At 40.7% G+C, this 263972-nt stretch overlaps 6 protein-coding genes across 19 annotated transcripts in view; 3 read left to right on the top strand and 3 right to left on the bottom strand.

Moving 5' to 3' along the window:
• Nucleotides 1–22202: 22202 nt before the first annotated feature.
• LOC109039562 (N-acetylneuraminate (7)9-O-acetyltransferase) lies at nucleotides 22203–66843 on the bottom strand. Its single transcript, XM_019055082.2, has 14 exons — nucleotides 66462–66843; nucleotides 65019–65115; nucleotides 63946–64207; nucleotides 59955–60068; nucleotides 58783–58920; nucleotides 57744–57979; nucleotides 56265–56393; nucleotides 55112–55260; nucleotides 53504–53673; nucleotides 33646–33882; nucleotides 30215–30321; nucleotides 29367–29583; nucleotides 27473–27691; nucleotides 22203–25834 (listed from the first exon to the last, which is right to left on the bottom strand). The coding sequence occupies exons 1-14, from the start codon at nucleotides 66628–66630 to the stop codon at nucleotides 25709–25711; spliced, it is 2370 nt and encodes a 789-aa protein (XP_018910627.2). The 5' UTR covers nucleotides 66631–66843; the 3' UTR covers nucleotides 22203–25708.
• Mgstl (Microsomal glutathione S-transferase-like) lies at nucleotides 49368–54271 on the top strand. The gene is made up of 3 exons (XM_019055068.2): nucleotides 49368–49682; nucleotides 50613–50695; nucleotides 51846–54271. Exons 1-3 carry the CDS (start codon nucleotides 49551–49553, stop codon nucleotides 52087–52089), a joined length of 459 nt encoding a protein of 152 aa, XP_018910613.2. The 5' UTR covers nucleotides 49368–49550; the 3' UTR covers nucleotides 52090–54271.
• Nucleotides 66844–77060: 10217 nt separating the features above from the next.
• Nucleotides 77061–157489, top strand: LOC109039873 (putative inorganic phosphate cotransporter). 2 transcript variants are annotated; one of them, XM_019055587.2, is made up of 9 exons: nucleotides 77061–77426; nucleotides 141391–141599; nucleotides 147493–147732; nucleotides 148459–148546; nucleotides 150170–150393; nucleotides 151654–151806; nucleotides 152371–152503; nucleotides 153226–153464; nucleotides 154973–157489. In XM_019055587.2, the coding sequence occupies exons 1-9, from the start codon at nucleotides 77402–77404 to the stop codon at nucleotides 155081–155083; spliced, it is 1422 nt and encodes a 473-aa protein (XP_018911132.1). In that variant the 5' UTR covers nucleotides 77061–77401; the 3' UTR covers nucleotides 155084–157489. The 2 variants fall into 2 exon arrangements, with proteins under 2 accessions (XP_018911132.1, XP_018911124.1); XM_019055579.2 differs by lacking the exon at nucleotides 77061–77426 and adding an exon at nucleotides 111800–112203.
• A 3680-nt stretch (nucleotides 157490–161169) lies between these two features.
• On the top strand, nucleotides 161170–178995 carry tral (LSM14 family protein trailer hitch). Of its 9 annotated transcripts, none has more exons than XM_019053634.2 (9): nucleotides 161170–161425; nucleotides 168094–168242; nucleotides 168770–168902; nucleotides 170576–170723; nucleotides 171732–171906; nucleotides 172717–172960; nucleotides 174067–174244; nucleotides 175677–175994; nucleotides 177542–178995. In XM_019053634.2, exons 1-9 carry the CDS (start codon nucleotides 161305–161307, stop codon nucleotides 177543–177545), a joined length of 1470 nt encoding a protein of 489 aa, XP_018909179.1. In that variant the 5' UTR covers nucleotides 161170–161304; the 3' UTR covers nucleotides 177546–178995. The 9 variants fall into 9 exon arrangements, with proteins under 9 accessions (XP_018909179.1, XP_018909157.1, XP_018909141.1 ...); XM_019053612.2 differs by having other exon boundaries at nucleotides 168770–168941; XM_019053596.2 differs by having other exon boundaries at nucleotides 168770–168941; nucleotides 170561–170723.
• Nucleotides 178996–180736: 1741 nt separating this feature from the next.
• Nucleotides 180737–263972, bottom strand: part of LOC109038492 (paxillin) — a 120770-nt gene continuing 37534 nt past the window's right edge. Inside the window, exons 1-11 of one of the 5 annotated variants that reach the window (XM_072296003.1) lie at nucleotides 237772–237929; nucleotides 230984–231163; nucleotides 225122–225290; nucleotides 215035–215203; nucleotides 206326–206452; nucleotides 198029–198158; nucleotides 190737–190908; nucleotides 190263–190474; nucleotides 189636–189866; nucleotides 184890–185010; nucleotides 180737–183402 (exon numbers count right to left, since the gene is read on the bottom strand). In XM_072296003.1, coding sequence (XP_072152104.1) covers nucleotides 183257–183402; nucleotides 184890–185010; nucleotides 189636–189866; nucleotides 190263–190474; nucleotides 190737–190908; nucleotides 198029–198158; nucleotides 206326–206452; nucleotides 215035–215203; nucleotides 225122–225290; nucleotides 230984–231000 — 1494 coding nt within the window. In that variant the 5' untranslated portion in view covers nucleotides 231001–231163; nucleotides 237772–237929 and the 3' untranslated portion in view covers nucleotides 180737–183256. Of the gene's footprint in view, nucleotides 183403–184889; nucleotides 185011–186704; nucleotides 188170–189635; nucleotides 189867–190262; nucleotides 190475–190736; nucleotides 190909–198028; nucleotides 198159–206325; nucleotides 206453–215034; nucleotides 215204–225121; nucleotides 225291–230983; nucleotides 231166–237771; nucleotides 237930–263972 lie in introns of those variants that run through there. The other 4 variants (XM_072296010.1, XM_072295999.1, XM_019053554.2 and 1 more) reach the window with 4 other exon arrangements.
• LOC109038569 (uncharacterized isomerase PA3578) overlaps nucleotides 233066–263972 on the bottom strand; it is a 32798-nt gene continuing 1891 nt past the window's right edge. The window contains exon 2 of the mRNA XM_019053674.2: nucleotides 233066–234527. Coding sequence (XP_018909219.2) covers nucleotides 233664–234461 — 798 coding nt within the window. The 5' untranslated portion in view covers nucleotides 234462–234527 and the 3' untranslated portion in view covers nucleotides 233066–233663. The remainder of the gene's footprint in view (nucleotides 234528–263972) is intronic.

The following is a 263972-nucleotide window of genomic DNA, read 5'->3' as shown; positions in this document are numbered from 1 at the left end:
AAAGCACCGGAGTCCTTTCCGACCGTGAGCCCGGGAAACAACGGCCGTAAACGGGGAGTAAGGCTCAACTTGGATTGGTCGATACGCTGTTTTGTCGTCGCTCTCTCTCGCACTCATTGCTCAGATGCGGCACGTCAAAGGGAACCACTCGGCTTTGACAAGCCGCCGTTTTATCCTCTATCTCTCTCGCACTCGTTGATCAGATGCGGCATTCCGCGGCTCGTCAAAGGGACACACACACACACTCGCGAAAATACAGGCTGGGCCTCGTAATTTCGTCCGCCGTGGTAGTGCCCCGCCGCCCCGGGGCAAAAGCACCGGAGTCCTTTCCGACCGTGAGCCCGGGAAACAACGGCCGTAAACGGGGAGTAAGGCTCAACTTGGATTGGTCGATACGCTGTTTTGTCGTCGCTCTCTCTCGCACTCATTGCTCAGATGCGGCACGTCAAAGGGAACCACTCGGCTTTGACAAGCCGCCGTTTTATCCTCTATCTCTCTCGCACTCGTTGATCAGATGCGGCATTCCGCGGCTCGTCAAAGGGACACACACACACTCGCGAAAATACAGGCTGGGCCTCGTAATTTCGGCCGCCGTGGTAGTGCCCCGCCGCCCCGGGGCAAAAGCACCGGAGTCCTTTCCGACCGTGAGCCCGGGAAACAACGGCCGTAAACGGGGAGTAAGGCTCAACTTGGATTGGTCGATACGCTGTTTTGTCGTCGCTCTCTCTCGCACTCATTGCTCAGATGCGGCACGTCAAAGGGAACCACTCGGCTTTGACAAGCCGCCGTTTCATCCTCTATCTCTCTCGCACTCGTTGATCAGATGCGGCATTCCGCGGCTCGTCAAAGGGACACACACACACTCGCGAAAATACAGGCTGGGCCTCGTAATTTCGGCCGCCGTGGTAGTGCCCCGCCGCCCCGGGGCAAAAGCACCGGAGTCCTTTCCGACCGTGAGCCCGGGAAACAACGGCCGTAAACGGGGAGTAAGGCTCAACTTGGATTGGTCGATACGCTGTTTTGTCGTCGCTCTCTCTCGCACTCATTGCTCAGATGCGGCACGTCAAAGGGAACCACTCGGCTTTGACAAGCCGCCGTTTTATCCTCTATCTCTCTCGCACTCGTTGATCAGATGCGGCATTCCGCGGCTCGTCAAAGGGACACACACACACTCGCGAAAATACAGGCTGGGCCTCGTAATTTCGGCCGCCGTGGTAGTGCCCCGCCGCCCCGGGGCAAAAGCACCGGAGTCCTTTCCGACCGTGAGCCCGGGAAACAACGGCCGTAAACGGGGAGTAAGGCTCAACTTGGATTGGTCGATACGCTGTTTTGTCGTCGCTCTCTCTCGCACTCATTGCTCAGATGCGGCACGTCAAAGGGAACCACTCGGCTTTGACAAGCCGCCGTTTTCATCCTCTATCTCTCTCGCACTCGTTGATCAGATGCGGCATTCCGCGGCTCGTCAAAGGGACACACACACACACTCGCGAAAATACAGGCTGGGCCTCGTAATTTCGGCCGCCGTGGTAGTGCCCCGCCGCCCCGGGGCAAAAGCACCGGAGTCCTTTCCGACCGTGAGCCCGGGAAACAACGGCCGTAAACGGGGAGTAAGGCTCAACTTGGATTGGTCGATACGCTGTTTTGTCGTCGCTCTCTCTCGCACTCATTGCTCAGATGCGGCACGTCAAAGGGAACCACTCGGCTTTGACAAGCCGCCGTTTTATCCTCTATCTCTCTCGCACTCGTTGATCAGATGCGGCATTCCGCGGCTCGTCAAAGGGACACACACACACTCGCGAAAATACAGGCTGGGCCTCGTAATTTCGGCCGCCGTGGTAGTGCCCCGCCGCCCCGGGGCAAAAGCACCGGAGTCCTTTCCGACCGTGAGCCCGGGAAACAACGGCCGTAAACGGGGAGTAAGGCTCAACTTGGATTGGTCGATACGCTGTTTTGTCGTCGCTCTCTCTCGCACTCATTGCTCAGATGCGGCACGTCAAAGGGAACCACTCGGCTTTGACAAGCCGCCGTTTTATCCTCTATCTCTCTCGCACTCGTTGATCAGATGCGGCATTCCGCGGCTCGTCAAAGGGACACACACACACTCGCGAAAATACAGGCTGGGCCTCGTAATTTCGTCCGCCGTGGTAGTGCCCCGCCGCCCCGGGGCAAAAGCACCGGAGTCCTTTCCGACCGTGAGCCCGGGAAACAACGGCCGTAAACGGGGAGTAAGGCTCAACTTGGATTGGTCGATACGCTGTTTTGTCGTCGCTCTCTCTCGCACTCATTGCTCAGATGCGGCACGTCAAAGGGAACCACTCGGCTTTGACAAGCCGCCGTTTTATCCTCTATCTCTCTCGCACTCGTTGATCAGATGCGGCATTCCGCGGCTCGTCAAAGGGACACACACACACTCGCGAAAATACAGGCTGGGCCTCGTAATTTCGGCCGCCGTGGTAGTGCCCCGCCGCCCCGGGGCAAAAGCACCGGAGTCCTTTCCGACCGTGAGCCCGGGAAACAACGGCCGTAAACGGGGAGTAAGGCTCAACTTGGATTGGTCGATACGCTGTTTTGTCGTCGCTCTCTCTCGCACTCATTGCTCAGATGCGGCACGTCAAAGGGAACCACTCGGCTTTGACAAGCCGCCGTTTTATCCTCTATCTCTCTCGCACTCGTTGATCAGATGCGGCATTCCGCGGCTCGTCAAAGGGACACACACACACTCGCGAAAATACAGGCTGGGCCTCGTAATTTCGGCCGCCGTGGTAGTGCCCCGCCGCCCCGGGGCAAAAGCACCGGAGTCCTTTCCGACCGTGAGCCCGGGAAACAACGGCCGTAAACGGGGAGTAAGGCTCAACTTGGATTGGTCGATACGCTGTTTTGTCGTCGCTCTCTCTCGCACTCATTGCTCAGATGCGGCACGTCAAAGGGAACCACTCGGCTTTGACAAGCCGCCGTTTTATCCTCTATCTCTCTCGCACTCGTTGATCAGATGCGGCATTCCGCGGCTCGTCAAAGGGACACACACACACTCGCGAAAATACAGGCTGGGCCTCGTAATTTCGGCCGCCGTGGTAGTGCCCCGCCGCCCCGGGGCAAAAGCACCGGAGTCCTTTCCGACCGTGAGCCCGGGAAACAACGGCCGTAAACGGGGAGTAAGGCTCAACTTGGATTGGTCGATACGCTGTTTTGTCGTCGCTCTCTCTCGCACTCATTGCTCAGATGCGGCACGTCAAAGGGAACCACTCGGCTTTGACAAGCCGCCGTTTTATCCTCTATCTCTCTCGCACTCGTTGATCAGATGCGGCATTCCGCGGCTCGTCAAAGGGACACACACACACTCGCGAAAATACAGGCTGGGCCTCGTAATTTCGGCCGCCGTGGTAGTGCCCCGCCGCCCCGGGGCAAAAGCACCGGAGTCCTTTCCGACCGTGAGCCCGGGAAACAACGGCCGTAAACGGGGAGTAAGGCTCAACTTGGATTGGTCGATACGCTGTTTTGTCGTCGCTCTCTCTCGCACTCATTGCTCAGATGCGGCACGTCAAAGGGAACCACTCGGCTTTGACAAGCCGCCGTTTTATCCTCTATCTCTCTCGCACTCGTTGATCAGATGCGGCATTCCGCGGCTCGTCAAAGGGACACACACACACTCGCGAAAATACAGGCTGGGCCTCGTAATTTCGGCCGCCGTGGTAGTGCCCCGCCGCCCCGGGGCAAAAGCACCGGAGTCCTTTCCGACCGTGAGCCCGGGAAACAACGGCCGTAAACGGGGAGTAAGGCTCAACTTGGATTGGTCGATACGCTGTTTTGTCGTCGCTCTCTCTCGCACTCATTGCTCAGATGCGGCACGTCAAAGGGAACCACTCGGCTTTGACAAGCCGCCGTTTCATCCTCTATCTCTCTCGCACTCGTTGATCAGATGCGGCATTCCGCGGCTCGTCAAAGGGACACACACACACTCGCGAAAATACAGGCTGGGCCTCGTAATTTCGGCCGCCGTGGTAGTGCCCCGCCGCCCCGGGGCAAAAGCACCGGAGTCCTTTCCGACCGTGAGCCCGGGAAACAACGGCCGTAAACGGGGAGTAAGGCTCAACTTGGATTGGTCGATACGCTGTTTTGTCGTCGCTCTCTCTCGCACTCATTGCTCAGATGCGGCACGTCAAAGGGAACCACTCGGCTTTGACAAGCCGCCGTTTTATCCTCTATCTCTCTCGCACTCGTTGATCAGATGCGGCATTCCGCGGCTCGTCAAAGGGACACACACACACTCGCGAAAATACAGGCTGGGCCTCGTAATTTCGGCCGCCGTGGTAGTGCCCCGCCGCCCCGGGGCAAAAGCACCGGAGTCCTTTCCGACCGTGAGCCCGGGAAACAACGGCCGTAAACGGGGAGTAAGGCTCAACTTGGATTGGTCGATACGCTGTTTTGTCGTCGCTCTCTCTCGCACTCATTGCTCAGATGCGGCACGTCAAAGGGAACCACTCGGCTTTGACAAGCCGCCGTTTTATCCTCTATCTCTCTCGCACTCGTTGATCAGATGCGGCATTCCGCGGCTCGTCAAAGGGACACACACACACTCGCGAAAATACAGGCTGGGCCTCGTAATTTCGGCCGCCGTGGTAGTGCCCCGCCGCCCCGGGGCAAAAGCACCGGAGTCCTTTCCGACCGTGAGCCCGGGAAACAACGGCCGTAAACGGGGAGTAAGGCTCAACTTGGATTGGTCGATACGCTGTTTTGTCGTCGCTCTCTCTCGCACTCATTGCTCAGATGCGGCACGTCAAAGGGAACCACTCGGCTTTGACAAGCCGCCGTTTTATCCTCTATCTCTCTCGCACTCGTTGATCAGATGCGGCATTCCGCGGCTCGTCAAAGGGACACACACACACTCGCGAAAATACAGGCTGGGCCTCGTAATTTCGGCCGCCGTGGTAGTGCCCCGCCGCCCCGGGGCAAAAGCACCGGAGTCCTTTCCGACCGTGAGCCCGGGAAACAACGGCCGTAAACGGGGAGTAAGGCTCAACTTGGATTGGTCGATACGCTGTTTTGTCGTCGCTCTCTCTCGCACTCATTGCTCAGATGCGGCACGTCAAAGGGAACCACTCGGCTTTGACAAGCCGCCGTTTTATCCTCTATCTCTCTCGCACTCGTTGATCAGATGCGGCATTCCGCGGCTCGTCAAAGGGACACACACACACTCGCGAAAATACAGGCTGGGCCTCGTAATTTCGGCCGCCGTGGTAGTGCCCCGCCGCCCCGGGGCAAAAGCACCGGAGTCCTTTCCGACCGTGAGCCCGGGAAACAACGGCCGTAAACGGGGAGTAAGGCTCAACTTGGATTGGTCGATACGCTGTTTTGTCGTCGCTCTCTCTCGCACTCATTGCTCAGATGCGGCACGTCAAAGGGAACCACTCGGCTTTGACAAGCCGCCGTTTTATCCTCTATCTCTCTCGCACTCGTTGATCAGATGCGGCATTCCGCGGCTCGTCAAAGGGACACACACACACTCGCGAAAATACAGGCTGGGCCTCGTAATTTCGGCCGCCGTGGTAGTGCCCCGCCGCCCCGGGGCAAAAGCACCGGAGTCCTTTCCGACCGTGAGCCCGGGAAACAACGGCCGTAAACGGGGAGTAAGGCTCAACTTGGATTGGTCGATACGCTGTTTTGTCGTCGCTCTCTCTCGCACTCATTGCTCAGATGCGGCACGTCAAAGGGAACCACTCGGCTTTGACAAGCCGCCGTTTTATCCTCTATCTCTCTCGCACTCGTTGATCAGATGCGGCATTCCGCGGCTCGTCAAAGGGACACACACACACTCGCGAAAATACAGGCTGGGCCTCGTAATTTCGGCCGCCGTGGTAGTGCCCCGCCGCCCCGGGGCAAAAGCACCGGAGTCCTTTCCGACCGTGAGCCCGGGAAACAACGGCCGTAAACGGGGAGTAAGGCTCAACTTGGATTGGTCGATACGCTGTTTTGTCGTCGCTCTCTCTCGCACTCATTGCTCAGATGCGGCACGTCAAAGGGAACCACTCGGCTTTGACAAGCCGCCGTTTTATCCTCTATCTCTCTCGCACTCGTTGATCAGATGCGGCATTCCGCGGCTCGTCAAAGGGACACACACACACTCGCGAAAATACAGGCTGGGCCTCGTAATTTCGGCCGCCGTGGTAGTGCCCCGCCGCCCCGGGGCAAAAGCACCGGAGTCCTTTCCGACCGTGAGCCCGGGAAACAACGGCCGTAAACGGGGAGTAAGGCTCAACTTGGATTGGTCGATACGCTGTTTTGTCGTCGCTCTCTCTCGCACTCATTGCTCAGATGCGGCACGTCAAAGGGAACCACTCGGCTTTGACAAGCCGCCGTTTTATCCTCTATCTCTCTCGCACTCGTTGATCAGATGCGGCATTCCGCGGCTCGTCAAAGGGACACACACACACTCGCGAAAATACAGGCTGGGCCTCGTAATTTCGTCCGCCGTGGTAGTGCCCCGCCGCCCCGGGGCAAAAGCACCGGAGTCCTTTCCGACCGTGAGCCCGGGAAACAACGGCCGTAAACGGGGAGTAAGGCTCAACTTGGATTGGTCGATACGCTGTTTTGTCGTCGCTCTCTCTCGCACTCATTGCTCAGATGCGGCACGTCAAAGGGAACCACTCGGCTTTGACAAGCCGCCGTTTTATCCTCTATCTCTCTCGCACTCGTTGATCAGATGCGGCATTCCGCGGCTCGTCAAAGGGACACACACACACTCGCGAAAATACAGGCTGGGCCTCGTAATTTCGGCCGCCGTGGTAGTGCCCCGCCGCCCCGGGGCAAAAGCACCGGAGTCCTTTCCGACCGTGAGCCCGGGAAACAACGGCCGTAAACGGGGAGTAAGGCTCAACTTGGATTGGTCGATACGCTGTTTTGTCGTCGCTCTCTCTCGCACTCATTGCTCAGATGCGGCACGTCAAAGGGAACCACTCGGCTTTGACAAGCCGCCGTTTCATCCTCTATCTCTCTCGCACTCGTTGATCAGATGCGGCATTCCGCGGCTCGTCAAAGGGACACACACACACTCGCGAAAATACAGGCTGGGCCTCGTAATTTCGGCCGCCGTGGTAGTGCCCCGCCGCCCCGGGCAAAAGCACCGGAGTCCTTTCCGACCGTGAGCCCGGGAAACAACGGCCGTAAACGGGGAGTAAGGCTCAACTTGGATTGGTCGATACGCTGTTTTGTCGTCGCTCTCTCTCGCACTCATTGCTCAGATGCGGCACGTCAAAGGGAACCACTCGGCTTTGACAAGCCGCCGTTTTATCCTCTATCTCTCTCGCACTCGTTGATCAGATGCGGCATTCCGCGGCTCGTCAAAGGGACACACACACACTCGCGAAAATACAGGCTGGGCCTCGTAATTTCGGCCGCCGTGGTAGTGCCCCGCCGCCCCGGGCAAAAGCACCGGAGTCCTTTCCGACCGTGAGCCCGGGAAACAACGGCCGTAAACGGGGAGTAAGGCTCAACTTGGATTGGTCGATACGCTGTTTTGTCGTCGCTCTCTCTCGCACTCATTGCTCAGATGCGGCACGTCAAAGGGAACCACTCGGCTTTGACAAGCCGCCGTTTTATCCTCTATCTCTCTCGCACTCGTTGATCAGATGCGGCATTCCGCGGCTCGTCAAAGGGACACACACACACTCGCGAAAATACAGGCTGGGCCTCGTAATTTCGGCCGCCGTGGTAGTGCCCCGCCGCCCCGGGGCAAAAGCACCGGAGTCCTTTCCGACCGTGAGCCCGGGAAACAACGGCCGTAAACGGGGAGTAAGGCTCAACTTGGATTGGTCGATACGCTGTTTTGTCGTCGCTCTCTCTCGCACTCATTGCTCAGATGCGGCACGTCAAAGGGAACCACTCGGCTTTGACAAGCCGCCGTTTTATCCTCTATCTCTCTCGCACTCGTTGATCAGATGCGGCATTCCGCGGCTCGTCAAAGGGACACACACACACTCGCGAAAATACAGGCTGGGCCTCGTAATTTCGGCCGCCGTGGTAGTGCCCCGCCGCCCCGGGGCAAAAGCACCGGAGTCCTTTCCGACCGTGAGCCCGGGAAAACAACGGCCGTAAACGGGGAGTAAGGCTCAACTTGGATTGGTCGATACGCTGTTTTGTCGTCGCTCTCTCTCGCACTCATTGCTCAGATGCGGCACGTCAAAGGGAACCACTCGGCTTTGACAAGCCGCCGTTTTATCCTCTATCTCTCTCGCACTCGTTGATCAGATGCGGCATTCCGCGGCTCGTCAAAGGGACACACACACACTCGCGAAAATACAGGCTGGGCCTCGTAATTTCGGCCGCCGTGGTAGTGCCCCGCCGCCCCGGGGCAAAAGCACCGGAGTCCTTTCCGACCGTGAGCCCGGGAAACAACGGCCGTAAACGGGGAGTAAGGCTCAACTTGGATTGGTCGATACGCTGTTTTGTCGTCGCTCTCTCTCGCACTCATTGCTCAGATGCGGCACGTCAAAGGGAACCACTCGGCTTTGACAAGCCGCCGTTTTATCCTCTATCTCTCTCGCACTCGTTGATCAGATGCGGCATTCCGCGGCTCGTCAAAGGGACACACACACACTCGCGAAAATACAGGCTGGGCCTCGTAATTTCGGCCGCCGTGGTAGTGCCCCGCCGCCCCGGGGCAAAAGCACCGGAGTCCTTTCCGACCGTGAGCCCGGGAAAACAACGGCCGTAAACGGGGAGTAAGGCTCAACTTGGATTGGTCGATACGCTGTTTTGTCGTCGCTCTCTCTCGCACTCATTGCTCAGATGCGGCACGTCAAAGGGAACCACTCGGCTTTGACAAGCCGCCGTTTCATCCTCTATCTCTCTCGCACTCGTTGATCAGATGCGGCATTCCGCGGCTCGTCAAAGGGACACACACACACTCGCGAAAATACAGGCTGGGCCTCGTAATTTCGGCCGCCGTGGTAGTGCCCCGCCGCCCCGGGGCAAAAGCACCGGAGTCCTTTCCGACCGTGAGCCCGGGAAACAACGGCCGTAAACGGGGAGTAAGGCTCAACTTGGATTGGTCGATACGCTGTTTTGTCGTCGCTCTCTCTCGCACTCATTGCTCAGATGCGGCACGTCAAAGGGAACCACTCGGCTTTGACAAGCCGCCGTTTTATCCTCTATCTCTCTCGCACTCGTTGATCAGATGCGGCATTCCGCGGCTCGTCAAAGGGACACACACACACTCGCGAAAATACAGGCTGGGCCTCGTAATTTCGGCCGCCGTGGTAGTGCCCCGCCGCCCCGGGGCAAAAGCACCGGAGTCCTTTCCGACCGTGAGCCCGGGAAACAACGGCCGTAAACGGGGAGTAAGGCTCAACTTGGATTGGTCGATACGCTGTTTTGTCGTCGCTCTCTCTCGCACTCATTGCTCAGATGCGGCACGTCAAAGGGAACCACTCGGCTTTGACAAGCCGCCGTTTCATCCTCTATCTCTCTCGCACTCGTTGATCAGATGCGGCATTCCGCGGCTCGTCAAAGGGACACACACACACTCGCGAAAATACAGGCTGGGCCTCGTAATTTCGGCCGCCGTGGTAGTGCCCCGCCGCCCCGGGGCAAAAGCACCGGAGTCCTTTCCGACCGTGAGCCCGGGAAACAACGGCCGTAAACGGGGAGTAAGGCTCAACTTGGATTGGTCGATACGCTGTTTTGTCGTCGCTCTCTCTCGCACTCATTGCTCAGATGCGGCACGTCAAAGGGAACCACTCGGCTTTGACAAGCCGCCGTTTTATCCTCTATCTCTCTCGCACTCGTTGATCAGATGCGGCATTCCGCGGCTCGTCAAAGGGACACACACACACTCGCGAAAATACAGGCTGGGCCTCGTAATTTCGGCCGCCGTGGTAGTGCCCCGCCGCCCCGGGGCAAAAGCACCGGAGTCCTTTCCGACCGTGAGCCCGGGAAACAACGGCCGTAAACGGGGAGTAAGGCTCAACTTGGATTGGTCGATACGCTGTTTTGTCGTCGCTCTCTCTCGCACTCATTGCTCAGATGCGGCACGTCAAAGGGAACCACTCGGCTTTGACAAGCCGCCGTTTTATCCTCTATCTCTCTCGCACTCGTTGATCAGATGCGGCATTCCGCGGCTCGTCAAAGGGACACACACACACTCGCGAAAATACAGGCTGGGCCTCGTAATTTCGGCCGCCGTGGTAGTGCCCCGCCGCCCCGGGGCAAAAGCACCGGAGTCCTTTCCGACCGTGAGCCCGGGAAACAACGGCCGTAAACGGGGAGTAAGGCTCAACTTGGATTGGTCGATACGCTGTTTTGTCGTCGCTCTCTCTCGCACTCATTGCTCAGATGCGGCACGTCAAAGGGAACCACTCGGCTTTGACAAGCCGCCGTTTTATCCTCTATCTCTCTCGCACTCGTTGATCAGATGCGGCATTCCGCGGCTCGTCAAAGGGACACACACACACTCGCGAAAATACAGGCTGGGCCTCGTAATTTCGGCCGCCGTGGTAGTGCCCCGCCGCCCCGGGGCAAAAGCACCGGAGTCCTTTCCGACCGTGAGCCCGGGAAACAACGGCCGTAAACGGGGAGTAAGGCTCAACTTGGATTGGTCGATACGCTGTTTTGTCGTCGCTCTCTCTCGCACTCATTGCTCAGATGCGGCACGTCAAAGGGAACCACTCGGCTTTGACAAGCCGCCGTTTTATCCTCTATCTCTCTCGCACTCGTTGATCAGATGCGGCATTCCGCGGCTCGTCAAAGGGACACACACACACTCGCGAAAATACAGGCTGGGCCTCGTAATTTCGGCCGCCGTGGTAGTGCCCCGCCGCCCCGGGGCAAAAGCACCGGAGTCCTTTCCGACCGTGAGCCCGGGAAACAACGGCCGTAAACGGGGAGTAAGGCTCAACTTGGATTGGTCGATACGCTGTTTTGTCGTCGCTCTCTCTCGCACTCATTGCTCAGATGCGGCACGTCAAAGGGAACCACTCGGCTTTGACAAGCCGCCGTTTTATCCTCTATCTCTCTCGCACTCGTTGATCAGATGCGGCATTCCGCGGCTCGTCAAAGGGACACACACACACTCGCGAAAATACAGGCTGGGCCTCGTAATTTCGGCCGCCGTGGTAGTGCCCCGCCGCCCCGGGGCAAAAGCACCGGAGTCCTTTCCGACCGTGAGCCCGGGAAACAACGGCCGTAAACGGGGAGTAAGGCTCAACTTGGATTGGTCGATACGCTGTTTTGTCGTCGCTCTCTCTCGCACTCATTGCTCAGATGCGGCACGTCAAAGGGAACCACTCGGCTTTGACAAGCCGCCGTTTTATCCTCTATCTCTCTCGCACTCGTTGATCAGATGCGGCATTCCGCGGCTCGTCAAAGGGACACACACACACTCGCGAAAATACAGGCTGGGCCTCGTAATTTCGGCCGCCGTGGTAGTGCCCCGCCGCCCCGGGGCAAAAGCACCGGAGTCCTTTCCGACCGTGAGCCCGGGAAACAACGGCCGTAAACGGGGAGTAAGGCTCAACTTGGATTGGTCGATACGCTGTTTTGTCGTCGCTCTCTCTCGCACTCATTGCTCAGATGCGGCACGTCAAAGGGAACCACTCGGCTTTGACAAGCCGCCGTTTTATCCTCTATCTCTCTCGCACTCGTTGATCAGATGCGGCATTCCGCGGCTCGTCAAAGGGACACACACACACTCGCGAAAATACAGGCTGGGCCTCGTAATTTCGGCCGCCGTGGTAGTGCCCCGCCGCCCCGGGGCAAAAGCACCGGAGTCCTTTCCGACCGTGAGCCCGGGAAACAACGGCCGTAAACGGGGAGTAAGGCTCAACTTGGATTGGTCGATACGCTGTTTTGTCGTCGCTCTCTCTCGCACTCATTGCTCAGATGCGGCACGTCAAAGGGAACCACTCGGCTTTGACAAGCCGCCGTTTTATCCTCTATCTCTCTCGCACTCGTTGATCAGATGCGGCATTCCGCGGCTCGTCAAAGGGACACACACACACTCGCGAAAATACAGGCTGGGCCTCGTAATTTCGGCCGCCGTGGTAGTGCCCCGCCGCCCCGGGGCAAAAGCACCGGAGTCCTTTCCGACCGTGAGCCCGGGAAACAACGGCCGTAAACGGGGAGTAAGGCTCAACTTGGATTGGTCGATACGCTGTTTTGTCGTCGCTCTCTCTCGCACTCATTGCTCAGATGCGGCACGTCAAAGGGAACCACTCGGCTTTGACAAGCCGCCGTTTCATCCTCTATCTCTCTCGCACTCGTTGATCAGATGCGGCATTCCGCGGCTCGTCAAAGGGACACACACACACTCGCGAAAATACAGGCTGGGCCTCGTAATTTCGGCCGCCGTGGTAGTGCCCCGCCGCCCCGGGGCAAAAGCACCGGAGTCCTTTCCGACCGTGAGCCCGGGAAACAACGGCCGTAAACGGGGAGTAAGGCTCAACTTGGATTGGTCGATACGCTGTTTTGTCGTCGCTCTCTCTCGCACTCATTGCTCAGATGCGGCACGTCAAAGGGAACCACTCGGCTTTGACAAGCCGCCGTTTTATCCTCTATCTCTCTCGCACTCGTTGATCAGATGCGGCATTCCGCGGCTCGTCAAAGGGACACACACACACTCGCGAAAATACAGGCTGGGCCTCGTAATTTCGGCCGCCGTGGTAGTGCCCCGCCGCCCCGGGGCAAAAGCACCGGAGTCCTTTCCGACCGTGAGCCCGGGAAACAACGGCCGTAAACGGGGAGTAAGGCTCAACTTGGATTGGTCGATACGCTGTTTTGTCGTCGCTCTCTCTCGCACTCATTGCTCAGATGCGGCACGTCAAAGGGAACCACTCGGCTTTGACAAGCCGCCGTTTTATCCTCTATCTCTCTCGCACTCGTTGATCAGATGCGGCATTCCGCGGCTCGTCAAAGGGACACACACACACTCGCGAAAATACAGGCTGGGCCTCGTAATTTCGGCCGCCGTGGTAGTGCCCCGCCGCCCCGGGGCAAAAGCACCGGAGTCCTTTCCGACCGTGAGCCCGGGAAACAACGGCCGTAAACGGGGAGTAAGGCTCAACTTGGATTGGTCGATACGCTGTTTTGTCGTCGCTCTCTCTCGCACTCATTGCTCAGATGCGGCACGTCAAAGGGAACCACTCGGCTTTGACAAGCCGCCGTTTCATCCTCTATCTCTCTCGCACTCGTTGATCAGATGCGGCATTCCGCGGCTCGTCAAAGGGACACACACACACTCGCGAAAATACAGGCTGGGCCTCGTAATTTCGGCCGCCGTGGTAGTGCCCCGCCGCCCCGGGGCAAAAGCACCGGAGTCCTTTCCGACCGTGAGCCCGGGAAACAACGGCCGTAAACGGGGAGTAAGGCTCAACTTGGATTGGTCGATACGCTGTTTTGTCGTCGCTCTCTCTCGCACTCATTGCTCAGATGCGGCACGTCAAAGGGAACCACTCGGCTTTGACAAGCCGCCGTTTTATCCTCTATCTCTCTCGCACTCGTTGATCAGATGCGGCATTCCGCGGCTCGTCAAAGGGACACACACACACTCGCGAAAATACAGGCTGGGCCTCGTAATTTCGGCCGCCGTGGTAGTGCCCCGCCGCCCCGGGGCAAAAGCACCGGAGTCCTTTCCGACCGTGAGCCCGGGAAACAACGGCCGTAAACGGGGAGTAAGGCTCAACTTGGATTGGTCGATACGCTGTTTTGTCGTCGCTCTCTCTCGCACTCATTGCTCAGATGCGGCACGTCAAAGGGAACCACTCGGCTTTGACAAGCCGCCGTTTTATCCTCTATCTCTCTCGCACTCGTTGATCAGATGCGGCATTCCGCGGCTCGTCAAAGGGACACACACACACTCGCGAAAATACAGGCTGGGCCTCGTAATTTCGGCCGCCGTGGTAGTGCCCCGCCGCCCCGGGGCAAAAGCACCGGAGTCCTTTCCGACCGTGAGCCCGGGAAACAACGGCCGTAAACGGGGAGTAAGGCTCAACTTGGATTGGTCGATACGCTGTTTTGTCGTCGCTCTCTCTCGCACTCATTGCTCAGATGCGGCACGTCAAAGGGAACCACTCGGCTTTGACAAGCCGCCGTTTTATCCTCTATCTCTCTCGCACTCGTTGATCAGATGCGGCATTCCGCGGCTCGTCAAAGGGACACACACACACTCGCGAAAATACAGGCTGGGCCTCGTAATTTCGGCCGCCGTGGTAGTGCCCCGCCGCCCCGGGGCAAAAGCACCGGAGTCCTTTCCGACCGTGAGCCCGGGAAACAACGGCCGTAAACGGGGAGTAAGGCTCAACTTGGATTGGTCGATACGCTGTTTTGTCGTCGCTCTCTCTCGCACTCATTGCTCAGATGCGGCACGTCAAAGGGAACCACTCGGCTTTGACAAGCCGCCGTTTTATCCTCTATCTCTCTCGCACTCGTTGATCAGATGCGGCATTCCGCGGCTCGTCAAAGGGACACACACACACTCGCGAAAATACAGGCTGGGCCTCGTAATTTCGGCCGCCGTGGTAGTGCCCCGCCGCCCCGGGGCAAAAGCACCGGAGTCCTTTCCGACCGTGAGCCCGGGAAACAACGGCCGTAAACGGGGAGTAAGGCTCAACTTGGATTGGTCGATACGCTGTTTTGTCGTCGCTCTCTCTCGCACTCATTGCTCAGATGCGGCACGTCAAAGGGAACCACTCGGCTTTGACAAGCCGCCGTTTTATCCTCTATCTCTCTCGCACTCGTTGATCAGATGCGGCATTCCGCGGCTCGTCAAAGGGACACACACACACTCGCGAAAATACAGGCTGGGCCTCGTAATTTCGGCCGCCGTGGTAGTGCCCCGCCGCCCCGGGGCAAAAGCACCGGAGTCCTTTCCGACCGTGAGCCCGGGAAACAACGGCCGTAAACGGGGAGTAAGGCTCAACTTGGATTGGTCGATACGCTGTTTTGTCGTCGCTCTCTCTCGCACTCATTGCTCAGATGCGGCACGTCAAAGGGAACCACTCGGCTTTGACAAGCCGCCGTTTTATCCTCTATCTCTCTCGCACTCGTTGATCAGATGCGGCATTCCGCGGCTCGTCAAAGGGACACACACACACTCGCGAAAATACAGGCTGGGCCTCGTAATTTCGGCCGCCGTGGTAGTGCCCCGCCGCCCCGGGGCAAAAGCACCGGAGTCCTTTCCGACCGTGAGCCCGGGAAACAACGGCCGTAAACGGGGAGTAAGGCTCAACTTGGATTGGTCGATACGCTGTTTTGTCGTCGCTCTCTCTCGCACTCATTGCTCAGATGCGGCACGTCAAAGGGAACCACTCGGCTTTGACAAGCCGCCGTTTTATCCTCTATCTCTCTCGCACTCGTTGATCAGATGCGGCATTCCGCGGCTCGTCAAAGGGACACACACACACTCGCGAAAATACAGGCTGGGCCTCGTAATTTCGGCCGCCGTGGTAGTGCCCCGCCGCCCCGGGGCAAAAGCACCGGAGTCCTTTCCGACCGTGAGCCCGGGAAACAACGGCCGTAAACGGGGAGTAAGGCTCAACTTGGATTGGTCGATACGCTGTTTTGTCGTCGCTCTCTCTCGCACTCATTGCTCAGATGCGGCACGTCAAAGGGAACCACTCGGCTTTGACAAGCCGCCGTTTCATCCTCTATCTCTCTCGCACTCGTTGATCAGATGCGGCATTCCGCGGCTCGTCAAAGGGACACACACACACTCGCGAAAATACAGGCTGGGCCTCGTAATTTCGGCCGCCGTGGTAGTGCCCCGCCGCCCCGGGGCAAAAGCACCGGAGTCCTTTCCGACCGTGAGCCCGGGAAACAACGGCCGTAAACGGGGAGTAAGGCTCAACTTGGATTGGTCGATACGCTGTTTTGTCGTCGCTCTCTCTCGCACTCATTGCTCAGATGCGGCACGTCAAAGGGAACCACTCGGCTTTGACAAGCCGCCGTTTTATCCTCTATCTCTCTCGCACTCGTTGATCAGATGCGGCATTCCGCGGCTCGTCAAAGGGACACACACACACTCGCGAAAATACAGGCTGGGCCTCGTAATTTCGGCCGCCGTGGTAGTGCCCCGCCGCCCCGGGGCAAAAGCACCGGAGTCCTTTCCGACCGTGAGCCCCAAAAATTGGGGCAAATACTACCAAAATGGTTATTTTAAATAATTGGGGGGGGGGTGGGGGGAGAGGGAGGGGGGGAAAGGGGGGGAAGAGGAGGGGAGGGGAGGGGGGAGGAGAGGGGAGGAGGGGAGGGGGGGAGGAGGGAAGAGGAGGGGGAAGGGAGGGGAGGGAGGGAAGAGGGGGAGGAGGGAAGGGAGGGGGAGAGGGAAGGGGGGAGGGAAGGGGGGGAGGAGGAGGGAGGAGGGGGAAGGGAGGAGGGAGGGGGAGGGGGAGAGGAGGAGGGGAGAGGGGGAGGAGGAAGGGGAGGGAAGGGAGGAGGGAGGAGGGGAAGGGGGGGAGGAAGGGGAGGGGGGAGGAAGGAGGAGGAGGGGAGGAGAGGGGGGAGAGGGAGGGGGGGGGAGGGGGAAGGGAGGAGGGGGGAGGGGAGAGGAGGGGGAGGAAGGGAGGAAGGGGGGAGGAGAGGAGGGGAGGGAGAGGGAGGGGAGAGGGAGGGGGGGGGAGGGAGGGAGGGGAGGGGGAAGGGGGAGGAGAGGGGGGGGGAGGGGAGAGGGGGAGGAGGAGGGGGAGGGAGGAGGAGGGGGAGGAGAGGGGGGAGGGGGAAGGGAGGGGGAGGGGAGGGAGGGAGGAAGGGGGAGGAGGGAGGGAGGAGGGGGGGGGAGGGAGGAGGGGAGGGGGAGGGGGGAGAGGAGGGGAAGGGAGGGGGGAGGGGAGGGGGAAGGAGGGGAGGGGAGGGGAGGAGGGGGGGGAGGAGAGGGGGGGAAGGGAGGAGGGGAGGGGAGGAGGGGGAGAGGAGGAGGGAGAAGGAGAAGGGGGGGGGAGGGAGGAGAGGGGGGGAGAGGAGGAGAGGGGGAGGAAGAGGAGGGGGGGGAGGGGAGAGAGGGGGAGGAGGGGAGGGAGGAGGAGGGGGGAAGGGGAGAGGAAGGGGGAGGGGAAGAGGAAGGAGGGGAGAGGGGAGGAGGGGAAGGAGAGGGGGAAGGGGGGAGGGGAAGGAGGAGGGAGAGGGGGAAGGGAGAGAGGGAGGAGGGGAGGAGGGAGGGGAGGGGGAGGGGGGAGAAGGAGGGGAGAAGGGAGGGGGAGGGAGGAGAGGGGGGAGGAGGGGGAGGAGAAGGAGGAGGGAGGGGAGGGGGGGAGGGGGAGGAGAGGAAGGAGGGGGAGGAGGGAGGGAGGGAGGAGGAGGGAGGAGGGAGGGAGAAGAGGAGGAGGGAAGGGAGAGGGGAGGAGGAGGGGAAGAGGGAGGAGGGGTGAGGGAGAGAAAGAAAGGGGGGGAAGAGGGGGGAGAAAGGAAAAACGACGGCCGTAACCGGGGAGTAAGGCTCAACTTGGATTGGTCGATACGCTGTTTTGTCGTCGCTCTCTCTCGCACTCATTGCTCAGATGCGGCACGTCAAAGGGAACCACTCGGCTTTGACAAGCCGCCGTTTTATCCTCTATCTCTCTCGCACTCGTTGATCAGATGCGGCATTCCGCGGCTCGTCAAAGGGACACACACACACTCGCGAAAATACAGGCTGGGCCTCGTAATTTCGGCCGCCGTGGTAGTGCCCCGCCGCCCCGGGGCAAAAGCACCGGAGTCCTTTCCGACCGTGAGCCCGGGAAACAACGGCCGTAAACGGGGAGTAAGGCTCAACTTGGATTGGTCGATACGCTGTTTTGTCGTCGCTCTCTCTCGCACTCATTGCTCAGATGCGGCACGTCAAAGGGAACCACTCGGCTTTGACAAGCCGCCGTTTTATCCTCTATCTCTCTCGCACTCGTTGATCAGATGCGGCATTCCGCGGCTCGTCAAAGGGACACACACACACTCGCGAAAATACAGGCTGGGCCTCGTAATTTCGGCCGCCGTGGTAGTGCCCCGCCGCCCCGGGGCAAAAGCACCGGAGTCCTTTCCGACCGTGAGCCCGGGAAACAACGGCCGTAAACGGGGAGTAAGGCTCAACTTGGATTGGTCGATACGCTGTTTTGTCGTCGCTCTCTCTCGCACTCATTGCTCAGATGCGGCACGTCAAAGGGAACCACTCGGCTTTGACAAGCCGCCGTTTTATCCTCTATCTCTCTCGCACTCGTTGATCAGATGCGGCATTCCGCGGCTCGTCAAAGGGACACACACACACTCGCGAAAATACAGGCTGGGCCTCGTAATTTCGGCCGCCGTGGTAGTGCCCCGCCGCCCCGGGGCAAAAGCACCGGAGTCCTTTCCGACCGTGAGCCCGGGAAACAACGGCCGTAAACGGGGAGTAAGGCTCAACTTGGATTGGTCGATACGCTGTTTTGTCGTCGCTCTCTCTCGCACTCATTGCTCAGATGCGGCACGTCAAAGGGAACCACTCGGCTTTGACAAGCCGCCGTTTCATCCTCTATCTCTCTCGCACTCGTTGATCAGATGCGGCATTCCGCGGCTCGTCAAAGGGACACACACACACTCGCGAAAATACAGGCTGGGCCTCGTAATTTCGGCCGCCGTGGTAGTGCCCCGCCGCCCCGGGGCAAAAGCACCGGAGTCCTTTCCGACCGTGAGCCCGGGAAACAACGGCCGTAAACGGGGAGTAAGGCTCAACTTGGATTGGTCGATACGCTGTTTTGTCGTCGCTCTCTCTCGCACTCATTGCTCAGATGCGGCACGTCAAAGGGAACCACTCGGCTTTGACAAGCCGCCGTTTTATCCTCTATCTCTCTCGCACTCGTTGATCAGATGCGGCATTCCGCGGCTCGTCAAAGGGACACACACACACTCGCGAAAATACAGGCTGGGCCTCGTAATTTCGGCCGCCGTGGTAGTGCCCCGCCGCCCCGGGGCAAAAGCACCGGAGTCCTTTCCGACCGTGAGCCCGGGAAACAACGGCCGTAAACGGGGAGTAAGGCTCAACTTGGATTGGTCGATACGCTGTTTTGTCGTCGCTCTCTCTCGCACTCATTGCTCAGATGCGGCACGTCAAAGGGAACCACTCGGCTTTGACAAGCCGCCGTTTTCATCCTCTATCTCTCTCGCACTCGTTGATCAGATGCGGCATTCCGCGGCTCGTCAAAGGGACACACACACACTCGCGAAAATACAGGCTGGGCCTCGTAATTTCGGCCGCCGTGGTAGTGCCCCGCCGCCCCGGGGCAAAAGCACCGGAGTCCTTTCCGACCGTGAGCCCGGGAAACAACGGCCGTAAACGGGGAGTAAGGCTCAACTTGGATTGGTCGATACGCTGTTTTGTCGTCGCTCTCTCTCGCACTCATTGCTCAGATGCGGCACGTCAAAGGGAACCACTCGGCTTTGACAAGCCGCCGTTTTATCCTCTATCTCTCTCGCACTCGTTGATCAGATGCGGCATTCCGCGGCTCGTCAAAGGGACACACACACACTCGCGAAAATACAGGCTGGGCCTCGTAATTTCGGCCGCCGTGGTAGTGCCCCGCCGCCCCGGGGCAAAAGCACCGGAGTCCTTTCCGACCGTGAGCCCGGGAAACAACGGCCGTAAACGGGGAGTAAGGCTCAACTTGGATTGGTCGATACGCTGTTTTGTCGTCGCTCTCTCTCGCACTCATTGCTCAGATGCGGCACGTCAAAGGGAACCACTCGGCTTTGACAAGCCGCCGTTTTATCCTCTATCTCTCTCGCACTCGTTGATCAGATGCGGCATTCCGCGGCTCGTCAAAGGGACACACACACACTCGCGAAAATACAGGCTGGGCCTCGTAATTTCGGCCGCCGTGGTAGTGCCCCGCCGCCCCGGGGCAAAAGCACCGGAGTCCTTTCCGACCGTGAGCCCGGGAAACAACGGCCGTAAACGGGGAGTAAGGCTCAACTTGGATTGGTCGATACGCTGTTTTGTCGTCGCTCTCTCTCGCACTCATTGCTCAGATGCGGCACGTCAAAGGGAACCACTCGGCTTTGACAAGCCGCCGTTTCATCCTCTATCTCTCTCGCACTCGTTGATCAGATGCGGCATTCCGCGGCTCGTCAAAGGGACACACACACACTCGCGAAAATACAGGCTGGGCCTCGTAATTTCGGCCGCCGTGGTAGTGCCCCGCCGCCCCGGGGCAAAAGCACCGGAGTCCTTTCCGACCGTGAGCCCGGGAAACAACGGCCGTAAACGGGGAGTAAGGCTCAACTTGGATTGGTCGATACGCTGTTTTGTCGTCGCTCTCTCTCGCACTCATTGCTCAGATGCGGCACGTCAAAGGGAACCACTCGGCTTTGACAAGCCGCCGTTTTATCCTCTATCTCTCTCGCACTCGTTGATCAGATGCGGCATTCCGCGGCTCGTCAAAGGGACACACACACACTCGCGAAAATACAGGCTGGGCCTCGTAATTTCGGCCGCCGTGGTAGTGCCCCGCCGCCCCGGGGCAAAAGCACCGGAGTCCTTTCCGACCGTGAGCCCGGGAAACAACGGCCGTAAACGGGGAGTAAGGCTCAACTTGGATTGGTCGATACGCTGTTTTGTCGTCGCTCTCTCTCGCACTCATTGCTCAGATGCGGCACGTCAAAGGGAACCACTCGGCTTTGACAAGCCGCCGTTTTATCCTCTATCTCTCTCGCACTCGTTGATCAGATGCGGCATTCCGCGGCTCGTCAAAGGGACACACACACACTCGCGAAAATACAGGCTGGGCCTCGTAATTTCGGCCGCCGTGGTAGTGCCCCGCCGCCCCGGGCAAAAGCACCGGAGTCCTTTCCGACCGTGAGCCCGGGAAACAACGGCCGTAAACGGGGAGTAAGGCTCAACTTGGATTGGTCGATACGCTGTTTTGTCGTCGCTCTCTCTCGCACTCATTGCTCAGATGCGGCACGTCAAAGGGAACCACTCGGCTTTGACAAGCCGCCGTTTCATCCTCTATCTCTCTCGCACTCGTTGATCAGATGCGGCATTCCGCGGCTCGTCAAAGGGACACACACACACTCGCGAAAATACAGGCTGGGCCTCGTAATTTCGGCCGCCGTGGTAGTGCCCCGCCGCCCCGGGGCAAAAGCACCGGAGTCCTTTCCGACCGTGAGCCCGGGAAACAACGGCCGTAAACGGGGAGTAAGGCTCAACTTGGATTGGTCGATACGCTGTTTTGTCGTCGCTCTCTCTCGCACTCATTGCTCAGATGCGGCACGTCAAAGGGAACCACTCGGCTTTGACAAGCCGCCGTTTTATCCTCTATCTCTCTCGCACTCGTTGATCAGATGCGGCATTCCGCGGCTCGTCAAAGGGACACACACACACTCGCGAAAATACAGGCTGGGCCTCGTAATTTCGGCCGCCGTGGTAGTGCCCCGCCGCCCCGGGGCAAAAGCACCGGAGTCCTTTCCGACCGTGAGCCCGGGAAACAACGGCCGTAAACGGGGAGTAAGGCTCAACTTGGATTGGTCGATACGCTGTTTTGTCGTCGCTCTCTCTCGCACTCATTGCTCAGATGCGGCACGTCAAAGGGAACCACTCGGCTTTGACAAGCCGCCGTTTCATCCTCTATCTCTCTCGCACTCGTTGATCAGATGCGGCATTCCGCGGCTCGTCAAAGGGACACACACACACTCGCGAAAATACAGGCTGGGCCTCGTAATTTCGGCCGCCGTGGTAGTGCCCCGCCGCCCCGGGGCAAAAGCACCGGAGTCCTTTCCGACCGTGAGCCCGGGAAACAACGGCCGTAAACGGGGAGTAAGGCTCAACTTGGATTGGTCGATACGCTGTTTTGTCGTCGCTCTCTCTCGCACTCATTGCTCACATGCGTAATAAGACATAGCCGACCAATCACGGTTTTGGTCGTTTCATTCCCCGTAAAGAAAAAAAAAAAAAAAGCCATGCCTGAATTCTGGATTTCTACTAAAAATTTGTAGAGGGAGATTTGTGATTTTCTTTAAATTTTTCGGTAGATGTGTTTGGGCCCGAAAAGTTTTTCTTCTAAAGTTCAAGAAAAAAGTAACAGAATTTTCATATCTTGTATAATTCTTCAAAGCTTAGGCAGCACAGACCCTTATATTTAAAAATAAGTACATTTTAAACAGAGAAGGAAGGTTTCCCTGTTCAAAGGTAGCGCGATATTTCCCAGCTCCGGAACAATATGTCGTGACCCAAATCAAAGGAACTGAAAAACAGTAAAATGTAATTAAATAGAAAACTTCAATAACAGAAAAATATATATTATTATTTATCTCAAACTGATACAAAAACACAAGAAAAGGAACAATGATGAAAACAAATATTACATCCAAATTCGATGATTGATTGTTTCACTAACTTCATAATAGACTGACAACTCTTCAACTAACATACAGAAATAACTAGAATTGATGCCTCTAGGTATAGGAAACTATTTTGCGATTTCTTAATAAATCAATTTGTTGCTCCCCATGGTCATTTATATTCTTAATGATGAACTTTGGAGGAGACAAATTTTCTCCATGAAGTATCTTACGAGGGGTAAAACAATACTTGCCTAATCATAGAATGTGCATGTAAGAACAGTTAAGAGGTGACCTTACATATTTCTACCTTGTGAGTTGTTAAGTTCTGTCTGCTTTTTCTTTATATATTTTAATAGTTTAAAGGATTTGGGAGTAGATAAGGAATTTACTTTTATTTATTTATTTTATTTTACGAAATGTATTCCTTAATTTTTCTGTGACAACAAAAACGTCACATCTCATGCTCATCCGCTGAGCCCTCCAATTTTAATTCAAGAATTTTACTCTTTTATTGATGGAAAGTTCTTCAGCTATTGGGACCATAAAGTACAATGGAGTCTCAAAGTGCTGAGTCACGGGTGAAGTCACTTTTTGAGGCTGTTTCGTCTATTGCTCCTGATTGTGAGACTAGAGTGTGGCGACTGGCGATGTCATATGCAGAAGTCCTAGCTTCAGGTTTCACTCAGAGAAGATAGGTATAAAATTAATTTCATAAAAACCGGAAGTTTTGTACATTTTTTAATTTGTTTATTTAAAATGATAAGTACTGCAAACCACTCGCGGCCCGCGACTCTCCATAACTTAAAGGCCGTGCTAATCATTGCCGTTTGATTCACATTGTTGGCTCAGAATGGCCCACTCATGTATTGACTTGATCGGCGCTCCAGCACTTTGTGACTCTATTGTACTCTATGATTAGGACATAGAGCTTCAAAGAAACATCACATGCCTTTGACCAGCAAGGAATCATTTTGATTGACAATGGGCTAAATTTTCTTCAAATTTTTTAAACACAAGCCGAGAAAAATTGCACAAAAGATGCCAAACTGCTGTTGAAATCAAACTATTTTCTCTTACAATTAAATAAAAAATGTCTGATCGAAGGATACGTGTTAGCCATAAATAACTTTTTTCTAACAATATAAAAATGAAACAACCAAAATTTCATTAAGATTCTAGAGAATTAAAGCCCTTTTCAGAATCAAAGTGACCCGTGTTTGAGAGAGTGGTAATGTGCCAGTAAAGTAATTAATTGATGTTGACATTTAACAATAATTTTTTGAAATCATTTCGGATGTTCCCCCTTAACTTTGGCAAACTTGATGCATAAGTATCTGTGAATGCTGAAGCAATCAAAGCCTTCTCTTGTAAAAATTTTGTCGGAATTTTATCCAAGATGTATAGCATAGAATCTGAAGAGAGATGCATTCAATTTTAAGATAAAGTATTATTTGTTTTTCCAGCTTATAATAGAAATTGTACTAAAATATAAAATACTATTTGGAAATAAGTATTAGTGAAAAAAAAGAGATAAAATAAAAGTAGACTTGGAAAAATATCCTGCTTTAAGAGGTAAAGATTGATTTTGAGTAACTTTGTTTCCTTTTTTTGGACGCTCTGTAAAATTATGGTGAAATAATATGAAATTTTGAGCTTGAGCATCAATTTCCATCACGATTTCTAGCAACAATAATCTATTATTGCTACAAAACTTTGTCACTGTTTTATTTCTGTGACAAAAATAACCGAAAAAGGAAAAAGAAGAACGGGTTGATTTTGAGTGCAGGACCATCAAAAATTACTTACTGGTCCAAAATAAACACGATGTTTCTGAGAGGTTTTTAGTTTTTAAGCAATTGAAAGGTTTCCTTATTTATTAAGGATGATCTTAAGAAGGATAAGAAGATTTGGCTTTTAATGGAATTTTTGAAATGTTTTTTTTTTCAAACAGAGAAAAATTATTAAAGGTGTGGAAACTTCTATTATAATTGGCAGCCTAAAAACAGGAAAAAAGAAATTAGCATGTGCTAGCCGAAAAGTTTTTCACTAATAGAGAGATTTTTTAACACCTCAGCCGAATTAGTATGTGTAAATGAGAAGGTTACTTTAAAGTAACCAACATGTCATATTCACTGAGAGCAGCATACTGAGGAGTGAAGCAGTTTTTCGGTAGTTTAAGTGATCAATGATGATTTTTTTCTACGGTGGGATATGAGACTTAGTATTTTGAAATTACATTATTGATCCCTATAAATTTTCCAGTAACCTGTACAAAAATCTTTAGCTATTGAATCTCCTAGTAACTATAAAAAAAGCTTGGACAATGATTTCACACAGTTGCAAAAAAAGCTGCGACGCTGATTGAGAATAAAAAATAGCTAGACCAACGATGACATACTAAAAAAAACATCATTGAATAGAATCAAAAGACATAAAAATATAACTAATCCATTATCACAGACGCTGCATCATTTATCGACGCACAGAAAATAGTACACAATAAAGTTGAGTATACTGAAAAAAGTCAGTACAGAATACAGTCAATGATGATGCCACAAGTTGCATGATCAATAAACCGCCAGAAAGCATGAAGATCACTGCATAACAGGACAAGATACATAATCAAAATTTCATGTGGAACGTATTGCACAGATTTAAAATTTGTTACATTCATCTCACTTAAGCGAGATGAGTGCGTTTTTGTTTAGATTAAAAGCAGTCAATGCAAACTTCCTACTTGCCGAAAGAGATTAAAGACAGGAACAAGGTATAGCATTAAAAAAAACTTTACCTTAAGCTTAAGTAAAATACATTGCACAGAGAGAGGGGCGAAATTCAAAAGTTCCCTCATGACCAAGCACATTATTTCCCAAAAATGAAAATTGCTCTACCATTTCAAAAATTTGCTGCAGTGTTATTGAAACTTCCACCAATCATGATTAGTGAGATTCCACTGCCATGAAACATTTACTGGAGGAAAATATGGAGGTGCAGCTCATTACTCTATGTGGCCCTTTGAGAATTTAGCATTCCGAAAAAGTTATTTTATTGAAAAGCACATTGTAATTAGTTGGGTGACAAAGGTGCTTCAAATAGACTTCAGTTTTTTGACTAACGGAAATTTCGATCTTACGGACATGGAAAATGCTGATCTCTCACTTGTGATTTGAATTTTTCAAGAAGGCAGTGCAGTAAGTCCTGTGAGAAATTTTGATGAGAAGCAATGTGATTTGGACTGCATTTTGCGATTGGAAACAACAATTTCTGGCTCAGTTTAGTGACAACAAACCATTACAAACCATTAGTTTCTCTAAGCACGAAAGAGCTTTTGCAAATGAGCCTGACATTGTAGTTGCGAATTGCAAAATTTAGTCCGTTTGATGCTTAACTTTGATCCTTGTCTAAAAGTCTATTTTTGTCCTGTTAAGTGTTCACATTGAGGAGCTTAAAACATACCATCATAAATTGCGATAGGCATAAGGATGAATAAGAAAATTGAAATATTCCTCACTGCTAGCCGCCAGTCATACGGAACAGCAAATGGTAATAACTTCAAGGTAATATTGTGAATCTGAAAACAGAGAAAAAGAATTTTACAGGTTATTTGTCTTTACAATTTGCAAATGGGTCAGTTGCACTGGTCACAGAATCGTGTTTTGATGCTTGATTCTTGTAGATTAGCTGAAAATAATAAAATCTGTACAAACAGCAACTTCTACATTAAATATAAACGGAGATATAGCGCTTTGAAAAGTCCGGATTTGACATCATCCACCATGGTAGTGACACCTTTGGTTTTCTCCTCTTTTGTTTGATCAGCGATGCAGAGGGCGCAACGCGAAACTTCAAAGACTTTAAACGTAAACAAATTTGAGAAACGGACAGACTCTCATATCAAAGATCTTCTCATCAGGAGATAATGCACTCGCCACGAGGAGATTAGGCGGTCAGTCAGTTTACCTCAGTTTGTTTAAGTTTAATGTCTTTGAAGTTTCAAGTTGCGCCCTCTGCATCACTAATAGAATAAAAGAGGAAGAAACCAAGGGTGTCATTACCGCGGTAGATGACGTCAAAAACCTGACGTTTCAAAGCTCGATATCTTTGTTAATATTGAACAAGTGAGAATCGCTGTTGGGATGGATCTTAATATTTTTAGTTAATCTATAACGATCAATCATCAAAACACGATTCTGGTACAAGCGCAACTGACGCATTGAGTTTTGGGACAATGCCGGAAGAAGGGATTGCAGAAAAATGCATTAAGAAGTTTTAAACTGGGTTTCAAGAGACTGAAACATATTGAACCAAGGGGACTTTCTTCGGAAGGGGATCTTTCCAAAGAAATCATCAGTAAGAACCAAAAATTAATTGCCTTCTTGTAAAGTGAAAAGCTTATGAAAAGACTTGCAGAAAAGGCAGAGACAGCCAAGATAGCAGAGATTGTAAACAAATCATTTTATTTGACAACCTGGTACGTAACTCTAAATGATATACATTTTTTCTTTTCTTCTTTTTTCCCTACACCGAAAACGAATTCAGATGGTAATTCAATGATATTTCTTCTGAAAGGCATACTTTTGGCATTTCAGCAAGAAAATTTGTTTAAAATCAAATTGTTGGCTGCAAAGGATACTTATTTTTTTCCTGACAACATAACACCTTTACCCAAAAGTTCATCTTCTTTTATTTCTTGTGAACCAATAATGAGAAATCAAATCTGGACAACTAGATTTTGTTGACATTTGAAAGCTCTCCAACGAGCCCAATGTTATTGAAAATAGCAAACTGGGTTAGAGCGAAAACGAATCTTCCTACACAAAAGTGAGAAAAAACGATTTTTGGTGAAAGAACTGCAAGTTCCCTGAGGAATACATTGTTTTTCAGATCATGGAAAAAATTACAGAATTCTATTGTTCAAGGTTGGTTAAGGTTTTCCTCCTTTCCCCTCTACCCTCATTCAATTCTCCCTTATAGAGCAAATTAGAGGGTCCTATTGCTTCCCGCAAATAGAGGGATCGGCTGTGTTTACTTTTTTTTAAACGACATTAAATGATAAGTTAATCCTTAGAATAGAAAGTGTAGGGAAATGTTTGAGATGTATTTTAACAATCCCCCTAAATCATCAAAAAACAACAAATTTAAAAGAAGAAGCAGGGAAAAAACAGATAGGGAGGGAATAAATTATTTCACCAAATACAAACTCACTCACCTCATGTGAGGCACAGACGAAAATGAATAGGGTAACAAGAGCATTAAGAACAGGATATCTCGGAATTATCACCAAGACTCCATAAGAATCAGCTGCCAGCCAGATGTGGTACTGTCCAATGAAAAGTTCCAATGATATTCGCCCGAACCAGGCAAATAGACTAGAATAACGTGTTCTCAAAATCCCGGACAAATTCCGTAGTGCAATGTAGCTAATGATCTAGGGGAACAATTAAAAAATGCATTTTGGCAGTAGAATTTTTGAACCATGCACAATATATACGTGAAAATCAAAATGAGAGCAATCAAGAGACTTACTTCAGTTCTGCTGAACTAAGGAAAAATGCCAAATGAACATTCGAGAATTGCAAAATTCTACCTGATAAAACATGTATTTTTGAAGAAAGTTTCCAATCTTTTCCCTTAAAATTTTCAGATATTTTGGATAAAATTACTTGCTGCACTGTCCGAAAAATTTGAAGCAAAATATTCAGAATTTTCCCAGTAAATTCAAAAATGAAGTTATGGATTCTTAAAATCTTTCAGATACACAGGATCCCAACTTAAATTAACTTTTGTGGTGGTTCTTGTGACATTTTAGCTTCTTTTTTGAAAAATCATTCAACGATTAATATGCATTTTGAGACTTATTTTTCTTCACACATCTAAGAGAAAGAACATGCACCCATAACATGTAAATGCTGAAATGAACGGACATCACCTATTGATGGCATTGGTGCATAATGCAGTATTATCTATTTTGATTTCATCATTCAATGATGCACAAATTAGCAAAGACTGCAGAAGTTGCATCTCTCACATAGCTGCTAAGACAGAGCAGGAAAAAACCTAATGAACACAACAGACCTATCGATTGTGTTTTTCAAGTGGCACTGAACACTTCCTATTAAGCAAGTGCTTACCATTCAGGCAGGGTTCTGTAAGAGTTTTAATTGACAAACTCAAATTTAACTTAAGCTTAAGATGAATTGCTGCAAGGGGATTTGGCTCAATCTTGAGCCTGATTTGACAAACCTGCCGAATGACACAGAAAAACACTTGTCAGAAGTCAAGAACTCAACTCTGCACTTTGATGACTTGTGATCAACATTCGCATCCATCCATTCCTCGCCCCACCTCTCAAGATGAGTCAAGACTTGTGGATGTGACAGTCATTGCTTCCAAAATGAACACCGCAGGTCTTGAGTACACTGTCTCCCGGAGGAAATTTCATTTTGTTGTAACAAAGGTTGGCATCAAGCTAAAAACTTGACCTAAGCCACTCACAGAAAGTCATCTATGAAAGTTGAGGATTAAAGCATATATCCCCTGACTGGAAGCAGTAAGGAGTATTTTTGTGGTTTCGAGAAATGAAAGTTCAAAATTTAAGAATTGAACGAATTTCTGCCCAATGAAACTATAGACAAGTGGGAAAGATGGGGGTGTGCTCGAAAAAGTTGGATAAGAAACAATGACGCACAAAGTGAACATGATTCCCTTTAGAAAACGGAAAAGCAGGATTTTACATTCTGTTAAACAGAACTATGTGCCAACTGAATGCGGAACTCATGGGCCATGCACATGTAACAAGAGCATTCTGGACAGGGCTTATGAGTTAATGCAGACCACGAGAGACAACGGCAACGGCCTCTTCACCACTGATGTCAATGACGCTTTATATTTCCCATTTATTCTTGCGGCCCTTAACTAACGAGCACACCCTTTCTTTCCCACCTGTCTCTGGTTCCGTTTGGTAGAAATAAATCCAATTGCATTGAAGTTTGAATTGAAACGGCAGTGCTGAAAACAGAATTTCTTAGGTAATTTTTCATTATTTTTTCATTGTTTCCTCATTTTACTGAAGAGTGTTATATTTGACTTAAAAAATCACTTACGGGTACAAAAACAGTGTACGAGTGAACTTCATTGCATTCAGGTTTGTTCGAGCAGAGGAGCGTAAAAATTGTATTCGCAATAATTCCGGCAAGCGCTGTCAGGGCCAGGCAAATGGCAACTCGAGGTGAAAATAAATTACTGTGGTTGTTGTCATCAACTAAGTTGTACCTTTGAGCCACCATGAGAGCAAGGGCAAAGACAGCTCCATAGGCCGTGCTAAAAAGGAAAATTATATTTTAGTTCTTGTCCTCATGATACAGAAGTCTTCAATTAAGAAGATATAAAAATACGATGATACAGGTTCTTTCTAAATCCATCTACATAATACTTTCCCACCTTGTCATGCCTACTTATCAAACTTATAGATTAAAAGAAAGGAAATAAAATATTGAATTTTAACCAAAGGGCTCAGAGGGCAAGGCGCATAAATGTAGGTTTCGCTATTTCGAAAAATGTGTGTTTGAAGTTTCGAAATTACATGGATCTTAATGGCAGAGAGAAAGTTTATACTGACTTTTTGATGCTTAAAAATTGGAATTTGTGAGCAAATTTTTCACAGAATATGCATTCAGACTAGTTTTACTTAAAATCATTAATATTTGGATTTCTTCAAAAACTGTGCCTTACCCTCCAAGTCCCTCAACTGCAGTACTTACTTGTCTTCTTAATTTGCAAGTTTAAAGTTTTTGAGGAAATTCATGGAAGACCATTTACAATTTTAATTATTTTCAAAACAAGGGCCATGAATATGAGCAACAAAGCAGCAACTCTACTGATCAAAGTAGCTTTAAATGACTGATATTTAGGAAATAAATAAAGTCTTGATTTTAAGAATCGCAAATCTCACCTGTATCGGTCAAGTTTCCATCTGAACCACCATTCGTGAATATCATCATCTGTGGTTACAAAAAGTGCTTTCCAAGGTCTTGTAACAAATACTTTTTCAAAGAAAACCTGCGAAGGAGAAGAAAAAATATAAAATGATTAAAGAATAGAATCGTCGGTAATATACAGGGTGATCCAAAAGTCCCTTCCACCCCCTCTAACTTTTTACCTAATTGAGGTAAAGATTTGAAACTTGGGGGATATTCCTAGGTCAAAAGGGACTACTTTTCGGCCCCCCTACAATTTTCAGGGGGGCCCCCTTGGGGGGGGGGGGGCAACGGCCCCCAACTTTTAATTTTCAAATGGGAAGACCCCCTTTGTGATAGCTCGTTCGAAAGAGCATAAAAAAAGAAAACTTTTCGCGCAAACCCGAAGTCAATATCTCAAACCGTTTCAAAATGGCGGCCGGTTAAAGTTCGAAATGGCCGAAAATTCACATCGGTTATTTGTCGATGGATTTGCGCGAAAATCGGTATGTATGGGTATTTTGACACGAGAAAAACGAATTTGACGCTAGATTTTCAAAAAAACCGAAATTTCCAAAATGGCCGCCGGTTAAAGTTCATAATGACCAAAAATTGATTTTTTTAGAAATCTAAGTTCAAATTTGTTTATCTTATGCCAAAATACTCTCAAATTCCAAGTTTTAGGCAAATCCATCAGGAAAAAACCGAGGTGACAATTTTCGGCCATTTTAAACTTTAAACGGCGGCCATTTCGGAAATTTTGGTTTTTTTGAAAATCTAACATCAAATTCTTTTTTCTCGTGTCAAAATACTCATACATACCGATTTTCGCGCAAATCCATCGACAAATAACCGATGTGAATTTTCGGCCATTTTGAACTTTAACCGGCCGCCATTTTGAAACGGTTTGAGATATTGACTTCGGGTTTGCGCGAAAAGTTTTCTTTTTTAATGTTCTTTTAAACGAGCTATCACAAAGGGGGTCTTCCCATTTGAAAATTAAAAGTTGGGGGCCGTTGCCCCCCTAAGGGGGGCCCCCTGAAAATTTTAGGGGAGCCAAAAAGTAGCTCCCTTTGACCTAGGAATATCCCCCAAGTTTCAAATCCTTACCTCAATTAGGTAAAAAGTTAGAGGGGGTGGAAGGGACTTTTGGATCACCCTGTATGAATTTTTGTTGTTAATAACACGCAATTGGACGCACGATTGAAATCTTGAAATTCAAAAAATCAATTCGTCGAAAAACAAACTTTTGCCATCTAACAGATGGTGGATTCGTTAGGAGCCATTCATAAATTACATCACATCATAAAGGAGCAAGGAGTCTGAGTTCACACGGCGAGTGCAAGACAAAAGGCTGGGTAGGAGTCCTGAATAACTTGACATAATACTTGATCAATTTCCCCTCAGTTGTTTTCCAAGTTTAAAACTGAATTTAGATTCAATCATGTCATGTTAACAGTGTAGGCTACACGATTGTATTGACTATTTTCCCATTTTGAAGCAGTGCAGCATGTTCAAAGCAACTTACATTTTCCCCACTTTTTTTTGTCTCCCTACATTTTATTTGTTAACTGCCAATTCCAGAAATTACGTATTCAACTTTTATTCTTGTTCCAAAATTTACTTCTGCGTAAGAAGAAAAATTAAAAAGTAGGTAAATTGTAATTTGGTGCAATATTGGATATTTTGGCACTTTCAAATCCAGTTTTAGGCTATTTCAATATGAAATTTAATCCTCTTAATTATTTCCCAGAGTGATCAGTTCTTGAAAAAGTTAAAAAAAAAGGAGAGGTAAAAATTAAAGAAAATAAAATCCAATTTTAAAAAAATTAAATTATTTGAAAAGTCTTGAGCTTTCATACGAAAGAATTCAAAAGTTCAAATTATATCTTAATTGCACCAAAGTATAGAAATTCAGAAACAAGGACTTTTTCAATGAAACAAGAGAGTTTACAAAAACTAATAAACAGTTAAAAAATGGTAATTATTTTATTTAAGAAGGATCCCAGTCGCATTCCTGGAATTTACATTGGTGCCTCCCTTTGGTGCTCCTGGGAATTTTTAACTATAGTCGTGCCTACATTAGTTGAATTCCTACTGAAGGTTTCTTTGATTTTTGTAGTAACTGTTAACCATTGTTACAACAATATTAAAGTCCTTCCAGCTACAGAGTGGCTACAATGCTCTATTTGTCATGTTGGCAAGAATGATAATGACATCCAAAATATTTGACCCACCTCTCAAAGTAGGTTCAATAGTGGTTGGATGCTAGCATTAATTGTGAACCATCAAATCGCAGAATCAAGCCTTTGAGTGGTTTTCTTTGTCAGTTGCAACCCTGTCTATCAGATTCAGATACTTAGGGAGTCAAAACCATTTGAAGAAAATGCGACCATATCTATTGCCTTCGGAAAATCCTGCTTTTTCATAATATATTATGTGAGTAATTTTCATCATATCAATAGCCAAAGTGCACCATGTTTCTCCGTTTACAATGCTGCAGACTTCCTGTCATACTTTATTTTTCCTTTGGAAAACTAGTTAATGTTACTTCTCAAAAACCTCCTTGATTTTCATGCTCTGTTAGAGGAATATACTGAATAAAGTTCAAGCTATAATGATGGCTTGTTTCTCTGCAAAAAAAAAAAAAAAAAAAAATGAAATAGGAGTGGATATTTTGAAACACTCACACCACAAAAGAAATACATGGTCTTGCTCTTTGGCCATCGATATAATATGGGCTTATCTAGACATTTTCTACTTCAGACTTTCGAATGGAAAGGTGTTCAAACGAGTATTTCTGACATATTGACGGTGTAAGTCGGCAATCACATAACTCGTTTGCGGCGTCTGAAAATCTCCGCCTCTATGTTATTTTTTAAAGGAGAGCAAATTGACATTATTCCTTGAAGTTTTCGCAGAGTTTTCTTCGCATAGAGAAGAAAAATCACGGCAGTTTTAAAGAATTGCCGTTGAGTACAGTTTTCCGTTGAAAAAATAAAGTACGATAGGAAGTCTGCGGTGTCGCAAACCAAGTTATGTGATTGCCGACTTACACCGTCGATATGCTGCCGTGCTAAGGAAGAACATCGTATGCGCATTCTCCTGTTGCCAAATTTATCCCGCCAAAATATTCATTTTTGAGAAAAGCTATGCATATTTACCCTTGAAATTTTCATATTTTTTAGATTAAATTGTGGACTAAACTACTTGAAAAAATGCAGGAAAAAAATTCAGAATTTTTTGGTAAATTATTTTTTTATCGAGGGAAATACGGCAACGTTTCAAGGCTGATTCGGCGTTTTGCCTTAGCGCGGCAGTACAGCCTGACGGCTCTTCAGTTCTTCAGGCCGGCTTTCAATGATACTGGGTCGAGCGTGTGGTATATCTTCGAATTTGAAGGCGCGACTTGGGACGGACGACTTACCTCCGACATGTACAGGATGACGATGAGGGAGAAGAAGACGATGATCTTGATGGCGAGGTACAGGTAGTGGAGGGGGTTGGCCTCGCAGGACATGGCGGTCACCCGAGGTGGAGTAAGGAGGACCAGGTAGAGCATGCTGAACCAGAACGACACGAGAGGCACGAAGTAGTAGAATTGGTACGGTCGATTCATGCAGAAGCAGAGCGTCACCGCCATGAAGTTCATGCGGAAAAGGACCTGAAACATCACAAATCAATTTTTAAAAATCTGTGAGTGAAGGAATTCTGTTTTCTCGGATTCTCCCTCACCACTCGGCAGTCCACGCCCCCGAGGAGCGCTCTGGGTTATTGCAAGTCCCTGGGGGGAAAAAATACTAAAAAAAGAAAAAAATAAAATAACTACACTGAAAAAAAAGATTGGTAGAATTTACCAGTCCTTCACGCTGTATTTCACACAGCGTCAATTTAGAGTCAATTCTGCCAGAAGAAAGGTAAACGTTGCTATATACTGGTACAGGTAACCATTCCTCTGGTAGAATCGACGAGAGGATTGGTAGAATTTACCATTCCTTCAATCTTTTTTCCAGTGTATACTGATGGGAACTAGTGAAAAACTGTAAAATAAAATTAAACTATCGGCACAAATAACTTGCGTCAGCATTCGAAAATTTGAAAACATCGACATCATCTCTGCCGCGATAGCGAAGAGAGCTGTAGGTCTCGAATTTTGAAAAACGAGGCTCCTTCAAAATTCGTCTAATCTCTTTTAGATGAAATCACTGACATAGCTAAGACAGCAAAATTCGTCCTATTTTTGGGAAAACGAGACAGATGAGAAAGTCGTAAATGCGCAAAACATGACGTAGTTTCAGACAAAACGGCCGTGCATAGAAGCTGCATTATTCCTACGAGGAGCAAATGGAAACAGAGCTCTCCAGAAAAAGGCCACCCCTTCGTGTAAGTTCAAACCGCAACCACGAAAGCATGTAGACGATAGCACTTATATGAAATATATATGAAAATGAATAGTATCCTTTTTACATTATTGAAATAAAATTGGTCGATTTTTAATCACCCAAACGATTTCTATGAGCCTTTCGGATGATTGGTAAGAATTTGAGAGAGAACGGAGGCTTCTCTCAATAAAATTTTCCGCTCAGTTGCTAGTGAGCCCATTTTCTCAAAGCTTCATTTTTGCACTTGCTCTTCGCTATCACGGCAGATCTGGCAAATATTACCCGCAGAAAACGGAAAAGTCATGAAAATCGTCTCAGTGGCTCTATACGTAATACTATAAGTAACTATATACGTAACTGTAAGATTTACATTTTATTTATTTATCAAGATGTCTTGGGCGCAGAACATCCATTTATGCATCCTGTGAGAGGAGTTTTAGTCAACCATTGAGTCGGTGAAATTTTTGCAGCACCAGTTAAAGAACCTCTGGGTTGAAGAAAAAGTCTTTCGGTCGTAGCCGTACCTTCGAGTTGGCACGAGTTGGCTACTGAGGCGGCCTAAATCATACGCGTTAATGGAAGCCTTTGAAATTAAGTACAGGCTTTGCACACTTCACTGACATCAATATCCACTAGTGAAAGTTTTTAAGAAAGTTCAACGGATACGGTCAGCAGAAGATCTTGTCAACAGATACAATGCTCATTTTTTGGCTAAAGAGTTAGTCGATTCCGTTGAAGAATGAAGTTGAGTATCGATGGCTTCAAGCCGTGGGGGGGGGGGGGGGGGGATCTTAACGGCCTGGATGGGAAAATTACGCGAGTCCAGTCGAATAGTGGCGCTTTAAATTTTCGCATTCAACGATGCGAGCATAATGTTACATTTATAAACGTCAGTAATTTGAGGCAAGAGAAAAGCTAACAACAAGATTTTCCTTCCGTTCCGCGCGATACCACATCACATACCTAGTTCGGAGTTGGAATTGTTGCGCGTTAGATCTCTGCATACAAGGATGCGGGCATAATATTACAGTATCCATAAACGTTGGTAATTATTAGAGGCAAGAGAAAAGCTAAGAATAAGATTTCCCTTCATTTTCGCGTGATTCCCTCGTCACATAACTGGTTCGGAGTTCGAATAGCCGCGCGCTTGATTTCCGCATTCAACATTCAACGATAATGCATGCATCCAGCATCCAGATTCCAGACACGACAGTCATTTGAGACAAATGAAAATCTAAGATCCCACACCGAAAAAAAATCTGGGTGTATTTACTAAGGAAAGGGTAAAATTACCAAGAATTCAGGGTTCTATTTGATCCTAGTTTTTTCTTGGTAAAGTTACCATTTATAGAATTGGAAATTTTACCGAGAAATCTCGGTAAAATTATTGAACTTTCTCGGTAATTTTACTGTATCTTGGTAAAAACGCCAATATTCTTTATCGACTGTGGTAGAATTACCGAGATAAAATGGGAAAGTTACCGAGAATTGATTACCAATAAAAGTGGTATTCTTACCTGGAAAAAACAGTAAAAATACCGGTTTTTAGGTAAGCTTACCAGTCTGTCTTGGTAAAATTACCAATAATTGGTAAACAGAGTGAGATGGTAAAGGTACCAACGAACCTTGGTAAAAACGCCGATAATTTTTTTTCCAGTATACTCTAGAACGTAAGTGGAAGGAGTTTCATGTCATACTGGAGCGAGGAGAGGTGTTCGAACTCAGTGAACCCCCTTCCACACTAGATATTATCTTCATTTCTAATCAGGGATCTGTGAAATCCCCCAAAATCTTCGGGCGTTACATTATGCGGAAAATTCTAAGTTGTTGCGCCCAAACTTTTCGTCTTCTACAGGGTGCTGCGGTGGAAGGTGAGGATAGGAGGTATAGGCGCATCCGCTCTGAAAATTCTTTCCACGATCTAAGTAACTAATCCATATTGCGCAATGCTGAATCAAGGTCAAACGGTCGACAATCGTCCCGTACACTAGGAGACGAACGGTCAAAAAACTTCTGGCTGGTATGTTATCCATAACGTTTACAGCAACATTGCGTGATAGCGAGTAATTTTTTGATGATTCATCTACTTTTATGGTCGAGTGCAGAGGTTCACCGCTGGCAAAAGAAGAAATCGCTAGTCATGCGTAAAAAGAGGAACAGCAGAATAGCTACAATCCTATAAGAATTTATAAACACTAAAATTATCATTTTTATAGACAGCAAATGACATCATCGGAAACTGAAGAAACCGAGGTGACAAACTAAAAGTGTTGTATTGCGGTAAAACCCGACGTAAAATCGAGAGGAATCGATAAATTTAACTCATAAAATGAGCGAGATATTTTGATAATAATTATTTGATTAAATAATTTTTAATCAGAATCCGCCTTACAGAGGTAGGCAGGCACCCGGCTTGTCGGCTAATATTTCGTTCATTTTCCGAGTATTGAAGTCATCAATTCAATTTTATACGTCTCTATACATTCCGATTTTTATTAAATAATATGTCTCCGTTTTTAAAACCCAACTTACAGAAATTAAAAGTAAGCAAGCTCGGAAACCTTCTGGAGGCCAACGTTCATTTGATCAGCAAGTAACTCTATAGTACATATTTTGTACTTTTTTCCCAATTCTAAATTATATTTGTGTATTTTTGTGATGCACTAATGACATCACAATGAAAATTCATCTCAACAGGTGTTTCCACATAAGGGTTTTGTTCAGGATTTTTCATGCCCTCCAAGTTAGGTCTGGCGTAAGAAAATTTGATCAGTTTTCATCGAATTTTGGTCAAGTTTGAAAAATATTTTTGTCAATTGCTTTTCAATTTTAGCTCAGAGACCAAAATTTTAAGGCCATTTTAAATTGAAACCGAAAATATGTTGCATATTAGTACATGATGAAATACACGATAATTTGGGTTTTAATAGCTTAATAAAAAGCAGTTTACGACATTTGAAATAAACTTAGAAATCATTGATCCACCGAAAAGGAGGCGAAACCCTGAACTTAAGTGCTGTGAGACAGCCGTGAACGAGGCGTGAAACTGAAAGATGCGTGTACGCCAGATTGCACGACTGAAACGGTGCCAATGTCCTCACTCAAATTTCTAAATTATTTTAGGACTAGTCGGTAGAATATGTCAATATGCAAGTATTTTTAGTATTTAAATTCTGGTCACTTGACTCCGGGAGCGTCAAGGCGTATGATCGTTCGTGCTTCGCATTTCAAGTAAAAAGTCGTTTCGAGGTTGATGAAGCTTGATTATAAGTACAAAGTGAGACAAATAATTTGCAACATTTCGTCTATCTTATTTCGTGAATTGGACGTATTTCTGTCAAACGGAACTATGTGCATTAAGACATGAGCCCTGAGACCCATAGGAATATATGCATAACAGGGCTCACGCCATTATGCATATAGTTCCGTTTGACAGAAATACGCCCAATTCAAAGGTTTTACGATGCATTATTTTATGATTTCAACTTATGCTGATTTCCAAAAAATCATGTTTATTGAGTTATGCAGAGGGAAACTAACTTTTTCGGAAAACAATGGAGGGGCGTGGAGGATAAGGCGCTTGAGTGCAGTTTTTGAAAAAATGAGATATTAATGAGTTCAAGTGAAACTAGTCTTACTGCATATTCTGTGAGAATTTCGCTCCAAAATTTCAATTTTTAAGCTTCAAAAAATCAGTTTGATGTCTCTTTCCGCCATAGGGATCCGTGTAATTTCGAAACTTCAAACATGTATTTCTCAAGCAAAAACTGCACTTACATGCCTGGTCCTCCAACACTCTCAATGGGTCTTTTTGTTGACCTATCTACTTGAAGGTTTTCTTTCCTTTCCCCTTGGCACAAACTATTTGATTTTTTCCGGACACAATATTTTCCTTTGTTCATCATGCGCTTGTGTTTACATTAAGAACCGCGTTTGGCAATAAGGAACCAAGTCAAATCAGCTATTTCCAAATTTAACTGGGCAGTTACATTTTTAACGAGAGAACGTTTGTGCGGATTCCTTTGAAAATGTAAAAGAATTTGCTTCGAGTTAGGCAGAAAATTCACTGAAATTTGCACAAAAATCCTCACAACCATTTTCATGAAAAACAATAAATTGCCAAATTTCTGGCAATAGATGGTACCTTTCTGCTATATGCGGCCCATAATGTGCGCCAGAAACTCCGACACTTTCAAAATTCAAACGGGCGGTGCATAATTGTCGCAGGGGGTCCAGACCCGCGTTAAGAGTGTGTCACAAGTGGAGGGTAGTTAAAAAATCCAATATCCCGCGTTATGTGTTTAGAGAATGGTTCCCAAATGTACCTCAAAATGTACTCCATTTCTCGACGCGATCCAGCGAAACTGCGGTGAATCTGACGGAGCGGGGGGGGGGGGGGGGAGGGCGCTGGAGCCTTTTCAGGGGCGAACCACGCCGCGGGGGCGCCCCCCCCCCCCCCCCCCCCGAGACGACGTTTTGCACGTCAACGGCGGCGTCGGATGGATCTTCCGTGTTGGCGGGTTCGTGCGTGCATCGTTGCATACTCAGCGGCTCATTTGAGTCGGTGATTCAATTGCTCGGAATTATTCTTGCCGTCGTGAATTAATTGCGCCGATCGCGGACAACCTCCGGCGAGACAACCTCACGAGTCAAATGAGATAAAAAAACGCATGATGATTGCCGCAGAGCTCAGCGAAGCGAAACACAGAGAAAATCGAAAAAAGGAGGGAGAAGAAGAAAAGGGAGATAGGGGAGACAGAGGAAGAAAGTGAAAGAAAGTGAAAAAGGAGAGAAAGAGGAAGAAAGTGAAAAAGGAGAAAAGGAGAGCGGTCGAGTTATGAGAAAAATAAGGATGAAAGCAGGAAAAAACCAGAAGAAAATATGATGAAAAAGAAGGTGGGAAAAGAACGCAGGCAGGAAAAGAATGGGTATGGGTAACCAGGGCTAAGGGCCAAAAACAGGGCGTCTACCACAGTTCAAATACATAAATTTCTTGATAATATCATGCTTTAAACACATAAATTCCTTGATAATATCATGCATTCCATGAGCAAAATGCAAGAAGTTCTCAAATCATCGAGGATCCCCCGTGCGCCTGACAAAAAGGAGAGGAAAAAAAGAAAGGAAAGACGTTTACATTTGGCTATTATTCAGGACGAAATTGACTTCAGCTGCATATCAGATGCTTCAAAAATTTTCTGGGGGCGGGCCCTGGACACCCTTAAACACACACCCCCTCCCCCCAACGTTCGAGGTGTCTGGATCCCTCTATGCTTGGTTCCAAATCGATTGCCCCCGCAACAATGGACCACTAGACAAGGTACGAATTTCAGCATTCTGATACATGTTTCTTCATCAAAATGTCACGTAAAACACGATGCGCACAACGAAAATTACCGACATCAACTCCTTCCGAAGATATTTACTGATTCTTGGTGCGTGAATTGAAACCACCCGCTCATGAAAACTCAATGCTCTACGTGATTCACATCGCGCGCTAAACGTTATCATCAACGTCTCAGCGATATATAAATCTGGCAACCTCAGTCCTGACGCTTTGGCTCAGCTATAGCAAATTGCTTATAATTTGAATAACACATGGTGGGAAATGAGCATTGCTCGATTGAGAAGCTTGCTGAAATCGTTGTAGTGCGCGATTTGACTCACGTAGAGCTTTGAGTTTCTTGTGAGCGGGCAGTTCAAATTCCCCGTAACCAATGTGAAATAAAAATGTTATTATCTCCGTTAGGAGTTGATTCCAGTAATTTTCGTTGCGCGAATCGTGTTCTACGTGAAGTTCTGGTTAAGAAACATGTATCAGAATGCTTAAATTCGTCCCTTGTCTAGTGGTCCATTGTTTCCAACTAGGACCTACAGATCACTTCTGCATGTCTAGCGATCTAGCACATTGTTGTGATGGAGGTCCTGGCCCAAAACTCCCTTAATAGGTAGCCGTATTCTGAGCCGATTGGAGCAGTTCTTGGTATTTATTCGCGATGAAATTTTCCGAAATGTTCACATACGGTGAAGCATGCCAGCTGCGCTTCACAGAATGTATTTTGATCCTAAAAGATTTACTGAGGAGGACGTGCAATTGCCAATGGATGATTGGAAACAGCTACAAGTCGAGATGACTGCTTCGGGAACTAAACTTCCGAATGAACGGAGCGCCTGATTCCATACGGATCGGTGGTGACGTGGCGTGATTTGCGATCTATCGATTATCGATCTGCCATTTAAACCGATGGAAAAGGATCGATTAACAGGGTGTTAGCGACGTTCACCTTGATAATCGATTCTTTAAGACAGCTTCCGATGGGGAAAAATCGATAACCGATCATTCACACCTCGTCACTGATACGAACGTCAGAGCTATTACTATCACCATAAAAAGACAGCCTCAATTTCTGTACGCGGGCCTGGTCGGGCTGGAACCAGATCCATAACACATGACGACTACTAGGAGCGTGGCGTGCTTTGCGATATATCTATTGATCTGCCGTTTAAACCCATGGAAAAAGATCGATTAACAGGGTGTTTGCAACGAGAACCTTAATTATCGATTCTTTACCATAGCTTAAAATGGAGAAATATCGATGATTGATCATTCACGCTTCGGCACTGACGACGACGCGCGTTGTTAACTGTCTACCTGTCTCGACTCATGTAGAGTCAGTAACGTGTTAGAGAGGAAACTGTCCGATTACTTGCACTTCAATGTTGGTTTATTAGCTACCTATGCTGCCTTCCTGAGAAAAAACGTTCAAAGTGCCTCCAGGTATTCCCTTCGATAAAAAAACGGATTTTCAAGGATGTGGTTGGATGTTTTTCTTCCAATTTTTCAGAGAATTTCATTTGAAATTTGATCGAATGGATTTGGAAATTTCAACGAAAAATACTCATGACGTTCTTCAAAAATTCATGTTTTATTGGGGGAAATTTGGGAGCTCCTGAAGGCTCATACGGCGTTTTTCCTTGGCACGGCGGTAGGTATGTTGGATCAAAGCAGCAAACACATTCATAAATTGGACTGCATTTTGCAATTTGGAACTATAAATTCTGGCTCTTCTGGAAAAACTCTTTTGTGCATAGGGAAACTAATCGCACATGCGTTGTTTTTAAACCGCGCCGGGCTAGAATTTATAGTTCCAAATTGCAAAATGTAGTCCAATTAAAATGTCTCTGAACACAATACAGGCCCCCGGAAAAAGTAAAGTGACAGGCCCTCCTGAGGACTCTCTGAGGACCCCTGACCAGCTGGAAATGGGGGGGGGGGGGTCGGATCTGAAGTGCCTCTCTCGGAAATTTTTTAAAATTGTAGGTACTAGAGAATAGAGATGCAATTTTCAGCATAATCATGTAATTACTCAATAATTAAAAATATCCCCAGGATACTGTGCCTTCCAAACATGGGTCTAGGAGACTGCAAGAGAAGCCCCCAATTTTGAGTAAAACACCGAAATTGTGCTTACTCGTGAGGTCCCGAGACGGACTGACAAATTTGTCCGGTGCCTTAAACAAGTTGGAGCCAATTTGACCCAAGTGAGCCTGTGCCTTGTGCCATTCGTCCCATCCTCCGGGAGGCCCGGTAAAGACTTTGGGTCCTGGCATAATGAGCTCCAACATGAGCAACACCGCTTCGGATTGAAGGAAAAAAATTACGAGCATACGAGCCCGAGATGATCCCACGGAGTGAGCTGGTGAGCTACTCATATGTTGGGACAGGAAGCTAGGAAGAAGGAGGGCTACAGGAATGTGGCTAGAGGGAGGCTGGAAGATCTGGATTAAGAGGGGAACAAGAGAGGATGGCGAGTTACGTAGCAAGGTCATCAGAAACAGGTAAGTTCCAGTGGCGTGGCGTGGCGTGAATGATCGATTATCCCTCATTTAAAGCTGTGCCAAGGAATCGATTATCACGGTGTTCGTCGCGAACACCTTGTTTATCGATCCTTTTCCATACGTTTAAAGGGCAGACCAATCGATACATCGCAAAGCACGCCACGCCACTGGTAAGTTCCCACGAAGGACGAGGTAAGAGGGTTCAATCGGGTTTGGCCCGCTGACATGATGTTGCATTCATCCTCACGCAAGCACTCCACTCATAAAGTACAAACACGCACTGAAAAAAAGTTCTCGGCGTTTTTACCACGGTCCGTTGGTACCTTTACCATCTCACTTTGTTTACCAATTATTGGTAATTTTACCAAGACAGACTGGTAAGCTTACCTAAAAACCGGTCTTTTTACTGTTTTTTTCAGGTAAGAATACAACTTTTATTGGTAATCAATTCCCGGTAACTTTGCCATTTTATCTCGGTAATTCTACCACAGTCGATAAAAAATATTGGTGTTTTTACCAAGGTCCAGTAAAATTATCGAGAAAGTTCAATAACTTTACCGAGATTTCTCGGTAAAATTACAAATTCCATGAATGGTAATTTTACCGAGAAAAAACTGGGATCAAATAGAACCCTGAATTCTTGGTGATTTTACCCTTTTCTTAGTAAATACACCGAGATTTTTTTTTCAGTGCGAGTCAATTTTAAGGGTTGTCCTCATCTCATGCATCTCACTCATTGTTCTGAGGAGTTTCAGCATTACGACTAGTACTGTTCGACGGAAAAAAGGAAGGCGATGGATATTTTTCCGAAGCCAACTTATCCTTATTCTTGAAGTGGTTCCAGTGATCTGGGACGGAGATCGGTCACTACGTTGCGCTGCTACAAAGTCTGAGCCTTTGGGAAGCGATCATTATTCTAAACTATAAATTAATGGAAGAAATTGATTCATAACGTGAAGCAGCATTGACACTGAGTAATAAGATATCAAATTTGTCAAGATTTACTGAACGTTTACATCGGGAAAAACGAAAACGGATTTTGTTCATTGACTGATATGCAAGAAAGGGATAGGGTTAGGGGGACTTTTTCATCAATTAAAATGAGAATATTCCATACAGCGGGGCGATTATTGAAACTGATAGACAAAGCTATAGACAAAGATGACATACGGCGTATGCGAGCGATCCTATTGGTTGACATAGTTGGTTCTCATAGACTAAGGCGGAAGATTGATAGACTTACTGTCGGGTCTTCTCGCTGGCTATAGCCGTTAGTTAGTCTATTACCTACCTCCTTTGTCCATTGCAACCACCCGTTTCCACCAATAGGATCCCGCCAAATCCCTTTTGTCGTCTTTGTCTATTGCTTTGTCTATCAGTTTCAATAATCGGCCTGCTGAGTGTGCAAACATTTCAAAGTCATGAGTTGAAAAACGCTGACTCCACGAGATTAAATATTAGAGCCTAACAGTAAGCGGAGCGGTGGCGCACTGGCGCCTTCAAACCTAACAGGGATACTCCACGCATTGCGCAATGCGTGAAGTATCCCTGTTAGGTTTGAAGGCGCTAATGCACGTTTCGCGCTGGCTGCCCGCTCGCCGCGCCGCGCCGCAGAGTACCACGGCGCTTGAAGCAACTATTTCACACCAGAGGTATTGCACAGTATCATACAAAATTGCAGGCGCTCCAACATGTTAGGAATGGCAGGCATCCTTCAAAAGTACGGAGTTTTCCTCGCAAAATAAATCAAGATACTACGGCCCAAAAAGAGAGCGGTAGTCCAAAAACTCACTAAGTCCTAGCATCCGTAATTAGTAACGTTTAGCATACACTTTATCGCCAGGCTGTTGCTTAGTCGCCATCGGCTATAAAAGGCTATAAGAAATTGTGTTGCCGGCTATAGAAGCTATTGGAAATCTTACAGCCGGCTGTAGGTCTATGGTATTTTGGAACACAGATTCTACTGCCAATTTTTACCAAGGATTTTAATTCGATAACGTAAAGCGACGCTGTGGTAAGTTCGTTTATTGTTAGTAACTTACTATGGAAGAAATAGTGAACGTAAAAGCAAAATGAAGCAACTATAATGAGTCTAGACTCGGAGCTTAGTAGACCCATTGAAAGTGCAAAGCGCGATAAATTCACTCATTTCGAGCAACCATATTAACACCCTGGAGATCAAATTGCATAACCAAAGACTTGAAGGGACTTTGAGCGATCTAGGTGTCTCATCGCCACCATGAGCGGTATAATTAAATTGGATGGTGCGAAAACAGTAGATGCCTGTTCAAGTATGTCGTCCGTAAAAGTCGCAATGTTGCGGAACGAAAACCGTACGTACTAGATTTCATCGAATTTTATCGCAGATTGCTACACCGGCCAACGGTCGCGGTTTTCAGTAAATCTTCCGGAGTGGTGAGAAAAGGGACTAGAAAGTGCAAGAAAGTCTTCATTCCTATTTCCCCTCGATTTACATTGTTTTGACGGGTATTGAACTTACGTTATGAGTTCATTTTATTGACGTTAGCTATACTCCCTTCATTCGACGGATACTTATTCTGCCGTGCTAAGGAAAAACGCCGTATGAACTTTCAGGCGTTGCCAAATTTATTTTAATGACCATCAAATTTATTGAGAAAATTCTGAATATTTTTCTTCCAATTTTTCAGACAATTTTGTTTCTACTTTAATCTAAAATATCGGAAAATTTCACGGAAAGATACGCATAGCTTTCTTCAAAAATACATGTTTTACTCGGAGAAATTTGGCAACTCTCGAATTTTTATACGGCGTTCTTCCTTAGCACGGCAGTATTGGCTAGCTCTGAATAAATTTCGAGCTTAAAAATCCGCATGAGGGCTAACGGACAATACCATCTTTTTTTCCAGACCTGCCAACTTTAAAGACTGAAAAAAGAGATAATAATGTCTAGGATTCCGCGAAAGGCAAACACTTGCCTGTGTCATACTATCAAAGCTAGCCATCAAAATATCAAGGTCAGGCGTTGTGATTGGCTAATTCGATGACTTGGACCAATCACAGCACTTGACCTTGACATTTTGATGGAGTATTTTGATAGTGTGACACAGGCTATTCCTCGTCGCGCATTCCCAGATGGACCAGACGACCTCTCATCCGCAACTATCAAGTCGAACACCGCAGGAGGCGCCGAATGAATCGGTCCGTGTGAAAACTGGACATTCCCATATTACCTCATTCATCTTTGAAACTCATAAGAATTTTTGTCAGTCAGGGTCAGGACTCATAAGAAAATATACCTGCGTGCAAAGTTGTGACGACCGATTTAAATATGCCCACACGAGTCCGCTAACGACTTGGAGTCGACGGATTCGATAACTCCCATCTTCAGTGCATTTACATGTTTCCTGCTGAATGACAGCGTTGAGGCAGAGCAGTTTGTTTGCGTTTCGATACGAGCCCACGATCGCTAAGACCACACCACGCCAAAATATAAACACACGCAATTCTGTATTCACATCATCCAAGTATAAATATTTTCAGGGTCTCCTTTTACTCTTCTGCGGCACTTTAATTCATATAGCATCCGTTGAAGATTCTGGTGACGTTTTTTCGATTTATCCTCCAGAGCAAAGAAGTAACCAGGGTTCGACGAGGGGGCTTAAAGGGCTGGGAAAATACGAGGGTCGTCCAGAAAGTAAGTTTGCCTGTTCAATATCTCTTCAACTAAGATAGGTGAAGAAAATCTGTAAAAAGCGTTGAAAAGCCACTACTCTCAGCTCTCTAACGCGCTAGAGATTTTTAAATTTGGTTGGATAAAACTCTAGAATAAAGGGTTTTTCTGAATCCACCTCCTCTCCGCGCGGGTCCAAAATTTCACGGAGCTTCATTCGCAAGTGAGAGCGTCTATCGCTTACGGCAAAAAAAGTGACTTAGAGGTGGTTAAAATAAACATAAAAACATAAAACATAAATGTAAAACATAAGAAAAGACTTTTAAGTGGGAAATAGCAGAATTAGCAGTGTTCACTTCAAAATCAGTTGCATCCTATCAAAAGTTTACCATTAAAAAAAAAAAAAAATAAAAAAAAAAATCATTTATGCAAAAGCTTTTTTGCGTAAAATTCCCATATTTCTTTAATGGGTGTAGGCGTTATTTCACGCAAGTTGAAATTTAAAATTTACCCAAAGCTTCACTCAAATTGACCAAAATCACCAGCGAAATTTTTAAAATATCCGTTGCAAAGCGAGGCATACTGACCTCCGCTGCCATCCTCCTCTTCCCTCAAGTAACATTTTTCAACAGAAAAATCGCGATAATCTGAAATAAAGTTGCAACTTTTGACGAATTTTTGGCGATTAAATTTCGAGGATTATCAGTATCTGAGCGATTATCCTCGATCTTGTCACAATTTATCTCTGTAAAATCGCGTTCGATAAAATCGAAATTTTATCTCAATTTATCACGATTTTTTGTTCGATAATATTGCGATAAATCGCCGTCGATGGAATCGCGATTTTATTGAAAATTTATTCGATGAAATCGCAATTTTTTATCGAATAAAAGTGCAAAAAATCGGCGTCGATAAAATCGCGGTACATTCTCCGATCAGAACGCGACTTATCGCGATCATTGGTACTTGAGTCCCATGGGGCTCCGATTTTATGATAGATTCCCGCATTTTCCGTGAAACAGTAGCTCACCACGTGACAAAAAAAAGAAGAAGAAAAAAACAAACAAATTGAAACAATAAAAAAAAAAACATCAACATTGGTGGAACTGGAAGTCTTCAAAGAAATATGATCCTTGAAGTTAAAGATACCGATTCAGATATTGCCTGCCAATTTTCTTTCTTCGCCGACGACTTGCTCGTTTAAGCGCTGCGTTACGCGGAACAATCGTTCAACTCGCAAGGAAGCGCGTTATGCAACGTAATGCTAGATAATCATGTTTTGATTATTCTATTTTTTCCACTGAACTCATAATATCTTATTTGCATTGGTTTTTTTAATGGTCCCAGTTCGGTATGAAAAACCTGACGCGAGTCAAAATCAGAACGCCTCACAGTGGACCGAGTCGATGGGAGAGGTCGGACAAAATTTGGAAACTTTAAAAGCTTATAATTCCGTTTATACAAAACTTTGAGGTTTTAAAATTGATTCCATTGGTTTCTTCGTGGGATTTTCTTCAAAGAGCACCCCTTAAAAATCATGTGACGGAATGGACGTCAATATTTGCAGTTTTAGTAAAAAATTTCATGACCGACTTCTCTGATTGAATCGATTCACTGTGCGCCTCAAACGCTGTGTATTACTGCCGTGCTACAGAAAAAACGCCGAATGAGCATTCAGGTGTTGCCAAATTTCCTCTCGGCAAATATTTATTTTTGAGGAAAGTTATGCGTTTTTTCCATTGAAATTTTCAGATGTGTTAAATTTAAGTGCGAACAAAATTCTCTGAAGAATCGAAGGAAAAATATTTGCGAATTTTCCCAAAAAATCGTTTTTTGTTAAAGAAGATTTGGCAACGGCTGGAGGTTCATACGGCGTTTTTCCTTAGCACGGCAGATTAGAGCGTATCTACGCTACGGTTCCCCGTCAAATCAGAGTCAAATGAAGTTGGGTCTTTTTTTAAGTTCGATTAAAGACTTAAACTGTCACCCTGGTGAATTATAATCGTTGGGGTCATTAATGCCATGATGACGTGAGTAGTAATTTGAACGCCAGATACTAGAAACTTTCTAAAAATACCGAGACACTTCGGAGGTATTTGCCCATATCGCAAAGGCATGTAAATGATGGTTACATTCAGGAACCACGTATCTCCGCAGTTTGCGACTTATAAAACTACCCATTGTCTCTAATTTTCGATGGGGAAAAAAGGCTGATTATTCATTTTCAAAGTCAACGAGGAAGTTCCTCGAAAATTGTCAAACCTTTCATCAAGGCCGGATTAACACCCAAGGGCTCATGGTACTTGCGGGTAAAAGGGCCCGCATATAGCGGGTTGTATACTTCGTACATTGAAGGCGGTCCACCTTTCCGAGAAAACGAAGTGTCGGAGATGCCCATTGAGAGCCTAAATCCCAAGCTTTAAGGGCCCCATAAGCTTCAGAACCTCTCCAATTTTCCAAATTTGTCGAGACTTTAAGAGCCTCCAAAACATTTGATCGGACCATTCACAGAGAGAAAAAAAAATTGAAAATAATAGTAGGAGAAACCCGTTCTAAGGGCCCAGGGTGCTAGAGTACCCCAGCATCCAAGCTAATCTGGCCCTACCTTTCATCTTAGTTTGAGAAGTAATTCGTAAAAATTGCAGGTAAAGAAAATTGCCTCGTCCTCCCGAGTGAAATTCTGGAGAACAAATTTAAAATTGAAAAATTTTAACAAGTCATGACTATTGCTCATAGGGACCGTCCCTACATTACGTAACGCACTTTTTCGGCATTTTTGCCCCCCCCCCCCCCCTAGTAACGCTGTTGTGACGTAGGTCTCTATATTTCAACACGTAAAAAAAATGGCGTAACGCTCTTCTCGCCACCCCCCTCCTCCCTCTAGAGCGTTACGAAATTTAGGGTCGGCCCCTCGCGGACCATTGCCGAAAACTTGTTGTCAAAGGCAAAAAACCCTAGTTTTCGAAATTTTGGCGCTTACTTCGAGACCGGTTCATGATGGTCTGAAGAATCGAGCCAGTTATCAATGTTCACCGCGCACATCGGCAACCCTGCCAAGGTCGATTTTCCCGCCAAAGCCGGCAACGCCGCGGAGCGCGCCCTGGTGACGTCATGGCGGGGGGCCTGAAACATGAATGAGACCGGCCGGTCGGTCGAGTCGCGGGGAGGGGGAGGGTCGTCCAAGGGTGGGGCGGAGGGCTTCCCCTCCAGGTCCCCCCGGTCACTCGTCGACCCCCCCGGGCCCTCCGGCCCATCGGCGCTCTGCCCCGGGTCGAGACTCGAGAACTGAAGCGCGGATATGATGGGGTTCGAACCACCGTGCAAGGCAACGAACGACGCGCCGCGATAACCGAATGTTATTGTCTCGCGGACTGCGCCAGAAAGCTTAGCGCTCCGAGTGAATCGATTGCTTTAGTGCATTTTGAGTGGTGTGCCAAAGTGTTGTGAAAGATCGGAAACATGGCTCTGCTGTCGCAGATCTACTCGCTGGATAACCCCGTCTTCACGGCGTATATTTTCTACACAAGTATACTCCTCCTCAAAATGTTGTTTATGGTTTTCATCATTGGGAGCCAAAGAATCAAGAAAGGGGTGAGTCTCTGATGATCCTTCGACTACCCATTACCCATTCTTTCGGGTCCATGAAAAAATTTGCGGGTCAATTTTAAATTGAATTTCATTGATTCAATTTTGAAGATAATCATTTTTTATGTGGGTATCTGGCAGTAAGGCAGTTATTTTGAAGGGAAAAAAATAACGGAGAAAACCTGCAAAAAAAGCATGCCTTTTGTACCCAATGGTCCTTCGACTACCCTACCAATTCTTCCGGGCCCATTAAAAAATTTACAGGACGATTTTAAATTGAATTTCATCGATTCAATTTTGAAAATAATTATTATTTTTTTATGGGTACCTAGCAGTGCAGCACTGTTATTTTAAGAGGAAAAAAAATTGGAAAAACTTGCAAAAAAAGACATGCTTTTTCTGAGGAATGGAGAATGGAGATGCAGTGAGCATCTTAAAACCTTATGTTCTTGGACAATAAATTAAGATGGTTGCCTGTTATTTACAGATCATTCTGATCGCCTAAAACTATGTTTTTTTTTGAGCTATGGCACCTTGTGCCCCCCAAAAATTGTCAACGGTAATACCGAAGGAAACATTCTTACAAAATCATGACCTAGCTGTTGCCTCTCATTCAATGGTTTTCAAGCTATCATTTTCAAAAAATTATTTCATGAGAGGGTAAAATTCTGTACACTTAATGGTCCCATATGAGAAGGCAATTAGTGGTCCTAAAGAGCTTAAGAACTACACTAGTTAGTAAAAGCAAAAAAATTCAATTACATATTGCTAGGTATTGTTCTGCAGTCACAGAAATATAGGACATAGAGTTACAAGCCACACGCTAGAAACGCCGAATCATTCTCGTGCAAACCTGTCATTACTAAGAAAATAAGTCATAAAATGAATTGATTTCCAGTATCTCTAAAAAGCTTTTTTCATGACATTGTTTTGCAGATTTTCGTCAGTGAAGAGGACAAGGCACTACATCCAAAGGCTAAAATCAGGCATGATGACCCAGATATTGAGAGGTGTAGAAGGTAAGTTTGAGCACGACTTCATGTGTTATATGCTTAATTTTATTGAGCATGAAACACTCTCCATGAGCAATTTTTATCAGTTGGCATTACTAATTATGGACCTCTCAAAGTGATCATGACGGCTCAAATCAAATTGAATAGACAGGTCATTCAAAACCATTTCTGAGGTTACTTTCCAGTGGTTCAATGGTCCCACACCCAACATTGCTTCAAAGTTCAATGCAACCAGCATTGTGCAGAGCGAAAGAGAAATATGGTGTCATAGCCGCACTTTTGAAGCATTGCAACATTTGAGTTAACCTATCAGATCTTTATCAAAAATGCCCTAATATTTTAATTTATAACAAACATCTGTTAACGAACGAAGAAAACAGATAAGTTGAACTGTACAATGATGAAGTGGACAGCAAGACATGGTAAGAGTTGATCTACATCTAGAAACGTTTCCTTAATAAATTTTCAAGTAGAAAACTTTGAAAATCTCAAAAATTTCCAAGATCATCACATAAACATGCAGTAGCACGTCTGTGTAGCAATTATTCCACTCAGAACCTTTAAATTTATCAAGGAGAATTCAGCATACTAACTGGACCGCATTCAACAAAAAGGAACCAGTGTGATTACAATGTTGTAAAAATGTTACTTCTTCATAATTATCTAAGAAATCTCTCAGAGTGGCAAATAGTTTTTGCTTCCCACCAAAAGATTGTGAAGTTTAAAGGAAAATAATGGTGTAAATTTTAATATTGTACATAAATTTAGTATTTTTAAAGAATAGAGGAAGTCACACGATTTTGAAAAACACTGTAATTGCACTGGCTCCTTCTTGATAAATGCGATCCAACTAATTCCTCTCTTGTAAAGCCTATAACAATTACTTTAGAGCCTGATTTTATTTCAGTTTTTTAGTGGTAGGGATGTTTGAACTGATTAAAATTACTAGTTACACATATATCAATTGGATTTGGAAATTTGCAATGTGTCCATTCAATTCTAAAAAAAATTTCGATGACACATACGTTGTCTTACTTTGTTCAATGGTTCATTTGATTAAGCTCCTCTAACTCTGACCTTTTTGATTTCAGCGGTCATTAAAATTCTTCATAATCCGTATTTTTTTTTTTCAAACGTTTCTTTTCTATTTTGACAGGGCTCACCAGAACGATTTGGAAAATATTCCTGCATTCATCCTAGCTGGAGCCTTGTATCAATTGACAAGTCCGAGTGCCTGGCTTGCGATTCAGCTTTTCCGATTTGGAACAATTGCGCGCATAGTTCACACATTTGTATATGCAATTGTAGTCATACCTCAACCCGCACGAGCGATTTCATTTCTTGTCTCATATGCTATCACCGTGTACATGCTTGTACAAACTATCCTATATGTCTTGTAGACAGCTCAATGACTTAAAAATTAAGTGAATATGTACAAGATGCCAAATTAGGCAAATTTTTGAAACAAGAGAAACAATTGTCATGATGAACAATTGGTGACATGAGAAATTGGTATCTTTTAGGAGAGGATTTGCTACAGTGACCTTACACAGATGTTGATCAACTGATGTGGTGTTGATAAAACTAGAGAATTTATCTTTACACTTGAATAAATTCAGAGCATTTATTTTTGTTGATACTTTTTCAGAGATGGGAACATTCCACAGACAACAGTTCTGGAACGCCAATATTAAACTGAATGAATAAAAAAAGAAGAAAAAGAAAGTAGAAACCTGTTGATGAAGTTTGAATTTTTTTCCCTGAGCAGAAAAGAAGAGAAATTTTTATGAATCTAATTTGAATTAAGATGAAATAAGTAATCAAATGTAAGGAATAACTTATTGAGCTATTGATTCGCCAACAACTTACTTATTCTGGTCCCTCTTTGGTATAAAATTATGTGCCATCAAAACTGATCAAATTTGAGGCACTTAGTGCCTTAGTGCCCCTTAATGGGGTTAAACAATAGGAATATTCAAAAAATAATGGGGTATAGATCTATAGTTAATATCTGTTGATTTATTTATAGTATAAGAATTAGATTAAGGTTTTTTTTAATTTATTTTGCAAGATACACAGCTATGCTTTGTTGATTGATTAACGTTTTGATTAAGTATAACATTTTTTATGTTAATCAATTTAAATTTAGGTCTTTAAATTTAGATACAAAAGTTATAATTTTTATTTATGGTGACCTTGAAGACCTTAAACAACAACTTACATTTTCTTGTAGATTTTCAAAGAAACGTAAAATTGAAAATAAAATGTGCCTTCGCACATTCTTTTTACACAATAAAACAGAACAGAGCCTTGAAGAACAATGGGTCAGTTGCATTTATCACAGAATCCCATTTTGAAACTCGATTCTTGTAGATTAGCTAAAAATAGTAAGATCTGTCCCAACCGCAGCAGTGACACCCTTGGTATCTTTCTCTTTTGTTTGATCAGAGATGCAGAGGGTGCAATGCAAAACTTCAATGACATTGAATGTAAACAAACTCAAGAAACAGACGGATTTGTACTTTAAAGATTTTCTTATCAGGAGATAACGCACTCGTCGCGAAGAGATTAGGCGGTCAGTCAGTTCACCTCAGTTTGTTTACGTTTAACATAGTAGAAGTTTCGCGTTGCACCCTCTGCATCACTGATCGAACAAAAGAGGAAGAAACCACGAATGTCACTGCCGTGGTGGATGACGTCAAACGTAGAAAGTTGCCGTTTGGACAGATCTTATTATTTTTTGCTAATCTACAAGAATCAAGTATCAAAACACGATTCTGTGACCAGCGCAACTGACTCATTGATGATTCTTACCTGAAAAAATCGAACGACTCCAACATCAGTTCGGTGCCAGAAGTAGATAAAGTGTCCATAACCAGTCAGAAATAAGTAAGCAGAGACTAATACTCGAATGTGATTGTAAATTGGAAGAACTTTACTTGCTCCTGTAAAGTGGTATATTAAAATGACAAACTGCATCCAACCTAAAAATTAAACCACAATATTAATACCACTACTTTCAATAAAACACACTGAAAAATTTATTGAGCGAAATTTGGGAAAAAGCTCTATTTTAGATAGCATAAGCTGATATATGCAAGACTAGAATTTACACAAAAAAGTGTCAAAATTTAATGGCTGTTTTGAAAAATATTCGGAAATTTGTGACCGATTTACAATGTCACAAGTGTTTTTCAAGAAACAGGGGTGGGCCTAGTCACCACAGAAGTTACATTACTGTTACGTAAAATTTTGGATGATTCATACCTCGGAAACAGATTTTAAGTACATATTTATTTGTATTTTTCTTTTTATTACTGACAACTAAACTAGTTCTAATTAGTCAAAAAATGGACTGTTAAGTTTTCAAGCAACTCCCAAAAGATTTTCTCTTCTGGTGTATCAAGATTTTTTAGTCTTCAATGAGCTTCAGTTTTCACAGGGGCTGAACAGAGTCGAAGATTTAGATATTTCTGGAAAAGACATGGTGATTAATTAATTTTTTCACATTATTCGTAGATTGTTCAACTATTATTAGAATGTAACTTTATAACTAAAAAAAAAAAAAAAAAAAAAAAACAACTTATGAATACCTTTTACAAATGAGCAATTGATCTTGGTTATCTTTCATATACTTATCTCTTGTATTTCAACAAACCAGAACTGAAAGCTGAGTTGTCTTACTTTGCATAGTTATAGTTACAAAGATTGGTGTAGACTGGTCCTATGTCAGGATGAAACAAAGTTATTTTTACAGTTATATCTTCCTTTTACTTCTGATGCTCGTCAACTCGCTCATAGCAATTACTTTGACCAAAATTAGTGATTATAAATGCAATTATGTCATACAGCTGGGAAAACATTTTTACATCAATGTTGTGATAAAGTGAAATTTTAGAGCTGAAATTTTACAAGCAAATCTTACTAGAGTTATTCATTAATCAACAAAGAATACACTCTTACAGCTGGGCAGGATATTACAAAAGAATAAATAAATAAATAAAAGGTAATCAAGAATATTGAATGTTCTGCAGATTTTCAACTTCATATTATTTGAACCTTCAAAGAAACTGACTACAATTCCCGAAATCATTTTTTCAGTTGATTAACAATATATGGGTATAAAAATAGTAAGTCGGACCTCCAAAATTTTCAGGAGACTTAAAAAAGTTGCAAAATGCTACTATACGAATGATTTTGGTTATTTTTTTAAAGAACACTACCTATTACAGGCATAGGGCTGAAAAAATATTTCGAGCAAAATCAGAATTAAATATCATGAATCTAATTTATGATCCAATCCTTCTTTAATATCTGCCCCAAACAGGAACGTTTACACCAACCATAAAATATCAGCTGTAAAAGTAACTTCTTGCTCAAGTTTTTTAACCCACACAAATCACATTATGTTGAAAATCATACCTTTCCATTCATCTGTTTGGTCCTTGTGGAGTACTTTCGTGTAACGACTGTCCTCCGTAAAAAAGAGACCCAGGGCAAGGACATAGGCAATTGGTAGCCAAAAACTAACAGGAGAATAATATTTGTTTTCTTTCATAAAAAAGTTAGTTCTGCAAAAAGGCAAAAGCAAAATGGATTATTAGAGCTTCAAATTGGAGAAGAAATGCAATTCACGGCTGAGCTGTGGAGTTTCAAAAGCCGTCTGGAGGTTTGAATAGTTACAGCTATACTGCAAAAGGTTTAAAAATTACCAAAAAATTGTTTTTCTGGAATGCAATAGTTCCATTTTAATCCACACCAAAAAAAGTGATGGCTGAGGGGCAGAGTTAGAAACTGGCTTGGAGTAGTGTTTAAGGTGATTCGATGGACGCCATACTTCAAGTCAGATCGGCATGCGATATATTGCATCAATTGGTTCCATTTTTTCAGCTACTCGTCATTTTTCTCCAATTTTGAGATCGCAATTCTGTTGTCAGGAGACTAAAGCACTCACCAATTTTAACAAAGAAATTCAACGTAATAAAGGCGTGGTTTTTTCAGAGAGAAAACATCGAATTCGATACTGATATCGTAACTGCACTCGAATGCGAAATTTTCTCTCTAAAAAAACCTCGCCTTTATTACGTTGAATTTCTTTGTTGAAATTGGTAAGTGAGTGCTTTAGTCTCCTGACAACAGAATTTCAATCTCAAAATTGGAGAAAAATGACGAGTAGCTGAAATAATGGAACCAATTGATGCAATATATCGCATGCCGTTCTGACACAAAATATGGCGTCCATCGAATCACCTTAAGGGTTAAATCTCAGGTACATTGGCTCATTCATACAACCCACGGTTGCTGAAGCCAATCAGACCTTAAAAAATAAACCACGCTGCTCACCTTACTTGGTCCCTTAGCATGCGCCGCATGGACTAAAACTAAATCCTCCTTTAATTTGAGTAACGCTGCTTACTTAATGAATTATGGTTAGAAAAAGTAAAAAAAAAAAATATTGGGTATTCCAGTAAGTTGAAGCTTCATTGAGGAAAAAAACATAAGTGAGGTATTGTGGTCAATATCCTGCCCTTTCTTTTACATTGGAGATTTCCATTAAAGTCCTGTTCCAACTTACCGATCACAAAGATAAAAGTAGGCCATTATCAGACCTAACTTGGCTAAAGACGTAGTGATGACATAAATTCCAGATGAGTTGTAGTCATATTTGGTGTGTCTAATTGCCAAAGTACATCCAATCAGAAAGCTGCGAATGAAAATTTGGACACAATCAATTTATCTGAAGATAAGATAGAAATGAGACAAAATTTCAGGTTTATGTTTAAATTCAAGGAGTCGTAAAGAATTATCTGATACAAAAGTATTAAGTCCATGGCTCAAGGATTCTAAGCATCTTTGCTTGTGCACGATTTTTGTCAGGATCTGGAAAATGGACTAAAAATATTGCTGTTTGAAACTGCGGCAGCAGCTCACTAAGTAGCACAATACACAAATCTTTTAATAGAACACAGGTGAAATTCTGAAAAATTTGATAATATGTTTTTTACCACCTGGGCAAAATGAGCTTTTAAAATGGAACTGTTGATCTGTCAATGTTGAGAAAAGCAGGGCTGAAAGTAAATTTGTTGACATTCTGACACACATTTCCTCATGGAAAAGTGGACTTGCCATCATGTGTTAAAGGCAACGCAGCATGCTTTTATCATTCAGAGGAGCATGATAAATTTTTGTATGTCTTGTCTTTTTGAACAGCAAAGAAAGAATATTTCTCCTTAGACACCAGATTATACACACTGCTCGTCTTAAAATTAGCGAGTAAAAAATTGTGTACGCAAAGAACATCATCCTCGGGAGATAATAAATATCATCTTTTCAAATAATAGCACTATTAGGCCAGCACTGAATCCCTTGGTTTTCCACACAAAGTCCGTTTTAAAACATAGATTCAAGTGGATGTGTATGTATTTTCTGATGAGGGAGCATGTTTTCTGATTCTTGCCCTGTCTATCAGTCCATTGAAACACTATGTATGTAGGAACTAAATTCCACTTAATCGACTCAATAACTCAGATTTACGCTACTTTCAAAATGTAAATTCAAAAAATTTTACCTTCCATCAAATATTACAAATATTTTACATACTTACTGTTACTTATCATGAGAGAAGATATATTATCTTTGCTTCATTAACATTTAATTATAGAATTCTCTCTGAGTCTTTGTTTTAATTTTAGAACATGGACTATTCTCTTTGGGGCAACTAGATTCCCGTTGAAAATGAAGGAAAGGACTTTGTATTCTTAGTGACAACGGATGGCAACCAACAGCGAAGCATGAATGATCGATTATCGATATTTCCCCATTTGAGGCTATGGTAAAGAATCGATTATTAAGGCGTTTGTTGCAAACATCTTGTTTATCAATCCTTCTCTATGGGTTTAAAAGGCAGATTAATCGCTTTATCGCAAAGCTTGCCTTGCCACAGATGGCAACTCGGGATTTTATGAATTTCCATCTTACACGAAGCTTGACCAAAACTCTTAGGGTAAGTAGCCTCTTGTCCTCCTCATTAGAATAAGGAGCCGGAAATACTAACCAGACAAAAAGGGCTGAAAATGTCATGACTTGCAGAGTGGTATATGGCTCTGAGCTACTGCAGCATGTTCCATCGTCGAAATTCATGTGGTCATCGCAATATGCATTCAGTAGTAACTGCACATCTGTTGACAAAGTTTTTGGACCCAAATGGATGCCATCACTTATTTCATCCATATGAACTTGAGCGATTAATCGAGAACTGGACCATACTTCCACTGCACTGTGCTGCAACACCTAAGCCATTGGGAGGTTCGATTAAAACGGAGGGGAACTTTTCGCAAAAGCCATTTGTTTTTGCCAAGCACTCATTTCCTTCGCTTGGTCCACACAGCTTGACCCGAAGGGTCTCAGCAAATTGCGCACAATTGATTCAATGAACTAATTTCATAGTTCATCAAAACTTGAGACGCTTCTTTAACTATAACAACTTTGTTCTGTTTGTCTTTGACAAACTGAACAAAGTTGAACTGTTTGTCTATTGTTTGTATTTGAACTTCTTTAAGTTCGATGAAAGTTCCCCCATAAAATAGTACCTTTAAGAAACAACAATTTACAAACCAAAGATGAACAAATATTGAAGATCATCTGGAGCTTAAAACCTTCTTCCTGTCATGTATGCTACTGTGCTAAGGAAGAATGCCATAAGAGCCTTCAGATGTCGCCAAAGTATCTCTGGTACAGAACGAATTTGCTGGGAAAATTGAGAACAGTTTACTTCAAATATTTCGGACGATTTTCTTCACAAGTTAATCTAAAATATCTGTAAATTTCAAGGGAAAATCTGCATACCTAACTTTCCTCAAAAATAGATATTTTATTGAGGTAGTTTTTGCATCTTCTGGAGACTCATACAACGTTTTTCTTTAGCTCGGCAGTATAGATGAATCAAAAATCTTGAAATGATACTTTCAATGAAAATGTAATGATATTCTTTTGCTTTTGAATAAACTTTTAAGACATTTTTAAATGATAACTTAAAATATCAGAAGAAATTTAGACTGTTAATCGAGAGGGAATAGAATAGGAATACTCCAAACCTCCATGGCAGCAGCATTGTAACGATCGATCATCATATTGGTTATGGCCATTCGAGCCGGAGAAAGTTTTTCCTCATTGACTGGCTCTTGGAGTAACCATATTGCGCGTGTTTTCTGATTGGTCAATCCATCAAATAACTATGGACAGAAATAATGATGACTGTTATTAAAGAGACCACTTTCCAAGGTTAAAACTAGAGACTAAGGAGGGACTTAAGAATTAAGAATGATCAAGTTTGAAACATCCTTTAAGGTAGGGCTGCTCTATCGGTTGTCGGTAAGCTACCGAAACAGTTCCGTCAAGAAAAAAATACAATAAGAGCGCTCTTACCGATAGCGATCTGAGCTTTCTGAGCTGACAAAAATAAGCTGTTGCCTATGTACATTTATTTTACGCGCCGCCGCGCCAGGCAATCTGGCAAACGGGGCAACAATGCATTGAGTGCAAGCTCTTACAACTCCGATAAGGCGGGCTGTTGACTATATCATTGCCACTGTTGGTACTGCCACCTGTTTCGGTAAGAGACGATACTGATAGCCTTCCGGCAAGAATTAGTTTGAACACCCCTACTTTAAGGCACAGCTTTATAAGAGTGATTTGAGCAAAATGATTATCTAATAATAAAATCAATGAATGACTTTTTTTACATATGTTATTACTCCAAACAAGGATCTGTGCGCGAGGAAACTCACAATTAAATCGGAATTGGCGCTTTCCACTAGGAGAGACCTTGTAAGTATCTGGAGTAAAACTCTCCAAAATTAAATTGTGTAGTTTGAAAACACATCATTCTTCCACTGTTTTAAAAAAATATTTTACCGACTATTCCTAACAATCCTAACTTCTCTTCTTACTTCTTTTGTCGTTTACCTTCTCCCTACCCCTAATAAAGTTATTCTGAACTCCAAATGTGTACTTCTTTCCTCTTGAAATGAGCAACTACAAATGATTAGCATCAAACCGGATTTGTGGTCAAAAAGGCTGTTCTTGAAACGAATGAATGAGATGGCAAGTTTTTAAACTCCAAAATGCTACTCAAAAGTGAGCCAACAAAAGTCATGAATTGGACAGTGGCTTCAATGGAGACATGGGTAAAAAAATAAATCTTAGTGGACTAAAATTTAAGTTTCCATGATGGAAATCCCGAACACACAATAAGCTATAAACTTACATGTACAAGGCGAGATATATTGGCTGCATATTCATTGACTACTTCCAGAGATCCGTTCGACTGTTTTATGGCCCAACTTCCAGAGTTCATGATAATAACGCTCGGACCTTGATTCTGTTGTGGATTAGACAAAAGAAAATTGCTAATTAAAATAAGAAAATTAATAAAATAGTTTTCGTTGATCGTTTCCCATTTTGAGAGTTTCAGTTTGGTACTTGCATTTTCTCACATTAATTTTATCTACAAAGAAGGTAACATCAGATATTTTTAAGCAAGGTTTATAGAAATTTAAAGTGATGGGACTTTGAATTAAAAAAAGCAATGTGTGAAAAATGAAATCATTGATTATTGGAAAATTTCTTGACATATTTTAATTACTGATCTTGAGAGAGTCTCCCCAACCAAATAATAACATTCTTGGTGAATATTTTGTTTCAGTTCCAGAAAAAATCACAACATTGCATGTTTTGGTTTTTGGTCATTATTAAGTGCTTTAATAGTACAAGTAAGAAGTGTAACTATGTTGAATGGCTCCAGATGCATGAAAATATCATAATTTTTAGTGGCATATCTTTAGAGTAAAAAATGGAAAACTGAGCTGTGAACTGAGCTTGACTCTACTTTATTCAAATGACAATTTTTAGAATTTCGGTAAACATGGCTCTTGATCGTTGGGTACCAATTAAAAGAAGAGACTACCAGCTCATGACTCGAAAATTTTAATAGGAATTACTCTAAATTTGACTCCATCCCAGAGGCTCATATTGAACTGTATGAACTCTAATTTGCGTAATTACAAGAAAACAGCAATACCGGTGTGCCCACACAAGGAAAAATTAATTATTCCATATTGTAGAATAGGGTGTCCCACTTTGAGGGTCACCTCCGAATTTTGATGATGGTACCCTCTAAATCGTTGACCCCACTTATAAAAATAAGATTGCACTAAAGAAAAAAATTCTAAAAAATTTTTTAAGGGTTGCGCACGGCCAAAAACCACCCCCCGGGGTAGCACAAAATGCAGAATTTTGCCCATTTTGACGATTTATTTTAACAACATTGTAATTGAGCTAGGGCTCTGAAAATTTTACAGTAAGAGCATATGATAGGGTACTTTAAAGAAAAATTTTTGTTGATGCCATCATGCGATTCCATTTTTTGCTAAAATTCCTCAAAATCGGCTAAAAACGCGATGAATTTCAAGATTTTGTATTTTTGTCTTATGACGATTTTTTCAGCTGAATAAGTTAAATTAAACATGAAACGTACCAAAAATTGCATCTTGATACTCATTTTGACCAAAATTCATACTTGACATTATTAACCCCTCCCCCCCCCCCCATTTATTTTTAACCGTAAATTCAGCGATACTCAAGTCGCGATAGGTGCATGATTTTTTTTTTCTTTTTTCCATTGAAGATCACATTTGTATTCATATTCTTACATTTTAAATGTCGACGCAATGTTTCATTAAAGTGGTACTCACTTGTGGAAAATGGGAGAGCATGATGTGGACTTTTTTAAAAAAAAAAATAAATTGTATTTTTTTTAAAAAAAAAAATAATTTTACTGAAATAAATGGGAACGGAGCCAAGCACCAAACAATTAGAGACAACATCATTCCTTTCTTCCAAAATACTTCAGCAGAAGCTTGGGAGGAAAAGAAGAAAAATTGACTGAATATACTTCAGAAAAACGAAGTTAGTCTTCCAAAAAAAAAGTGGCAAGGTGCCTAAACAGTAGAGGAAATGCATGAATACTTCCTTTTTGAACACTTAACAACTGACGCTTCAGCGCTAACAACAGGACAGTTCATCCCTCTGTTTTCGAAACTGTGGCTACTTTTTGGCATCAATTTGATCCAACAGAAAGTGATTTGAAAGGCCTTCAAAAAGTTTGCTTATTCAATTTAATATGTTTAATCATTGCTGGTACAAATCTCAGCGTCCAATAATTGCCCTTCAAGATGATTTGTAATTTACAAAAAAGTTAGGTTCCTTGGTATACTTTAGAATTTAGGAACTACTACTACCTAGTATACTTCAGAAAAGCGAGTTCAGTCTTCCAAATATAACTAGCAAGGTTATAGTGCAAGGCAATAGGAGGAAAAAAACAGTTGAGGAAATGGATTATTCCTTTCTTTTTATGTACCTGGTAATGTTAGGTGGAAATTACATCAAAGAAGATCCAATAACTATTCATTTGATGCAATTTCTTCATTTTTTTGTTGTTAGGAAATCAACCATATGATAGGATGAAAATATGTGTAATTCAGTGTCATTTTTCACTAGTTTATTGAGATAATTATCATTGCTCTCTTTAGTTACTACAGCTATAATTATTTTTCTTTTCATGCTATTAGAAATGAATTAATCAAAAACAGACAGAGGCCCCAACCTGTCACTAAGATAACTGTAATGTCTTGAAAAAGTAACCAATGTAGCCTCTGATACTCTCTTATCAATACTACTGTACTGAAGCAACTTTTTTGTAAATTACAAATCATCTTGAAGGGCAATTATTGGACGCTGAGATTTGTACCAGCAATGATTGAACATATTAAAGTGAATAAGCAAACTTTTTGAAAGCCTTTCAAATCACTTTCTGTTGGATCAAATTGATGCCAAAAAGTAGCCACAGTTTCGAAAACAGAGGGATGAACTGTCCTGTTGTTAGCGCTGAAGCGTCAGTTGTTAAGTGTTCAAAAAGGAAGTAATCATGCATTTCCTCTACTGTTTAGGCACCTTGCCACTTTTTTTTGGAAGACTAACTTCGTTTTTCTGAAGTATATTCAGTCAATTTTTCTTCTTTTCCTCCCAAGCTTCTGCTGAAGTATTTTGGAAGAAAGGAATGATGTTGTCTCTAATTGTTTGGTGCTTGGCTCCGTTCCCATTTATTTCAGTAAAATTATTTTTTTTTTTTAAAAAAATACAATTTATTTTTTTTTTAAAAAAAAGTCCACATCATGCTCTCCCATTTTCCACAAGTGAGTACCACTTTAATGAAACATTGCGTCGACATTTAAAATGTAAGAATATGAATACAAATGTGATCTTCAATGGAAAAAAGAAAAAAAAAATCATGCACCTATCGCGACTTGAGTATCGCTGAATTTACGGTTAAAAATAAATGGGGGGGGGGGAGGGGTTAATAATGTCAAGTATGAATTTTGGTCAAAATGAGTATCAAGATGCAATTTTTGGTACGTTTCATGTTTAATTTAACTTATTCAGCTGAAAAAATCGTCATAAGACAAAAATACAAAATCTTGAAATTCATCGCGTTTTTAGCCGATTTTGAGGAATTTTAGCAAAAAATGGAATCGCATGATGGCATCAACAAAAATTTTTCTTTAAAGTACCCTATCATATGCTCTTACTGTAAAATTTTCAGAGCCCTAGCTCAATTACAATGTTGTTAAAATAAATCGTCAAAATGGGCAAAATTCTGCATTTTGTGCTATCCCGGGGGGTGGTTTTTGGCCGTGCGCAACCCTTAAAAAATTTTTTAGAATTTTTTTCTTTAGTGCAATCTTATTGTTATAAGTGGGGTCAACGATTTAGAGAGTACCATCATCAAAATTCGGAGGTGACCCTCAAAGTGGGACACCCTATTGTAGAAGATGTACACCCTTGGTGCTATACACTTTCATGCTGGGAAACAAAGACATTAATAAACACAGAATATTATGAGATAGTATTAAAACAAATGATAGGCACTTTAAAACTGTGCATGAAAGACAACACTTACAATGTAAGTTTTGAAAACAACTTCTCGACTAAATAACATTGGTGATTTTGAGCTAATTAGAGGAAAAACTTAAGTACAGAAGTTAGTCAACCTTCTGAAATTTACAAATCAGGACTTCAGAAAGAGCAATCCTGCTTTTGCGTGCCAGGACTGCGGAGGGCGCTCCAGCAATAGGTTTGAGAATATGTTGGTTTTTTTCTAAAACGGTAACCTCTAACAAAAATATAACATCGATACTCACCTGCCATCTCATCAAATGTTGAGTCATTCGTTTCGAGGCAAAGGGACTCCAAATAAATTCCACAACAAGCTTCAAACTAGCATCAGCAAAATTGAGATCAGAATGGATTGGTTTCTTACTGATGTCAGAGGTCCCTGGAATGGAAGGCTGAAACTGCTTGACAAACTCCTGATAAAGGCCACGAAGTCTGGAATCTCCCATGAAGACAAAGTGATTCATTCGACCCCAAAAGGCCAAGTACTTGAAACACCGGTTGGTATCTCTGTGAAAAGAAGAATTACAACTGGAGTTTAGCACTGCAGTTTATAAAATAATTTCTTTTGGACTCTTATTAATCAATAAAAAGTTTTGAACTTTGAGCAGAAACATTGGCATGTCTTTTCTTCACTTTAAACACATTTTTGTAAGTAATGTTCATCTTAATGATAACACAATTCTGCTGAGTACACTGTCACAATCCCAACTGATTAAATCTTCAAAAATATTTAAAGGCAAGAACTTTGCAAAGTTGCGTTTAATAACAGAAAAAATATTCACAGCTTTTAAGGGCTCTTTTATTCATGCCTGACTTAGTAAAATCTTGATTTTTACTGCCAGCAGTTGCATGTAAATAATAGGTCGTTGTCAATTGATACATTTTAATGAGAGCCCTGTCAAATTAATCATTTTTGTTGAGAAGCAAGTATCAGCGAAAGGAGAATTTGCTTGAAATTTGACGGGGTTTTAATCAGCATTTATGGTAGTTTCATAAAAAAATCTATAAAATCGCAAAATTCTTGTAGACTTTTAATTAAATTTTGGAAAGTTTGATAAAAATTTGAACACTTCGAAAAGTTGTGAGGTATTGATAATATTATGTAGCCTCAGTTTCAAGGAATTTAAATCATATTTGCAATTAAGTCAAACTGAGAATTGACATAGGCTGCGCAAAACTGCAGTTGTAGGAACTTTAGTGCAGTCCAGCAAATATGCCTGCCGTTGTCAGAGATCTGTTTTCCTTTTAAGAGCAAAAGGCAAGTTATCCCTTACTGTATTATAAACTTGTTTTTAAAAACAATGAAAATCATGCTTACAATTTGGTGTACTGGTGTAACATACATCCATACGGCTGCCAACCCATGTCACCTCGGACTCTCCCATCAGAAAAGAGCCATGTACAGGAATCCATTCCTAAAAAATGAAATAAGCAAATTTAGGAAGTAAAATTTTTGCACGCTGCTGAATGCAAAGAGCTAGTTGTACGTTAGAGAAGTTTCTATATACCTGGATCCAGGATAAGGGCACTGACATTCACACAAATTGTGTCTTAATGCTGATTAAACCTCTGAAATTTCTTTAAATTTCATTAGAGTTTTGACTTTTCCACGAGTTATTACGAGAAGCCATTAGGCTCTTTTTTTGGAATTAATGCTGTTTCATTACTTAAGTATACAAGATTCCATTCCATGTTTGGAATTGTCAGATGTATGCAAATTCTGCTGGACATACATTGGAATGCCAAAAAGTAAGGAAAAAAACGATGATAAACATCAAGCAGTTGAGCTTGATGTTAATTGTCCTTTTTTTTCCTACTGCTGAACATTTCACTACTTCCTCTTGCTATTATTAGAGATGCAATTATAAAGAACTGTCATTTGCTGAAATGCAAAATCATGCAATAGCAGATAACTGTAATGTAGGTACTGTTATCATGTTAAAAATGTGAATTTCAGTTCTGAGGAGTGTTGTTTGTGTGGGAAAGAGTTCACACTGAAACAAATGACGCGCTACCAGAGGACCTGCCATCTAGATTTCTGAGTTGAATGTGCATTAAAACCATAAAATATGGGACCCTCAGTCATATTGAGAGGTTTGACAACTTATCCGATGTAAACGCCACGGAGCATTGATTTCAGGTGAGTTGTCAAAGTAAACTTGTCCAATTCCGGTTTGTTTTTCTGTTCGCAAACGCAACCCAAACAGTCCCATCAACCTTCTGAGATTGTTGAGCGTTTGGTAGAAAAGTTGAGCTATCACATGTAAACAAACAAGTCATTAGGTCATCCTAACGAAGTCCAACAACGCTACCCGTTTAGAATCTTGTGATTCTGTTTCCAAACAGTTTACTTCGACAACGCATCTTGTAAAATAGGACTCGCATAACTATTCGGAGTGATTTGAGTGCAGTACAGGGCTTTCACATTATTTCGAAAAATACTGGAATATGGGGCAACTGGTTCTGGGAAGGTCCCACCTACGATAAGTTTATCACTGAGGGCTTTTTTATATTCGTAGAACGCATGGAACGCGATAGATCGGGATCTTTGGGGTTTGGGCCGGTTGAATCGGCCTAACCACAGCCTCAACCTACCTCGGCAGAGCGGTCCAATTGTTCCATTAGGACGCGCCGGTAGAACAGGATAAAAAAGCGATACGTTCCATGGCGATCCTCTGCGGTTCCGATAAAAAAAAAGCCCTTTGGATGTCCTGGCGCTAATTTAATCAGAATGAAATTTTGAGGTTATGTCATTACAAACCGTATATCGTGTGGAGGAGTCCATGGTACAAAATGAATGATGACACGAGCAGAACGGCGAATATTTTGATATTTGGTCCATTGATGTGCTTCACGATTTCGTTCACTGGTTTACCATGCTTCTTACTCTCGGGCAACAGGCATTCGACATCCGCATTATCCACCACCATAATTTCGACATAAAACTGCACATGAGTCCGCTTCACTCACTGAGATCACTTTTCCATCGCCCTGAACAATTCAAATCGCTGCTCTTATCCGACATTAATGCGAATTACATGAATGAATAATGAATAAATTTCAAAAAAATTGAGGGAATGCTGAGGGCGAGCGAGACGTGAGAAAAAACACACCAAAACAAAACACAAGAACGATCGCACGATCTCTCGAAGATCGAATATCGATATCGATAGTCGACTGATCGACTCAAAACTTGGTTGTTGACTGTATTGCCTATGTGAAATAATGAAGGCGCACAGCCGCGCGCGGGTAACAAATTAAAAACAAGTATCTTTATTATGTTGATTTTGAGTTAATGAGCTATCTAAATCAGTGTTGAACTGGTTCGCATCTGAGTTCGTAGACACTTGGCTGGTTAAAAGGGCGTAATGTGATATTTCCTGGTAGGACATCCCCTACGTGGAAAGGGGTTCAGAAACTCTTGGCAAATCAGAACAAATTTAAGCTATTTTCAGGTTCACAGTTTATTAATCGTACCGAGTAGAAATTGCAAAACTCCACGTATTGAAGTAACCGACAGACTTCTGAAATTAAAAAGAACATAAAATAAAAAATTAAAGCCACTAGACACATCCAAAAACCATTATTTCCAAAAGAACCGAGGCAGTGCTGCGGCCTACACGAGCTTAAGACGTGGGTCTGCAAATTCATCCTAAAAAAGAATCAGACAAGAACCTGAAAAAAGAAAAAAAAGAACGAGTATCAACACAGTCGAATATAGGAAAAACGTCAGCATTTAGCACAACATTGAGAGCTCACGCTTCGCGTCATCACGCCTTCAATTTTTCAGATGCAGCACGGACGTCCATCAAGTACGAATAGTTGTATCTCTGCGCCGTCGTAAACGCGCATCCTTTCCCTCGCTTTATTTCCATATTGTGTTTGTTTGCGTTTGTCTCGTGCGTAATAGTGCTTCGAACTAATAGCATATAGCAGAGCATTGCGAGTTCACGACTCACGCAATCGCGTGTTACATTTCTCATAATGCAATGTATAGACATCCACCTTGCGCGAATAGTTGTATCGCATTTACACTTTAGATGCCTCTTATTTTTGAATTTCGAGATAAATCAAGGTTAAGTTTGCCCGAGATATGCTATGGTATGTCCAAATCAATAGTCATTTTGAACAGGAAGAAATATGTTTAAAGGTCTCTCAAGAGGTCTATCAAGGGTGCGTTTGTCTATAACTCGAACCGACTATCGTTTCTAAGGGAGTTTCACATAGCGAATGTAGGAGGGGGATGATAAAGCGCCTGTATGTCAAAAAAAAGTTGAAACTTTCACAGAAAAGTATTTACGCTTCAGAAAGTAGTGGTTGGACCTCTGTTCACCACTATCACGCGTAAAAGCCCCTTTCTTTACTCCTAACTCTTTCCTCTTCCGTTCATCCAGAAATTTTCCGCATATATTCTCGGTCGTGATTTTTTTCTCTTCTTATTTTGCTATCCGTCAGAGGGGCGCGTTTTCGGCGCGCCAAGGGGGCGTATCTACCGATGGCAGATTATGGCCTCATGGCCAGTCCGAGCCTGAGCTAAATGTATACCGGGGGATACATTTTGTCTGCGTCTAGGAGATTTGAGAAAATGGCCGGGAAACAGCTTTAAAACGACGAAAATAGTTAACACATATCTACCAGTTAGTTCCAAAAACACGTATTTCCGAACCTTGTCTTTGGCGCTTTTTTTCGGGCCATGCAACTATTCGTGCGTCTGAGCGGGCTCTGTCAACTTCAACTTCCGATTTTCACTTTTACCCACGAGTTTTCACTTCCCACTTCCGGGTTTAGCGTATTATATCCGGTTTTCACTCCTTAGTGCCGATTCTACTTTCCACCTCTGGTTTTCACTCCTTATTTCCGGTTTTTCCCCATTTCTAGTTTGCCTCTTATACAGACCAACTGTATTTAGATGTTATGATGTTCTGTTTAGATGTTATGAGCACTACTCGCCCACAGACTCATCACCCACGGGATAATTCGCCTAGACCCTTTCATCCACAACTATCGACATTTAGACCTCCATGCATTTTTGCATTCATGACTTGTTGCAAAGAAGGAGTTTTCACCTGCATGTGTTTTACTTCACTCGTAAAAGTAGTGGGGGAGGTCGAGTTGAAGGCGAACTTCATTCCAAATATCCTGTTTCCAGTTATTCAGACGTGCCCGCTAGAACGGTGCTCAATTCTAACTTTTGCAACTTTTTTCTATATCACTATCAAAACATGTTTCGGTGAGGAGAATCCAGTAAAAGTAATTGGACGTTTCGTTGTGGTGGCCATTAATAACACGAAAATCGAAACGAGAGCCACGCGTCCCCGGACATCCTACTAAACTAAGTTGCGATACAACTATTTCAACTCCTGAGCCGCTCAAATTGCATATCCATCGAATTGAAGGCGAACTTGATTTCTAACTCAAGTTTCCAGTTATGTATGCACGACCGCGAGAACGGTGCTCAATTCTAACTTTTAAAACTTTTCTCAATGTCACTATCAAAATATTTTTCGGTGAAGAGAATCGAGTAAAAGTTGTTGGATGTTTCGTTGTGGTGTTCATTAAAAACACGAATATTGCAACGAAAGCCAGGCACCCCTGGACATCCCACTAAACTAAGTTGCGATACAACTATATCAACTCCTGAGCCGCTCAAATTGCATATCCATCGAATCGAAGGCGAACTTGATTTCTAACTCAAGTTCCCAGTTATGTATGCACGACCGCGAGAACGGTGCTCAATTCTAACTTTTAAAACTTTTCTCAATGTCACTATCAAAATATTTTTCGGTGAAGAGAATCGAGTAAAAGTTGTTGGATGTTTCGTTGTGGTGTTCATTAAAAACACGAATATTGCAACGAAAGCCAGGCGCCCCTGGACATCCTACTAAACTAAGTTGCGATACAACTATATCAACTCCTGAGCCGCTCAAATTGCATATCCATCGAATCGAAGGCGAACTTGATTTCTAACTCAAGTTTCCAGTTATGTATTCATGTCCGCGAGAACGGTGCTCAATTCTGACTTCTGCAACTTGCAACTTGATGAAAACGCTTGTAGGTAAAGAAACACGTAGGTTAAAATGGTTGTGGGTGAATATCCGTGGGTTAAAAAGTCTTGCGTGAAAATATGGTGGTGACTCACGTGAAACTCATGAGCAGCTATGCAGCAATAACTTGCCTTTGATTACCGATATGAGAGCGCCACAAAGTAGAGCCAGCTGATAAAAGAGGTCGGACATGAATTTTTTAGCTAAAATTTCAAATGTTGATGTTTATTTTGTTACTAATTCAATTTCAAAGGGTGTACGTGACAGGAAATTTCACGAAAAAACCAATGAAACCACTCTTTAACTTTTTTGTTACATATTTCCGAAAATATAAGCTTTCAAAGTTCCCAGATTTTGTCCGACTTCTCCTGTTGACTCGGTCCAGTGTGCGCCAGAGAGAAGTGGCGTGGCGTGCTTCGATATATATCGATATTTCCCCATTTGAAGCTATGGTAAAGAATCGGTTATTAAAGTGTTCGTTGCGAACACCCTGATAATCGATCCTTTTCCACAAGTTTAAATGTCAGATCAATCGATATATCGCAAAGCATGCCACGTCACTGCAGAGAGGACGAGGCTGAAAGATAGAATACGTGCTAAAGTGAAGGCGCATCATACTTCGTAACTCCAAAAACACGAAATCTATTCATTTGTTTTGTTTAATTCGCCGCTTGACTGTAGCTATAATATTAAATGGGGGAAGAAAGAAGTTTTAATCGCTGATGTCAAAAACGCTTATTTTCGTTGCGGGTATGTCAGTCCTTAGTTCCGAAAACACGTATCTCCGTATTTTTTCCCGTATGTTGTAACTGCCAACGTCACTATGCAAAAAAACGTCGAAGGACTTAAGAATGATCTCACTCTTGATATTTTTGTCAAGTTTTACGTTTGTATTATCAGCTAAAAGTAGCTTAGAAATGGTTTTAATCACCCGAAAAAGATACGTGTGTTTTCAGAGATACGTGTTACTGGCCTGTCACCCGCGACTGGATTTTTATATAGGCATCGCAGCGTGGGCACACGAATTAGCTGAATTTCTACTCAAATCAAAAAGCGTGCCTACGCTGACTTAATGTGGTAAAAAGTAAAGGAAAGAAGTATGTGAATTTCAAAATGAAATTACCCCAAAAAATGTATTTATACGTTTGAAAACTCTTCCCGACGGAATTTCAAGTAAAACCTATTTGAAGCCCCTTGCCCTTTTAAAATTTTAAGTTATCATTCTAAGACTTAACATATCTTAACAAACTCGGTAAATTTTAATTGGAAAAACCATTCAATTTTACGTAAGGAGATACATAATTATGAAGTAAACTGAAAAGAAAATAGTATTTCAGTGGGTAACGGTAACACTCGCAAAAAATCACGATAAATTTTTCTTCTTTTTTTTAAAAAATTAATATTCATGCCTGAAATGTTTTCTACGTATGAATGATTTCATCAAGAGTCTTATAAAATGTCGTCTTTTAACGGTCATTAACAGTAAGTACTACTAAAAGTGGAAAGAGATAATGAAATAGAAGTCTTCTGAGATTTCAGCACCCACTATGCGACCCTGACACGAGGTTGATTAAACAGCCTGAGCCTAACAGGTTAATCAAAGTTTGCCAGCAGGCTGATTATTGAAATTGATAGACAAAGCTATAGACAAAGAAGACATTGGGGGTATGGAGCGATCCTATATTGCGGTTGAAATGTTGCTCTCATAGACTAAAGGAGAAAATGATGGACTAGCTGTCGGGCTTCTCGTGAGTTGCCGTTAGTTAGTCTATTACCTACTGCCTTTGTCCATTGCAACCACCCGCCTCCACCAATAGGTTACCTCCATATCCCTTTTGTCATCTTTGTCTATAGCTTTGTCTATCAATTTCAATAATCGGCCCGCAGTTCTCTTAACATCCGATGATCCTACTCCGACGATGCGCCAACGCCTCGGATCGCAGCAAGCGTCTGCATGAGGAAAGTCAGCGCGCCTTCAATATATTAGTTATGCAGCATGGGCATCCCTTAAGTACGAATAGTTGTATTTAGGCGCGGCGCGGCACTCCCATAATTTTGAAAGGACCCAGCACGGAGAAGCGCGGGATTCGACGCCGCGCTGCAGGCCGGCTGAAGTCCATCAATCTTATCAGTGATGTCAAAACTGAATTGAACTTCAGACATGAGTATTATCACTTATATGTCACTGCAGACTCATTGAACAACGTGTGGGCATCGTTTAACAAAGCAGAGCGTTCGTCATTTTGCCAAGGTGCGCCAAAAAATTCAGTCTATGACTGAGCTCTCATTGTAGAGAGAAAAAGCTAGTCCAACCGAGAACAAATTGTCTCTCCAGAGAGTTATGCTGTTTCGGCTCGCTATGAGATCTAAGTTTTAAACTGAATTTTTGGGCGCAAGTTGGCAAAATTAGCAACACTCGAAACGACTTGTACGTAGTGCCGCATTTTCGGTTGCACCAATAAAGCAGGCGCAATTGCATGGTGAAAAAGAGTTTTATCAGTGGTTGAAAAAGTTGAAGTATTCAATCTCTTTTGTTCAGGGTGTTTCGAATTGAAATGCGAACACCCGAAATAAAACGCTTTTGCTCCGTAACATTTGGAATACATTTTGCAATTTGGAACTGTAAATTCTAGCCCGGTTTAAAAGCAACGTATGTGCTATTAGTTTCCCTATGCACATAAGTGTTTTTCTAGAAAAGCCAGAATTTATAGTTCCAAATTTCAAAATGCAGTCCATTTAATCCTTTGGATCACTTTATTGCAGTTTAAAGAGGTAACATTTTGTGAAAAATAGTAAAACTTTAAATATATCGAAATAAAGAGAAATAAAATGGCATGTTTAGTTTTCGGGGATATTCTTTTACGCTCAATCTATCACTATCTGGCCATCAAATAGCAAAATTTGAAGAAAATTGAGTATTGCTGGAGGAATATTGGATTCTGAATCGGTCAGGCCCGATTTGCTCTCTCTCTATTTTTTCTTTCCTCTTCCACACATGAAAAGTGAAATTTAGAGGATATACCTAAGGGTGGAGACACATTTTTCAGCCATGAATGGATAAAATGCACAAAAATATCCATGCAAAGAGTGAAGATCTTGACGACGTGGAATTCGACACTCTTCCTTTCACCCGGTACATTTTGATAATTACTCAATTGGCGAGACTATTTTCTAACGACTTACTGTGATAACATCTTGCTGATAACATTGTCACCATTTTTTGTGAACATCGCTAATAACTCTGACATCAATGACAGTTTTCATTACAGCATCGAGATAGTCAATTAGGACTGTGAATAGCAATATTTTTGTCGTAGAATATGAGCTTCTCGGTATAAAGAAACTGTCCGTGGGTATATGTCACGTCAGCACTAACAAATGAACAGCCAATTATCACCCAGAGCAATGTGTTCACCGAAAGACTTATTGAAACATATCGAACTTCAAGCCATCGAAATTCGATTTTTGCATATAGCACATCACGAATTACATGATCAAATTATGATTTTCAAAATGGAAAATCGTGGCCTTTTCCAGCCTTATCAACGTATTACTCCAGTTTCACAGTGGAGTTTATTCTTGCTTAGATATATAGATCATACAGTGACAAAGTTTGTTGGCCGAGGATGCAAATATCACCATCACCATTTGATCCCTCAAATATCGATTGTTTAGAGGCAAACATCTTCGCACTCTACCGACATAACGTCAATTACTCGCTGAGGATCGTGAAGTTTTGCAGTCCGTGGTGATTCATGTAAATTAGTCTTATTTTTAGACTCCTCGCTTTTTTTTTTCGTGCAAATCGTGCCGTTCGCAAAATTTATTGATGTTCAATATGTGCAGCCCACTTGTAGTTTTGCGCGAGCTATTTTTGAAAAGCAAATCAGTATAGGGAGATGTCTTCCGAATGTAGACCCAACTAGTTTGGCGGATGCCATTTGAGCTCAAGTACGGTGAGACATGGGCGGAACTAGGAATTTTTTGTGGGGAGAGGCACAGGAGGATATAGAACTTGGGCTAAGGGGGGTCTGGGGGGACTCCCCAAGCTGCGGAGGGAGGGGGGGGCTCCGACGGAAAATGATTGAAAATTGGAAAGTCTCTAGAGCAATTTTAAGCCATTCTCAATGACAAGTTGTATCGGAGGAATTGTAATCGGAGGAAGCTGCTCTCATTGCGAGAAATTTTTATCCGCTGAAATCCTCTAGGCTCATATTTATTACATTCCTAAACTAAACTAAACCTCAAAACTAATTAGTAGCTTGGGTCCCTGACATTTTTTGGAAGGGACCGAGCAGAATCGCCCCCCCCCCCCTTATTTCCGCCCATGGGTGAGAATGACGTCTTTTTTGGTTTTGTCAAGCTACTTTTAACCAAGCCAAATCTATCTCTCTAAGTTACTTTTTTTAGTCAAAATATTGCGGACATTGTTTGGTGGAATTTTCCTCGTCAGAATGAAGCGTTGGGAAGACTCAAATCTGACTATCTATAAAATGACGATACAAATCATGTGAATTTTTCCCTGTAAAATCGGATTATGTACGAATAAATTAGGTTCTGAGGTAATTGTTATTATTCTGATATCTTTACAACAAAAAAACATTAACAAAGGATTTTTTTTTTCTGATCACTACGCGTCTCACAAAAATTCCAAAATATCTGTGTTGCTCCTCACTGTAAAGACTTATGCAAAACTTGTTACAAAGAGAAAAAAAAACATTAGAAAAAGTAACTCGATTAAAACGTTTTACATTTGAGGGGCTTGGAGGACAAGGCGCATAAGTGCAGTTTTTGCTATTTCGAGAAATACGTGTTTGAAGTCTCGAAATTACATGGAGCATTATGGCGGACAGACCCTGGTAAAAATTGGCAGTAGAATCTGTGTTCCAAAATACCATAGACCTACAGCCGGCTGTAAGATTTCCAATAGCTTCTATAGCCGGCTACATAATTTCTTATAGCCGTTTATAGCCGATGGCGATTAAGCAACAGCCAGGTGATAAAGTGTATGCTGAACGTTACTAACTACGGATCTAGGACTTAGTTAGTTTTTGGACTACCGCTCTCTATTTGTGCCGTAGTATCTTGATTTATTTTGCGAGGAAAGCTCCGTACTTTTGATGGATGCCTGCCATTTCTAATATGTTAGAGCGCCCTCAATTTCGTATGATACTGTGCAATACCTCTGGTGTGAAATAGTTGCTTCAGAGCGCCGTGGCACGCTGCGGTGCGGGCGGGCGGGCTGCCAGCGCGAATCGCGCATTGGTCGCCTACAATCCTAACAGGGATTACTGCTCTCTTTGCGAGAAATTTTTATCCGCTGAAATCTTCTAAGCTCATATTTATTACATTCCTAAACTAACCTAAACCTCAAAACTAATTAGTAGCTTGGGTCCTTGACATTTTTTGGACCGAGAATGCCCCCCCCGCCCTTATTTCCGCCCTATATTACGCCCTGGTGAGAATAACGTCTTTTTTGGTTTTGATATCTTACAACAAAAGATTAACAATGGATTTTTTTTCTGATCACTACAAATTCCAAAATATCTGTGTTGTTCCTCACTGCAAAGACTTATGCAAAACTTGTTACAAAAAGAAAAAAGCAGTAGGGAAAGGAACTCGATTAAAACGTTTTACATTTGAGGGGCTTGGAGGACAAGGCGCATAAGTGCAGTTTTTGCTATTTCAAGAAATACGTGTTTGAAGTCTCGAAATTGCATGGAGCATTATGGCGGACAGATAGTTCAAACTGACTTTTTGTTGCTTAAAAATTGGAACTTGAGGGCAAATTTTTCACAGAATATGCATTAAGGTTAGTTCACCTGAAATCATCAACATCTCCATTTTTCAAAAACTGCACTCATGCGCCACGTCCTCCAAGCCATTCATTTGACATTTTTGTACCTAGTATTTTATCATTTTTTGACCTAATATACACTATTTTCTTCATTCTTTCAAACTTGTGAAGCGGTGGGTAAATGAAAGAAGGAAAGAGGGAAAAGGAAATGATGCGCGTAACTCAAAAAATAATTTTCTGTATCAGTATGGAATTTCCTTTTTTTTCGAGTCGATTAGTTAAATTCGGAACAAGATAATCAGGACGTATTTCTATCAAACGGAACCAAGCGCCAAATTGAGTTCCTTTTGAGGAATTTAGAATCCCGAATAGCGCGTTCAGTCAAACGGACCTATGAGCGCCATGGAAAAGCATTGCGAGTATAGGACGGAATAAGCCGGACGCCCGATTCCGCCGCCAACCCAAGCCCCCCTCTACCTTCCTCACCCTATGGCGCTTAGGGCCGTTTGATAGAAATACGTCCAATTATGGAAGTCTGATCACGCGATAAAGACAGATGCAGATGTAGAAAAATTGGGAGAAAAGATCAACAAACCAACCAGCAGAGTTTTAAAGATTATGACGTAATCACAACAACCCTCCAATGAGGCCCGAAGGCACCCCCGCTCGACCAATCAACGCACGAGCGAGTCCCGACGGAACGATGACCGTGGCCAGCGGGGACGTGCGATGTTCGACGTCCGACGTCCGGCGTCGCGTCGCACAGTGTGGCATCTTCATGAACGATTCGGGAAAAAATCGGCAGAAGACACTTAACTTTAAATAATGAAGGTAGTAGCAGCAACATAGGAAAACCCTTTGGCACGTTTAAAGTAAAACACTTGAGGAATAAGGAAATTAATATCTCAGGATTTTTGGCATATTTTTCGGGAAAAGATCATTTGAAGTTGGCAACCTCGAATCAGTCCTATGTTGACGATGTAAAAGCAACGTGAAACATCTAAGCTTTAACTTAGAATGGACATATTTATGCTAAAAGGAACTATGTGCATAGGGTTTGCGTGTATCGTGGTTCCTTCTAGCATAAATACGTCCAAATATCTCCGATAGTCGCAAAAAGTCGCAAGATCTCTTTGGTAGAATTGAAGTAAGATATTTGAGGATTAAGAAAATTTCAACCACCTAGAGCATTTTGCATTTCGAGCGAGAAACCTTCATTTGAAGTTGACGCCTTTTTCCGTGTATTTCTTTTTCGACCCATTACCCACCCTCTTTCTATCAAAATTTGAAGTAATTTTGGGCGAAAAATTTGAAAAGGAACCATCATTGTAAGTCCAAAATTTTATTAAGATGACAGACTCCAAAATAAATATTCAAATGTCGAGTTGTTAATTTTTTATTCTTGTCCACAGAGGGTCGCACTGTGCGTCGCGTCAGTAGCGTCGGTAGCGTTGGTGGCGTCGGTGGCGTCTCAAGCAGAAGCTACCGCGGTCAGTCTGGCCATTCACGTCCAGTCGCGAGCCGCGCATCGTCCATCGGGAAAACAATCTATTATATCCAGTCGATCCATGATTGAACCCGAGCGGGAAGAATAGACGGAACAGATCATTATTTGAAGTGTAAAATTCGCGACTGTAGCCCCCCCCCCCCCCTTCCCGACGCGGGCGACGCGGAAAATCCGTCGTCAGTCCGGTCCAGTGCCCCTGGTTGTTTGGTTCGGAGCCCCAAGTGGCTAGTGCAAGTGTGTGCGTGTTTGTGTGAGGTGTCGTCAGAAGGGAAGAGTCGTTCCCCAGGATTTTCAACCTTCTTGTGCGCAAGTGGCAGTGCGGCTCCAAGACCGTGCGCTGGTGTTTTTTCGAGATGTTCCCGCTCTTCAAGAAAATAGGTAATTAGTATATTTTTTTTTACTTCCCCGAGGTTTCTTATACTTGCTCGTCTCTGTGTTAAAAATCTGTCGTGGTCGTTTCATTTAAAGTTACATTACGACGGTGAAAATCGCGAAACACGAATTTCAATTGTGCAGTTTCGAAAACCCCAGCTTTTCTTTAATTCTTTTTTAAATTAACACCGAGAAAAAAGTGAAGTTGATTTTACATTCTGGATGTAAAAAAAGTGTGCGAGAACTTCTAAATTGCTGGATTACCCGCTGCAGCAGTTACTTTAGCAACACCAAGATGTAAAACCAACTGCTGTGGCAGGTAATTTAGCATTTTGTAAGTTCGCGCACACTTTTTTTACATCCAGAATGTTAAGTATCAACTTCACTTTTTTTTTCGTTGAAATGGTAAAAGTTATCATTTGATTTTTTCACAGAAAATTTTATGTAAAATGAGAAATAGTGGTAGGAAGTCTGAGGCAAATCGTGCATCCGTTCTCTGTGAAAAGGTAAAATGTCAAAGGAAGTCTGCAATGTTGAAAATGGAGGTAGGTATATCGACGGTGAAACTACTAGACCACGTGTCTCGTTTGCGGTGTTTGAAAATCTTCACCCCCATTTTTTTTTTTAAAAGAGCACAAATCGATATCATTTCTTGAAATTTTTACAGAGTTTTGCTTTGCATATAGAGGGAGAAACACGGAAGTTTTCAAGAATTGAAGTTGAGTAGTTTTCCGGTTAAAAAATAAAGTATGACAGGAAGTCTACAACCTTGCAAACCGAGATACGTAGTCTGGTAGTTTCACCGTGGATATGTGTTTTGCGACTATCTTGATCGCTTCATTCGGGTTTCAAGAACAAATCCCAACTTCCAAATTTTATTTGCTCATTGTGGTCTTTTTCGATTTTTTTTTATGTTTCCGATTTTTAAGACTTCAATTAATTTCACACCAAAATTCTGAGACGAATTACTGATAAGGTAGCAATATCCCTTCTAAAGAAGAACCCAAGCAATATGCTTTTTAAACATTTCAGTGATATCTGTGGCTTTAGACGTTAGTTAAAAAAAATTATCCACATTGATTTCTTTTATTTGGGGGAGTGAGGAGGCGGCGAACGGAGGAAACCATTGAATTAAGCTTGATAAAGCTTGAAACCAAAGGTGCGGTTCGTTCTAATCTGTGGGAAGTGGTAAAAACTTTTAAAGTTCAAAGTTAGGTAGTAATATCTAATTTGACACTTACTTTTTTTGAGATCGTGGGATAAAAAATGACCTAACGTAATATTAAAGCTTAAATTTCTGGTTATACCCACCCTTAGAGTATGTGCTCTATAGTTGAAATATACGCTTGATTTTTTTTTCGGCACGGACAAATGATTACTCCACGTCACAGTGAAAAAAATATAGTGTTAAAAAATGTCTATTTTTGATATTATGTCACTCTTTTGTTACTGAGGAAATAATCTAGACAAATTGTCCGACCGATACCTAATCTCCTAAACGCTTTATTAAAAAAAGTTTTCTCTCGAAAAAAGCGTTTTTCATGTGTTGCGCAAGCCATACTCGTCACGACTCTGATGTCAGAGGAAATCATTTTTGAAACACCCGTGAATGAACAGAATTTGAGCTAAATTTTACGGATATCTCTCAATCACTGCGACCCACGGTTATCCCCTATCCTGAGAAATTCCTCCAAAGTTAAAGATTCTCATTGACAATGAAATCATTTGAGTTAGCTTGTAAGTGTGCTTACAATTATAGGAGACACATGTGCAGACATATGAATTAGTGTCGCGTAGCTTCCGCTGCCAACGACCATGGTGCGTGGTCCAAACGCGTTAGGATTATCTAATTAGCGAGTGTGCCGCTGTGCCACGCATCCCTCGCCCTCCGATTAGGTGGCTATTTTGCGATATATCGATTGATCTGCTATTTAAACCTATGGAAAAGCATCGATAAACAGCGTGTTCGCAATGAAAAACTTGACAATCGATTCTTCACCACAGCTTCAAATCCGAAAATATCGATAGTCAATCATTCACGCCTCGCCACTGAAGCTGGGTGATTATCAGATGCATTCATGCAAAACGGGAAAGTTTTCGATACAACGTTCGTGCACAATGTGCCTTAAAAGGTAGATTTCTCAAAATTTTGCGTTACCCTGGTAGCATGAACGGTCATTGGATTTTGAGAAAATGCAAAAAATAAAATTGTGAAAATTTAAGAAAATTTAGATTTCTAACGTAGAATGTATGCAATTTCAGCAAAAAATTTATCAGCGGGAGAAGGTTTAAATGGAAGTGTTGTTAAATTCTAATAATTATTCTCACTGGCTCGCACCGCAAAGTAAATTGCAATCAAGTCCCAGCTTCAGCTCTATCTTCAACATTAATTACAGCATGTTTCATTTGATGATCCGGTTTCAATCAACACTGAAATCCTCACATCAGAAGATTGAAGATCTTATGTGCAGCAATGAAATGTACGTCAGTTTTGATATATTTTTTTTTTTTAAAAAAAAAGAGAAAAATGAGCTTCAAATTCGTAATTTATCTTACAAAGATTGAGTAAATAATATAAATATCGTAAAAATGCGCAGTGGCACTTAATTGATTTTGAAAGAAAATCAAGAGGGCTCTCTTATTATATTTCTTCTAACAGCTATGTTAGTAGGTTGCTACTTTAAGAAAGTTACGATTTTCTTAAATGGTCAATGTTATTTAGGTGACAGCAGACCAGTGTCCAAAATTAGATGAGGGTATTTTTGTTTACCACTTGTATAAAATTCCCTCCAAATAAAAAAAATGTGGGAATACAGCCATCAACTAGTCTTTTTTAGGTCGGTGAAATTTCACGAGTCAAATCGTTAGAATACAAACGAATGTTCGCATATTTTGATTTAAAATAATGATATAACATCTGCCCAATTTCTTCCAAATTTTTGACACATTTTTTGTATTATGGGTGTTTAAAGAAAATATAGAAAAACTGTGGTGGCTGCAGCAGTTACGACGAAGAGAAGTTTTTCCCCCTTCTTTTCCAAGATGTCATCGACTTGAGTAAAGCATACACCCAACACCGGCATAAAAAGTAAGTAGCACTCCACTGTGGCGAGGTTAACGAACGTGAATGGACTCACGACCATGCACAAAAAAAAACATAAATTTAGCGGACCACAAAAAAAGTTGCACATTTTTTTCTCCTTCAACTTTCACCAGCATAATTTGTTCCGGCTGAGGCTCATCAGTTTCCGGAATTGATCTGTCTTTTTCTTTTTATCTGTGGGCCTCTGGGCCCCACCCCTCCCTCCTACAGATTCGCATTCGGTTAAATGTCACAAGAACTCATGTCGTAAACCTGATTGATTCAACCTAAGTTATTAGCGATTAATGAGCGGCTGAGAACATGCACACTCTCGTCTCGTATCTCGTGATATTTTTTATTTCGCCGATCCTGCGCACATTTCCAGGTGGTTGCAGTGACCCCGCATGTATTTTGCCCCATTTTAACCTCGCTCTGGTAAATGAAAAAATGAAATGCAATAAAATAAAGTAAAAAGTAACATACTGCCTTGACATTTGGGATTTAGAAATATATCCGGATATCTCTGAAGGCATGTTGCGTTCTATCCACCCCCACAGTTCTCAAGTTGATCATGCACTTCCAAGCTCAGTGGCGAGGCGTGAATGATCGATTATCAATATATCCCCTTTTGAAACTATGGTACAGAACCGATTATTAGGGTGTTCGTTGAAAATATCCTGTTTATCGATCCTTTTCCATAGGCTTAAATGACAGATCAATCGATGTATCGCAAAGCACGCCTTGCTTTTATCCAAGATAGAATCCTGGATCAACGAAAGAGTGAAAAGAATATATCAAATGATGGATTATCAGGATAAGAATTAAAACATCCTCAAGCAATTCTTTATTTAGATATCTCAGAAATAATTATTAATTATCTCAGAAATAATATCAGGCATAATAAAGTAATGTAAATATAATAAAATATAGTAAAAAGTTACATGAGGTAACGAGTAGGTGAAATTGCAATTTGAGATTAATCCTCGAATTTCCTAATAGAGTGAAATATCTGGTGAGATCATTATGTTAATAATAAGCACCTACTAGAGTTGCCTCGATCTCTTTATCGTTCAGATATTATCATCCATAAAAAAATTATTAAATCACTTTGACACTCCACCATTCTTAATCTTAGATTCAAGAGATTGCATTTGTCCTCGACAAAACTTGACACGTTTTTTCCTGACTGCACACATAAAATCGTTGTTTAACTCAACTGATGTTGTCATTCAATTTCTAGTGACAATGAGTTCATTTAACGGAATCTTCGATAGCGAAGTGTTTCCATGAGCTAAGGCCGAAGGCTTAACTTTCAATGCTCTTGCCCAAGCATATGAGTAATTATGCAGACGGACCGGTGAACGATCTGAACACTCGAATCAGTCTATGTTCCTAAACCGTGTGTCTGACCTAACAAGTCTATATTTGATTAGCCCTAGAGTATAGCATTCTTGTAGACCTCAGGGTTACAAACTAGTCCTGCCGTGATAGCGAAGAGAGCAGTAAGTGTATGTGGGGATGAACCTCCAGATACATGAAAACATGCGCTAATCATGGCTCATATAGAAATGCATTTATACTGCTCTCTTCGCTAGCACGGCAAAGTTACCATCGAGCATACATTTGCGCTTGAGGGAGGTGCAAATCACTAATTGTGTAGTCAATAATACTTCAAATGAGGACAAAACTGGTCTTAAACATCCTTCAAAATTTCCTCCTAGATCGCAAAATTTCATGGTTTCGGAATTCAAAATCCGAATCCACAGAAAATGCCAGATACTCGTGCATCAATGTGATTTTTGCAGACCGCAAAAATTTGATGGTAGATGGTGCGCACCAGTCACCATTTGATCGGAAATTGATGGACATTTGAGCGTGTATCCAGGCCTTGGGAAGTTGCAGTGGTGTCAGGAGCCATGTTTGCACACGAGTAACTCCTTAAGTTTGAAATTGGGGGGATGACTTTTTTTTTTTTTTTTTTTCTTTGATGGGCACTTAGCGTAAGTTCGCCAAAGTTTTACCTGACTTACCTCGGTGATATTCTCCTCCACCCCCCTTTCTTCTTTTCTCTCCCCCCAATTTTCTTTTCTATTCAATCCTTCATTCCTTCATATATCTCCTCCCTTCATATAAACTACCATATAAAGTCAGATATATATACTGGAAGGCAAAGTGATTTTTTTCATTTCACGTGAGAGATCCACGGCACTAATGTAAACAATCACTCTATACATATAATACATGATACATTAATCATCGTAACGTATAAAGCCTAGCTTGAAGTAAAGCACTACAAGGAGAGGGGGGGACCGCAAAGCGATCAGAGGGCACCGTGGCCCCTTATTTAGTCTAAACAATATTTGAAAACAAGTGATTCATGATTTGAGTATGAACATTTTTGGGCTCAGGCGACTGTTCGTCTGTATGATAAGTGGTGGGTGGTGTCAAGAAAAATGCAAGGGATTTCAACAACGATAAAATACTCATCTCATTACACAAAGTAGGTACTTACTTGGAGTGGATGTACTTGTTCAACTTAATTCTGAGAAGTGTCATAATTCAAGTATGAATGATCGTTTAGAAATGTAGTTTTTCTAGGAGTGAGTCGTTTTGTATTTAGTATTATTCGTGACCGATCGCAGAAGAAGGGGCTTAAGTACATAAAATTCAAAATTATTTTGTTGACACCAGAGCAACGAGGAGTTTACTATGGATATCTTCGGAGAAAAACCGCAGAAAATGTTCAACCAAATCGGAGTCATAGTGTTTTAAAGTAATACCGTTTTACCATCGTTCAGCAACGGCGATCGCAGAAAAAGGAGCCCTAGTACATACAATTCAAAATAACTTTGTTGATACCAGAGCAACGAGGAGTGTACTATAGATATCTTAGGAGAAAAACCGCCGAATATGTTCAACCAAATCGGAGTCATAGTGTTTTAAATTAATACCGTTTTACCGCCGTTCAGCAACGATAATAGATAGCGCCTCGCGCCCTGCGTTTTCTACCATTTTTCTTTTCATATGCTCTTTCTAATGTGGAATTAAAAGATAGGAGTTTCACCAATATTTCTCAAGTTGTCCCCTACTTCCTGCTGCTCTTTCTGTCCTTTTCTTCCTCCTTATTTTTGGGCGAACCGGGGTAGCGCACCCCCTTCCACCCCTCTCCACCCCCCCCGGACCTGCCTATGAATTTTTACCCATCAAAACCCGCCCTGGTAAAAATTGGCAGTAGAATATGTGTTCCAAAATACTATAGACCTAAAGCCGGCTGTAAGATTTCCAATAGCTTCTGTAGCCGGCTGCACAATTTCTTATAGACTTTTATAGCCGATGGCGATTAAGCAACAGCCAGACGATAAAGTTTATGCTAAACGTTACTAAATACGGATACTAGGACTTAGTTAGTTTTTGGACTACCGCTCTCTTTTTGTGCTGTAGTATCTTGATTTATTTTGCGAGGAAAGCTCCGTACTTTTGAAGGATGCCTGTCATTCTTAATATGTTGGAGCGCCTTCAATTTCTTATGATACTGTGCAATACCTCTGGTGTGAAATAGTTGCTTCAGACGCCGTGGCACGCTGCGGCGCGGCGGGCGGGCAGAGAGCGCGAAACGCGCATTGGCGCCTACAAACCTAACAGGGATACTTCACGCATTGCGCAATGCGTGAAGTATCCCTGTTAGGTTTGTAGGCGCCAGTGCGTCGCCGCGCAATGCGTGAAGTATCCCTGTTAGGTTTGTAGGCGCCAATGCGTCGCCGCTCCGCTTTGTGTTAGGCTCTAATATTTAATCTCGCGGAGTCAGCGTTTTTCAACTCATGATTTTGAAATGTTTGCACACTCTGTATGGACCATCTCATTTTAATTGATGAAAAAAACAATGTTTTAAAGGAAAATATAATGTGTGTTTTGTAAATATTAAGGTAGTTCCGTATCAAACTTAATGATTTCCAAAGCACACGAATTTCTACACAATTTCTTATATCCTTTTATAGCCAATGGCGATAAAGTGTACAGCCCGGCGATAGGAACTATAGCCCGACTATATAATTTTTCATAGCTTCGTATGGCCCGGCTATATGATTTGCTCCGCTTTCTACAGCCAGCTATATGATTTTCAATAGCCTTCTTTAGTCGGCTGTAAGAACTCCCATGGTATTTTGAAACGCAGCTCGTATCGCCAATTTTTACCAGGGCGATCGTAAGACTAGCGCAATCGACCCATACTTGGATTGTATTTTGCAAAAAGGAACCAAAAGAATCGCGACGTTGCTAAGATTGTACAGATTCATCATTTGCGATTAAGTACTAAAAGCACGCACAAAGATGAAATTTACATTGTAATTTTTGTCTTAAATTTACAGTTTCAAGGTGTAAATTAGAAACTGTTTATAAATGATCAGGTTTTTCCTCCAAGACAAAAGGAGTTGCACAATCTTAGCAGCATATCAACGCTATCGGTTCTTTTTTGCAAAATGCAATCCACTTTATGGACATTCATCTTACTCAATTCACGCTCATCCTTGAAGGACGTAAATTAGGTTTAAGGCTTTAAGGTTTTTAAGGTGTAAATTAGAAACTGTTTATAAATGCTCAGGTTTTTCTTCCAAGACAAAAGGAGTTGCACAATCTTAGCGACATATCAACGCTATTGCTTCTTTTTTGCAAAATGCAATGGACATCCATCTTACTCAATTCACGCTCATCCTTTAAGATATAAATTAGGTTGAAGGCTTTAAGGTTTTAAGGTGTAAATTAGAAACTGTTTATAAATGCTCAGGTTTTTCTTCCAAGACAAAAGGAGTTGCACAATCTTAGCGACATATCAATGCTATTGCTTCTTTTTTGCAAAATGCAATGGACATCCATCTTACTCAATTCACGCTCATCCTTTAAGGATGTAAATTAGGTTTAAGGCTTTAAGGTTTTTAAGGTGTAAATTAGAAACTGTTTACAAATGATCAGGTTTTTCTTCCAAGACAAAAGGAGTTGCACAATCGTAGCGACATATCAACGCTATTGGTTCTTTTTTGCAAAATGCAATGGACATCCATCTTACTCAATTCACGCTCATCCTTTGATTTTCAAAGTCCCAAGGCTGCAATTAATCCTGCTCATCGGAATAATTCGAGGCAACAAATGGCTCGCGCTAGGCGCGTGTGCGCTACAAGTTCACCGAAGCTATAACTCGTGCGACAAGTGTCCGGATCCTGGCGCGGCGTCGTCGCGCATCGTAGTCTCCGGAAACGGGATGGACGGGACTTCTATCGTCGGAAAAACAGCGGATCCGCGCAGGATCCCCACGCGCAGTTACGCGGTTCTGCCTAGGCGCCGCGCTCAGCATCGCCAGATCGGATGCAGACGCAAGCGAGTAAATATGCACGAGGATATTTCCGTCCTAAGTGATTTGCCAGAAAACTGCGGCAGGCAGCGCAGTAGCGATTGACCGTGGGTGCTGCATGAGTTCATTCTTTGAGACAATCAGCCGAACCGTGATTACTCTCCTTGCTGAAATTGCGTTCTCGAAAATAATAGTTTTACAAACCAGTGGCGAGGCGTGAATGATCGATTACCGATATTTTCCCATTTGAGCTATGATAAAGAATCAATAAAATTTGCACATACATAAACTCTGCATCATTTGGATTGCATTTTGCAAAAAAAACCCAGGAGCACTACAATGTTGCTAAGATTGTGCAACTTCATACTTTGCAATACAACTATTGAGATCCTGAAAAAATAGGAAATTTACATGGTAATTTTTGTCCTAAATTTCCAGTTTTTAGCGAGTAAAATGGAAACTGTTTATAGATTATCAGATTTTTCCTCCAAGACAAAAAACTTGCACAATCTTAGCAACATTGCGATGATCCTGGTTCCTTTTTGCAAAATGCAATCCATTTAGCAGAACAACTCTTGATCTCTCACTTTTTAGACTTATTACGTGACTTACTTCTGACGTCAACAAGCGCTCGAAAGTGATCTCATGTAGAAAGGTTTTAGATGTGACGTAAACTGGCACCTAAACGTAATTGGCTCCTTTCCAGAACAACTTTGATTAAATTTTGAATGGCGTTCACTTCATGTTCTCGAGTATTATGGAGGGAGACCATTTTGATGATTTACTTTTCTTACCTGCTGTTAAAGTCTCCTTAAAGATGTCGCGGCAGTGAAAGTAATAAAAAAAAAGGGGAAAGTTCTCCTACAAGAAACGCAGCCCAAATTTTGCGCGCAGAACTTTTGCATGTAATACGTCGACCACTTTCATTTACAAAAATTGCACTTCAATTATGTATGTATGGATAATATATCCCAAAAAGCAGTGATTGCGACTAGTTGCGATTTGATCTAAAAATGTATCGCGATTTTATCGAGCCCGATTCATTGTAACATTATCGGATAAAAAATATCGATTTCATCGCATAACTCTGCAATAAAATCGCAATTTTATTGAAGGCTGTAGCGCAATATCATCAAACAAAACATCGTGATAAATTTAGATAAAATTTCGATTTTATCAAACTTGATTTTACAGAGATAAAATTGCGACAAAGTTTAGGATAATAGCTCAGATGTTGATGATTTTATCGCCAAAAATCGTAAAAAATCGCAGCTTAATTTAAAAATATCGCGATTTTTCCGTTGAACAATGCCACTCGCGATTGTGGTGTTCATGCGTTGTTAAGGTAAATATTCAGGAAAAAGGAAGTGGATCTAAAATGGCGTGTCTGAGAGCCTGAACCCCTTTTAAACGACGTTATTTAGTGACATGCACGGGAAAAATTAGGAATTGTACAATTGTAATCGATTAGACTTAAAATTGGACCGCGTGCGATAGCTTTTAAGTGCACCACGCTGAAATTCAAGGACGCGATCCCTGGTTATCGTCGGCTTGAATGCGACCGTCATTGCTGCTGTTTGAAATCGTTTTTCTCATCAAGCAACAATGTTTCCCAACGCAGGTTCATGTTTATCTGTCAGCGACGCCTTTGAAAAGTGCTTCCGTTGAGTTATTCGAATCACTTGCTGCATGTAAAAACAACCGGAGACAAACGGTCGTTAGCTGTAGTGCAGGGAAATATATCAGTCAAATCAGGCTTTTCGCCTGGTAATGAGACCCAAGCAGATGCCAGTTACATAAAAAAAGGAGGGAAAAAACTGATTATTCCATCGATGTCCTCCAATCTGTGTCAATTCAGCTTTTCTGTCAAATCCAATTTCTTCCATAGACAAACTACGATTTTCCTCGAAACTTCAGATAATTTTTTTTTGTCGTTTATAAGCCTCTCTAAAGTGTTAATGTATCATCCACACAGATCGATGGAATCGCCAAAAAGTTATTTAAGAGTGGATATTCTCTCGCAAAAAAATATTTTTTGAATTCCAAAACTGACAATGAGATAAAGTTTAAATCTAAGGTAGAACCTACGGAAGTTTCCCTAGGATATAATGTTAGCGCAAAGTATGTATGGAGTTCTGGAGAGACAAACATGGTGAATTTTCTCAATGCGTTTTTAGAAAAATATAGACCAAGAGCTATACGTATTGATGATTTATAACTCGGTAATTTTTTTTCAAGATCATTTTAACTTCATCTTAAAGCAGACTTATATGACATAGAAACTAGAAAAATTATTAAAAATCAAAATTTCCTTTGATCTAAGGAACCGATTTTTGTGGCGAGGAATTTTTTTTATTCAAAAAGAAAATGTTCGAGTGGAAGTAATTTGTTTTCAATCCAAAAAAATGCGACTTAGACATCGAAGACGAATTTAATTTTCTCTGAATAAGAAAAAACTTCATTTGAATTGAACAAAACTTTCATTGAAAAATTTCTTAAAATCATAACAAAAAAAAAATAAAAAGAAAATTCAATCGAAAACTTTCCTTCATCTCAATAACCTGAATTTTTTTAAAATTTTAAAAATATGTTTTTATTTTTTTCACCATTTTTGTGTAATTTTCCATCCACTCTCACTCAGGAGATAGGATGGTGGAGGAAGAAAAATCACTCTCCGTGGGACAGACAAATAGGCAGGAAATCGTGTATCCGATTTTGCCGTGGTTTCTGTCAGAAAGGAGATGAGGCAGAACCGGTCATTCCTCCGACGAACCTTTTCTGTATCCGAATCGATTGATGTTAATAGCTCGCAAGTCTATCACTGATGATCCCTGGCATGTAAGCATACCTTTGGATTATGAGACTCATCGAAAAATGGACTTATTGCATTAACGTCGACCGATTCATATGTGCGTCACACGACTGGTGGTCCTCAGTTCGCATCACTCTCACCCGCTCAAGATTGCCAATTGCAGCCATCATTGTGTCTCGTCTCAACTCGATCATGAACCCTCTGCTGTCCCCCCTGGTTGGCTAGTTGAGGTTCAAGGACACTCGCTGAGCTTTGCAGTCTAGAGTCTGCGGGGCAAAATCAACTGGTACGAGGTCTGTTAGATTAGAAACCGGATTTTGGTCATAACTAGCCCACAATGCGTCCAAATTACGTTTTCTTGAGCTTTTCTGATAGCTGGAAATATACTTAAGAACGCTACGTTCATAAGTTTGAAAAATCCTAATGAGCTTCGTTGGTATGTGGCTTGAAGTAAGGCAACCTCAAGGGTGTTTTGCGATTTTTATGTTTCACCGAACTTGTCTCTCTTTTTTCGGTCTTGCACTACATTTTTCAACCCACAAGGACGATTGGAGTTTTGTCTCCATATCGTAGCCGTACACTAAAATATTGTCACCGAAAATTATCCTATCCAAAAATGTAGGATCACTGTTAGAACGTTCAAGCAGCTAAAGGGAAATTGACATTTGGTTGGATTTTCGTTCAACGGACAACAATCAAGGGGCAAGTGTACCTGAAACTCGATGCGTGTCTACATATTCTATCAAAATTGTATGTACAGAGCCTTCAGAAATATTACTCTGTTCAACAAGCTCGAAACGACCGTTTTCGAGCACTTTTGCCCGCATTTCTTCCACGTGACAAATGTCAGTTGCCGTTGAGGGTCGATTCCCATGCTCCTCATCTTTGACAAACTCCTGACCAGTTTTGAATCGTTTAACTCATTCAAAACAGTGGGAACATCCCATACAATGATCATGGTAAACTTTACTTAGCGTATACCAAAAGTTTTGGTACAAGGTATACCGAGTTTAAAACAAAATTCAATGTTGAATCTTTGTTCTATCAGTGATCGCATGATGAAAATCGCAAAACGCACCTGACTTACTCGTATTCAAGATGACACAGAATAAACACTGATCAAAATAAACAAAATCTGTGAACGTAGCGTTCTTAAGTATATTTCCAGCTATCAGAAGAGCTCAAGAAAACGTAATTTGGACGCATTGTGGGGTAGTTATGACCAAAATCCGGTTTCTAATCTAACAGACCTCGTATACCTGAAGTGCATCTCCTGATCAATAGCAAACGGAGAGGGAAAAGGATTGCTGTAACGTTTTTGACCTATAAATTCCTCAGACTTACGTTACAAAAAAATGACATGCTTTCGACTTTTTGTGTATCGACCATCGGTATATAGATTATTTAGATTAAGGCTATCGATTCCATCGGCAAAAAAATTATCGCGGATGTATTAAAAAGGTGAAGAAAAGTAATTTTTCAACTTTAGTTCTTATTAATTAGTTATTCAAAGTACGATTAAGAAAGCTCAAATTTTAACCAGACAGGTGGATGATTTAGGAAAATCTAAATATCAGTCGCTAGAGCAATCACTAAGGAATTTTCGTGTCTAAAATCATAGAAGTATCATATCGAAAAGCCAAAGTTTCACTTTCAAGGTCAATCATTAAGGAATGTTCGTGAGGAAATCATCTCACAAAATCTTAGGATGAATTGTCCATTGAAGTCGACACATAATGTGTTGCAAATAGGAAACCAGGCATTTGGCTTTATTTTCAGATTTTGGAGGATGATTTTAGGCAAGGACATTTCTTGGTGATAGATCCAGTGACTGAAAGTTCGCATTTCCCCACTAAAAAATTTCATTTAATTTTTTTTTAAGGTTAAAATTTATAAATATATCGATCGTCTCCAGAATGCACAGCGCCAAAGCTGAGGATCAGTAGCGCGGCGTGCTTTGCGATCTATCGATTTGTCTGTCATTTAAACCCATGGAAAAGGATCGATTAACAGGGTGTTTGCAAGGGACACTTTAATAATCGATTCTTTACTGCAGCTTCAAATGGGGGAACATCGATAATCGATCATTCACGCTTCGTCACTGCGCCGAGCTGAGGTCCACTGAGTTCAATAACACCGAAAGTGTTATTGAATTTCCTATCGCGCAAAAGTCTCTCGGAACGAGTCAAGATCTTACTCTGCCCTGCTAAATAAAAACGCTGTAAAAGCAGATGAATATTACCAAATCTCCTTTCGGCAAATATTTACTGTAGAGGAAAGTTATGAATATTTTTCCGCGCAATTTTCAGACTTTTTAGCTAAAATTACAAACGAAGTCTCTTGAAAAATCAGAAGAGAGGTATTCAAACATTTTCCTGAAAAGTCATGATTTTTCGAAAAGGAATTTGGCAGTGCCTGATGGCTCATACGGTGTTCTTCCTTAGGTCGGCAGTAATGGCCCTCGCTCCGTGCACATATCGGCCAAACCGAACCGGCTATCGCTATTGTGGGATTTCCGAATGAATATGATTCCCAATAACCATATAAAGGAATTAATATTAATGTAAGCAAATAAGGAAAGATAAGAAATGCAAAAACTTTCTCAACCAATGTCTGGACATTCTCCAGGAATCTATAGGTCTCAATCGGCCAAAAAGTTGTTTTGAATTAACAGATGTGAGCCTGCTATTGGAGGTATAATGTGAAAAAATTAGTGAAGATAATTATCTGCTTTTCAGTGCGCCTCGAGCTTTGTATGATAGTGTTTTTATATAAGGAATCAGCAAAAAGATTGTGCGTTTTATAGGGGTTTCAATCCATTGATCCACAAAGGTTATAGGACATTTTGTCAAGGATTTTTTGTCAGCGCACCAGTTTTTTCCAGTAGTTTACGTCCACACGTTTTTTCGGCAGGGGAGTTTTGGTCCACGTACCAATTATTATTGAGACTCAAAATAAAATATTCTCGACGGCATATACTCAGGAATTTTTCTGCCTAAATCGAGTCACTTTTTTCTCTAACGAAATTTTAAAGTTATGCTAAACTTTATTAAATACGGATGCTAGGACTTGATGAGTTTTAGGACTACCGCTCTCTTTTTGTGCCGTAGCATCTGAATTTATTTTGCGGAGAACGCTGCGTATTCTTAAAGGATGCCCGTCATTCTTAATATGTTGGGGCGCCTTCGATTTCCATTGATACTATGCAACATTGCAACACCTCTGTTGTGAAATATTTGCTTGAGGTGCCATGCCGCGCACGGCGAGCGGGCGACCAGCGCGAAACGCGCATCGGCGCCTACAAACCTAAGTAGATACCTCAAACATTGCGCAATGCGTGAAGTATCCCTTTAGGTTTGTAGGCGCCAGTGAGCCTCTCGTGCTGGCTGCACGCCGCTCCGCTCAGTTTGGCTCTAATATTTAAACTCGCAGAGTCAGCGTTTTTCAACTCATGATTTTGAAATGCTTGCACACTCTGCATGCACTATTCTCATTTAAATTGATGAAAAAAGATATGTATTAAAGGAAAATATATTGTGTATTCTGTAAATATTAAGGTGATTCCGTGCCAAATTTAATGATTTTCAAAGCCCTCTAATTTTTTCTTTCATATTTTGTGCTTTTACCTTGCAAAAATAAACTGATAATTAGCTTTGTAAATTTAATTTTTTGCATGACTTCAGCATTTTATTGCAAAGAATGTATGTTGCACAATCCTAGCAATATTGGAATGCTTTTGGTTCCTTTTCGCAACATGCAATCCAAATCACCAACAAACCTATCTCGTTCCAGTCAGAAAAGCTGGTTTCTTTTTGAGACTCTGCTCTTTTTATTATTTCCTCCGTGAAATACTCTGTGAATCCAATGCAAACTTTAAAAAAGGTATTCTCTCTTATACATTTCTTCTGTGAGCAATTGAGCATCCCCGCGACATAGAGGCCAAAGCATGTTGACGAAAAATTCCAAAACGTTGGAACGGAATTGCTCTACTTTGAAATCCAATTTAAGGACTGTAGTAGTACCGTGGTGGATTGCATTTCCTCCGGTGCAATTAAAAGGATTCGTTTTCTAATTTGCAAATACTGGTGTTGGGCGATTATTTTGCGAGATTGGTCGATCCACCGCCCGCTATACTGTCGTCCTAAGGAAGAACGCCGTATGAACATTCGAGAGTTGCCAAATTTCTGTGTATAAAACATGTATTTTTACGGAGAGTTATGAACATTTCCTCCTGAAATTTTCGGATAATTTAGATCTAATTACAAAGAAAATTCTCTGAAAAATTGAATGGAGAATTCTCACGAGTTTTCCTAAAAATTCGCACTTAATCAAAGGAAATTTGGAAACTGACAAAGGTTCATACGGCGTTTTTCCTCAGTATGGCAGTATAGATCGTAGCGAGCAGTGACGAATCGGTGAGGAGAGGGAACCAGAACCTCGTTGAACGGCCGATTTACCAATGGTCTTTACCTGGCCAATAATTATCCACATTATGTAGCTCAATTCATGGCGGCGATTCGATCTGTCTCATTGTCCTGTTTCCCGTTTTTCTGGGCCGCGTTTCCTCATTGCGTTCCGTCATCTCCTGGCAGAGGAACCAGAGAGCATATCATCATCTGTGCAAAAAGCACTCTCAATCAGACGGTCAAAATATGGGATGAGAATTAAAACATCATGAGAGGGGCTTGGAGGACAAGGCGCATATGTCCAGTTTTTGAAAAAATTGAGCTATTAATAATCCTCTCTACTCTAATAAAATCATTTTTAAGACACTCGATGGACGGGATGAGGAAGGGAAGTTCAAATTCCGAAATTGGGAGAGTATAGCAAAGAGAATCATTTTTAAGACACTCGATGGACGGGGTGAGGGAGGGGAGTAAGACGGTCGATGGGCTGGACGATTTCGATGGCTGCGAAGCAGCCTTTAGGGTCGGGGGCCATTGGGCGGAGCCCTAGTTTCAAGTAAAACTAGTCTAAATGCATATCCTGTGAAAAATTCAATCCCAAATTCTTATTCTTAAGCACCAAAAAGTCAGTTTGAACTTGCTGCCATAATGATCCATGCAATTTCTTAACTTCAAACACGTATTTCTCGAAATGGCAAAAACTGCATTTATCCGCCTTGCCCTTCAAGCCCCTCATAAGAGGTATCTCCTCATCACAAGTTCGTGGAAACACATTGAGTATATAAATTCCATTCCCAACGCGCAAAAGAAAGTTAAGCGTCAAATTAGCGTGCCCAATGGTATTTAAATAACTACAGGTTTTTTTTCTTTTTCTTTTTTTTCTTTTGCGAGCAGGAAGTTTAAACCTACAAACACAGAAAATGCAGCTTCCTCACGTTTGCGTTGAATTTTGGAATCTTTCATTGCTCCCATCGTGCTCCGCGTGAAATTTAGATAGGAAACGTACATTTTTAAAATGTTTAATCAGTCCAATGACCGCGATGCAAATTTTATATTTTTATATCCATGAAATATTTAGTTTGCTAAACAGAGCGATCACTAAGTACTTTAGCTTATCATTCATCTTTGTAAAATCTCTTGTTATCTATCGAATAAATAATTTCTCTTGACCAAAAAAAAAACAAAAAAAAAACAGAGCGATTAAAAGTAAGTTTTAAAATAGTTTCCAAAAAAATGAGTGGTTAAGCATTCTCGAAAGATAAAGAGTCGGAATGGAAATAATTACACTTGTTGTTAGATGTGTATAGCGGTTGGTATCACGGCGCATTGTAGGCTTTTTATCCAAGCTCACTTTTGATCGTCTCGCTGTTGCTTTTGCAGTTCTGCGGAATGACTGGGTGATCTGAATCACCTTGCGTTGCACAGGAGAGAGAATAAAACGCCTGCAATTTCTAGAGATACAATGTTTTTTGCATTAGTGCGGTTCCTTGACAAGTGGACAAAAGGCGCACCATATCGTATCGTCCGGTCGGGTGGCAAGATATACGAAAATTGGCCGTGATGAGTGTGATGACCATGACTTTGGACTTTAATCACTGCGTGAAATATTGGAATCGTCGAGAAAAATTTAAACTCGTTATCAGCACGACTGATGATAAATGCACCTAACGAAACTAAGAAGGCGCTTCTTACCGCCCGCGGTTGTTTTGCGATCCAAGGTTTTGATGAAAAATTGCGGGTAAAGTTAAGTAAAAGTTGGGGCAAAGTAGGAATTCAATAAGGAAATGAGTGTTATGAAATCATTGATCTTGAATTTTCATCTATTGTTAATGGAGATAATTTTTTTTGTTTACAGGTAGGTTTGATGATATGCACGAAGGGTTCATCCGGAGGGATATACTGTCGTGTTACGGAAAAACGCCGTATGAACCATTAGGCGTTGCCATATTTTTTTAATAAAAAATGAATTTCTCGGGAAAATTGTGAATATTTGTCGCCAATTTTTTCAGACAGTTGTGTACGCAATTTAATCTAAAATATCTGAAAAATTCAAAGAAAAATTTGCACAACTTTCCTCAAAAGTACATTTTTTATCCGCGGATATTTGGCAACTCTAGAATTTTTAAAAGGCGTTCTTCCTCAGCACGGCGGTATAAAAGTGATCCATCGACACCTTACGTAAGTTCAGAAAACATCAGTTCATTACATTTCATAGTTCCTGTCAGTTTTGCCAATTATTTATCTTAATTGTGCACACAATTTTATGAAATTGGACTGCTAAGGAAAAGCACGGATGCCCCTGTAGAGATTAGGCGTTCCAAAGAGATTTTTTGCCTTGTTTAGCGTCTTGTGGATCAATCTCGTGTCTGTCCTATTTTACACGTTCATTCTTCAACTTTTGCTCTTCAGAAAATTTTGTTCTTCTAAAAGCGACAAATAAAATTTTAACTGTAAAGACCTACTTTAGCTGTGAAAGAACTTGTAGTGGTATCACGCGTTACGGAAATCCTAGATTTTTGATAAATATAAATTCGACACTAATTGTAAGTTTTCGAACTTGGTGCCCTAACGAGGATCTGAAACCATGTCTATGTTCTCGAAACATGTATCCGGGAGGATGAATATGGAATGATTACGATAGAAAGGCGAAAAAAAGGGCGTGGCAGGAGAGTGAAAATAGAATCGTCAATTTTCCAATTCATTTGCATAAAACAACGTAGTTATATTTTGGACACTTTTCCTCATAGTTAAGTAAGTCTTGGAAATCTAAGAAAAACGATGTAGGCAATTTTCGGTAAAAAGGTGTATGAGACTTCCAATGCTGCTAAGATCATGCAACGTAGTTCTCTAGTTGTAAGTAACTTGTCCGACAGTTGATCTGCTATGTATCTGCCATTGAATCTGCTCCGACTTTTTCGTCAGTATTGTAAGGAGGTTTAAGTCGACTTTGAATGAATTTCATCTGCCGCAAACGCTTCAAAAAATTGCATAATCTTGATAGTTGTCTTGTTTTTTGTCGGCCTCCTACGGTGTACTGGTTGCGGCGCTAGCTCTATGATCGGGAGGTCCCAAGTTCGATTCCCGGCCAGGCGACCCGAGTTTGATGGTCTCAAACGATGGTTGCCTGGGAATGGTTGTTAGGGGAGGGACTAAAGCGCAGGATTATCCCTTGTGGGCTATTTGAAGTAATAAAAAAGACAAGGGAAAAAAAGATGAATTGCAAGCCTTATACGCCATTTTACAGAAAAAGTCCTCCATTTCTCACTCGGCGATCATCTTAAAAGCTAATATTGATTTTAAAAAACAGACAACCAACTTCAAACAAATCGAAATTGACATGTTTTTAAATTTCCTGTTGCATTTGCAATATTGAAGGTGCGATGGCGTGAAGCGTGAACTCGCAATGCTTTGCTCTATGTAGCCAATGAGGTGTCGCTCGGATTCGGCAGAAAATTTAAAGAAAAAAGGTCACATTGTGTCTCTCTTATTTTTGGCTGTGTGGTTCACGTGGCCCTTGAAGCACCTCTACAAATAAGACAAACGGAACCCCCCCCCCCCCCAAAAAAAAAAAACCATGGCAAAAGAGCAAGGGACAGAGCCCGCGTTGACGACGGCGCAGAGATACAACTATTTGTGCTTGATGGATATCCGTGTTGCATCTGCAAAATTGAAGGCGCGATGGACCGAGACTGAAACTCACAATGCTCCGCTCTTTGCTGCCGTTGCCGCCAATGACGTGTCGCTCAGATTCCGGGGAAAAGTTGAAAAACGATGCCTGACTACAAGTCTCCTGGCCTCGGCTGTGTTGACACACGATTTTTTCTCTTTTTTTTTTCAATTTGAAGTCTGATCCTTTTTTAGGATGTATTTGTAGTCCTGTATCGAAAGCTCATAATATGTACTGGCATCATGACTCCCCAAAGAGATAGAGATAAAGAGGAGAGAGACCTCCCCCTACATGACCCGGCTCCAGATTTCTAGGGTGGTTGGCCAAAAAAAATTCTCACACTCGATTTTTTTCCTTCGATATGATTTTCGATTCTTTCTTTACGATGTATCGACAGAACTAAATCTGAATCTCGTTCGTGCCGGTCCCATATAATCCGCGGCTACGTGCTTTTTTTAGTAAGCCCAGGGGTCAATTTGATCCAGCTTAGGCATCCAGACTCTGACCAGCAGTCAATCTGCTAATCAGGCTAACCACTGGTTTACGAGAGAGAACAATAAGTCTGACCGGGACTTGACCTGAAGAAAACCGGAAGTCATACACACCTACCTTTGGTCAAGCTCTGGTCAGCTCAAATCACCACCTTGACAAGCACCGGACCACAGGTCTTAAAATCGGCCCTTAGGGCTAAAACAAGGCTTAAATGATGTAGTTTTCAGAGGAAGCTATTTTAGGTTTCAATAAATCGTTATTCTGACTTGCAGAATCCTCAGATAACTTAATAAACTCTTTGAATAATTAAGAGCACAAAAATGAACAGACTCGTCCAAAATTTACACCTTGGAATACTAAGGGGGCCCTTCAGTTTACGAATCGAATTCCCATTCTTTGGCTCGAAAAAACTAAAAACAGGAAATGTTTCATTCCATGTCTACGGATCCCTTTTCATGTGTATCGTCACATACTGTGATTAGACGACACACTATTCGACTTCTTTTGCAAAACTTTGATATTAGAACTACAATATCTTACTAGTGGACTTTCTAGGAGGAACGTCCATCATAAATGCAGTCTTAAGCCTTTGAAGTTGAATTGTCAGCTGTTTTGCTCAATCTGACAAAATTTGAATCGTAAAGTTTGATTGCCCCTTTTGGATACCACACAATATGCATCGCCGAGGACCCTCTTTAAAATCAAGCAATAAAAAATGCATTTATCATGCTCCAGTTAGAATAAATTACTTGTAGAAATGCTTCTCGAGCTTTTGTGATATTAAATGCACTCGTTTTAGCTTTAAGTCTGGAAGAAATGCGATAAGAAGTATTAACCTGAATTCAGTGTATTTATAGCTGATTCTGGTACTATCTTGTCTTTTTTGCGTTTGACTCGGGAAAAATTCCTCTCTGTGTCCATTTATAATATTCGAACTCATTCTTTTCCTTCCGAACGGATATTTTGACGCTTCATGACCGAAGTATTTAGATTTGTTTGTTAGGGCATTTTTTTGTACGAGCGATCGATTCTCATTATACTTCATTTAACCTTTTAGTTACGAGACCTATCGAAACTGCCTATGAATAAGAACAACATAATTTTAAATTAAAGCCCTGCCCTCACAGCTCATTTGTTTTTTAAGTTCTTTGATATCTTCTCTAGAGTACCTCATATGGCATTTGAAAATGAAGCTGAGGTGAATTCTTAAAAATTGTCAAAATTATCAATAGAACTCAAAGAATTTAAGGGTAATTTTTTCAAAGATGAATTTAGAAATTAGAAAATGTCATCTCTTGTCTACGTTAATTGGATTGCATTTTGCAAAAAGGAACCACTAGCATTCCAATGTCGCTAAGATTGTGCAACTTTTTTTTACCTTGCAAATATAAGCTGATCATCTAAACGAGTTTCATCTTTACTCCCAATAGACTGTACCTAAATTCAATACGAAAATTACCATAGTAGATTTAACTTTATGCAAGGTTTCAGTAACTTTATTGCAAGGAATGTAAGTTGCACAATCTTAGCAACAATGGAATGCTCTTGGTTCCTTTTTGCAAAATGCAATCCAATTTATACTTCCTACTTACAAAAAAAACTAGAGTTTACTGAGAGTGCAATCTAGCATTAAACTAAGTAATTTCGGTATATCTTACGATGGAAGAATTTTCATCGCCTTATCTAACCAACGTTGATGATGGTTTTTTTGCGAGTGGAAAATTTAAAATACCTGCGTACAGTGGCGTTTCTTGAAAGTATTGGCAAAACTGATTTTCTTCCATTTAAATGCATGCAAAACAATCGATTCTCAAAGAAGGAGAAACAATGTTGCCAACTTGTGAAATCGCCACTGACTGTTCATAATGCAGACCACAAACGTTTATTTCGCACTTATGAGTATGGAAGATGTCGATATGCTCGACATGTTTTGCGTGACATTTTGATGGGAAAACATGTGCTGTAATGCTTAATTTCTTACCTTGTCTAGTGACCAATTTATTATGACGATTACTTTTGGGAAACTCTTTTCAGATGATAGGTTGGGGAGGGTGGTGATGTATCCGCCCCTTCCCTTAAATTCTCGAGTATTAAACTTAGACATTTCATCCTGGGGAATTACAGCTCTCCATGTAGATTTTTCTCATAGAGAAAAAAAAGGAGGTGTTTGCATTTCGGGCATCTTGGAATTTTTTGATGATTTGATGATGTAGGTCGGTACAGCGACGTCCCCTTCACGCTAAACGTCGCTGTACCGACCTACGTCATCAAATCATCAAAAATCCCAAGATGCCCGAAATGCAAACACCTCCTTTTTTTTCTCTATGGATTTTTCTCTTCCAAATGAAACTGAATGCTTTACCGTGAAACTCGTTTGAAGATGAAGGATATTTCACTCAGGGTGTCACCTTGAAAAATCCTTATATACATCCTCGGTTTGGATACGATCAAAATTCGATTTGTTTCAAAGACGTTTCCTGTAGGTAAGCCTTCGCGAAGCTTTGATCTCTATTTGAAGAGACCAATGCCAGAACAGCGAATGTAAGTATTAGTTTATTTCCGTTATCAAATAAACAAAGTTGAGCGGTTTAAAAGTTTCTAGGATAATCCGCCGTGTTTAAGCACGATGAGGCCAGATTAAGCTGTATGTCAACCGGGGAATTTTACCGTCGGTTTCCTAGCGTCACTAACAAAACACGGAGTTTCTAGGCTACACAGATAGTCGACCAGGCACCGGGTCCAAAGTCGTGCCTTTGAATGGGTTATTTTCTCACAAAATTACGCAAGACAGTCTCAGAGAGGACATTAAACTTACCTTTCATGTAATTTTAGTTCAACATTCTATAACTGGGACAGTTCTCTCACGACGCGGGGGGTTCCTCGACGGAGGCTCTGTAGTGTCAAAATGACTTGCACTCTTTTATCAGAATCTCGCCGTATCTTTCGAGCGAAAGTGCAAATGAGAAGAATTCACGAGAGACGCAAAAAAATGTGCACTTCCGTGGTTTGGTGTCCGACTGACATCATAGCTTTTGTACTTTGAGAATGACACTATCACTGATCCGCATGGAATTGGAAAAGGTCGCTTATCTTAAGGGTAGGTGTGCAGAGCGAGCCTTTGATACTTTTTATGCCTTTATGCGAATCTTCAAATAATTCCTCATTTCTTAGACATTTTTACCCTATTGATACGTGTGTGTAATTTGGAACCAAATAATTGTTTTTTAAACACATAATCGAAAAATTTGCAAAAAATCATCACTCTCTCACCTTGACATGTGCTACTATTGTGAATCTGGTGTCTCTGATTTTTCGACCCATAATTGGATGAAATTTTACTAATTTTTTTTTTTTTCTTTTTTTTTTTATTCTTGATAACTAAGGTCCGTTTTTCCGTGGTTGGTCATATGAATAATCTCATATGGCTTCCAGGACTTTATGTCCACCTAGCTTTCGTCCATTAAATAAATGTTCACCGCTATTTATGTCCACTAAACATTAAGTCCAGTCTATATTAAGTCCACATGATTTAATGTCCAACCATGAATATGTCCAAAATTGTCCAAATCGTGGGCATGTTATGTCCACATTTTTTTCTTATCATTTAAATGACAGGAACCGCCTCAAAAATAAATGCATACTACTACTACCTTCATTCTTAAAAACATTTCATTCATGAATCAAGTCATGAAAGAGAACATACTCTTGTTGTTGTTGTTGTTGTTGTTGTAGGTTGATTGGCCTAATTCCGCTTTGCAGATAAACAGCCACTTACAAAAGTTCGGGATCACACACTAGATGATCATTTCCCTAGAGAATAAACAAAGTTTAATGTCTTGGTCAATGGGTGGTTCGATAATAATCTACTAAAATTTTGTTCCGGGATGGATGATCATCGAAAAATAATTGATCACGTCCCTTTGAGGTTAAGCATTGCCATCACTGTCCAGATCATTTGACGGTTAGTGGAGACCGCAGATATGCCCAGGAGGAAAAGACGGTTGAAAGAAGGATGAAGAGCGCAGAAGTCGAAAAGAGAAGCAGGGTTGCGAAAATAGGAAGACGAAGAACTGAAATTAGTGAAAGGAAAAAGTAAAGGATTTAGGCCTATCAAAAATGGCTCCACCACTATGAGCCTGCAGCGAAGCGACCGCCTCCGACAGAGGTTCGCCCCAGACTCCAATACTCTAAGAGCAGATAAAAACATATGTTCATGTGTACACTGTACGGATATGATAAGATGAAAACCGAAGCGGGAGCTTAGGAAACGCTCCAATGCCAAATTAAACATTTTTCAGTGACAGATGCAGTCAAAATTGAAAGTCCTCTTTTAACAGTTATTTCGTGCGCCTTCCACCTTGTAGGATACTGTGCAACGCCTCTGACGCGTAATAGTTGCTTAAAGCGTTGCGGCGCGGCAGGCAACCAGCGTGACACGCGCATAGGCGCCTACAAACCTAACGGGATACTTCACGCGTTGCGCAATGCGTGAAGTATCCCGTTAGGTTTGTAGGCGCCAGTGCGCGTTCTGCGCTGCTAACACGCCGCTCCGCTCTGTGTTAGGCTCTAATATTTAAACTCGCGGAGTCAGCGTTTTTCAACTCATGATTTTGAAATGCTTGCACTCTCTGCATTGATTATTCCCTTTTAAACTGATGAAAAAGAAATATGTACTACTGGAAAATATAATGTGTTTTTTGTAAGTATAAGAGTAGTTCCGTGTCAAATTTAATGATTTCCAAAGCATTCAAATTTATTCTTTTATGTTTTGGACTTTTACTGTGCTGCAGCGTGGTGTAAACGCAAATAAACCCTGAAAATTGAACGTATTTGACTCAAGAAGGTCGATGTACAAATAAGTTACAAACAAAAAATTGCGTGCTTCTTAGTGTTTTCTCCTCTTTTATTAATTTTTGTTTAGTTTCTTTCATCACAACTGCGGCTCATTGAGGTTCATATCGATGCCATTGCTTTGAAAACGTTTTACAAATATTTACCACGTATTAAAAATGTAAATGTTTTTAAAATGAAGTAATCAATTTCATTTAAAAAAAAAAGAATGTACATTTAAGGCATATTTTACATCGGAAATTTCAAGGATAGAAATGAAACCAAGTATTTACCAAAGACAATTTGAAAAGATGAATCAAAAGAAGAAATCAACATTTCATTTAAAATATGAGTTACGATGACAACACCTCATTCTCTCTTAATTTTCTCATTTCGATATTGTCAATATAATTTTACACACGGACTAAAATATGACGCTTGAATTTGATTTTAGTGGACTTTACATTTGTGGACTTAACTTCAGTGGACGTTTAAGTAATTGACTTAACAATAGTGTGGGCTTTAGAACTGTGGACGTAAAAATTGTGGACGAAAAGTCTGTGGACGTAAAAAAAGTGGACATAAAGTCCTTGTACCCTCATATGATAGAAACTTTTGTGGAAACATGCCAATGTAGTGTTTTAGTTATTAGCATGTGTGCTGCTAAGACGGATTTTTACTGCATGATTACGTAGACGGATCCAGTGGGGGGGGGGGGTGTATGGAGTGTGCGCCCCTCCCGTTAGCCCGAAAAAAAGTAGGAAGAAAGAGGGAAGAAAGGAAGAAGGAAGGACGCTAATATTTAGTAATTACTCATGACGAAATTGACTCAAACTAGATAATAGATGCCTCAAAATTTTGAAAATTTTCGAAGGGGGGAGTCCCCTGAACCCCCTTTACGCTTCCCCCATTCAGAGTGTCTGGATCCACCTATGCACGACGAAGGATCGGAGTTTCTCGGGACGGAGAATTGAAAAGTTCCCGAAAACTCCCGAAAACATTCCTGGAAACGCCACCGGCGCTGGCGACTCCTTAAAGTGGGAGCGATTTTCGTGCATACGGCCGTGCTGAGGAAAAACGCCGTATGAACATCCAAATGTTGCCAAATTTCCGTTTATAAAACATTCATTTTTGAGGAGATTTATCAATATTTTTCATCGAAATTTTCAGATGCTGTAGATTAAATTGCGAGATACATTCTTTGAAAACTGGGAGAAAAATGTCCCCAAGTTTCCTTGGTGATTATTATTTTATCAGCAGAAGTATGGCAACGTCTGAAGGCTCATACGACGTTGCTCCTTAGCATGGCAGTATACAGGGTGTCCCAAAAGTCCCTTCCACCCCCTCTAAAATTTTACCTAATTAATATTTTGAAACGAAACTTTGGGGATGTTCATCGATCAATGTTAGCTACTTTTGGGGCCCCCCAAAATTTTCGGACCCCCCCGTGGGGAGGGGCTGCGGACCCCAACTTTTTTTTTTCAAATGGCAACCCCTATCTTGTGATACCTCATTCGAAAGAGCATAAAAAACTAAGAATTTTGGCGCAAACCGCAGATCAATATCTTAATTTTTGACCGAGTTATGATAGGTCAAAGGTCAAATTTGACCTATTTTCAAAAAATCATAACTCCGGTTCAAATTATCGTAATGAAAAAAATGAAACGGGAAAATTTACCAAATTGTAAGTACTTTTAAGTAAAAATAACAGAAATTACTTCGAACTAATTTTAAGGGGGGTTTCGGACCCCCAAATACGCCAATTAAAAGGTCATCCAATTTTCCCGCGAAATAAGCCAATTTCCCCTAGATTTGCCTCCACATTAGTTCAGTAAGGTCAAAATCAGTTCAACATTACGTTGGCAAGTCCTCAAATTTCGGGAAAAGTTTAAAAAAACGAAATTTAAGGTGATTAAATTTGACCGTTTAAATTTTTTTTTTTTTAACTTTTCCCGAAAGAGGACTTGCCAACGTAATGTTGAACTGATTTTGACCTTACTGAACTAATGTGGAGGCAAATCTAGGGGAAATTGGCTTATTTCGCGGGAAAATTGGATGACCTTTTAATTGGCGTATTTGGGGGTCCGAAACCCCCCTTAAAATTAGTTCGAAGTAATTTCTGTTATTTTTACTTAAAAGTACTTACAATTTGGTAAATTTTCCCGTTTCATTTTTTTCATTACGATAATTTGAACCGGAGTTATGATTTTTTGAAAATAGGTCAAATTTGACCTTTGACCTATCATAACTCGGTCAAAAATTAAGATATTGATCTGCGGTTTGCGCCAAAATTCTTAGTTTTTTATGCTCTTTCGAATGAGGTATCACAAGATAGGGGTTGCCATTTGAAAAAAAAAAGTTGGGGTCCGCAGCCCCTCCCCACGGGGGGGTCCGAAAATTTTGGGGGGCCCCAAAAGTAGCTAACATTGATCGATGAACATCCCCAAAGTTTCGTTTCAAAATATTAATTAGGTAAAATTTTAGAGGGGGTGGAAGGGACTTTTGGGACACCCTGTATGTGTGTGTGTGTGTGAGTTGTCAACATTTCCCGGGAAGTAGATTAGATCCCAATCGATGATTCTCATTGAAATCCTTACAGATGGCAACAGTGCACGCGTCTATCCCAACATATTACTGAAAACCAATAGATCGGAAGGTAGAATAATACCGGAGTCCTATCCGGGAGGGGGGGGGGGGCAGTGGACGTGGGGGGCCCCTCAGTGTCACGGCTGCGCGGGTCCCCCAGGCAACCAATGGCGGGGCCCTATTGTCAGCCTCTGTACTCTGCATCTCCTTCGTTCCGCGGCGGAGCCTTCGGCCTCGGTGTAGCCGACTAGCCGCTAATGACGCAATTTCCGTGGAGGATTTTGCGAAAATTCGGTCGGCCGGGGTCGGAAACGGCAGCAGCGGCTGTGTTTAATAACACCCTTTGCAATTTGCATACTGTCAGGTCCGGTCCTCCTTCGTTTTTGCGTCGAGAATGCGCGACCAATGTCTCCCCGAGTCGCCGTCCCGAGTCGGCGCATGCGCGAAAATATTGCGCTGGAATCTGCGGCTTGTTGTGGCTGGCAACTGGAAATGAGGGTGGAAAATTCCCCACAGCACCTACAGGAACGTCCTGGGAATACTTTTCCTCACTGACCTGTTAACAGGCATTCTTAGAGGTGTTGCACGGGGAATTTCTCCATGCAAATTATAAAAGAAGTGCCTCCTCCTCCCCCCCCCCCCCCCGAAAAAAAAACCAGAATCATTGTGGCCTTCAAAAGTGTAACTTTATTCTGATCTGATTCCGCCGGAATAAAAACCTCCGTTTCGTATGAGCCGATCAACACGTTTTCCTCGCGGAAAAATGTAACCACATTTCATTGTTGCTGGTAAATTTCCCCTCAAAAATTGCATGTTAACCATGAGAATCTCAGGTGTTCATGACTAAAAATATCCCTGAAGTTTCCTCAGATTTCGTGCAAAAAGCAGAACAATTTTGAAGAAAATTGCACAAGTACATTTTTATAAAATAAATTGATTGTTTAAGCCAATTTGGCAACCTTCGAATTGAGTTACGTTTCTTTGTCCAGGAGACGACGAGTAATTGGATTACATTTTGCCAAAAGGAACCACTAGCATTACAATGTTGCTAAGATTGTGCAACTTCTTTTGTCTTGGAGGAAAAACCCGATTATCCATTCATAGTTTCTATTTTACTCGCTAAAAACTGTAAATTTAAGACAAAAATTACCATCTAAATTTCATAGTTTTTCACGATTTCCGCAATTTTATTGCAAAAGATGAAGTTGCACAATCTTAGCATCATCGCATAATGCTAGTGGTTCCTTTTTGCAAAATGCAATCCAATTAAGAAATTACATACATATGGATCACATTTTGCAATAAGGAACCACGATTACTGGCCCATTTTAGAAACAACATGCATGCCATTGGTTTCCCTATGCAGATATGTGCTTTCACGATCTCTCATGAAAGCCAGAGATAGTGGTTCCTTTTTGCAAAATGTAATCCATATAATCACCCTCAGCAACTGAATACTCCATCAGCATAAAGCCCGCAGCACGCACTAACGTTAGTCACTTTAGCGTAGGTGCAGCTGCCACTGATACTTATTTAGACAAAGAGAGATAGACCGTCGCATTTAATGGTCTCGTGAAAGTAAGAAGAAATGCTGAGGGCTCAATTTTTCATTAAGCAATTATGGCGCAAATTATCTTTAACTCTCGTGTGACCTTTGCAACCTGTTGCCTACATCATGTGCGGAGCAAATATTTCAATCAGGGTTGAAGACAGCTTCAAATTTTCATCGTAAATTTGATCGACTGTGTGCCTGTGCTCTCCATACTCGGAAAAGGCAACTTAGTGCTGAGCCCCAACACCTCAGGTGAAATAGCGCCAACTAAAGTCAGTAGGGGTGAACCCTACCGCTGCATAGCTCAGCACCACTGCTGTCACTGTTTTACCTAAAGTGTTGAGGCTCAGCGCTGTAAACTTGTTTTTTCCGTGTACTTTCTTATATCTCTGATGTTGAATAAATGTTTCACTGTGTGGGAAGAGAGACCTTGGTCTACGGAAACACGATTTTCATTAGCGTGCTTTATAGTTGCGGTTGAAACATTGGGATCTGAGAATTTTACGGGAAACTTGTTCTAATTTCGTAAGTTCTGTAATGTTTAATTTCGCGCCACTCATTCGACGATCTTGGGAACAAAGCAGATTAGAATTTTAGGTAGCTTCTTCTCAATAGTACGTTTTTGAAGTGCAAACTTCAAGCCGCCTTAACCCTCGTTACGTTTGAAATTTTGAGGCTTTTTTGGCCCCAAAATGTTTTTAGAATTCTCCTCCAGGCTTTTGCATCAGTAACTCGATAATGAGTTTTTGAGGACAACCATTCCCTTTTCCGTCGAACAATTGCTTAGTTTATTTTTTTTAAAATTAATTGAATGATTTTCAACCAAATTGAAGTGAGGTTAAAAAGCTGTCAATTATTTTATTCTAATAACTTCAAAAATTGGCGCTGGAGCTCTGTTACAATTCAATCCTTCTTTTAAAGAGGTTCGTGCCATAAAATTAATTTTGTTCGTTAAAATGATAATTTAGTCTAGCGCCACAAGTGATAAGGAGTTCAAAAAGATCCATCGGGAAGTTCAAAGAATAGTTTTTATACAGTACAAATAAATATGATGCAACAACTCAGTTGATTAGTGTAATTTTAGTAGACTCTACTTGAGACCTTTGGTGAATCTTTAGACCGAACGCAGTTTAAGAGTCCGTGATAAGCATATTAAGAGCGCCTTTTGGAATCAGAAAGTCCACGGAGGTCATGAAGTTGATTGATATCAATCGCAAAGTAAAATTTTGCCTTCTGGTGCGTAGATCGAGCAACAGATCGCACCAATTTAAACATCACAATTTTGATGATGAAATCTTTTTTCCCCCTATGTTTCGAGTGGGTCTGGAAAAAAATCTTGCGTAGAGGAAAAGAGCCTTTCGTAGAAAAGTTATAAGAATTTTGGTGCATAGATTGAAATTGAGGGGCTTGGAGGACAAGGCGCATGAGTGCAGTTTTTGCCCTTCAAGGAAATACGAGTTTAAAGTTTCAAAATTACATGGAGCCTTATGGTAGAAAGGAAGTTTAAACTCAATTTTTGATGCTTTAAAGTGGCGGGTTTTAGTTGGGAATTTTTCACAGAATATATTCTCAAACTAGGTTTAGTCGAGTTCATGATTATCTCAATTTTTTCAAAAGCTGCATTTATGCACCTTGTCCTCCAAGCCCCTCAATTCAAGATCAAATTGCTTCAGGATAATAAATAATTTTTAAACTTTAAAACTTAACATTTTTAAAACGTGGTGAATATTTGTAAAACCTTTTTCAAGCAATGGCATCGATATGAATCTCAATGAGCCGTAGTTGTGATGAAAGAAACTAAACAAAAATTAATAAAAGAGGAGACAAACTAAGAAGCACGCAATTTTTTGTTTTTAACTTATTTGTACATCGACCTTCTTGAGTCAAATACGTCCAATTTTGAGCGTTTAGTTGCGTTTACACCACGCTGCAGCACAGTAAAAGCCCAAAATATAGAAGAATAAATTTGAATGCTTTGGAAATCATTAAATTTGACACGGAACTACTCTTATACTTACAAAAAACACATTATATTTTCCAGTAGTACATATTTCTTTTTCATCAGTTTAAAAGGGAATAATCAATGCAGAGAGTGCAAACATTTCAAAATCATGAGTTGAAAAACGCTGACTCCGCGAGTTTAAATATTAGAGCCTAACACAGAGCGGAGCGGCGTGTTAGCAGCGCAGAACGCGCACTGACGCCTACAAACCTAACGGGATACTTCACGCATTGCGCAACGCGTGAAGTATCCCGTTAGGTTTGTAGGCGCCTATGCGCGTGTCACGCTAGTTGCCTGCCGCGCCACAACGCTTTAAGCAACTATTTCGCGTCAGAGGCGTTGCACAGTATCCTACAAGGTGGAAGGCGCACGAAATAACTGTTTAAAGAGGACTTTCAATTTTGACTGCATCTGTTACTGAAAAATGTTTAATTTGGCATTGGAGCGTTTCCTAGGCTCCCGCGTTGGTTTTCATCTTATCATATCCGTATAGTGTACACATGAACATTCGTTTTTATCTGCTCTTAGAGTCTTTCTCTTTCATGACTTGATTCATGAATGAAATTTTTTTAAGAATGAAGGAACTCCTCACCTCTCTCAATTTAAAAATCTAAATTTTCGTATATACTCCCATTTTCAAAATTCTCTGTAAAGACGTTAATAGCCTGTGACGTTGAACGTCTTAAAATATACTAACTAACTAACTAGTAGCAGTATGCATTTATTTTTGAGGTGGTTCTTGTCATTTAAATGAGAAGAAAAAAATGTAGACATAACATGTCCACAATTTGGACAATTTTGGACATATTCATGGTTGGACATTAAATCATGTGGACTTAATAAAGACTGGACTTAACGTTTAGTGGACATAAATAGCGGTGGACATTTATTTAATGGACGAAAGGTAGGTGGACATAAAGTCCTGGAAGCCACGTGTAAGATACACGAGAGAGCTGGCCAGAGCTTTGGTCGACTACTAGTATTTTTATTCGGCAGTGATATATTTAACGCACTCCTTCATTTTAGAGATTCAGAATTTTATTAAACATTGGAACTAAATCACTGTGCGAATAGCCTTTGTGCATTCATTGCAAATATTTCTTAAGATTTGTTAGTTTTATTATATATAATTCAGAATTGTGCAGAGAGCCATGGTGGGATTAATTTTACCAAATCCTGTAACATTAATTTTAAAAAAATTAGTAGATGTTACAGCATAAATTTTGACATTTAGAAAGACATAAGGCAGAAAAAACTCATGTTCGTGATTTGGATCGAGCTACCGAAATTATTTATAAACCGAACCATGCAGAAAAAAGGTTGTCGCATTTTAGTATTCCGATATCCCGCTGATTGTGAGTCTCAGCTGTTTGGCAAGGTTTTTCCCCTCGCCAAGTACAAATGAATTAAGTTCATTGTTTTGCATGAGAAGTGCATCTGCATAATGGATCACGAAGCAAGGACTCAATTATTGAGCTACATTGTACTTTTTCATTTTGAGTTGTTTCACTCTAAACGCGAAAGGAAGTTGAGAGATCAACATAAAGATCTTGGTATTGATAATTTTATTGATGATTTATCTGGTTGAATACCAGACGTTTTTGGTGGGCTCACATTACAAGTGGGCTCAAATTACAGTTGCGCCTCGTTTTCGAACGGGAATTAAAGGAGAATAATTTTCTCTCATGAAAAACTGTATAACGGGATACGACTGTTTCGATGGCGAAAACCGATTATAGTTTTGTTTCAATTAACGATCATTTTCTGAGAGTAACTGCTCGCTAAAACGAATTGATTTGTTTGGAATAATGTGATTCTTTTTTTTTGCTCCATTTAATCATACACAAAGCCTGAGGTAAGAGCGTAACTCAATTTCCACGTGAGCCATGTTTTACATAAATCCATGCTATCTGGGGCTCATGCAGAAATCGCGATACGTCTTTACGTCAGAGGAGCGGTGATATATGAACATCGAAACATAATCATACGTTCTGCTAGTAGGGACAGATTGCTCTTCAATTATGTATACGTCGCAGGCAGTTAGCAATTGCCGGCAAAGTGCAATCTTTATATGGCGAATAAAAAAATGTAATAATTTAGTGGTAAAGAGCGAATGTAGAAAAAACCGGTTATTATGCTCGGAATTCAAGCAGACATTTTTTTTCTTTTTGAACGCGTAGCAGCTCGCACATTCGCGAATGCGTGCAGTGAAATCCGTGTCATTGGTTGGATTTGATTCAGTTAGGCAACTAAACTAACCTCCTGGCAAAGCGGAGAGTATCACGGAGGTTTGAAGGCACTCCAAGCCGGAGGTCGTGCTTTGAAGTTTTTTACCAATGAATCCTTTACTATCTCGATGCAAATGAATGCAATTTCACGAGTCTACGCGCAAGTCTCTGGCGATTGCTGACTGCCTACAACATACGTGCGTACATTTTACTTCAACTTTTTCACAAGGGGCCGTCCCTAAATTATGTAACGCTAAATTTGCGGTTTTTTGACACACCCACCGCACCCCCTGTAACGCTCCGTAACGCTATGCTATACCCCCTAAAATTTACGTAACGTTTGCCCGGACCCCCTCCCCCAACATTTCGACGGAAACAATCTAAATATCTTCTTACATTTACTGAACGGATTGGCGCTTCTATTTAGTGAGAAAAAATGAAAGTATTGCAGAGCATATTTTCGAGATTCTCAAAAACTTCCAAAGACGACCGACGAAAAATTCTACAGAAACTCGAAAAAAAATCACTTAAACTTGTCATGCAATGCTTCGCTCTATACACACCACCACCCCTGTAACGCCGCGTAACACTGGCAAAGATCTCCACTTCCCTCTAGAGCGTTACATAATTCAGGAACGGCCACAAAATTTTGATCAAAATTTGACGCAGGTATTCCAAAATTTCAAAGAGAAAGACTCACAATTTTCTCAAGTATGAAAAATAGAGATGTCGAAGGCAAATAGTCGAATCAGGCATTTTGTCAAATGCAAGTTGCAAAACAAAGTAATTCGTTGCTCCTGTAAGAAAGAATTCTCTGTAAAAATATGCGGCACACAATAGTATTTTAAACAATTTTAAGATCCTGAATTCTCATTTCTTATGAAACTTTCAGCACGTCATAAAACATAGAATTTTTAAAATTTTAACATTTAAACGTACTAAATGGGTGTAAAAAGAAACGAACAAGGATAGTTCGCGGAATTGAAGAGTTATTCTTCCCGAAATATTCAAAACCCGTAAACTCCACGCCATAAATTTACAGAATTCCGTAAACTATCAAAATTCGACTACCGGCCAAGGCAGTTGATAAAATGCCTGATTTACTAATTGCCTTCGACAGAGCTATGATAGAAAATTTAGCGACTTTTGAATGTTCCACCGGCGTTTTTCCGCCGCCTATCTACTGACAACCCGACAACGCCGCACCAGCGAAAAACGGACGGAATTCCAAGCGTCCCGCCGCCAATTTCGCCCCCTCCCCCCGTTGAGCAGAAAAACCGAAAAGGGAATCCCGCGTGGATGGGTAGCGATAAATGCCGATCTGGAGCGGACTCCCCAGGCCTAGCCGGAGCCCCAGCGCGGGGGGCACCCGACCAATGGCGAGGCGGGGATGGCTCCACATCGCCATCGCACCGTGAACTTGAGGAGTTTCCTAGTCCCGCTCCGACCGTCCGCCGCACCGCGCCTCTCCGACGCCTCCGCGCCAAAAGCTCCAACTTTCGCTTCAAAGTTTCGGCAACCTCCACGCCGTGTTCGGTGCCCGGGAACGGTCGAGATTTATGACCCCCCTTGTTGAGAGTTTTCCGATACCACTGGGGAAGTTTAGTGATAACGCGTGTGTCTCCCGGTGTGCCGGCCAGGCTTCCCGAGTTGGAATTTTCAAAATCTTTGAAAACTTCTGAAAAGTCAAGGATCGAGGCTGATTACTTTCGCAGGTTCGGACGCTGGATCTGCGCGCTATGGAGAAATTAAGCCTTCAGGATGGCAAAATCTTGGAGAGGCACTGTAAGTTCCCTTTCACTGTTATTTCCTTTTTTATTTTTTTTTTTACTACCTCAACTATCCCACAAGGGATAATCCTACGCTTTAGTCCCATCCCCCTCCGTCCCTACTGAACATAACCAGTCCCAGGCAACCATTGTTTGAAACACAAACTCGAGACGCCTGGCTGGGAATCGAACCCGGGACCTCCCGACCATGTTTTTCGACTGTGTGTTTCGACGGTGTTTTTCGACTGAAAATCCAGAGGGAGCGGAAATAAAAGGCTTAGAGGACAAGGCGCATAAGTGCAGTTTTTTAAAAAATCGATATATTAATGAACTCAACGAAAACTTGTTTGAAAGTACACAATGTGAAAAATTCACACCTAGAATCCACCCTCCAAGCATCAAAAAGTGAGTTTAAACTTCCTTTTCGCCATAAGGTTCCATGTAATTTTGAAACTTTAAACTCGTATTTCTCAAAATAGGAAAAAGTGACCATACGCGCCTTGCCCTCAAGCCCCTTAATTCGCACTCTCGCAGGTTACCATTTTGCCTTCAATGTTTGAGTTAGGCCAGAACATATCCACCGTGGAGTAATCTATTCGAGGGTTAGCGTCTTATGTTATTTTCAAATCTAGTCCAGCATGAAATTATGTCTTAGTCCACCTGACAATTTTGATGCTAGCCTTTTCCATAATTAAGACTCCATGTGGTTGAAAGCCGTATAAATAAATAAATAAAAGCAAATCTCTCTTAAACTGTGTTGGTGGAAGCAATGCGTTTTCAAGCATTCGTTGGCACTATATTGTGAAGACGAAACATACGAAACGAAAAACGAAAATAAACGTGCATAGCTAGAATGTACTCCTATGATTACTCATAGCTATAGGCAATTCTTACAAAATGAAGGTGACCCATTCCTCATGAATACCGAGATGCTAATATTATAAGTTCATCACGATTTCATCTAATTTGTATCGGGAAGAATGGGTATAAAATTTTCTCAGTCAGGTATGACAAGTATCTCCGAGGTGATTGCATCCAGTTCTTTACGGCTGTGAGTTAAAGTGCGGTTTTTGTAATGTTAAAATATGGAGAAGAACGATAAGGAATAGGATGTATTTATGCTGAAAGGAACTATGTCTGACGCAAAACCTATGCACATAGTTCCTTTTAGCATAAATACGTCCGATAGAAGAACACGAATAGTAACTCTGGAGGATGAAGAAGAAGAAAGACATGTTAGCGTGCCAGACACGTGCGACTGATCAGGCCATTCTGATCGTTTCGCGCGCAATTCTGATCGTTACACGCGCAATTCTGATCATTTCGCAGACCATTCTGATCATCAAACACCATTACCAACGTCGCGCTTTCTTTCTAATGATCGAGTAGAAACCAACTATTCGGAACTCCCGCAATTTTTAAATTCGGAATCTTCGTTGCACTTAAAGGTTTCTATTTTACGTCCTTCCTCTTGTCATAGAGATGCAATTTGACTAAAAGGGAGGAGTATGTGACGTGTACTTGAAGTCCATCTAGCGATTGACCAACCCCTCCTCCTTTAAAAAAAGAAAAAAAATAACGTCTCCTTAGTACCGAGTGTAACTTAGCTTGATCGTGCTAACAAGGGGAGCTTCCCAAGTGTAACCGGAATTTCGAGTTGAAATTTCGCATGAAGATACTAGAGATGATTTTAGGGATGCCGTATTTTTTCGTTTTTTCGAATGGGGTCGGGAAAGCCCTCAAAAAAAGGGCTAAAGATGCGGAAAAAACGCGCGCGCTAGCGGCACAAGGTAAACGTAGGTGATAGAGGCTCTGTATCTTATCAGTACCGCATGGCCAAACGGTAGCGCGCTCGCCTCGCAGGCGGGAGGTCCGAGGATCGGTTCCTGATTACCGCTCGTAATTTTATTTTACTTTATGCTTGTTTATTTTTCACTTACTTTATTTTGCACCATTCGCTCCGCAAACCGACTTACGAGGTAGAACACGTAGTGACTGAAGATTTTTTACATATGCTGATAAAAACTCGAAGTTTCTCTTGGATTGAAACGTTATATATAATTGAATGAACAAAACACTCTAAAACTCACCAAATTTCGTTGCCAAGCTGACTTTCCGGAGTATCAGTCAGATACAGATACAGATTCGACTGATACTCCGGAAAGTCAGCTTGGCAACGAAATTTGGTGAGTTTTAGAGTGTTTTGTTCATTCAATTATATATAACGTTTCAATCCAAGAGAAACTTCGAGTTTTTATCAGCATATGTAAAAAATCTTCAGTCACTACGTGTTCTACCTCGTAAGTCGGTTTGCGGAGCGAATGGTGCAAAATAAAGTAAGTGAAAAATAAACAAGCATAAAGTAAAATAAAATTACGAGCGGTAATCAGGAACCGATCCTCGGACCTCCCGCCTGCGAGGCGAGCGCGCTACCGTTTGGCCATGCGGTACTGATAAGGACAGAGCCTCTATCACCTACGTTTACCTTGTGCCGCTAGCGCACGCGTTTTTTCCGCATCTTTAGCCCTTTTTTTGAGGGCTTTCCCGACCCCATTCGAAAAAACGAAAAAATACGGCATCCTTAAAATCATCTCTAGTATCTTCATGCGAAATTTCAACTCGAAATTCCGGTTACACTTGGGAAGCTCCCCTTGTAAGTTGCGATTTGATTGGAGAATGTATCGCGATGTTATCGACGTCGATTGATTGCAATATTATACAGGGTTATTCAAAAGTCACGCACCACTGGCCATGAGGGGGGTGGTCATTTGAAATTTTTGAGTTGCACCTCGCCCCCCTCCTCCTGAAGGGGTCAAAAACTGGAAAGTACCTAAAAAAGTTTTCCTCTTAATATGAGGCAAAATGTCACAAACCGCAAACCGATATCTTAAATAGAACTAAAGCTATGGCCAGTGGTGCGTGACTTTTGAATAACCCTGTATGATAAAAAATCGTGATACATCGAGATAACATTTCGATTTCATCGAACGCGATTTAATAGAGATAATATTGCGAATAGATTGAAGATAATCGCTAATGTTGATGGTCTTTGCTATTTTATCGCCAAAAAATCGCATCAAGATTTTAATACATCGCGATTTTTTCGTTGAAAAATGCTATTTGGGGTATTAGCTCATTTTTACTTGACAAAGTCTAGTTAATAATCTTTATGTGAAAGGTGAGCTCTAATTCTTGGAATACTAGGCAAATCTATAAATAAATATGTATGTTATCATCGGCATGATACACAAAATACGATGGAGAGAATCCTCATCAACTCGTGCTAAATGCTTCATACAGTTATGTAAATGATGGAGGATGGCTAAGCCTAGTCTCAACGATGCTAATCCAAATATTCCAATCGAAAGCAGCACTGTTTCGCGAGGAAAAAAACGCTGTATTAATTTTCGGACGTTGCCAAATTTTCCCAATTAAAATTCTTATTTCAAAGCAGAGTTAAAGACATTTCTCCTAGAATTTTTCAGATAATTCAGGCTATACCATAAATAACGTTTGCTGAAAAATTGCAAGAAAATTCGTGCTGGACAAAGCGTAAGAAATTTCGCCACGTCCGTCGGGTCTTATAATGTCTTTCTCGGTTAGAAAATGTGTTTAAAGCCTGCCTGCAGACCATGCTCGACCTTTAGTTTTAGCATTTCATTACAATCTTCAGTCTAGGGATGATCAAATCTGACGTCAAACGTCAAAGTCTGTCTACGTGCTGAATCTAAGTTTAGATCTTTGGAATTTCGACTATTCTTCCGACCAGACTTTGCTGAATCTTTGACGTCAGTCCTCAGGTGAAGGAGTGGACTGTGCACAAAGTAGTTTTTGTGAGCAAGTAAATGAGCTTGCATAAAATGTATCATGCGATGAGCTCAAATCAGCTCAATGCACGATGTCCACATAGAAGTTATCCCGAGATGAATTTTATCAGGTCAGTATATTGATGTTACCTATGAAAATGTCACTGAACTCCTCCACCAGTGATACCCTCCACGAAAAATATGAATAATATTTTTTCGCCGTGAGAGCAAATGAACAGTAGAGCCCACACGGGCCTGTCAGCGGGAAATTAAAAATCATGTGATGCAATAATGCATTAAAGAGCGGATTTTATACTTTTCACACGTGCGCATCGTGATTTTTGGTTTTAGGTGGATTCCAATTTTGAAAGCCCATTCGCTTTCCTACATGCAGCTCTTTCGTGCAATAGACCAGTTGAGAATTTGCAAGGGTCTGAAATTTGATGAATTTCGTGTTGAAGTGGAATCTACTGAGTGAACTGAACACGAAGATACCCTTGTTTCATAAATTGAGCAATTATTAGAGGAGATATGAACAAATAACCGATTCTGCTAAAATAAATGTAGATGGAAAATGCCGCCAGATGACGCCACAAGGCGGGAAATTTTCTGACTTTTAAATCAATATTGATTCTCCAATTTCTCATGTTAGAAAAAAATTATGAAAAATACTGCGAACTCAGCTCATTAGGCACTGTCAGATGAAGCAATACAATTCTCGTGTGCAAATTCTCCATTGTTTTATTACAGAAGTGGAGATTTCCTTTGAGATAGATCGCAAGAGTCGTAGAGATGATAGCCTTACAAGTTCGCTGACCATTTACCACTGCTTTTTCCCCCCAAAATCGACGGGTCGGGTGAGACAGAGGCTGCAAAGCCTTCTTTCCTCGCCTATCTGCCACTCCCATCCAACGTCGACGACCTTCAGATCGATCTCTGCAATTTTAACATTTTCGATGCGAAATATCCGCGACTACATTGTACCCATTGTTCGCGGCGTCCCGACCATTTGAGGCATCTGTCGAACTGCTACTTTCGTTGCGTGTAACACGCCTGGAATCCGGCTTAATGGGTATAATAGCGCCCTCACAAGTCGCATCATCTATCGAGCCATCAGCCAATAGGCTTATCAGCCATTCAACTGCTTCCAACACGCGTTACGGTTGACAAGAGACATCATGTTTAAGTGAAATTAGATGCAATGCTAGATGAGGTTCTCCAAGGTTTTTCGGAGGTTCCTCAACCCGCAGCGAAACCAGTGGCGGATCTGGACCAAATCTGGAGACACTGAAAAAAATTCTGGTCCTGGAAGCCGAACTTACCAGCTATATAGACTTACCGCCCGCGTTTCGTGCTCAGCGGCCGAAAGTTCCGGGCGTCGCTCCTGGAGCAATAAAAGCTGCGGCTCCAGCACCCAGAAGTTCGGCCTCTGAGCCCGGAACGGCCGGTATGCCGATAGAGCCCGTAACCTTTTCTTTCAGTGGAGGAGGCTTTGAAACATCGATTGAGGTGTTTCCAGAATGTAATGATGTTCCCCTCGGGAAAAGCTGGAAAAATCAGTTCAGGAAAAGTTAAGGAATTTGAAATTTTCGTTTGCAGTGCAGTAAATCCAAACTTACGACTTGCGAAAAACCAAAACCGACATAGGCCAAATAGTTTGTTGGTAACAAACTCATGCGTCCAGAAAAAAATTATAGCCTTCAGTTGCATAAAATCTCCCTCCTAATTTTGGTAGGTACATGATTCATCAAACATATCGTAGAAAAAGTCGGAAAAAAAATAAAATAAAAAAAAAATAATAAAAATTAGTATACTCAGCCGCGAGGTTACCAGAAATTAATTTTGTGACCGATTTGACTCAAGTGGACTTAGCGAGCGGGACATTTGAATAGGAGATTAAGAGAACGCTATGTGAGTTGAATTCGGAAATTATTCATGTGTCCCCCACATTCTGCACGAAGTTTTGATGAGAAATCATGAATTGTATGGTGCTGGGTTCCTTGATTTTTCTACCCATTTACCGTGGTCACAATGAAACTTATCGCCGATCGCGATGAGTCGTCGCGAAGATCCGGTTATCAATATGAGTTTTATTTTTTTTATTATCAATATCAGGAGGCAATGGCGATTAGGTGCCATAGAGCGCCAAGGAGTGCTATAAAGCGATTTAGATGTATTCTCTCATCAATATGAGTAATAAATCTGTGATATTTCCGCCCTAAGTGGAGAATTTGCGCGCAAATTTTTTATTTCCTCATCTGAAAGTGCCTAAAGAGCTGATTTTGCGGTATTTTCAACAATTTTTTTCTGCTCTGGGAAATAGTATAAAGATAGATTTAAAAGTGAGAAAATGCGCCGCCTAGTGACGTCATCTGGCGGCATTTCCTATTTAAACGCATGCATTTTAGAAGATTAGATCATTTGGTCATATCTCCTCCAATGATTCTTCAATTTATGAACCAAGGGTATCCTCGTGTTTAGATCACTTAGTAGCGTCCGCTCCATAACGGAATTCATCAAATTTCAGACACCTGCAAATTCTCCATTGCGTCACACAAAGAGGGACGATTGAAATGAACGCCACGGTTTCCCCGTTGTTATCAATCCCCATGGAAAAATTCCAGGCTTGTTTTCGGTCCTGTAAAGATATCTGTGGAAACACCTGACAGGAATGACAGTGGCAAAGGATGGCACACAACAAAGATAGACATGTATAGTATTACCGTCGGATGAGAAATGCATCAATCGAAGAGGAAACGTGTAAATTACAGTGTTGAAGTAATGATCAAGTTTAATCTGTGCGGAGGAGGGAAGATGGATGGACCGCGCGGCGGCGCGGCGCGGCGCGCGTTGGGTAACTGCGGCTATGCTGGTGTGCGCGCCGGAATGAGAACTTGCTCGTCTGCTCCATCCGTGGCTCGTAATGGACGCTTGCGAAATTTGCGCGGGAAATCTTTCGGATGTACCACACTGGAATCAGTCGATGTTAAAACCTCTCAAGTCCATAAAGTAAAAGTTAGAGTCCCTTTATACTGAGAGTCAAGACAATTCGGCTCATGGATGTCACAAACGGGAATAAAGATTACAGAAATTGAACGTTTTTCGTAATCTTTGATCGGCCCATTCTCAAATGCCTTTCTCCGTTCCTCCTCTCATTCCGTTTGTTCCTTGCCGAACCCGTAATTCCCTGGTCCATTCTAGATTATAATCTTTGCAATTGGTGAAAATGTAATCTTTATTCCCGTTTGTGACACTGTGGAGGCCTAAAATACGGGAACCAATCAGAAATGGATTCAAATTGTCTTGACTCTCAGTATAAAGGGTCTCTAGTAAAAGTTAGCAGGACAAAAAAATATATTTCCTCATCAGGGAAAAACTGTAAAAAGAAGAAAAGGAAACACTGAAAAAAAAATGGTTCTGTTCACAGGGCTCTTGCAATTTTTTGTTACAGCTACCTACAGAAGTTTCTGTCATGAGGACAGGGTACTCTGTACTCACGACCGAAGTTTAATTCTCACAACAGAAACGTTCTGTAAGTGTGACAAAAAAGTGCAGGAGCCCTATAAACAGAGGGTACTCTGTCATCAGCGCCGACTATCTTTTGGTGCGTAATGAGCCAAGTATCGGATCAACTTGGGCAAGGCCTCAGAAAAGTTCAGAGCTAGAAGAACTGAAATATATTCAAATTCATAAAACGATTTATTTTTTACTCATTGGCGAGTGTGAATTTTGCAGCGGATATTTTAAAACATTTTCGTCTTATCGCAAAAGAAAATTCACGAAATGTTTCTAGTGAAAATTTGCAACCGTTCTCGAATACATGAATCAATTTTTAGATGAAATCTTGCAACTTGGCGTTGCCATTCAACCCCTAAAGATATCATCCCTTCATGTTATCCCTTCATGAGTATGTGCGGAGTGTGTCATTTCCAACTTCAGCAATCCTGTTTAATTTGCATTGAATTCATGAACTAATATAATTTTGTCAAGTTTTTGCATCTGCAGATTCCGAATTGTCAGACAATTTAGTTTCCTTCATTTAATTTGGAGTATTTTGGTCATTTTTGACGAGATGTTTGATAGAGACCATGAAATATTCTGTATCGGAAGGAGGTAAGAGCCAGAAAATGTTCAAGGAAGGAGAGAAAAGCCTTTTCTCACGCTCTCATTCAGTGGCTATGAAAACAATAGACCATTTGCGTATGACTGAATTTCATTATTTTGACTTCGCTCATCGAAGGGACCTCAACGACTATTATGCCCAGTTCCATTTTTATTCGTTTTTCACTCTAGCTCTGAAATTAAAAGACTTTCATTGAATTTTTTAGGATTATGTGGTGCATAGGAGAAGAAAACGATAAAAATTTGAATTGGTCTATACTGACGAGTTGTTTAAAAAAATATATAATATTGTTGCGCAACAAACAACATTTTACTTCTATAGATGAACAATGAACATTGATGTTTTGAAAACTTTATAAAGCCCATTAAATTGTACACCAGAACATTTTTTTTTGAGTGCATCTTTTTTTGTGCATTTTTTCAACTGAGTACATCTAGAGATATCAACAGCAAGCCTTTCGATTTAAAATTTTATGATTATTTTTTAACGGAGACCCAAATAAAATCAAGATTTCGATTCTTAAACGAATAAATGAATAAAAATTAAAGATTGAAAACTATCCAGATTTGCGCAGTTTTGAAGGTACATCATAATTTCACTCTCCCTTGCTTTGCTCTCCTCCCCCATAAAAAGTCTGCATCGCCACAATGTCTAAACCTCGAAGGTTATCAATAAATCTTTTACGGTTGGGTACCAAAACAATCCCAAGCTTTAGGTCTTTCTACTTGAACAAACCCAAAATCTGAGATTTGCGGGTTAAAATCTTCCAAAGGATTAAGAGAAAAAATAGTAACGAACCTAATTGTAAGCAAAGGACACCTGTAACACGGCGAGTTTACAATTAAGAATAACCTTAGACTTGAAACCAGTATAAATCACCGTGTGTAATTAGAGCTTTATATACCCGTAAGATAGCCTACGGTTTGGATCTATAATTATTGAACTTGGTCGATACACTTGGCGCATTTTCGCATCTATTGTCGCGCCTTTGAAGGTCGGTTAGACTCCTCACGCTTACATCGCACCGTAGGTAGGTCAACTTTTCACTCCTCTTCCCGTTTTCCTCCTCGCCAAAGGGAAATCGAAGTGCCTCCAGCCTCAATTCAAGCGGAATCGAATGCGCGTCAAAAACCATTCCAGTGTTGCAATATTTTCTGTTAACATCATCGATCAATTATCGTTTTCCCACGCCTATTTTGAGATGGATTCCGAGAAATGCATAGGCGGACCCAGGGGGGCGTTGGACGCACGCTCCCTCCCCCGGTTCGCCCGAGAAAAAGGAGAAACAAAAAGTAAAGAAAATATTGAAAGGAAGAAACGTAGATGAGAAGAAAGAAGTACGCTTATATTTGGTACTTATTTATGAAAAATTGACTCAAATTGCTTAATAGATGCTTTAAAATCTCGAATATTCTTTGGAGCTCCTCCCCCCCCCCCCTCTGTTAGAGGTGTCTGGATCCGTCTATGGTGAATTGTCGTCACTGAATTAAAATTATGGTAGCATCTACTGTAAGTCTACTTGATTTTTTACACAGTGATGCCATTTAGTGAAAATAACCAGAATTATGGTAGTATTCACCAAAACTCTGCTGATACTTACCATTATATGGTAAATGCTACCATAAAGTCTGGTGCGTTTATTACCGTACTCACATCACGGTGCCAAAGTATGGTAAAATCTACCATATTTTGTTTTAGTGATTAAAATAGAGTTAACTAATGCTTTATCAGAGTTCTTGCATGCATCGGGAATTTTTGATTTACCCATCAGACTCTACGTAAAATTTCGCGAGAAACGCTTTGGTATCATCGGTTTCATTTAATATCTACTCGTAAGTTCAAAAAGGCTCCTAAGAAGTTAGAAAGATGGGTAAATTAAACTCCTGCTCAGGAGATGCCTGGTAAAGGAAGGACCGAATATATTGGCAAAATTATCATGGTTTAGGCGTAAAAAATTACTGTCTATTGAAACTTGGATGTCTAGTGTATTCTGCCCTGGCTATTATCTATCATTTAAGAAGAGCTTGATTGAATACACAGGCAGACCTCGAATCCTCTTAAAAAATAGGTTCGCTGCTTGGTAGATCAACTGCAACCAAGATGTTGTTGCTACTATAATGAGGCTCAGCTCAAGAAAATTTTGCCCCCCCCCCCCCCACATACTAAAAAAAAGAAGAGGTTAGGAGGAGTAGAAGAAGAGGTATGGAGGGAATAATAATATTCTGCATTCAATGTATATTCTACTGATTTTTAAACTTCATTTACGTGCAACATGTTGAACATGCGCGTGGATGTGCTGAAAATTGCATTGTTTCCTCATTCACCGAGTCTGCGTCAAATTAATTACCCCGATAGTAGATCTGACAGGTCGACACCAACTGCTGTTGCATAATAGTTACCGCGTTTCTGATCGTCAAGATTTGCGATTTGTTTGCTTTTTTGTTTTTTTTTATTATTTATTTTAATCGACGAACATCAACGCGGGAATTAAATGAGCATGAGGAGAATGTTAGAAAATACACGCAATTTAAAACGCTTCATCAAAAGAGGAGGCCAATTTTCAGCGGCGAGCACGTATTAATTTATGCCGTCTCCGCCGCTGTAGCTGTTCCGCTGAAAACCACCTTTATTTCACCACGAATTTCAATGGTACACGGACTTTGTATCCACTTTTTTTACGTCCACAGACTTTCCGTCCACAATTTTTACGTCCACAGTTCTAAAGCCCACACTATTGTTAAGTCAATTACTTAAACGTTGACTAGCTTAAGTCCACAAATGTAAAGTCCACTAAAATCAAATTCAAGCGTCATATTTTAGCCCGCGTGTAAAATTATATTGACAATATCGAAATCAGAAAATTAAGAGAGAATGAGGTGTTGTCATCGTAACTCATATTTTAAATGAAATGTTGATTTCTTCTTTTGATTCATCTTTTTAAATTGTCTTTGGTGAATACTTGGTTTCATTTCTATCCTGGAAATTTCCGATATAGAATATGTCTTAAATGTACATTCTTTTATTTTAAATGAAATTTATTACTTCATTTTAAAAAAACATTTACATTTTTAAATCGTGGTAAATATTTGTAAACCCTTTTCCAGGCAATGGCATCGATATGAATCTCAGTGAGCCGTAGTTGTGACGAAAGAAACTATACAAAAATTAATAAAAGAGGGAAAAAACTAAGAAGAACGCAATTTTTTGTTTGTAACTTATTTGCACATCGGCCTCCTTGAGTCAAATACGTCCAATTTTAGGCGTTTGGTTGCGCTTACATCACACTGCAGCACAGTAAAAGTCCAAAACATAAAAGAATAAATTTGAATGCTTTGGAAATCATTAAATTTGACACGGAACCACTATTATATTTACAAAAAACACATTATATTTTCCAGTAGTACATATTTCTTTTTCATCAATTTAAATAAGAATAATTCATGCAGAGTTTTCAAACATTTCAAAATCATGAGTTGAAAAACGCTGACTCCGCGAGTTTAAATATTAGAGCCTAACACAGAGCGGAGCGGCGTGTTAGCAGCGCAGAACGCGCACTGGCGCCTACAAACCTAACGGGATACTTCACGCATTGCGCAACGCGTGAAGTATCCCGTTAGGTTTGTAGGCGCCTATGCGCGTGTCACGCTGGTTGCCTGCCGCGCCGCAACGCTTTAAGCAACTATTTCGCGTCAGAGGCGTTGCACAGTATCCTACAAGATTGAAGGCGCACGAAATAACTAGTTAAAGAGGACTTTCAATTTTGACTGCATCTGTTACTGAAAAATGTTTAATTTGGCATTGGAGCGTTTCCTAGGCTCCCGCTTTGGTTTTCATCTTATCATATCCGTACAGTGTACACATGAACATATGTTTTTATCTGCTCTTAGAGTCTGTTCTCTTTCATGACTTGATTCATGAATGAAATGTTTTTAAGAATGAAGGTAGTAGTAGTATGCATTTATTTTTGAGGTGGTTCCTGTCATTTAAATGAGAAGAAAAAAATGTGGACATAACATGTCCACAATTTGGACAATTTTGGACATATTCAAGGTTGGGCATTAAATCATGTGGACTTAATATAGACTGGACTTAATGTTTAGTGGACATAAATAGCGGTGGACATTTATTTAATGGACGAAAGGTAAGTGGACATAAAGTCCTGGAAGCATTTCAATGACAACGAATTTTCTGTTGAAAATCATTGTTGGCAACAATTTTTCACGAGTTTCCGAACTGCATCTGATAAGTTCTCAATGATGTAATTGAATTGGCTTATACAAAAACGTCCGATGTCCGGTACAGTGTTTAAGGTACAAGATGGTTCAAGACGTTAGGAATTTTGTAAATAATCACTTACGTATAATTAAACGTTTACAAAAGAGATCGATCTTATTCATCAGTGTCGTGGGGCAAAAGGCCCCACTGCAATTATGAAATCCTGTAGTGGACAACAGACGTTTTCGCGTGAGTCGATTCGATTGGGGTGTTGGGCGGTGCATGCAGAAAGGGCATTTCTCCATTTCGGTGGGTCAGAATCTGTAGTGCTAGTTTTTATTTTAGTGAGGAAACCATTCGGTAACTTTGTTGAAATTTTACATTTTCAGTACTGTAAAATCATAAAGAATATTCAGTAAAAGTTACAATGAATTATACATACATTTGCTTTAATTATAATGGATGAAACGTCAGCTGAGATTTTGAGACGCTGTAACCGAGAAATGCCTTTTCTGCACCCAGCGCTTCAATTATTATCACTCTCAAACAGCGGCGAGGCGTGAATGATCGATTATCGATATCATTTGAAACTATAGTAAAGAATCGATTTTTAAGGTGTTCGGTGCGAACACTCCATTTATCGGTCCTTTTCCATAGGTTTAAAAGACAGGTAATTCGATTCATCGCAAAACACACGCTACTGCTCTCGGAAAGTGTCTAGAATGAGAACTCGCTTGCTTCTGCCTCGATTTTTATTTGATAGTAATTGAGATAAAATGCAGGTAGGTTGTGAAGGAATTGTTCTGACAATTTGCATTTCATTTGTTTATTGCAAAATTTGACTAAAACTATGGCTGGCGGTAGCCTCCTCTGCATAAAGTCTAGACCCGGCAACAATGAATTTACATTAACCTGTATGTGTTTGCCTCTGATCTCTGATCCTTACCGTCCTGCGACAAACCTACTTAATTTGAGTGCATACAAGTGTACATTTTGTATACCGTTTCTATATTTATTCAAAGCTTTCAATTTTTTTTAAACAATCTCCTTCAAGAACAGTTTCTGCTCTCTCGGTTCTTCCAACATGACCTGCTAGGTTCTATGTGCCATACTTTCATTTTTAATCTTTATGCAGGGTTTAGTTTGTTCTCTGAATGTTTAATTATTTACGAATGACAGGTGTCCGGATGATTCTTCAAGGAATCTCAAATCTTTTTTGAAAACAAAAAATAAAAGAAAAAGAAGAAAAAACCTGTTAATTTTTCGGAGTCTTTCAGGACTGAAATTCTCACTTTTTAAGTGAAATATTACGAGCACTAGGAAATGATTGTGTACCACATTTCTTTTGTCTATGTTTTCGACGTGTTACCTCCTGAAATGTTAGAATTTTGCAAGTCAAGTAGTTAAAATCAGTTTGTTTTCCGATATTTAAGTAAAATTAAATTGACGTGCGCACCTATTGTTTGGACTAATTCTAAAGTCTGCAGTTAGATAACATTCTCAATCCTGCCGTAAAAAAATAAATGCTCGATGGGCTCGAAGATAAACAAAGCTCCAGAGTTTAAAGATAAATACGTTCGCGATGCGTTCCGCAACTTAAAGTTCGCTTTGATACTGCGTGCTTTTTCGGGAAGAGCGCGGAGTAAAGATCGAAGAGCAAATAAATCGAAAACCGCGGACTTTACCGGCAAAATTGTTTGTAGATCAGTTAAAACGTCGGAGTAAAAAAACTACCAGGTCAGTTACCGAGTAAACAAACTTGTAAACACTCAATCGCACACTCGAGCTGAAAACATAAAAATATGAAACAAATTATGGTTACATACTGGATGAACCCAACCAGCTCGAAGAATGTTGAAATGATGTTAAGACAATACCCAAGAAGGAGCGGTGTTGCCAAAGAGCCGTCACCAATAGCATAAGCTCGTTCAGTGTAAACTGCGGATTCCTCCAATGTTCTATTCAATGCTACAACAGTGGATAAAACAAGTTCCAGTTGCATCAACACGGAAGAGACGAAGGGAGTGTGGATTTGGTCAATAACGACATGTCTTCGTGGATGCCAATTCCTATCGACTAATCACAATACCTCTCTACATTCGACGAATTTAGAGAGGAATTTGACAACCTCGAGGCGGAGAGCAGTGTCAAATTTTGCGAAAAATTCGTCGGTTCATGGTGTGTTTTATGCGGTTAATTCCGTCGGTTTTGCAACAGTGAGCGCATTGCTGCCGCGCAAAGGTCGAGTAGAACTAGTACTGTCTAAAATAGTAAGTAATTATGAATGAACTTCAGCAAGAGACGGTGACCTACTGTACCTCGCGTTATTATTGCACGCACGAGTCGTGCTAAGACCGCGAGTGCAAAAAAATTAGCATAAACGCCGCCTCTTAAAATCCCCGCCCCTCTCTCTGCTTTCCCCTCTCCCCTCTTCGCCTGTCCTTTTGGCGGTTGATTCAGGCAGAGCATTGACGTGATAGCTTTGATTCTTACAGTCACCTTTCATCTGGAGTGATGGCATTTGCGTAAATTGAGATGTTATTGGAATCCGGACGAAAATATTATCAGATTCCGCGTGCGAAACAATTATCGGCAAAGGGCGACTTTCATTGAGATGGGACAAGTGTCAATCGAATGAATTTTGTACAGAAATACTTCTCTTTTCCAAGGCAAGTATGGAATTTCCAGCTTAGGGTTTATAAAAAATCCCTATATCTTGGGGCCGTCCCTGAACTTTAGTAACGCTAAATTTGCGTTTTTTTTAACTCCCTCCACCCCACTGTAACGCTCCGTAACGCTGTGCTAGACTTCCCTAAAAATTACCCACCGCTTGCACGGACCTCCCTCCATTTCGATAAAAAATAATCTGAATATCTCCTTACATTTACTAAACGGATTGACGTTTTTATTTAGTAAGGAAAAGTGAAATTATTGCAGAGAATATTTTCGAGACTCTTAAAAATTTCTAAAGACGATCGACGAAAAATCATACAGAAACTCGAAAAAAAATCTCTCAAACTTGTTACGTAACGTTTCGCTCAATCCCCCCTCCCTGTTGTAACGTCGTGTAACGCTGGCAAAGACCCCCATCTCCTTTGGAGCGTCACGTAATTTAGGGACAGCGGCCCCTAAATTTGTTTCCAAAATGTTGAACCTGTGGACATTTTTACGTTGGAATTATATCCGTATTGTATGCTAAACCTATTTTTCTCGTATGCTAATCTAGGTTTCTTCTCAAGAATGGCTCAGATATTTTTTTCGGAGTTGGATTCTTTCTCCAACTGGCAGGCAATCTTTCCTTACTTCGATTCTTTGATCATTTTTATATTTATAAAGATCACTCGCCGTTAATAAATAAAAAAAAAAAATTTCGAGACGCGGCAAACAATTCGCGGTGTTCCTTGCCACCAGTTGCATCAATTTGCTTTATCAATAAAAAATTCGCAGATGGCTAAAAATTTGATGAATTTCATCTGCAAGTGGAAACTACTGGGTTAACTAAGCACCAGGATATCCTGAATTTCCCTATTAAACAATTAAGTTTCGGAGGTGTGATAAAAGAATGATCTAATCTGCTAAAATACATGTATTTGAGTAGTACAGACTGACGTATAAGTTATGACGTCAAAGGCGGCAAACTGTTTCCAATTTTTATTAAGACTTTCTCCAAATGTCTCCAATGTTTCACATCAGGATAAATTAAAAAAAAAAAAAAAAAAAATTACACAGCGAACTCTGCTCATCTACCACTTGAAATTAACTTTTCATGTACAAATTTTCCATTCATCTTAGCGGTTCCATTGAAAATGTTCAATCCATGAAAGTCAAAGGTTTCCAATGAGACCATCGAAACATTCCTATACGACGGAATTAAATGAACGACCGTATATGACAGGATAAAGTGTCCACTCCGATCGGAAAAATTCGCCTTTTCTGTGCCTTTTCTCAACAGGACAGTTCGGAGCGTCCGGTTTCAATGTCGCTCGGGACGAGTCAGCGAACCGTGCTACCTCAATGTCAATGTCAATGCCAATGTCAATGTCGCCGGTCTGTCGACCCAGTTCGGGGCTCGGCTGTCGAAACGTCGAAATTTGGGCTCCACAAAGCGCGTGCTTCCGGCGGCGCGAGAGAGGAGGAGGAAACAGGAAGCCGCGAAATGAAGATGCGTTTTGTGGACGTGAACAAGAACATAGAGCAACAACAGCTTATCCACCGAAGGTTGACGTTGGAGATACGCGGTTCTCGCCGGGCAGGAAAGATTAGTACGCGGTGTAGCACTCGGCTGCGTGCGCTGCGGAAATGCGGCGGCGTCGCGACGCGACGCTTCGAGACGTCCATTCCAAACGACGCGACGTCGGATGAAGACGTTGCCCGAACAATACACGCATGATTAATTAATTAATTAGATGATCGACAGGCTCAGCGTCTCCACGTTTTGTCTCCGTGGACCAAAGATGTCCTCCAGTTTTTTGTTCGTCTCGCTATAATCAATGCATGTTGTGCTTGCCTTTTTTTCTTTTTCTTTTTTTTTACTATTGTTCGGATGTCCAGGTAGTCCAGAATCTTAGATTCTCACTCTTTTAATATGTAATTGGATAGAAGTCCGGAGTTATCTCGTAGAAGAGGGATTTAAAATTGCTTCATACATGTAAAATTCATAAGATTGCTGACTATATTCCAGATTGAAATCTTGAGAGTAGCTAGGATTTAAACAGTATTAAAAGTATATCGCTACACCCCATAAAAATATTGATTTTTACCCTCTCGGTTCTCCACATATATTGGCTACATTTTACAGAGAAAAAGCTCACTATCTTGCTGAAACTGATTTTGAAAAATGGATTAGACTTGTGCCAGTAAAATTTATTTGAATTTCTTGAGTGCTTTGAGTCGCAGAAAGAAGTTGCAGAAATGGACCGCGTGAAACAGAAAGGAACCAAGCCACATCAGCTATTGCCAAATTTAATTGGGCGATTTAATTTTTTACATGAGGACGGTTGTGCGGATTTTGGTGCACATTTCAGTTGATTTTCTGCATAGTACGAAGCAAATTCCCTAAAATTTTCAAAGGAATCCGCTAAAACGTTCTCTTGTAAAAAATTTTACTGCCGCGTTAAATTTGGCAATAGCTGATGTGGCTTGGTTCCTTTCTGTTAAACGCGGTCCAAGTCACGTGCTTAAACCAAAATCCTTGATTTACGTGACAACATTCCGCACGATATCTGTCGCTTCGCTGAGGTGGACAAACTGCTCAAAAATCGTCGCAACCACGACTTAAGGGCGTATCTCGATCCTCACAAGAGCCCCAGAAAGCATGACTCTATATGTAAAATAGGGTTCACGTGGAAAATGAGGTACGCTCTTCCGCCTGATGGATGACGAAATATTTCAGTCCGCGGAGTGAGATGATGAACTGACAGCGATCATTATCGATCACAATAATCGGATCATCACATCATCACTCAGTGAAAAAAAAGAGTGAGAAAGAAGAAGAGTGAGGAAGAAGTGTGAGCATAGAAGAGTGTCCAACTCAAACGCCTTCAAATCAGTCGAACACAAATTATCATGCGCAGGGGCCCTGAATATCTTAAAGAGTATTATCTACTCCTCTGCTATCGCACTAATTACACTGAACCTAATTCTGAGCTTATCGTGCGATACTATTCAAGAGGGTGACTACTAAGTATCAAGTATGAAGTTCATAAGAAGTTCATAAATATGACTATTCGTAGAAAAGGGGTTGTTGGTGCCGACATACTGAAAACCGAGTTATTAGCACGATCGCACAGTGCTGAGGAAAAACACTGCATGAACCTTCAGGCGTTGCCAAATTTCCTCACCAATCACTAAAATCACTAATTTTCAGGAAATTTTTGGAATATTCTTCTGCTAATTTCTCAGATAATTTCGTTCGAGTCAACTGAGCGCCGGCAAGCTGCACGAAGCGCGTTTCCTATCAGCGCTGCAGACCGGCCATCCTTATCAACAGTTCTGTGGCCGAGTGGTAGAGAGTTCGCCTACAACTCCGTCGAAGGCGGGTTCGGATCCCGCTTCGTGCCGTAGCTTTTAGGGTATGCCGCAATGCGTTTTTACAAGTTTTCTTTATTTTTATCACACACCAAGGGGTCCGCGGCCCAACCCCCGGGGCGAAAAGGCGCGCTTCGTTGCAAGCGAAATCATCGAAAGCGACCGTTGACGGTTACTGGGTAAATAATTTTAATTGAATGATAAAATGATGTTTCAAATAAAAATTTCCCACCACACAATATTCTTAATTACTTTTTCCTTACTCTGAATTGCCAACCGTCAACGGTCGATTTCGATGATTTCGCTCGCCGCGAAGCGCGCCTTTTCGCCCCGGGGGTTGGGCCGCGCAGCGGCCAGGGGGCGGACCCCTTGGTGTGTGATAAAAGTAAAGAAAACTTGTAAAAACGCATTGCGGCGTACCCTAAAAGCTGCGGCACGAAGTGGAATTCGAACCCGCGACCGATGGAACAGCAGGCGAGCACTCTACCACTCGGCCACGGAACTGTTGATAAGGATGGCCGGTCTGCAGCGCTGATAGGAAACGCGCTTCGTGCAGCTTGCTGGCGCTCAGTTGACTCGCCGGAACCCCGCGCGGAAACGTGCAAAAATCGTAACTTTAAAAATCGATATCTCGAGAACGGTTGGGAGTTGGCGGCTAAAAAAAAATACGTCAACCTTAGATTTGTCTATTCTTCATGTACAAGCAAAATGAACCCAATCCCAGGATGTCACTTCGTAGACTCCCCTTGTAAGTATCAAGTATGAAGTTCATAAGAAGTTCATAAATATGACTATTCGTAGAAAAGGGGTTGTTGGTGCCGACATACTGAAAACCGAGTTATTAGCACGATCGCACAGTGCTGAGGAAAAACACTGCATGAACCTTCAGGCGTTGCCAAATTTCCTCACCAATCACTAAAATCACTAATTTTCAGGAAATTTTTGGAATATTCTTCTGCTAATTTCTCAGATAATTTCGTTCGTAATTTGATCTAAAGCGTCTGAAAATTTCAAACAAAAATATTCACAATTTTCCTCCAAAATAAACATTTTATCGGAGGAAATTTGGCAACTCTTGAATATTCATACGGCGTTCTTCCTTAGCAAGGCAGAGTGCTGTTCAACGAAGAGTTTAGCGCGAGAAACCCTTATAAAGACGAGTTCAAATCACCTTTTGAAGTTTATTTGACACCTAGATGCGCAAGACGCAAATGCCAAGTCAGATCAAATTGACCCGTATTTTAGTACATTGATTTTGATAGTTTTTAAAGATAATTAATTCTTTTTTTCAAAAGAAAAATGTCACTTGTTTGGTTACATACTGACGCTTTCTCACCTCCCTCCTAATCCGCCGTATGTAACATCACCATAAGAGCTAGTTGGGTCAATCTGACCTGGCTTGGATTTCTAGGGGTAATCGTCAGAGTAAAAATTCCCTGACACGACACAACTATCAGTAAAATCAATTCATTATACCAATCAGTATACCAAATCAGTATACCAATTTTTAGACGTGTGCCATTCATGGCGCTTAAGAGACCTCTTAAGTCTAAACCTGTTTTTTTTTCTTCTTCTAAATGATAATTGATTAAGCACATCATAGCATATTTTGAGCAAACTTTAACTTTAAATTTTCTCAAATTTCAAAAATACGAGTAAGAGAAACTTTAACGGGTGTTGATGACGGCGCAGAGATAAAACTATTCGTGCTTGATGGATGTCTTTCTTGCACCTGCAAAACTGAAGGCGCGATGGCGCGAGGCGTGAACTTGCGATGCTTGCTCTATCTTGCCTATGAGTTATTGCTCAGATTCGGAGGGAAATTAAAAATAAAAGGACCGATTTCTCATCTCCTATTTTTGGCTGTGTAGGACACGTAGCTCTTGAAGCACCACTACAAATAAGACGAACAGGACCAACACAACATGGAAATCAGGAAATGGAGCAAGGGAAAGGACACGCGTTGATGACGGCGCAGACATACAACTATTCGTACTTAATGAATGAGCGTGTTGCGTTTGCAAAACGGAAGGCGCTATGGTGCGAGGCGTGAACTCGCAATGTCCCGCTCTACAATGCCAATGCAAAGAGATTTCGCTTAGATTCGGAGGAAACGTTACGAAATGTGGAAATACGTCTCTCCTATCTTTGGCTGTATTAGCACTTGATTTTTTTCTTTTTTTTTCAATTTGATGTCTGGTTCTTTTTGTACGATGCATGTGTGGACATCTGGAGCTCGTTGTACAGGCCAAATACAACCCGCGGGGCAGGTGTTTTTACCAAGCCTTGGGTCAATTTGACCTGCCTAAGGTTCTGAGGGTCCCCTCGCGTCTAAGGATTACAAAGTTTTGAGAAAACTTTTTCTATGTCATTTCATTTGGATCGCATTTTGCAAAAAGGAACCAGCGTGATTTGTTAATTCTTAGTTACCTAAAAAATCTCTCAGAATGGCAAATAGTTTTTGCTTCTTACCAAAAAATTGTTAACTTTAAAGGAAAATAATTGTGTAATTTTAATACTGTACATATATCGAGTATTTTTAAAAGGGAAGAAGAAGTCGCACAATTTTGAAAACACTGTAATCGCGCTGGTTCCTTTTTGCTAAATGCGATCCATTTCATCTTGAGTGCCATTTTACACATTGCTTTTATTTCAGTTTTCCTGAGAGATTTTCTCTGTAAACGGTTTTAAGTTTTTTGTGACGAATTGACCAAACATCTTGCCCACGGTCAAGCAATTTTAAGTGCGTCTGCTCTCTTCATCATTCCCACTGAACCAGCTCGAGCCTCCATTCGTGCGATCTGATTAAGCCGTGGTTCCACAGACAGTGCACGGTGCGACGCGATCCGTGAAGTCAATAGTTTTATCGAAGATCGTGAGTGCAATAATTTTAAATGTGCCCCTGTTCATGGATAAGACGATTCGCGTTACCAATGTTTTACTGCAGTAACATACGAGTTTAAAATCGTTGCAATCTTTCGTACGGCTCTGCCGCATCGTTAACTTCTCGCAGTCAGCTTCACGTCGCGCGCGGTTTGTGGAACCAAAGCTTTACATTGACTTCAGAGCATTCTTGCTCATCAACGCGCACATAGCCCACCCACACCGACCGACACGTGTCTTTAGAAAGGGCAGGTTTAGCTGGATTTTGCAGGAAGGTCTAGATTTAGTTCCTAGGATAGGACGTGGGTTGATGTGATGCGACCATCTAACAATGACATCAGTGGCGTGGCGTGATTTGCGATATATCGATTGATCTGCCCTTTAAACCTATGGAAAAGGATCGACAATTAAGATGCTCGCAACGAAAACCTTGATAATCGATTCTTTACCACAGCTTTAAATGGGAAAATATCGATAATCGATCATTCAAGCCACGCCACTTAATGATATGGAGCGAGAGAGAGAAGGAAGAGAAAGAAATATGTAATGCGTTACATGCGTCAGTGCTCTGAAAGTTGATTGAGTTAAGAGTGAATGGAGAGCTAACAATCTTCGAGCGATTTCGAGTTAAATTGCACGTAGTAAAAATTGACTGCCCACGGTAGTAGTTCGAATAGTTTATGAATGGGCAGACATCAGATGAATACCGCTTTTTGAAATGTGCCAAATAACTTTACACAAAGCCAAATTTCATCGAACGAGTGAGTAAAAATTTCAAAGGAGAGCTACCGCTGTACAGATTCTTTTGAAATATAAATTAAGGGCACCTTTGCGGTAACATTTTCTGACTAAATCTTGAAGAATTAGAATTATTATTCATCAGATGAGTTACGCGGTAGGTTACACATTGCCGTTCCACCTTCAATTTTTAAAGTAGGCCAGAAAATATCCTTTGCGCCGGCATAGTTACATTAGCTGTTTTATTGAAGTTATACCTATTTGAGGATGTTCACCTTTTTTTCTCTAAATATCTTGCTCCGCGGTTAATCATGTTGAACCTCACCTTCTGTTTTTCTATTCGAATCTCTATGATTGATAGTAAATAATGATTACTTTAAAATTGGAAATTCACATACAATTTTCTCCATGCAGGGAAATAGAAGTTCCGTGGCTTACATGCAAGAAACACCACAGCATTTTTTCTTCTTCATGAAAAAATCCCTGAAATTTTGAACAGAATACGCATAACTGGTCTATATACATTTTGCAATTTGACACTATAAATTCTGGTTCATTTTAGAAACAACATATATGCTATTACTTTCTCTATGCTGAATTGCTGATAGATGTTTTTACGGATGAGCTTGAAATTGTAGTTCCTTATTGCAAACAAAGTCCTCGAGTTAAAATGGACTGCTTAATACAATTAGGAATTGCAATTTCTGGCTCAGTTAAAGGAACAATGTATATGCCATTCGTTTCTCTATGCACATAAGTGTTCTTATATACGCGGATGAATGAAAAATTGTGGTTTCCAATTGCAAAATGCGGTCCAATCAGTAAGAAGTGCATTATCAAAAAATCGACGACCTTTCATAATATAACTGTGTAAAAAGAGCTCGAGACATTTTTTCGACAAACCCGGAAGAGGCTAGTAAATAGAAAATGCTTCAAAGCAGTGCCGCGTTGCGACTCACTTATTGGACCTCCGAATCAGTGGCGTGGCAGGCTTTGCGATATATCGATTGATCTGTCATTTAAACCTATAGAAAAGGATCGATAGAGAGGGTGTTCGCAACGAACACCTTAATAATCGATTTTTTAACACAGCTTCAAATTCCGAAAATCGAGAATCCACGCCTCGCCACTGTTCCGAATCAAGTTCGGAAGGTTATCAAACTCGGATTGCCGAATACTCGATATCTTCGTGGGCAGACTTGTTACTCACGAGCCAAATAAAATTTCCAATCGACATATACGGCAACACTTTGAATTATAATTAATTTCACCGCTACAATTTCGCTGACAATGAGAGAATTTTGGAGCGGCGAAACCTTGTTCGCTATCATGATCAAACAATATGTGGCGTATAATTGTTATTATGCATGATTTAAAATTAAATTTAGAGTATGTGAGCAAAAACTTCAGTTGCGCTTCAGAAAGTTGCCGATAGTAATTATCAATTTGTAAAAGCAATTTTCAAGAGTGACTCAAGAGTGAGAAGGTTTTTGCCTATAAAGAGTGACTATCATGACCGATAGCAATCATTTAAACCTACCCGTTGCATCTCAGAGAGCGATTCGCGTTACCGACATCTGTGGCCACGAAAGTGTTTCAGGCTTTCAGGTTTCATGCACCCGGTCGCGCGAATAAGCCACGTGGTCCAAATTGCCCGCACAATATGGAAACGTGGCTTGGATCGCCGAAAAATAGGATTATGCAAGTGTTTTCTCGCATATGCGTATGAATGGAAGAGAATGCAGAGGTCCACTCCCCTCCCACCTCGCACGGTGCCCGGTATCCTTTCAGGTGCTGAAGCTGAAACTTGAATTGATAAGATGAGTCAAAGTACCTTCACCGTTTCAGGCTTCTTGTTATGAAATAAACCTCGCTTCGGCTTTCGGGTTTTCCGCGATTTGTATAGTATGATCAGGTTCAATCAGATAACCCCGTCAAATTCCTCAGGTTGACACGGTTTCTGAAGTCGGGTGTTCGCTTCAGCGACCACGTTTCAGAGATTACTCTTGAGGCATGTTGACAGTGCTACCAGTTGCCAGCACGTGGTTTCTTTAGACCTGAAATAATGGTTCGATAAGCTCCTTTTTGGGAATAGATGAAAACCTGAATGGTAGAAAATAAGTCCACCATTCTTCTTAAAAGCATAAATAGTGCTCGCAAAAGAGAAAGAGTATTGTCGGAGGAATAGTCATAAAGCAATAGTGGACTTAAAAAATCTTCAGCCTCGGTTTCTTACGTCTAGGGTTTCCTGTCAGTCTGTTTGTTTTCTCACAAAATTTTGCATTTTTTCAGCCGATTCAAATTATTTAATTCATAAAAAGGTCATAAAAAGTGTTATTGAGTTTTATTTTGAAAAATTAAAAAAAATAGAATAGAAAATTCACTCATTGAAACCCCTCCCCTCTAGATTTCACTGCAGAAGAGAGATTATTTACCAAAGGAGAAAATGCATGATGTTACACAGCAAGCTTAAAAAATCACGTGGTGCCTTTTATCTTTTAATTTAATTCATTCAGTCTTTCCTGAAAAGAATATCTTTTTGATAATAAAGTCACCTTACGTATGTTTAAAAACTTATAATAATCATTTGTACGTATCTCTATCAAACGGAACAAACTATGTGCATTTAAACCATGAGCCCTGAGAACCATAAGAATATGTGCATAACAGGGCTTACGTCATAATGCACAAAGTTCCGTTTGATAGAAATACGTCCATTGGACCATACGGACCAAAATTGTCTCTTGGAATATTTTCATTACACGGTTTGAGGATAAAAGTGTTCAAAGCTATTATACGTTCCAGTATATACCTCATTTTGCTGAGAGGAGCTTTAACACTGCTTTTGATCTTTCATCATTTGAAAATACCTATACGCGATTGATATTTGCTGAAAAAATGTTTATACTTTGGAGTTCCTGTCCGTCCGATAACTGTGGACCATACAAAATTTCGTATTTTTAATGGATGTTACACTTGAAGGAACGTCTTTTTCAGCAAAAGGAAGCATAAAAATAAAAATGATCCATTTGTTTCTTCAGTGTTGTCAGTACTTATCAATTTAATTATATAGATATCCTTGAAAATCATAAGAGGCTATTTGTTTCAGTAAAATTTTAAAAAACTCAGTTTTACGTGGAAGTGAGTTTTTTTAAAATTTTACTGATCATTTGTCTTGTGCGGGTCTCCAAACGTATCATTGGCTATCTGTTTGTTTTGAGAATTTTGAGACAAAAACATGTTTTAGAATATTTGAAAGGGGCCTTTTATACCTGCGGGTAAATTATTATGTTTGCAAACATTCAAGTTAATACGATGGGTTTTCAAATCTGGCATCAGCGTATGATCTCAATGAATGAGGAGGTTGACTCATGGAATCTGAGTTACACACACACATACTACATTATCTGAGGCCTGAACCAACTCGGGACCCTGGTAAAATCCAGTGGCGTGAAGTGCTTTGCGATATATCGATTTATCTGTCATTTAAACTCATGGAAAAGGATCGATAGACAAGGTGTTCGCACAAACACCTAAATAATCGATTCTTCACCATAGCTTCAAATGGGGAAATATCGTCTTTCCCCATGTATTGGGAAATTTTTGGAGCACATCGGTCAAATAGTAGCAAAGGTCGCATTCTTAGCAAAATTAATGTCTCTTTCTAATTTCGCACAAGATCCTTATGCGTGGGAAATACTCGATCCTAGAATCCACTATTAGCCCAATGAAAATGCATGCACTCATTTTATCTTGTAACTAACAGAATTTAGAGAATTCCCTGGCTCATTTATTTCAGAGTATCTGGGTGTTACAAATATTATTTCAAAGATTCTTCTAAATAATTTTACGCACTTTTAGCGAGCGGTACAGGATCAACAGCCTTCAGTTTTACATTGAAAGTAAAAACAAGACGACGGTTCCAACGTTAAGACGTTGGACGCATCATGGACAAATCAAAAATCAAAACATATCAAAATATCAAAATATGGACATATCAAAATTTCCGCCGCCATTTTAATGTTTTACGGAGAAATTGTTCAACAAAGCTGTCGGAAAGTTTCACTGAATTTTTTTTGTGCTGCCGAAAAATTCAGTAAAATTTTCAAACAGATTCCACCAACAATTTCTCTGTAAAAAAATAAATTGGTGGCGAAAATTTTGAAACGTCGAATGGAGCCTTTGATACTGTGGCCAGAAGGTGACGACATATCCCTTCGAATCCTTCGATCCCTCCTCCCTCTCGCGAATAATCAAAGTTCAACTGAAAATTGTGCCATCCCGCAGATCTCTCTATCGAGTGAGAATCAGTCAGTTATCGAGTAATAGGTCACCGCAGACATTAATTTTGCATTGACATTGACTTTTACGTCCGCCACCCATGCTCGTCCCAACGGAGCCTTTCTTGCATTCTGTTTCCCACTCGTCCGTTATCTCAGATGACCGTGATACCTACCACCGCATCATCTCAGAGCAGAAACAACCTAAGTGCATTCGCACAAGAACTATGATAAGCTTGGGTACTGAGGCGATCTCAAGGTCATACCGAGTTGCACTTACGTTTTTCTTTCGAGCGACGCGCGAGGAAGTAGTTAAGCTGCGGACTCGCGTCCTGCCGGGTAGGCCGGGCAAACTTAGATAATTAGACTAAATTAACGCGAGATAGTGTTGAAAGGGAGAATACTACACGGCCATATCGTGCAAAAACGTCGTATGAGCATTTAATTGTTGCCGGATTTGCTCAAACGAAATATTTATGTTTTGGGTAGCTTCCCTATCAACAACTGTTAAAAAGCGCTTTTTAAAATTACTTGAAAAAACTGATAAAGATTATGTTCAAAAAAACATAACTTGGGAATAAAATTGGGTATTTTTAAAATTTAAAAAGGTCTAGCAAAATTTACACGAAAAAGTCTCTAAAAAAGACTATTCTCTTGAGTGTTTTGCTGATATTTTTTTAAATATTTTTAGTGTTGAAAAATGTCAAGAGAATTTTTAAGAGTTCTATTTAATGCATTTTTTTACTTTAATTTTACCCTTTAGAATATTTTCTAAAAAGAAGGGGAAAATAACCCAAAGACGGGTATCTGAAACGTACGATATATCTGTTGAAACTTTACGAGTTATTTAAAACTTTTTGTGCTAGAAAATGTAGTTGAGATTTTGGATATTTTTCACTGAAATCAGGTATCTCCAATGAACTGTACACAATATTCGTCTTGTCCAAGTTGAAGGAACGTCACTCCATTCCAAGGTTGCGAAGTTGATTCAAATAATAGGTTTTTTTCGTAGTAACTAGAAGTATAATCACTGAAATTTTTATTCAAAAATTCAAAACAATATTTCCTGATAAAAAAGAATATACGACTGAAAATCGTGCAACATTTAATTAAAGTCACGTTCTTTTGTCTGGTTTCCAACACTCAGTCTATAAAATTCATGGAATAGTTTCCGCGACTTTCGCAGAAGATTTGTATTTTACCAGAATAAATTTTGCGACGTCTGAGTGTATATGAGGGGTTTTGAGCATAAGGCACATACGTTTTGAAAAATGGAGTTATTAAAAATTTCTAGTAAAACTAGTCTTAATGCATATTCTATAAAAAATTCGCTCCCAAATTTCGATTTTTAATCATCAAAAAGTCGGTTTGAACTTTCTTTCCGGCATAAGGATCCATGTAATTTCGAAACTCCAAACACATATTTCTCGAAATAGCAAAAACTGCATTTGCGCCTTGTTCTCCAAGCCTCTCATATATGGTCTCATTTCTTCAGCAGAGTTGTAAAACGCGCAAAGCGGCACTATTTACAAGTATTTAGCCGAGCAATCGGAAGTAGGAGCTTACATTTTTCGGCGCAATCTTTTTAACGGATTTGTAACGAAACGAGGATACCAAAACTTGGGCGGCAGTTACAAATATTTGAACGTATTTCTATCAAACAGAACTATGTGCAGGTGAGAAATATGGGGTATGCTCTATAAAGCTGCATAAGAAACAATGTAAAAGAGGGCGTAATTCCTTTTGAAGAATTGGAAAAGCGGGATATTACATTCTATCAAACAGACCTATGTGCCAACTGAATGCGGGATTCATGAGCCGCGGGCATGGCAAAAGAGCCTTGTGGACAGGGCTCATGAGTTAAAGCGCCCCGACGACGATCCCCTCGATGCGCCCCCGCTTTTTCGTTGCCGCTGACGTCACTGGCGCTTTATTATTCTCATTCACTCTTACGGCCAGAGAACTAACGAGCACACCCCATATTTCTCACCTCCACATAGGTCTGTTTGGTAGAAATACGTCCATTTTTCGGTATGAATACTACGTTTCATATAATCGTTGGCCTTGTAGTATAGTCTGGTTCGCCCCGGGATAAGACAACGAACCTGTCAATAAACTACGTCAACAGTAAATATACTCATACTACCGATGTGAGACGATTCCTAACAATAGGTTAACAACATCGTTTATCGGTTCAATCGAAGGTTATGGAACGATATAATATTGCGTTTTCGGACAGACAACTATTCGCGCTCCCCGGGATGTTTGTTGCCTACACGACGAAATTGAAGGCGAACATCTACACTGAAAAAAAAGATTGGAAGAATTCACCATTCCCTCACGCTGTATTTTATACAGCGTTAATTCAGAGTCAATTCTGCCAGGAGAAAGGTAAACGTTACTATATCCTGGTATAGGTAACCACTCCTCTGGCAGAATCGACTTGAAGATTGGTAGAATTTACCATTCCTTCACGCTGTGTGAAATACAGCGTGAAGGAATGGTAAATTCTACCAATCTTTTTTTTCAGTGTAGTGGACGATATCAGTCAATAGGTTTACGCATGGTCTATTGGTTTAACAAAGGTTATGGAGCGAGATTAATGTGTGCTTTTTACAAAGATAAATATTCGTGTCCTCCGGTATGTTTTTTGGCTGTGTCAAAAACGTAGGTGAACTTCAGATGAGCGATACTTACCAATTTATTAAAAACATCGTCTCAATGCTTATACGATTAAGAAACGTTCCTTGTCCAATAGACGATTTCATGATTGTAGTGGTTTCTCTTGCCCCATGACACTGCTGAAAGATCGGTCTCTTTCGTGACGTTTAATTATACTTAGGGGATTTTCTTATAAAATTGTGCTACATTTGGCGTCTTAAACCTTCTTGTGTCTGTAAGTTGTAATAAAAATCGTCCAATCAAATTCTGAAACACTACATTGGACATCAGACGTTTTCGCACGAGCCATTTCAATTGGGATGGCAATAACCGAAATCACTTTAACTACGACCCGATGATATTCTCTCGATACTTCCCTTTTTTATTGTCATGATCCCATTTTAAATACATATATGTTTTTTGCACAAGAGGTGATTTCTGATGGAATTTTTTTTTTTTTGTTCTTCCAGCTGCAGGATGGCAGAAATGCGTTCCTCAACGGTATGTGATAGCGCTGTTGTGCTTCATGGCAATGGTGATGTGTTACATCCACCGATTCTGTCTCAGCCTTGCCATCACAGCCATGGCCGAGTCCAAACACCACATCATTGCTTCAGCTTCCCAGTGCGGCCCCAAACCCAACCAGACTCTCTCCAGTTCTGCGGTCCTTTTAACGGCGGTAAGTGATTGACTCTGTCGCTGAAATTATAGTTCTATGAAGTTGGGTAAGGGTTCTCAAAGGAAAAATCCAAATTCTTCAGCCCAACGAAAAGACCGATTTGGGATCCAAAATATAAATCTTCAGTAGTCTGTGGGTTGATGCATGTCAATTAGCACGGAAAACTGTCAATAAAATAACAACTTAATTTGGGGAAAAGGTGCAAAAGGCAAATAGCTAAGACATGATATTGGGTAAGTCTAAAATTTATTGCTATATTCACTACCTGCACAAGGAGTCAGCGCATTTTTGAGCTTTCCTCTCCGAAGAGTACAAATACGACGCCTAGTGCATGGCTATTGTTACTTGGCAGATAGTTTATTATTCACTTCACTGTTAATAAAACTCCGGCCGTGGAAGCCGTACTTACGAGCTACGTGGATACCGTTCGCGATCCGGGCTCAGAGGCCGAGAATTCCGGGTGTGGCACCCGGAGCAGTCGAAGCTACGGCTCTAGCACCCGGAACTTTCGGCATCTGAGCCAGGAACAGGCGGTATGTCTATAAGGCTCGTAACTTTATTTCCGTGTTCAAAGGCTCATAAAATTATTGAAAATGCAAATTACAGCCTGCAATTTCAACCTAATATTTTGGAGGTCTTTAAAAGCGTTTTGTATGAATAATTGAAAATCGATTTCCCTGACCCCAAATTAGTTTTTTCGCTGTACCTACTGAGCAATTACAATTTTCACCTTGAGGGCCCTGGTGCCCGGTCTCCGTCAAAAATGCTCACATAAATTACGAAGCAGGTAGAATGAGAAGCGGCACCGTAATTCTGAGACTTGGCGATGTGGATCCACCCTTCTGTCTCGAGTTTGTTCATCTGTTGTCCCGTTGACACCTGAAACGGCCCTGAGAGCGCTTCGAGGTGCGTGCCTCTGTTTACCACTACGGCTGAAAGGCTTCTCGGGTCTTGTCGATCGACAGGGACAAAGGGTGGCGGAAAAGCCATCGAGCGGATAAGATGGATCTGCAGGCTAGGCGGAGGGCGGATGAGCAACACGTGCTTTGCGATATATCGATTGTCCGCCGTTTAAACCCATGGAAAAAGATCGATAAACAGAGTATACCTCAATAATCGATTATTTACCATGGATTCAGATGGGGAAATATCGATAGTCGATCATAAACGCCTCGTCACTGATAAGCAAAGGCGGTAGAGGGCCAATTACTTAAGCGTGCGCCGCGCCGAGTGTACTCATCCCGTCGCCTTTTTATCATGATGGCGGGACTACTTTTTAGAATGAGCCCTGATGTCCATATAGTTTAATGCTCCTCAGGGCTCAACTCAATATTTAGTTGCGCTTTTTGTCAGCTGGGTGACGATGTCACTTACGCACGCCACGGAGCACCAACTGGGCTGCACGTCAATCCAATCGATGACCGATACTCGATTTCATCGCAGCCGGGGATACGTCATCGGGCGCGACAGGCGCTTCAACGCAGCGGGCTGATTATTAAAATTGATAGACAAAGCGATAGACAAAGACGTAAGGAGTATGGAGCGATTCTATTGGTTAAAACGGGTGGTTCCTATAGATTAAGTAAGAAAATGATGGAGTTTATAGGGTCTCTCGTGGGTTGCCGTCAGTTGGTCAAATACCTACCAAATTTGTCCATTGCAACCATTCGCTTCCACCAATTGGATCCCTCCGTGTCCCTTTTGTCTTCTTTGTCTATAGTTCTGTCTATCAATTTCAACGAGCAGCCCACTGGCTTGAAAACCGTGAATATCTATTGTCACCTCATCGGAAATAAAACGTAACAAAACCTTTAAAATTAGAGAAAGGGACGAAGAGGAGGGAAATTGGAGTAAAAGGGGAGAACGGCATTAAATAGAGAAAAGGAGAGCAAAAAGGGAAAAGTAAAAAAAAATGTCGGTAGGCAAACGAAAAAAATTTCCGGGCCAAATTTGGAAAAATGTCGTAGAATTTTCAGATCTCCGATTCCTGGGAATCTGTCGTCACTTTGAAGATCTAGCGATATGATCGATTTTCTATAGACTCGTTTTGATAGCATGCCACTTCTTGTCGAACAGAGTCGATAGAATTACACCCACCAAGTGATTCGCCGTTTGCAATTTTTGTGTCAGAGCGACTTGTCAGCTACTTGTCATTTATTTCGAATTTTGAGATCGCACTTCTGTTGTCACGAGACTAAAGAATTCATTTACCAAATTTGACAAAAAAATTCAACTATTAAAGGCAGGATCTTTTAGCGGAAAAATACCGTATCCGAGTGCAGTTTCGATATCAGTATCAAACAGGGTCGGACTGGCTCGCATCTGAGGGCGTAGACCCTTGGCTGATTAAAGGGGCGTAATGTGATATTTCCTGGTAAGGCATCTACCCCCCGTGGAGAGGGGTTCAGAAAATTTTGGCAAAGCAGCGCAAGTTTACGCTATTTTCAGGTTCAAAGTTTATTAATTTTATTGAGTAAAAATTGCAAAATTGAACGTATTGAAGTAACCGACAGATTTCTAATTTTTTTTTTTTTTTTTTTTTTTTTTTTTTTTTTTTTTTTTTTTTTTTTTTTAAAACATAAATAATTAAAGCCACTAGACGCATATAAGCACCATTATTTCCAAAAGAATCGACCCAGTGCTGTGGTTTACATGAGCTTAAGACTTGGGTCTGGGTCTGCAAATCCATCCTAAAAAAAAAAATCACACAAGAACCTGAAAAAAGAAAAAAGAACGAGTATCAACACAGCCGAAGGTAGGAGAGATGTGTTCGGGCCTCTTTTCTAACTTTTCTCCCGAATCTGAGCGACACCTCAGTGACAGCATATAGGAGAGCATTAAGAGCTCACGCTTCGCGTCATCACGCCTTTAACTTTTCAGATGCAGCACGGACGTCCATCAAGTACGAATAGTTGTATCTCTGCGCCGTCGTAAACGCGCATCCTTTCCCTCGCTGTATTCCCATACTGTGTTTGTTTCCGTTTGTCTTATTCATGATGGTGCTTCAAGCCCCACGTGAGTAACACAGCCGAAGGTAGGAGAGATGTGTTCGGGCCTCTTTTCTAACTTTTCTCCCGAATCTGAGCGACACCTCATTGGCAGCATATAGCAGAACACTGAGAGCTCACGCTTCGCGTCATCGCGCCTTCAATTTTTCAGATGCAGCACGGACGTCCATCAAGTACGAATAGTTGTATCTCTGCGCCGTCGTAAACGCGCATCCTTTTCCTCGCTGTATTTCCATAGTGTGTTTGTTTCCGTTTGTCTTATTCGTGATGGTGCCTCAAACTAATAGCATAGAGGAGAGAAATGTGAGTTTACGACTCACGCCATCGCGTCTTAATTTTTTCATATGGAATATGGACATCCATCTTGCGCGAACAGTTGTATCGCGTTTACACTTTAGATGTTTCTTATTTTTGAATTACGAGATAAATTTAGGTCATGTTTGCCCAAGATATGCTATGGTATTTCCAAATCAATAGTCATTTTGAAAGGGAAGAAATATCTCTCAAGATCTATAAAGAGTGAGTATGTGTAAAAATCGAACCGACCATCGCTTCTAAGGGAGTTACACATAGCGAATGAAAGAGGGGGATGATGAAGCGCGTGTATGTCAACGAAAAGGTGAAAATTTCACAAAAAAGTGTTTACGCTTCAGGAAGTAGTTCTTGGACCTCTATTCATGACTATCATGCGATAATCACCTTTTTTTACTCCTAACTCTATCTTCTTCAGTTCATTTAAGAAATTTTCCACATATATACATACATACGAGTCGCTGTTATAGCGCTCTTTGGCGCTTTGCGACACCTAATCGCCACAAAGCTCGGTCTTCCCACATATATTCTCGGTCGTAATTTTTTTTCTCTTCTTATTTTGCTATCTGTCAGAGGGGCCCGTTTTCGGCGCGCCAAGGGGGCGTATCTGCCAATGCGCCTTGATGTGTGTGACACATTTTTAATGTGCACATCGTGTTTTACGCGTCACTTATCGTGGAAAAATATATTCGCATTTTAAAATTTGTTCATGATTTAGTGACCCATCCCAGGAGGATTATAGGTTGAATGTGTGAGCGTACTTCTGTAACCTATTTTTCATCAAACGAGGACATCTTTGAGGAACAGGATTATATTCGTAACACTGTGATATAATCGATTGAGGGAAATACCTGCTTTTCACGGTCCGATCAACGTCAAGTAATTGATTAATCGAATCATCCTACATGATAAACGCGGATAGCTTTAGAATGCAAATAATTCTGACTGTCGTTTGGTTTAATTATCATAACTTGATATTTTTATGGCTTTTCGCTTGATTGGCGCCAGGGATGTTGATTGATGGCTCTAGAGTAAGAATATCTCGTAACTCAATTGTATAGTTATATTAATTTTTTTTATTATATGTATGAAAAACATTAAAACACGATTGAGATTTGTAGAATTTTGTCACGAAAGATGCTCAAATCATAGCCAAAATGACAAATATAAGTTGACTATATTGCAGTTTAAAGGGTTGTTAAACTTTACCCCAAGGGTTTTTAAACTTTTCGTCCCTACCTACCTTGAAGGACAACTTTAATTCTCTATATCTAGTCAAACTCTCCATGCAAAGAGAGGGAGCAATACATTAGCAGGATTACCGTGTTTTTAGTTTGTAAGTCCCCAAATAAAGTGACAACCCTGTTAATGTATTTGCCTCCTATTTTTGCGTAGAGAGTTTGTCTTGACAAAAAGGTGGACTCTTGGGTAGCGTGGAATATCCCCTCCATTACAGCCTCAACTTTGAGAGCTTCTTTTGAGCTATGAAGTTGATTTCAGAGAAAACCAGTGGAATTATCGTGTTTCTCGCGAAATTTTACATGGGAATTAGTACAGTACAGCTTCATACAATGCAAAGCTTTTTGAAATTTGTTCAGTGCTCGATTTGACCTGAGTAGACTTCGATTTTTTGTGAGCGGGAAATTTGAACTGCGCCGTAAAAAAATGCTAATTTCTAATAATCAAATTGAATTTAGAAGTTTTGAATGCGTCTATTTTATTCTACGTTAAATTTTGAATAGTATTTTTTTATTAGTGCTCGATTTTGTACCATGTTCAATGGCCCATTTTTTTGGTCCAAAGCCATCGACTGAATTAATTAGACAAACCATCAGCAGGTAGGGATTACCGCGGAAAAGTCTCAATCACAGATAGAGCGGATTCCGCGAGCAGCCGGCCTTGGGACTTAAAAATAGGAGCGCGTGTGGACAGTAACGATTAGTGCCGGGCCGGACAAATTAACACATCTTGAAAACGCGTGACAATTGCGAGACGATTTCTCACGGGTCACTTCAACGGGTTGTCTCGGGTCATAAAAATCTCGTAAAATTTTACTCTATCAGTTCATCAATGTCGCAGGAACTGTGAAAGTCTCTTTGACACGCGACTGAATTCTGATTTAGATGAGCTTTTGATTATTGATGATTTACCACAGACGAGAAGGGTCTGAGGCCCCCTCCCTTCCTCTCATCGAGGAATTTTTTGAGAAACTACCCCATAGGCAGAAGAGTCTGTAAGGTAACAACCAACATTGGTCAGCGCGCCGATTAAAGTTTAAAGCAGTCGGATAAGACACCGAATTGTGATTTATTGCATGGTTAAGATAGGGCTATGGGTTGGTTCAAAAATTTCACATTTTTGGGGTAAAATTTAAATATATGGATGATAAAACCTGAAACTTACATTTTGGTGTCCGAGGTCCGAGAAAGAAAAAAAACACACTGGTGTTTTTTCCTGTTACCATTGGGCTGCTTCGTAAAAATGTATACCTATAGTATAGTTAAGTATTTAAGTAGTTTAGTAGTATTTAGTACTTAGTGCTATTCATGAGTGTATAATTTTTCTGTTGACAGGAAACCTACGAGTTTGATTGGGATGAGGAGATCCAAGGCATGATTTTAAGTGCCTTCTTTTGGGGCTATGTTCTATCCCAAATACCAGGAGGAGTCCTGGCAGATCGTTACGGAGGCAAAAAGACATTGGGATTTGGAATGGGCCTCTCGATAACTTGTACCCTCTTAACTCCGTACTTCGCAAGGACATTCGGTCACCGAGGGATGGTCCTAATCCGATTCATCTTGGGTCTCGGACAGGTGAATTGATTAATTAATTAAATGAATAGTAATTTAATTCATTGTATATTATATTATAGTTCAATTAAATTTCAGAGAAAAAAATATGTATACAGCATAGCTTCCGGGATAGAAACTGGATGAAAGAAAAGGAAAGTGATTCTACATATAACGTATGGGTACCTAATTAATAAGTTTCTCGAGAATGTGTTTTTAAGAAAAGTGGGCTCTAAAAGTCTTAGGAGTCTTCTTTTCTGGAGAGCAAAAGAGGGCAGGGATCAAAATGGGTTTTTTAAAGAATTTATTCGAAATAATCACCTACCTATTAAACAATTGCAATGTGAATCCTGAAACTGAGAATTTGACTGAGTTACAGAGTTTTTAAAAGGGCGTGTCAAATTGACCCCTTCAGGATTCTCAAAATCTTTTGCGAAAGGAAGAGAAAGATTAAGATTTGTATAATCAATCAGTTTTACTAAAAAAAAGTTTACAGAAACTTTCCGAATGATAAAATTTACTCCTCTTCAATAGACGATTCACCTTTTCGTTCCTTTTCGAAGTATCTTCCCTCAGCAGATATGCGGGGACGCATCTTTTCTCCCCGCTTCTCCATAAAGTTGTTTTTAGGAATCATCTTCGTAAGTTGAGGTTGAAGGGGGTTTTAACGGCACCCTTGATTTTTTGATAAGTGGAGTAGGTATTCATTGTTTTTTTCAGTGTTTTTTAATCCAGATATTTTTTTTTCAGGGACCAGTATATCCATCTGTAAATACTTTACTCGCACAGTGGGTGCCACCAACAGAAAGAGGGAGAATGGGAGCTTTTGTTTTTGCAGGTATGCTCATATGCTGTTTTACTTGTACCTATACGCTTTTTATCAGTCACGCACTCAGTGAGTAAAAAATCCGCAACTGAAGTAATGGCCGAGGTGATTAAAAATTCACGTCTCGAAAACTACCGCGTCAAATCTACAGTGTGATTTGGTAATTATTGTCTGCAATCACAAATCGACGGTGAAATTTCCAAAGCACGTATCTCGATTGCGATAGTTGAGAGTCCCTCCTCAAAATTTATTTTATCTTCCTTGAAATTTTCGCGGAATTTTTTTCATACAGAGACGAAAAAAATCACCGAAGTTTTCGCGGGATGCTAGTTAATAGTTTTCTCTAAAAAAACAAAAATGACAGAGGGTTGGTAACGCCGCAAACCGAAATACGTGGTTTGGGAATCTCACCGTCGAAATATAGAAAGATAAAGTTCTTCGAAAATAAACTTAGTTACAGGGAGCACACGATTGGATAAGGAGCGCAAAATTGAATTTGCCGCCCATCACTTTAGCGCCAAAAAGCACTGTTTTGATTGGTTATTGCTATTGTTGTCGGGAGGAAGTAAAAATGGATAAGTATTATAAAAATAGGTTCGATTGACCAAAATCAAACCGGGCAATCAAATCAACTCGATTGTTTATAATTTCTTAAGGATTGTAGTGTGAGTTAGAAAAAATACGACGATGGAGTGCTAAGTATTGAATAATTTAACCGAGGAACAAGTTGACTGAACAAAAGAATATCGTTCCTGATCAAAGTGCAAATCGAGAAAGATGTGAGTTAGGGGCGGAAGTTAAATCCACAGCGCGGAAACAGCAAGTATTTTGTTTGCGTCCTCCTAATCTTGGTACAGATCTTATGGTGGTTTATGTACCTCAACTTTGTCGTCATATCTTTCGCATAGGTATGCATACCATAAAAATTAAGTAAAATTGCGTTAAAGTAAATGCTACCTAAATCTCTACAACGCTTCTATCTTACATCCTCCTGATAGTTCGTATTCGAGTTTCTCCCGCAGAAAATCGTACATACTCGTATGTCGACCCATTAGTGCCGTCTCAGTGAATTTTTTTCGTACCAATTTTGTTAAGCCAACCATTGATATAATAAAGTCTGCAGACTCCAGTCGCAGTTCTTGCCAGTTGGTACCTAACACTTTTTTCCCCTGTTTAAGTCTATTTTTTCCAGGAACAATTGGATTGTATTTTTCAAATAGGAATCAGAAGCATTGCAATCATGCTAAGATTGTGTAACTTCATCCTTTGCAATAAAATTACTGAAATCATGAACAAATATGAAATTTAAATGGTGATTTTTATCTTAAATTTACAGTTTTTAGCGAGCAAAATAGAAACTGTTAATGGATAATCAGGTTTTTTTCCAAGGCAAAAGAAGTTACATAATCTTTGCATCATTGCAATGCTCCTGGTTCCTTTTCGCAAAATGCAATCCAATTTCTGGTATGATAAACTGTCTGAAATTATATCGATTGTATCGCATGTATTTCAGCTGAAGAGACCCAGTGTGGCTAACTTACGATAGTAGTCAATAGCCAAGATGTTTAGTAGCCGGCAAATGAATGAGCCCCAGTATTTTCCAAAGTCCTAATCTTCCTCAATCTTCTGTTTCAGGGGCTATGATCGGTAATGTTGTGTCCATGGCACTGAGCGGTGTTATTATTAGGTATATCAGAGGAGGTTGGGCCAGTCTTTTCCTAATCTATGGAGGAGCTGGTATCGTATGGTTGGTCCTGTGGCATATATTTGCATACAACGACCCATTATCAAATCCATACATGTCTGACAAGGAGAGAGAATATTTGGAAAAGAACACAGGAGGCCTCCAAAGAAACAAGGTTAGTTCGAAAAATTGGAACTCAAGCCTCTAAGGCACAGTGTTACTTATTCGTACGAACGCATACAAAATGGATGGAAAATCTACCCTGGTAAAAATTGGCAGTAGAATATGTGTTCCAAAATACTATAGACCTAAAGCCGGCTGTACAATTTCTTATAGCCTTTTATAGCCGATGGCGATAAAGCAACAGCCAGACGATAAAGTTTATGCTAAACGTTACTAAATACGGATACTAGGACTTAGTTAGTTTTTGGACTACCGCTCTCTTTTTGTGCCGTAGTATCTTGATTTATGTTGCGAGGAAAGCTCCGTACGTTTGAAGGATGCCTGTCATTCTTAATGTGTTGGATCGTCTTCAATTTTTTATGATACTGAGCAATACCTCTGGTGTGAAATAGTTGCTTTAGACGACGTGGCATTGCGCATTGCGCAATGCGTGAAGTATCCCTGTTAGGTTTGTAGGCGCCAGTGCGTCGCTGCGCAATGCGTGAAGTATTCCTGTTAGGTTTGTAGGCGCCAGTGCGTCGCCGCTTCGCTTTGTGTTAGGCTCTAATATTTAATCTCGCGGAGTCAGCGTTTTTCAACTCATGATTTTGAAATGTTTGCACACTCTGTATGGACTATTCTCATTTTAATTGATGAAAAAAAAATATGTTTTAAAGGAAAATATTAAGGTAGTTCCGTATCAAACTTAATGATTTCCAAAGCACACGAATTTCTACACAATTTCTTATAGCCTTTTATAGGCAATGGCGATAAAGTGTAAAGCCCGGCGCGGCGATAGGAACTATAGCCCGACTGTATACTTTTTTATGGCTTCGTATAGCCCGGCTATATGATTTGCTCCGCTTTCTACAGCCAGCTATATGATTTTCAATAGCCTTCTTTAGTCGGCTATAAGAACTCCTACGGTATTTTGAAACGCAGCTCGTATCGCCAATTTTTACCAGGGTGCGTATGAAAGCTAAGATTGCATTCTTATTTGGTGAATTTATCATTAATAAATTAGTTTCATGTCAATAACTAATTTTTATTTTTTAAAATGATCACACACTGATCAAATAGCGATTTAATTCTTGATTCTCCACTCACATAATAAAATAACTTATTGTTAAGTTTCTCGCACAATTAAATCAAGAAATCACCCGAAAAATTATATAAAAAAAAACTGCCCGGACCTACTTAGGTCCGAAAAATTTGTTCTAGCAAGGCTTTTCATCTAATATTAAAATATTTGATTATTTTCTGCACTTATTAGGACCTTCCAGCAACTCCATGGAGACGAATTTTCACATCGGGACCCGTATGGGGCTTAATAGTTGCACAAATTGGTCATGACTGGGGTCTTTTCACCATCATCACAGATCTACCAAAATACATGAAAAGTGTTCTTCATTTCTCAATCACCCAGGTAAGAATTTTTTAATCCAAAAAATTCCATTTTTATTTCAGTTTGGTGTAGATAGATAAACATTTGTTTTAGCTCACCAAAATGTACGTAGTCAGATCCTGAAATTTAGAGGAAAGAAGACTAAGAAATAAGTAAAGAGAGGGGGTGCGAAGAGGGGTAGGGGAATTCTGAATTGAATCATATTGTGATAAAATGAAGCAATTAAGGATTTAACGATCCCTCTCATCAGATTAATTCCCGGCCAGTGCTAAATCTGACGTTAATACATTAACCAACTGTTGGTGTAGGTATGCTCCTTGTTTTAAGACTAAAACGGATTGTAATAGATACAGACAGACAGCATAAAGTAGAAATAACTTCAAATAAGGGAAGAGAAGAAAAAAAGAAAGAAGAAAAACCAACAACACCAATAAAAATACAGAAACTGTACGGTTTTTAACTTTAGATCGACCAAAGTCCTTATATGAGTACTATGAATTTCATTGACTAACGCTTTTCCAAAGTTAAAGCGTTTCATCAATAAACCGGAAGCAAGTACTCACTCACATGACATTGTTTTTTCAGAATGGCGCTCTCTCTGCTCTTCCATACATTGTCATGTGGTTTGCAGCCCTCATGTCTGGGGGAATTGTAGACTATCTCATCAAGCCAGATAGGCTGTCTACTACTACCGTCAGAAAAATCTTTGTCACGATTGGTAAGTATTTCTTGTTGCTAATGCTTCTCAACTCTTCAGGTATTTAAAAAAAATTGTCTCACCGAGTTTTTTCAGATTCGGATTTGTCAGGAATCTCTGTGCAAATTAATAATCGCTGCGATAGATTTTCCAGTGAACACTCTAAAATATTTTTACCAAATGGCGCATAAAGAACAAGTGCAACATTACTCCATGCGGGGAAAATTATGCTCTTACGAGCTTCTTTTCCTCAGTTGTGAGAATGCACGGCGTATGCAGTCCATGAAATTCCTTGTAGGGGTGAGGGGTCGGGAATGGAAAAAAATCGGCTAAAATGCTTTAAGTCATACCTACTTGAACGGCCCATCGTCTATATATGTTTTATGGGCCCTTCCTGGAACCATCCTCAACTATTCCTTCAAGATTATATTAAAAAAGAGAAGATTTTATGGATCAAAAATGCGTTATTTTCGCTCGCAAATTGTACGAGGAGTTAATTGCATAGTGCCAATAATGAATTGTGATTTTTGAAAGATTTTACACCCATCATAATGATCCCTATGACCAGCGGAGTATGCAACAATCTCATCAAATGTTGGTGCTGTCCACTTTACACGACTGGGCTTACTCATAAAATTGTTTTTATCTTTCTAATTTTCACTCCTATAATATGAAAAACGGATCTCTTTTTTAAATGTTGAATTAATGAATTAAAAATATGTTTCGTTTTATTTGTTAACTAGCTTCAGCAGGTCCCGCCATTGGCATATTAGCAGCATCATACTCAGGCTGCGATAAACTTCTGGCCATGATTTCTTTCACATTCGGCATGGGCCTAATGGGTGCCTTTGTTCCTAGTCTCAAGGTCAATGCCTTGGATTTAAGTCCCAACTATGCTGGTACGCTCATGGCTGTTGTCGGTGGTATAGGGGCTATGTCTGGGATCCTAACACCATACTTAGTTGGCGTTCTCACTCCTGATGTAAGTAAAAAAGAAAAAAATTTAAAATAATAATAATTAGCTCTACTGGCGAGGGTATGATCATGTCACGGTAGAATAGTCTTTTTAGCCCCTTTTGCACACCCTTTCCGCAAAAGCACACCTCCTTTCTCCATTTAATGCACGGCAGAATTCATGAGCATGCAGCCTCTAATCAATCGCATTGATTAGAATTTGACGGTAAAAACCGTAAAACAAGCGGAGATGACAATATTTTTCCCTCTACATTTTGCTTTTGCTCCCGATCTATTCATGCCGAAGAGCTTTCTTCCAAGTATAAATTTAAACTTTAAGGCCCTCTGTGTCATTTTAGATCCTCGCACTAAAGCCCTCTGCACGAAGAATTGAGTCTTCGGAGAAGTTGGACATGAAATTCTCGACTAAAACTGCAAATTTAATGCCTATCCTTCACATCTTAAAAAAGGAGTGCTTGTTGAAGACAATTTCACGAGAAAATCAATGAAACCACTCCTGTAACTTCTATGTTCCGTATTAACACCGATATGAAATTTTAATGTTTCCACATTTTGTCCGACTCCTCTCATTGGCTCGCTACACCGAGCACCGCTGGTGAGGCGGATGGTGCCTGAAGTCAAAACGCCTTCACATTTGTTCTTATGCAACGCGAACATCCATGGAGCCCTAATAGTTGCATCCATGCGTTATAATGAAATTCTTTTAGTATCCGTCGCATGCGATATACTAACTAAAGCTTTGTTTTTCTTGCACAGTAACTTAATTCCAGTGTGGCCTGTCATGCCGATGAATGGCATGACAGATGAAGTTAACCATCGTTGATTGTCATCGCAATATTGTCAGTTTTCCGATACATACATTACTTAAATGTTGTCGGCCTTTGAAATTGCAAAAATTTAGGCGTCTGAGAATGATAGTTGTCTTAATGTGTTTATTTCATCTCTTCATCTTTGGGAAAATAAAGTGAAGTGTGAAAGTGTGAAATTTTCAAACTGCAACCCTGATGCAATGGCCATTCTGCCGTGTTAAAGAAAACGCCGTATGAACCTTCAGGCGTTGCCAAATTTCCTTCCGTAAATCATGAATTTTCGAGAAAATTTGTAAACATTTTTCTTCCAATTTTTCAGAAAATTTTGTTCGCAATCTTACCTATACAATTCTTAAAAATGTCTCAGAAAAATATTCATAAATTTCATCAAAAATAAACATTTTATCGAAAGAAATTTGGCAACTATCGAATATTTATACAGCGTTCTTCCTTAGCACAGCAGCATTGGTGTTGCGACAAAATAAAATGTGACAGGAAATCTGGAACATCATGCAGATTCCTACAAAAACGGATATGGTTTCCTACGTGCAATGGCGAAAATAGCACAATAAAGACTGGGAAATATGTATTAAAATGAAATTCATATTATGTTTAGTTCTTTCCTTCATGAACTTTAGGCTGCGTCGTATTGTTTTATTTATAAAACTTTCAAATTTTGATTGTTGTTTTCTTTTTTTGATTATAGGGTACTCTAGAGGAGTGGAGGACAGTCTTCTGGTTATCAAGCATTGTGTTAATTATAACAAACATCATCTATGTGGCCTTAGGTTCTGGTGAAATCCAACCCTGGAACTAAACCCCAAGGATAAAATTAGGTAGTTAGAATCCTTACCAGGAAGTGCAAAGTTTTTATTTTTTTTTTGGAAAAGGTTTGAGCTCAATTCATCAATATAGCCTGTCCTCTCGTAAATTTGTATGCAAGTTTCACATATCAACTGGTTAGTTAATCTGATGAAAATTCATTCACAAGGTAACAGTATTCAATTTATATTTAAGCCCCTCAAGTAAATTGTTGATCGAAATTTCGTGCCTCAAGTTGTTCTGTGATTGGAATATTAATTCGGACAACCAGTATGGACGTTTAATTGTCTCGTGTAAATTTTCCATCAGCTTCAGGTCTTAATAATTTTAGAGCAGCTATGTATCATAGGCTCTGAATAACTCTGTTGAGCACAGAATAATTTCTTAAAAAAATAAAAATAAATAATTTTTTAAAGAGGAATTTCCCTATTCAAGGACTGGTTATGTGTCACCACAAGGCTCTGGAGTTTGATTAATCAGTATCTCAATTTCCAATTGAACGTATTTTTCCTGAAAGAAACTATGTAAAAATGAATAAAATCAAAGAACAACTATGATACACGCACATCCTGTGCACTTAGCTCCTTATTATTTGACTCATTATCACATAGTTCCTTTCAGCATATGGTCTAATTTGCTGTCCCTAGGACTTCCCACCTGCTTAGCAAAACGTTTGGGAAAATGGTGACACTACGGTTTCTTTTTTTTTTGTTTTTGTTTTTGTTTTTTTGTTTGAGATATAACTCTGTGACAACGTGTCCGCACACGTTTTGTAAGGCGGGTAATTTCATCAGAGGACAGTCGCCATTGCCAAAGTAAGTAGGATGAACATTAATCCTATGAAGCTGTATTGTACAAATTTTTGGAACTGGTTTTGTCGCATTCCATATTTGATAAGTTTTTTTGGAACAATTTTTTATTACCTGATGTACATGCTGATAGTGTTAGTTTATAAGTATTTACTGCATTTTTTTGCAGAGCATTGTAAATATGTGTACAAAGCTATTAGAATAAGTTGTTCTTATCTTCCTTATTTATTTTTATTTATTTTTTTAAAAAAAAATCTGATCCGCTAGAATGTTGTGATTCTTAGACATTCAAATCGTTGACTTCTGAATCACTTATTCATTTCTATCACTGATGGTTCGCTGATTTATCATGGATCGATGCGCATTAACGGACCTAGTAAATTGGCAACATTGTTTTTTCTCCATTTAAACCTATGGGAATGTATCGATTTTTGGAGGGGTCAGGTGCTTCGACAAGAATCGATTATTTAACATGGGTTTAAATGGAGGAAATCTGGTGATGCCAAATTGCTAGATCCGCTTCTGTCGGTGTGTTTACTTCTGTAATATAAAGAGATTCTCCTGCCCTACTGCTGTGCTAGGGTTGTGTACTGTACATATCCATTTTAATTCTACCGAATACCATGAAATTAAACCTTTATTTTTGGAAGAGCCAATTAAAATTTCACCCTAAAATTTTAGGAACTTCTACCAAAAATGTGTACTTTATGAGCGTAAAATATACAACCCCCAAAAATTCACCTAACATTTCCCAGAAACATGGTGGCAGGTAGCACTGTCATTCCGAACAGTACGAAAAACCACTCGTTCACCAGTGACACTGCCTCAATAGCAGCTAAAGCCGTCACAGAGGCATGTTTTCAAACTTTTCTGAGGGTTGGTTCACTCATCTGATTATAGTATATCGTTACAGCGTTATGTATCGTTCTGTAAGCTTCAAGATTGACTTATAAGTACTGAATATTTAAGAATGTGTGGTTTATCTTATTTTCAAAGACTGTTCGCAAATTAGGGGTAAACTGTGTGGGTATCGCACATCCTGAAAATCTTACCATTTGCGCAAAGACGTCTGCCTCAAAAGGCTGTATCCTGGCAAGAACCAAAAATGCTCAAAATTGTCTCGTTAAAACAGTAGTTATGTCTTGTGATGCCCTCTTAAAATCCCATGTTCAAATCCACATCTGTTATGTTACTCTTGAAACTGAAATCATTTTATCACTTTTTTATACACTTTTTTTGACAACCTTCAAATCCTTACTTTCGGTGCATTTATGAATTTTTATAATATTTTCCTGAAACCACGTAAATCCCTCTGTTTTATTTCCTTGCCTGATTACACTTAAAAAAGTGTGTGTGTGTTTTTTTAAAAATATGCTCTGAACTTGCACACACTGACTTTCTTAGGGCCAATAATCTTTTATGTGTCACAACATCCGTTTTTTTCGTGCCGACTATGTTTTATATGCTGTATTTCCATGCTGAATTCATTTTCCCTGAACCACAATGATTCCTTTTATACTTTCTAGTTATTTATTTATTTGTTTGTTTGTTAATAAATGTGTACTGTCGATAAAAAAATTGTTTTGTATTTTCACTGTCGTCGGTCATTCCGATTAGGTATCTATGTCAATTTGTATTTTGGTTCAAAAATTACCAGTAACAACCCACTTAATGATCTCCAATTAAGAAGAAAAACATCTATTAGAGATGTTACTAAAAGCAGCAACAAAGTCACTGCAGCTTATTTTACTTTTACATAAAGTGCATACTTCCTTACGAGTAAATATTGGCATGAAACCAAAGGGTCAAGGGATACAGGAATGACGCCTTTTTATTTGTCTATTTCTCATGTTTTTACCCTAAAATAATAACCAAACGGAAAATATATTTTAATGCTCGTGCACAAATTTCTTAAAGAGGCTACAGTGTTTGTCAAGTTGGTTTGAGGGGCTTGGAGTTCTGATTTAAATGGAGCCTTGTGGCGTGAGCTGGCGTGTGTTGAGTTAATAAATGACAACATTAAAATTCGCTAAGAAATAATTTGATTATTATTATGATATGCTCATCATCATCACCTGTCGACCGTTGCTGTCGACAGTACCATGGAATAAATAGTCTATTTACTACAGCACAGAACAGAATGAAAACTGAAATATATCCATCTAACCAAGAAGTATTAGTATCAGCTGGTCTGACTTGACATGGCGGAAGCACTTCCTGATTAGCAAAACTTGCCCTCAATGATATGAAGTATAAGGAACAATTATTCCTGCCACTGCATTTGGAGGGTTGTGTGTTTTGCCTATCTACTAACTGAAGGGGTTCCTCTTGCTGAAGTTGATTGTAATAATATTGAAATGAGTTGCGACCTTTCCTCGCAATGAAAACCCATCTTATTCCGTTTGATCTGCACATGCTACTTGAAATTAGCAATTCATTGACCAACTGATTCAATGATTTTGCAATTCACTGATAAAAATATGTATGCCATTCTATTGCAACAAATTTCCACTTTACTGTAAAGAATTTGCAGGTGTCTTAAATTTTGTGAATATCATCTTTAAAATGATACTACTAAAAAAACTGAGCATGAGGATATCCTTGGTTTCACAATTGGACAATTATTAGAGAAAATATGACAAAATAATCCAATTTGCTGAAATACATGTATTTAAATGGAAAATGTTGCCAAATTACGTCATGAGGCGGCACATTTTTTCACTTTTAAATCAATTTGTCTCCAATTTCCCATGTCAGAAAAAAATTACGAAAAATACTGCGAACTCAGCTCATAGGCACTCTCAGATGAAGCAATAAAATTTTTGGGTGCAAATTCTTCGTTCGATATTTTCGTTGCAAAACTACTTCGTTGCTACTACTGAGTGGATATGCTACTTGAAAGTAATGGAATCCTTCTCATTCTGTCCCAGAGGAGAAACTTGAGGATGTTCCAAGTAGAATAATTTTCAAAGAAAATTTTCAAGTCTTGTCTTAAAAATTGGCATCTGGGTATGAAATTTTTCTAAGGTATAAGCTCAAAAATAACAGCGGAAAGTTTTCTTGTATAGAAGAGAAGATGGAAAAACTCATTATGAAGGCTATTTCCATTTAAATCTTCCGTCACATTCTTACGGCGCAATGATACAACTATTTGGACTCTCCGGAATGCGAAAGTTCCGATACCCGGATGATCGTTTTGCATAGTTCATATTCTTTTGTTTTCATTTCTAACCACTTATTTATTTATAATCCTCCTATAAAAATTACCCATTTGCTATGTACAATTCTAGCTGGAGCGCACTTCAGCTATGCATTCACCACTGCAAAAATGTCAAAGGAAATCGACAAGCACAGCGTGCATGGGGGCTATTTCCATTTAAATCTTCCGTCACATTCTTACGGCGCAATGATACAACTATTTGAACTCTTCGGAATGCGTTATGTATCACGGCGCATTTGAAGGCGTTTTCAAAACAGCCAAGTTCCGATACCCAAATTATCGTTTTGCATAGTTCATATTCTTTTGTTTTCATTTCTAACCCCTTGTTTATTTATAATCCTCCTATAAAAATTACCCATTCGGTATATACAATTCTAGCTGAAGCGCTTTTAAGCGCATTCATGGCTGCAAAAATGTTAACGGAAATCGAAAAGGCCAGCGTGCATGAAGGCTATATCAATGGTAATCTTCCGTCGCATTTCTAAAGCGCAATGATACAACTATTTGAACTCTCCGGAATGCGTGAGGTATCACGCCGCATTTGAAGGCGTTTTCAAAACAGCCAAGTTCCGATACCCGAATTATCGTTTTGCATAGTTCATAGTATTTTGTTTTCATTTCTAACCACTTGTTTATTATAATCCTCCTATAAAAATTACCCATTCGCTATACACAATTCTAGCTGTAGCGCACTTTATTTATGTGTGTGAAAGAAGTGGTAAAAGTGGTGAATGTACCACTGCAAAAATGTCAAAGGAAAGCGACAAGCCCAGCGTGCATAAAGGCAGGCCCGGCACAAGGCGGGGATACTGGGTCCCTGGTACCGGAGCCCGGGCCCCGGAGGGGGCCCGTGTTACCCGTGAAAAACCACTACGAATTCACATGCAACCCTTGTTTCGTAAGGAAAGTGAAAAATTTACCCTAAAAATTTCGCAAGAGGTGAATAGATTTTCAGAAACACGCTGGGGTACTGTAGAATTCTTCTAAAATTTTCAAAGAAGTATACTTTTAAAAATAAGTGGGAGAAAAAAACACGTTTAGAGGTCCCTCAAGCGCTCTGAATGGCGAACGTTGAAAATTGATATTTTAGCGAGAGTTTTGTAGTGTCAGGGAATTTTCATTTTGACGACTTCTCCTTGAAAATGCCAAACCGGGTCTAATTGACCCGACTATTTCCTGTGGGAGAATTACATACGGCGAAAGAGGAGGGCGAGGGGTAGAAAGCGACATAGTATGTCATCAGAAAAGTGAAAATTTCAAACAATGTAATTCTCGCTCTCAAAAACATCGCAACAACATTGATCATACTTTAAGAACGACCAAAATCAATGAATTTAGATACGGATCAATTAGACCCAACTTGGGACTAGGTGTATAAAACAAGTCTTGTGGATCTAAGAACTTATAACACCGCAATTGCCAAGTTTCATCGTCCAGGTGGAAAATGAACCCGAGGGTCATAAACCATTTTAAATCTCCACAAGGCAATGCACCTGCTGTGCTGAGGAAGAACGCCGTATGAACATTCGAAAGTTGCCAAATTTTCCCCGATAAAACATGTATTTTTGAAAACATTCATGCATATTTTCCCTTAAAATATTCAGATATTTTAAATTAAATTGCGTACAGAATTTTCCGAAAATTTTGGGAAAAAAAATATTCACACTTTCCCAGTAAATTCAGTTTTTATCGAAGGAAACTTGGCAACGTCTAAATGCTCTTACGGCGTTTTTCCTTAGCACGAAAGAACAGGAGCTGATCCCCTCCCCCTCACCTGATTCGTTGAAACGGGCACATGAAACCGGTGCGTCATGCAAGGAGTTATTTGAAACATTTTCGGCTTTACCGTGAAATAAACCGAATGATGCCTACATCCCATCTAGGCGGACGCCCTCGCTTTGATGGCGGGAGCGGGCGGGTGCGGGCCTCTTTCAAAAGAGCGCAAATTCAAATTTGGCGGGCGCAAGAAGGACCGACAGAAAACGAACTGATCCTCGGCACGAAGCGAACCGGATCGAAGGAATGTGAACCGGAATATCGGAACGCGCCGGCAGAATTCGTCGTTGTCGAAGATGCCTACACCGCCATTGTAGTTTATTGTGCGGAGCTCGTTGTGCGTCCATTTGAATTTGTGATGTGAATCCGTCTACATCTTCGACATCCTAGTGTTTTCCTCAAAATTTCACCATGAGCGGTGGCATGCCGGAGTTAGGGAGCAAGATCAGCTTGATCTCCAAAGCTGATATTCGTTATGAAGGGAAATTGTTTACAGTGGACGCGACGGAATGCACCATAGCCCTCTCGGAAGGTAAGCCCCGATTTCACCTACTTTAATGCCTGAAACCCTTCATTTCTCCCTCTCAGTTGATTATTTCTCCACCGTCCAGTAATTGCCTTTCCCATTACTTTTTCTCACTTCTTAAGTTTCCGCACTATTCTGATGTAAGTCCGGAGACAAACACAGTCATGGACCCACTTTCCTCCCAGTCCCATCTCCTGGCTGGGATTTCGTGTTTCTTTTGTCATAAGAAGTAGAACTTATTCGCCGGTTTCAAGTTTTCTGAGATCTCTGCTTTATGCGCAGTTTCTGTATCATTACTCGTCCTCCCTCACATCACCCTGTAAGTAATTCTTCCTGTTTGAAGAGGTTCTTTGAGTCGATGAACTCAATTTCTCTGATAAACATGGTTAGGCCTTTACTGGTGAGCCTATTCTTTGTGATGCATTTGCATGTTGATCATGAGATCACGATTCATAGGTTCTTGTATCTCTATTTGCACGCTCAGGATGATCGTAGCTGAAGTTCCGTATTCATATTCATCATCCATCGTTGCTCTTAATTAAGGGCTCGCTATTCTGTTTGACGGCTGTTTTGCTCGTTATACGAGCGAGTTGGGTACTGTACGTATGAGCTCTAGTTTAACACTTCCAGCAGTGCAGACGCTTGAGTATTTAAATGGTGCATTTCTAGTTGCACTATTGCTGCACTAAAGAGGTGTTCCGGGTTATGTCGTGTGCCAACTCTAGTAAAAGGTTACTTCCTCCGCTAAGTACATATTAGTAACCCTTCCTTCATTTTTCTGCAAGTGGTTCTTGAAAAACTCCTTTCCAGGGTCATACTGCTCTTTTGCAACTTTTAACCAGCTCATTGTCCTATTTTACCATATCATGCATTGTTACTGTGATAGGATTTTCCCAATCCTGATGATTTTTCTGCTGTTCGGAAATCCGAGTCAGGAATTGGAGCGGTACCCTGTAGACTTGCCTGTTGAGGAGATAGTGCCATGTATATCAAGTTGCCGTTTTTCAGTTCATGTATTTTCATGTGACTCATCTTTGCTGATCCATCTACCTTACTCTTCAGTGTAGCTTTGTTCTTCATAGAAGTTCAAGTCTTGGTTCCTTCTCCTCTTCATGGGTGTGAAGTAATTCAGGGCTCAGTGCGTAAATGTGTCGAAATGGAATGATTGTTTCGAAATTCCCCAGAAATGAGTTTTAGCCGGGAATACTTTTGGAACAACTCTACTGCAAGGGAATTCCAACTTTCAAGTTAGTTTCATGAGAGCTATCAAGAACCCTACACCTATCCAGTCCTGCATCAGGTTGCTAACTTTTTTATTTGTTGACACTTCTCCCAATTCTAAAGCCTTGCAGCTGCCCGTGTCCCTCAAGATTTTGCTGAATTTCTGTTGTGAGAAGTTTCTTTCTGTTTCTTAGCCGGATTTGTACTTGTACATACTTAAGTATGGTTTCCTCCTGAAGTAACTGCATCTTTCCATGAACCTTCCCTTTTTTAAAGGAAATTGTTCATCACATGTTCAGACGATTCTCTAATTCAATGAACAGGACTAACTCTTATCCCCAGTGCTGTAGGAATGTATGTATCAATTTTTTGAATGGTGTTGATTCAAGGTTATTCAGAAATTGACAGTCTTTCAATATTGTAAAGAGCCCTAGGTTAGAAGATGTTACTCTATCTGATGGAAACGATGGGCCAAATATGTTTTTCCTGAGCAAGATAGCTCCATGTAGATCGGGTTCGATATCAGGGCGCAGTCTATCTCTAGAATTATCATTGTTTAAATCGAGCACCAAGACACATTCAGTGAAAAGTCTATGATTAAAACCCCAATCTGAATGTAATATTTGAAAGGCCCCAAAAGATGTTGTTCACTAACTCCATGTCCAATTTTTCCTGTCATGTGGAGACATCATTTTTCATTAATTTTTATCTTTCATCTAAGCATCTTGACATCGTGCTTCATGATCATCATATTTGCTCCTACATCCTGTGGTACATCATTAAAACCCCACAGGGGTAGATTCTCATCTCTGGTTTCCCTCCAGTTGAGTAAGAGGAATGTAAGTTGGTTGTACTCTCTCAACAAAGTCACTCCTGCTCAACTGTAACCAGATTTCTCGAAGTTTGTGCTAAGTTTGTCTTTATAGTCTCCATGAAACTGAAGCTTGCTCTTATTTTGTGCATGATTCAGTTGCTTTCCGCTGGAGGTATAGAAAAGTCTTCATAAACTCAGATGACTGTTCATGGTCATTATGAACCTGTCGTTGACAACACTTCTTTTTCCTTCCTAGGGTATATCCTGAAACAATCTTCTAACAAAATTTTCAGTTTGTTCTGCAGAATATATCAAACATTGTAATTAGCATTTTATCATGAAACCCCAAGGCTACGCTTTCAATGTTACAAATAGCTCTGAAAGTGCCAAATTTTACTAATTTTGGGGAATAGCAATAATTTTTAGCTAAACCGACATATGATAGCTTAACCGCCTAGATGACCACTCGGCCGACTACCGGGCCCAGTCTGGGGCCGGCCCCAGCCTGGGTACGGGAATCGGGAATCGAGGTGTTGGCTGGAGTCCTGGAGGATGCCAGGGAGCTACTCCTACTGGTCAATACCGAGACGCCCGGGGCGGAAATCAAAATCCTCTGGATCCTGGTTAGCCCCAAGTCCGGAGGACTAAGATGGTTAAGTTGTCATATCTTCGAGAAGATTTGCTACTTTTTTCTCCCGGTTACACAATAAAAAAAAAGAGCAATAATTGGTTTGTTAGGAAGCATCCAAGAGGAAATTTTACCGGTAGATGTGCTGACATCTCAAGATACGTGTTTCAGCTTAGATTTTTTCTCAAAAGCCTGAACCTGTAATGATTTATTTAAATGAGACATGAATAACTCGAAGCGATTATGCAATATAATTATTGTGTTGTGAGGAAGCATCTAATAAGTTATTTTATGGGAAGATGTGCTGACATTCCAAGGTACAACACTCCGAACAATTTAAGTAACGAAAAAACACTACAGTTTGTACTTCAGATGAAAAAAAGGATTTTCATTCACAGGACCCCATAGCCACGCTTTCAATGTTGTAAATAGCTTTGAAAGTGCCAAATTCCAATAACTTTGGGGAAAAACAATCACTGTCTTGTAAGGAAGCATCTAAAAAAGTAACTTTACCTGTAGATGTGCTGACATCTCAAGATACATGTCTTTAAGTTTTGTTGATTTCGAAAAGAAAGCCCTAAAGGCTTGAACCTATATTATTCCTTGTAATTAAGACTAGCATGACTCAAAAAAATCAGTATGACTTGATAGCCTCCATAAGACTGAAGTATGCACACATTTTTGTGGATGATTCAGTTGCTTTCCGCTGGAGGTATAGAAAAGTCTTCATAAACTCAGATGACCTTTCATGATCATTATGAACCTGTCGTTGACAACATTCTTTTCTTTCGTATCAATATTATATCCTGAAACACTATTGATGACAATTCCAGTTCGTCCTGCAGAGCATGTCAAACATATTGAAATGATCATTTTATCATGATACCCCAAAGCCACGCTTTCAATGTTACAAATAACTTCGAAAGTGCCAAATTTTAATAATTTTGGGGAACAGCAATAATTGTCTTGTTAGGAAGCATCTAAGAGGAAATTTTACCCATAGATGTGCTGACATCTCAAGATACATGTTTCATCTTAGATTTTCTCTCAAAAGCTTGTACCTTTAATGTTTTATGTAAATGAGACATGGATAACTCAAGGAGATCACCAAGTCGTGATTGCCTCCATGAAACTGAAGTATGCTCATACTTTTTGGGTATGATTCAGTTGCTTTCCGCTGGAGGTATAGAAAAGTCTTCATAAACTCAGATGACCTTTCATGATCATTATGAACCTGTCGTTGACAACATTCTTTTCTTTTCTACCAATATATCCTGAACCACTCCTCTGGAGAGAATTTCAGTTCATTCTGCAGAACGTGTCAAACATATTGGAATAAGCATTTTATCATGAAACCCCGAAGCCACGCTTTCAATGTTACAAATAGCTTGGAAAGTGCCAAATTTTACTAATTTTTGGGGAAAAGCAATAATTGTCTTGTTAGGAAGCATCTGAGAGGAAATTTTACCTGTAGATGTGCTGACATCTCAAGATACACGTTGAAGCTTATATTTTTTCCCAAAAGCGTGAACCTTTAATGTTTTATGTTAATGAGGTATGCATACCTAAAAGAAATCACATTGTCTTGATAGCCTCCATAAAACTGAACTATGCACTTATTTTCGTGGCTGATTCAGTTGCTTTCCGCTGGAGGTATAGAAAAGTCTTCATAAACTCAGATGACCTTTCATGATCATTATGAACCTGTCGTTGACAACATTCTTTTTCTTTCGTATCAATATCATATCCTGAAATACTCTCTTGATGAAAATTTCCGTTTATCCTGCAGAGCATGTCAAACATATTGAAATGAGCATTTTATCATGATACCCCAAAGCCACGCTTTCAATTTTACGAATAGCTTGGAAAGTGCCAAATTTTAATAATTTTGGGGAATAGCAATAATTGTCTTGTTAGGAAGCATCTAAGAGGAAATTTTACCCATAGATGTGCTGACATCTCAAGATACATGTTGAAGCTTATATTCTCTCTTTTAAACATTAGCTCTGAATGTTTTATGTCGATGAGACATGGATGACTTGAAGAATCAGTATGTCTTGATAGCCTCCATGAAGTTGAATCTTACTCTTATTTTTTGTGGATGATTCTATTCAATCCTCTAACAAAAAATTCAGTTTATTCTGCACAATATATCAAACATGGTAATGAGCATTTTATCATGAAACCCCAAAGCCACGCTTTCAATGTTACAAATAGCTTCGAAAGTGCCAAATTTTAATAATTTTGGGGAATAGCAATAATTGTCTTGTTAGGAAGCATCTAAGAGGAAATTTTACCCATAGATGTGCTGACATCTCAAGATACATGTTTCATCTTAGATTTCTCTCAAAAGCTTGTACCTTTAATGTTTTATGTAAATGAGACATGGATTACTCAAGGAGATCACCAAGTCGTGATTGCCTCCATGAAACTGAAGTATGCTCATACTTTTTGGGTATGAATCAGTTGCTTTCCGCTGGAGGTATAGAAAAGTCTTCATAAACTCAGATGACTGTTCATGGTCATTATGAACCTGTCGTTGACGACACTTCTTTTTCTTTCCTAGGGTATATCCTGAAACAATCTTCTAACATAATTTTCAGTTTGTTCTGCAGAATATATCAAACATTGTAACTAGCATTTTATCATGAAACCCCATTGCGTTCTCTTTCACAAGTTTTAAATTCTCTGAGTTTTCTTTGAACGATCCTGAAAGGGAGGAGCAAACTCACGATAAAGCTACCATGAAGTTAAGCTTTTTACATACTTCCAAGTAAATGAAATGAGAAGGCTGTTTAGAGGAAGGTAAATTGTGCAATTGCCACATGGAATCGTCTTCGTTTTATCTATTTCTTTACTTTTTTTCTTCTTGTAAATTTCATTAATTACTCATACCATCCCAGCTTCGTGCGGTTGGCATCGAGACACATTATCACAAACGGGAAAAATTGAAGGCATTCAAGCTTTCTCAATGACTAGATCCGGATGCAATTATTTGTGCCCTGGGGATGTCCGTGTTGCATACACAAAAAATTTCAGGCGCTCTGGTTTTTTAGGCACAACTCATGACTGCGGCTGTTTGTTCTCGATGGTTTTCTACATTAAATCATCAACAGTGCTTACTATAATATCCTCAACATTCGTATCAGCCGTGGAGCATCATGGCAGCGTTGCTAAACTGCAAATTAAGGAAATGTAATCAGTAAGTTGCAGAAATGATGTGGGCGATGTCTTCATGGTGACGTCTGTGAATCCTGCGAACTACCGATTACATTTCCTTAATTAGCCCAGTTTTTCACATGCCATGGTGCCATGGTTTTTCAGCCATGTTGCCACACGACTGAGCCGAATATTAAGAATATCATGGTAAACACTACTAATAATTTAACGTAGAAAATCATCCAAAACGAACAGCCGCAGTCATCAAACGTAGTGCCTTAGAAAACCAGAGCGCCTGCAATTTTGTATGTATGCAACACGGACATCCCGAGAACACGAATATTTGCATCCAGATCTAGTCATTGAAAAAGCTTGAATGCCTTCAATTTTTCCCGCTTGTGATAATGAAATGTGTCACGCCGCCAACCGCACGTAGCTGGGATGGTTTGAGTAATTAATGAAATTTACAAGAAGAAAAAAGTAAAGTAATAGATAAAACGAAGACGATTCCATGTGGCAATTGCACAATTTACCTTCCTCTAAACAGCCTTCTCATTTCATTTACTTAGAAGTATGTAAAAATCTTAACTTTATGGTAGCTTTATTGTGAGTTTGCTCCTCCCTTTCGGGATGGATCAAAGAAAACTCAGAGAATTTGAAACTTGTGAAAGAGTACGCAGTATAAACCCTAGTTTAACTTGAGATGGAAAAAAACTTACTCTCCATCTGAATGTATGATGGTTCATCATTTACATCACACCTTATTATATTTTTTAGTGATGAAATGTTGTCACTGTAAGTGGTTTAACGGCTCTCTGCATCTAGCCTAACTTTTGCCCTCTTGTTTTGCAGTGCGCTCATTTGGTACTGAAGACCGTGAAACAAGATGTGTCGTTCCAGCCCAACCTCAGATCTACGACTACATCCTGTTCAGAGGATCCGACATCAAAGATATCCGAGTTCTCAACACCCAGCCACTCAACGATCCTGCTATTGTTCAAGTGAGTCCATATCCACTATTCTCCCGAGTTTCCGAAGATAGCAGTAATGCTCAAATTTTCAATGTAGAGATTATTTCTAAAGTAGTTTAATATAATTTTACGTGAGATCGCTGCAAAATTCCTGTATTTCCCGCGATTTTGCGGTTACCATCCCATCATATTTTTTCAAACAAGTCACTTATTTTCCATCACATTGAGCTGATAAGTGCGTAATTGCTTTTGATTTTCGTAATCCACTAGGAGTGTCTCGTATTTCTCGCTATAATCAGATGAAAGTAGCATCTGCCGAGATCACAACTATAATGAACTTCCAAATCTAAGTTGAACACAATAAGTTTTTTAAGAGTTTCATAGCCAGCCCTCTCTGGGCTTATTTCGCCCATCCTGTTGTAGAAGTGGCATTGTTCACTCTCCGTCGAAGTTCCTTAATTCTTACCAGTAACTAAATTTTTACATTATGAAGGAACTCGGCTTTTGCAAGTCCCTATGTTCACATCAAGAATGTTAATGTGCGTTTTATTCAGCAGGTCTCCGCTCCCCCGGCTCTGTCGCAGCCCAACTACCCGGCGATCCAACAGCACTCTGGGTTCTCAGCACACCCTATGATGGGCCAGGCGCCTGGGCACGGTGTCTACCAGAATTACAACCCAATGGCCTCGGGTATGAATTTAGGTCCTCGTCAGGCTCAAAGCCAAACAAGTGAGTTGGAACGTTCCCCCCAACCAGGGCCCCCTCACCATCCCCCCGGGCCTCCGGGTCCTCCCGCCCACCATCATCAACAACAACCTCAACCCCCTCATCCAACCGACAATGGTACGTACTTGATTTAGATTAAACCTGCCCGCTTGCTGGCTTGCTCAACAGCATGCCCCGCTTCAAGCACTTTGGCTGGCTTCCGCTGCACTTCAGATCCCAGTAGACCGGTAGTATCAATTTTCTTTGAAACCCTGCTAAAAAATAATGCAAGTCTTCATTATTTCTCCAAGAGGCATTTGAGAGAATAAGCTTTTGTGCGTCTCCCAATTCCTTGAGAATTTTCTCGAAGCTTTTTTGTAGTTAGTGCTTGCATCCTTCGTCTCTTTTTTTTAAGATTTCCCGTTTCCTCCCCCTCTCCTCACTAAGTACACCTCTCTTCCATCCACCAATCATAATTTCCATAAAGTCAATCTTCATGAAATCATTTTCATCCTGAAACGCTTTAATTCCTTAAGAAAAACTTAGTGTGTATCAATTGCATTTATTAGTCCCTTATTCTCATTCCATCAATCAAAATCATTTTTGAAATCGAGTCATCCTTGTAAATGTAACTGAATGCTCTCCTGAAAACAATTTGATGTTCAATCCTGTTGTATCTCCTTATCCTTGCTTGTCAGAATTCGTAGTGTGCAGTAGCATGCATACTCCGTGAAGTCTCATCGCTTATGTTTGCTGCGTCTAGTTCCTACATATATTCTGCTTAGCTTGATGAACTTTTAATCATAGCTCTTATTTATCACACACCGCACTTTTAAGATCCTAGCATTATTCGTAGGTTTTCAGTGCAATGTAATATCCTCATCAGATGGAATTTTCATAATGTTTGAAAGTCCTGTGTAAAATACTTCTAGAAATGCTGTGATGCCATTTTTGTTAAAAATAGACTCAGGAATAACTTCAAGCTTGGTTAGAGTATTTAGAGTAAGACATTGGAAAAATATTTTTTGTCCTATGTTGTGCATGTCAAAGAGAGAAAAATTGATTCTGACGTGTTACGAATGTAGATTTTTTTTTTTTGAGTTGTCAGCAAACCCAGATACCTAAGGCATGACCTTAAAATTTCAGCTGATTTTAAGTTGTTAACAGCTCCACTTATAAAACCTGTTTCTTTCCTTTGCATGTTTGGTGACCAACAGAAAGTTGGATGCATTATTTTTCATCGCACGAATAATTTAAATCCTGAGTTTAAACAGAAATCCCTTCAGATAAGTTGAAATTTTGAAGTCATGAATTGAGATACACAATTTGCTGTTACTATTTATTCACAAACTAAGATGAATCCAAAAGTTTGAAAATGTGACTCAGCGAGAGAAAGGAGATTTTTTACTGCTTGTATCATAAAATATTCAGCTTTTCAAATTTACCAAAATAAAATCAAAATTATATAGATGATTGAAAACACTTAGCAGAATTTGATGAGAACTGATAACCCAAGGAAGTAAATTTCTCTCATTTCTTTTCTCTTTACTCCTTGTGTGGGTTACCTTTTTTTTAGTAAATGACAGTGAGGTTTATGTAGGTGCTTTTTTTCGAAATGAATTTAGCGTCAAAGTCCAGTTTAGTGTTGAATGTTCTAGATTTGATCGGAGGCTCATCCCGGTCATCAACCCCGGCAGTTGGAGCTCCTAGTCGCAAATCTCCCAGTCTGGACCAAAACATTCAAGCAAGTAATCAACAAAATCGTCTGAACAAGTCTCAGTCGAATCAGCATCACTACCGTGATAAGTGAGTGGCTTCTATATTTGTCTCAATGTGTTCATATTGCTTGTAAAATTTCAGTTTTTTTTCACTACCCTCACATGCAGTATGTTCATCACTGGCCATTGGAAAGAAACAGATCCTTATGATAATGAATGTCTAAAATTTTTTTTATTACTTCAAGAATGAGTTAGTTGCGCTGGTCACAAAATTGTGTTTAAGGCTAGATTCTTATATATTAGCTAAAAATACTAAAATCTGTTCAAACTGCAGCTTTCTACATTCAATATTCACCGAGATATCGCCTATTAAAAAGTCTGGTTTTTGACATCATCCACCGCTGTAGTAAGACCCTTGGTTTCTTCCACCTTGTTTTCATCAGTCGGTGTGACGCACATTAGCACTGTTAATTCAACATGAAACGCGGATGAAAGCAAAGTCAAAGAAACCAAGGGTGTCACTACCATGGTGGATGACGTCAAAAACTCGTCTTTTCAAAGGGCGATATCTCAGTTAATACTGAAAGTAGGAAGTCGCAGTTTGAACGGATCTTATTATTTTCAGGTTATCCACAAGAATCAAGTATCAAAACACGATTCTGTGTCCAGTACAACTGACCAATGACAAACTTTAGACTTTGTACTGCAGATTGGAAGTTTGGCAATAGATACAAAGCTTAGTTCAAAGATCATGGGAAAGCTGAGGAAATTTTTGGATCACAGTAAAACAAAAAAATGACAGAAAGTCAGGGAATTGGTAAATGAAGTGTGGAAACTCAGTCAAATTAATTCTTTCACAAGTTCATGCTTTTCGTTTTGAAAGGTGCCATGAAGCATGAAATTTTATTTACATATTTAGAGAGCCGATTTTGCAGTCAATTTCAGTCATGTATATTATGTATCACAGCTGTATGAAAGTCCAGGTGACTGGCATACCTCTGCTATGCTAAGATGTGAAGTGGCTAAAATGTATCCTAAATGCTCTGATCTTTCCGAGAATTTTCGATCTTTCATTCGTATTGTGTTTTGTTTACAGCCAAGGCTTCAACAGAGGAGGATACAGGGATAACTACAACAGGGGAGAGCTCCGAGATCGGGACTATAGAGACAACAGGGATCGTGACAATTTCAGGGAAAACAGAGACCGAGGCGACTTCAGGGATAATAGAGACCGTGGTGACTACAGGGATTATCGTGATAGAAATAATTATGTAAGTAGCTTTATTCCTTCCTGCTGGATACCCCACCAGTATCTACCTTCTATCTTCACCAGTATCTACTAGTTGAAGAAAGTTTTGCACAACTTAAGAAGTCGTCAAATATCCTTGTATTTAAAGTCCTTAGAAGTGCTTGGACCCCAGGGAAAGCTATAAAAATATTTAAGGAGGTCTTAAATGTGTTGATTATTAGTTTAAATCTTAAGAATTGAGGTTTTTCCTCCATTTCAGTTTCGGTAGCTAATCCCTTTTGTACGACTTAAGCGCCCAATAAAATTCGTTATTCCTATTATTCGTGTCTGATCGTCCCTCTCAACTCAACTGTCTTGAGTAATCCTCTGAACATCAGTAGTGGCCGGTTCGATAGCTCAGCCTTGGGTAAATTTTTAGAATGACTTCGCTAGCAAGTCCAAGGACATTGAAAGGAAGGAATATTCCCCTATTCTAACACCCAAAATAAAACACTTAGTTGTGTTGGTCCTGTCTCGGTCTTGTCAGAAAGTTTGAAACCAAATCGTCAGCTTTGTCTAATCATCTTACCGAAACTGAAACAGAACCAATCCAACGAAGCGTTTTGGCCACTTTAGATGCTATTTTGTGGAAGAGCATTATTTAAATTTTTTTTCTCTTTTCTGTATGAATTTCCATTCTTTTAGAGCTAACCACTGCCATTTCTTCGCTGCCCGCATGGCGAACACTTCACTTTAGTCTGATTGCGAACCCACTATTTGTATTTTTCTGTGAAGCCTATTTTCTGTTGCCAAGATTTCTATGCTGACAAATCTGCTCCTGATTTTTTTTCAGTCTGGTGGACAAATGTTAAACCGAATGCCAAATGCTGGTCGAGGATGGGTTCAACGAGGAGGAGTAAGGCAATGGGGTAACGGACGAGGGGGAAGACCGCAAGCTTACAATAACCGACCTGCTGGTCCTCTAGGTCCTAACCAAAAACCCAGGAACAAGATTAAATTCGATAAGGAATATGATTTCGAACAAGCCAATTCTCAGTTCGAAGAACTAAGGAGTCAATTAAGCAAAATTAAAATCGGTAGGTGAAAATTCTCTTCCCTGTGTAAATGTATTCTATGCCAATGTATGTATTTCCTCGATTGGCAGATTCAACAAAACTGTTTTGTTTTAGCAGCACCTGTGAAGGCTGTAATGATGCAGCTCACCTGGTCATACTAATTAAAGGCGGGAACTGACGCTCTCATTATTTTTACAGTACCTTATGAAATTGCTTTCATTTTGGGAATCGCTCAGTAATCTCAAGCTTGTACAGGAATAAAGTTAATGGGAATATTAGACAAGATGGGAATTTGAGCATCTTGATTCGTTTCTGAACCTAAGTTTTATGGAAAACATGATTCGCACAATGAAAATTACAGAAATCAACTCTTAACTAAGTTATCAACATATTTAGTTCATATTGGTTACGGGAAATTTGAACTCTCTCTGCTCTTAAGATAAACATTAGTCTGCTTGTATCAAATTGCGCACTACAACAGCCTAAGCAGTCTTTTCAATCAAAAAGTGTTCCTTCCCCGCTTTGTGTTGTCCATAGCACTAACAGTGCGCAACATCCGATTCTTTTCAATCAAGTAGTGTTCCTTCCCCGCTTTGTGTTGTCCATATCATTAACAGTGTGCAACATCCGAGCTGAAGTTCCTAGATTGAGATAGTCTTATTTTAATTTTGCAGAGACTGCAACAGTAACAAGTTTTGCACGATTTGACTCACGTAGCCACTATTTTATTATGAGAGGGAGGTTTTAAGCATCAAAAACCATTAAATATGTTATTAAGCGGTTACTTTCGGTAATTATTGTTGCACAAGTAGAGGTCAATATGAAATTAGGATCAGGAAACATGTATCAGCATGCTGTAGTTGGCACCCTGTCTAGTGGCTCACTAGCATGACTTCACATGATGTATGTAGTTGCAGCATACTGGCTAATAGTATGAGCACCAGGGATTATTTCCAAGTGCTCATGTGCAGACATTCGGCTCCTGTGGGCACATGATTCACTTGCGGCCTCAACGAAGCAACAGTGCGTGTTTATTAAGTTCGTGGATCATATAATCTATTCATCCAACATTTATGTTGCCCATTTGTCTTGATCTTATTATTTCTAATGATCTCTTTTTCTCTCAGATGGTGAAGCAGCTGCTGTAAGAGTTAACGGTGAGACTGACAAGAAAGATGATAGTGGAAATGAAACCGGAATTGGTGAAGGCGAAACAGAAAGTGAAGAGGCAGAATCTGCTTTCTATAACAAAGCTAAATCATTCTTCGACAATATCAGCTGTGAAGCCATTGAGCGAAGTAAAGGGTATGTATTAAATAAACTTCCGAGTATCAAAGAATTGTCCGATGAACATAAATTATTATCTAGGATGAATCATAATCCTCAGAATGACCCTTGAATACCATTAAGCTACGGTTTTTGCAGCTACGAACTGATGGCGCTCCAAGCATGAGCTGTCTAGACAGTGTCAGTGATTTTGCCAACAGCTTTAAATTTCTAAAAATACTTACTCTACTTCTTTCTAATTTTTTTTTTTCTCTGAATTTTGAAACAATTTGTTCGATACATTGAGGAAGAAAAACTGAGAGCTCCCTGTGAAATTGAGATGCCATCTTGTGCGACCAAAAGGGGGGAAATCCACAATACAAAGGACCGTGCACCACAATCGATTTTTAATTTTTCTATTGCATCCAATTCCTCTCAAGATGCTGATCTTAAGTCATCTTTGCGCAAACTTTCAACAATGCACAGTTTTTGCACAATGTGCCTGTCGTTATTCAATTATTTGGCCATAAAGTGTTAGAAAGATTCATCATTTCAGCCCTTGAATGAACGGTTGGCTGTGTGTCAACAAGAAAATCAGAGAAACTCCGAGCGGCAGTCTCATCTCGGATTCCGCTTGCCTTTTTGCTTTACTATCCAAATCAGTTTCGTGAGGAGCATAAGAACAGGAAAGTTGGAGAAAAACGGTGAACGTCAAATGGTTGAGAGCAGGAGGGAGATAGCCCCAGAGTAAGCAGGAACCGATAAGAAGGCAGACACGTGCTACGTTTTTCCTTTTTTACACCAGGCCTGTTCTCGAATTTCTTGTTCTTTTGACTCTTAATCGCCAAATAATTCAATAATGAAGGGCGTATACTGCAAAAATGGTGCATCATAGAAAGTTGGCGTAATAATGACTTTTAATCAGCATCTGGAGAGGAATGGAATGCAATAAAAAAATTTAAAATCGATCGTCATACACTTTCCCATAAGGAGTGTCCGGGGTCCTTTCTTCATGGAAAGTCGCAATCCTTTTGAAAAAGGTGAAGACAGTTTTTTTAAACGTGAATGTGAGATGGTCAAGATGTAGGTGATCATTTGATGCAGAACATTGCTGAGAATGGTTTGATGTTGTGTAAGACTCAGTCAATAGTGCACATGCAACAAGATAATTTGCGATTTCAAAACGCCTTGTCCTATTTCAGGAATTTATTTTGACACTAATTGGTTTAATTTAATTGAATCCTTATTGTTCGGCGAGGATCTCAAAAAATTTGCCGAATTAGTCGCTGAAGTAATTTTAATAGACTTTAGTTTTGTTCTAAATTAAATAAATAATTAAAAAAATGATTTAAGTGTTCTGCATGATGATCTTACAGTTTTCTCCCATTGGAGCCAGCTGTTTTAATTTTTCGAATTCTTTTTGCATGTATTAATCATTACTTGACAACTCATCATTTATCATTGTTTCCAGGCGACTCCAGCGAGTAGACTGGAGACAGGAACGTAAACTCAACTCTGAGACTTTCGGAGTCACGCGGTCCTGGAGGGGCAATTTCAGGGGCGGAAACTTCCGAGGATACTACCCTGGGGCTGGCTACAACAACAATTATAACCGAGGAGGATATCATAGGCAACAAAATTACAACAACAGACCGCAGAACAGCAATAGAGGTGCTTTAAATTCGGAGAACCGTACTGAACAGAAAAGACCAGCGGCCGCCACCGCCGCAGCGGCAACGACAGCACCACCTCCCACTCCCACCACTGCCAACACTACCGCAGCCAGCGAGTAAGTACTCGCTTTTTCATTTCACCTGTATACAGAAATTTCCTTCCGAAACCGTTTGTGTTCTACTAAAATTATCAGTTGATTTACGGTACAAAAACCCCCAGAAGTCAATCTGTGTGGAGATTACTTCTTTTTATCAATTAGTGCGCTAAGTAACTTAGTTCAGTGGGGGGAAAATTCTACTAACATGACTAAAATGAGTCTGTTATGCTTGTCACTAATTTGTGATTAATATTAGTGTACCAAGTAAATAATATTGCTGGGGAAAAAATGTACTAATGTGATACAGCTCCCTCCCCCTGTGCGTACGTGCAGGGTTGTTGCCAACCTTTGCTACAGGTGTATCACTAGGGTATGGCTTATTTTCGTCATGTAGGAAAATCGACGAGGTCTGGGTGGCAATCAATACTATCTATGAAAATAATAGGCTGTATAAAATTTGAGCCACTTTGAAGCTTTTTTAGCTGATGCTCAAAGGGACCAAAACTACGGGCAAAATTACTTTGGTTTAAATGGGCGGAAAAACGCCTGATCTACGCAAATGCGTTTTTTGGATCGAAACTGCGCTTGAATGAAGAAAATTGGACCAACTCTTAGAGAGGCATGTAGGGGCCCATTTGAAACGAGAAAATCACACTTTTGACCCATGGGTGAGGGTAGGGGGATCACTCGAGTGCAAGATAAAATATATAAACCAATTTTGTTCAGGCTCGAGAAATAGTATGTGAGGCAACATTGTAAAGGGCCAAGTATAGTTCTCAAGGGCTAAAACAACTATTATACATTATTTTTCATCAAGTTGTGAGATAAATTTGCCTCTTCAACTTCGGAATACTTATTTTGAGTTCGATCAGAAGAGTATTCTTAGCTCCGGGCGCGGCGCCTCAAAACTGGCTACGCCGTGATCCCCCTGTTCCCTCTCATGGGTCAAAAGTGTGTTTGTTCTTATTTCGAATAGGCCCCTAGATGCCTCTCTAAGAGTTGGTCAGGTTTTTTTCATTCAAGCGCAGGTTTGATCCAAAAAACGCATTTGCGCAGATCAGGCGTTTTTCCGCCCATTTAAACCGATGTAATTTTGCCCGTAGTTTTGATCCCTTTGAGCATTAGCTGAAATTGCTTCAAATTGGCTCAACTTTTACACAGCCTATTATTTTCATAGATTGCATCGATTGCCACCTGGACCTCATCGATTTTGCAACATGATGAAAATAAGCCGCACCCTAATGTATCACACATTGATTCATTTAATAGAGAAAGTTGGCAGATTGAATCTTTGCGAAGGTCCTTTGCAATGTTTCAACATTGTTAATGACCTGTTTATTTTTGTGTGATTAAATCTACCGAGTAAATGTCACGGATAAATCGAGAAATTTTTCCTTTGGACTGTTAGAAGGAGTAAAAATTTCAAGGAAGATTTTCTGGCAGTCCATTGAATCACTTAATTGTCCATCAAATTGATTAATGTGAAGGTATTAAGAGTAATTTTTTAAAGAGGAATCTCACTCATATTGTGTATTTAATAATGTTGTGCAATTTTTCTGTTTCAGTTGAATTTTAGGAGCAGATCATACTTAAAATGAAAGTCTGAACGTAGAGAGTATTAGTTATCGAGGTGAAGACAACCAAAAGAAGAATGTTTTTTTGAATCTGAACAAATTCGTCGAGTTATGATTGAATTATTTTTTTAATTTTCTCCATGCAAAATGTAAGTTACATGCAAATGGTTTTATGTACTTTATCTTTAATAGATTTATATTATTGTTTCAATGTATAGGATGAAATGTCATTTTTAAGTTTTGCTTGAGCTGTGTACAAGAAAGACGAATCAGTTAGACTGGATAAAGAATTGTACATGTTTCTATGGTAGGAGTCGGGTACAATGAGAGTATTCTAATGGTTCAACTAATTTTGTTTTTATACATGTTTTGTAATACTAAGGAAAAAGATTTCTCAAATAAGATATCGGGCAAAATGTGTACAAATGTATTTTTTCTCCTCTTGTTTGGAAAAGATGTCGATCGGAAGTTTCACGTTTAATTTTTTCAATGAAATCAGAATGAGAACGTTTTTATTTGAATTTTTCCCAAAGAAAGCCCGTCTTTTTGATATGACCTAATTTTAATTTGCCTAGTGTTGAATAAGTTGATTTACCCGTGGATTTTGTAGGAGCCACTTTTAATCTGCATGAAAGCTCCTGCATTATGTAATTTTTGTCAACTTGCCTAGTCAATTGATCAGTACATCGAACCGGAAGGTACATTTTAACACTGATATCCACAGAATGAAGTTACTGTATAAATTGGTGTTTAATCCTTGAGTTTGGAGAGCACTTGGCAAAGGCATTGATATGACAATATTACAAGGTAGTAAATAAAAGAAAGAATAGTCAGGAACAGAGAAATGAATTGTAGTTTGTCTTAATTTGACTTGTCCTAATATGAATGAAATTCCACGATTGCAAGAAGGTTTTAAGTTTTACGAAGTCTTGAAGTTACGTTTTCCTGAGCTGAAAGTTTGCCTTAATAAAGATAGAAATGCTCAAAAGAATTGTTGATGGGAAACTAATGTAGTGACACACCAAAGGGTGTTATTTGATGAAAGTTTGGGTTTCTGTCTTATCATGATGTAAATTTGAATGTTAGTAACGAAAGGAAAATATTTTATGCTGTGATTTATAAATTATTGTGTTAGGCAACATTCTTATGAAAATTTGTTTTGTGCTAGAACGCAAGAATAATTCAGGAATACATATGCAATCAGGTTCTTTCCCTCTTTAAGTCAAGGTTTTGAATTCGAGGATTGCTCTAATTTGAATGTCTGAAAAGTGTTTTAATTTACTCACATTGTGATACATGTTTCTTATAGACAGCAGGGCGAAATCCTAGACTTCTGTAAGTTCTACTGTCTTTTTATGTTTTGTGTTTTCGTTTAAGCGAAGATACTGAAATTTGATTGAAATTGAAAGAAAAAAATAAATTTTTCTTATCATGCAAACTCCAAATAGCCATTCAGGCAATTCTTCTTTTTTCCCTTTATATTTCTTCCTTTCCAATTCTTTGATGAATTTATCGTCCAAGAAAGAATACCACCCATGTGACATCCATGTTAAATAGGACTCAGTGACTGTAATATTCTCTGTGCCTTTGGAGAAATGAACCACTGAATTGTCTACATAAAACTGAGTTGAGCAAAGAAGCATCGCATTACTGCTTGAAAAGATGCTGTCGATCCGTTCCTGAGTCAAAATGCTCGAAATTTCTTCTTTTAGTTCAGTGGGCTGTATTGTTTCTTGGATAACAAAACGGTACTTCATCCGTAATTGAAATATTTTGACTGTAGAATGGGTATTAATTTATCATAGGAATAGTAACATCTTTAGACCTCACAGGACAGGTCTTCGATAGTTTTCCTTTAATCTTGCCTCAAGATGTTGGTCAGAAGTTGGATTAAGGGAAGATGAGGAAGTTAGTTCTTTATAAGTAATAGTACCTGATATCAGTTACTGTTTGTCGCTCATCTGGTGTGCAATCTGGCATCAATAAATATTTTAAAACCAAATTTTCCTAATCAATCCTTATAGGTTATTGGATTGGATTGGATTGTTCACAAAAGACTTATGTAAAATTTCCCTCTGCAGTTGAATCATGCTCTAAACTATCATATATAATCAAGGTTCGAATGAGCCTCTCTGCTATTTTAGAAAAGTACACATGGACGAGAATGTGTTTGAAGCATTTTGAAAGTGCATTAGACATCATGAACAATCCTTTCATGAATGACTTCTGCTTCTTTTAGGAGCAGAACCTTAAAGTTGGTCCTTCAAAAGTAGGGTTTTCTTGAACTCAGCAAATCTGGGCCCGAATTTTGTTGGCAGGTTTGCTTCAGGCCGCAAGCTAAAGTGAGCCTGTTGACTTCCTTCTGCAATCGCTGAGTAATGGTTTGCACCTTTGATGATCTGAGGATAGCTCAAACTCGCATTAAAAAAAGGTCAACCTGCTCACAGCTTGAGTTTAGGATATATTATTCTCAGCTTACGGAAGAAATTAGACGTTAGGTTTCATAACCTGAGATAGACTATGGCCAACTAAACTCGGGCTTGGAAAGGATTAGCACCTGTAGCCTGCAGCGATTAAAGCCAGTAAACCAACAGTAAGGAATTCCAGGTTTAAATCACCTCAAATGGTCATGACGTCACTTAATTTCATTTGCGTAAACCCGTGGCAGCAACCCAGGGAATTTGTAATTCTCTCTTTAGTTAGATCAATTCTCTTGTCAGCCACTGAATACTTGCAATTCAGTGTGGGATTACTTATCCAGCATGGGGTGGCAAGCGTGAAAACTACCCTAAATCATTGCTGTGTACTTCCACTTATTTATGTCCTAAATTTAGATGCTTAAGATAAGGAAGCAGTGCCGGAATTCTTCTCCCCGGGTCACTTGCATACCACGGAAGCAATGAAGGGTGCAAAATTTCTGCACCACTTGCACATTCTTACTCAATTGCACTTCTTACAACAGTTTCCTCTTCATTCTAATACAATCTAGTAAGCAAAAATTATTCTTATCTCTCTTGGTAACTTTTTTCCTGATGTGTTTCAAATTTAAATTAATCCAAGAATATAGATACTTATAAAGGATTGAATGGTAGTCGCCCCTCAATCACATGCCAATAAGGCAGATATTTTTGGCTCATAGGTATACAATGTAGTTATCTACGAGAAAAATAAATTTTTCAACCATAATTCTTCATGGAATCTTTATTTCAAATCATTACATCAATCATTGTTTGCTTCTTTTAATTGAATGAGAAGTAAGTATCACCTCACAGAAAAAATAAAATCGGTTCATGCCTATATTATTAAAAACTACACTTACATTAGGTAGATACTTCTAGAACAAACAATTAGTTCATAATTATAAAAGCAAAATTGGTATGATTTGACACGAACTACTGCAAGCATGCTCGGGAGGGATCTAGCCTCTCAAGACAGAAAAGACTAGTATAAAACAGTACAATGATTCAATAAAAATTTATAAGCTAATAAATATTTAAAAATAATTTTAAACAATTTGAAAACATTAATACCCACATGAACAAAATTTCTTTAACATCATTTGTCATGAGTTAATAGAGATGAATTAACAGTGAATACAAATTTAAGTAGCGATTATACAATCAATTTTCAGTGATTGATTTCTTTTATTCTAGTTATCTTGTTACTTGTGTAAGAGAAATTACTTACTTGAAAGTAAATAAACCCGTAAACATTAAATAATAAAAAGATTTCTTTTCAACAGTCCTTCAGCCTTCAGTACCAACATGGTAATTTCTTTCCTGTCAGATCGCCAGGAAAAAGCTGTCCTGTTGTACCTTATAGGTAGGAAAGTTCCACAAGCTAAGGGATTTTTGATTACTTGCAAAGGAATATCATTTGAATAACTTAAAACTCTTTTAGTTTTTCAAGGCGACTCATAAAAAAAGATGATGGTGGTGCAAAAATCTAAAATTTCTGGAAATATTTTCTTTCAGCATCTCAATCTGTACATTGACGGTGCAACCGCATAAATAGATATGATGGTTAGTGATGCTGCAAACTTACTGTCATGATCGAATTTTTAAATTGAAAACTACTCAAAGTCATTTTTTGAAAACTTTTCTTCTTGGCCTTAAGAATGCTCTGTGAAAGTTTTCAAGCAACCGTGTTGCTTCATTGTTCTTCGATGAAATAAATTTGAGGGAGAAATTTTGAAACACCGTACTCCTGATACGCGTATTTACACCGTCAACATGCTGCATTTAAAGATCACATTAAAACTTCACCTTTCAAATTTTCAGGTTAATTAATTAACACGTATTTCCATAAGGCTCGTGAAAATTTTTATTCATAACTTTTTATGGTGGCTATGCTGTTTATGTTCTGTAAGAATTTCTCCGCTGAAAACAACCAAATGCAATTTTCTTAAATTTGAAATGCAGAAATTTGTAGAGAAATATAGAACGATTTTGTAGCTTGTGGAAATTAAAATAACACCGGTTTGTAAGTACTTTAGAAGTTACACAAGTTTAAAACGCACATTGCTTGACAACTAGGTATTTGTTATGATTATTATGATTTCATTTATCATATTCAAATTACAAGTGTCAATTAGTAGATATTCATTAAATCGTGTTTCTAAGGGAGAAAATAAGGATCCTGATTTTAAATTTGGTTAAAATAGGGTCTGATCAGTTGGCAAATGTTTACTTTCTGTTTGCAGGCAACTGCAGCATTGCCATTCTTCAAGAGCAAGATTTGACTTCAAGACTGACCGCAGGTGCTGTTACGTAAATTCGTCTATTGTGCATGACAGTCGAAAGTAAACAATGGCCAACTTATCTGATTCAAGTTCTGCTTATTCTTCCTTGTTCTTGATTTGGAGTTATGTCTGGAGATATCAAAGTTAATCAAGCTACAATCAATTGCATAGGTCATCGTAGGAACGAAATCCTCGATATTGATCTTTATGCTTCAACATAGGTTTTCTAATTTGACAAATAATATTTCTCTGGATGACACTTAAACAATTGACTGGGAAATGAAAAATTGAGGCACAAGTGAAGCAGTCTTCAAACTTTTTTTTGTCGATTCCGTTGGTTTGGAGAAAATTGAGATATCCTTCAAAATTATATAAGTAACCAAAACACTAAATTTACAGACGATAAGTACCTAACTTTCATCTTGACTTACATTCAACTACAAAGGTGCCCAACATATGTGGAAAGCAAAGCTAGTTTAGTGTGATTGATTGATATCATGAAAAAGCATTACACGAATTGCGTATGCATGGTTCAACTTAAACAGTCAAGGAAATTGGTTTTGGTTTTCCAACGGTTACAGTGGTCATAAGCTTTGAAAAAAAAAGACAAAAACAAATGAGTATTAGTCTGATAATTACTAAGAAGGTAAGTAAAAAGTGTTATAAAATTATGACAGAAGATTTGGGTAAAACATACCCAATGAGTCGTCTATAAAGTAGGTTGACTCATAACTCAACTCAAAATCTTTTAACCAGTGACACAATTCGTAAAACAACACAATTAGGAAACCAGCATTTGCACAATCAATACTGGATACTAGAATCGGTGTCATGTTGTTGCGTTTAAGCATGCCTCGCACTTTTTTCAATGGTCAACTGCTAACTGAGCTTAATTCTCAGGGTTACAAGCAGTTTCTGTGGAGGCAATGCTAAAAATTATTTCCTAGGAGATGTTCTTTAAAATTTTACCCAAAAAGTTTGACAAAACAAGAATGACAGTACGGTTTGTCATTCTGCTCTTTGAAAGTGCCTTTGTTCAATTGCTTCAGGCAAAACGCGCAAACAAAATGTTCTGGATGGAACTTTCGGAACATTGCTGTTATACAGCGACCTGCAATAAAAAAAAATATACATACATTAGAATTTTAATAGATGGAAAAGTATGTGGTGCTAAAATAAAAGACCCCTCATCTTGCACTAAAAAATTTCTTGTCAAATTTGATGTGAATTACTGTAAACCGACAGCTGATGAGTTCTTTTGAATAAACACCTACAGCTTTTACACTGCTGCTAAAATTATCAATCTTTGTGTATTACAACAAATCAAATAATTACGCAAATATAATTATTTTACAGACATTTTGGCTAAATTACGAAAACTTTTCGGTGAAAAAATAAAAATCATGACTTCCCATTTACTTTCTAGGAACAATTCTTCAGTCACAATCTTGGCAGCAATGCAGGGGGCACAGGTGGTTATTCGAAAGAACCTCGCAGCTGTCAGTTTGTAAAATTTTATTTGACTTTCCTGTGTGTACCGACAAAATAAATTCCCTAAATATTTAAAGGAAAATATGCGAATGTCCACATCAACCAGGATGACTACCTCTTCAGGTCCAGGAAAACTTGAAAAAGTGCAGAATTTTGATGACCGGCCAGGAGAAGTCATGGTAGAAGTCAAAATATTTGACTCCGATGAGTGGAACTAGGAACTCTTCATGATGGGGTCTGGAAGAATAACTAATCAGAGGAATCTAGAGCACACTGGATGGGGGGGGGGGGGTGTCTTACGGATCTCCTACCAAGGGGAATCCGATGGACTACCTCCTCCAGCTACAAAGGAGAGTTGGGGGATTTGCCCAGCATCAAAGGCAGCCCAAGGGGTCTCCATGAGAAATAATGAGGATAATTTGGGAAATTTTTAGTCCTCTCATGAGCTATTTTAAGCTGTTCTCACCGAAAAATTGGACATATTTATGTTAAGGAGCTATGTGCATAGAGTTTGCATGCAACATCGTTCCTCCTAACATAAATACATCTAATTGATCTAATTAAATTAAAAAAGACTTAATTGGCGAAATCCTTCACATTTCTTCAGAGGTGAAAATTAGATTTCTGGGGGGTGAGGGGTGCAGGGCCTACTCCCTTGCTTCCGCCCATGCGACAGGTCAGCAAAAGTCTAAAAATTTTACAATCCTGCCCTATTTCTCAACTTCGCACAAAAAATTGAAAAGTTTCTCTGGTTTATTCCCTCAAGACAGAACGTCATTTGAATTATCAGACCATTGGCATTCCGTTTTGGAAGTGGCAAAGCCTACGTTCCATGTGTGTGAAATCCTTATTAGGTACTCATCTGAATGAATTTTTGAGATTTTACCCTGAGTTACAAAAAATGAAAGAGACGCAGACAATTACAAATTATTTGGAACGTTTCAATTTGATCTAATAGTTCTGGCACTAGAACAACTCCGAATTTCCCTCTGGACAACTACTTTTCAACGTCTGAGTATTAGAAAAAGTCAATTTTCTCTTTCAACCTGCATATGTAAGCCCACAAATTATTTACAGCTGATAATTCTTAAATCCTGTGGAACCTACCAGTGATAGGTTTGTGACAACCAGCGCATAAGGAACCACGTTTTGCATGATAATGTGTCTCGCAGTAAGGCTGACCTTCATGATCGAAGAATGATCCACCCTTAAAAGGCTGCCGGCAATCCTGGTAACATTTTTCAGAAAAAAAATTCCAAATTAGATGTGGAAATAAAGGATGAAAAAATCAAAGATAAGACACAGAAATATACTGAATGGGTATTGTAGATTTGAAACGAAATTTGCACCTCAGTGGGAGAGTGAGTAATTTTTGAAAATCTCAACATCCTCCTTTACCCCAACAAAAATCTGAGGAAGATGTAGAGAGGGAAAAAGAAAAATTATAACATCGAAGTATACTTCAAAAAAGGGTGGAAGATTTAGATGCCTTTTCAATTCTAACAAAAGTTCAGAATGATTAAAGGAAAATATTATTATCTTCCAATGACTTTAGAGACTTAATTTACTGACCGACACTTAACAGAATAGATTCATTGCAAATCGATCTTTCATTGCAAAGAATCAGGAAAATAACATGAATTTTAAAAGAGAAAATTCTGACAAATAAGTCCAGTTCCAAGAGCGAAAAATCAGGATTTAAGAATTTGAAAAATTGCAGATGATCCGGACCAATCTTAGACACAAAAATTCTCAGTTCCCTGACCTTCTTCTATGGTATCTAATTGCCCCTTGATAATCAGCCTCATTGTAAATTGTTAGGGAAGTCATTAAAGTCTAATTTCAGGAATGGGAAAATATTGATCCAAAAATCAAAGCATCTGCAGCCTGATTGTTGAGATTTTTTGTTTGTCGGGACGGCATAGATGACATAGGTTAAAAGATAGAGCGTGATTAGTTGGCCTTTGTCAGGTGGAATGGACGACATACTGTCAGAAACTTAAGAGGTGCCGTTAGTTTGTCGTGAGTTCAAGCCAACATAGGCACAATAAAGCAGCGATAAGACATAGCCGACCAATCACGCTCTGCCTTTTAACCTATGTCATCTATGTCGTCAAACAGCAAACAAAAAATTTCAACAATCAGGCTGCAGGAGACTTCTGAAATTGGAACTTCACACCATCAAAATCCAAACGTGTCGTTTTCTTATTCAAAGAAAAAAGTTCTTTCAAGTTGACAATGTGTCAGGTAAATTTTAGTGGCACCTATTGACACACACACACATCACAAAAAAAAAAAAAAAAAAAAAAAAAAAAATTATGAGAGAAGGGAAGTATGATTATTTACTTGAGCAAATTTGGACTCTTTTTTTTGTCCAGTATCTGAAAACTTTTGGATGCTGAATCAATGGAGAATAATTTTGAGTGATTAATAAGTTAGTCCATTTCTGAGATTTAAATGAAATTAAGTATACTCCACTTCCTATAATCCAAGTTATAATAATCTTTTAGGATAGACAAGTCTGACTCTCTGGGAAAAATTTTGATAAGCAGTTCTTTTTTGCAATTTCTATACGCAGATTTCTGGACCAACTTGGAATAGTCAGACAAGATCATGTATTTCAGAAAAAACTGCAACAAGCCCTCAAAAGAGGAAACAAAAAATTCTTATAGCAATTGTTGAGGAGTAATATTATTCCTTCTCTCCTTGTTTTTGCCAAAATCTTCAGGCCCACTCATGTGTGCCCAGAACTCTGGTCTCTTGTTCAACGCTCCAGACCTTTCTCAGATCTTGATTTTAAAGATTGGTGCTACAAGCTGAGAAAAATGTTGTACTCTCCTTCTTTGCCAGTTTTAAAAGTTGCAAAGGCAATTTTGCCACAAGTCCGCATCTGGTAAAGACCATTCATGTTATTGACACATATTTAGGATTGAAAAATTTTATTCTATCAAAGGAAACTTATTAATCTTGTCTAGATCAAAATCTGTCCTTAGAGTTCCACTTTATCCTTGAGGTCTTGTCAGGCATTTCTGACAACGCAAGTAGGCCGCTGGCATTGAAAAGGACTAGGTATCCCTAAAGTTGCGAAGGAGGATTGGTAAAGGCAGAGAGAGAGGAGGCAGATGAGAATTTACTGTTGAGATGGAAAGAGGAAGTGAAAAATAATAAAAATAGAACGATGTGGGGGAGATGGTACAAGATAACTAAGACCCTAATGACAAGCTAATTCTGAGTTCATTGATCTTAAAAGTCAAGGTCACTCAGTTGAACCTTCCTAAACTATATTCAGAAAGCAGCATAAAAGAGTTGACTAAATGACCGTCCCTAAGAAATTTTGGAGGCCAAATCAACCTTAATGGGCTAACATTCCACGCAAGAGGAATGCACTCAATTGCAGAGAAATATTTCATCCATCTCACGATAATTTGGATCAATGAACTCTGCGATTGTAGTCAAGACAAGTTTGCCCTAAAACCAGGCAGTTTTCTCGGATTGCTCTAGTACACAAGATCAAAATTAAAGTGCTAAATTCCATGTTCTTAAATCAAAATTTTGACGGAAAAACAGATATACCTATCTAGGTACTCTGTACCACAAATTTACAATCCTCATGTAACGGTTTGTCCTTTGTTTAGATTGTCGTTACATTAATTGCAGTATGTAATCTTTCCACTCAAAATCATGATGAAAAAACATGAATCAAGTCCATCAATAGATCTTGTGTACCAATCCACTGACCAGGTGTCGTGGACACCGTACGGGCAAAACTTGTCTTGAAAGCATGCCCGCCAAATGATGTGTGTGTTTATTGTTTTTTTTTTTGTTTTTTGTTTTTTTTTTGTTTTTTTTTATTTTTATTTTTTCTAACTACATAAATAAAATATTTAAACAAATAAATAAATAATAAATAGTTAACATACTTAAATTCATTATAAAAGTGAAGATGAGAAATGAGTGAATAATTTTCACTGTTTCTCCAGGAGGCGAAAGTTGGGAGGTAGGAAAAGAAGGATGCCAAAGCTCTCAGGAAATCTGCCAGTAGGACAGGTTTTAAGGTCAAGCAAAGGAAGGAGGGGTGGGTATTAGTTTCAAAGGAGGCATGAGATTGGGAAGCATCATTTTTGGTCCATCAGCATCATTTTACAGGTCCAGCATTACTTTCTGTGACCACAATTCCATTGCGATCAATGAAAATATTTTCAAGATCACAATTTCCATCATCATTTTTCGTTGTTCATTGTTGTTAAAAGCATCATTTTTTTATATTTTCTGAAGCATAGTACAGAGCAGTGAACTACTCTTCTTCATCGACGCCAACGCATTTTGGACAGACTGGCTTGCCTTCCATTGCGTAGAAGGACTTTCCTCGCACCGGTTCCTTGCAATCCTGTACAATGGTAAATCAATAGATGACAAGTTATAAACAAAAAAATGTGTTTCCATTCAAAGCCATCCTCCAATCTACTTGACTTAGAAGTCAGTCTTACGAGAGTCATTCCTACTCTAAAGGATGAGCAGTATTACTTACTCCTCCTGGTAGAGAGGGGTTTTTTTGAGGGAGGGGGGGGCTTAGGCCCCAATGTTTTCATCAAATCGAAATTTTCCTCAATTTATACATTTTTCTTTATAGATGAATAAGTACTTTTTGCACTTTTCTACTTTGAAATTCACCATGATCGTAAACGATGCCGAATTCTTTTGATATTAATGCACAAGAACATTACTACAACATGTTTTTTGTGCACTAGTTTGGATTGAACTCATAAAAAGGATTATTTTTGAGTGGATTCATCGATCAAAACATGCTGAACTTGACCAACATTAGAGACAGCGATTATTTCTGCTTCATCTGTTCGTCAGAATTTTCAAACCTGAAGACGCCAACTGGATGATTCAACAGCACTAAAATAGAGCAGATGTAGAACTTGGGTAGGAAAGAGATGTAATCAGAGAAACGAATCGACTTCAAAACTTGAACGTGTGGGCTCAGACACATAATACAAGGCACACACGTTCGGGGAAATGTGCAACTTGGACTCGGGCCAGAAAATCATAATTCAGCTCTTGCTAGGTCACTAAAAGTGAAAATAGTCTCGCTTAGCAGCAAAATGGGGCAATAATAACATATTAACAGAACTGTTAAGTTTGGAATTATGACAAAATGTTTGTGAGCTGTGAGAACAAGTGAGTGAAGAATTTTTATACTTCTCGCGTGGTACTGAATCATAACCGTGGGCAGGGAACATTACTTGCATTTTCCAAGATTTAAGTCAGGATCTTATCTTTTGATGTTCATATTTTAGTGAATTTAGCTGAAAACTTTATCTTGTAAATCACACTTGAAATATGGAGCAGTAATATTACGATATGTAAATATTACAATTTTGTTCATTATCCGAATCTTTCTGATTGTTGCAGTTATTCTTCAATATATAACATGTGAATGAGAAATTTTTTTTAATAATAAAAAAAATCAGGTAATGAACAAAACTATTTCTTCATGACCCTCTGTAGCATCAAGAAAATTCCTGATAAGGTACCTACACTATTTAAACGCAAAACTTACGATTTTTCCTGATAGTGAATCAAAATTAATAATTCAAATCCATGAAAATGGTTGAAATGAATTCCTACCTTCCTAGCCATCCAAAGGTAATATTCCAAGTATGAGCCCCCCCCCCCCCCCAAAAAAAAATAAAAAAAAAAATTCATCATCTTAAAAAATGTAATATTCTGCTTCAAAATTTTAAAAAGCTAAAAATGTAATATATTCTGAAAGAGGAGACTAAAAAGATTCTGAAAAAGGAATTGGGTAAAATTAATTGGATTTTTGGGTCTAGAAATGATACTAACCCTGCAGACAAAGCAATCTGCGTGCCATTGAGAGCTCAAGGCTGAGACATAGTTTTCCATGATAGGTCGGGAACAAGCACCGCATTTAGGAGCAAACAGGTTGAAATAATCGTCACGGCAGTAAGGTTTGCCGTCTCTCTCATGGAAGCCTTCTTCGCCAAATTGCTTTCCGCATTGGGCACAGAAGAAGTGTTCTGTATGCCAGGTCTTCTCCAAGGCAGTCACACATTTCTATTCAAAAAAATATGAAAACATGTTAACAGAATAAAGAATGTGATCAGGTAATGAGGAAATTTTAAAGAATACTCAGAGGAACTGCCCAACTTTTTTTCCATTTTTCAAGGCATTGTTCGAAAGGTGCAGCAAGGGTGCGAAATATTATTTTGTGTTAGATTGTGAAAAATTAATCAAAGTAAAATTATTTGAAGATATTCTTTGAAAAAAATCAGCCTTTACAATATGATATTTTGGAGGAGGTATTGCAAGGTTAAAAAAGTACCGGAAAATAATTTATCGAGAAGAATGAAGATTGAAATTGAATTCTGATGTGCATAACTAAGTAAAGTATTTATACATTAGGGATAGGGAAAAAATTAAGTTGTTGCTTGATGAGAATTTCTTTCTTACATCCAAAATTGGTCCATTGCAGTAAGCACATCGAGGGGAGAAAAGATTATGGTAGTCCGGTTCGCAGTAAGGGCGGCCGTCTCTTTCGAAGAAATTCCTGGTTCCTAACTCCTGCTGACAGTGCGTGCAGGTAAAATGCTCCGGGTGCCATGTCTTACCCAAAGCAGTTATGACTTGTCCTACGATTGGTTTATCACAAGCGCTGCAGCAACCTAAAGTTATGAGGAGAAAAAAACAAAAATTAATTAATTTAGTTTCATTTATATTTTCTATAATTCTACAGATTGAATATTGAAGTTCCAATTAAGGTATTTGAATTCAATGACGAAATAAATACGATTGCTTAGAAGCAGTGTGATGGGAGCAGATCATCTTGTTAATGCATATTTTGAAATTTATAGGTAAATCCAAAGAGGGACTCATAGATATTTATGAAGAGAAAATAATAAGGTAGCATAAGAGTTGAATTTGAACCTTTTTGGGTAGTATTGACTCCTTGTTTACTCATTTCTACTTGTAAAGTTCCTAGCATACAATCTAACTGTTCAGTTGTTTGTGTGAACTCCTTGTTGCGGTTGGGCTTGGCGTAAATAGACTCCGACTGGTAGGTGGCTGTTGACTCAATAGCCTGTTTGGGCTTCGACACCTGAAACAAAAATTAGGAATATCCATGAAATTTCACGTAAGTTTTGTTTTTTCATATAAATAAAAAATAATGCTAAGGAGGGATGGGGGAGGGGATGGGAATTTAGAAAAGACGAAATATCTCTTGTTCCTATTTTTTTCAAGTAACCACGATCATAAAATTGAGTCGTTTTGATTGATTCATTACTTTTGATTTCAAAATGAGTTTTGGATGGTTGGAATATTTCTAAATTTGAAACTAATCACGATTTATAAGAATTGGGCCTTATCCAAAATTGAGAAAAGGAGTGACATTGATTAGTACACTTAATTTATTTGTATTTTATTTCTTCGCCGGAATATTTATTTGAGAAAGAGCACGATCTTTAAAAGTTAATTTTTTTAAAATTAAACAGTTATTCACTTCAAGATCATATTAATTTTTGATACACCACTTTTACTCATTATAAAAAAAAAAGTTTCCATGAAACATCTCTGTAGTCATATGGATTTAAATTAAAAAAGAGGTTGAAAAAATTATCACTTTCGACTAGAATGAAAAAGAAAAGTAACTTAAAATGAACTATGAGTGCGATTAGAGACTGAGAAGTAGCGAAATATACGAAATTCAATAAATAGCGATAAATTGAATTAAATAAACGCAATATAATAATTAGATTAGAGTAAATCCAAGAGGTTACGAACTGTGCTGGGACGGTCGAAGCTGACGGAAGAATGAATTTGCGGCGGTAATGGGTCAAATATTGCGAGCGGTGCTCCGCCCAAAATCCCGCGCCCCATCCCCTGCCCGGCTCTCCCTTTCCGAGCCGAGTTTTGGAGGGGAGGCGTTATTTTTAGCTGCCCCAAGAAAGGCGAAACGCGAAAATTTGTCAACGGCAGCGAGGGAAAATGGAACGAAAGGGGAATGGGGGTCGTAAAATTTTCACGGTCATCGCTCGAAATTTGGGCAGGGTTCGTGGTTCCGGGTTCGATTTCTCAGTTCGCGTTCAATCGAGAAATTGTCAATAGGATTCCTTCAATCGGGAAGGAACAGATGCGTGTATTCTGCAGAGACATCTCCAGACTATTTCTCACCCACTAAAAAAAGTAGCAAAGCTGCCATTTAACTTTACGAAATATTCCGAGATTCCCGGAATCAATTTTGATTTCCCAAAGTTCCGGGAAAAATTCAGATTTTTTCAAAAGTTCCGCGGGAATTTTCCGAAATACGTCCGGATTTAGTTCCACAGAGCTTCAAATTGGATCAAATTAGCGGTCATACTGACGAGGGACCCCAACATTCTGAGAAATAGCTGAAAATTTCAGTAAAAGTTCCGAAATTCGTAATTAATTCTGGGAAATGGTAGCACTGATCAAAGTGGAAGAGAATAGAGGCTGATTTATCATACGAGCCTCCCCGATTGAAAAAAAAGGGCGACAGGATCGTTTGGCTAGAGTTAAAAATTGGAAGTGACAGCGGGATTCGAACCCGAGACCCCTTGGTAGAATGCCACACGCGCCCCCGAACAGCTGTTGCGCCATCACGTGCGAGTTGGCTTACGAGACGGCTCGTCTAGAGGTCTCGGGTTCGAACTCCGGGATCGACGACTGGGAGACGAACAGGCGCCAACACTGGCACTGACTAGCTCGCAGTGTTTCCTCTGTTTGATTTGCATCGACTTCGAGGGAGTAGTGTGTTAGTGAGTGTCTGGAAATGTCTCGGAGTGTCTCTGTCAAAACGCCTTCACTCCCGTGCGTATGCAATACGGACATCCGCGGAGCTCGAATAATCGCATCCAGGCGGAAAATGATATTCACGTAGTGTTCGCGTTGCATGCGATACTGACGAAGGTGCTATACTTGTTTTTCTAACACATTAACTTCATCTCAGCGTACTTCATTGCGCCGATGAAGTGAAATGTTACTAATTGGACTTATTTATGCTAAAAGGAACTACGTGCATATATGTAGTTCCTTTTAGCATAAATACGTCCAATTGTAATCGTGACACTGTCAATTTTCCGGAAAATGCATTGATTGTTCCCGTGCGTGACAACGATGTCCTTCTAACAAATGGGCTGCGGCACTATAATTCCTGAATTAAGAACCAAGAAAAAATTCTCGAACGCGCACTCGAGCATATTAGTTAAGGATACTATGAGGAGACCAACATGAAGGAGACCAGTTGTCAGAAATATATGTAAAAATAAGGTAAGTTCAGAACCTGGCGAGGCAAAATCCAGAGCTTGTAGAAGAATAGCTTTAAGCTACTGATTGCTGTAAATTTGTAAGTGTAAAACTGTAAATTGTAAATGTGAGCACCAGTACCCTGGTAAAAATTGGCAGTAGAATGTGTGTTCCAAAATACTATAGACCTAAAGCCGGCTGTAAGACTTCCAATAGCTTCTGTAGCCGGCTGTACAATTTCTTATAGCCTTTTATAGTCGATGGCGACTAAGCAACAGCCCGACGATAAATTTTATGCTAAACGTTTCTCAATACGGATACTAGGACTTAGTAGTTTTTGGACTACCGCTCTCTTTTTGTGCCGTAGTATCTTGATTTATTTTGCGAGGAAAGCTCCGTACTTTTGAAGAATGCATGTCATTCTTAATATGTAGGAGCGCCTGCAATTTCTTATGACACTGTGCAATACTTGCTTCAGACGCCGTGGCACGCTGCGTGGCATACTGCACGCATTGCGCAATGCGTGAAGTATCCCTGTTAGGTTTGTAGGCGCCAGTGCGTCGCTGCGCAATGCGTGAAGTATCCCTGTTAGGTTTGTAGGCGCCAGTGCGTCGCTGCGCAATGCGTGAAGTATCCCTGTTAGGTTTGTAGGCGCCCGTCGCCGCTCCGCTTTGTGTTAGGCTCTAATATTTAATCTCGCGGAGTCAGCGTTTTTCAACTCATGATTTTGAAATGTTCGCACACTCTGTATGGGCCATCTCATTTTAATTGATGAAAAAAAAATGTTTTAAAGGAAAATATAATGTGTATTTTGTAAATATTAAGGTAGTTCCGTATCAAACTTAACGATTTCCAAAGCACACGAATTTCTACACAATTTCTTATAGCCTTTTACAGCCAATGGCGATAAAGTGTAAAGCCCGGCGATAGGAACTATAGCCCGACTGTATACTTTTTATAGCTTCGTATAGCCCGGCTATATGATTTGCTCCGCTTTCTACAGCCAGCTATATGATTTTCAATAGCCTTCTTTAGTCGGCTATAAGAACTCCTATGGTATTTTGAAACGCAGCTCGTATCGCCAATTTTTACCAGTGAGATCGGGTTCATAAAACACGAATCGATGACGTAAAAGAAAGCTGGCCTGAGCTCCTCACATAAAATCGGCGTTGTAAAAAATTGAGTGAATGTATCTCTTGAGTTTTGCTTTATTTGTACAATTGCGCTCTTCAACAACAGCCTTAAACATATTTACTAAACTTTTGTTCCCGTTTGTCTTTTGAAAAGAGGCTACTTAAGATCACTTAATTAATTAAAACATTTTGTTACATTGCAATCAGATTTCTAACACAGATAAAGTTTACTGGTATCAGTATCTCGATTGAGGGGAATGGCTTGGAGGACAATGCGCATAAGTGCAGTTTCTGCTATTTCGAGAAACACGTGTTTCAAGTTTTGAAATTACATGCGGATCCTTATGACGAAAAGATATTTCGAAACTGACATTTTTATGCTTAAAAATTGGAATTTGGGGGCGAATTTTTCACAGAATATGCATTAAGATTAGTTTTACTTGAAATTATTAATACCTCTATTTTCTCAAAAACTGCACTTACGCGCCTTTTCCTCCAAGCCCACAATTTTAAGTTTTCGTGGATTTAGGTCTCTTTTCGGTTACACATTGGGGGCCTACAATTTTTGAGGGGGAAGGGGCTTAAAAAGGGCGGGGAATAGGAGAAAGTGGGAGGAAGACTTTCCGGGGCTTATGGGGGTGGCAGAACGGCGTTGGAGGTGAACTGAGAGGGGCCATCGACGGGGCAGAACTACGAACGAGGACGAGGAAAAACAAGAAAGAAGAAGGAAGAAGAGACAAGCGTTGCGAAAACAGAGTGAAATTGGCAGAGCCACAACTGAAATTACTCGGACGTGTCATGGAAAACAGCCGAAAAATACGAACGAGCGCAAAAAAATGGGGAGGGGTTGCAGCTCAAGTAAATCGTTGTGCGGTGAGCCGCGTAGCTCCGTCCCACAGTGGACAGGACCATCGGCCGGACATGAAATGCTTTATTGAAACTGCAAATTCTGATGTTTTCTTTGTCACGATATACATTTTAAGAGGTGCTTCTTGAAGCAAGTTTAACGGGGAAACCAATGAAACTATTTTTAAACTTCTATCGACGGTGAAACTACCATACCACGTTTCTCGTATTTGCGGTGTTTAAAAACAGGGTTACCACACAATTTAGAAAATGCAACTTCCTTACATTTTCCTGAGTAAAATTCCCTGACAGTTGAAGATATACCATAAAACCAAAAATACACGATTTGCAGTAGTTTCCTGCAAAATGTGTTGTTATAAACGTCAAATCAATTCCAGAAAGCCAATAGAGGTAAATTAACAATTTTCCCCTGACACATTCGTCATTTTCCCTGACTTTTCAAAATTCCCTGACATTTCCAGGTTTTCCCAGTATTCTCTGACTGTGGCAACCCTGTAAAATTCTCCACTCCCATTTTATTTTTTTGAAGGAGAAAAAAATCAATATCATTCCTTGAAATTGTCTCAGTTTTTTACGCACAGAGAAGTAAATTCATGGAAGTTTTCAAGAAATGACGTTGTGTCGTTTTCCGTTACTAAAATTTAATGCGAAAGAAAGTCTGCGACGTCGCAAATCGAGATACGTGGTTTGGTAGTTTCACTGTCGTTATGTTTAAAATATCGACGAAGATATCGATTGCGAAACTTCCAAACCGCATATCTCGGTTTGCGACGTTGCAGACTCCCTGCCATAATTTCTTTTTCAAATGAGGAACCACTCAACGTCAAATCTTAGAAACTTCCGTAATTTTTCTTTCCTGTGCAAAGTAAATTGTGAAAAACTTCAAGGAGTGATATTGACTTGTTCTCCTTAAAAAATAAAATTTGAGCAGGGGAGATTTTCAAACACCGCAAACGACGTATACGTGGTTTCATTGGCGTAACGTGTTTTGCGATACATCGATTGATCTGCCATTTAATCCTATGGAAAAGGATCGATAAACAGGGTGTTTGCAGCGAACACCTTAATAATCGATTATTTACGACAGCCTCAAATGGGGAAATATCGATACGCGATCATCACGCCACGCCACTGCGTGGTTTAGGAGTATCACCGTCGATACGTGCTTCTGAAGTTTCCAGATGGACACATTTATGCTAAAAGGAACTATGTGCATAGGGTTTGCGTGCAGCATAGTTCCTTTTAGCATTAATACGTCCAGATCATGTTGTTCATCTCCCACTGACTCGTTTTAGCTGTGCGGCGTGGGATTTATGCGGTTATATTTTTGCGGGTGGATCAGCGTGAGCTCTGAGATTAAAATCACTTCATTTCTTACGATTCAGAGAGGAGAAACTCGCCTATTCCTTTCGTCGTTCAATAAAACTAGCGGTAAATACTTTGCAAGAATTAGCTTTTCGGGGAAACGGAAAAGTCAAGGGAATCGACAAAAACTATTTGTGAGCAGTAGCGTAGCGTGCTTGGAGATACATCAATTGATCTGCCATTTAAACCTAAGAAAAATGATCGATAAACAGGGTCTTCGCAACGACTTAAACAATCGATTCTTGACATTCATCACTTCTTGATTGACAACAAAGACAACGGAATCAGGTATCCGCGGTGTATTTCATTAGCATTAAAGCGCGTAAAAATGAATGTTATTTCAACAATTTTGAATTCAGAACGCGGAAAATTAAAACTAAGCATGAATTGTTTCCCCGACCCTTATTGTCTTCGATAAAACTATGTTTCTTAATACATATAAGTCGCTCTAATGGCACTTCTGTGCGCTCTGCGACACCCAACCGCCACTGACAGCGAAAAAAAAACTATGCTTAATAAAATGCAAAATTTAAAGGGTCACAACTTCAACTAACAAATAATCGGAAATTTAGTAGGAAATTTACTAGTAGTTTATCGGAGTTTTTTAGTAAATTTAGTAGTACTTCGAATTTTTTCTTCTCTTGATCCTTTCCTTTTTTCTCAAAATCCAACGACTAGATTTTGTCTTCTCTGGCGCGGGGGTCTCTTGTATTACCAGTAGACAATTACAAATTCAAATAAAAAAATACTTGCGAAGTGTATCTCTTTTGTGCTATTTGGCAACGCTGACGATGGAGCAAAATAAAATTTCCACTGTGGAAAACGTCGGGCGAAGTCGCCGCGACAGCTGAAATGGCGGGTCCATAAAATGTTTCACCATTTCCCGCAGAAACTTGAAACGTCGAGAACTTATGACAGGACCCGATTAAAACCTGAGAAATGAGGGTAGGGACGAGATGTGCCAAAACTAATTTTTCTCACTTCGAAAAGAGGTGGATAACATTTTTAATCCCTTACACGACACCCCGCTGTAAATTCATGAGTTTTCTTTTCGTGATGAAGTGATTTCTTGCGACCCAGAGGAAAAGGTAAAGCTCATCTTTCAAAACCTAGATATCCCAATTTTAATTCAATTTTAATTTATGTTTCATTTAAATACTGAACGTGAAAACACAATAATAGGAGCTTTTGATATTTAATTCTTTTAAATTTCAAAACACAAAAAAATCATTCCACGCTCGCGATCTACAAAACCACGTAAGACGTAATGTTTCAGAAACACATTTAGGTACCATAGTCTCAGCTAACATAAACAATTTTTTCCCTATTCAGAGATATTTTTTTTGTGATTTACAGTATTTTATCAAATAAAGATGGGCACGATATTCTTTGACATTTTACACGGCAGATATTGATAATTAGTTGAAAAAACAGGACGGCTTCCTTCCACCATTCTGTAAAATACCAACTAATTGCAGGGAGAACTAATTGAACCCTGCAGGGAGGAGGACATGGCAATACTCTCCTTTAATATGTTCTCCGAATAAACAACAAAAGCAACGACCAAACAAAACAATAAATAAATAATACCTTAAACTCGGACAGGGAAGCCATGAGGTCATCCAGCTCTTTGGTAGCGCTGGAAGCCGTGGGTCGGACCGTTCTCGTTGTGGTGGTGGTCGTCTCTTCCATGAGAAGTTTTGTGACATACTGTCCATCCCTGTGAACACATTTTTCCAGTTAAAAGAGGCCATGTTAAAAGCATCGAAATCAAGTGACATTTCTGTGAAGTACTAAGAAATTCGTGAGAGAAAAATTCTTCCATTTAAAAAAAAATCATGTATAAATCATGCAAAGCCAATTTCCTTTAAATACAAGGAGTCTTTGAATCGCGGACAATTTGTTTTAAAAATAAAAATAAGTTTTTTTCAAACAATTTTTTTGTTTGTTTCGATAAAGAAAATGGAGCAAAACATAATAGGTCTACGTATGATAAGCGACACGGGTTCGAGCCACAGAATACAAGTAAAACCAATAGATGACCGAACAAGTTGTTGATTGAAATTTCGACGCAAAGATTATTAAGTTCAGATGACTGACAGCGCGCTAACCTAAATTGAGAAATGCCTTGTTTAATTAATACTAAATAAAATTTTCTAGGGACAAACAGCTAATTAGAGGAAATAAGCAACGTAAGCGCAGAAAAGCTGTTTCGGGTGGAAGTCGTTCAATTTTTGGTTGCGATAAGAAAAAAATGAGGGGGAAAAATGAGTCAGAAAGTTCCTAGAGGGATTCCGATGATTGCAAGTTTCTAAAATTTTCATAGTCGACGCTGGGAGAAATCATGATCCGCACTGCCGTGCTAGGGATAAACGCCGTATGAACATTCAAGTGTTGCCAAATTTCCTTCGATAAAATTTTTATTTTTGAAGAGAGCTACGGAATAGTTATCCTTGAAATTTTCAGAAATTTTAGGTGAACTTGCGAACAAACTTACATAGAAAATTGAAAGAAAAAGATTTACAAATTTCCCCAAAAATTCGTGATTTACCAAAGGAAATTTGGCAACGCCTGAAGGTTCATACGGCGTTTTTTCTTAGCACGGCGGCGCAGTCCTTCGATAACTCAGATTGTTTACTGAACCTCTGACGTTAGCCGCAATCTTCATTTTAAAAATAATTACAATTTGCATCCCGGCTGAAAGGAGGGGAACTTTAAACTGAAAAGCACACGCGCTAAAAATAACGCGAAAAATTATTGCCCAATGAATGAATATCACCTATCCTTCAATTAGGAATATTGACTGGGGTCGTAAACTGAGCGTTATTTTAAGCATCAGCTGTGGAGCACGCATCATCATCACACTCATAAAATGTCACTTCTTCGAGGAAAACAGCTTTGCACTTTGCAATTACACATTGATTGATCGGTTATCAAGGCGGGGTCGATTCTTATTCGACCGATTTTATCGGTAAATCGATATTTTCATCGAGATATTGTGACCTTAGCAGTGTAGGAATCGAATTCCGGGCTCTGGAACGTTATTTCATTATTTCAACTATACATCCTTCTAAAACTCGCTTTATCGAAAGAAGCACGTAAAAAGTTCGATTTTAAAATCTCATCAACCTGAGAGGGTCGTTAAGTACCTTATCAAACAGAGGCAAGGCGTGAATGATGGATCATCGATATTTCCCCATTTGAGGCTGTGGTAAAGAATTGATCATTGAGATGCTGGTTGCGAACACCCTGTTCATCGATCTTTTTCCACAGTTTTAAGGGGCAGATCAATCGATATGTTGCAAAGCATGCCACGCCACTGTTATCAAATGAATCGAGTTTGACAAAAGCGCACCAAGTTATATTTAATTTGAGTCGCGAGCAAAAAGTCTGACATTGTATACCTTTCTTTAAGACTCAAATAACACAGATTTAACGACTCTTTTGGCGGTCAAGATATTTTTTCTCGACTTTAAATTTTTGACAAGAAAAATTGACAACTAGTTCAACAAAACCACTCCTAAATTAGGAGTCCTAATTCATTGAATTCACGCCTTGGAGAATCAAAAAGTCTCTAAATATATCATTCGAATCATGAAAGACTATTCAAAAGACAGATATGTCTTTTACGGTAAATTTAAAATTACGAGTGGTGCTGCTCAAGGAAGGATACTTGGTCCTGTGGAATCTTGTCAATGATCATGAAAAAATAGTCCAAATGAGAAAAGTGTCATTCAATAATAATTTTTCTAGTTTTCCAAAGCTCTTCCAAATTGTTTTCCAAATTTTCTTGTGCAGTTTTGTTGTTAGACAAAACGGGGTGTTTCCTTGGACATTTTAAAACCACCTCGTGCGACAAAAGAAAATATAATAAAATAAAAAAAAAATTGTTTAGTTCCAAAATGCGATTTGCACATGTTGGTGATTACACGATCGTAGCCAGGGTGACGCCATGATTCTGTATTACGCAAACTGCAGTCTCGGTCAAGATTCGAGCTTAGATCTCTCGATGAAAGCTTGGCGGTGCTTCCGGGAAAGATCGATGTCTCACTTCGGAGCGGGTTTCAATTTTAGACGAGTTATACGATGCACTTCTTGAGGTTATGTTGGGGATTCCGACAACACCCGCTTAATCCCGGCCCACGCACTCTCGACATCAGAATGGTGGATGGTGGGTGTCTGGCTTGTTATGCAACGATAAATTTCCGTTGCAATAGGTGCATCGGTGCGGAGATTTTCACGGAAGAAGTTGGCGCGCAAGAACTGCTACGTTGTCGTGCCAGTCGCTCCGCTAAGGAAGAACATCGTATAAGCCTTCAGATACCTTACTTTCTTCAAAAGAACACGAATTTACTGGAAAAAATGTGTACACTTTTCTTTAAAACTGCCAGACAATTTAGTTCGCACTTTAACCTGAAATACCTGAAAAATTTCAAGGAATAATATGCATTGCTTCGGGTTTTATCTGGAGAAATTTGACAACTCTCGAATGTTCGAACGGCGTTTTTCCTCAGCACGGCAGTAAGGGCGTAACCTCGCTTGAGCTTTGAGAGCATGAAGATACAAGCCTCACAAGACTCATCTTGAGATTTAGTTATGCTCTTGTATCGGAGTGACTAAGATTGTCCATTATACAATGTTGTAAGCCCTGCCTAGCTATGAGAAAAAAACGCAATAGGAGTTTTTTAAGTCATATAATTTCCTTCGATTAACATTTCTCATCACCCATGGAAAAAAGGAACTCCGAACAAAAATAACGAAAAAAAATAATCATGTTAAAACTTCCATTTGTTTAATGCAATTCTCAATTGTTCCCCAAAGAGGCGTTTGGAAAGGAGAGGGGGTTGGAAGGGAGTGGGGGAGAAGAATAAGGAATAGGAATGAAATGTTGTCTTCCGACAAAGATGTGAAAAATTTCAGTTATTATTCATCGGAAGGCTGACTATTTGCGATTTAAAAATTAAAGTTCATAAAAATTTAAAAAAAAAGACTCATTTCACGAATTAAAATACAAGATTAAATTTTGCCACCCTGCGGGGATATTACTGAAATTGATAGACAAAGCTATAGGCAAAGAGGGTATGGAAGGATCCCATTGGTGTAAGCGGGTGGTTGCAATGGACAAAGAAGGTAGGTAATAGACTAACTAACGGTAACCAATGAGAGACCCTATGTTTACTCCGTTATTTTCTCCCTTAGTCTATACGAACCACTCTTCTCAACCGATAGGATCGCTCCATACTTCCCATGTCTTCTTTGTCTATCGCTTTGTCGATCAATTTCAATAATCAGCCCGCTGATTGTAATTGATTTTTTTTAATACATCCTTGTTTTCGGGGGCTTAGCAACCTTGGTTTTATCGACAAGTATCGGCAACCCCGGTTGCTGGCTCTGGTGGATACTTCAAACGACGCGATACGACAAGCTCTTCTTAACCCACTCGATCATCGACAGCATTTTCGGAAAACAGCCAGATGTCCGTTTCTGCGACGGAGCGTCACGCCGAAGTAAAAAAATAACCGAGAAAAATAATAATTGGACGAGAGAGGTACGCGGTAGACTACCGAAAATACGGCGATGCCGTCTATTTTCGTCCGAGCTTCGTATGTACACTCGGTCTTTTTCAGGTCCAGTTACACGATCAAATTGAGCCATCAAATTGGGCCTCTCATTGGTCGCATCCTCACATCAGGTCTTTTCCCACCAATCAGAGCTTCAGTTTGATGGCTCAATTTTATGGTGTAACTGGACCTTTCCAGCCGAAGGAACGTAACTTCAGTCCAACGTTGTAAAATCGACTTGAAAAATTCTATTTTTTAGAGAAAAAGACCGTGACATTTTTGTCCGATTTTTTCATTTTTTTTATTTTTGGGTGCGATCAGGCGGAATATCAGTGGAGTTGTTCGTTGGCAATGTCCCATAGTTTCATAGTAAAATCAACTGCGAAAGGGAGTTCGGCAAGATGTAAGCTAGTTATGTTTTTTCATCTCAAAATAGTGCGTGGAATCTGCCTGGACGTATGGCGTTTCTGGTGCTTAATACTGGGCATAATACTCACTAAGAGAATTACTTAAAGAGTTTTAATGAGTGAAATTTTAAAATTTTCAGAGCAGTCAATTCGTAAATTTTTGTTTTCAAAAGAACGCGATGACGATGCGCATAAGATGCGCCTTGATTACTGTGCAACGAAGTTGTGTGCTTGTGTCTTAAGAATTGCGAGCTCGAAAAAAGTACACGCGAATTGCGTTGAAAAGTTCGTTTTCAAAATTTCATCTTTTTGAAGGAGGGGGGGGGGTTACTGTCTAGAGGTTCTGCCGTTTACAGGCAAAATGAAAATCTACTCAACCCTCAGATGCCCAAACCGGGTCAAATTCATCCGAGGTTTGCTAAAATCACGTAGCCCGCGAGTTTTATGGACGTATTTCTGTAAAACGGAACTATGTGCATTATGACGTAAGCTCTGTTATGCATATATTCTTATGGGTCCCATGGCTCATATCTAAATGCACACAGTTCCGTTTGGCAGATATACGTCCATATGTGGCCGGTACGTACGAGCTTTAGATGCAGGTCTGCAAATACATCGTTAAAAAGAATCGGAAATCGAAAAAAGAAAGAAAAATATTCGAATGTCAACGAGGTCGAAGATAGGAGATTCGGGTCTCACTTATAACTTTTCTTCCAAAATGGAGCGACACCTCATTGGCAGCATGGAGCGGAACATTGCAAGTTCACGCCCGGTGCCTTCGCGCCTTCAATTTTGCAGACGCAACACGGACATCCGTCGAGCACGAATAGTTGTATCTCTGCGCCGTCATCAACGCGGGTCTCTATTTTTCCATACTGCGTTGGTTCCGTTATTCTTTTTGTAGTGGTGCTTCGAGGGCTACATGAGAAACACAGCCCAAGATAGGAAGGACGTAATCCAGCCTAGGTTTTTATCTTTTGACTATAAAAGCACGTGACCCGAAGGATTGTATTGGTCCGGTTCATGCGAGTTTCAGATATTGGTCTACAAAAACAGCGTGAGGAAAGAAAAAAAAAGTAAAAAAAAAAGAAAAAATCGAGAGTCAAAACGGCCAAAGCTAGGAGAGACGTATTCGGGCCTCGTTCATGACTTCTACACCGATTCTCAGCATCTCAGAGACACCTCATTGAAAGTATAGATAGGAGCACTGCTGGTTCGCGCTTCCATTTTGCAGACGCAACACGGACATCCATCAAGCACGAATAGTTGTATCTCTGCGCCGTCGTCAAATCGCTTTGAGGTGTCTTTCATTTTGGGATTCAGAGAAAATTCAAGGTTGAGTTTCTCAAGTCATGCTACATACGACGTGTCCAAATCAACAATCATTTAAAAAGAAGTGAAAAGATTTCTCAAGCTCCCTAAACGTCTGGAAATTGGAATGGATCGTATTCGACACATCAAACAGATGAGATTGTATCGATATCGATTGGTTCAACATGTAAACATAGCCACTGAAGTCAATTGAGAAATTTTAGGAGACGGGTTTCTTGTGATAGATTTTTGATTCTTATGATGAGTATAAAATGGTGATGAAAAGTGAAATTGTGGAGAATTTTCTCATTTTCAGCTTTTCCTCCTTAAATCCTAAAATTTTTGTTTGAGGTTATGTTCTTTGTTTTGAACCAAACGATACATCGAACCATAATCGAATACAATTTATTTTAACGAATGGTGTGATTGGTGTGTCGTGTCAGGGAATTTTCTTCACTAGCCTTCAAATCGACCCGACTATCTCTTCTGGGATCAGAAAGTTTTTCCAGATTACGCGGTTCCTAGTCAAGAAAAGTTAACGTCCAAATCCTAATGTTCGCTTTCAAAGCTAGACCATCCACGACACAACTCGCTAGCGCAATTACGAAACTACGGTTTTAGATGCAACAAAAATTTTAAGTAAAGCCTTACTTTCTTTTGATCTATATTCTTCGAAGAGGGGAAAGAGGAGGAAGTGGAAAAAGGAAGAGAGACAGAAGAGGAACATTTAGAATATTAACGATCTGTCCGAAGCAAAACATTGGTTGATCCCCCAAACAAATCCAAGACACGACGGAAAATTTACGACGATACAAGTCAAGTGCTTTCCACTCTGCTGTTTGGCCGCGCCCGGAAAAACACCGTATGGTCACTAGGACGTTGCGAAATCGCTGCTGTTGCCAACCGAATTTTCATAAAGCAGGGTGTCTAGTTTTTTTTTCATTTTGGGAAATCCTGATGTAATCCTGATTTTTAACTGCTAAATCCTGACTTTATAATTTTTTCGAATCCTGATTAAATCCTGATTTTTTGCGAAGAAATATTAACGGACGGATAACGGATAATTAACGGAAAATAAGCGGAAGGCCGACTTTTCTCAAATCCTGATTTTAAGACCGATTTTTCCTCAAATCCTGATGAAATCGGGATTAAATCCTGATTGACCTCAAACCCTGATATAATCGGGGAAATCGGGAAAATCCTGATGCTGGACATCCTGTAAAAAATTATGAAAAATTGATTTTGAATTTTCGGAAAATTCCACTCAATGTCAGGTATAAGGTGTCTGTTTTCAAAGGGGTAATATGATTCACGACTTCCCTTGGATTTGCCTGGATACTCCGTCGGGAGAAATTTGGCAACCTCCGAATGCTCATATGGTGTTTTCTCTTAGTACAGCAGTGTTGATATTGGGTGCGGCTACGTCGGTCGAATAAACATAAAAGTAATCGTAGATTTGACAGCGATGCAAGTGCGTGGGCGTACGCCCGGGGTCCAGGCGGAGCGTTTTCAGCGCACCGTTTCCTTCCTTACACAAATATATTTTTATAAATATAATATTGCAGGTGATCCGACGCGCGGTTAATACGCCGGGACGACGTGGGGGGCGTGCGATGGGAAAGGGGGAAAGGGGGGGGGGGGGGCGAAAACAAATACGAGAATAACCGCGGGATAATACGTCCAGCAGATATACTAGGTCAAATTTCAAAATAGATTTTTAAGCGACATCAATCAACCGCGTGATTTTTGTTTTTTCCCCGACCGCGGTGTTTCCGAGGTTGGCCGGGTTGGTTGCCGACGAGCCGGGCGCTGGCCCTTTCCCTCCCGGTGTTGCCGATTTTTACGATAAGGGTGCTTTTTCTATATTGATTCGCTCGAGATGTAGAGAAGAATTACCAGCGGAACACGACAACGATGCTCCCAAACTCATGATATTAAGAAGCCGCGCATGGATCCATTAGATTCCCGCCATTGGGCGTGGGGACATCCCTAAACTACGTAACGCTAACGGTTTCTGACACCCCCACCACCCATATAACGCTCCCTAACGCTACGCCGGACCCCCCTAAAAATTACGTAACGCTTGCCTGGAACCCCTCCCTCCATTCCGACGAAAAATAATATAAATTTACCTTGCATCTATTGAACGGATTGGCGTTTCTATTTAGTGAGGGAAAGTGACAGTTTTGCAGGGAATATTTCTAGCGACGAAAACTTCTAAAGACGACAGTTAAAAAATTCCACAGAAACCAGCAAAAATAATAAATAACTTAAACTTGTTAAGTAACGCTTCGCTCTATACCTTCCCCCTCATCACTGTAACGCTAAGTAACGCTGGCAAAGGCCCCTCCCTTTTGGAGCGTTACTTAATTTTACGTCCCATGGTCGCAGCTCCTAAGGGGCCAGGGTGGACCTCACCCTCCCTCCTCCTTTCCAAAAACTTGAAAAAGCCTCCTATCTGGCTCATCTATCCTATCCCCCTCCCCCAGAAAATCTGGACGATAGAAAAAAAAAAAACCTGGAAACTAAATAAAAAACTCGATGAGGACGTTAATAAAGACGTACAGCGAGAAAAATATTATCAGGAAGAGAGGGGAAAATAGCTTACCCGTTGGGTGTAGTCGTCGTGTTCAATTGTTCCAACAGACTATCAACTGAAGGCCTCTGGCTGGCCGAAAGATCAAAATCAGAATGATTATGACTATATCCATTCAGTTTTGGAGAGTCAATGGTCACTGAAACAGGAAAAAAACACACAATTGTTAAATTGTTACAAAGAATAAAGATTTAGAGTTTTTAGTCCGCCTAGGTATGATTTATTGGTTTCAAAAATTTTCTTCCGATTTAAGTGGAGATGAGGAGAAATAATTGGCTCCGAAAGAGAGATGAGTAAATTGAAGGAACTAAAATATTCACGTATACACACCCGGAGTTACATAGGTCTTTACTGTATTTCCCATAAGTTTCCCTTTTTCCGATCTATTGAAAAAATTTCAAGGGGTAGTACACATCATGAAAAATAACGCTAGGTCAGTTAAAACATTAAATGTTTACCTAAAAGAACTCAGAATGGGTCAGTATAATCCATTTTTTATAAGATTTATTTCCTGAAATTACGGAATGAACTAAGCTTAAGGGAATTTTTCAGATTTTTCTTTAACCCTAAAAAATGGGCAGGAGAACCCGTTTGAAATCACATTTTCGGTGGATTTTGATGACGTAGACAGGCAAGGAGAAACGACGTTTGCTGATTGGCTGAACTCACGATCAGCTTCAATCATCGCTATTCTATAAGTCAATTCGACTGTCAGCTTGTGCGTGCTCGGGTTTTGATCGAATATTTCTCCCTTAGAAATGATTTTTTGAACTTTTCGATTAACTCTTTAGGATTACCACGACTTCAGCAGAAAAACTATCTTATGCAATCCTGCAAAAAATATTTGCCACTTCCCCATTGCGTTGTCAGATTTTCCCCAATATTTACTTGACTATTCATGATATTTCCCGCCCAGTTGTAACATCTGGGGCTTTTTTGTAATCCTTGTAGAACCCTTTCCTTTTAAAAAAGTAAATATTGTGGGAACTATATAAAAATAAGATGTTAAAGTGAAGTTTGAAACGACGGTTTTCGTACTTGACCCATGGCTTTGTCTCGCATAAAAGTTCTTAAAATATCAGATCTGCAAAAGCTTGCTTCTGCTCGGGGGAGGAGAGAGATCAACCACAGGGCAAGGGATTAATTTTACAACTAATAAATCATATTATGACTGGTAAAATTGAGGACGTTTTATGCGCAGAAATATTTTCGGTCAGCATAGCTGTTATATCGAGCCAAACAGAAGCGAAAATAGGCAAGATAATCTTCCTTTCTATTTTATTTTTCAAGCTCAAACCACAATGAAGTAAGGCATGAGGGCGACTTGACGGGGGCCATTAAAAACACAATGTTCTCGATTAAGCACGAATTGTCTACAATTTAGACAATTCTTGAGTCATTCAAGAGCCTCCCTCAACGAGAGAATTAATATTTACAGAGGAAGGACCTGACTGATATTAAAAGCAGCTGAAAAATTTCACTCCAATTCTTTCAAAGAAAAATTGAATTCCAAAAAGTTTTATTCAATTGAACTTCGGGATTCTTGTTTGCCCTGTGACAGAAAGTACTTGCTCATTTAGTTTTTTCATTTTTATTTTTTTTGGGACGAATCAATTGTTATTTCTGTTTATTTATTTAGATAAGAGAAGCATTGCATACGTTTTAACCTGGACACAAAAACTAGATGTTACATGGGATAATAGAGGGTACGCCTTCCAGCCGTTGCGTGGCCCAACCCCCGTGCTTTGCGCCCTCTAATGCCCGTACACGGGCCCCTGTGAGGGAATCAAAATGGAGCGGGCTTATCCAGAGACTGCCTTTTATCGAAATCCGCAAAAACATGAAAATCGACCCGGTATACCTTTAGCACGAACTCTGACAAAAAATAAACATTTACATTGCTTAAAAGGGAGACTTTACAACTTTATCACCTAACATTCAAAAATCTGGGTCATATTCCAAAAATCTGAATAAAACGGGCTCATCTAGGGACTATCACAACTATCGCTTGCAGATGGCCTGAAAAATCATGGAAAGCAGGCCAATAGAACGAGGAAAAAAAATGGCCACAAATGACAATTGAGAGGGCCAGAGAGCTTACAGCAATGATCCCCTGTGAAAAAAACTTCCTGGGTGTTCCAAAAAAATTCCAGATGCTTGAAGAGAGTGAGAAAATTACCATTATTGTATTTGCACAACAACTAAGCACATTTTCAGTTGTTGTAAATACAATCCTCTTGCCAAAAACCTCCAAAAGCTCTTCTTTGTTCCCCTCTTCAGTGGAAAAAGAAAATATCACACTACGACAGTTTCCATTTCTGTCATAGAGTACCCCAAGCGGACCAAAGAACGGAACTCTTAGTCGTTTACACATTTACCTATTTAACAAAATCTCCAGGAGGTCACAGACAGGCTGGCAGCCCCTCATCGGACCAAAACGCACACCGTACCATTTTTTCCTTGTAGGTATGTGCCTCCAAAGTACATGAAATGACTCCTTGAGGGGCGGGCAAGTTTGATTGAAATTCACGTTGTCTTCTGAAAATGAGCTAAAATTTTTACCTCGAAGAAGAAGAAAATCGAGTTATCATTTTCTTCCATACATGGTAGGTATGCCTATGAGAGGCACCAGGAACGCCTTCCAAAATTATTGATGCAACCCGCACGACTCCGAAGTCAGCGGAAACTTTCTTGAAGCGTCTCCTAAGATTTTCCCTACGCAATAATCCCCTTCAAAAATGAATGATGCAACAAGCGCGTCCTGTTTGACCACGAAAGCTCCTCAGATGAGAAGTCCTTTGGTCTGGTCAGAAAAATATTCGAACTTTATTTTTCATCTTCTCTTCTCATTTCCCGCATTGACGGAGGCGAAATTTTTTGGAAAGCATGACGCGCCCGGCCCAATGCTCTCACTGAGGATCAACCTAAGATAGACTGCTAAAAATATTTAGGAAACAGATGTTCGGGCTCACTGAGAATGAGGCCAATTTCCGAACTGATAGTACGGGATCAGAATGGAAAAAGTCAATTATGACTACGAGGAGGCTTTGTACATTTCCAAATAAACAGTACCGTCTTTGTTGTACAAGTATTCCTGAACGATCATTCATAATGGAAGGTCATATTCTATTCGCACTTTTTTTTACGCATTGGGCCGGGCGCGTCATGCTTTCCAAAAAATTTCGCCTCCGTCAATGCGGGAAATGAGAAGAGAAGATGAAAAATAAAGTTCGAATATTTTTCTGACCAGACCAAAGGACTTCTCATCTGAGGAGCTTTCGTGGTCAAACAGGACGCGCTTGTTGCATCATTCATTTTTGAAGGGGATTATTGCGTAGGGAAAATCTTAGGAGACGCTTCAAGAAAGTTTCCGCTGACTTCGGAGTCGTGCGGGTTGCATCAATAATTTTGGAAGGCGTTCCTGGTGCCTCTCATAGGCATACCTACCATGTATGGAAGAAAATGATAACTCGATTTTCTTCTTCTTCGAGGTAAAAATTTTAGCTCATTTTCAGAAGACAACGTGAATTTCAATCAAACTTGCCCGCCCCTCAAGGAGTCATTTCATGTACTTTGGAGGCACATACCTACAAGGAAAAAAATGGTACGGTGTGCGTTTTGGTCCGATGAGGGGCTGCCAGCCTGTCTGTGACCTCCTGGAGATTTTGTTAAATAGGTAAATGTGTAAACGACTAAGAGTTCCGTTCTTTGGTCCGCTTGGGGTACTCTATGACAGAAATGGAAACTGTCGTAGTGTGATATTTTCTTTTTCCACTGAAGAGGGGAACAAAGAAGAGCTTTTGGAGGTTTTTGGCAAGAGGATGGTGACTTGCCCGGAGTCTCTTTACCCAAGTTTTTGGGTTTTTTGGAGTTTATATCATCTCATTTTTGCAAGAAAACTGTTATTTTACCAAATGAAGTCCCGCACTTGTGAAGGAATTGGATTACATTTTACAATAAGGAACCATTACCTCTGGCTCTCCCATAGAAGCACATATCTGCATAGGGAAACCAATAGCATGTATTCTGTTTCTAAAATGGACCAGAAATAGTGGCTCCTAATTGCAAAATGTAATCCATTTAATGCTTATAGCTATGAAGTGGATATCTCCTTGCTGTGTAGCAAAGTTTCTCGGATCCGTCTTATTTTTTTACACCCTTGACTGTCATTTTTAATTAATCAGTTCAAAGCTATTTCGACGATTAATCATTAATTGTTAGATCGAAGAAGAAATTTTCTTCGGAAAGCTATGGCTGAATTGACTTTACAACTGAACTTGTGAGAGCATCAACTGAGGCAAATTTTGCAGAAAGTTATACATGGTAAGTGATAATTATTTCAACGCTCTCTTAGTTTTAAAAAGAGATGAGTTTTAAAAATCAAAATCTACACAACTGTAGATATCCCTGAAAAGAAATACAATTGTAGAATCCCAAAAAAAGAAAAAGAAGAAAGAAAAGAAATACGAAGAAATTCAATGATAAATTGCAACAACGGTAGGTACTTATTTCAAATTAATTGCTCTAAAAATTGTTCCTTCAATGAGTAAATAGGCAACATTCTCAACACTACAATGCAATAGAAATAATTTTACCATGGAATTGAAATTCAAAGAAATGTGTGCAGCTGCTTGAGTAATAGAAGTTTGGAAATCAGGGCATTCAACAGCTTCCCAGACCTCATTAGTGTTACAATCTAAAAATTGTAAGGATTAAAAGTGTCAAGCTCTCAAAATTTTTGTTCTCTGATTATCAAGAAGCCCTGCTAAAAATGTTCAGTGTCATTTTTATTTTTGTTTGTGAAAGGAAATTATTTTAAGATTTTTGGCATTCTTGGTGTCCTCTGAGACTCTGAAAATTTTTGTACTTTATTTTTCATCAAATAATGAACATTTTCATTGTAATTTTTGTCTTTATTTAGGAGAGTACATTATTCGATGATTATCTTCAGTATGTATTAGATCTTTCCCCCAGCGACAAGGTTTACTGAAATTTTATGAGATCTATATAGTTCTCATAGGTACTGACCTGCATCATGGTCATAGTATCATCTTTGAGGAGTAAATGAAAACAAATTATTTTCTCTTGGTTCCTCAATTCAGGGCTCTGATGAATAAACCCTGTTAGACAACAATGTTAGTGGGTAAAATTGCTCCCTCCAAAATCCTTTAAGCGGTATTAATTTAGTGGTAAAGTTATCAACGACCCTCATTGAATCTCATCTGGTTCACTGAATTTCTGAGGGATAGACAGGGTGACAGGTTCTGTAAAAGTTAGGAAATTAAGCCCTCCTCACTGTGAAAATATGTCAGGTAGTTTTGCTGCGGAGCATTGAAATTCCTTCTCCCAGTAAAAAAATTGGACTTTTCAGTTTAAAGAGACTAAACACTTAAAATTAAGTCAAGTAAAAACTTGAAATTTTTGTGAAAAGAATTTTTATCTGAGACACCTAATGTCAAAAGAGGACATTCCAAAATCAGGGAAAAGTTAGTGACCACTACGCTTAAAATCCCAGAAAAGAATTTTCTGCGCATCGAAGTCATTAATTACACGATTTTCAGAAATTATGTTGAATTATTTATCAGCAGAGAAATGAAAAGACTGAAAGTCTTTGAGGATGAACTTTGTGGATTGCGGTAAGTAGTTTCCCAGTTTGGCCATGGTATTGATATATTCGTTTCGTCATTAATCATTATCAATAAAAATATCCCTATCTACCGTAAATGTTGGAAAACCAGTGTGCATGTAATCTGGTAATCCTTAATTAATCAACTGTAGATTTCTTACCTGCTAAACTGCCTGATGAGTTGAAAAAAATGTTCACTTAGAGACAGATTCTTATGTCCTGGTTCATGCTTTCGTAAGTTGAGTTGCACTGTCAATTCCGTCGCATAGCTTTCAGCAGAAAATTTCTTCCTTGATATGACGTTTGATGATTCATCGTTGAGATAGCTTTGAACTGATTGATGATGAATGGAACTAAAAGTGCCATTAATCGATGAATCAGAGATCAAAGTAAGATGTGAAGCTATAAGAGCAGGGAACGTAACGGACAAAAGTGAACGTCTGTTCTACATGTCTAAACTGAGACTTATCTGAGAAATTTAGCGACACCACACAGAGGTTTTTACTTCGTAATAAAGCTTAAAATTATTTATCACTGGAGGAGTTTCTTTAGTAAATTAGCATGCTTAAAGGTACATCCTGACGTGAGAGAAAAACAATGGTATTGGTACCTGAGCGTAAGTATGTATGTCCTTGAGTGTTAACGTAGAAAGACTCTTAATAAACATTAAACAAGGAAACAAAACTGGACGAAGGTACTGTAATACCTAATTTACTTTAAAACTGCTAAAAGAAGAACCAAAAGACAAACCTCACTTATCTTAAATGTGTAAACACTTGGTATCGCTCAGAGCTCAGAAAAACCTTGAGCGAAATGGACTCATATCCGTAGAACTTGAGGAGTAAAAAGGCTGTAATGCCAGAAAAATGTGAGCTTCACGCTCTTAAATGGATTCAGGGTCTCATAATTTTAGTGAAGCGACTTTAAATCACTTGATTTGAACCAAAAATGAAGAGAGAACAATGAGAGAGTAGAATGGTGAGGTTTTGAGTTCTAAGATTGGATATTCAGAATTCACTTCACGATGAGGCGATAAACTTCTGCTCCAGGTTGTAAAATACGATGATAATGCTTGTCACAAACATTGTTGAAGTCGTAAATGGATTGAAATGATTGAAACCAAATGATTCCGTATTGTATCGATCGTTTTTGTTGCTCTGTGAAACAGGAACTAACCTAACATTCGTGGTTTGTTTTGTTGTTCCGCTGGTGAGATGCTGACTGCAGAGAGCACTAACATTGTCACTCTACCGTGTGTATGTGTTAGTAAATTCGGGTTTTACGATTTTCGGGACATAATCAAAGCTACAGCCTAAACGGTAAAAGTAAACCCCTACTCATATATAATTTTTAGAATCCTCATAACTTCAGGATGTTCCCTCGAAATAACCATAATTTCATTCCAGAATAGTGTAAGCGAGAAATTCAATGATAAACGTCAGCAGGTCGGGTCGCCCATTGCACCCGAAAAGCCGTTTAGACGCAATATTTTTCTTAGGATGCCTTGGTTATTAATGAAACTTAAACGCGCACTACACGAGAACATGACAATTCTTTTGATATAACATTATATAGGGCTCCGATGTCTCGTATTCTCCATAGCTTTGACAGAGCGTGAAAATGGTCAAAGTGGATACTTTTTGCTATTTTAGGCACATATGCGTAATTATCTCTTTTAATAAATCATCAACCTCCTTGGAACTCAACAGTTCGTTAGACGGGACCGAGATGCATCTTTAGACACCAAAATTTCTGAAATCCGTCGCTCCGTTGCTTTGAAAAGCTTTTGGAACCGCAACTAAAAACCCAAATAAGCCAAGTTCGTGTAACTATGGTGTCGTTGCCTCGACCGGGCTGTGCTGTGCTGTGCTGTGTTGCCAATTGTTGGAGGATAGGTTACTTGCCCGGTGGTGGCTACCGCCACTCATGATTCCAGGTTTTACAAAAATTTACAAGGAATTATTTTTCAGTAAATATCTAACGGAGAATCTTTACGGTGTAAAAGCTCCTTACTGCGACTGTTAAGGGTACCAGTTTTGTTAAAAGCGCACGAGTCGAGGTATTCTATTAAATATCATTACTGAAAATAAGATTTATGTATTGTTTTCAAGAATGTTGCGACTATTTTAATAGTTTTGTTCATGTTATTTTATACGCTTTCGTTTGTGCGACTATTGAATGACAGGGGAGAGTGCAGAGTATGTATGCATGAAAACGGCATAGTAGAAGTTCGTTGGACATGGAGCAGTGAAGAAGATTGAAGCTTGAAAACTGTGGACACCACGGCGCCGGCTGTTTATGCTGCTCGATGATGATGTCCACATGTGCATGATGTGTTGCCTACCCGCAAACTGAAGGCGTTTCAGCGGCGAGAGCCAGAACTCGAATACTGGGACCGTGTCATGCAACTTGCCGCATCGCGGAATTAAAAACCGAGATCAAACATTGAAAATCCGAGCTACAGGTAAAGAAAAGAGTGTTTCCTTGCTCGTACATGACATCTGATACGAATGCACAATTACATAGCCCGAAAAGAGAACCATGAAAGAATGAAACTCAAAAACATGGCAAAAAAGCTAAATATTTAAAAACCTCATAGACGAGTCTAGATGTTCTGCCTTTTCAGAGTTATTAATTTTTTAAACTTGTTCCATCCATTTCTTGGTTTTACTTCTTTATAAACACTGACCAGCTCTCATGTCTTCGAACAATCTTAGCCGGACAGATAGCGGGGGAAAATGATAAAAGGACATTCTTTTTGTGTGTTGTGTTGCGCTTTGAATCGAAAATACAGTTCAAAGTACTAAATTCTCGTGTAATTGAGGGGCTTGGAGGACAGGCGCATGAGTGCAGTTTTTGCTATTTCGAGAAATATTTGTTTGAAGTTTCGAAATTACATGGATCCTTATGGCGGAAAGAAGGTCCAAACTGACTTTTTGATGCTTAAAAATTGGAACTTATTGACGAATTTTTTTTACAGAACATGTATTAAAACCAGTTTTACTTGCAATCATTAATATCTCAATTATTTCAAAAACTGCACTTATGCGCCTAGCCCTCCAAGCCCCTTAATCGGAAGTTCAGCTTCTTCTTACCTTTTCTATCGGTGGTTGCATACTTGGAGTTACTTAGGTCTTGTAATAGGGTGTCTAATTCAGAGAGGTTGTTGTTTAGTGAGGTAGTCATTTTGTTGTTGCTGCTAGGGGAGTTATTGATGTTTGATGAATTTTTCTTGTTGAAAACTATTTCATTGGAGTACGTGGGCTGGAACAAATAAAAGAACAGGACTCATGTAAAATTCGAAGGAAGAAAGAAATCATCTGTTACAGCAACAAATTAAAATATTAGACATCTTCAACAAAAACCTCCTCACAAATAAATTGATGCTTAGTCAAAAAATCTCCTTCTGTTTAATAAAGAAAAAAAAGTACAACATGAACGGTCCAAAATTCAAAATTCCGCATTGAGATTGCGACTTCCATAATAATCACTCTTTTTCAGTGGCTCGTTGAAACGCAATTTCCACAGTTCGTCGCAGAACATTTTTCCGCAATTTATTTTTGATTTTTGAAAGATATATTTAATAAATTTTGCGATAAGAGTAAAAACGCTATTACTGGAGGGTTATTCTATGAAAAAGGTCTGTGCGTATTTTGGAAGTTGGAGCTAAAACGCGTTTCGTTTATGCGATTCAACGAGTCATTTCATCAACAAAGACGCACAATTTTATCCGATTCCTGGTGAAAATTATCGATAAGAGCTGCGTTTCAAAATACCATAGGAATTCTTATAGCCGGCTAAAGAAGGCTACAGAAAATCATACAGCTGGCTGTAGAATGCGGAGAAAATCATACGGCCGGGCTATACGAAGCGATAAAAAATTATACAGCCGCGGCTATAGTTCCTATCGCCGGGCTTTACATTTTATCGCCTGGCTGTTGCTTTTTCGACATCGATTATAAAAGGCTATGGGAAATTGTGTAGAAATTCGTGTGCTTTGGAAATCATTAAGTTTGATACGGAACCACCTTAATATTTACAAAACACACGTTATATTTTCCTTTAATACATATTTTTTTTCATCAATTGAAACGAGAATATTCCATACAGAATGTGCAAACATTTCAAAATCATGAGTTGAATAACGCAGACTTCGCCAGATTAAATGTTAGAGCCTATGACAAAGCAGAGCGGCTCGCGGCGACGCACTGGCGCCTACAAACCTAACAGGGATACTTCACGCATTGCGCAATGCGTGAAGTATCTCTGTTAGGTTTGTAGGCGCCAATGCGCGTTTCGCGCTGGCTGCCCGCCTTAGTGCCACGGCGCTTGAAGCAACTATTTCACACCAGAGGTATTGCACAGTATCATACGAAACTGAAGGTGCTCTAATATATTAGGAATGGTAGGCATCCATCAATAGTACGGTGCTTTCCTCGCAAAATAAATCAAGATACTACGGTCCAAAAAAGAGCAGTAGTCCAAAAACTCACCAAGTCCTAGCATCCGTAATTAGTAACGTTTAGCATACACTTTATCGCCTGGCTGTTGCTTAATCGCCATCGGCTATAAAAGGCTATGAGAAATTGCGTAGCCGGCTATAGAAGCTATTGGAAATCTTACAGCCGGCTGTAGGTCTATGGTATTTTGGCACAGATTCTACTGCCAATTTTTACCAGGGACTGCGTTTAATTATGGAATTTTTCGGTGGAAAAGTCTGAAGCCACTTCTATTCTTTTCAAGAGGAACGCGTGTTTTAAATCCCTGATGTAACCCATTCAAAAATATAGTTTTTCGAATAGGGCCGATAAACCGGTGTCGATTGATTCACGTCGATCGATTCACGTTTTCATATTTCGATCCATTCATGTCGATCGAATCGAAACGGGTCTTTTTGAATTAACTGTCGATTGATTCGCGTTTTCATTTTTCGATCGAATCGACACCGGTTTTTAATAAGTCGATCGAATCGGTGTCGATCGATTCATGTCGATCGATACACGTTTTGTATCTTCGATCGATTCATGTCGATTGAATCCATACCTTCCAAACAGGAGGGTTCGCGTTTAGCTAAACGTCTAGATCAATTGAATTTTGTGATGTAAGGAGGTACGTAAACAGTAGCGTGGCGTACTTTGCGATAACTCGGTTGATCGATAAACGGGGTGTTCGCAGCGAACTCCTTAAGAATCGATTCTTCACCGCAGGTTTAAATGGCATATTGATCGATACATCGCAATTCACGCCACGCTACTGTACGTAAACGAAGGTTGGAGTAGTACATTCAAGGTGCGTTATTTATAGGTACTTCGCTGGTGCGTGAGGCCACGGCTCCACAGATAGTGCGCGACGTGAAATTGGCGCGGCGGCGCGACTGGGTGCAATGGTTCTAGTCCTACTGGCGAAGCTTGCAGTTATTCTGTGGTCCTACCTGCCGCATGCCGCTTCGGATATAGCAGTTGGCGTCACCAACGTCAGTGACGAGGGACAGTTTTAAAAACATTGTAGCGCGTCGCGCGCCAGCTCAGCGTCGCGACCTGCCTGTGAGACCGTTGCTTTACACTCACCTCCGTGAGATGGACGAGCAAACACCACGAAACGCTTGTCTAGTCCGTCACGCTTGCAATAAGAATTTTCATAGACTTTGACTGAGTTTGTCTTAAAAGCAATCAATGATTTGAATTTAACAAAAAAAAAAACAAAAAACAAAAAAAAAAACCCGTGTTATTTTCGTACACTATGAAAAAAACACTGTTATTCTACGGTTACCACAATAGTATAATGTCACACGGGATTTCACGGTAGTAGAACCGTGGACTTTGGTAAGATTATGTACGAGTAAAGTAACATAATCATACTCATAGCATTATTGTGCTCACAGTAGTATTACGTGGCCACGGTAAAATCACCGTGATCATTATTACAATAATCAAAACCCACGGTTCTACTACCTTGGAATCCCGTGTGACATTACTATACCGTGGTAACCGTAGAAAAACCATGCTTTTTTTTCTCTATGCATGGGAGAAAATATGAGGAAACCAAAACCTCTAGCAACTTAATTTCGGCAGAAACGGTGCTTGCGGTGCTTGTGATACTTTCCCGGAAGACGACGAATAGACTGATTTAGTTACTACGTCATTCGATATAATATCGAACTCTTGGTTTAAACCAAAACAAACCAACATAACCTCATGTACGAATTCTTCATGAGTTAATTGTGTTAATCTATTAAAATTTAGTCATTGACCGGTCATAAATCAATTAAAGACTCATTAAATACGAGAACTTTTGATTGTAAGAAACACTTGGACGCATTTTACCAACATGGTACAAAGGGCGCGAATCAGAAACAAGGTGCTAAGTTTTTTTTTACATTTGAACCAACACCGAAAAAAAAATCTCGAAGTATTTACTATGAAAAGGGCAAATTACCAAGAATTCAGGGTTCTATTTGATCCCAGTTTTTTCTTGGTAAAATTACCATTTATGGAATTGGTAATTTTACCGAGAAATCTCGGTAAAATTATTGAACTTTCTCGGTAATTTTACTGGACCTCGGTAAAAACGCCAATATTTTTTATTGACTGGGGTAAAATTAGCGAGATAAAATGGCAAAGTTACCGGGAATTGATTACCAATAAAAGTGTTATTCTTACCTGAAAAAAACAGTAAAAATACCGGTTTTTAGGTAAGCTTACCAGTCTGTCTTGGTAAAATTACCAATTACTAGTAAAAAAAATTGAGATGGTAGAGGTATCAACGGACCTTGGTAAAAACGCCGAGATTTGTTTTCAGTGAAGGGCTCGATGTTATATCGAATAACGTAGCCACTAAATCAGTCTATTGCACGCGACCAGAGTGAGATTTTGGGTCTCGGTGCGGCTGGACGTTCTACTCATGTGACCTGCAAAGCCGGCCGAAAGTACAGCGCAGAGATGGGGGAGAGAGTGCCGCGATGCGATTTCTAGTGGCAACAAAAAAGGAAACTTGCAGCGCGGGACTGACCTTACCCAGAGCAAAGCCATCGTGAGATTCATTATCAAAATTGTTCATCACTCGTGTGGAAAGCCTTGCCGGATTGGCGGCAAACACTCGCCTACTTCAGACCCCTTTCAGGCGCCATCCAAAGGTAATGAAGAGCATATCGACGGCGTAAGTCCGCAACCTCGTATCTCGTTTGCGATGTTTGAAAATCTCCGCCTCTATATTATTATTTTTTTTAAAGGAGAACATATCAAAATCATTTTTTGCAAGTTTTCGCAGAATTTCCTTCGCGCAGAGAAGAAAAATCACGGCAGTTTTAAAGAATGGAGAATTTGCAGGTGTCTGAAATTTGATGAATATCGTGTTTAAGTGGAAACTACTGAGTGAACTGAACACGAGGATACCTTTGGTTCGTGAATTGAACAATTATTGGAGAAGATATGACAAAATGATCTGATCTGCTAAAATACGTGCGTTTAAAATGGGAAAAGCCGCCAGGTAACCTCACTAGGCGGTGCATTTTCTCACTATTTCCCATATCAGAAAAAAATTATAAAAAATACTGTGAAATCAGCACTTTCAGATGAAGCAATAAAAAATTTTCATGCAAATTCTCCATTGCCGTTACGCAGTTTTCCATTTAAAAAATAAAGTATGACAGGAAGTCTGCGACGTCGCAAACCGAGATACATACATGTGGTTGCGGACTTACACCGTCGATGTGTGAGGTCCCTGGAGATGTGTTGTTAAAGTTAAGGTCATATCAACGAGAGCCCATCGGTAAATCAATTCCTTTTCATCGGTTTTCAGAACGTACGTGTCTGAAGCTTTCGAATTTTTCCCATTATATATTAAAATAATATACATATACGCACGCCTCCTAGGTTTAAAGTCAGGAATTGTAACTTTAAACTGACAAAACGTGACATAAGAATTGTAACTCTAACTTGTAAAGTTTCCTGATTTTAAACTTGGAAGGAGTTTACGGGTCTTGTTTTAATATTAAATTAAGAACATAAGTATATAAGTATTAAAAGTATTAAAAGTATTATTAAGTATTATAAGTATCTCGGTGTTTGGCTCGATCAGGATGGAAGGATGGATAGAGCAATTAGGACAGGATCATCCAGGGCAGGAGAGTCATCGCAATGCTGAACGGGGTGCTCTGGGATCAGAGCATCTCAAAGGCAAACAAGCACCGGATATATGATGCCATCGTTAAAAGTATCGTACTCTATGGTAGTGAAGTGTGGCCTCTGACGAAAAGAACGCAAGAAATGTTGAGGGCAACTGAAATGGATTTTTGGCGGCGATCTGCCGGCATTTCGAGACGGGACCGTGTCCGTAATGAGAAAATTCGCCAGGTGATGAAGGTTGAGAAAGATATCGTGCACGACGTCATGTCCAGGCAGTTATGCTGGTATGGACATGTGCAAAGAATGTCGGAGGAGAGGTTACCCAAACAAGTTTTGGATCGGGTACCACCTGGAAGAGGCGACGGGGACGTCCCGTAAAGGGTTGGCGGCAGGGCGTTGACGAAGAGATGTTGCGGTGTCAGTTGCCCGATAACCTCTGGGAAGACAGGCATATGTGGCGTTTGGGGGTCGTAGAACGCCAGAGTGCGTTATAAAGCGACTTTAATAATAATAATAATTAAGAACATTCATAAAGCTTTAAACGTGTACGGTGTAAAATCAGATGAAAATAAATTGATCTATTTTCTGCTGAGAGCTTTCGTTGACTGAGCCTATTTTGATGGCTATGGCAATGCATCATTTTTCGAGTTACCTACTGGTGAGACATAGGGAATCCATTTCCGATTGCCTCTCATTTCTATGACTCTGATTGGCTCTCATTTCTCTGACTCTGATTGGCTCTTAGGGTGTCACAAACGATCAAAATGATAACGATAGGTAAATTTTTGCTATGAAATATAATATATTTTTGAGTTAGGGAGTACTGAATGATGCTGATGTTCGGAGAATATTTCAACCGATAGTTGGGGATAATTAATAAATGAACCAACAAATTCGCATAAAAATGAAAAAGAATGCAAATAAAGTCTACCATTCTTTTTAGTGTATTTTCCGAAGAAAATACACTATTCTCAATATGCGGGCGAGATGGTTCATTCTCGAGTGCGTTTGTCTAAGGGTTCTAGGGTTTAAGAACGATATACATTTTAGAGAGGATTTGGATGTTCTGCACTAAAATCTAAATATTGTCCTACTTTGATGGGATACGGAAATGTAATTCAAATTTATGAAATCTGAAACTTTGATCCTTACCTACACTTTAAACGCCTTTTTGGCTGATCACATACAGGTTTGGTAGGAACCAGCCCTCTTCACGCAGGACTACATAGTTAAAAAAAAAGTCGTCTTTTCGCGTATTAATGTGTGTTACTTTTTGCGTCACATCAACAAAAACCGTAGGTTACTCTAAGACATCTGATCTTGAAGAGAGTGTCCTGCTTAACTTCTGTATTATTAATAAAGTTTTGATTTGAACAACACCATATTTAATTTTAGTTTTGAAGTATAACCAAGGTGATGTAATGATCGTTTTTTATTAATTTACTTAGGACCTTTCAGCATTTCGCCATCTTCAGAGTACAGCCAACTAGAGTTTGAAGACTATTTGTATAATGTGCCTTGATGTGTGTTATTAAGTTTAGGACGAAAGTGTAATAACTGTGATATATTTATGTATTAATGACTGTACTCTGAAGATGGCGAAATGCTGAAAGGTCCTAAGTAAATTAATAAAAAACGATCATTACATCACCTTGGTTATACTTCAAAACTAAAATCTGTATTATTGTTTTCCTCCCCATGCTCAGAGGTCGCGACTTTCGAGAAAGCAGCGCATAAAACCACCGATGTGGTCCAGATTCGGTCCTAGCGGCTGACGACTCATTATTCATGAGGTCGCAGATTTTCAACACAAAGATTTGATCGATGTGACACAAGGAAGACTAACACACAAAAAATCAACCAACAGCTTGTGTTAATTCGTGTTTTACTCCCCACATTAACACAAGATTTGTGTTACTTTTTCTTACTGCGTGGCTGATAATGCGAAAGGCTCGTACCAGAACCTATCTAATATAGGGACGTATTTCTGTCAAACGGTGCTATGTGCATTCATACATGAGCCCTGAGATGTTTAGGAATATATGTATAACAGGGCTCACGTCATAATGCACATAGCTCCGTTTGATAGAAATATGCCCAATTCGTCGTTTTCCGGAAGAAGGAACGTAACTCTATTTCAAGGTTGCAAAACTGACTCAAACAATTCAATTTTTTACAAAAATGTACCAGGGCAATTTTCGTCCAAAATTTTTCCGATTTTCGCATGAGATCAGACGAAAAGTCGAAGAAATTTTCGGTTAGAAGAACCCAAGATTCTCCTTGTAAAAATGCAATTAACGATGAGGAAGTTGGCAACATTGAAATATAGTTACGTTCTTTATTGACGATTTGACCTACCTCTCTAAAATCATGTGCACCAATCGTTCTTTTAACACGCTGGGGGGGGGGGGGGGGAGGTTTGACATTTGACCAGCTCCTTAATGCTCCCAAAAAATTCAATTTTGGAAAACCTAATCAAGGCATCAATGACCAACGGACGAAACATATGATTTGTTTTTCTCAGGCACTGAACACCATTAATTTTTCAGATTGAAACACCGCAAAAACCGACGAGAAAGAAAGCGAAAATCCGCAAAACTGGAAACGTGACATCATCTCTGACTCGCATGCCGATCCAGCCGATGAAAAACAATGAGCTCTGTTTACTTCAACGATTATTACGTCACCAGCGGAAAATCGGACAGTGTAAACATTCGATACGGATGAAAGCTACCGAACAAATTCTTCCAAAATTACGGACGAGGGTAACGCTTTTGTCCAAAGTCACAAAGCGCGTGGAGCTGGTGTACACTATCGGCGTTGTCAACTTTCGCGTACACTACGTCATGGGTATCAAGTCGAATTTGAATTAAAACCTTGGGTATGGAACCTTCACGATAATGCCGGAAATATTTCAAAAATATTTTAAAATAATTTTAAACATATTTTTGGGTTTCTGTTTAACGGTACTTGAACTTTTCTTGGAGCACCATTAATTTCCTTTAAAAATCCAGTGTTCTCGGTTGTTAAAGTTTTAGAAAGATTTTTTAGGCATTTACAGAGAGGTTTTTTTTTTTTTTTTTTTTTTTTTTTTTTTTTTTTTTTTTTTTTAATGGACCAGTTTAAACTGAACGAAGTCACATCAGCTATTGCCAAATTTAATTGGGCAATTTACTTTTTACATGAAAACGGTTGTGCTAATTTTTGTGCGAAGTTCAGTAAATTTTCTACATAGTACGAAGCGAATTTCTTGAAATTTAAGGAATCAGACGTTTTCTAGTAAAAAATTAAATTGCCCAGTTAAATTTGGCAAAGGCCGATGCGGCTTGGCTCCTTTCAGCTGAACGCGGTCCAAATAACCTTTACAATAATGTCGGATATATTTCAAAAATATTTTAAATTTATTCTAGACACATCGTTATGGGTTCCTGTTTAACAGGATTTTAATTTTTTTTAAAATAAATATTAATTTCCTTTAAAATTCAGTATCCACGGTTGATGAAGGATTATACAGTTTCAGAAAGACGTTTTAAGCATTCATTACAAAAAGGAATTTTAAAATGTAGCGATCACAGTCGGAAAATTTCTAAAATACACATAAAATATTTTGTGATAATGTGTATTGTCAAGTAAATGTTTAATAGTTCTTGAAGGTTCCTCGGGACCTCCAACCACCAAAAGTAGGAATTCCTTAACTTTCACTGAAATTCTATGGCTTTAATTTGCAACCCTGTTCTCTTTACTCAAAATCTCTTTTGGATTGAAGAACACAAGGCAAACGGTAGAAAGAACGGTAGTAAATCAAACCAAAAATTTAAACTAAACGTCGTACTAACACCAGTTGTAAGTAAACAATTAGCTCTGCCGATGAACTCGAGAGGAAGGCTTTTAAAGCTATTTCTACAGAGGATTGTTTAAAACACAATATGTTTACATACAGAGGACGGTTTCAATTCAATTATCGCCTGGGAATATTCTGCAGCTTTCATCCGTCGAAACGGGTTGGCCAGTCACGCGGTGAAATCCGTTGATTTTGCGAAACTATGCAGACACGAGCACTTTTGCTTTTCTGTGCGAAGGATGGCCAGGCCACCTATCAAAAAGTTCCTACAAGTGATGATGGTTTGTCATCATTTCCTTAAGATTTGCGATACTAAATCATTTCAGCTTCAATTATTAGAGACGATATTAAAGAGACCCCTCGCCCTCGATCGCATAATTCAAGCGATGTGATCGAATGAGGCAAAATTTCATTTTATTTCTCGCCTAACGATAATCGATTGGCTACTTGTTGATCAATGGCTTGTGAATTTCGGATTGAGGAGGTTTTGTTAACGAAACGAATTGCTCACAACTTTGGCAATCGTGCATCATTACGCGAATCTGAGCTGATACATTTCGCAAATACTTTTTACACCTTATGAAGAACCATTACATAGGACAAAGGACACATGCATTTGTCACTGCTGATATTCAGCAGATTTGATGGGATTCTATGCCAATCAGACGCTTTCAATTTTAAGCTTGTATTTCAAAATATACTAACTTCAATGAGTAATTTTCCTGATTATTCTGTACGGGGTTGAATGAATCTTTGTTGGAGAGTATTCTTCAACAAACGAAAAAAAAGTTGGGTAGCATTTACGATACTTTGGTTAAAAAACGGCACAACCAGACAGTATGGTAACTTCCACCAAAATTACTGTCACAGTAAGAAAAATCTTGTTACTTTCACGATAATTTTGATGAAAGTTACGATACTCTCTGGTTAAGCCGTTTATTAACCAGAATATGGTAAATGTTACCTAATTTTTTTTTTCGCGTGGTCCGGTGAAGTTGCATCGTCTCTGCAACATAGACTGGCAAGGGCCTTTTCAAGAATGGTCCATCAAAGATACAGTGCTAGAAAGTCACTATGATGTACTATTTAGGATGGATTAGATTTTTATTAAAAATATTTGTTTTTAATCTTCTCTAAAAATTAAGAGATGTGTAGTAAAAACTTCCGACATGATTTTTTTCAGTCGATTAAGAGGTTAGGGAAACGTGTGGTACTCACCGACTGAGGTTGTGCGTTGTTGAAGGAGCTGGATCGTTGAACTTTTTTGTTATTCTGGTCAGCGTGACTGTTCACGGTCGCATAGTCATTCGACCTCAGGTTCCTCTCTCGGGTCCGTGGTTCGAGCCTGGCGCCGTCACCGTGTTCTGCAAATCCGCTAGCAACGCATCTGAGAACAATTCAAACCAGACCAATTAGATTTCATTAATTATGACATTGAGAAATGTGCAGGTTTCTCGGTAAACTGACATTTCCATTACACGGACGACAAATCAGTACAAACGATTCACTGAACTGACGAATACAAAAATTAGCTTGAAAATAGGCCTGATGATTATTTTCCCTGGCTCCTTCAGCATCCATTGGAGCAGTAAATGCAATATACAGCATGTGACAAACAATACCGCGACAATGCAATTTTCATGTTCACAGTTTCATGACTTTTCGACACGAACGATTTAATTAGGTAGGCAAGTCTGAACACTTCAGAGTTGCCACAAAATTTAGAAAAGGAAATTCCCTGACATTTCCTTGACCCTAACACATTTGAGTAAAATTCCCTGATATTTCCCTGACACATTTGAGTAAAATTCCCTGACACATTTAAGTGAAATTCCCTGACACTTACAGATATGCCATAAGGTCAAGACGACATAATTTGAAGTAGTTTTCAAGTAAAATTTGATTCTCTAACGTTGAATGCATTCTAAATAGGTGCTGAAGGTGGATTACCAATTTTTCCTTGACATTTTTGTCACTTTCCATGACATTTCCAAGTTTTCTCTAACTTCTTAAAATTCCCTGACACACTGAAAAAAATAATAGAGCCGTAGAGACAAGATAAACTTGTTAAACCTGCCTTGTCTCAGGAACAAGACTTTTAGTCTGCCAAACAACTCAGTTTGTTTGGGAAACAACACCCGTTTGTTAATGCAACAAGACCAGTCTTGTTTCATATGCTAGGTTTCTGAGCTACCGGACTCGATAGTCTTGTCACTGTGACAAGATTCTCTACTCACCACGAGTAATGGTCTAATTCAAAGAGAGCGTATTATTTTATATATTTTGAAAGAGTATTTTAAGAACTACGCTTAATAATTGTTCTCCGAAAATTTTTCTGGATGTTTAATGATAAGGTAAAAACAATAAGTTTATAATTCTTTTTTAAAAATAAATCGCTCATGCGTAAGGTTTTAAAACCAAATGTATCTAATTATATAATTATTTTTTTAACGTTTAAATTATTTATATTTTATTAATTATTATCATGATATAAAATAAAAATAAAAATTAGAATCATAAACACGGAACAAAGGAAACATCGTTGCTCGAAGAAACACTTTTTTCGGCCTAAATTGTCCATTTTCATCTGATGTAGAATGTAAATTCCTTTTCGTAAACGGTAAATAGTAAAAAAGAAAAAACCAAACAATCTGATGCTCTACGCATTCCACAGACTTGAGATAGCAACAGAATGAAAAAGTAATTCTGTGGGCTGTACTTATACTTAAAATTTGGCCCCCCAAATAACTAGCCCGGATAGCTCGGTCAGTAGAACACTCGGTCCGTCATCGGATGGTCCCGCGTTCAAATCCCGATCAGGGCGGTAAATTTGGAAAGGTCGGATGGGACGGTTCTGGTGTAAGAGGAGTGAAGGAGGTAGAGAACAAATATATTTTCATATAAATTGTGCAATTCATATAAATTTGTGACATTTTTTTTTGCAATTTTAATTTCTTCCGAATACTGTGACAAGACAAGTCTTGTTCCCAGAACTAGACAATTTTGTTACCGTGACTAGACTTTTGACTTATTCGACAAGGAAGTCTTGTTCCCTGAACAAGACTGTATGAGTCCCATGAACAAGAATGCCTTGTGGATCAAATATAACAAGACGGTCTTGTCTGGGGGACTAGAATCCTTGTTCCTCAGACAAGGCACTTTTTTTCAGTGCAATTCCCGGTATTCCCTGACTGCGGCAACCTGGCTGTTGTAAGCCGATTCAATCGCTGAAAATCCTAATTTTATGACTCACTCAGCACGAACGAAATCGCTTACCGAGCTCGTTCAAGTGGGGCTGGAACTCATCCTCGAACACAAAGGGGGGCCGCAACGGTTGGGGGGCCACGCAATTAATCCGGGGGTCCTCACGCAGGGAATCAAACCGCGGCGATAGGGGCGGAGAATCGACTCGAGAGGGTACATCTAAAACGAGGGGCTGCACCGGATAGGGGCGCGGGGGCTCCGGGGACGGAACCCTAATTTGGGGGTCCTCGCTCTCCACGGGGGACGAGGAAAGGGACTCGACCGAATCGTAGTCCTGCATGACGAGGGGCCGAAGTTTACCAGGACGCTCTTCCGATTGGCCGGGGCGAAAAGTGAGGTTAGGGCGCCCGGTCGCAGCGAAACCACTTTCCCCGATTCAAAAGGGCGGCACCTCGGAAAATCGAAACCAACCGATGTTTCTCGCGTCACATCGCGGACGTGCACTTATTTTGACAACGCTTTGTTTACTGATCGCTTCGGCTCCGACTCAAACTCAAGTGCGGTCTGACCGTGCTTTGGGGGGGGGGGGGGGGGGTGATACGGTGAAGAAGAATGCTGCGACGACTGGTTCTTAACTGCTCCTTCGTCTTTTTTTCTTTCCGGCGTGAGTGAAAAGTCTCACGTTCTTGTTGTCCCGAGCTTTTCCTCATTTGGGCGAGCAGCGGAAATCCGCCGTGCTGAGGAAGAAACGCCTTATGAATCTTCAGGCGATGCCGAATTTCGATTGATAAAGCACGATTTTTCCTAGTAAACTAGTGAATATTTTTACTTCAATTTTCTAGAATCTGTAGTTCGCAGTTTCACTTGAAGTTACTGAAAATTTCAAGGAAAAATATTCATAATTTTCCTGAAAAAAAAAAAAAACATTCAATTGAAGGAAATTTGGCAACTCTAAAATGTTTATACGGTGTTCTTCCTTAGCACGGCATAAAAGGTCAAGATTCATCGATTTTTCGGGAGAATGAGAGAATTGCATCAGAAAAAAGTCTTTACATCTTTCCGAGCGTCTTGTCATTTGACGCGACTTTCCAGATTCTCTTTTCCCCCCAAGATTCTAATAGTTGCGCTAGCTAATTTTTTGCGCGAAAAATCGGACGAAAGGGCCTTCAGTCTTCTCATCCGTAAATTTGAATGATGTCAGGAAAATAAAAAATAAAAAACAACACTAAAAACTTGACAATTTTTTTGCGCGGCAACCAACCCTGGTAAAAATTGGCGATACGAGCTGCGTTTCAAAATACCAGGAGTTCTTATAGCCGACTAAAGAAGGCTAATGAAAATCATATGGCTGGCTGTAGAAAGCGGAGCAAATCATATAGCCGGGCTATACGAAGCTATAAAAAAGTATTAGTCGGGCTATAGTTCCTATCGCCGGGCTTTACACTTTATCGCCATTGGCTATGAAAGGCTATAAGAAATTGTGTAGAAATTCGTGTGCTTTGGAAATCATTAAGTTTGATACGGAACTACCTTAATATTTACAAAACACACATTATATTTCCTTTAAAACATATTTTTTTTTTCTATCAATTAAAATGAGATGGTCCATACAGAGTGTGCAAACATTTCAAAATCATGAGTTGAAAAACGCTGACTCCGCGAGATTAAATATTAGAGCCTAACACAAAGCGGAGCGGCGACGCACTGGCGCCTACAAACCTAACAGGATACTTCACGCATTGCACGGCGACGCACTGGCGCCTACAAACCTAACCGGGATGCGCCGCGCCGCAGCATGCCACGGCGTCTGAAGCAACTATTTCACACAAGGATATTGCACAGTATCATAAGAAATTGAAGGCGCTCCAACATATTAAGAATGACAGGCATCCTTCAAAAGTACGGAGCTTTCCTCGCAAAATAAATCAAGATACTACGGCACAAAAAGAGAGCGGTAGTCCAAAAACTAACTAAGTCCTAGTATCCGTATTTAGTAACGTTTAGCATAAACTTTATCGTCTGGCTGTTGCTTAATCGCCATCGGCTATAAAAGGCTATAAGAAATTGTACAGCCGGCTACAGAAGCTATTGGAAATTGCACAGCCGGCTTTAGGTCTATAGTATTTTGGAACACACATTCTACTGCCAATTCTTACCAGGGAAAATCAGTATGCGTGAATTTCACAATGTCTAATTTCTCCTCATTTTTTATTTTCAACACTCAACAGAGACCTGAAAAACACGACTACTCTAATTTCTCTGTAAATATCCCTGGGATCAAATAATGTGCCCAAAGATTTTGCTTGGTTCCTTGGTATGGGAGGGGGGGCAGAAGAGAGTAAGTTTAGAATGAGAGGAAATTAGACAATCTGTGATGTAAATAAGCTGATTATAGTAAGATCCGTCGGTCTAATCGAACAAAAGAGATAATAGATTCGTTTCTAGCAAGTTTTCCTCTAAAATTCTCTAAGAGTTTGATGTTTTTTAACGACACGACATGCTACAATTTACACCTTGTCTCAGTCCATTTTCGATAAAACAATGCGAACAATGAAATTACAATTAGTGTTTCATGAGGTTGATTGACTGAGAACGGAGCATTGCATAGATCGTTGGCCCTGCTGCGCACGACGAACTTTAAACGAAGAATGCCTCTGAGGGAGGCATTCTTCTCAGAGGCTAGGGGGGAGGGGAGGGGTTTAACTTAATTAAGGCTAGATGACAGCCCCCTGGGCAGCATCCAAATCCGATTGAACTCTGCGTACATTTAACTCATTGATATTAAAATTATGACTCATGAGATCAGAATTGATCTCCGTATGATGGGAGCACTCGTAAATCTTCAAATATAATCCCACTTTATGCCTGTACATGGAAAAAAAAAAATTGTTTGTATGAACAGGAGTGCGTTCTTTGCGCACTCACCGCACTGAAGTTACTTTCATGAAGAATGGAACTATTTTGGAATAGAGATAATTCTTTGGGCTTTACATATAATTGAATGGAGGAAAGACACAGTATTGCAACATCGAAAGAATCGTCAGTGGGAATAACGAGAACTCAACGGACTGTCTCACACACACAAGTAGGATTCCCGAGTTAAAATGTATTCAATATGTTTCATTGTATCATTGCCTACCCACGTGAATTTGATTCACTTATTCCTTATTTCTTAACTTGGTTATTTTTCCAGATGAAGCTCTAAGAGTTTCACACGAAAACACTCTCAGACACACAGCACATGCTCGAAACATGACACCGGACAAAAAGAATACAGTCTTAAGAATGAAATGCTCAAAGCTCAATATCTATTGAAATATTCGATTTATCACACCAAACTCTCAGTTCGAGTGACCGAACTTCTTTTAAGTTGGTCCAGTCCGAAAGTTCATTAAGGAAATTCAATTGTTAGGAGAGTCGAACCAAATAATTTAATCGAAAATTGAGCACTGTAGATTACATGTCCGAACTTATTGGTCCCAGGAAGGAAATTCAGGTTGCAAAACATAAATAAAATGTCCGATTCTGTAAACTGAACAGATGTATCAAGTAACGAAGTTGCCTTGGACTTTCAATTCTTCTATAGGTCCAGAGCCAGTAAATGCTTTTTCACACTAAATCTTTTGAAATTTAAAAAAAAAAATTGAAAACTTGATGATGCTTGATGCGAACTGCTTTTAATGATCATACGCATGCTCCTAGGTAATAAACACATTTTGGAGTTTTTATAATCCCTATTCTGCATTTGTAGGTCAGATTGCCTATCCTGTCCTTGAGTGGGAGCAACCCACTTGTGAATGCACGAGCCGCGTTTGAGAGCGGATTACGAAGACTACTATTTGCGGTTGTCATAATGAAGTATGCTCAGGTACTTACGGAAATATCCGTCCCATTCCTGCGAGTAGCTGGACGGCCGTTTCGGTCGCTCGTTATTGTCGATAGGGCGCATAACTGCGCGATGACTTGTCATTCCCGGCATTTTCAGGATCACACGGATGACTGATGTTCTGACACTATTTAATGTCACTTCAGAACTTCAATGATCACTTCAGTATTCTGATGCGCACAGGAGGAGAGAATAATTGGTACCGTTTTAGGTGAAAATGGTGGAAGTGTAAGTTTTTCCGGACACAAACAGAGCTCCTCTACTAACCCTTCGGCGACATTTGCGGCTCCAGCAATTTGGCAACATTGTATTTTCTCCATTTAACCCAATGGAAATATATCGATTCTTGGAGGGCCCAGGTGCTCCGATGAGAATCGATTATTTACCATAGGTTTAAATGGAAGCAATCCGGTGTTGCCAAAATGCTGGATCCGCCTCTGTTCGGCGACCCAGTGGAAACTTTTCTTCTGGGGGATTCATCATTGTCTCGTGGATAGCAATACTGCCGTGCTCAGGAGAAACGCCTTATGAGCCTTCAGGCGTTGCCGTATTTCCTATAGGAAATCACGAATTTTCGGGAAAATTTGTAAACATTTTTCTTTCAATTTTTCAGAGAATTTTGTTCGCAATTTTACCTAAAGTCCCTGAAAATTTCAAAGAAAAATATTCATAACTTTCCCCAAAAATAAATAATTTATCTAAGGAAATTTGACAACTCTCGAATGTTCATACGGCGTTTTTCCTCAGCACAGCAGAATAAGGCAGCAACTTTCATCTAATTTTTTTTTTGGCTGTCGAGTACCATTTTGCTGGCTTATGATGAGCTTTGGGTAACAGTGCGCCTAAAGAGTTTACCGAACATTGGCTTGTTTGCTAAACAAATCGCTCAACAAGTCGCTCAAGAACCAACAAGAAGATCAGGTCATCAATACAATGATAAAGCCCTAATAATGAAAGCAGTGGCGTGGCGTGCTTTGCGATATATCGATATTTCCCCATTTGAAGCTATGGTAAATAATCGATTATTAAGGTGCCCGTTGCGAACACCCTATGAATCGATCTTTTTCCATAGTTTTAGATGGTAGATCAATCGATAATTCGCAAAGCACGCCACGCCACTGAATGAAAGCTCCCACCATTGCCAGGATACTAGTGAGGAGGGTCTCTACTCGATAACGTAGAGCCATAAATATTTTGGGTGTAATGAGGTATGGATACTTTTAGACACGTTCAACAGGATTGAAACCAATTTATTTGAAAACAGACAAATTACGTTGCATCATTGAAAAAGAAAAAAACGTACAAGGCCTAGTGTGATTTTCAATTCTGACAAAATGAAGAGAGCTTCATCTTTGCAAAACAATACCTATTTCCAATCTAAAATATACTGACGTCTATATAACATGAGCCTATAGTTTTCCGGGAGGCCAACAACCTTTTTAAGAGACAACTCGAGGTTTTCCGGACTGAGGACCGTAACTCAATTCCAAGGTTGCAAAATTGACATACGCAATTCAATTCTTTACGAGAATATACTCTATGGATTTTTCCCCTCTGGATCATTACACGGAATCAGAGGAAAAATCAGTAAAATCGGACGTATTTCTACCAAACAGAGCTATGTGCGGTTGGGAAATATGGGGTGTGCTCGTTAGTGCTCGAGCTGTAAAAATGAATGGGAATCATAAAGCGCCAGTGACGTCAGCGGCGACGACCGAGCCGAAGAACGACGATCCGAGGCATTAACTCATGAGCCCTGTCCGCACTGCTCTAAACACATACCCATGGCTCATGAGTCCTGCATACAGTTGGCACATAGTTCCGTTTGACAGAATTTAAAATCCCGCTTTTTCAATTCAGCAAACAGAACTATGCGCAGAGTGTATGCAGGACTCATGCGCCTTGGGCATGTGTCCAGAGCGTTGTGGACAGGGCTTATGAATTAGTGCCTCTGATCGTCGTTCCGGGGCCTCATCGTCGCCGCTGTCGTCACTGGCGCTTTATAATCCCAGCAATTTCTACGGCCGAGCACTACGAGCACATTCTATATCGTCGCTCTTCTGACGTAAGGGCGTATCTCGATTTTCACATGAGCCCCGGAACGCATGAAGCTATACGGAAAATAGGGCTCACGTGGAAATTAAGATACGCCCTTACGTCAGAGGAGCGACGATATTTCCCACCCGCACATAGTTCTGTTAGGTAGAAATACGTCCAATTTTCAATTATAAATGCCAAAAACTCTCCTGATGAAAATGAAATTTGCGAAGGGCAATTCGGCAACACTGAAATGGATTGCATCTTTCAAAAAGGAACCAAGAGCATTTCAATGTCGCTAAGATTGTGCGACCATTTTTACCTGCTTGCAATTATAAAATGATCATCTCAACAAGTACTAACTTTACTCCCAATAAACTATAAATTCACGACCAAAATCACGTTGGTAAATTTAATTTTTTGCAGGATTCAGTGATTTTACTGCAAAAATGCAAGTTGCACCATCCTAGCATCATCGGAATGCTCTTGGTTCCTTTGAGCAAAATGCAATTCATATGTAGTTACGTTTTTTCGTAATTGAAACGACGAGCTAGACAATTCTATAGAATCATGACTAAATCTACATTAACGATTCACCATTTCAAGGAGGAGTAGAAACTAAAGCCACTGGGATCAGATGAGGAGCCGTCCCGTGAGTACCGTCACGGCTTTCCCGGAAATGCGAACTCGATCTCCATCCAAGCGACACCAAAGCCGACCTCCACGGGCGGACACCTGGAAGGCGGTGAGCTCCTGCTTCCCCAGCCGCCGGACCCAGTACGGGATGAGACAACAGTGAGCGGAGCCGGTCACCGGGTCCTCATCGACGCCGACAGCAGGCGCGAAATAGCGGGACACGAAATCGACCTCCCCGCCAGGGGCGGTGACTATCACCCCCTCGTAGGTGAGCCCAGCCACGCCTTGGAGGTCAGGCGCGACCTCCTTGACGGCCCGCTCCGAGTCCAGCACCACCAGGAGCTTATCGGCGCGACCTCCACCCGCCCCGTCAACCAGCACCTCCAGCGGGCGAGCCCCCAGGATCCGCTCCAGGTCGGGGACGACGACCTCCTTCGGGACCAGCGCCGGGAAGTCCAATGTCAAACGGTCCGCCTCGCGGGTCACGGACAGCGACCCGGCGCGGCTGGAGAACTCCAGACGGTCGCCGCTCGTCCCGTAGACGCTGAAGAGGACGTGCGCGGCGGCGAGGGTCGCGTGACCGCAGAGCTTGACCTCGGCGCGCGGGGTGAACCAGCGGATCCGCCAAGTGGCGCCCTCGCGGGCCACGAAGACGGTTTCGGAGAGGTTGTGTTCCCGGGCGATCTTCTGGAGGAGGTCGTCGGGGAGCCAGGTGTCCAGCCGGTACACGGCGGCCGGGTTGCCTGTGAACGGCGCCTCCGCGAAGGCGTCCACGTGGTGGAATTCAAGCGGCATGGTCGCTGCCGGATAGAGAACGGATAGAGGGATATGTCCGATAAGCCACTCACGCCGATAAATAGTCTGGAACAAACGGATGATTTGCCAAAATTAATGACGCTGGAAAGAGAATTCGAATTTTTCGAATCGCGGGCCATGTCCGATATTCGGAGATCAATGATGTTGGTAACATAAAGGAGAGAGGGCCTATGAACGGAGTCATTCAATGAGCAAGGTGTCTACTGAATCAGGCTGGCCGAAAATCAGTACTTTTACAGTACTTTTCCGGTCCATTCCCGAGAAATTCAGCACTATTTCGGTATCTCACAATTGACGAAATTCAAAAATTTTCAAAAATTTGAATTTCTCGCTCAAATTGCGACAAAAATGACAAAAATTCCGGACCTTCTTGCGGAATTTTCGCACTTTTTCAGTACTTCCGGACCGCTCTTAAAAAATCAGTACTGTTTCCGGACTTTCCGGAAATTCCGCACGTGTAGACACCCTGATGAGGGGAATGAAGAGCATAAACCAAAGGTAAAGGAGGCCAGGAAATCGCCAAAATAATCTTTCCTGCGAGTTTAGGGTCATGATTACGCCACTATATGACCGACAGCATACAAATCAAAATTGACTCAAGGAACTATTATAGCTACAAATCTTAGTTGGCGACTATGGATAGAAATGGCTACCGATTGGAGGATAATCTCTTCGCAGAATACATTTAAGAAAAGTATCCTCTGGAACTGCGTGAATGAGATGAATAGGACGTATCTATGCTGAAAGGAACTATTTTGTACGGAAACCCTATGCACATAGTTCCTTTTGGCATTAATACGTCCGAGGAAGATGCTATGCGGTAATGCACGCTCCACGGGCATGAATAAAATGATGGTAACGAGACACTCAGCATGGATGAAACTACCTACGACCTTCAATATGTAGGCTTGCAGAACAAGATGCATACTAAGTAAGAGGACATTATGCAAGTGTAAAGTAAGCGCACGGTGTTATGTCTCTGCCCGAGCTGAGTCATTTTACGAGGAGCCAATAGACTGCACTGGAAAAAAAAAACACATTGGATCTAGAGTCCAAACTCTTGAAAACATTGACAAGAAAAAATACTCTTGATTCAATCAGATTTTTGCTTACATCAAAAGGAAATCCGCTCAAATTAAGAGGCTTGGTTCTTGATTCAAGCAAAAATCCGATTGAATCAAGAGTATTTTTTCTTGTCGATGTTTTTAAGAGTCTGGACTCTAGATTTAATGTGTTTCTTTTCCAGTGTGATTTAGTGCATCTACGTCATTCGATCAGTAGCGAGGCGTCAATGATCGATCATTGATATTTCCCCATTTGAAACTATGGTAAAAAATAGTAAGGTGCTCGTTGCAAACACCCTCTTCATCGATCCTCTTCCATAGGTTTAAATGGCAGATCAATCGAGATACCGCAAAGCACACCAGGCCACTACATTTCGATGAACATTGCCGCTTGATGGCTTCGATGTAAACAGATACACAACCTATTTTTACTTAAGCCGAGGTGGTTGCATTCGCGTGATAGTTTCTTTCGATCAAAATTTTTTGTGTTTGATATATATGTACCATATATTCTTCATTGATATTCTTCGCTGAATGTCTTAAAATTATAATAACTAACTAACTATATAATTTATCAATGACAGGGCCGTGATGAACTACTACAATGCATAATACTCAACTTAGCGTTCGGAATTAAGGTTGTTGTTTACATTGGAACCAAAAACCACTCATAAATCGAGATTTCGAACATCGTAAGAATGACATACACATGATCAGCCTAGGAAATGAGAGAAGAAAACTAAAAAGTAAAATGGTCCATATTTCCAGGCACGAAAGGCCGTGAAAGCTCCAGAAAAAGATGCATGAACATGCACGCTCAAAATCAAGAAAAATGACAGAAACAAACGCATGGGAACTACTTGAATGGAACCAACATTTAAAAGATGATTAAGGTTTATTTATATTAAGGTTAAGAATATTTTATTCTTCATGACGATGACACAATGTTAAACCTTGAATGTTACGTCTCAATAATGTTTATTCACAAGCGAGTTGGGAACGTAAAACACACAAATCCATGAACAAATTCCCCGTCCATTATATGACCAGAGCTCATAATCCTATATTGAACTTAACTTCATGAAGAATTCACGAAGATGAAAATACACAGTCCTCATCGAGGCAACCATAAACCGCAGATTTATGCGACACTTAGGAAATATTACGACATGGAAGCTAGCAAGGAAAGGACTCCAGAACTCCTACATACACCTCATTTTTTGCACAAAAACCTGGTGACTGATATTAACATTTGCGAATTGCGGATTTTTACAGCCTAAAAAGGAGGTTCCTAAAAAAATTGACACATTCAATCGATTGATAATTCATTGATTGAGCCTCTTCGCTGATTCCTCAAAAGTTACATAAATCACTCCTAATAGAATTGTGCAGTTTGAAACATTCAATCAGAATTTGTCAAAAGATCAACACTAAAATAATACTGATGAGCGTCGAGATTGTATTGATACTGATTAATAGGACAGTAGTGAACATTTCTTTAAAGAAAAATATGCAAACGCGCATAATTATTACTCACGCCACTCATAAGACTAACCTTGATTTTAGCTGTGCCCCTAACTGAGTAACTTTTTGTAAGTATCATTGCCAAAGAAAATTTTTTTTGTAGATTCAATCATTCACAGGAACCAGATTATCTACTTTTGATACCGTTTTGTCACAATTTTAAGACCCACGGGATCTGAACACCCTTAAAAGATCAAATTCCTAAAAGTGGAAATCTTCACTTCCATATACTTTCGGAAACTTCGAATTGATACGATAATGATCTGAATGAATCCAAAACATAAATCTTAGAAACGTCAAAAAATATAATATCTAGATGTCCACTTATGACACATCACAATCGAGTGTTAAAAACGATGCAATTCTCTAAGATATGGGCTGTGTAAGTTTCATGCGACCAACGAAAAGTTTCAGTTAAACAATTTTAATGATGGGGTGAGTCACATTTTGAGGGAGTTTCACTGAGGCCTAATCTTGCGATGAGTACCAAAAACTCATTACGACGATGAGGGATTGAAACCCCTGTCATATTTGCTGGAATTTTCTCGTTTACGTATGTTTTAAGTACCGCTCTCCTACTCCTACAAATATGGATACTCTGCACTAAAGGGAGGAAAACGAAAGAGGAGGCTCATAAAAAGGGAGTTCAGGTGTTTATGCAGTGACTGCATCGATCAGAATACGTGACGTCGGATTGTTACCGTGATGCAATAGAGACAGAACACTCCGCGAAAAGCACGCGCGAATCTCGCCCGAAGGCCGCGACACTTAACTTGAAAGGGTCGAAAAGTCCAAAACCCGCCTCGAGGCGGCAAAAATGTAAAATGGAAAGTTCGAAAGTTACGGCGAAGGCTTGATTGATTATCAGACTGAGTCACGGCAAGACGCTTGGTCTCCCGGTAGCACCGCCGGGGGGCAGAGGGCGCAGGGCAGCGGAGTGGAGGGGGGCGACAGGGACACCCGGCACATGCACGAAATGCCAAAAACGAAAAGAAAATACTGCCACATCCGACCGTCCGACTTGGCCGCTGCCTGGCCGACTGCCAGCGCTCGCCAACGAGGAAGCGATATGCGGGAACTTCGGGAAGAATGCAAGTTGCAGGTAGGGCTTCCCGCGAAATATCAAGCAGGACTTGATTCTACATTACCGCGAAGAAATGTGGTGTGTGATGCAGGTTTTATTATTCGTGGTTTAGTTGTATCATTCCGGCCCCTGGAAAGAAAGCATCTTGGATCCAGAGTCCAGCTGGACTCTTGAAAAAATTGAAAGGAAACAATACTCATGATTCAATTGGACGTATTTCTATCGAACGGAACTATGTGCATTGTGACGTGAGCCCTGTAATGCATATATTCCTATGGGTCTCAGGGTTCATGTCTTAATGCACTTAGTTCCGTTTGCCAGAAATACGTCCAATTGGATTATTGCTTAAATCGAGAGCCGTGCCGCTCAATAGGACGTATTTCTGCCAGACAGAACTGTAAGCATTGAGACATGAGCCTTGAGACTCATAAGAATATATACATAACAGGGCTCACGTCATAATGCACGTAGTTCAGTTTGACAAAAATAGTCCAATTAAACGGATTTCCTTCGGTTTCAAGAGTTTTTGTTCTTGTCAAATTTTTTAAGAGGCTGGACTCCGGATCCAAGAGACCTTTTTCCCAGTGAAAGCAACGACGGGAAGTGAAGTACACTGTTAAAAATCGTTGATTCCGTCCGACGGAAAATCCGGAGTGAGAATGAACACGGGAGTGCGGTTCAGCGCGTAGGTGCTGAGACGGGCTGCATGTGTAGTCAAAGCACTCCGCACCGGAGCTGCAGTACGGCTCGGAGTCACGCGCACCTTCTCTCCCTCGCACTAGCGCTATATACTGTCTCTTCTCCCCTTTAAGCCTACCACTCTCAGAATGAAAATGAAAAATTTAAAGAGAAAAAAATAGAAAAAATAATAGAATAGTGGAAATAATAGAATAGTCGAAATTATGGTATAACAGAGACAATAGAAAAGAAATAAAATAAAGTAAATCAAATATATGATAAAATGAAGTCAAAGACTAAATTGAAGTAAATAATTAGAGGGAGCAAGGAGATGAAGAAAAAAATAAAATAAGGGAAACAACTAAATGATGTTAAAGAATAGAATGAATTTTAAGAGTAAAGTGAAGTCCAAAAATTATGATGAAGTATTAAAAGAAATCACAGTAAATATAAAACAAAGTAAAGGAATGAGAAGTAAATAATTAAAGAAAAAAAAATGAAGTGCTTGAAAAAATAAAATAGAGTGAAGAAAAAATAGAGACAACAAGGAAATAAAACAAAGTAAAACGATAAAATATAGTTAAAAAATATAGTAAAGTAAACTAAATACACGGACAAATCCAGGTAGATTGAAAATATCTTAGCGGCCCGTTCAAATCGACGTTAAATACCGTTTTTGCGTCACTTTCATGCATCGTTCGCTATAGCTCAATCGGTAGGGTCGTCGGTTAGTGTTAGGTAGGTCCCGGGTTCAATTCCCAAGTTAGGTAGAAAATTTCTAACCTTCAAAATCGGTTAAATCATATACCAATGGTTTCAATATTTTTATTTTTCATAGTTTCAAAAATTATTTCCACAATTAACCCCTTTCCACCATCCCCTAGCTGCGAACCCCTAAATTTGCGGCTCCCGCGAATCCGTCCGGCGTCGGAGTGATTTCTATGCGTACGGCACCCAAAATCCGTCCAGCCGATTCTCCGTCGGAGTGACTCCTCGGTCCGGCGAAGTGAGGGCCCGTTCTTACTCGCGCTTGTGCTGAGTCTCACTCCGTTTTTTTTAACAGTGTACGATCGTCTCTCATGATGACGTTTTCGAAGGTGAATTTAAAGCGGAACATTTTCCCGGAAAATCTTGGACACCATCGTGCTGGCCATTTCATAGTAGACATACTTTTTGTTTTATTTTGGGATGATTAGGGTTTCAAAAAAAGCTTAGGAAAACTGATCGAGCACACCATGATTGTTAACACTGTACTACGTAATTCTTTTTTCTCCACGTGCTTATACACGTAGGCAACCTAGCGATAAAAACGGGACATTCAGGGACGGGGACCAATAAAACTACAACGCACGCGTGTAGGTCCATTAATCACGCGGAAAGAGTCAAATTGAGGTAATTTCTCATAATTAATCGTACGTCGCCGTGTGATCATCTCGGTCCCGAAGCGTTTTGGCAAGCTTTGCGCCCAAACACCGCTGCAATTTGACAAGAAAACGACTTGACCGTTTCTACAGCCGGACTGAGCAAAAAACCTGCCAAATCGCGTTTATTTATGCAAAAAAAACCCATTTTAAACCTTTTGTGATAACGTTCGCTGCGGCAGTTACGATCTGCGAAATCATTCTCATCTAAATTAGAGAGCTTTGCACTGAGTTATTATTGCTGTACTTCAATGCAGGCCTCAAAGTTTCCCGAAGGATCAAAATCCTAAACCTCAATCAACAAAATTCATTCTACTGAAATGTTTGCCTCCGTGGGCTATGATCCCATTTCAAATGGACGGTCATAAGGGCCCGTTCTTAAATTACCTGGCGCTCTAGGGGAGGGGGGGGGGTCGAGAAAAGCCTCAAGCTATTTGGTTTGCTCCCTATTGCTTGCTCCCTCATAATTGTCCATAAGGAATTGTTGAAACCCCGAAAGAAAGAGCTTCCACCTGTCGCTAGGAGGCCAGTGGAGGGTCTCTTGTCTCTGTTTTGGACTGAAAAACTGCAACATCGCAAACAGAGACGTGCGGATTCGCAATTCCACGGACAATGTGGACATTTCTAGGGAGAGGAATTGCTTGAGATGCGATGCCGAGTATAGGTGAGAATACATATTTTTTCGGGAGAGGCGGCAAGGCTGGTGCCCCTGGCGGCCGGGCGACGCTTTTTGGCGGCAAATTGCCACGACAGGTAACCACCATGCGAGCGTTTGCTGTTACTGTTCGCCGCTCCGTGATTTGCCTCGCCGGCCGCTGCAAGCTCCAAAGCGGGGACCATACATCCGCGGGTCGAAAATAGTCCAAGATCGGGATTGCTGCATGAAAAACACGCTGAAGGCCACCCCGATTGATGGGCTTAGCGCACAGCCGTAGTATAGTGGTGTGGTTTCAGGGCTCGCTTTCCTCGTGGTTCACCCCATTCGGACAAGGCACACGGGAGAAAATTCCGGATGGGAACGTGCGGTCGCGACGGTTACGCTTGTCGAAGGTTCAAACTGGAGTACCTTAAAGGTTCAGTTACACGATCAAATTGAGCCATCAAACTGAAGCTCTGATTGGTGGAGAAAGACCTGAGGTGAGGATGCGACCAATGAGAGGCCCAATTTGATGGCTCAATTTGATCGCGTAACTGAACCATTATAGCGAGAGTATGAACATATCGCTTCATGGAGGGCTTAGGGCCCAAAAGTGCAGCCATTCTTCTAACCAACATCTAACACACGAAATTTTACTGCCGGTCTGCAGAGTCTGCAGATTCCAATTCTATCCAAGATGGCCAAGAATGTACATAAATGAGCGTTCTTCGGCAAAAATGAGTACATTTATGCGAAAACTTTTAGTCAAATACGTGCAAAAGCTACGCGACTTTGTAAAAAGCGAGATTTCGTAAATTTTACGTTAATGCGTCATAACTCATGGTGTCGATCGACAACCTTCCTAGCCACATAACAAAATTTGTTTTTTTCCTCAAACCAAAGGATGATATAATTTGATCGTAAACTTTGCAACGTCGCAATACGTTCCTGAACTCAATGCATCGATACCCTACTTTGATACTGAACTACACTTATTCCTTCCTTCAAACCAAATAGTGATATTATAAATTCTCCAAGAGGCAATCAAATTAATAGTAAATTTTACAACCTCGAAAAATGTTTCTGAACTCGCGGCATCGATACCCTACGTCTACTTCATCACTGAACAAAATTCGTTCTTCTCCTCGAACCAGAGATTGAAGACAGTGGCAAGGCATGAATGATCGATTATCGATAATTCATAATTTGAAGCTGTGGTAGAGAGTCAATTATTAAGATGTTCGTTGCAAACACCCTGTTTATCGATCCATCTCCATAGGTTTAAATGACAGATAAACCGATATATCGCAAAGCACGCCGCGCCACCGGTTGACGAGAGAATACGAGGGGAATAAGAATGAAGAAATGCAAAAGCGTGCTCCTGACTAGACATCACGAAGGAGGAAGATCCGATATGCAAGGAAAGACATGAAGTAAAGAAGCAGCAGGTCAAAGACACACACATAAACTCCAAAAAAATCCACCTTGCGCGAACCCGAACTATCACTTCGCGGAAACACCACGCGCCACCCACTATCGCGCACACCGGCAAACCACGCGGGCTCGAGAACACCAGCGCGAGCGAGACCGACCGTCGTCGTCGGAAGAGAAAACGGACTGAGACCGCTCATCCGCGATGACCAGGACGAAACGGTAAAAAAAAAAGAAGCCAAACACACCATGTTTGAAGAGCGACCCCAGAAAGAAGGGGGGGGGGGGGTCCCAAACCGAAATCAATTACCTAGATACGCGGCAGCGACCCCGGAGCAGAGAGGGGGGGGGGAGGCGGCGGGGACAGGTAACTATTTTCCTAGTAGTGGCGAGAAAGCGTCGCGGTTGCTTGCCCAAAAGCGGAAAGCGCTGTCGTCGGACCGCCTGCAAAAAAAACGCATCAACTGGATAGAAAAGGTGAGTTTTGGCAACCTCGGAGACTGGGGGTTGCCAAATGGGGGGTGTGAAATTCGCCGCGGTGCCGGGGTCGATGGGGGGGGGGGGGGGCGGCTGGAGAGCGGAACTGGTTGCTCCGACGATGAGCCCTTTCGAGCGCGCGGACGCACCGACGATCGAGAGAGATGCCCTGCGAGGTTTACAGGTTGCGCGATGAAATCAGCGTGGTTTACGTTGAGTTACCGGGGGGTAAAAGCTGGTTTTCGCTCAATTTGGCAATCGAGCTAGAACCGCGTAAGTCAGGGCGCGGACCGGGCGGAGTTACGCGTTTTTGCGGAGCCGTTTCGCGGGATTTCAGCGGTTCGCGGTTCAGTGAGCGTGGTCGTGACCCGGTTGTGCACTTTCAGGAGAGTTTTATTGACTGACTGCCGGAGTCACCGGTGGTCGATGAGATGACGTCATTTTACGACGCTTGGAGGAAATGGACTCTGCGTTTTACGGCGGATTGATCACGCGAGGGCTCGATTAATGTTCACGAAACGGCAATTCGAGGGAGATAATTTTGTCGTAGGTTCTTTTCTGCAGTACGCACGTAAGAAAATAAAAAAGGAAAAAATTACAGCGGCCGAAACCAGTGTCGGAGTTAGAGGAGAGGAAAGGACCTCGGTGAACTGAACTCAAATTCAAGTCCCGATACTGAACATGCATTTTCCAGGCGATGATGAATTTTAAGACTAAATTCAATTCCACGAGCCTAAATCCCTGTAAATGATATCCGACTGTAAGGAGCTCTTTTCCGCAAGTACAAAAAATGTATTCCTCTGCTGGCTGCAAGTATGTAGGTTACAGAATATATTCGATTAAACCCGCCACCCCTCAAAATCCTTCGATTCATAGCTTGCCGAATGACTCCGATCGGCAAATCGTCGGTTCCAGGACGAAGGACGTGACCCATTCAAGGTCGCAAAATTGACTCGATCAGTTTTATTTTTTATAACGATCTGCATGCTTGATTTCCTCCAAAATTTGTCTGATTTCCGTATGAGATCAGAAAAAAAATCGGTGCAATTTCAGTCAGAAGTGCCCAATATTCTCCTGGAAAGAGTGCAATTTCGAGGGGAGATTCGGCAACCCTCGAATGTGACTACGTCCTTTTGTGACGAAAACGACGAGATGACAGAATATGGCAGAGCCTGGATCAAGGTCGTTTGAAAAAGAAGCGATGGAGATTCTATGATCAACCCTCAGTTTGGACAAAGAAATATTCGCCGAAGATTATTCGGCTGTTTTCATGATTCGTCTCCGGTGGCTGAATAGTACGGTGGCTTATGGCAAGTACGCTGCAAATCGTGATTCAGTTTTGCCACTTTGGGAGGTCAAACTAGATGATATTTTAAGCGTTTTGAGTCGAAGAGGCATTTTCAAAATGGTGGCAGATCCAAGATGGCGGCCATTCAAAATGGCGGCCGGGCGCGTACTTTGAGCCGCTCTAGATCATGACCCGCTCAACCGATTTTAATTTTCTTTTTTTTGCTTGATAGATAATTATAAGGTAAACATAACTAAAGCACAAAATTTTTGATTTTGACAATATACAGGGTGTTTTTTTCATAAAAACCGGTTTTTGTGTATTGAAAAAAAAGCTTTTAACCCATATATCTTTTAAAATCGCATTATTAAGGTCACTTTAAATACTCACCATGTAAAAGAGCGTCTTTTAAGCTTTCCAACGATATATTACATGATGGGTCTGTGATTTAAGGTTTCCGCGCCACTGTGATCCGCGCGGCGGCAGCACAGCGCGGGCCTGCATACATTAGTCCACGGGCATATGTTGAAAAGAAGCCTCCCGTGGAATAGTAAATGTAGTAAGTGTGGAAAATGGCCTAATCTCTTCTTTTCAATGTGAAGAAAAGTAATTTTGACGTTGTCAAGCTCAATTTTGCGTCCGACCCCTCCAATTCAACATGGCGGCCAAAATGGGGGCTCGGGGGTTGAAGATGTTGGAATTTGTTTTTGACGTCGTGTATGGGGTCCATCACTATGTAATTTTGGTCGTAGAATCCGAATTTAAGGTCCAAAATTGTCTCCGGCTCAAAGGGATGCCCAAAATCCAATATGGCCGCCAAAATATCCACGATAGGGTCAAATCTCCGAGAGTTGCGTATAAAAGTGCCGAGTAGGGTATCTTTCCTAGGGTTTTTTGGGTCGTAGATTTCACTAATGAGGTCAGAATTTTAATACAGGTTTATTGAAGCCCAAAAATGTCAATATGGCGGCCAAATGGCTGCCGTTGCGGGGTGAAATATTTTGTTGAGGCTCGTATCGTCGAGTGAGGTGTCCCTGCATGGGTTTTTTGGGTCGTAAATTCCACAAATGAGGTCCAAATACCCAAACAGGCCCCAGTTCTCTAAGAACCAAAGTAGTGGCCAACATGGCTGCCGCTCAGATAGTGAGAACGGTAGAGAAGTTACCTTTCATACAATGATGAATTTTCGTGTACGTTTTGTACTCCGCTGATTCCGGGTGTAGTCCTCTAGTACATCGGAGTGGTAGCGGTAGTGGTCTGTAGTACATCTAGGACATGCTCAAGAGCGTATTTCCTGATTTTTCCCAAGAAGATACTTTTCTCGGTGAAAGGACAAAATACACTATTTTGAATACAAAACTTATTAGTTCGTTTTCCATCTGAAAAGTAGGGTGAATATTTTGTATATGTCCGCGGCGGTAGGACAAATCATAAGTACTTTTGATTGATTAGAATATCTCACTGAGTCTACCAAGAAATTTACTTCCACACTGTCCTTGAAAAACACCTCACGCATTCATGGTGCTGTTAAATCTATATGACCGAAATTTATTACAATTATTTTGTGAGGATGAAAAAATTAAATTCAGCCTCAGTGTTAGGTACGAACAAATTACTGAACACAATGAAAATTAATTCTAGTTTACGATTTGCGGCAATTTCGTATGCAGATAGTGTTCGTTTTTTGAACGCCTCATCCTACTTAACAGCAGGAACGTGGACTTAACGATTGAGAAGCTTTCCGGAAAAAGGGCACATTGCAAAAAATTGCGTATGAGAAAAATGCATCATAAGTTTCCATCATTACTTTCCGGTCACTGATGATGACTTACATTGCAGCTTGGACTCCCGATTTCGAACGTAAGTCATTGTCAGTGGCCATAATTATAATGATCGAAACTTCGAATGCATTTTTCTCAAAGGCCATTTTTGCTATGTGTGCCCTCTTTCCGGAAAGCTCCTCAATTACATAGACGTATTGCTGAGTATGAGGCAAGGATCTCATATAGTTACTCTAGGAGGAATCTTAGGGCTGAGCCCGGATACCCTGCTGAAATTGGCACTAGGAGCCCGATGTTCAAAATTCCATAGAAATTCTTACGTCCGGTAACAAAAAGCGATAGAATTCGTATAGGTAGCTGGTTTTAGAAAGCGGAGGAAATCAAGCAGCCGTGCTAAACAGTTTACTTCCTAACAATAACTTTAACGCCATCGTCTGTAAGAAACTGCGTATAGCCGTCAATAGATGCTATAAGCAATCTTATAGCCGGCTATAGGTCTATGGCATTTGGGAACATAGATTCTAAAGCCAATTTTTACCAGGGTAAAGATATCCTCTTTTCCCTATCGAATGAAGATTTTTTAGAAAATTGCAGCATGATAGGAAAAAATGGATACCATTTCCGGCTTTGACAGTCAAATGTACAGGATGTCCTAAACCTCACGTGTCAGAATTTTTTCTGCTTGGGTTATTTTAGGCCGGACACAGTCCAGGGCCTCGAGGTCAAATAGAGAGCTTATCCGAGGAGTGCAGCTTTCGTCATCCCAAAGCCCCCTCGGTCACCCTTGGGAGTTCAGCGGACAAAGGGGTATTCCAACTTTGGAGAGCAGGATTCTCACCACAATTTTAAAAATAAGCTGAGGTTTAAGATAAATCGATACAAAAAAGTCCACCATCAGCCAATCCCTGTGCGCAGTATTGGTATAACACTTCAAGGGGAAATTAAATTTTCCAAAAGTGTATCCTCCTCCCCCTAAAACGCATTTGTCGGACATTTCGATTCCTGCAACATTCTTAATGTTAGAGAACAATAAGGTAAACCAAAACTGGCTTAAGCAGCCAATAAAGTACAAAATAGGTGTCCACCGTATCATATGCACCGAAAAATGTTTACCCTCTTTTTGAGCACAAAACGGAAAAATAACATTTGCGTTGTGCAGAAGAGAAGATTTGTCTTACCCATGGACGATAAAATATACCCATAAATATCAAAGAATTTGTTCCGTGTGATGAATTTGCAAAAATTTCATTCAAAATACAAAGTGTATGTAATCGTCGTGTAGCATTCCTGCAATCAGTTAAAATACAATTCCATGCTAAGTCGCAGGATTTTCCCCACAAAATTTTACTTTTTTGCCGTGTCCATGACTGCAAAATTTTCAGAAAAGTATCTTCTTGGGAAAAATCAGGAAATACGCTCTTGAGCATGTCCTAGATGTACTACAGACCACTACCGCTACCACTCCGATGTACTAGAGGACTACACCCGGAATCAGCGGAGTACAAAACGTACACGAAAATTCATCATTGTATGAAAGGTAACTTCTCTACCGTTCTCACTATCTGAGCGGCAGCCATGTTGGCCACTACTTTGGTTCTTAGAGAACTGGGGCCTGTTTGGGTATTTGGACCTCATTTGTGGAATTTACGACCCAAAAAACCCATGCAGGGACACCTCACTCGACGATACGAGCCTCAACAAAATATTTCACCCCGCAACGGCAGCCATTTGGCCGCCATATTGACATTTTTGGGCTTCAATAAACCTGTATTAAAATTCTGACCTCATTAGTGAAATCTACGACCCAAAAAACCCTAGGAAAGATACCCTACTCGGCACTTTTATACGCAACTCTCGGAGATTTGACCCTATCGTGGATATTTTGGCGGCCATATTGGATTTTGGGCATCCCTTTGAGCCGGAGACAATTTTGGACCTTAAATTCGGATTCTACGACCAAAATTACATAGTGATGGACCCCATACACGACGTCAAAAACAAATTCCAACATCTTCAACCCCCGAGCCCCCATTTTGGCCGCCATGTTGAATTGGAGGGGTCGGACGCAAAATTGAGCTTGACAACGTCAAAATTACTTTTCTTCACATTGAAAAGAAGAGATTAGGCCATTTTCCACACTTACTACATTTACTATTCCACGGGAGGCTTCTTTTCAACATATGCCCGTGGACTAATGTATGCAGGCCCGCGCTGTGCTGCCGCCGCGCGGATCACAGTGGCGCGGAAACCTTAAATCACAGACCCATCATGTAATATATCGTTGGAAAGCTTAAAAGACTCTCTTTTACATGGTGAGTATTTAAAGTGACCGTAATAATGCGATTTTAAAAGATATATGGGTTAAATGCTTTTTTTTCAATACACAAAAACCGGCTTTTATGAAAAAAACACCCTGTATATTGTCAAAATCAAAAATTTTGTGCTTTAGTTATGTTTACCTTATAATTATCTATCAAGCAAAAAAAAGAAAATTAAAATCGGTTGAGCGGGTCATGATTTAGAACGGCTCAAAGTACGCGCCGGCCGCCATTTTGAATGGCCGCCATCTTGGATCTGCCACAATTTTGGAAATGCCTCTTCGACTCAAAACGCTTAAAATATCATCTAGTTCGATCTCCCAAAGTGGCAAAACTGAATCACGATTTGCAGCATTTGGCCCTTTTTTGGCGCTAAGCCATCGTACTAGAAGAGAATAAGATGAGGAGATGGCACGGTCATGAACGGCGAGGACCGGAGCAGAGGCAGATGAGGAGGAGATGAGGCGAACTGGAAGACGCGGAATCACGGAGCGTGGCCTGAGTGGCCATTGAACAATGTCATTACCACGCCACACCGCCACGATCGCGGATCGCGGGTCCCCGGGGCCAGGTGAGAGGGGGTGCGCGCCGCGCGAGGCGGGGGTGCAGGGGCTACACAAATTAGTGGTCCGCCGATGCACCGCCGCGCGTCGCCAATCGCCGCGCCGCCAGAGACAAGCGCCATTGCCAGATCCCTCCCAGAAATACGATTAATTCAATAAACTAAGCTAGGCCATGGTATAGTCGACGGAGTACACAAAAAAACCCTACAGTTTTTCATTGGAAATTGGACGTATTTCTATCAAACGTACCTAAGCGCCATAGGGTGAGAAAGGTAGAGGGGGGCTTGGATTGGCGGCGGAATCGGGCGTCCGGCTTATTCCGTACTATACTCGCAATGCTTTTCCATGGCGCTTAGTTCCGTTTGATAGAAATACGTCCAATTGTCGTTTCCAGGGATCATTTTCATGGTCATAAGAAGCACTCTACTCTGGGGTCCGTGCATGCAGGAACCAAGATGGCCGCCAAGCGTTTTTTCAGCTTGCTGTATCTTGGAACCTACGTGTCCGATTTTCGTTTTCTTGGTCTCGTTTAAAGCTAAAATGCTGCTAGGTACAGAAGTGTACCCCATAAATTTTCTCGCCTAAAGCACACATAAATGGACGTATTTCTACCAAACAGACCTATGTGAAGGTGAGAAATATGGGGTGTGCTCGTTAGTTCTCTGGCCGTAAGAGTGAATGAGAATAATAAAGCGCCAGTGACGTCAGCGGCAATGAAAAAGCGGGGGAGCCTCGGGGGATCGTCCTCGGGGCGCTTTGACTCATGAGCCCTGTCTACAATGCTCTCTTGCCATGCCCGGGGCTCATGAGTTCCGCATTCAGTTGGCACATACGTCTGTTTGATAGAATGTAAAATCCCGCTTTTCCAATTCTTCAAAAGGAATCACGCCCACTTTTACATTGCTTCTTATGCAGCTTCGACGAGCACACCCCATATTTCTCACCTCCACATAGGTCTGTTTGGTAGAAATACGTCCAAATAATCATTAGGAAACGTGCAAAATTTTGAAATTTCACGCAAATTTCAGTGCTAGTAGGGTACCTTTGTAGGGATATTATGAGCACTGGGCCCCATGGAGGACTTAGGGCCCAAAAAGGGCGGCGCTCTGTTGTTGTTTTGGTTTGGGAGGATGGGAGGAGGGCCATTGCCAACCTTTGACGGTTATCAACAACCCCACTTGCTGCCAACTATACTATATCCGAGATGATTTTTCTCAAAAATAGTACACGATTAGCCGTGAACCTCAGTAAATACGTCGTAACAATGCATTTGAGTAAAGTTCTCGTTGCGATATGCGAATAAAACTACATTTTAAAGCCCTTTTGTGTTTACATTTACTTACTGAGTCCGCCATTTTTTGAGCTCTCGACGTGACAAGATCCAACCCTCGCGATTCTCCACGCTTTACTAAACTGTGAGCGCGAGGGAAGGCTGAGCGCCTTCATTTTTTTGCAATATGCAACAAGGACATCCGTTAAGCACGAATAGTTGTATCCAGGCGTTAAGTTGCATCAACGCCTACGCTCTATCTGACAATGAGATGCAAGAACGCGGCGTTTAGCGAGTAGAGAAAAAAATTAATTTTTCGCCACGGTATCAGAATTAAAAGACCATTTCTGTCGTGGAATTTTCCTTAATTTTACGACTTCTACCTGGTATTTCTTGAAAGTACAAACGTATCACTTGATATATTCATGCAGTGGACTCGTCGATTGAATTCATGCTATGATTTTTCAAGTAGCTGAAACCCAAGTAATTTCGAAAAATATACAACCAACTATCACGGCGACAACAGCGACATTCTTTCCATGTCTTGGACATGCGGAATCCAAAAATCGCATCCACCGCGGCAAGGATCGTGGACGCGGTTCAAAGTCGTGATGTCCGCGGTCACACTGTGAAACGGAGAGGGATAGATTGAGAGGAAAAATGAGCTATCCCACTATCCCCCATTGAGGGACAGAGAATAACGCCGCTAATAGTTCGGACATCATTAATATTCGTATCATAAACGGAATTCTAAAAAGACTTTGAGCTGCCGCGCACGATCCGACCCATGAACCTCCGGAGACCGATGGCGAGGCGTGAATAATCGATTATCGATATATCCCCATTTGAAACTATGGTGAAGAATCGATCATTAAGGGGTCGTTGCGAACACCCTGTAAATCGATCCTTTTTCGTAGGTTTAAATGACAGATCAATCGATACATCACAAAGTATGCGAACACCCTGCTTATCGATCCTTTTTCGTAGGTTTAAATGACGGATCAATCGATACATCACAAAGCATGCCACGCCACTGCTGGCGACAAAATATCAAGGAGATTTCGATCATGAACGTCTAATGTATGATAACTTTCGGCGATGTTTGAAAAGTAATACTTGCGTTTACTTAAATCTACTCACCGACGAATGATGAGCGACAAGGAGAAAGACATTTTTCTTTCAGATTTTATTGTTTTTACTCCTGCCTTTGTCTTGGAACCTCAAAAAGTAATCTTTGCCCGAAGAAAGATGTGCATCAAATTTTGGAAAATATGTGCTGCAGAAACGGACATAAAGGATCGGTTGCTTTAGAGAGGAGAAAATACCGACGGATTTTAGTGAAATCTGACGACGCGACATAAAGATGGCCACGCTGATTAGTAGCGAAACAATAGGGATTCATCACCTTCCACTGTTGCTTTCTTACGGTTGATTAACGTGTCAAAACAGTCGGTGTTTTACGCAGAATTTTCCACCTTAATCTCCATTTTTTTCAAACTAAGTGTCCTATCTTCTTTCAAAGTTGTTCCTATTTCCCTTTTCTAGGATCAAGGTGGTATGACCGTGCTTTTGCAATCACCGTACCAAAATTTGTGGTTTTCGTCTCCTTAGGTCCAGTTACACGATCAAATTGAGCCATCAAATTGATCGTGTAACTGGACCTCTTGCTGGGGAACCAGCACGAGCAGATTCTGCCAACCTAAACTATGAAAACGGGGAAAATTTGGCAAAATTCGAAGGTTCATACAGTGTTTTTCCTCAAATGGTGCGGCAGAGCATTTTACTGTTATTGTAAAATATTGCTAGCACATTGACTTTTACTATCGGCCATGACCGATAAAGCACGAAACTAAGGAAGTTCAGGGTTGCCATAATTTTCCCAGCTTTAAATTCCCTGTCTTTCCCTGACTCAAAAATTTCCTAATTCCCTAACTTTCTCTGACCTTTGAACATAATATTCACTTTTTTTTTAACCATTAGCTTCCGCTAAACTTAGGACACAATTTCCTCGTTTAGGGATATTAAATTTTGGAAAAAGGCGTTCAGTACCTTATTAAAATCGGTGCATAACGTTTGCGCACACTTTTCTTACCGATAACGTTTGCGCACGCTTTTCACGAATATCATTTGCGCACACTTTTTACCGATAACGTTTGCGCACACTGCACTATTTGGCAACGTTGCAATGATGCCACGCGTGTCACCCGAAAACCGGAGTTTGTTTTGATCCGGGCGGTCATAGTATCGCTTCATGATAAGAAATTTTCTTGCAATGCATTGTCTGGCAATTAGTGACCCAGTCATCGGTCGTTCGCCGTGGTCAGAACAACCGACAAAAATGATTCAGACGAAGAAAATAACCCGGAGGCTGTAAATGACTCTTTCAATGCAGACGAGCCTGATGAATCCATTTCTGCAAATGGTGCTGATGAAACTTGCTCTTCAAATGCAACCTGCCCTAAAAACAGCCCTAAAACCCGTCCTTGCGCTGAAGATGATTCCGGTGATTTTTAGCTGAAGTAACAGCGAAAAATCTGTGAATAACCATATACCTTATTTTCTTAACTTTCTTCATTTTCTATTTTCTTCTTATTAACTTATTTATTCATTTACTTATTGATTGCTTATTGGAATTTATTTAAACGAAAATTTCCCCTCGTCCGTTTATAAATTATCCGTTCGTTGAATTGTCTTATCACGAAGCGATACTACTGACGCATCATTGAAGCGTTGCCAAATAGTGCAGTGTGCGCAAACGTTATCGGTAAAAAGTGTGCGCAAATGATATTCGTGAAAAGCGTGCGCAAACGTTATCGGTAAGAAAAGTGTGCGCAAACGTTATGCAGCCATTAAAATATGGCACTCATTACAAATGACCAGAGAGGGTAAAAAGTTGGAAGATCAGTAATATGTTCTAGTGATTAGTATATACCTACAATACATGTGTCAGAAATTCCCTGATTTTTTCCATGAATTCTCTGGCTTTCCCTGGCTCTTCCCTACCGTCACAAATGCCCTGACTTTTCCTGATTTTCTCGGTTTTCCAAACCGCCGGTAACCCTGAAAGTGAACTACAGGGTCGCCACAAAATTTAGAAAATGAAATTCCCAGACATTCTCCTGATTTCCCTGACACATTTTGGTGAATTTCCCTGACAATTGAAGATGTGGCGGATGATTAAGAAGACATAATTGAAAATAGTTTTCAGGCAAAATTTGTTGTTCAAAACCTCAAACCCATTCTAGAAAGCAAATGCAGGCGATTTAGCAAATTTCCCCTGACTTTTTCGTCATTTTCCCTGACATTTCCCGGTTTTCCCTGACTGTGGCAACCCTGGAACTAAGTTATCAACAGGCTTACGTTACAGTTAAAGCTGACTGTATAAACTTCATAAACTTTGCTAAAAAGCAGAAAACTTAAGGCACTATAGTGTACGCATTACTCTTTAACGGAAATACAAAGGATTGGAGGAGTAACAACTCGCCGAAAGAAAGTAATCCGAGTTACGACTACGACGCGACGGTGCCATAAAGAGAGTAGTCGGTGCTAAAAGCGCAAGTTCCCGATTTCCGCTCCGATTAGCGAATAGTGACGCGCAAAAAACCCCCGTAGAGACACGCAAGGAAATCGTTTTAATCACGGGTCAATTCGTCGCCCTCCTGACATAAAGGCATAACTGCATTTCGCGATAGGCCCTGTCGTCCATTAAACTCAATGCTTTTCCGGGTTCATCTCTAAGTGTAGTTACGCTCTTATGTCAGCCAAGCGACGAATTTATCGTCGGAGCCTGCCCTCGCCTCCCTCGCCGGGCTCCAAAACAAGAGAACGCTTCATCTCATCGACGAGACGCACGGTGGATCGAGTTAATGGTAGAAGTCGGACACAATGGAGATGTTACATGTGTGAGGAATTTGCGATTTGACTGTTGATTCTTATGTAAAAGTCCGCGAGAAACACGATGTGGCCACTGGTTTTCTCTGAAATCAACTCCCAAACTCAAAAAAAGCTCAAGTTGAGGCCAAAATGGAGGGGATATCCCACCCTACCCTGAGAGTCCACCTCTACATCAAAACAAACTCTCCATGCAAATATTAGGGAGCAAATACATTGACAGGGCTGCCACTTTATTTGGGGACTCCAAAACTGAAAACACGGCAACCCTGATAATGTATTTGTTCCCTATCTTTGCATAAAGAGTTTGTCTTGATGTAGAGGTGGACTCTGAGGGTAGGGTGGGATATCTCCTCCATTTTGGTCTCAATTTGAGAGCTTTTTTTGAGCTTGGGAGTTGATCTCAGAGAAAACCAGTGGGGCCATCGTGTTTCTCGCGAACTTTTACATAAGAATCAACAGTCAAATTGCAAATTCCTCGCACATGCAACATCTCCATTTGGAAACTCTAAAAGCTAATAACTCCGTGCATACAAAACTTTGAGGTTTTAGAAGTGGTTCCATTGGTTTCCTCGTGAAATTTCCTCCCGGTGGCAGCCCTTAAAATTCAAAATTTGACGAATGAATCATAAAAATTTGCAGTTTCAGTTAAAAATTTCATGTCCGACCTCATGATCGACTCGATCCACTGTGCGACGTGATTAAATTGCCTCGGCCGCGCTGAAAGGACCACGCCTTTTGTTTCAACAGCGCTGCCGGCTGCCGTGCTGAGGAAAACCCCCGTGCCGAAACTTGAATTTTCCCATATTATTATCTTACATCAAACACTCATTTGTGAGGAAAGTTGCGAATATTTTTCCTCAGAATTTTCAGAAACACAGAGCTGAATTGTTTTTGAGGGAGAATTTGCACGAAATTGTTTTATTGTTTCATCTAAAAGATCTTAAAGAGAGCTTGCAACCGTGCAAAGACTTCAATAGTGACAAACTATCTCCACTCGAATCCTTATTTGTAAGAAAAGTTACGCATATTTTTCCTTGAAGCTTTCAGGACGTCTACAGCACTTTTTTGAGAAAAAAAGAAAAAAAATCTCAGATGATTCCGTGATTTCTGTGGCCAAAAGAATGGTTCCAATAGTGACGAACGTTGAGAACCGGTCTGTTTACGGCAGACCTCTTCGCGTTAGACGAACGAGAATGGAGTCGGATGATTACTTCTCTGGCTGGAGGCATAATTCGCCTTCATCTCACGGCATATGCAACAGATGCATCTTTCAAATTGTAATAGTCGCCCTCTCTAGGAGTATGCACGCGTAACGTAAAATGCCCAGACCTTAGAATGTTTCAGATGAATGTTTTAGAATGATTAGATGTGGCACGAAGAATTGTATTCACACCGATCGGCGCCCGGTACCGACTAGAGAGCGCGAGTTTTTATCCAAATTGTCAAAGGCTGAAAACATTACCCAATATTGTCGGCTTTTTTAAAAATACTTGACTCCAGTTGCATCGGCACATTTTCCGCCACATGCCAATTACGGTCGTGAACAGTTGAAGAATGGTTTTCTCGTTCGATTATTTGAGTCCGTCTCAAATTCCCTGAATTTCCTCGCATATTTCCAAGTGCCCTCAAATTTCCCGAGTTTTCTCACATTTCCTGATGCGTATACATCCTGATTTAGTTAGAATCATTTCTCTCTCTTTTTCAATTTGATTAAATACTTAAATCTCCCTATTTTTAAGCAACGACGACATACGAATGCAATGAATGACACATTTAATTATCACAAGCGAAAAAAAGTGTATTTCTCTCAGATAATACACTAAAAATTGAAATCGCTCCGGTTTTTTTAGTGGCTAGGTCTGGACGCAACCAATCGTGTTCTTGGAATGTCCGTGTTTTAAACGCAGAACAATACAGACGCTTCTAAAGCATTTTTCAAAGCCTAACGTAAAGTCAGGTAAGTAATTTCCTGTGAAGTGATGAGTCTCAATTTTCTTTATATATTTATTATCAATTTTACAAAATTAGGTTTTTTGAATTTGATTACATACTAACCGCGACAAATAAGTGCAATGATTGATTAAAATATTGTTATCCTAAGTGCAGGCAATTTAAGGCGCTTCGTCTGTTTAAATGACTAGGTCTGGATGCAACAATTCGTGTTCTCAGGATGTCCGGGTTGCATACCAAAAAATTGCAGGCGCTCTGATTTCCTCGGGGAAAATGTGTAACTGCGGTTGTTAATCCTCGAGGGTTTTCTACATTCCTTTTTCAATAGTTGTTTACTATGGAATCCGCGGAGTTCGAATGAGTGGTATTGCATCAGCAGTGTTACCAAAATTGCGGAAATTTATAGAAGTAATTAGTGGTTTTGACGTTTGCGATGCCTTCGCGGAAATATTTTTGGCGGTAGATTTGCAACATATGACAACAGTGCTGTAATGCAACACAGCTCATTCAAATTCTGAGGATTCCACGGTAAACAACGATTGTGAATGAAACGTAGAAAAACCTTGAGGACTACAACCGCAGTCACACATTGTAGCTGAGAAAAACGAAGCGCCTGCAATTTTTTGCATGCACCACGGGCATCCCGAGGACACGAATAGTTGCGTCCAGACCTATAGCCATTGAAACAGACGGAGCGCCTTAAATTGCCTGCACTTAAGATAACAACCTTCCTAATTTGGTAGAAATTATTCTAATAGTAGGGTATCCAATCGTAGCTTTTAAAAAGTTTTACAGATTTTTATGGGTAACTTGTTATAAAATCTGGAAATTCTACTTATTTGGGTTGCGTGTTTATGTTAAATTTTTGGTTTCCTTGATTCAGAATAGAATTCTAAAAATCTGAATGGAACATGACAAATGTATTTTTTTCAATTTAAAAGTAAATACAGAGAAATGAAAATGAGCCAACATAGAGACAGTATTTTAGGAAAACTTAACGCCAAGATGATACTTACAAAATGCAAGAGCCTTACGAAATTTATGGTGATCTTTATATTACCGCCTCTTAAACTTGTTTACTTCAGACGCCCTAAAAGCACCTACATGTGTTGCTTTTAAAATATTTTGTGCAGAAGAATGACACCATGATACTTTCCGCGGTTCTCTTTTGAGATCACTTTTAAGATCTCCTCGATTAGACTTGTATTTTTAATTCCTCTATGTACCTATAAATTTTCTATCTGTAATAATGAGTTTTATACTCATTTATATGTGTTAATGTGATTATTAGGGACAGGGAGGGCTATTTAGTGGTAGTTTGCTACTTTTACTCACCTTAGTTACCTTCTCATTCAAGAAGTAAGAAACTTCTCTGTTGTTTCCTGTATACTGATTTACCTTATTGTAAAGATATTGTATATAATTCCTTTGGAAGTTTACAAAATAAAAACTTTAAAAAAAAAAAAAAAAAAACTTTTAAGATGCCTTCTTTGAATGGCTTCTTTCACATCGTTCAATGTTAAGCCTTACATAAGCGGTCAAATATTGTCAAAATTAGTGGTGATTAAGGTTGTTCTAAAATTCCAGATGAAATCCGATGAAACTGTTTAAGTATTGAACACTGAGCGGGTGATTACGGATTTGGTTAATCGGAAGCTGCAGGCAAACAAGATCGGTTGACCTCAAGATTGTGACAGGTTGTCCGTTACCCTATTTCCAGTGGCGTGGCGTGAAGGATCGATTATCGATATATCGCCATTTGAAGCTATAGTAAAGAATCGATTACTAAGGTGTTCGCTGCGAACACCCTGATAATCGATATTTTTTCATAGGTTTGAATGGTGAATCAATCGATTTATCGCAAAGCACGCCACGCCACTGCCTATTTCGTCTTCCACAGAGAGGATTTAGAGGGCTCCCACGCGCTAGCGTGTTGCTTGAAGGAAACCAGTGTTGTCAAAAGAGGCTGAAAAATAACATTTAAATCAACGGCGGACACAAGCCCTTTCTCTGGGCTTTACAAGAGCTTTTCTCCTTGCAGTGTTGCAGAGTTCCACACGCAATTACCAAATTATTTACGGATTTCTACGGGAAAACGTGTGGGATTTTCGATGATCGGGCAAACTGGCGGGAAATCAGGACGCCTGGTATTCGGCATTCGGCCAATCCAAGTCCGCTCTGTACGTGAAGGCTTCGAGCTCAAAATTGCCAAATTTATACGTATATGATCACGGAAATTACTCTTAAAATACTTTGAGCTTCATCATCCGTAACTTTCGGTCTCTGAGCCCGGAACGCGGACAGTATGTCTATTTAGCCCGAAAGTAGATGCAGGCTCGGATACACGTATTTGCCGCTGGGGCAAAAGAAAAATTGATTCCGTCTGTGATTGCGGGGGGCTGGGGGGTTGTGAGAAGCGGAGGGCCCAAGGGCCCTTCCCTGGAAATTTTTAAAAAAAAATTTAGCATGGTTTCTCATGCATTTTTCTAGAGCACACCCCATCTTTCCGACTCGCCTATGGTTCCGTTTACCAGAAATACGTGCTATTAAGCGAGGAAAAGCGAATAGTAGGAATGAGAATCCGGCGGCGTAGGATTGGACCCAGATGCGGGTTCCGGACGGTGGCGGACGGTGCTGCATTCCGAAGCTCGGCCCATATTTGGCGGACTGCTCAATCCGCTCATGATACTCGCCATTGTCGAGTCGCAAGTCCTTGGACAGCCCATCCGAGGTGGGCCCGGGCCGTCCTTCGCCTTCCTTCCGAGTTCCCAGCTTCCAACCACTGGGTCCAAACAAACTAAACGGTCATTCGGACGCGACTACTAGAGCACCTTCATAGGGTTTATGGACGACTCAAAAATTAGGTTTGATCAGGTCATGTAGCTCTTGGGGCTCATAGGGGAGTCAACCTATGTACCCGCGAATCATCCAGCACTGGAAAAAAAACACATTGGATCTAGAGTCCAGACTCTTGAAAACATCGACAAGAAAAAGTACTCTTGATTCAATCAGAATCTAGCTTAAATCAAGAACCAAGCCTCTTAATTTAAGCGGATTTCGTTTTGATTCAAGCAAAAATCCGATTGAATCAAGAGTATTTTTTCTTGTCAATGTTTTCAAGAGTCTGGACTCTAGATCCAATGTGTTTTTTTTCCAGTGAGTGGTGCTAATTTTCACATTTCAACTATTTGCACTGATCAAACATTATAAAAGCACGTATAAAAACTTCGATTTCGCTTACATTTTCTCAGTTTCAAAGTTTTAATCCTGAAAGACGCATGTTTGTAATGCGCTGTCGGCCATATTGAGTGATCTTCCAAATGCATAGGTTGGCAGCGGCACTTTTCTAGTGATTTCCGTTTTCCACGTTGTCGCCCTTTTGGGCCCTGAGAGCTACGTAAATCGAGTTGTCCGTACTCTCCCTATAAAGGTGCTCTAGCGGCTACCAGGTACGTCCTCAAGAGAGTCACATTTCAACAACAGAGAAATGATGCAATCTGCGCTAGATTAAAAAGTAGAAAAAAAAATTGATAACACAAAAAAATCCGGAGGTAAGTACATTTAAATGCCAAATTTGGCTGACTGAGCTATTAAAGACACAGTGATGATGTACAAATCGAGCTAGAAGCCGAGTATGCTCCGGAGGTAAGCATGTTCATGCTATTGGCATCTCAAAGTAACTAAAAAACACAAGAAAAACGAGTTGCCTAGGCTAAAAAACTACGAAATATAAAACCTGGGACGTTTCGGGACGGTTTCAACCTCCTCCTCGACCAGGAGACGAAAACATGTAAAAAATTACATAAATCACAATACCTAGACTCTCATTTAGTGATAACGAGAAACAATTTTAACACTCATTACATTTCTTACTCATTTTGTTATCACTAAATGGGGGTCAATATATTTTGATCTTTATAACTTGTTATATATTTTGATTCCTGGTCGAGAAGGGGGTTGAAACTATTCCGAAAAGTCCCAGGCTTTATGTTTTGTTGTTTTTTTAGCCTTGGTTACCCGTCTGTATTGTGATTTAAAGTTAAATTATTCGGGCTATTTTAGTATATTGTTGTCATCTTCAAATACTGAGGAGGTCAAAAGTAGATGACTTCCGAGAAAAAAAGAAGTCCAAAACACACTAATCGTCGATTCCTAAATCAAGCAAATAAGTGTGTAGCCGGCGATTATGTAGACCATTTAAACTATATTCATTCTTCAATCATAAATCAATACGTAGAAAAATTGCGGAAGGACTGTTACTCTGCCTAAACAAAGTGCCTGCTAAAAAACAAAAAATGAGACTAAAAGTAATTTGACTTTCTGTGGAAATATTTACCCGAAATATATGTTTTGTACGTCATAGTTTGATAGAACACTTCGGTTTTAGTAGACTGAAAGAACACACCACTTCTCGGTTAATTTCAACTCGTGCAGGAAGTAAAAGTTTCTTACTTCTAGTATATTGAATTCTTATGTTACGCACGGGAAAGGAATCAGTTCACAAAAGAAAATAGGGCGAAGACATGTATGATTTTCGTCTTGAACAAATGCTCAGTAGAACATAGGGTGTACACGAAACAGGTTCTGAGGAAAGTGCTACTGTTGCGACTGTATTTTTAGACTATTACTCGTTTTGTTTTAGTTGATCATGCATTATGCAATTCGATAAGGCTTCTGATTATTGACCATTTACCGAATGTCAAGGTTACACTCTGGATAAGCATTGATTGGAGAAAGCGAGTATTTCGTATACTGGATGAGATCGATTTGAATTTATTAGTTTTGAAATCAGCGCGACTGAAAAAATTTTACAGGACAATCATGGACAAAGGTAGACAGGACGATAAAAACCAAATTTACAGAGAAAATGACGCTTATTGTTTTCTAACATTTTCAGACAATTTTATCTGAAATATCTGAAAATTTCGAGGAAAAATACGTGTATGCATGAATGTCGTCAAAAATACACGTTATATCAAGGGCAATTTGACAACTCTTAAATGTTCATACGGCGTTTTTCCTTAGCACGGTAGAGTTACGTTTCTTAGTCCCGAAAACGACGATTTGTCGCTTATTTTACCAATGAGAGCGTCAATATGCATCGTTTTCGTATGGTAGCGAACGTGGAATGCGGCACGGCATTTCTCAGCGCCGTCGATCCAGTAACCTCGAATCCGGCGATAATCCGCTCATAGCATTAGCTCGGCGCTACGGTGAAGGAGCCTGGCCAACAGCCAAGAAGTCGCGGGTTCGAATCCCGGCACGTGAATGAGCCGAGATTTATGGGACGCGCGAGGGGTCGTCGCTCAGCTCACTCTCGGTTTCATCCTCCTAATTTGCATTTTTTCTTTCACTCGTTACGCGCGGCGCTAAGGTCAATACCACGCTGATGGTGCGGGTGCTTGAACTCGTGATGCAGCAACCTGAAATGCAGCCATGGATTACGTCAAAACCGCGAGGAATCTTGCCTCTGAACGTCAAATTAGAGTACTTTGATAGAGTATTGCCGTGTGGATATGAGTGTTTATTCGCTCCTCTATCTTAGGGTCCCTTTATACTGAGAGTCAAGACAACACCCCCACATGGAGTCACAAACGGGAATAAAGATTACAGAAATTGAACGTTTTCCGTAATCTTTGATCAGTCCATTCTCAAATTCCTCTCTCCGTTACTTCTCTCATTCCGTTTGTTTCTTGCCGAACCCATAATTCCCTGGTCCATTTCAGATCATAATTTTTGCAATCGGTGAAAATGTAATCTTTATTCCCGTTTGTGACACTCTGAGGGTCTAAAATACAGGAACCAATCAGAAATGGATTCTCATTGTCTTGACTCTCAGTATAAAGGGACTCTACTCTATCTTGAGCTTCATGGAGCTCTTAGGACTCGGAAATGGCGCGGCGGATGCTGTAAGTAAATGTATGTTCCTCGTGGACTGGAGTGACTGGAGCGCCTTCAATTTTTCCACATGCAACACGCGCGTCCATAGAGTGCGAATAGTTGTATCAAAGCGTTACACTTAATATCATTTGAATGTGTGGCTTCTGTTGTCGGAGATAGTAGCATAAAAAACCCCGCCCGTCTTTTTCTGACCGAGTATCGCTTTAAAAAGTAAATTGAAAATGTGCCCTTTAGAAAGTGTTACCACTTTGAAGTTCTTCGGTAAAAAACAACTTTGATGCGTCTTTTTTTTACTAAAAGAGGCAGAATTTGAAGAAGCTGATGTTATTCAAGAATTAATACTACTGTTGATACTACAATGTAGCCACGCTGTAATGCAAAAATGAGCTTTGATTTCAGGCTGACAGTCGGTCGTCCTAGCTGCTTTCCATTTTTCCGCCTCAAAAGATGCTTTTAGATAATTGGACTGCATTTTGCAATACGGAACCATTATTTTGAACTCATACATAAAATCACTCATCTCCTTGGAGAAACTAATGGCACATAAATTGTTTCTAAAATGAGCCGTGGTTCCCAATTGCAAAATGAAGTCCAATCGGTGAACACAGACCAAATATACGAGCGAGTGGAGATCATACGAATATGTGGAGATCGATCAGTAAGTAAGACGCAGTTTTGACACCATCATGGCCTCTAGTCAACAGAAGGAAAGTCTCAATGGCGGGGCGTGCTTTGCGATACATCGATTGATCTGCCATTTACACCTATGAAAAAGGATCGATTTTGATAAACAAAAAGGTGCTCGCAACGAACACTTTAATAATCAATCCTTATTTACTACGGTTTCAAATGGGAGAAATATCGATAATTGATCATTCAAGCCTCGCCGCTGCTCAAAGCGACTTCGTGGGCGTAAGTCGCTACACTTTAATCCTTAAAGCGCAGTGATTTTTGGAATCAGTCACCGAAAATCTTTCCTCCTCGGCACTCCACTTGCAGCAATAGCGCGTTAATCCGTAAAAAACCAGCCCACGCTAATTTCGAGAACAGCACGGGTGGTCTGGTCGTCGACGCGCATTATTGAATTTGTTTCTGGGTAAAAATTTAAAAAAAAAAAAAGCTGTCCAATTAGAAGTAGAGAAATGGGCTCGTAAAACCTGACTTTTTAGGGATTTTTCATTCTGCGATTTTATTTTTTAGCGAATAAAAAACCGGGTCCTAAATAAACATGCAAGGAAAATGAGCGATTTCAGCGCATTTTATGTTTCTGGAGTGACAGGTGGGCCAGTCCGGCTCTGGCCAGTAGCGTGGCGTGCTTTGCGATAAATCGAATGATCTGCCATTTAAACCTACGGAAAAGGATCGATAAACAGGGTGCTCGCAACGAACACCTGAATAATTGATTCATCGCCATAGCTTCAAATGGACTGCATTTTGCAATTCGGAACTATAAATTCTAGCTCATCTGAAAAAACACTTTTGTGCAAAGGGAAACTAATGGCACATACGTTGTTTTTAAACCAGGTCAGAATTTATAGTTCCAAATTGCAAAATGTAGTCCAAATGGAGATAAATCGATGATCGATCATTCACGCCACGCCGATGGCTCTGGCCCTGCTTTTTCATCGCTCCATCTCTCTCTGGGTGAAACTGATTGCCGGCAACCAAAAGAGTAGTGTGCTCGCGAAAACAGCAGATTTAAAAATGCCCGATACGGAAAACGTTAACTGAACGCATTTATGCCGAAAGGAACTACGTCTCACGCAAGATCTATGCACATAGTTCCTTTCAGCATAAATACGTCCAACTGTGAGTTTCAAAGTGATTGTTAAAGATATTCCTGATGTACCTAACGTGGTTTTCATGCTACCATAACGCCTGAAATTGGACTCCAGCTGCCATGTGTCTCATGACGTTGTTTGCCTAACGAGGGGACGTAATCCCATTCCAAGGTTGCAATCCAAAATTTTTGTACAAGAATGTACCTGTACAGTTTTCGTCCAAAATGTTCCTAATTTTGGCATGAGATCAGAGGAAAAATCAGTGAAATTTTCAGTTAGAAATGTTCATGATTCTTCGGGAAAAAATTCCATTTGCCAGGGGAAATTTCGCAACATTACGATGTAGTTACGTTGTTTCATGAGACAAATGGACGTATTTCTATCAAAGGGAACTATGTGCATTAGGACATGAGCCCTGAGACCCATAA

Source organism: Bemisia tabaci, chromosome 1, assembly GCF_918797505.1.
Source record: "Bemisia tabaci chromosome 1, PGI_BMITA_v3".
Classification (NCBI taxonomy): Eukaryota; Metazoa; Arthropoda; class Insecta; order Hemiptera; family Aleyrodidae; genus Bemisia; species Bemisia tabaci.
This window is presented reverse-complemented; position numbering and strand designations above follow the sequence as displayed.

What these genes read in the sequence shown, in the direction of transcription:
- Mgstl (XM_019055068.2), top strand. Translation starts at nt 49,551, where the DNA reads ATGGCTCTGCTGTCGCAGATCTACTCGCTGGATAACCCCGTCTTCACG. An exon ending in GCCAAAGAATCAAGAAAGGG is followed by an intron (nt 49,683 to 50,612) that starts GTGAGTCTCTGA and finishes ATTGTTTTGCAG; the next exon opens with ATTTTCGTCAGTGAAGAGGA. An exon ending in GATATTGAGAGGTGTAGAAG is followed by an intron (nt 50,696 to 51,845) that starts GTAAGTTTGAGC and finishes CTATTTTGACAG; the next exon opens with GGCTCACCAGAACGATTTGG.
- LOC109039562 (XM_019055082.2), bottom strand. Translation starts at nt 66,630, where the DNA reads ATGGTGGTGGATAATGCGGATGTCGAATGCCTGTTGCCCGAGAGTAAG. An exon ending in AACATTTGATGAGATGGCAG is followed by an intron (nt 60,069 to 63,945) that starts GTGAGTATCGAT and finishes AATCCACAACAG; the next exon opens with AATCAAGGTCCGAGCGTTAT. An exon ending in TCGTCTGTGCCTCACATGAG is followed by an intron (nt 25,835 to 27,472) that starts GTGAGTGAGTTT and finishes CTCTGTTTTCAG; the next exon opens with ATTCACAATATTACCTTGAA.
- tral (XM_019053574.2), top strand. Translation starts at nt 161,305, where the DNA reads ATGAGCGGTGGCATGCCGGAGTTAGGGAGCAAGATCAGCTTGATCTCC. An exon ending in CCCTCATCCAACCGACAATG is followed by an intron (nt 169,056 to 170,575) that starts GTACGTACTTGA and finishes TGAATGTTCTAG; the next exon opens with ATTTGATCGGAGGCTCATCC. An exon ending in ATTAAGCAAAATTAAAATCG is followed by an intron (nt 172,961 to 174,066) that starts GTAGGTGAAAAT and finishes TTTTTCTCTCAG; the next exon opens with ATGGTGAAGCAGCTGCTGTA.
- LOC109039873 (XM_019055579.2), top strand. Translation starts at nt 112,158, where the DNA reads ATGGAGAAATTAAGCCTTCAGGATGGCAAAATCTTGGAGAGGCACT. An exon ending in CAAAATCTTGGAGAGGCACT is followed by an intron (nt 112,204 to 141,390) that starts GTAAGTTCCCTT and finishes TTGTTCTTCCAG; the next exon opens with CTGCAGGATGGCAGAAATGC. An exon ending in TCATCTTGGGTCTCGGACAG is followed by an intron (nt 147,733 to 148,458) that starts GTGAATTGATTA and finishes TTTTTTTTTCAG; the next exon opens with GGACCAGTATATCCATCTGT.